This window comes from Lutjanus erythropterus, chromosome 19 (assembly GCF_056507025.1).
Source record: "Lutjanus erythropterus isolate fLutEry1 chromosome 19, fLutEry1.hap2, whole genome shotgun sequence".
Taxonomy (NCBI): Eukaryota; Metazoa; Chordata; class Actinopteri; order Lutjaniformes; family Lutjanidae; genus Lutjanus; species Lutjanus erythropterus.
Window position 1 is genome coordinate 29,027,419 of NC_139335.1, and position 225,013 is coordinate 29,252,431.

Here is a 225,013-nt window from a genome sequence, read left to right on the forward strand (position 1 = left end):
CAATAAAGATACATGTAAAATAAAAGGCCACAAAAAACAATTTTTAAAAAAAGCCATACAAACCCACTTATTGTTTCATACTGTAGTTCTTAATAAATGTCTGCATCCTGCAGGACAGGATCAGTAACTGTTCATATTGATATTAACTAAATAATCAGCTACTATTGTGTATATTTAAAATGATCATGAAGTGTCATCCTGTCATTGTCAATTAAAGTAAGAAATTGGACCTGGAGTGGAAAAAACATCTAAAAATTAAGAAGCTTAAGTTAAAGAAACTGAGTATACATTTAAGGACAGCAGAGCATGATGGTTAGAGCTTTAATAGTTTTTGTCTTCACAGCTGAAAGTGTTCACTCCATGTCAAATAACCTTTAAGTTTACGAAGACAGTTAAAGTTGTGAGACAGGATTTTTTTAACCATTATAAATAATGTAATGTAAATAATTCACATTGAAAAAGGTCTAAAGGTCTCATGTCCACTTGGTGGACACACAACTTGCCTACCATACAGGAGGCTAGTTCAGTGGTATCAGTTACCATAGTTTCTCAGCAGGGTATTATAAACCTGCATAGTCACAGTTTTTTTTGGGTTTCAATATGAAACCAAAAATGAAATCATACGTCTAATTTGTCTTGTTTCCAACCAAAAAACAGAAAAATTAAAATCAAGTAATGGGTCAGTTTTGTTTTTGAACATTGCTTTTTGTTTTTCCTTTGGAAGAAAGATGTGAGGGAGCACATGACCCTGAAGTGGAAGTAAACTTATCAAAATAAAAGTCTAATGAATTCATCTTGCCAGCACACATCAGAGGGGGGTTCCATCAACGTGGATGATGGGAAATTCTGGCTTATTTTTCTAAGTCTGGCTAATTTAAGTCAGATCTGTTCAATTCAAAATGAAGGAGAAAGAATTCCTGAAAATGAAAAATAGGACTTTGTGTGACACCAAAAATGTTCTTTCCATTTTCAAACTAAATCAGTCTTTGTTTGCCAATTAGAAATAAATTACTGGTTATCCAGTGACACTGAGGTACATCTTGTATTTAAATTTTGCCATTTTAAAGGAAAATCAAATACCCACTTCTTGTTTTTGAGCACCCATTTCTGAGATAAAAAATAATGATAAAAAGATACACTGACCAGTTTTATAAGTGCTGTGATAACTCATGTTGCACTATAAACAGTTTGTTAGTGTTGAGAGTTTTAAATTTACAGAAGTTGTTTCCAGATGTCAGGATGTGTATAAAGCTCAATGAGGCCATGCATGGTGAGAATCTTTACAGAAAGAACACCACAGAGCAGAAAGAATTGTAGACGATGCAAGAAAAAATACGTTTACAGTTTTAGTTTTATTTTAAAAAAAGAAGCAGCCAACAAAAAAACAAACAAAAAAAAATACAAAAGAGAAAAATCAAAGTGTGGTGAGTCAGAGCTGTCTCTGCAAGATGGTTACTACTGTTCAGATTGATCGAGCAGCCTCAGACACACATCGTATCAAGACAAACACATGGGCTCCAGGACATCTGACAGAGCTGTGCAGCCGGCTGGAACCAGGCCTCAAATCTGGTTCTCATCAGGACGTCGATCTCTCCAGCTCTCCAATGCATCAACATGTTTTGTTTTTTTTTAAACAGTCAGACTGGATCAAATCCAAGCAATGTAGGGGGTAGCTGGGGGCAAATTCTGCAACCCACATGACACAGGCTCAGTAACAAACACTTAGCAGCAGCCCACTTCTGGTTATGTAAAGGTCAATTTATGCACCGTGTCCCAAATACATACTACATACTGATCTTTGAACTGGCTTTCATTATCTTCAAACAACAAAGTGACACAATAAGTTTACTTAATGCATTTTGATGTCTGCTTCTGATGTCACTTCCTGGTAGCATAAAATAAAATGTTGATATTCTGTATACTACACACTACAACAGCCCACTATGATGATATATGTAGTATGGCACTGTGACGGTTACTGCAGCTAATCCCCCAGTCATCGCTCTGGCACTACTGTGGTGAAGTGCAATAACAAATATCCTATTGCCACACTAGAGTGCCTAAGTCAGTCCCGTGGTGGAGCGCCATGGGACCTAAATTTTGAAAAAAAACCCCCAAAAAACGTGAACTGTAGTCAACGGTAAGAATTTTGATCCCATTTAAATCGTGCTGCAAATCACGTTTTTCAATTTAGAAGATAATTTTTCGAGTCAAGAAAGTTGCAGTTTGTCATCAAAGTATCGGATGTAATTAGAAGAAGAAGAATTAAGAGTACAGTCATTATTTTGTCCCTCAAAAAGCTAACGTTAGCCACTGTGGCGATGATGCCTGTGTGTTTTTGTACCAGGATGTGGTCGCACACCAGCAGGTCTTAGTTGCTCTCTCTCTTCATGGCTGACAAAAGCACTAAGGAACGCTAATAAAACACTTTAAGATAACAATACAAGGGGCAGTGAGATTGGTGCTGGCGACGTATATTAGTGAGACCAGGGAGCGGTTTCACACAAAACTAAACCACACCAAACCTACCGCAAACTTCCTTGACTTGCAAAATTACGTTTTAAATTGACCAACATGTAGTTTGTGGCAAAAAAAATGCTTCTTGCCATAGACTACCATTCATATTTTTTCAGAATTTAGGTTCCATAGGGCACAGCTGAAGGGCTTAAGGACTTAATGATGACATATGAGACAGACCTTGTAAAACAAATTCTAAAAATAATTTTTAGCTCAAAAAAGATTAGATTTTCCAAATACCCTAGACAACAACCTCAAACACTGGGCCTTTAACCCACGTCTTAGTTTAAGTTTATTTAATATTTCTTACAACTGAATTCAGTGATTGGCTAATTTAATGCATGTGAGGGCACATTACTGGTCTATGAGAATGGAGTAAGTGCTTTGCATTGTTCTACTAATCATACAGTGTAGGTCACAACCACCGACATGCAGCCATGAGAACTTTAAAGTATGAACTGCTGTGCATCAGTGTTGAGTCTATCAGCGAAAACTGACAACCTGGAGCACCACATTCACATCAGCACACAACCATTGTTTTTAAAAAATACAGCTATTTTTGGTCTGAACAGCTTCTTGTCAGTTATATATGGTTTCTACCAACACAAGTGGAGGAGGCGGGGTTTCTTGACCCACATGCCTACAGTCTCAACAGAATGAGAAATAAGGGGAGACCGTTAGCTGGGTCATGTAATGACCGTAGGGAGGGCCAGGTGACTGAACAGTAATACTTCGCAGACATGTCTGTGCTGATGTCTCTATGGATCTCGCACATGCAGAGAACAAGAACCCGAAAGCAAAACCCGAGATGTTGGACACAAACACCAGGCACATGTTGAACGCACACGTTTTGTTGAGTGTCTACGGCACAATGAATCAACACGCCAATGACCTTTGACCCAAGAATATGAAAACCTTTTAAATACTGTTAACATTTGAACAAGAAAATGACAAAAAAAAAAAACAAAACGAAAGAAACCGACGGTCTTAAAATGTTGCTGCGGGGGAGCCTCAAACTACTGTACAGACTCCCAGTCAAACAGATCTGTCCTCTAATAAAGACAAACTAAGACAGGGAGAGAGAGACAGAGGAGAATTCTAACGCATCCTGTACTCCGACGTCTTCGACATCTCACACAGCTGACCCTTGAAGTCGATGTCTATGGTGAAGTCCAGGTCTCTCTGCAAAGCAACGGCAACAAGTCAGACGAGATGCACACAGAGACTTAAGGCTGTAATCAAACAAGTCTCTGAAATCAAATCAAAGATGAACGATGAAGCCCTTACGTTATTCTTGACGTTTGGCTTCATGCTGATGGTGCCGAAGATCTCCTCGCCAGTCTTGACTGTCAGATAATCATCCAGGTAGAAGACTGTCTGCTTCCAGTGGGTGTAGGGGGACTCTGGGCCTGAGAAAAGGGATATGTATGATTAAATACAGTCTGCTGCTAAAACAATTCAAAGGAGTCATTAGGTTGAGAAACTAGCTCATTATGTCTGAAATACTAAGTCATTATTTTGAGATACCAACTCATTTTGATAAAGTTTCTCATTATAATGACTTATTAACAGTCACATTGGCAGAAACAGACTTCCATAGACAGAGACGGGGCATGGAAAAACATAGGTGTATATCACACAAATCTATCTGCTTGTCACTGTTCAAAGACTCCAGTTTGTAGCCTGCTGGGAGTCACCACACTAAACAGCCCACTGGTTTTCCAGCGGTTCATACAGTGCAGGCATCAACACCACTGTGGCCACAAGGAATATAATTAGTTTGTGGGGCATAAGGAGAAGAGTTTATACTGAGCCACATTGTGTCTAAAACACAAAAACACTGTCTAAAACACTTCAGGTGATCATGAACGAAGTCTTTTAGCTGCAGCTTGTTTTCAGGCTTAAGTGTGCTGACCGGGCGCAGCCGCATGTGTTGGCGACATACTGTTGTTGACGCCATGACATGCACTCGACTGACCAATGGTGTAACTTTACCCAGCTACTTACTTACCCAAATCCATCTTGTCTTTTTACTCTGCATCAAAGATAGTGGGAGTTATTACTTTAAAAACTAACTGACAGTAAAACTATTTAACACTATGGTGGTTATGTTTAGTTCACAGGTCACATGCGGGCTGATCTGTACAGGCTACAGGCCTGCTGCGATCTGTTGCACCCCTACAAATTATACCATCACAATTCATATTGTTTGTATCCAGTCCTAGAAGAACAGGTTAACTACAGTCAAAGTCATGGACAGCCATAACACACTGAGCGATGCAGCCAGATTAATGATGCATGAATGAGTAAAATGTGTCCTTGATTGTACTGACTTGTGGAGAAGCCGGTCCTCTTGTGGCAGCGAGTGAACTCGATGTTGAAGTAAGTGACCAGAGCGTGGATGTAGTCGTTCCTCTTCACCTGCAGGCAGAACGGTGAGGTGAAGGTCAGGTCCTCCAGCTTCACTGTGTAGATGTCCACCTCCTGATCAAAGACGTGTAAAAAGACAGCGTTAGAGCAAACATGTTCAATTACAGAATTTCTGTAATGGGACAGAGGTCTTTCATCCACCCACCTTGATGAGACAGCCATTGCTGACCAGCTGCTTGGGGTCCACAACATCAACCAGGGGTTCCTTAATGGCCACCTCTTTGATGCATGACATATCAAAACCGTACACGTTCTCCCACCCTGACAGACACACAAACACACAGCACTTTCAGCTCACTACATCTTAGCCTTTCTTACACTGAGGTGATCTTATATAAACTGTAAAATACAATAACATGACATTATCAGTTATGTTATTTATCTGCCATGAGAAGCAGGTAACTATCAGTTATATTAGCTGGAAAAAAATAAAGCAAAAAGTAGAAATGCGCATTTTTGCACAATTTGAGGCAAAGAGGCATTTTATTACGTTTTAGACTCAAGATACAGATGATGGAATAAATTCACTTTAAACAAAAATCCATCTGTAGACAAGGCTCCTGTGTCCATGAACCCCAGTATCATGAATATCTTACAGGATGGGAAATCTCCTTATCACAGGATTATGTCAGGTGACAGAGACTACTCACAGTGGATTTTGTAGTCCTTGTACTGCCGGTCTTCAATAGCAGTGACGTAAAGCGTTGCCCTGTCAGGGAAAATGAGTCCATCTGGTTTCTGTCAGAGGGTGAGAGAGGGGGGAAAAAGACTCAGACTCACAGGTGTGTGACAGACCATCCAGCCCCCAACAGCCACAAAAACAACCCTCAGCGTATTAGGTGTTAATAGCAGAGTCCTAAAGTGCACTTCAGCAACAAACAATCACCGCTGGAATTTTTTGAAAACATCAAACTGAAACTAAAGATAAATCCTTGTGGAAAAGGACATTCAGATGTCTAAATGAGTTCACTGTTCAGATTCAGTAGCCATGAGGCAGCAAAATTATTCCTTTTTAGTTTCACAGTGACAAAAGATTACATTACAAAGCAGATCATCCACACACTGAAGTCAGGCTTTCTCAGACGTGTCCTGAGCTGCAGCATGAAACTGAGTTAATAAAGCAAGTTGATAACTACCGCTATGACAGCTGTTATCTCTGACTGGGATTTTAGGTTTTGTCACCAGCCCTTGAAAAGAAAGCCTGGCTGTACTGCACTTCCTTCGTAGTTTCTCTTTTCTGATTCACTTTGAAATATGGACACAATCGGCACACAGTCATTTACTCATTAACATCATTAACCTGTGATGAAGTGTTTGCTACAGACACACATACTGAGTGGCTGCTTTTACATTGCATGTTTTTCATCCAAAGGAAGCATGGTCGTAGATCGATATTTGGCTGCTCTCATAAGCAACGCCTCCAAACAGCAACTGTTCAATCACTGATTAGCAACTGTAACTATGGCGCTGCAGACCTGTCAAGCTTTGAATTTATCTACATGTTGAGGTGGTGTGCAGGAGACTCTTTTCCTGTGACGATTGTGGTCCAGCTGGTCTGGCCCGGGGACCACCTCAAGGTCCACTACACTCTTCCTTTTCCCACATTAGTGAGTGTATTTCTGTCATTGATCATGTAGATATACCTGTCATACTTTACCATCTGACCAATGTTTGCTGTGAGCTAGCTTTAGCCTCAGTTAATTAGCATTAACGTTATATGTTTGCTTAACCGTAACTTTACATATACACTTTCACAGCGTTCTTGTTTTAAAACGAGTCAGATGGAAACACAAACGTCAGCTGGAGAATGACTTTTTGTATAACAAGAATGAAATCTGCTCGTGAGTGTTGTCATTTTAGCTGACAAAATCCACGGTCGTCAGCCAGAAATGAGAAGCTGCTTTTGTCTACTTCTCTGTGGAATCAAAGACCTTGTGTGCCAACAATGACTCCCAATTTTGATATTAAATCTGCCACCGTTATCACCGTAAACTGCATACATGCAGTGCGTAAATGGAAAGCTTGACAGACGTAGCAACAAGTAACTATGGAAGGCGGTGCTTGACAGAGACATACATACCAGCCACTTGTCCCTGGCATAAATGACTGTATTGAGCATGGACTCGTAGAAGAGGCAGTAGCCCATCCACTCTGATATGATGATGTCTACTCCCTCCACAGGCAGCTCCACCTCCTCCACCTTTCCCTTGATGATGGTCACAACTGGAGACACAAGAAAAGGACAGAAGTTACATCATCAAAGTCCTTCACAACACCTAGAAATATTGTAAAACCCTACAAAAGTGTCATCACATGATTGGATTTTTTTTAATCACCATCGTCCAGTTTGTTGGCCTTGACAATTTTCACAGCATAGTCTGAAATGCTGCTGCACTCAATCTGTAAAGACAAAGAACATTTAAATTCATACATTCCCTATTTATCACTAAAAAAAAAATGCTTAATGACTGGCCAATCCAGAAAGCCTCACAAATGGATCAGTTGTGATATAGTCCAATACGTACCCCTATAACCTTCTTGGCTCCTGCTTTGGCGGCAAACATGCAGAGGATGCCTGTCCCACTGCCCACGTCCAGCACCACCTTGTCCTTAAACAGATGCTTGTTGTGGAACATGGAGTTGCGGTAGGTCAGGGTGCGAACCTCATCTTTCAGCATCTCCTAATGTGGCAATAAAAATAGCAGACAGGTTAAGAACTGGGAGATAAATTTTATTTTGATCACTGCATCTTGTTTAAAAGAAATTACCTCATGGATGCCGAAGTGGGCATATGAGTCAAAGTAGTAGTCCTTTGAGGTCATGTCCTCAGCTGCAGGCTTGGCTGAGCTCTCCCCCTGAGAAACCTCAACAAAGACGCACACAATTACAACTTTGTTCCTGTTTCAGTTTACAGGTCTTAACCAAATGCAAAACTACAGACAGTGCACATGTCAGATGTGGTGTAAAGAATTTATCCTCAATTCAGAAAGGGGATAAACAGCTCTTAATGCATCAAAAGAGCATAAATAGATAACTCTGGCTTTGACTTGGTGCAGGATTTCCCCCAGCAAATTTGTTAGGCCTGGAGGCAACTATCTTTCAACAGGGGCTGTGGCTGAGTGTCTTTTTTGACAGTGATAAACTGATGGCACTGTTTAAGTAGGGCCCTATGTTTTTTTTGATAAGATTACAAAAAAACCCAGAAGAATTTATAAAAAGCCACAAATTACCAGATTTTATAAACCTCTTCCTTAAGTCAGTGCTACAAGCTGACTGATGATTTGAAAATGTTAATGTAAATGTAATGTAATGTGTTTAAGTAATTTATTCAACATACACTTTTACAAAGTCAACTAGAGTAGATATTTACAAAGAGTCTGACATTGAATTGCCTTTCTTGACAGGTAAAATGATATTTTTAATTGACAGACACAATCGTGTAATTCATGGCACAATTAAAAGAGGATGTCCCATGTCAAAAAATTCCCTGTTGCCTAGGTCCAGTGGGCTCGTAATACACTCAGGGAAACCCTGTTGCTCATGGGGTGTCTCTGCCAACTGGACTGAACAGTAGAAGTTTGAGTCTGTAAATTCCATTGAGAGGCTAGGCAACTCTTCCTGACAGACAACTCCAATTGCCACACCCCCTTTTAGTCAACTGGTATCAACACACCTTCACCTCCATACAATAGAGTGTAATTTTAAGTTAAAGTTTCTTTATTCAACAAACAGCTCCACCAGATAAAAAATGGTGTCAAATTAGCGTTGAGCAATTGGGCAAATATATAATCTATCAATGACGGGCTGAATCCATCACAGATTGCTTTTTTCCGACGATTTTTGAGGCAATATTTGTCACTGTATTTCGCTAATGTAATGATTTGCAGAGTGACTGCTCCACAGTGCACTTTCATCCGCCAGTACACTGTACACACCCCAAGTAACCCAGACCATGAGTGAGAGGCAAACAGCCTGCAGAGTCAGACTATCTACACTCTTTTCACACGGTTAATTTAGGATTTAATTTGACCAAACTAGAGTTGGTGTTTATTGGAAGAGTGGACAGACTAACAAAGATGGTCATGGTGAGTTTTACATGTTTTTCTGTCACCTTTAAATGAAGTGTTTTACAAGGAGTTAACGAGCCAATTAAGCTCATCTTAGTTTGGTAAAAGAAACTGGATTCAGAAGGTGAACATTTGCATTTCTCAGCTAAAAAGGAAAATGGCACTTGAGGTTTTTTTTTGTTTACTGGACGTAGTGAATTCACTGCTTGCTCACATCTCCCAGCTGAGACTTGAGAGGACAGGAGGAGGTGGGTGGGGGAACGAAGACATCGCCAATCGGGCTGATGATGTTCATTTTAAAAATTTTAGCATACCACCCAACCCTATGGCAAATGAGGTGCAATTACTGCCATTTCTAGACTGTTTAAATATCAGTTAATGCATTTTTAATTGGTGAAATTCTTAATGGCAATTAAATAATTGATGATTAATCATTTACATCACTACAAAACTTGTCTGTTGGAGTATTGAGTGATTTTTGACTACAGGTCCTGATTCTCATTGGCTCATTTGCAATCAGATAGCGTTATCTAAAAAAAAGTGAATGAAAGGTTGGGATATTCATTCAAATTATACTCAGTACTCAATTATAATTCTAACAGTAACTAAGTAGATTACATAGTGTAAAGAATAGTAGTGAATAAAAGTACGGACTCAAAGGGTAAATAGCCCCCCAAAAAACTTAATAAATAAATACTTTATTACAGTAATTTGAGAACTTGTGATTAGTTATTTCCACCCCTGCCTAATACAGAAAGTTACTATGGGACAGTTTCAAATGGCCAAGTTTACGGTGATCAGGGCCAACCAGCCCGCAGTACAAAAGACGAGATCACATGGTTAATAAAACTGTGTTGCGATACTAGCCTTCATTGAGAATTGTCATACACATGTCCCGCGACCCGCACCGCCAACTCAAACAAAGGTCTCGAAATGTTCACCGCCAGCAGGTTCACTGCTAGGCCTGTACACTAGAGCCAGCTAACAGGTAACTTTGATGTTACCTACATGCTGCTGCGCTTTAACGCGTTGTGCTAGCTTACTAATGTCGGCAAGCAAAGACACCAAGACGTAAAAAGGTCAGCAAATGTGTTGTGGGCACCGTTAATAACCCGGGACACCACGAGAAATGTCCCGGCACACGTGTGGGATCATGTGAGAGGCAGCTAACAACAGAAGAACCAGTGGGAGAATGAGGCAGCATCCACACCAGCTAACATGCTAACACGTTAGTCCCCATGCGGTCCCATAGGCTCGTCAGTCTCAACCGGCCGGCTGTCGCACAAACCACAGCTACGTTTCTACGGCTGCTTGAGCTACCAACGCTGGTCATTTGTTTTAGTTGTAAGAGAAATGTGGAATAGTTCGGGTATTTAAACCAAATCCGAGCTCCGTCCGAAGTGCGACGTTGAATGAATGAGCGGCAAACGCATCACATAGAACTAGACGTTTGCTAAGTTAAAATGGATGCATCGCTATCTGGTAATTATGTAACAACAAAAAAACAAATGTTAAGATTGTGTAACAATTCGCAACATGTTTCCCCAAATAATCAAAATATACGCGTATAGTTTACGAAAACAAATGAGAAGACTTTGTTGTATTTCCATGTAAAAGACCTTACCTCCATCCTCTCTGCTGGCGCCGCCATTTCGATCTCCTGCCTGACTGCGTGAGCTTGAAAGACTCTTCCCTGAGCCCGCCCACGACAGCCAGCTCTCCCTTCTGATAGGACCGCCTTCTTCTTCTTCTTCCTCCGCGTGTTCCTCTTCTTCTTCTTTGAGGTTTAACGGCAGTTTGCATCCAACATGTTGCATTACTGCCACCCTGAGGTTGTACACCCCCTCAATACCATTCACTTCAGAACCGTTTTCCAGTCCAGTCATCCTTAAAAAGAAACTAAATAACCACTTTCTCACCACACTCGTTCAGTGTGCCTGACGTGCAGGTACACTATATGTAATGATTCACTAAACCGCAACAAAATCGCAACAAAACTGCGAAAAATTTCCCATTTAAAATGAATGGGAATTTTGCAAAAGGCACTCAAAAATCGCCCCTCTTTGACACCATGTGGCTTCGCCATACTTTCTTAGAACAGTCATTCAAAGTTTGAATGGTTCACCAGACTGTGGCCTTTATTCACAGGAAACAACATTTTCATAGCTACAACAGTTTTAATGAAAGTAGTTTTTGTTTTGGGAGATTTTCAGTCTGTTTGAGACTTTATAATGGGTGTGAATTGTTTGAGATAGAGTGGGTGATGTCATTGCTAGAGTGGAGAACAGCTCTAAAATCATCTAGAAATTTTCTCTTAAACTCACGCCCATGGCCACAGTGTTCACTCTACATACAGAAAATATACATCAGATTGTAGGAAAAGTCATGCCAGTCGCAGAGGTGTGACTGCCGAAGCAAACGGACAAATGGTTTTGCCTAGCCAAGGTCCAAAAGGACAACAAGTCCAACCAAATGCCCCATTCACTCCCATGTTAAGTGAAAGCCAAACTTTCTGGAAGAAAGCAGATGATTCCAGTTTTTTCCATCGCGGTGGTGGCCTCATTTTTCACACCACAGAAATGAAATTTGCATCATTGCGTTCGGCAACCTGTCCTCTCGCTCACCATATGTGGTTTTTAGCTGTAGCAATTACAGTGTTTCATTAAACAGCTGTAGTTGGAGAAGTATGTTGTCTCAACATTTGCCTTTTTTTGGAGTATTTAAAATTGAATGTGCTGTTGAACACAGGCGATTGGCTGAATAAACCAACAGTAGTTAGGTCATCTCAGTATTCAAACTGTACTGTGCCGTTGCACACACGTGATTGGCCAATTTCACCAGCCTGAGTTCTTTGCAGTTCAAACCTCATGCAGAGACAATTACACCTGAAGCAGCTCAAGGTTTGAAATTATTAACAGTTGACTGTCTGTCTGTCACTCTCTCTCTCTCTGTCACTCTGTCTGAATATCTGCCTGTTTCTGTCCATCTTTGTCTTTCTGTCCAATTTTGACATTTTTGTCTGCTGTCTATTTCAACTGTTCATAAATTCAAACCTTGATCTGCTTCAGGTTAAATTCTTTCTTTCTTTCAGTCCTTTCAGTATTCAAATTTGTCTGTGCTGTAACATACAGGTGATTAGCCAGTCAGGCCAGTCCTGTCTTCTGATTGGTGGATTGACCTAAAGCTGTTTTTTGACAGTTAAAACCTCATACAGAGAGAATTACACCTGAAACAGCTCCAAGTGTGAAGTTATTAACAGTTTAAAAACACTGCCTGTCTGTCTGTCTCTGTCTGTGTCTTTCTGTGTCCAACTTTGGACATTTTAGACAGCAGTCTTTTTTGACTGTTAATAAATTCAAAGTTTGAGCTGGTTAATGTTAAATTCATTCATTCATTCATTCATGAACTGCCTATCTTGCCTACACAGTGGATACATGTCCATTCACAGTTGCTAGGCATAAATTGACAAGGCTGATTGTAAGTCTAATATCCATGGCTGCCTACTGACATTTTTAATGTCAGCCATATTGTTCTTCTGTCACACACACAGACACACGCAACCTCAATGATACATCTACTGCTATTTATACTTCTGGCAATATGGTGGGGATACCAGTCGACAGCAAGCATCAGGCACACTCAAAATTTCATGCGAAATGTTCTAGTTTGATATTGTCCTCTACCTGTCCTATTTCCATAGTTGTGTCATAGTCGTTGTCTTTCCTGTGCATTTTTTTTGCATATTGTCTTGGTCTAGTAGAAATGATCACAAAAAGCAGCTGGATGTTTCCCTATTATGAAAAGCGTGTGGTTAAGGTTGCTGTGCCCAATTCTCAGTCTGTTTATTATAATTTTCTCTTTTTATTTTGCTCCTTCACTTCTGAATATCCCTACTGTGTTTTGGATTGAGAGTCTTTCCCCTCTGATTTTGACAATTTAATACTGACTTCAACTTATCCCCTTTTTGACTGCTTCTTTTGCCAGCCTGTCTACTCTCTCATCACCAACAATACTGGCCAGGAAACAGGCAGTAACTTCCCAGAGTCCAGAACTGAGAAAAATGACTTAAAAGTTTTCTTGTTGTTCAGCCAAAACAGTGGCCGGCAGATAATTGGATATGGGGCAGTTTTATAACTTTATATCAGGTTATACTTTCTACATATTAATCCTGACCTCTGATTTGACCTTTGACCCTTATTTGGCAGTTCCTGTATACTGCCTTTGCAGAACATATCAAAAAATATTGGGTCATACCAAAGCAAAAGGCAGTAACCTCCAATTTATCTCATCACTTAAGCATTAAAAACCAGTATGATGACAAATATGATAAAATCCTTTAAACATTTATTATTTTATTACCGTACTCTTGTGATGTTCCAAGTAATATTTAAAATTAATAAAGTTATTTCAGTGTTTTTTTTTTCAAATAAAATGATGAATTTGGGGAAAAGAGCATATGCTGTAGGATATGAATAATAATAATACATGCTTTTTTAAAATTAAAAATTGTACCAGAATTTGACACTGACATCAGTAGATGGAGCAACCAGTTACTGCCTTCTGGGTAAAGGTGTGTCTGAGTTTCTGAAGGAAAAAGTGCAGGGGTTCCCAAAGTTGCCAGAACCTGTCTGAATTTTTATTGAGATCATTAAGTGAATCTCCCCACAGGAAGCACAACTGATATCTGTGATAACCACATGTTAACCAAGGGGACCTGTGGGGCACACCATTGCAGTAGAGATTTGGCATCCTTATCAAAGAAATTGTCCAAACTATGGTGCAACATGAACCTCTTTCCAAAATACTTTGATACACTGACACGACCAGAATTCACTGAAAAATGTACCTTTATATATTCTTTATATATTTTACATTTGAAACAGAGGATGGAGCTGTTTGGGAACATGTTCTGGAGGAGGACAGATGCATAATAGATCCTGTGAAAAAATAAAGTTTTGTCCATGTATAGAAATAGAGGAGCATTTCAGAAAGATCCCCTTGCAGATTTTGGTCCAATCAGCATCATGCTCCCACAACGGCTTTAATTAATTGATTTAACTGAAATTGCACCCTTGGGAGACCTGGCTGAGAGCAATATAACTGCCAACTCTTACAGTTTTAAGCGAATACCATCCTGATCTGCAGGGAGAGAGTCGTTGTAGTGGTGAGTCTGAGAGTTATGACTGTGACTCTGTGGTCCAGAGTCAGTCCTGACCTCCATGAGGCCCTAAGCAAAATTCTGCTGAGGGCCCCCCCTAACTGACCAGAGCTCCCACTACAAACCTCCCTCCTTTAAAACAGTTTGCTCCATCTGTCAGCCAAAGAATAAGTAGATCTATACAGAACAGAATGAGATCCAGAAAAACAATATTTACTGAATAGAATATATTGTGTAGATTCTTACCTGTTCCCTGGTAATTAATCAGTTAACTGATTTTAAATTAAATATTTAATGACGACAGTCCAGATGCAATAATGACTTTCCAGGGTCACAGATGTAATACAATGTGCGTCCACAGGCACCCTCATCTTTGTTGTTACTACCTCCACAGGGGGGGGGGTGTAGTCTTTTACTGAGGCTGAAAAGTTTTCTCACCATTCCCCCGTTGCACAAAATAGCCCCTCATGTAAACAAAGGGGGTAACCATGGAGATAGCAGTGCACACTAACGTTAAACACAGGAGACAATGGTACACAACAACACTGAGTTTTTAAATATCTTCACCAAGGATAGTGTTTTCAAAAAGCTAATTTTTTTAGTGACCTAAAGCGCTGTTTGTGTGTGGATGAAGGGCCAAAACTATGCTTTCAAAAATATCCTGATTTTTTTTTGTTTTTTGTTTTTTGTCTTTTATTAATGAGAACAAGACGTTTCTATTAATCTAAGATAGTTATAATGACTTGAGGACAGAAGTAAAGGTCTTTAGGAGGGTCTGCTGACAATATTCCATTCCACCTTTCTTACAGTTTATATGTCAGTAATAATAACTGTAGTACATATCTGAAGGCTTTTCTATTCTCATTCTTACTTAATGGTAACAGAGTGAGTTAAAACATGCAGTGGAAGGTGTACCTCCATCACATGTCATACTGATATCAGCCACTAGAAGTCAGGAGTGCACAGTTTGAAAGTGATTTGATGAAGTTAACTTATTTAATTTGTTTGTCTGCGCCTATTTGAGCGATGTTGAAACCAAACTTTCATATCTCTTGACGCAGAAACAAGTGGGACTCATTTTCAGTTAGCTGTCTAGTCCCTGCAAATCTGACATGGATACATAAGTAAAGTAAAATATATTAACAACACTTTTTAAAAAGTTTTAAGTTCTAGCATCGCAGTATGAACAATTGGAAACACTTTAATGGAATATTGTCAGAGGGTTTGGGTTTGGTGTTTGGAAAAATGGCTCATATTTTAATTATATCTGGTGAGCTACTGACTCAAATTACCACAGCTTTTACACCTTTATTCTGAAGGTTTATTTTTACATAACAGTATGAACAATTGGAAACATATTTGGATGAAACATTGTCAGAGGGTTGAGGTTAGATCCTCTTAAACACCTTTCCTTCTGTTATAAAGAATTTAACACACATAAACTTGTTGTAACACAACAGGTGACATACAACATTTAATTAATTAATGAATTGCAGTACTCCCACTAATTGTTGCTGTGTTAATAGTATAGTTTTAGCATTCGAACCATCCATAGCAGTATGGTAACACAACAACTGCAAAAAAGAAAACTAAAACATTGAACAGTACCTAAAATATTACAAAAATTCTTAAAATGTCATGAAAAGTAGTGCTGTTATCAGCAGCAGCAGTTGTGTGAATAGTATCAGAGACTCTGTGGTACTCGAGAAAGATCTTGATCTGGGCTGGGAATGGAGATTTGGCTTTAACCTTTTTCTCCTGCCATTATTTAATCACTTGTCATACCTCCTTGCATTTTTTTCTGGGGAGTAATCTTGGTCGAAATACACTCTGTCTCCATTCTAGGTTATCAGCTGTTGTCTCCAGGCCTGCTGCAAAAATGATGTCCTTCATGTGATAGTCTAGGAATCAGTCTATAATGGACCTTGGTGCAGCTTGTTCTGCTCTTGGTTTTTCAGCAACAGACCTGTGCGCTCTCTCTATGTGGATAGTTAATTCTTCTGGCAGTTCAAGAGATTTCTTTAAGCATCTAATCATCCGAGTAGATGACTTCAGTCTCTCCATGGCAGCTGAAAAGTGATGATGAACACGATGAGGCAAATAAGTTTGAAGAAAAGGCTGCGGAGAGCGAGAAGCAACGTCAGCAGTATTTTCATCAGGAACTCCGGAAGCTGCCGGAAGGACAAAGCCATCTGCAGTCATCAGCAGCTTGGACAGTGAGAGGCTGTCTGCTGCAGGGACAGTGGAGCTGAGTGAAACTGAAACATCAGGGTCAGCGTCATCTCTTACTGTATTCACTTGCACTTGGACATTGGAGCTTCGCTTGCAAACTTTCAATCAGCCAGAACTTTTCAGATACATTTTTAAATAAGATCGTCCAAAACTGGGGTGGCAACTGCCACTCTATGTCACTCCTCTAGATCCGCCCCTGTTCTAAGGCCTCTTTGCGTTCTTCTCTCAGTTCACGAATCTCGGAGTGAATTTGCAACTCTTCCTTGTCGAGCTCACGTCCATCTTGCTGGGGTTGATGGTGTGCTTTCTCCACCTGCTTTTGTTTGTTCCTCTTTCCCTTCCCAACGTGTTCACTGACTTTTTGCCGGCTCACCACGCTCAGTTAATATTTAGTACTTGGATAATAGCGTATAGCCGTTATTATTGCATATATGGCTCATTTAAAGAGGATTTCTTGAGGAGCTGTCGCTATCATGACGTCACTGATCAAACTTTCTGTTGGAGTTACCATTCACTTTCATTGTTTTGGAGATTCTGCAACACTGTTTTCCTGTGAAACTCCAGCAGTGTTTTGTGGACTATAAAAGTAAACTCGACCTTCAATCAGTATGACGGTGAGAAGATGATGACTGAATTTTCATTTTTGGGTGAATGTCCCGTTAAATGTATAAAACGCAACATTTTCCTAAAAATATTGTATAGATTCATGCAAACATAATCTGTTTCAATCATCGCTTACGGCCCATGAGTGATGTGTGGCTATATTTGCTGAGACATGGTCCTCTGCCTGTATTTTCTTCTTGTGTCATTATTTTTCTTTGCCTGGGATGTCCAGTACCAACCAACAACATCAGTGTCTGACATCCTGACATCTATTTGATGCATTTACGAACAGCTCAGACAAATCCTACTGATTGTACCTTTAAAGTTCCATGGCTCTGTTAAAACATGCTGGGTTGATGCCTGATCATGAGTTTAACATGGAAAATTAATTTTGTTTACTGTAATACCACAATTAAATTGAATGCATACATCATGCAGCACTTTACACTATGCTTGGACACTAACTTAAAAAAGTTATTGTCCAGGCTGCCTTAAAATTTTAAGAATAAATCTGAAAAAACAAGTTGAGCTAATTTTGAATTATTCAAAATAAATTAACTTTTCTAGTCAACAAACTTGATATTAATTCAGATGTATTTGAGAAAACATGTTTAATATACAAGATATTACTTACAAACACTATAATATTTGACATTTAGTATTTACTACAATTTATGAATTCAGTACTTCACTCCATCGTGGTTCACTGTGTTTTCATTATTGTGAAAACAAGCAAACATGGCTAATCTTTCAGTGTATAACAAACACATAGCAAATTTTCATCATAAATGTTTTCTTCAGAGGGTTTCAGGAGAGTTTTAACTGCCAAACAATGCATGCTGGGAAGTCTGCTAATATGCTGCTCATGTTTCTTAAGAAACTCACCTTAATGAATAAAAAAACTTACATCAGAGCAAATTAAAGTAACAAACTCAGTGAAAACACAGTTTATAGAAGAGGAAGACACCCACAGAAATTTGCTGTCGTAAATCACACCAGGTTGATGCCTGACCATGAATTTCACATGGAAATATAATTTTATTTAAAGTTATAAAACAATTAAACGTAACACATGCACCATACAGCATTATACACTATGCTAAGGTATCATGTTACCATGTAAAATACCCTACATATGTGTGGAATAGTGCACCACATTGGACAGTTTCATTGTTAAATGAATCCCATTGAGGTGAATGAAAATGAACATCTATATTACAATACTGCCCTCTACTGATGATAGCTGGCTATGACCATTTTTGGTGCAAGTGAGCTCACTACTGTGAATAATTCAAATTCCACAGCAGAATGAAGAACCGAAGCACCCATGAACCTGGAACAGATTAAAGTGTAATAACTCATTATGTCAGCCTTTTTCATGCACCATGATAAACTCTGAATCTAATGTTCAGTGCATCAACATTCAGTCTACTTTTAAGGACTCAAAAAATTAACTAGGCTTCACCTGTACAGCCAGTTATCAATGCATAAACAATATGCTAACAAATAATTGCACAGGTATAATTATCACATAATATTAGAGTTATGCATAACTGTAGGGTTTGATGTAAAGCTGCCATGGTAAAGGGCAATTGTTCATGTCTGACATCTCCCCACACATGCCCCCAGCACAGTCCCATCTCAGTGCATTGGAAGAGCCCCCCATAATAATGTATTATAATGTATAGTATTTAGCTGAGTCCCAAATGGGGATACTGCAAAAACAATATGCACCATGAGTGCAAAATGATTTTTAATGCTTCCATAATATGTTTTATAAGTGCCTATAAAAACTACTCACTTTTCATATCTATTTGTTTGGTAACATTTTATTTTTATGACTGTGTATAAGCCTATCATTACACTGCCACTGCTATAACCATATCATAACACCTGTCATAAACATGAAGGAGTATTTATGAATGTTTATGACTGTTGTAATTTAGTATCAGTTGGTCAGGTATGTCACTTTTAAAGCGAAGTTGACGTTATTTGAGATGTATTTGTTATGACAGCTTGACATGATCAAACTTAAAGAAATTGTTTAGTTTCACCTCCTCTGAGGTGTTTCAAGTGCCACCCTAGTCAGTACATCTTCACATTTAAGACGAGCTAGCTCAGAGTTCAGTTCACAAGAGATTAAGAGGAACTAGTTCATGTTCATAGTTCACATTTTTAAATTAAGGTCACAGTCCCAAAAATGGACCAATTCACCTTCTTTTCTTCTTTCTTTCTTTCTTTCTTTCTTTCTTTTTTTTTTTTTTAAAATTAATTTGTATTAAAACTTACTCCCACCAGGGACACTGGAGTCTACATAACGACCTGTTTTTGGTTTTATTTTATTTGTAATTGTAGAATTACTTTTATCGTAATTACAATAATTAAAATCGTGCAACAGTAGCCCAGTCTTCTGCAAAAATAGAGATAGACTTTGCTGTGAATGCAGACAATCCCTGACATGAAAAAGAATTCAAACCACACACAACAAAACTTAAATAACATTAGTACATATTACAGCATTAATGTGATTACTTTGAGGTGTGCTTTTATGTGAGAGACAGTGGTACAATATGACTTACTTTTTCAGTCTTTCATCTGTTTTAAGATATTAAGATATAATTTTGACATATTAAGTCCTTATTAGACATCAGGTCATTATTTTCAGAAAGTTTCTCATTATTTTGAGATACTCAATATTTTATGATAGGGGAGCCTGGGGTCAACTGTGACACACACATACATATGCACACTAATCAATAATATAACTAATATATTTTCACCAATAAGGACAAGACTGTAATATTAAATTACATGTAAGAAGTCAGGGTCTTACCATTGAACCAGTGGTGGTGAATTGTTACAGTGGGGGCAGTTGAAACACTGAAAAATTAAGTTATATTAACCCACTGTATCTCAAATAAAAGCCCACCTAAATGTAATCACATTAATGCTGTAGTATCTCATAATCTTACTTGTTTTTGTATGTGGTTTGAATTCTTTTAGATGTCAGGCATTGTCTGCATTCAAAGCAAAAGTATATCTCTATTTTTGCAGAAGACTGTTGAACAGTGTTAATTATTTGAACTGAGTTAAAAGTAATTCTACATTTCATATATTACACAACATTTAGTATTAGGTCATTATATAGACTCAAGAGTCCATGGTCAGAGGAGGCTCTAATTAAAATGAAATTTAAAAAAGGCTAAATATAATAAAAGGCAAATATCAAGGACTTTAACATCCTAAAGGATGAAGTGAACAGACAGTACAAGCAATGCAGAACAGATAAACAACAAAAAGGAACAAAATAAAATACATTAAGTGTAGTAAAATGGAAACTAACCATACATTAAGCATCACTGAACGTAAAATAAACAAAAATTAAAAGAAAAATCTACACATTTAGAATTTATTAATTTAAGGGACTTGACATAATGTTGAATTTCATTACAGTAGCCAGTGAAGATGGGTGGGGTCTACAGTTTATCTTTCAAAAGCAGAGGATTTCATGACTGAGCTTTTCCTTCAGGGCGCAGTGAATTTGTACCGCTACAGCTGGACCAATCAACGGCAGGCTGCACTGTGGCCGAGAGAAATCTGCGTGCGCGTGCACGGGGTACGTGGCGCGGTCACGCACTCGGTTCTTCTGTCACGAGCTTTACCCAAGCCGCGGAGTGGAGGCTGGAGAATTAGAGCGGACATCAATTATAGAGGACATCTTATTTACCACATTTAGTGCGTGATACAGAGAGCAGGACTGTCACTTCACAGCACTGTTTGGCAGTTTAGAGTCTTCACTGAGTTATTCCGGTCAACCCGTGATGTATTCCAGTATTTGAATGATATTGCTAGCCAGCTAGCTAGCTAGCTGTGAAGCTAGCTTTACGGTGCGTGACTCGAAGTAACTTAACGTTATATTGTCGAAGGTTATTTTAGCACATCTGACTGCATTCATCACAGACATCCAAACAGCGGATGGTTTTTGCTGAGGCGAATCATTGCTGTAAACCTCGGTGTTATGCGCGTACATTAGCTTCTAATCCTAGCCAGATAAGGATTGAATGAAATAACGTTAGCTTGCCATAGCCAGCGGAAACGAGCCAGTTAACAGGGATAACGTTAACTTATCCTGCTGCTGCTGCCCGATCCACCGCCATTCAGCTAATCTAACGTTAGCAAATGCTATCGGAGCTAGCCGCGCACAAGCGTACAGTGAGTTTAGTATCATAAAGTTGTGGCGAACGAGCCGGAGCAGCGGAGGAGCTAGCTACTACCAAACGTCAAGTTGGCCATCTTCCACTCCAGTCCAGTGTGAAAAGCTGACCGACGTCAGTTGAGTTTTACGGATCAGGCCGGAGTGAGGACAGAAACCTGCAAACATGCCGGCTGTGTCGAAAGGAGATGGAATGCGCGGATTAGCTGTTTTCATTTCGGACATCAGAAACTGTAAGTGGCATTTTGTGTCATTGTACTTGATCATTTGTGTAACGTTAATCTGACGCCATTAGCATCAGTTGACATTAGTCGAGTTGTTGCTGCTCTACCCTCTACGTGCTGTAGTGGAATGACGTGGGGGCACCAGAGCAAAGACAACAGTTAGGTGTCTCTGTTTTACTAACCGCTAACTACTCAGTAATGTAACAACACTCAGATGTTGCTGTAACACGATCCTTTTACCAGAACCAAAGCTCTGATGCCTGGTTGCAGAAAACGAGGCCTTTTGTTTTTGAATGCTGGCTGTCGTTTTGGCCAAACTGAGACCAGAAACATCTGTAAAATATTATAAATCCAGATGTGTAAACCAGGGGTTCCCAAAGCTTTCCATGTCAAGGACCCTCACACCTAGGACTGCAACTAATGATTATTTTCATAGTCAATTAATCGGTCAGTTGTTTTCTCGATTAATAGTTGTTGTTTTATAATGCCAAAAAATGATAATGGAAATTAGTGTTTCCCAAACCCTAAGACGACCTCCTTAAATTTGTTGTTTTAGTCAGTACCTAAAGATATCCAGTTTACTGCCAGAAAAGAGTAAAGAAACCAAAAAACATGTACATCTAAGAAGCTGAAAACAGAGAATTCTGACGTTTTTTCCCTAAAAAAAAAAATTCTCAAACTGATTAATTGATCATCAAAATAATAGGCGATAATATGCAAGTCAGTTAGTGGTAGACTGATTTTTGATTAATCATTACAGCTCTAACCACTGAAGATGCACATCAGACCCTGGACCCCAAAATCTGGGAGGATTTTTTCTTTTTTAGAAAAAAAGGTTTTAAGATAATAAAGTTGTCATAGTTCATCAATGAGCAAACTGGCATCGTCAATCAATCAAAACAGCCAAACCCAGTTCCATTTTCAATAAACATTTAAATATCCCTCCTTTTGCCTGGGACCCCCTACTTCCCACTCAAGGACCGATGTTGGGGTTTATGTCTTTATTTTACACTGACAACACATAGGAGTTGGTAATACAAAGATATTAGTATCACAATATAACACTAGATATCGTCTTAGTTGCTGGATATTGTTATATTATGATATAGCATAAGTTTTGTCTTTTGCTGCTTTTAAAAGCTGTGTAACATTAAAATGATGTCATTTTCTGGACGTGCCAGACTGTTCTAGCTGTTCTATTATTTGCTTTTGCCTACTTAGTTATTATATCCACATTACTGCTGATTATTTATCAAAAGTCTCCAGTCATCTCTGCCATTTTGTTGGAATATCAAAAGAGGTATTTGGTCCACAATAGTATTTTTGCATCAATTTTAAATATGTAATGTTAGAGAAAAATTGTATATTGAGATATATATCCTATATCATGGCATAGCCTAAAAATATCTAGGTTTTATTTTGAAGCCATATTGCCCAGCTCTACAGCTCCGTAACTTTGACTGTAAGGAGGACACAGCGCTGTCAAACTCACAGGAAAATACACACAGGAGCACCTCAGCCAGACCCCTGTTCAGACTGAACCGCCTGCCATAATCCACTAACAAGCACAAACCAGTGGCCAATATTAAATGAATATTTATGAAATAAATCATTCTTTGTGATTCTATAAAAGTCAATGATTTTGCATACATTTGCAATATTGTATAGATATTAGTTGTTAATATTTGGATATTGGTTTCTGCTATGTGCCACACCTAGCTGCTGCTGCAGATGGAGGTTTTGGACTATATAAGTCGATAAACTAAATGATGGATACATGCATAATGCTTAATTGAGAGATCCCAACTATTGATATTGACATGATTTAATCAGCTGATCTGTTCACTCAAGACAACTTCCACTCTGTATATAAAATCTATCAAGATATGTCATTTTATATTCTGATCAGAGCTGCAATAATTAATTGAGGTCTCGATTATTAAAGGGATAGGTCACCCAAAATAGAAAATTCTGTCATTATCTACTCACCCCCATGCTGATTGAAGGTGGGGTTTAGTTTTTTAGTCCATAAAACACTGCTGGAGTTTCACAGGAAAACAGCGTTGCAGAATCTCCCAAACAGTTGAAGTGAACAAAAACCAGTTTTCAAACGGAAAAAACAATCCCCCCAAAAAAACAAAAACATAAAATGTCTTTATACTGCTTGCTGATGTAATCCAAGTCTCCTAAAACCTGATGTGCTGTCTGCACACATCAGATCATCACATCACGTCATCACATTTGGAAACTGGTCACCATTCACTTTGTTTGTTTGGGAGATTCTGCAACGCTGTTTTCCTGTGAAACTCCAGCAGTGTTTTGTGAACGTTTGGGTAAACTATCCCTTTAGTTGATTATTAAATTAGTTGCCAAGTATTTTGACAATAGATTATTCAGTTTGAATAATTTCTTTGGAAAAAAAAGTCCAAATTTTCTGATTTCAGTTTCTTAAATGTGAATATTTTCTGTTTTCTTTACTCCTCTCTGACAGTAAACTGAATATCTTTGGGTTGAGGGCAAAACAAGACATTTGAGTCATCTTGAGCTTTGATCAACATTTTTGACATTTTATAGGCCAAACAACTAATAGAATAAGAAAATGATCGACAGAATAATTGGTAATGAGAATTATTGTTACAAGAAGTAATTTAACATACGTTCGTGTGCTCCACGTTTGGACCTAATGAGGCCTTTATATCTATAGAGGGGGTAGATCCTCTTCCATTGAGACTGCCTTGTTTCTGCAAGAGGGTGAGATGAGGTCAGGTGTTTGCAACCAGCAAACTCACTGCTAGGTGCCAAAATCCTACACACTGGGCCTTTAAAGTACTTTGAATTGCAGTATTGCAGCATACAATGATATAATACACCCAGAGAATTGGTTAGATGCCACAGTTTACGTATGACAAATGAATTTAGTCTCACAGTGTGTCGTCCTGTCACTCAAGCCTATACAAAATACTGAGTAGAGATTCTTTAAATGATCATTAACCACATTATTTGCCAACCTGGAATCAGATCCAAAATGAAAACTGCTGCTGGGACTCATCCATACATCTGTGTATTTATCTAAAAACAGTCTCTATTATACCTACCAACCATAATACCTCTTGACAAACACAACAGCGTTTGCACAATAATACACCCAGTAATTATTAAACAGAACACTAAAACATTGGCTTAGCTAAGGTTGTTGACTCAAATAGCTAGTGTTATTTAGCTGTTATGGAAATACAACCTGGTGCCTTGACATTACAAGCATTGTTACTTGTTGGCTTTTATTGTATCTGAAACAGTTTCATTTGGTGTGAGCAGTGAGCAGTTGTAAACATGTTATGTTTTTCCAGTAGGAGCAAGACTGGCCAGTACTGGAGATTTGATGACTATTTGACATTTTACATCGACCCCTTAAAGCTGTCAGGCCTAAGAAATGTGAAACAGACAAGCAGGGCCACAACTGCCTGTTATTTGCCTCATCGATTAATTGGAGTTAGGTTTGTCCTAGTTTAGGTTAGATTGAAACCGTTCAGTGAACTACATCACTCGTTTAACACAGCATTTGTCATCAGCACCAATCTCGCTGCTCCTTGTAACATTATCTTACCTGAAATGTTTTATCAGCCACGGAGAAAAAGAATGAGTAAGACCTGCTGTTGTGTGACCACATCCTGGTACAAAACATCCAGGCATAGTACCTTCAGCAGCTAACGTTTGCTTTTGGAGAGAGGAAATAATGACAAAATTTATGTGACTTCCGGGTGTAGTCTTTCTAATTACACATCTTCACAGTCTGATACTTCAATATTAGGATAAACTGTGACTGTCTTGACTTAAAAATTATTCTCTAAATTGAAAAACATCGTGTAATTTATGGCACAATTCAAACAGGTTGAAAAAAAAGTTTCTCACTCCTGATTACAATTCATATTTTGTCCAAAGTTAGGTCACATGGTGGTCCAGTGGGAGATGCATGACTTGGGCATTTGATTAAAGCTTCATTTCCAAGGTTTAAAAGAATTTAAGAGAATTTAAGAATTTAAATCTTAGAATTAAAGTCATTGTACTAGAAACAGTGGTTCTACCCCTGATTGAAAAGTTTCATAGTTGAATAGTAGTTGTTAGTTCAAGCCAATAGTTGACTAGTTGTTGCATATTTATAATATTATTGTAATGTAATGTGTGCTGGTATGTTACAAGAGAAAAAGTCCAGGTTGCAACTGTCTCGATATGTCGGTGCCGACCCTAATGAGAAGGGTTTTTTTTTTCCTGCAATTAACAGATAAAAAAAAAAAAAAAACTCAGTTGACTAAGACGTTTCTGGTTTAGTCAACTTTTTGGGAGCAGCCCTAAGAAACAGTATCCAGTGTGTGTTCCTCTACATCAAGTTTCATTTGTTCACACAGCACCCTCTGCTCTTTGTGGGCTTTGGCAAGCTGTTTGGATCAGTAACTGATATTTCCTAGGACTGTGTTCTTAAAATCTCCTGTTAAGGTTTTTTCAGATGTGCAACTGTGCAGTTTTTAAGCCGTTTGTGTGACACTGCGCCTTTGGCCGACTGAATCTGTCTTGAAATCCAAATCTTCCCAGGAACCACATGGAGCTATGCACAGCCATGAGGTTTTCTTCACTCTCCCTTAAGCTTTATTTCCTGTCTTTAATAAAGCAAAATAGACTCTTGCACAGGTGTATCCTGAACGCTTGGGATTGGAGCATGTTCCTCAGCGACATGCTGTTGTTCCACTGAGCCAGCCTCTTCAGATGGAAACTCATTGGAAGTAGATCTCGCTGTCTGCTGTAGAGCAGAATGTGACAAGCCTACATCTGCTGTCTGCTTTGGTCTGATGTACTGCCTCACTGGATAGAAGCATGTTGGAAGCAGAGCTTACTGTCTGTTGTGAGTCATTCTAGTAATGTTAATCTGCTGGTTGTGGAGTTCTACCTGGCTGTGCCTCCTCACTCTCAATTAAATTACGAGTCATTTAATTCTTCTACACTTATATTTAATAACAATTTATTTCCCCTCGACATATCAGAGAGCAAAACAATCCTACTGTGAGACTGTATGGTGTTTCTTATTATGGTTTATTGCAATTGAAATGCAAATTACATTCATGCCATATTGTGCATGATGCTGGTGTTGGTGCTTGTGGCTGTACAGATCAGCTGATTCATGTATGTTGCTGGGTATAGAAACAGTGAATCAGTGACTGTTAATAACAGTTAATGACTGTCAGTGACTGTTAATGACAGTTTAATTACTGTCAATGATGTCAATATCTCTTGAACCCTTTTTTTATTAAAACATGACTCAAAATGATTTATTATCAAAATAGTTGTCGATTAATTTGATAATTGATTAATCATTGTAGCTCTGCATAGAATGAATATTAATTGGCTCCAGGTCATATGAGCCAGCTGTATCTGTCATGAAAAAATGAGAAGCCTTGCAGCACTGTTTGTTTTGTGTATTGCTTTGCTAATAAGACAGTGTGAGAAGAGAGTGAAGTTTTGATAGCAGACTCATTGGCCTCACAGGTATTGTTATTTTGCCAGCCTGGCTGTCAGAACTCCAGTCTTAATAATTAGGGTTAGGGTTTTTTAAAGTCAGGTCCACCATGTCCATATTTTAAATGCTGGCACTGTACTATGTCTTTTCTTGACAGGTAAGAGCAAGGAAGCTGAGATCAAACGGATCAACAAAGAGCTGGCCAACATCCGCTCCAAGTTTAAAGGAGACAAGGCTCTGGATGGCTACAGCAAGAAGAAGTATGTCTGCAAGCTGCTCTTCATCTTCCTGCTCGGCCATGACATTGACTTTGGACACATGGAGGCAGTCAACCTGCTGAGCTCCAACAAGTACACAGAGAAACAGATTGTAAGTCCTTTGCTGATTGTGTTATGTGTGTTTGATGTTTTTTTGTATGGCTGTACTTGAAACAGAATTTCCCAAAATGGTTCTCAGGGTCCAGTTTAGGACTTTTGCATTTGATTTATGAAAGTTGGATTTGTCAAGTCCATTTGGTTCATACTTAAATAATAAACCAAAACATTATTACTGATTACTGATTTTTTGATAATTCACCAATTCAATTCAGGTCTCCACACCGTACGGACTGGTGCACCTGTAGAGTGAAAAAAAAAAAAACACATTTCCACACAGTCAAAGAAATATTCATAGTTCCATTTAAAGTCTTATGGCACTACGCAGTGTCTCTCCTGATTGGCTGCTGATTATAAATGGGTATTGTTAGGATTTTATTGATACTAATATCAGTCCTGATTCTGCTTATCAATACTCTTATGGTCAATACGTGTTTTACCATAATTTGGTGCAAAAATTAAAGACATGGCATGAAAAAATGTGAAAAGATGAAACACTTATTTTATTTTTACTTTATCAGAATTAAGTTAAATTTTTTCATCTGCATTTTCATTAAATTGAGCTCACACTTTTGAACAGGAGCGTATTGATAATTCAGCACTTACATGTGAGGAACTGTTGTCAGTTTAGTGCCATTCTTGATATCCATTCCACTGTCAGAGGCCTACACACCACCAATATTTTTCCCAAAAATTAGACATTTTCTATTCCAAGATCAGAAGAACACTTAAAGATAAAACTCCAGCTGCAGTCAGTATGCACCAGTCATATTTAAGCAACTAACACTAGACATTTGGGTTCCCAGTCTGGCTGATGTAGTGTATTAATTTTGTAGTATTAATAATGATTGAGGCAAAAAAGTCACTTCTGTTAATCAACATGAGAATGAACATAATACAAACTGCACAGCAACTTAAATTTTGCTGCACCCCACAATTATCATCAATCATTAACAATAATTTGGGGAGCAACTGATAAAAAGGATGAGTTGAAAAGTTAGCATGATAGCATAAGCAAACAATTGTTTTTTTATTTGCCCTACATAATATATATTCATTTGTTTCGCTCTGTATTTCTTCCCAGATCATCACCCCCCCTTGCAGTGTCTCTGCCCCCCAGTTTGGGAACCACTATGGTGCTTTCAGAGTCATGATATTAAGCTGAGACTGATTCATTCTGTTCGCGCTCACAGGCTGCTGTTGCTGCACAGAGGGCTCGCTCTGTGCACGCTACAATGTTAGATTCATAATCATTGCTAAGAAAGTTGGTGATCATTCAAAATTAAAAAGCAAAGCTATAAAAAAAAGCTCTCACTCACTTGGTGTTAGTTTTCAAAGTTATTCTAAGGAAGGTTTTGTCATCTTTGTCCAGGGCTGCTTTATTGGCGTATTTTGACACAGCCACCTGTTGAGGGTAACTCGGATGTGTTTTGGATAAATTGTGAATCCAGTGTTTTTGCACGCTTTGGCCTTTCACTTGGAATTTGATGTTGTAGCAAACAGCTTGTTGAAGCTCCCGCGTATACCTCGTTCAGTGCCCACGCAAAGCTGGTGGCAGAATCTCCCACAGGCTGGGGAAAATATGTTGGATTATTAATAATAAAAAAAAAAACATACTTGCAAAAATTGTGAATCAGCATACAGTCATGAACGTACACAGAAAAGTTTGGTGGATGGCTCCGGTAAAATGCAGGACTAGCTGCAGTCCAAGTCTAGGTCACACATACACATGTACCCACACAAGTGATCACATGATCCCCTCAGGGCAGTGTCGACAGGCACAGTGTTGACAATAACTGTAACAGCTGTTAAAACTGCTGATGCAGGAGCAAATTCAAGGCAATTGACACACTTGCAGGATGGCTGGCAAGCCATGATTCCTTCTAGTTTGGTGTTCAAGGTCCAGTTCAGGTTTTGTAGAGATTGTGATGACAGACTGACATTAAATCTATACTCTCTAACAAGTTGCGCATTGATCATAGTGTCCAGCAGGTTTTCCCTGTCCTGAAAAATGTGTCTTAGTATCTCCTCTTCCTCTTCAATCCCTTAAGTTCAGACATTGTATTGTGCCCCACACATTATTTGACCTCTAAGAGAATGGTATGGGTCCCTTTAAAATTTTTGGAGGAAAATAGTTAGTAACACAGTAACCCATTAGGGAGTACTTAAGTAGCTAAGGGTGAACACTTGGAGACAATAGTGTTCCCTTACAACATCCTAAGGAAATCCTGATGGTGCTTTTAAATAATGTGGTCATATTGGAGTTGTTGTTAGAACAGCATTTCAAATGTTCTACACATGCTCTATTGAACCACACCAGATCCAAGGTTGGTGACTGTCAGTGTTGACAGAACGAGAGATCAATGACTTGTGTGTCATCACCCACATACTGGCCAGAATCACAAACCGTCTAAGTGTCATGCTAGGTATCATCTGCTTCACTTTGGCAACCTACCTAACTCACAGGGTTTTAGGCCCAAATCATTGGTTCATGGTCAGGTCCAACTGACTGGCCATGACTTTCAGTTGTGTGTGTAAATGTACACACAAAAATGCATGGCTTTTGTTTTTGGCTTGTGAGATTTGAGGGAAGCTGAAAATACTAGGACATGACAGTGTGACACATTTTTTTATCTTTTTGACTTTTTGACTAGATTTAAAATAAAGAGAAATTGAAAAAAACAACTAAAACAATGTTTGTGGGTGTTTTCATCCATACATCTAATACTTTGGGAAAATGCAGCAGGACAGTGGCTGCATGCAAGAACTCATACAAACAGATTCTTAAGAGATTTTCTTGTACTTATGATTTTTTTCTGAGGCACAAACAAGAAAAAGAAAAAAAATTGACTTGAGAATGATACTTTAATGCCCGAGAATGAATTTTAAGTTTAAATATAATACCGAAATTGTCCCTTTGAATACCACATGGAAGATGGACACATAGCTTTTTGCTCTAAACGTTAAAGCAGAACAGATACCTCAGCTACTGGGACCATTTCCTGAATCTGTACGGTCGACCGTTTTATCAGGAACAGGAAATGTTGAGTAGGCAGAATAATGTTGAGTCAGGATCTCTGAGGTGGTTTGAGGGTTTACTACCACTCAAAACAGCAGAGTTTCTATGCCTTAAAATCTGGACACCTTTTTAAAAGTTTGACCCTACGGTTGTACAATTGACCCAGAAAAAAATAATGGTCCGTAGCTCTTTCATTTTAAGACATGCTGTGAATAAGATAATAGGCAGGGCTGGCATTGGTAGATGCCAAGGTCCAGCAGAAGCTGTTATCTGTCACATCATATGTTCCACAGAGTTCACTGATAAAGAACCGCCGTCTGTGTCTGTTGGTGATCGCTGTAAAACAATCAGGCTGCATCAGTTTGGGCTGAAATATTTAGGAACACCTAGTTAAGAATGTTTTTATGGAATTATGATATAATTGCTGTTACTATTAGACTAGAGGGCAGTTTCTGAAAAAATACACAATCACACATGAAATATGTTAAGGTTTGTTGAAAAGCTGACACTGAACTGCATTGCTGGCTTTAATTTATGAAGAACTAGCTGAAAGATTAAGAACAGCTTAAGTTCACCTAGTTAAAACTAATACAGTTGTAGCTCCCTCATGGTGACAATGAACATCCCTGGCGTGTGTCTCCCTCATTTCCTGCTATCCATCCACTGTCTGAGGATGGATGGATGGCTGCACAGTTAATCCCAATTGCAATAAAATCGCAAGATGGCCAAGTACAATATCCAAGGTTATCCAAGGTTCAGACCTCAATAAATATCACATCATCATGATTTAGATTTTTTTTTTCAGTGAACATGGAAATTGTAATGCAAAACTGATCATTTTCACATATAGCAATTGTAATTTCAGTCAAAATAATTGCAATACGACTTTTTTTCACCAAATGGATGGATGACAGGAAAACAACATGCAGTCTGAACATGATGGTTTTAATGTTCACTTTTTTTTTTGCTTGAATCTGTTTTAGAGAGTTACTTTTGAAGCTGTAGATTCTTGTTAGACACTAAGATGTTTGTAATATTTTGTCCACCCCATTTATATTATTGAGAGCACACCAAGCAGTACCCCCAGGGATTTGTGTGCTTTTTTTGTCGATTGTCGTGGCCTAAAATGCCTGATTTCACAGCAGCTTCTCTAAAAAAAAATTGCAGTGCATGTTGCATTTGTTGTGGCTTGCAGTGAAATTGCACGACCAGGGGAAATTGCAAAAAAAAAAAAGAAAAGAAAAAAAAAAGAAGTTGCAATTTTTTTCCCTTATACTTCATTAAAAAAATCAAAGGCAGCTTGTTCCTGGGAGAACAAAACTGCATTCTGTGTTTTCACACTAATCAATCAAACTGGACTATGGGGTCAAGTGTACTTGGAACTGGTCCCGGGTCCTTGATGTGAAAGCACTTTAAGTCACCTCACCAAAAGGCTCAGGATTACAAAATTTCCAAAAAAATCTGCTTTATTTCTTAATGAAGAAGTGCACCTGGACAATATTCCACAAAGACGCAAAATCTTTTTGGAGCTCAAACTCAGTCAAAACACCAAGCACACATTTCTATAGTATAAAAGTGCACAGAGCATTGATATGTGTCCATAGCAATGACAAATACTGTGTTCTTTAACCGTCAACTGTTGCGATTGAAACAAAAACTTCTGCAAGCTATTTTGTTAGAAAAGTGCAGCAACTCAATTAAAGGTTGTTATATCAAAGCTCTGACTTGATAGATATGCAGGATATGTATGTTGGCTCAAATGTTAAGAATCACACCTTAAAGAATATAAACAATAATTTAAGCAACAGACTTAATACTCTCCAGGGTGAATTTGGTAATCAAGTCAAGTCAATTTTATTTGTACAGCCCAAAATCACAATTTTCCTCAGGAAGCTTTACAATCTGTACAGTATACAATCCTGTAAACACTCAAAAGAGTAAGGAAAAACTTTTGACAGGGGAAAACTAGTAATATTGTAGTGTTTTGGTGCCACCTAGTGGTTAATGTGGAAATACACTTACACTTGACCCTTTTCAAGTCAGTATAGTCATGATGTGGGGACTGTAGTGATTTAGGGGTCGATGTGGTGGGTTCAGTCTGCCCCAGTAATATCAGGCATGATGTATTTGAAATGCCTCTCACTTTAGGTCAGGACACTTGAAAAGCAGCAGAAGTTACCAAAACTATCAAAATCGAAAATTATAATGAAGGTAGGATTTATCACAGGACTGTTATGTATGTGTATATGCAAAGTATTAGACTGCATTAGTTTTAGCTTGGTGGACATAATAGTACTTTATTTTTTATGACTTTTCTGTATACGCCTGTACATCCTCTTCTGTGGCTCCTTGTGAGGTTTCTATCATTTTTTTTTCCTGTTAAAAGTTTTTTTGGGGAGGTTTTCCTTTCTCTTTAGAGGGTCTACAGGACAGGGGTTGTCACACACTGTACAGATTGTACAGCCCCCTGAGGCAATTAATGATTTTAAGCTATGTAAATAAAATTTGATTGATTGATAATAAACTCTCTCTCTCTTTACCCTTTGTCATAACGTCTCTGTTTAAATCTTACTGGTGTTTTCTATTCACCTCTGTCAATCCAGGGCTACCTGTTCATCTCAGTGCTGGTAAACAGCAACAGCGAGTTGATCCGTTTGATCAACAACGCCATCAAGAATGACCTGTCCAGCCGCAACCCCACCTTCATGTGCCTGGCGCTTCACTGCATCGCGAACGTGGGAAGCCGCGAGATGGCTGAGGCCTTCGCCAGTGAGATCCCTCGGATCCTGGTTGCCGGGTGAGTGTGGCTTCGGTTTTGGAGGGCTGAGGAAGTAAAAATCATCCTCGTTTACCCCATTTTAGCTTGGTAATTTTTTTGCTTTGAGCGATGAAGCCAAAGATTGTATTCCATCGTGTCAGTTTCCATCGCTGACTTCACTGAGCTGCTGGTAATGTGAATGTGATGCACCACAGTGACACGATGGACAGTGTGAAACAGTCGGCTGCCCTGTGTCTGCTGCGGCTCTATAAGACCTCACCTGACCTGGTGTTGATGGGTGAGTGGACGTCACGAGTGGTGCACCTGCTCAACGACCAACACATGGTGAGAGCACAATCCAGACCTCCACACATCAGAAATGTAGTTAAATGTAGTTAACAGTTTATATACATTCATTGCTCATTTTTGGGTGAACTATCCCTTTAACCCATTTGTGTTATGTATACTGACTGACATTAGTTACGTTCTATTTTCAGTGTGTTAAAAGTTTATGCTTATGTCACAATCTGAATTATACCTTCCTCATTCCACATGATTGATAAAACCAGTTGCACCACTTGTGAGCAAGATTAGTAATTTTCCTTGTGTGTGTGTGTGTGTGTTTGTGTGTGTGTGTGTGTGTGTGTGTGTGTGTGTGTGTGCTTGGGTTTTAGGGAGTGGTGACAGCAGCCATCTCTCTCATTACCTGTCTGAGCCAGAAGAATCCAGATGAGTTCAAGACCTGTGTTTCCCTGGCCGTTTCCCGACTCAGCAGGGTGTGTTATAAACATTAAGTTGTGTTCTCTTGATCGAATTCGGCATCAACTTGCTTTGACATTGATCAGAGTGCATCACAGCTTCAGAGAAAACAGTGTTGTCAGCTATCAAAGCTAAGTTTAGACCACTGAGGACTTCATTAGAAAGACTGCCGTATCTGTGCACTTAAGTATAGAGCAAAAAACTAAAACAAAAAACAAACTAAATAATTTCTGGGCTTCCTAAGTATAGTCCGCTGCTTTATGAGACTGATCAGTTGTGTCTTACATGAGTTCTATAATAAGTCTTTTTTAATGTTGCTACTCCAGATTGTGTCGTCGGCCTCCACTGACCTCCAGGATTACACGTACTACTTTGTCCCAGCACCATGGCTCTCCTGCAAGCTGCTGCGCCTGCTCCAGTGCTACCCTCCACCAGAAGATGGCGCTGTCAAGGGCCGTCTGGTAGAGTGTCTTGAGACCATCCTCAATAAGGCTCAGGAGCCTCCCAAGTCCAAGAAGGTGCAGCACTCCAACGCCAAGAATGCTATCTTGTTTGAGGCTATCTCACTTATCATCCACTATGACAGGTGAGCGTTGATGTGTTGTGTGCAGAATGAATCCAGCTTGCAGAGCATTTTATATAGTTTAAAGGAGTGGTTGCCAAACTTCTTCTGTCCTTTACTGTATTTGATTTTTTTTTATTTACTGTGGTTGAACCAAATCAAATTTTAGCTAGTCTTGCTCAGTCCTAACTGTGACCTGCTGATGTGCTTTTTCATAATCTGGTGACCTTCAGTTTTTCCCAGACTACTGTAGAAATAACTGTCCGTTTCTGTTCTGCAGTGAGCCCAACCTGCTGGTGCGAGCCTGTAACCAGCTGGGCCAGTTCCTGCAGCACAGAGAGACAAACCTGCGCTACCTGGCTCTGGAGAGCATGTGTACCCTGGCCAGCTCCGAATTTTCCCATGAAGCCGTCAAGACACACATCGAGACCGTCATCAACGCCCTCAAGGTGGTGCCTCACACCCGAGCAATAATTTGGTTAATTTGTTAAATGTGTGACAGACTTGTGCCAGTTGGAACGATCCTCCCAGCCTCTATGAACCGCTGAAAAGGTTGCAGGATAATATTGGTGTAATAGACAGGAGCACGTGGCGATCCACACATAGTTATGCACTTGTCTGTTAGGTCTTTTTTTCTGCTTCTTTCACATCCTCTTCATTCCATTTAGTCACTTTTTGTGTCTCGGGGTTTCTGCAGACTGAGAGGGATGTGAGTGTTCGACAGAGGGCGGCTGATCTGCTGTATGCCATGTGTGATCGCAGCAACGCCAAGCAGATTGTAGCCGAGATGCTCAGCTACCTTGAGACAGCAGACTACTCCATCAGAGAGGAAATGGTGGGTGTTAATGTGCAAATAAAGCTATCATGTCATGCAATATTCTCTTTTCCCACTATGTGATTACACCTCACTAAATGTCAAGTGAGAGTTGTCGAAGGTGGCTTGTTTCCACCTGCTACTTTTTGCAGCTATCAACACCAAAAACACTCCAGCAGTCTTTAGAAAATGTATTAATACTGACAAACTTTAATTCTAACACCCAGCAGTGTCCAGAATATGTCAGATCTGATTTATTTCAGACTGTTTTCCAGAATGACATATGAACTGATGCTTTCTCATTCAGGTGCTGAAAGTGGCTATCCTGGCAGAGAAGTATGCTGTTGATTACTCCTGGTACGTGGACACCATTCTCAACCTCATCCGCATTGCTGGTGACTACGTCAGTGAAGAGGTCTGGTATCGCGTGATTCAGATCGTCATCAACCGAGACGACGTGCAGGGCTACGCCGCCAAGACGGTCTTTGAGGTGCCGCCACACGAAATCTTGAAATGTAGCTTTTTGAAGAGAGCAGTAGATTAAATTATTGTTCTTTTAAAATGGTTATTTAGCCACGGTCCCTTTTTACTGCTGACTAAAGTGTCTGTAGCGTCTATATGTAGAATATCTAAAACTGTTGAGCACTGAAAGTCGACGTCGAATCATTATATACAGTGCTCTGTCAGTGTGCTTTTGCTTTGAAAGCTTCTGCGATGTATTGCTTGTCTCTTGGTTGAAGTATTGCTGTGCAATAAAGGGACATCAAATGTGTCTTTAGCACTGTTGTAATTAAAAAACATTGATATTAAATGTTGTCTCCTCCAGGCCTTGCAGGCCCCAGCCTGCCATGAGAACATGGTGAAGGTTGGAGGCTACATTCTGGGAGAGTTTGGTAACCTCATTGCTGGCGACCCACGATCCAGGTATGTTGGGTTTTAGCTGCCGAGGCTCTACAAGACCGTTGAAATGATCAGTAGTAACTTTGCTGTCCTTTCATCCAGCCCGCTGGTCCAGTTCAACCTTCTCCACTCCAAGTTCCACCTGTGTTCTGTGCCCACTCGTGCCCTGCTGCTGTCAGCCTACATCAAGTTCATCAACCTGTTCCCAGAGACCAAGGCCACCATCCAGGAGGTTCTGCGCTGTGACAGCCAGATCCGTAACTCAGACGTGGAGCTGCAGCAGCGTGCTGTCGAGTATCTGAAGCTTTCTTCCATCGCCAGCACCGATGTCCTGGTTAGTGGTTTTTTTTTCCCCTAAAGGCAGATGCACTACTCTCACTTTACAATCTTATCCATTCTGATAGCAGCTAAGAGCACGACCCATCTTTTGTCTTGTCTGCAGTCCATTTAGCTGAGAGTTTTCCATGGCTTTAGTCCTTAGAGAGAGTCAGTTTTTCCATGGCATGTATTCCTCTACAACATCCAGCCACTGCCCTGAAGTTGGACTCCTTGTGGTGGCCTGGTGTCAAGGTTTTGGAGAGATAGGTATCCTTCTTTAGCATTATGTCGCCCGGTATCAATCCCAGTTACACAATCCTGGGATCCATAGAATCTTAAAAATCTTGAAACACAAAACATCTTCAAGAGTCTGAGCAACCTAGTCCTAGAATGGTTGTATTTTTATTCATGAATGTCCTGGTTAGTTTTGATGACCATGTTAGACCAAAGTCACCTCAACTCAGATCCAGTAATTAATTAGAAAATAGTATTTGCAAGGAGCACTGGTTTACATGTAATGCATTTCTGTCACAGTCTCTGGATAAGGTCACAGCCCAAAGCCTTGCAGTCCTGGTCTTGCTGAATGTGCTGTTCATAGGGTGACAAGACGTCCTGAAAAATTTAGGACAGTTCTGAATTTCGAGCAGTTGTCCTGAATCCAAAATCCTGTTCTGTTCATCCCAAAGATGAACTCTCTTGCTCCCTTTTGTCAGAGTATTATTGGTGTGTTTTCACTTGTCCGTTGCACTAGGCCAGCATTTCACAATCTCATTCCTGGGGGCCCACTCCCTTGCATGTTTTAGGCTGCTTTCACAACTTAAAGTTTGGACTGCGGTTCATGTTTTTAGAGACACATTTGGTCTAGTTAGTTTTGGTTCCACATTGCAGTTGTCCAAGTGGACTAAATAACTTTGCATGTCATACCTGCATCTTTTCATCATCGCCTGTGTGGGGTGCGTCTCCCTATAGTTGACATTGATTGGTTGGTAGGCAGGTGTGCGTCTGATGTCGCCGTGTTTGCAGTTCGGCAAGTAGCCTGACTTCATTGTCTGTTTATGGAGAGAGATGAATGAACAAATTCACATCGTTGTCACCATAATATTATTATTATTTTGGCACCACTATTAGCAGTACCAAAGTGAAACAGCAACTGGAAAGTGTCCACAGTTTTATGAGTTTTTTCCAGTTGACTCTTAATAGACCAGATGTCAATTTTCTGGTCTCCTCCTGTCTTCATGTGCTCCTGCAGCTCATTTTGGTTTAATGATATCCTGTTGTAATTTCCTGTAATTGGCCTGAAATTCCAAACCATCCAAATATTGTTTTCACACTAGAAACAAACACAATCATGGTTCAGTTTGATCCGGACCAAGACCACCTCTTTTCACCAGACCAAACTCTGGCTTTTTTGGGTCAGACCGTAGTCTGGGGGAGATTTATGCATGTCCAGATCAAAGTGAGAAGTCAGAAAGTTCAGAACAAACAAGGCTGGTGTGAAAACACCCTTAGATATTTCTCTGCTTCAGCACCACCTGATTTAAATGATCAGCTCCTCCTCAAGCCTCTGCAGAAGCCTGATAGTGACCTTGTCATTTGAATCACACGTGTTTGAGCAGGGAAACCTTGAAAACATGCGGGGCAGTGGGCCCCAAGGACCAGGATCATATCATCCTTAGAATCTGTAACTGATCTTCAAAATATTTATAACAAATCATCGGTCTGATTTTACTCTAAATTATTCTCTACATTTTAATTTTTCTGACAAAACATGCTATCCCCCAACTCTCCTGTCCTTAATTCCATCTGTTCTCATCTGGCCACCCTATTTGTGCACAAACTGTGATTTGTCTTTTTGTTAGATGTTCACAGCTTGTCCTGTCCAAACCCCATAGCATGATTGTCCTCTCTGTCCCCTCAGGCCACTGTCCTGGAGGAGATGCCTCCCTTCCCAGAGAGGGAGTCATCAATCCTGGCAAAGCTGAAGAAGAAGAAGGGTCCCGGTGCCGTGTCTGTGACAGAGCTGGAAGACAGCAAAAGGGAGGGCGGGGAGCTGAACGGAGGAGCCGACCGGGGTCCAGACACAGCAGCCATGGCTGCCTCCAACGCCGTAAGCACACTCTTACTGGGTTACTTTCAGAAAACAAATGTCCTACATTTTTGTGGCCCTACTGCAAGTGTCCTTTGTTTTCCAGTCCACCCCGTCACCATCAGCAGACCTCCTCGGGATTCGCTCTGCTGCTCCCATTGGTGCTGCTCCGGCCAGCGCTGGCAGCCTATTGGTAGATGTGTTCTCTGAGGCAGGGCCCGCCGCACCCTCTGCTGCTGTGAATGATGACGGCTTCCTAAGGTGAAAAGTCATCTCTTGATGAGCAGATGTACAATCCGCCGTAAGCAAAGTCCAGTATGAGTGGCTGCAGCAAAGCTTGCTGATTATGCAGTCCAGCCGCCGGAGCAAAGACACTGTGTCTGCTTGAGACAGCAGGACTGTAGAAATTAAATGAGACCTGCAAGTCCTGCCACAAACTGATGCATCTACGAAACGAGCTGACTAAAGACAGATATTATCTAAACAAAAGAAGTACACCATACATTTTTAGCCATGAGTGCAACCAGAGGTAGGAAATAACTGAGTACAAATACTTTGTTGCTGTACTGAAGTAGATTTTCCAGGTATCTCTACATTACTTTCTTTTTCTAATAACTTTTTACTTTTACTCCCTACATTTGAACACACATAGCTGTACTTTCTTCCCCTTATATTTTTTTAAATCAAGCTTTACTTTAGTTTTAATGCATTTGAGGGGAATTATTGATTATTTATATTTAGCCTGCCAGGGACCATGTGTATATCACATGTGACAGATGTAAGGAGACAAAAACAACATGAAAGACCTAAATAGACAAAAAAAAAATGTAACAAGCAAAACATGGGCAGTGATGGTTATATTTTTTTAAACATAGTGTGTCTATTTTCGTATGTAAAGGGAGCATAAATAAGCCTTTAAAGTATGGCTGGATCAGGCCTGATACCTTTCCTTAGGTCCGGCTTAGGACAGCTCTAATTTCTGTGTTCCTGCTGCCTCCACAAAATGTATTTACATACATTTTGGTAACCAGATTCCTCAGAGAACCAGGGAGCAGACTGGCAGCACAGAAGAGGGCAGAGGAGCTCTCCCTCATTGCAAAATGTGTTGGAATTTAACAAATATACACATCATAAATAATAACAAGACAAATATAATATATGTTATGTACAAGGACGCATCAGTGTGTGTAATGATCTCTCCTTTCAGCCAAATCCATTCAAACAGCTCTGATACTGGACTGGGCAAAACAGGGAATCACCCTGAATTTGAATGTACTGGTGTTTCCTGTCTTAAACTGTTTATTGTAAATAGTTGTGGTGTCCGTGGTGTGCAGCTAGTTGTAATGTGTCTGTGCTGGTTGTTGCTCAGTTGGCTCTGTCTTTCTTTGCTCTATCTTTGTCTAATATGGACCTGTCAACCTGGAGACTTTTGTAGTCAGATTCTCCGTGCTTTTTTAAAATACGAAAACTGTTCGAAAACCTCAGCTGCTGAAATCTGTTAATCGCAGGCCATCCTCTCTTTGATTTTTCTTTAGGAGACACAGTGCTGACTCAAGGCAAACAATGTTTAAATTCATTGTTTAGCTCGGTATCAGGTTTTTGTAAAATTGCTGCGAGTGATCGTACTTAAGTGGTGGCGGTTCTGTAGTTAATAATTCCTGTTAAGTCTGTTCAGGAGCTGGGCTTAGAGTCCTGTATTGGTCCAGCTTTGCAAACCTGACCCTGCATGCACCGTCAAAACTGAGTACCAGAACTGACCTGTTACTCGCAGTTATCTCCAAGTCAAATCCGCACCCGCCCAGAACCGTAAATATAAGCCCCACGACCCAACCTGCACCCGTAATTGAACACACGTACACTGTCACACGCTTGTCACTCAAGTGGCACAGCGTCTGTGCCCCTGCAGCTGTCGATATGTTTCCACCGTGATGACGAGCCCAGCTTGTAGCTATCAAAAGCAAACACTTTTTGACACTTTGTACAAGCAGCAAAGACACTGTCGTTATTCTCACAGTCTCTGAGCGCACCAAAATGTCCTAAACAGCCGACTTGGCCCTCAGTGATATTTTGTCCACAATTTAGTATTCTCCAAAGGTTTCTTTTGCCTTTATGTCATCCATTTTAGCTATCAGCTTACGTTTCTGTCAAAGCAGACAGTGACATCACATTGTTTGGCAGGATGTGGAGAAATCTAGTTTTGAAAAAAAAGGTAAAAATTCTCCTGTTGAAGCTTCTTAAATGAGAATATTTTCTGATTTCTTTACTCCTCTCTGACAGTAAACTGAATATCTTTGGGTTGTTGATAAAAGAAGACATTTGAGGACGTCATCTTAAGTTTTGAGAAACACTGATCAACATTTTTCACCGTTTTCTGACATTATATGGACCAAATAACTAATCAATTAATCGAGAAAATAATCAACCAATTAATCAACAGTATAAATAATTGGTAGTTGCAGGCCTGGCTTGATTAATCATTTAATAGTTGTTTGGTTTATAAAATGCCAGAAAATGGTGAAAACTGTTGGTCAGTGTCTAAGGTGACGTCCTCAAATGTCTTCTTTTGCTCACAAATCTAAAAGATTCAGTTTACTGTCATAAAAGACGAAAGAAACCAAAAAATATTCACTTGTAAGAAGCTGGCATTAGAGAATTTTGACTTTTTTGCTTTAAAAAATTTCTCAAACCAGTTATTCGATTATCAAAATAGTTGGTGATTAATTTCACAATCGATTAATCCTTGCAGCTCTACAACAGTAACTTCTGCAGTTTGACATTTTCACTTAGAAGCATCATCATCATTCCCCCTCTGTTTATGTGTTCTCTATGGAGCACATTGTCAAACAAAGCCAAGAGATGACAAAAAACCCCACACATTAATCGTGAACGTCACAAGACATCGCAGATTCCACATTGGTTGTCGTCCACTATTATACTTAACAGGGTAAAATGATCAACTGTCACACCTAACGCCCATTTTTGTTTGCAACACCCTCTTTACAAGTTGGGCTGTTGTGTCTCTGTTATCCGGTATTGTATCAGGGTCGTGCAGGTCGTATTGGCTCAGCGCTCGTCCTTCCACAGAGGAGCGATCATGAAAGCAGAAGGAGACAATGTAGACTTTTCTTCCTGGTTGGCAGGTCTGCTACACTTGTCTGTTCTTTTTATCTTACTGTGTATGTGACTGTCTTTCGTCTTTTTCTCTCCTTCCCTTCTCTCCATTTCCCTCTGTGCGTTGGTGTGGGTGTGTGTGCGCGTATGTGCGTGTGTTTTTGATTTGAATGTGTGTCTGTCTCCTGTCCTCTACCGTGATTGGACATTGACAGAGATCTGGAACAGCCCACCGAGACCTCTGATTCCCTAATGGTGGAGGGCTCTGGTGACTCGGAGTAAGGGCCCAGTAGTAAACTACAGAATTAGCTAGAAAACTACAAATATAGCACCTCCACATAGTTTTTCTATGGCAGGCTTTTTATCGTTAATTAAACATGTGATTGGTAATATTTAGGTTTACATAAAAGCACCTGACTTGCTCTACATATACATTGATGCCTTTTAACATTTTTTAGAAGTGAAAGCTCTGAAGAGTTTTTTGCTTCAAGTTCTTTATTTTGGTTCTGTGGTTCATAACTCTCAAAATCAGGTTTATTCATAGTTTTCACATTTTACATACATACACACAATGTACCTGTGTGAAAACAGCACAGTGGGGTGAAAATGGGGGCTGACAGTTAAACATTAGTCAGACGATGTGACATTGTATCCACAGTGGTTCACTGTGACTGCCTTTCTGTCAAACTAATGTAAAGTAGTCTGAACTTCCACTACTACAGGTTCTTCAAACACACCATCTGAAAAAAAACGGATGCTTGTGCTTCCTGTATTGAGCATCTGAAAGTCAATAACCATGACGGTGTCAGTTAGGTGCAGCCCACTCTTCAGTTTTTTCTCTAAAACAGTTCACATTTGCATGAAGTGAAAACCGGCAGCACTATAGAGGCATGACAAGAAAACCATCAAAAGCAGGAGAATGCACTGGCTTTGTCATATTAAAAAAAAAAAAAGAAAAACTGTCATGCAAAGACAGGTTCCACCTTTTTCCTCTCTAGCCAGGCTACAATCCAGATGTAGCACAAATTTTCACAGAATTTTCCAAAAATCTCAATAAGGAAATGCAGTTTAATGTCCATTTTATCCACAACAACAAAAAATCTGGTGTCTTTCAGTGGATGCCATTAAACCATTGTAAGAGAAGAGGGCAGCAAGATGACACAGTTAAAAGAGGGCCAGTCAAAACAATCTTAAAAAAAAGTCACAGACATTATTAAATTACAGCTAAGCAGTACGCTAAAATGTGTCTCTGACAACACTAGAGGTGTGAAATAGACAGTGGAGTGACAGAATCATGACAGTTTTGTCACTTCTAACTTAAAATCTAGACCAGTGACACTCCCCCACCAGTCATCATATCAAACACGCCCATAGTAAATTCATGGTGGTGGTTGGCTCATCCAGGATCCGGGACGGGTAGAAATCTGTCTGAACAGGATGGTGGCCGGACCTACTTATCAGAGCAAATGAAAAATTAGCTTGCAGATTTGTCTGTTTCTCAGGCTGTCTCCTTTGCACTTTGTCTCATTTTTCTTTTATCAATACAGTATTTTGAGTTTTGTTTTCTGCACTTCTTCTGTTTTTTTTTTTTTATTTGCAAATTGAAAATGCACCAAAAATGTACATGGAAACAACCCACTGACTAGCAACAATACTTATGATAGGACTTTTTTTTATACATGGTCTAATTGTGCTTCTGCAAAGGGCTGCAACTAACAATTATTTTCATTGTCGATTAATCTGTCGACCATTTTCTTGATTAATCGATTAATTACTTCTGCCACAATATTGTCACTTCAAAAAAATAGGTCCAAACATGTGGAACACATATTTAAGTCCTGTTTTCATCACTTAATCTGTTGATCATTTTCTTAATTAACCTATTAGTGTTTAGGCCATAAAATGTCAGAAAAACTTGAAAAATGTTGATCATTGTTTCTCAAACCTTGATGACATCCTCAAATGTGTTTTGTCCAGGGAGGAGTAAAGAAAGCAGAAAATACTCACATTTAAGAAGCTAAAATCAGGGAATTTTGACTTCTTTCTTAAAAAAATTACTCAAACTGATTAATTCGTTATCAGAATAGTTGGCACTTTATAATCATTCGATTAATCGTTTCAGCAGTGAATGTCTTTCTGTTGTCAGGATTTCAGCAAATACTGAGGTGAAAGTGCAATGAAATATAGCTTGCAATTTTTTCTGATTCTCAGGGTGTTTGTATTGCACTTTGTCATATTTTCTTTTATCCATGCAAAATTTTGAGTTTTTTCAAATATTCTGCACACTTCTTCTCAGTCTTTTTTTTTTTTTTTTTTTTTACTTGAAAATTGAAAATGCACCCAAAAACATTGATGGAAACAACCTACTCACTAGTAACTTCTTTTTTTTTTTTTTTTTTACCAAAAATGTTCATGGCATCAAGCTTTATGTGTAGACTACGTATGTGCTTAACATGTGAACAGTGTCTGAAGTAGAGTGCAGTCTGTATGCATTTGGACACTGAATACTTTTCTGTTGTTTTGGCTCTGTAGTCTATCAGGATTCCAGCAAACCAACACTTACTGAGGTCAAAGTGCTGCCTAAAAGGCATTACAATGCTTGTAAACTGTCTAATTTGTTCTAATTTGTTTTTGCCCCAGTGGTAGGATGAAGATGTTTTCACCCACTCTGGATATAAGCAAATAAAAGCAGGAGGCTGCACTTTACCCTCATAGCTACAGTTTCACTTGTTTTAAAATGTGCTTGAGTATAGAACCAAAACCGTAGAAATGGTCCAAATGCATATTGACTGCACTTGAAGTAACCACACAGCAGATACCTTTCATTTTGTGATGATGCCATTTTTGTATAAACTGCTTTTACTAACCTCTGCATTTTATCTTTTTATCCTTCTTTCTTCTTCTTTCATGTTTCTCTTAACCAATCTTAATCACACTGTCACTGTACTCTGTCGAAATGGATGGCTTTTCCATCTCCCATTTCTGCTCTGTCCATTCATTCCTCATTTGTCTTGTCGCCTATCTGTATCCATCCATCCCTCCTCCTCCTCCTCCTCTCTGTCCTGTGGGCTCTCTTCATCCCTGCGCTGTCCTGTGGTCTCTCAGCTCTGCTCCTCCCTCTGAGGATCCTGCTCCTCCTCTGTCTGAGGCAGACGAACTTCTCAACAAGTAAGGTCTTTCTCTGTGCGTAAGCTTTGGCATGTCTCAACAAAGATGAGCACTTGCAGTAAACTGGGAGGAAGTTCCATCCACTGGTTTGACTTTTGGTCTTGTGCAGCCATCTGACCAATATACTGGGTTCTTTTGGGTGCTGGAAATCCTTGAAAATACTTGAATTTTAACATAGTATTTTCAAAGCTTGAAAAGTGCTCAGATTTTGGATAAAGTGCATGAAGCTTTGTTGTGTGTGTCTTTAATTTATCTCCCTTCAGTGGAATTCTCTCATGAAACTTAATTTCGGTTGTTTATAGCATGATAACATCTGATTTTAACATTTTGAGCATGTATGAGTATATAAATATGTAATTTACCACAACTGTAAGGTGCTGAAAATGCACCTTGAAAATGTTTCAAAAGTACTTGAATTTGACTTTGGAAAAGGTTTAGGAATCCTGGATATAATGTTGTAATATCTTGGGATGACGATGGGAGGATAATTGATGGATGGGTTTTGAATTGGGGCTACTTTCCTATTTGTGTTTAATTGTTAACAATACTGAAATTTACCAGGAAATTACTGATATCAAGTGTTTTATTAGAATAGAATTGCTACAGTAACATTTTAGTGTTGACTAACCCTTTAAATGCCTTCATGCTACAGGTTTGTGTGCAAGAACAACGGGGTTCTGTTTGAGAATCAGCTGCTACAGATTGGCATCAAGTCAGAGTATCGTCAGAATCTGGGTAAGTTGTCTCCACGGGGAAGTGGGCGTGGCTTGGCAGGTTTTATCGACAGTGGTTTGGCATGAGTTGTTACTAGGGTTGTGGGGTGCAGATTTATTTTTAACGTGGGATGGCGGTTTACCGTCACTGCCTTAATGGTAATGTTTTATTGGATTTTATTGACACGTACTGTCATTAGTGTATCATAGCTCCGTTCACACAAGAACAGCCAAGTCATTTTGGTTCAATGCTCATAGTACCTGACTTTTCCTAAAAATGTCTGTATTTTCATTTCAGATGCTTTTTTTACATATATAAATTGCACAAAAGGCAAGATTGGGATGATTTTTATCTATTTCTATTTTTAGGCAGTTTTACTGTCCACACAAAAATTGCCACTGTTATATTGTTACTTTTTGCACTGCTGAAGATGCATCTTGGTTGCTTAGCAACTATCACTGGTAATAAGTGGTCTTGATTTCCAATTTCCCAACATTAAATTGCAAATAATTAAGACAAATAATTAGACCCCATTAAAAATAAAGTAGGGGAGACCAGGGACGGTTGTAACACTTTTTGTCTCAGCACCTATAACTCAATTTTTTGTGTTAAAGCTCTGAAATTTTGAAACAAAGTACTCTTGCTTATTACAAATAGCAATGTTTCCAACTTTTTGGGGTGTTTATTTTTGTACTCATTTCTAGCTTTGGCATGATTATAATATAAAATACATTTAACAGTTCACTGCATGTGATGGCTTGCATATTGATGAATATATAAATGAATTTTACAACATTTATAGCTTGGTGTCATTTCATTTTTAAAAAGATAGACTAACAGAATAAACGTATTAATCTCTTAGTCTAGTATTTATCACGGGAGATGAGAGTTTGGATGCCAAAGGTCAAAATGAGCGCTTAGCTGGAATTCTGCCACTTCTAGTGTTAATAAAAGGAATGACCTTATAACCACTGTGTGTGTTTGTCTCTCAGGGAGAATGTACTTATTCTACGGTAACAAGACGTCAGTGCAGTTTGCCAGCTTCACCACCACAGTCAGCTGTCCTGGGGAGCTGCAGTCTCATATCCTTTCTCTACAGTTATGTGTCAGTGTGTGTGTGTGAAACCACCAAATCTTCAAATGGGTTAACTGGGACACAGAATGTGATTTAACTGTTTCAAAGTCATCTGTCTGGGTTCAAAGTAGAGCCTGGCCTGACCTTGCTGATATTATCTCATTGCAGCCACAATACAGGAGTATCAAAATGTGTGTCAGCTGATGACGACCAAAAGTTGCTCATAGTTGTGACCATGTATGTTCAAATGTTGACACAGAACTCATGAATTAGGCCTATTCACTTACTAACAGGTGCTGGAAGTCCTTGAAAATCAGACTGACTAGTTTCTCTTTTTAGATAAAGAAATAAAATAAGTCAGAGGGAAAGACGTGGCTATACTTAATGTCATCTGTCAGTCTTTGTCGACAAAGAACAATAAAACTACCTTATTATTTCTAAATATTCAGAACAAAAGAATAGAAGGATAAAAAAGACAACAGCGCTTGATGTCAGTAGACATAAAAACAAATAATAGATTAAAAAGATGAAAAATACAAGGCTGCACTGCTCACAGTTTGAGGTGACTGGAAGTCGGTCTGCGTGATGTCTTGATGGTCCTTGACAGCTGGCCACAGCTCAATGTCCAGACCAAACCAGTGGAACCACTGGTAGAGGGCGGAGCCCAGATCCAGCAGGTCCTCAACATCGAGTGTCTGACCGACTTCTCTGATGCTCCACTGCTCAACATTAAGTTCAGGTAAGCTCATACAACCAACACACAAGCCACAAATTTAGACTCAGTGAGTTTAAAATTAAAAAAACTGACTTGAAAAGTCTGGTTTTCTTCACTCTGTTCACTTCACACAAGCACTGCAGCTTTTTGTACTCTGTTTGATACCTTTTTTACTTGGTGTAACCATCAACCCTGAAGTTTTCTTCATGCTTTATTAGGTGCTTCATCATGTTAGCCATATTCACAGTTTTTCCTGAAATAATCATTCCACATTTTATGCATTTATTTTTATTAGACATCACAGCTGTGTAATGTAGCCATATTTTCAAATGTTTTGGTGGCAAAATCACCCAAATAGTCATTTTCTTCTACATCAGGACACCAAAAGGCTTGAATGACAAGTTTTGGTACGACTGGGTTATTTCAATCGATGCCCTGAAGTTAGTGAGTACTGATACCCAGCTCGAGAAGCTGCTGATAGTTTTGTTTTCATACAGACCATCTTCAGATTAGTATCGGCCTGCATGAATCTAACATTTTTGAACTCACATGTTAATGCCTTTCTGCATCATCTGTAAAAACAGTCAGAGAAGCAGCACACCGGCAATTATCTTTTTTATCAGGATTGTGAGGGCATGTCAGAGCTGGGTGAAACATGCCTTTCCCATTTTGGTCAAAAGTTGGCACACTGCAGTCAGCTGATCTCCACATTTATCGTCCTTGTCCGCTTCCACAGTTTGTTTATTTGGAGACTCTGTGTTGACATCAGTGCAGAAACAGTCATCATTGCTCATGAGTCCTCCTCCCTCCCTCCACCCCTCGCCTAACCATACGGATTATTTCAGACCTGCGTGAACACGTCTGACTCAGACCGTGCAGGTGTGAAATAGAACGTCCAGACTAGAGCTGTAACAATAATCTGATTATTAAATTAGTCACCAACTAAAATTTCAGCTTCTTAAATGTGAATATTTAACAGTAAACTGAATAACTCTTGGTTATGAATTCAACAATACAGTTTAGGATGTCATCTTAGCCTTTTGAAAACACCGACTGACATTTTTCACCATTTTCTGACATTTTAAAACAAACAACTATTAATTGAATTAATGGAATCGGCTGGGTTACACTTTGAATACAAGTGCTCATGTTTCAACACTTTTTCAGTGCCTAATTTTATGGAATATAAATATTGTTTTCTACAAAACCACTTTTGTAGAAACCACAATTAACCAATTAGCCACTATTAACAGAAACAAAATGTCTAAATTCAAGCAGCTACACTTTGTCAAGGTATAATACAGTCCAGTTTTCATTTTTTTGCATTTAGATTTAAAGCAGGAACTATATGATCAAATGAACTAATCAGCAGAATCAGATTCTCACCAGACGTTTGTTGCCAACGTTTTATACTTAGACAAAATGTTGACATGACAGTTTTTGATTCTCAGTGCTACTAACACATTTTGGGTGCGTCTGTGAAGTCTTGATGTTGGATAAGCAGTCTCACTCTTTAGGTGCTTTCAGACAGCTGTTAGGAGAGGGAGGATGACTGGAAATGGCAAAGGTCTGAGTTCCTGAGGTTCAGCTTTTTCAACCTCTGCATGTGTGTTCTGCAGATATGGTGGAGCTTTGCAGAACCTGACCCTCAAGCTGCCCGTCACCATCAACAAGTTCTTCCAGCCAACTGAGATGACCTCACACGACTTCTTCCAGCGCTGGAAACAGCTTAGCCAGTAAGTGTGTGTTGTTGCTTGTGTGTGTGTGTGTGTGTGTGTGTGTGTGTGTGTGTGTGTGTGTGTGTGTGTTATGCAGGGTTCCCCCAGGATGGAGTTGTAGCAGTGGAGGTACAGCTTGCATGGAAAACACACATCTGTTGGTACCAGAATTTAAGTTAGATTATTATTTATTGTTTGGATAATGAAGCAGCAGATAAATGTCAGCTATAATTTAATGTCAGAGCATTTAAAGGGGCAGTTCAACCCCCAAATCTATCCACATATGTATTTTTTTGTCTCGGTTCATCCGTTGCTGTAGAGATGTCTGTCTTTTCTCCATCATAATGGAACTAGATGGCCGTCAGCTTGCGGAGCTGAAAGCGCCAAAAATACATTCGAAAGATTCAAAACCTCATGACCCAGTTACTCAAGATAATCCACAGCCCTTGCTGTGAGCAGTTTCATGTAGGAACTACTTTCTCTCTAGTAGAAATAAAGTAGTTTCGTAGATTCAACTACAGAAACGTATCAGTTGCTCTTCCTGTTTTTGTTTTATGACTCTGCTGCTACACAAAGTTCTTCAGAGTGAAATGCAGCAAAGGTCTTGCAAGATATGTGCTTATTTTTTTCTGCTAAAACGGTCACTCTTGTGTGATTTTCCCCTTCTGTGAACATGAGCATGTCCCAATCACAGACTTTATTTGGGCAGGTGCCGATTTATAATTTATGACTCATGGCACTCATGGCATTTGTTAAGTATTTATCCGTTTTCAAAGCGTCATCCGCGATTGATGGGTGATCGATCTCCCCTCTGCCCACACCTGGTGGCTCTGCTGTGTGAGAACAATCTAATCACACACAGAGTCTCCTGTTAAATGTTTAGCCCAGGCAGTTGTTTTGTAAAAGCTTGTGCAGCTGGTTGGTGTCAATATCATTCAGTACCACTTATGATGCTGTGAAAATTTGAGCTAAAGGATTTTGAAGACATTTCTTATTGCTATTATTTTGACTGATATTGCAAATCCAATGATTATGGTGTGATTTTTGCAGGGATCTGCATCAAACCCAGATATTTTAAAGTCTAGAATATGACATGTAAGCCAAGGCATCTTTTCAACACTACACTATTTAATTTAAAATGGTACTTTGACACAATTTGCCTTGAACAAATATTGCACCTCCTGCAATTTTCAAATTGCAGTAGGCCATGTTGTGATTCGATAAAATTTTGATCAGCTGTTCAACCCTAGTTAAAATGGAATCAAGAGTGAAAAGATAAAAAATTAGTGTTTTTTGGGCGACTTTAGATCAGACACAAACTATACAAGGGACACAAGGAGAGAGAACTGGAGAGAGGCTGAGCAAGCTGCTTTGACCCCTCTCGTCTCCCGCTTGAAATCTCTGGGTACCTCACAATTTGATTCAGAGGGCTCCTCTCCTCGGCGGTCGTATTGCAGCAGCTGCACAGTGCTACTGCTAGGTGCATGTAGGGGAAACACTGCTGTGTGTCTTTTGGGTGCATTCAGAGTCCGTTGTAAAACTCAAGTTTCCTGTGTGAACTCTTCTCAGGCCTCAGCAAGAAGCACAAAAGATATTCAAGGCCAACCACAGCATGGACACTGAAGTACTTAAGGCTAAGGTACGTCTTCATTCTTTTTTGTGCTAATGTAAATGTTTCTGACGTAGCATTGTTGTCATACTGTTGTAGATACTTTAGTTTAAATGTTTTTGAAAGTATGATTTTGTTGGAGCAGAACCTAAAATGTAGGTGAATGATGAAATAAAACTGTCCTCTCTGTCCAAGACAGGTTTATGGTACAGACAAGATTACCCTTCTGCTTTTTGGTAATGCCTGAACTCCCTTTATCCTTCATTCTTTGTGATACGTGTGTGCTGATGTGTTTTCGTGTAGCTTCTGGGACTAGGAACAGCCCTGCTGGACAACGTCGATCCAAACCCAGAGAACTACGTGTGCGCTGGAGTGATCCAGACCAAGAGCCAGCAGGTTGGCTGTCTGCTAAGACTGGAGCCAAACGCCCAGGCACAGGTACACAACATGCCTCTCTTAGTAAAAAAATAAAATAAATGGTAGTCTGTGGCAAGAAACAGTTATTATTTTTTGATTCTGTTTGAAGAGTTCCCGGAGTAACACAATTAAAACATTATTTAATAAGTCGTGTGAACCTTATCTCTGCTCGGTGAGCGACATCTCTTGTCTCACACAATATACTTGTTACATTATCTTACCCTGAAGTGTTTTATCAGCGACTCCTGGTGCTTTAATCAGCTGTGAAGAGACAGAATGAGTAAGACCTGCTGTTGTGTGACTATATCCCACTACGAAAACACACAGGCATCGTAGCTTCAGTGGCTAATTTTAGCTTTTGAAGGGAGAAAATCATGATGACACTTATGCAACTTTTGTGTGTGTAGTCTTTCTAATTACGTATCGTAACGGGATCAAAAAATAATTTGTCTCTCGCCACTGACTCCATTTTTCCAAAGTTATGTCCCATGGTGGTCCACCTGAAGGGGCGTGACTTTGACACTCTATAGATAAATCATTATAGCTCACCAATCAGTAAATCTCGGACGTATAAATCAATCAGTACATGTCAACTAATGTGGATTTTAAATTTGATACATTTCTCAGTGTGGTCTAATCACAGCAGAGGCGGACGCTCTCATGCTGAAAACACAGTAGATGTCTTTGGCGTCATTCAACCTGGACCCTATTGTCTCATGTTTTTGTGTCTAAGTGACGAATGAAATTGATGCAATACTGAGAAAGAGCGCTGCAGCTGGCACAAGTGAAACAGAGCTACAGCAAAATCTAGGGCTGCAGCTAATCTGCGTCCAAGATGACGTCCTCAAATGTCTTGTTTTGTCCACAACTCATAGATATTCAGTTTACTGTCAGAGAGGAGTAAATAAACCAGAAAATATTCACATTTAAGAAGCTGGGATCAGAGAATTCTGACTTTTATGTGCCCACATCGTCCTGTTTCCTTTCACTTACCCACAGCGCTGTCTTCTTTTCATCACTCACTCATCTCATTTGTGATATACATCATCATGTTATAGCCTCGTTTCATGTCTTTAAGTAAAAATTAAACATTTTATGCCCTCAGTGTTGAGTCAGTTTTTTGTCCCGCGGTATCAAAAATGGTATGGAACCTTGATATTTTTCAAGGTATCCTATTGATATTAGAAATTCCATTACTGTTGTAGTTCCCCCTGAGTTAAACCACAGATTGACTCGACTATCTGGTTAGTTTGATGAGAGCAATAAATCATCTGTGTCTGGTTAAACAAAACGTGTTGTCTCTAAGTTGCAAAATAATCTTAACCTGTCAGTGGCAAAAAAAAATATAAAAATTAATGCACAATTAATTGAGTAATTATTAATCAATTGTTTAAAAAATTGCCAACTTTTTTAATAATTGATCAACCGGTTTGAGTAATTTTCTAACAAAAAAAATGTCAAAATTCTCTGATTTTAGCTTTTTAAATGTGGATATGTTCTGTTTTTTTGTGATTACTGGCATCATCTTGGACTTTGGGAAACACTGATCATCAATTCTCATCATTTTCTGGACCAAACAACTAATTGTTTACTGAAAAAATAATCAACAGATTGATCGATAATGAAAGCAGTTGTTAGTTGCAGCTCTGGATGATGTTGTTGCTCAGTTTCATTTCTGCTGGCTGCAGCACTTTCCCTCAGTACTGCACCAGTTTCAAAAACTCCCCATTGACACAAAAACATGAGAAAGTATGGTCCAGGTTCAAAAATAAATCACAGTCAGACCCCTCTCATATTTTTGCCTGGAATGAATAATGACTCTCCTAACTGTGTGTGTGTGTGTGTGTGTGCGCGTGTGTGTGTGTGTGTGTGCGCACAGATGTACCGCCTGACTCTGCGCTGCAGCAAGGACTCTGTGTCCAGGCGTCTCTGCGAGCTGCTGGCCGAACAGTTCTAGAGTCCAGACCTCTGCCGTGACCAGTACTCCCACCACCCCCACCAGCGACCTCTCCCTCGCCCTCCTGCCACACCTCTCCTCCTCCCTCCAACAAAGAATCTTTGAGTAAAAAAAAAAAAAAGTTGTAACCTACATAAGGGAAAAAGCAGCCCCTGCTAGCAGCAGCGGTGATATTATCGTCATTCTTCTTGTCCCAGATTCTGATTCCAGTTCATCTTCTACTTGTTTATTAACATGATGCTACATTCTTGATTTTGTTGGTGTTTACCTGTGTAGCTGGTGCGTGTGTGTGTGCGTACGTACGTGCGTGCGTGTATGTGTGCGTCCCATGGTTGTGCTGGGGGTCCCATTCTGCTTCATCCTCTGTAGTACTGATGCTGTGTGTGTGTGCAGGTGTGTGTCTGTGTGTGAGAGTGTTTTCAATTGAATTGGTAGAACATTCCTTGAAGTGACGTTGCGCACACACACACTCATCCTCCTCCCTACACACTCACACACACACACATTCATGCACACACTAGCATACGACCTCCACGATTCCTCGCAGCTCCAGTGGGGACCCCGCTGATAAAGTGAGACCTGAGGGTCCAGCATTCTGATCTCTGCTGCTTCAAGCATTCCCAGTGAAAATGCACTTAAAGCATGGGGATCCTCCAGCATGAGCCCCCTTACTTTGTCTCTGAAGGACCTGATGCCCCTCCTGAAGCCCTGTAACGAGTCGCCCTTCATTTCATTGAACAGCACAGTCGTTTATGTTCTTGACGTGTATGTAAATATGTGCCAGTGTATTACTTTATTGCTTTCTGAGACATTCCCATCTTGCTTGTTTAGAAGGCCTGATTATCTAACCCAAGCCGCCTGAGTAGGAGGATGGTGCAGAATGGACACTATGAGATGGAACTGACGGTCTTTGCCTTGGAGACAGTTCCAGGTGCTCGCCAATGAAAAGCTTAGGGAAGTGTCTGTGAGCTGCTCTTATACTGGAAGTGAGGAAAATTTAGCAGATGCACATTAAAACTGGAATATTATTTTTGAAAGCACTTCTGATAAAAACATAAATTTCACCTTCATGTGGCTCCAAAGAAATGTTTTCAATGGCATCTTTTCTGGGACAAGAGAAGGCAAAGTGTAAGCATTTCCAAGAGAGAAAACATCACTGATGAAGACAGATGGCTGTCTGATTAAAGGGATAGTTCAGATTATTTGAAGAAGGGTTGTATGAGGTACCCATGGTCAGAGTATTAGCTGCAGTAGATGCTGGTCGGAAGTTAAACAATGTGCTGCTGTGAATGGGGTAGGCAACAATATTTTTATAGAGTACACCAAAAGGGATAGTTCACCCAAAATCCTTCATTCACCCTCATGCCGATTGACGTTAAGGTTTAGTTTTTCAGTCCACAAAACACTGCTGGAGTTTCACAGGAAAAGAGTGTTACAGAAACAATTTAAATGAATGGTGACCAGGACAACACAAACTCTAAAAAAACTCACCATAAAATGCCTCCACATTGCTCGTCTGGCGTAATCCAAGTGTCCTAAAGCCCCGACATGCTGTTCATGTTAACGTGGCTCCAAACAAAGGATCTACAGTGAAGATTTAGGCTAAAAACATGACTCTCAAGTCAGTTTGGCTTGTCAGGAGACAAGCATTACACGGTTGTTTTTTTAATCGTTAAAAACCCTGGTCACTAGGGTTGGGTTGGTTAAAATTTTCCAACCTGCCACAGTTAACCCATCAAGCAGCGACTGACAATACATTCGTCCCCCCTCCTGTCCTCTCAAGTCTCAGCTGGGTGATGTGCTCATACGGCAAATTCACTGTCACTACAAAGAGTTTGTTTCTGCAGGCTGCTTTCCTCTCACTCGTCACCCAACTCACTGCACACAGCTCTGGCGTAGTGGGTGGGTCCTGTGCTGCTGGATGAGAGCGTGTTGCAGAGCAGCGGCTGTCACTCTGCAGATCATTGTATGAGCAAAATAAAATGACAAATGTTTCCCTGAAAATCGGCCAAAAAAAGCCCATTGTTGATAGACAGTATATTCATCCAATCACCCAACCCTGCTGATCACTATTCACTTTCTTCAGTGCTGTTGTCCTGTGAAACTCCAGCTAAATCCAACCTTCAATCAGCTGGAGGGTAAATAGATAATGACTGAACTATCCCTTTAAACATTCTTTTTTCTTTTATGTAGACCCTTTCTAATTGGCTAAACCACCTTTTGTTGCTGACCCTTTCCACAGCAGCTCAGCATCCATGCTGATGCCTCCGTCTGTCTACTGTAGCTAATACACTGACTGCAGACAGGTACCTCATACAAGCCCAAAATAATCCAAACTATCCCTTTAAGTTCACCGCCTGTGATGAGGAGCAGTACACGGCCGTCTCCCCCGCAGCCTTTCAGTGGAATCACCTCCATCCTAGAGACAGAGGACCCTGGTTCTGGCTCAGGCTGCTGCACCGGTGTCTGTTACGGAGTCATATTGATTTTCTGTGTGGAGACGTGCACAGCCTCTGCTGCCATCAGAATAGATGCACTATATGACAGATGCTGCTGCTCGCTGCAGCTAAATCCAGCACCAACATATGTATGATCTTGTTCCATCCCAGGCTGGACGGACGAGAGATCACATACAGTATGTACATATTCATATTCCTGCTCTTCCAACCAAGCATTTCTAGAAGAGGTCAATGCCAACAAATCTTAATTTGCACACAACCACTACAGTAAATGTTTAGAGAACACAGAGTTGTTCACCAACCTCTGATGTTTCAATCCACAGCTTTTAAACTCTCCCCGGGCTTCCTCTCACACACAAGCACTAATGTTGTGGGAGAGGACAGGATGTTTGACACCCAGATGTCCATTACAACTACAGGGGACTCGGTATATATGTGTGTGAATGTGGGTGAGGCTGTAAGCAGGTAAAAAAAAAAAAAGAAAAAAAAAGCCTAAAGACATTTCTAATACATGGTCACATTACATTCTGTGGCTGCACGGCAATCACAGGACATTGAACTTTGTAGTGGAAAATGTAGTCATTTTGTCATTCTGTGAGTGTGTGTATGTGAGTTTGTGTGTGTGTCTATGCAGTATCCACTAGCTAATGCAGCCTCATGTATCGGTGTTAAGAACCTGTCCAATACCTGTGTTAGAATTAAGATTTACTCTGTAATGAAGAAATGTGAAAGTAAAACTATGCCATATATCCAACGCCACGCCTCCTGTCCTGTGTCACAGTGATGTCATGATGACAGTAGCGTCTTCAACTACAGCACATTTTCAGGTGGTGTTCAACAGGACTGAACAATGTAATAGGTCTGTTTCCCAAACTTTTTTTTTCTGGGGAGCAGCTTATTGAAAATGACAAAACATTGCTCCTGACCACCTTATATTATCTTGATCCATGCATATACACTCTAAATACTTTAAAAATGAGAAATTAATGCATTCAGGTGGAGTTAACAGACCATCTCATTGTTTTCATTTCCTCTCATCAAGAAAACAAACCTTGACGAAAAAGGCAAAGTACTATAATAGATTTTTGAGTTTTGAGCCCAAGTCAAACTTAATTTTAAGATAAACTTTACAAAAAAGCTTTGCTGACGTATAATCTTTAGTTGAGATAATGTACTTTTCTTCCTAAGATAAACTTGAATCCAAGTTTTAAAAAAAAATTTTCAAAAATTGTTTTTAATTGAAAATATTAACTAATATTCACTTTCACTTTGAGGTTACTTAATTTTTGAAACATATGTTTTGTGGGTTTCCAAAACTCAAACTTCAACTCAGTTTTTAAAAACTTAAAGAGTCTGAGTTGGGCTCAAAACTGTTAAAAAACTTGTTTTGAAATGTTGAGTTTTCTCAACTTTTTTGTCTTTCAGTGTAGGACATCTAACATACTTCATAACTGAGACAAAATAAGTGATTTTGGGCTGAATTGACAGGCTCTTGTTTTTTCCTTTCATTAGTAAAAACATGTATTTTAAATACTTTATAAAAGTTGAACTGCAGATATAAATTTTAAATTTTCAGAATTTCTTCCATAGTCTTTTACTTATTTGGTGACCCCCATAAATCTTGTGGGTCCTCCAAGGGCCCACTCCCTGATAGAATAGAATCAGTAATGTTGGAAACGGTAATGGTTATAGATCACAGTTGATTATTTAAGACCTCTCTTTAACATTCCCATAATATTTATCAGGACTTAAACACGTGCAGTACAGTTCAGTGATTTACACTGGGCTTCAAATACTGTAAGACTTCAAATACTAATTCTGCTACATCATTTGTTAGCCTGACATGTCACATGGTTCTCGCAGATCCAGTTGGTTTGCAAGGTAACAAACCAGCTGATTACAATTCATCACTTTTTATGTGGTCGTCCAGTCAGTGTTGATGGTAAAATGTAGTCAACTGAAGAAATAAATCCCTCAGTGCTGCAATATTGACCTAGAAAGCAAAGTTCTTCTGCTTGCCAAGATGTGCCCGATGTGCCTGCATGTACCAGGATGCATTGCACACAAGCTGCTGACACCCACACCATAACCAATACTGTAGCTATTAACATTGTTGAAAATGGTAGTGAATATGATTAATAAGATGTCAGAGACTCATGCAACAAGCTGCTGCCGGCATCTGAATAAAGAAGACACTAGATTTATATGAGAGAACCATTTCATTAAATTATTGATTAATCTACGTGAATTATCAGATCAATTGTTCTTTTTTTTACACTCTGAATCTATGAAAACATTCTGATCAAATCACATCTGGAGGCTATGATTCCTGCTCTTAGTTATTACAAACTGCCCTGTAATGTCACATTTTCTGCATAATGGTGTTATACTAAATGAGGCACAATATTCATGTTCTATTCATAAATTTAGAATGACTTTTAACTCACTTCGAATAATTAATTTGTCTTGTTAAAAAATAGAGACAGACCTTTTGCTTTGTATGCAGATGATGTCTGACATTAAAAGAATTCAAACCACATACGATTTACATTCTAGCCTTTTTTCTTCTCAAAGTGTGCCGCATTGATGCATTTAAAATTTAAATGCATGCCCCAGACCACCTTTTAGGATTTAGGATCCCCCCACCATAGTTTTCACAAAATAAGGGCCCCCGAAAACCTAGAAACGCCCCTGTTTACGTCAGCAAAAGTGATGAATTTTCCCTTTATCATGAGGCTTTTGGGGGACTCCGCTGGTGTTTTATTCGTCAGATGCAACCAGCGTGTCTTCAGCCAATCCAGATGTTCTGATGTGACCTCACGATGAATTTGTTCTGCTCACTTCTGTTCACCTGCGCGACATTTACTAGACTTTCAGTCTGGAGGAGCAGCCAGGAGGCAACAGAGATCACAGCAGAGGAGACCTGTAGATCCTGCAGTCCAGCGGATCATTTGCACCGGAGCGCAGAGTGGTGCTGATGAGGGAACCACAACACTCGCGCTGGAGGTTTCTGCTCCATCCCCGCCGCCGCTGATGCAGCGGAGATGCGTCTGCGCGTGTGAAAGTGAGGCAGCGCGCTGATTGGCTGCAGATGACATCATCCAGCCGAGATCTATTGTTGGAAATAGGATGAGCTCATCGTGTAGACGGCAGTTTGAGAGAGCAGAGTGAGGACGGAGGACGCAGCAGCAGCAGTAGAGGACTGTTTTTGTGGACTCTGCAGACCTTTGACTGAATCGAGCTGCAGGAGGACACTGCCGGTGGTCTTCCAGAGGACACTTCCAGTGAGTAGTCTGAATTAAAGCAGCAACGCCATTTTGCATGAAGAAATAAATAGAACAGTTTGTTTTCATGATGTGCTGGTTGTGTCTCAGCTGGAGCCTGAGGGCTGGCATTTGTTGTGCAAAATGTAGGAATTAAATTTAATAAAAGATTCAGAAAAGTTGCAGGAGAGTAGCTCTTAATGTTACCTGCATGCTACATTTTTGGACATTGTGGAGACAGCTTAGTCTTATGTCTTGTGTCTCTACAGAGGCTCAGAACAGACAGACCAAACACTGACTCTAGACACAGACTTTGGCATTTCTGTGAGTGTTGTGGCCACTGTAGAGGCAAGTGAGACAAGGTGTTTGCAATCTGCAAGATCACAGGTAGATGTCACTCAATTCTACATACTGGTCCTTTAAATTAAAAGGAAAAACACATTTTCTATGAGCAAAAATGCTGTTCACAAAAGAACATTTTTTCATTGCTTTTTATGTTATGATAAATATATCATGGGCTTTTTATCTTGGTATTATCATAAGATGGTATTTTGTTTTTTCCTGCAAAAGGTGGAAACTGACAGAAAAGACACGTGGCTACACATGACAAAATCAACAAATCATTTTAAATGCTAAATATCACATTTACACTGGATTAAAGCACATATATCTGATATTTGGAATAACTCCTTGTAGTTTTTGAGATGCAGCCATATCTGTATCATACTATATTTAGTCTTTTGAAACATGGGGTTGTTGATTTTACTTTTAGTGGAAATACAGATTCATATGATAACAACTTAAAGGAGTGTAAGAAAAACTTGCCCTGTAGCCTCACACTTTGACTGAGGTGAAAACTTCCAATAGATTTGTGCACAGCTTTGCTTTTACATCAGGTACTGTAAAGCAAATGATACAATTCCACTGTGGACATTAATGTGTTAATGTGTAAGCAGCATTTTACTGTCCTGTTTGGTCAGGTGGAGTTAATTTTAGCTACTTAAAGGCATAATATGCAAGATTTCCCTTAAAAAAAACAATGTAGACTCATAAACATAATCCTTCTCAGTTGTCACTTTTGACCCACTGTCAGTGTTTTGGTGTGTGTGTGTGTGTGTGTGTCTGCAGAGTCGCTGCAGCTCTCTGCCTGTGTGTCTCTGTGGAGACAATTTAGTCTGATGTCACAGCCTAAAAGTTGCAGAGACGTGCCTGCAGGTTGATCATGTGCTGCGTGTTGTTTTGTGTTGTGTTGTGCTGCAGATAACGTCATGGTGTGGTCCTGCGAGAGAGAGGCGGAGCGGCCCCCGCTGTCCGTCATCCTGCCACGGCTCTACCTCGGGGCGGAGAGCGACGTGACGCAGGTACAAGCAGGGCCGTTTCTAGCTTTTTGGGGGCCCTGTGCCAAATGTTGTTTTGGAGGCCCCTACTTTGTGAAACTGTCATCGATTATTTAAGGTGGTCTTGGGAATGTGTGAGAAAAAGAATCTAGGAATGTGAAAAACTCTTAAAGCATTTTTTTTCTCAATTCATTCATTCGTTCGAGTTGGCCCCTTGAAATTTAACCTTCAGAAAATGTTGATAAGTAGGAAACAACATCAAGAAACTTTTGAAAACTTACAGGATTTACAGAATCTGCATTTTAACATCTGCCATATGTGCACAAAAATTCAGATGCTGCATTTTCCTAAAAATATGTATTTAAATGTTAGGAACAAATGTGTTCCTAATGTAATTATTCATGCTATTTCTGCATAAAATGCATAAAAATAGTCAGCAAAGTTTGTAAATCAAACGTATTATGAAAACTATATTCAAACATCATATGATGTTTTCAGAGGAAGCAGGTAAAACTGGAAACTATTATTAATATGCAAAACATCTGTTGAAATAAATCAGGATATTACATGGCGGCTCCAGAAGAGGTTAGCGTAGATACTGTGATAGCATCAGTTGTATCAGAACTGGAGAGTATTTCTACATTGAAGGAAGAGCATAGAACGACACTGAAGGCTTTTCCCCATGGAAGAGATGTTTTGTTGAAGTTAGTCTGTATTAGGCGTGATAGATAGATGGTTCATCCAATCACCTGCCAAGTTGTTTTGAAAGTGGTAACCCTTTTCCAAAAAGTTTCTAAGGATGACTTCCCAGATGATTGTGCGTAACAAGCCATCTGTATGTCCTGTAACCTCAATCTGCAAATTGGACATCTAGTATAAAGTAGGCGTCCTGAAAAAACCTGTAATATCAACCTGAGACGTGTCTTCTGCCCTCTGGTGGATTATCAGTGCACTGCAGACAGCAGCAAAATCCAACATGGCTGCCTTTACATCGTAACATGAGCAGTTTTGGCAGGGAAATCTTAGTTATATTGTTACTATTTCAATATAGTAAAATCATTTTGAAAATGTGTGTATCAAATTTGATACAGCTGGTACAGAAGATCATTTATTTGTGAAGCCCTCAATCATTATTCTATTGAAGTTAAAGATACAACCTGCATAATTCCTTCACAATCACAAATACACAAATTTAGATATTTATATGCATTTTTAACACATTTCCAAAAGCAATAACACTTAAATTAAAAAAAAAAATCTGACAGTTATTTCATGTGTCGGGCTTTATAGAGTTAAATATTTCACTCTGTTTCCATCTGTGTGTGTGTGTATGCAGGACCGGCTGGCCTCCTTTGGTATTTCCTACGTGCTGAGCGTGAGCCGCTGCAGCCCCCAGCCCTCCTTCCTGCCTCGCTCCAGATATCTCCGCATCCCAATTGACGATTCCCTGTGGGACGACCTGCTGCCCTGGATCCCACAGGCTCTGCACTTCATCGGTCAGGGCTCTCACTAATCGTTACACACACACAAAAAAAAAACAAACAAAAAAAACAGCCAAATGCTCAAATACTGATCCTTTTGATAGCTAACTGTCAGTCCGACTAAACTGTGTCGCGTGGTGTGTGCTCAGATGCGGCCATGTCCTCGGGCGCCTCTGTGTTGGTCCACTGTGCAGCAGGGATCTCTCGCTCCCCGGCTCTCGCTGTGGCCTACATCATGTACAGCCTGGGGATGGACCTGGACCACGCATACAGGTACGTGCTGCAGCCAGATGTGAGCTGTGTACTAATTCATCACATCTGCCAGTGTGCATTATTATCTGCATTACTAGCAGGATTCCAATTTTAAAATCAAGTACAAAATACTATCATGCACACTGCATGTTAATACTGTGATACTTGGTTACTGACTACATTTTTAAACACAGGGTTACTGTTTTAAAGTAACCCTCCCAACCCTGCAGATGTGATTCTAGTGAATGCTTTGCAGAGAGACAGATCACTGTACAGTCTGACTCCTCTGTACATCAGTGTATAACAGCTGTGGGAGACCACTAGTCCTAACCCACATCCTGTCTGTCCCCTTTAAGGTTTGTGAAAGAACGCCGGCCCTCAATTTCCCCAAACTTCAACTTCCTGGGTCAGCTGCAGCACTTCCAGGGCACCCTAAGCCAGAAGGCCTCTGCAGGAGACCTCCCCACCCAGCAGCTGGATCATCGCGTGCCATCTGTCAGTGACGGCGTTAACCACACGAGCAGCAGTCAGAGCGTGAGTCATCAGGCTGACAGTGCCACCAGAGAGGATTCCCAGCACACGAACAACACCCTGCAGAGACACTCGCTCCCAGATGGAAGTGGGAGCCTGTCAGGGAAACTCCGGACTCTTCATCTGACTCTCAGTCAAAACCAGCAGCAGCTCCACGGTCCATGCGAGGTTCCGGCTCTGAGCCCCTGCGAGCCGGTCAAAGCAGAATCAACGCCCACACAACTACAGCTCCCAGCAGGCTCTGCTTCTCTATTAGAGAAACGCAAAAGCCTCACCCTGTCGTTGACCCCTTTGGGAGTCTGTCCTCCCTCTCTGGCGGGCAGCGGCCAGCCAGCAGGGGGCGCCGCCGTGTCCAAAACTGTCCACAACAGGCAGGCGAGAGAGGCAAACACACAGAGGGACGCCTGCTCCCACAGGCAGGCAGAGGACACTCACAGGGAGCAGAGTCCCTCCCACAGCAGGTGCAGCAGAGGCGAGGTGAAGGCGAAGGAGCAGGGCCTGCTGTCGCCCTTCAGCTTCACCCTCAACAAGCTGCTGGGCTGGGGGGAGAGGCTGCTGCTGGGCGGCCTGTTCGTCCACCCCGTCAGAATGGGACAGCCCGCGCTGCCGTACAGGTGCTGAGGGGGACGGGAGCAGCTCCGTGTGTCCGTGCATGTTTGTCAAAAGGAACCAAACCACACATGTGATGTACATACATACATACATACAGGAGGTCTTCTATTTATTTATTTATTTATTGCAGAGCTGAATATAATAGAACTATACTGGACAATAAACCTCCACACAGATGCATCTGGTTTATTATGTACTGACACTGGTCAACTTCTCTTGTCATTTGTAAAATGCAGTTATTTTAAAAGACTTTTAAAAACATTTGGCTTGAAATGTATTTACTGATGATTAAAGATGACGTTTCAACCTGGATGTATCGCCTTTGTCTCAGTACGAGGCTTCGGGTCAGAGCAAGGTAGTTCAACACTGTTATCTGGATTTTAGCTCCCACACAACCATTTGTTTTAACTTAAAAAGAAGTAACAGTCTGGGCTGCCTTAGAATTTGAAATTGGTTGAATTTGAAAAGACAAGTTGAGGTAAATTTGCAATGATTTAACATTAATGTCAGAATTCCATAACTACTAGAATGGCCATTAGAGCTCATTTTGACCTTTGACTTTCAAACTCTATTACCAGACTAAGTTATTGTTAGTTTATCTTTTAAAAAATGCACTGCACATGTAGCAGTAGTATTTTTCTGTAGGGTGATAACCATCAGTGATCCAAGAGCAAGAAACAGTTAAATGTATTTTATAAGATCATAAATGTTATTTTAACATTAATAATAACAAGTTCCTACCTAGAACATCATACAAATAATCACAGCCTATGGGAAAATGCTGGAAGTGTTACAACTGTCCCTGGTCTCCCCTACTCTCCACCTCCTCCACCAAACCAGACTTTCTGGAAGGAAGAATTCCCAGTTCTCAGGGAAAGTTTTAATGGAAAGGGCTGTGTATGTTGTCAAATCTGACAAATCAATTTTCTTTTAGGAGCAGGGCAAAAAATAAATGAATGAAAGGAAACAGATGAACATGAGTTTATGCCAGAGATTTATGTAAGTTCATGTCAGAGGAAGACTTATATTGTATTATTTCCAAAGAATTAAAAGTGAAATTAAATTATTTAACATAAAAATGCTTTTAGAGTGTACTTTTTTTTCATTCTTTCAAAATGATCAAAATGCAGGAAAGAAAGAAACTCAAATTTCAAACTTTAAAAAAATAAGGGTCAAAGAAGAGTTTTAACTTTCTAACAATGCATCCTGGGACGTCTGCAAATATGGTAATCATGTTCCCTTAGAAACTTAATTTTAGTGAGTTCAACTAATATTTATAAGTTCTAAAGTGTTGTGAAAAGACTTTCAAGTGAGTTTAATGTGTTGAAGACAAATATGGGAACCATGTATCAAAGTTTGAGAGATCTAGCAACAACAACCACTGAGTACCTGATGCTTAAACAAAACGTGTTACTACCACTCCCGCTCTCCCCTACTCTCACTGAAGTAAACGATCTCAATACTTGTTCCACCACTGATGTTGGAGAGGAACCTTCTGGCACGTGTCCAGATAGAAAGGTGAGGCATGTGTTGCCTCAGGGTGCAGAATTCCAGAGCATTCAGCATTTGGATTCAAATACAATGGTGTGGCACTGTAAAGGCATTAAAGACAGCATGAAAGAACAAAGACATTTAGATGAAGTTTACTATGTGAAGTTTCATTTCTGTTTTTGTCCAGCTGAAACACCAGAGCTAATGAGCAGCTTGTAAACAAACACCACATAATCTAATGAAATATTAATGGATGATCATGATGACTGTGCTACACGAAAAAGATGAATTCAATCTGAGATTAATTGTAATCAGACTTTGGTAAAAGCAGGTTTAAAATCAGTAAATCAAGATTTTAAATTAAGCAGGGCTCTGTTGCACAATTAAAAACTAATCTTGGTTCAGTAAATCCAAGTTTAGTGAACCAAAATAAATGAGTGATGAATATGGAGATCCTTGCCTACCTGAATAAAATAAATAAATGTGTCTGCTTGCTTGATAAAATATTGAATGTTAGCTGGCCTAGTTAGCCTGCTCATGATGGATCGGCAACAAATCTCTAATCCTCCTTTAAGTGAAAAAACTTTTTGGATGAATTATCGACTGTGTGAAAGAAAGAAGAGACGCACCATCTAAAACTCAGCTGGGTCCAGTCTGTCCCCTAACTTTCTTTGATGAATGTGATTATTTTTCTCAATCCACTATAAGTTAATTATGCTGAAGTGCAGCCTAAGTTTAAACTTAACACTGAATCATATTTTAAATTGGGGTTTAAAGTATTGGTGCAACAGAATTAAGGAATAGTTCACCCAAAAATGAAAATTCAGGCATATCTACTCTCGCTCATGCCAATTGAAGGTCGGGTTTAGTTTTATAGTTGACAAAACACTGCTGGAATATCACTGGAAAACAGCGCTGCAGAATCACCCAGACAATTTAAATGAACGGTAACCAGTTTTCAAACACAAAAGAATAATGGAAAGAAAACATAAAATGCATCCATACTGCTCGTCTTGTGTAATTCAAGTCATCTAAGGCCCCAACAAGCCAAGTTGACTTGAAAGACATAATTTACACCATGTTTTTATCCTGAATCTTCACTGTTGATCTTTAGCTTGGAGCCACATTCATATACACACTGCCTGAACTGTGTGTGTGTGGTGTGACGGTGTGTGTGTGTGTGTGTGTGTGTGTGTGTGTGTGTGTGTGTGTGTGCGCAAGTGAACAGCATGTCGGGGTTTTAGGAGACTTGGATTCCACCAGACAAGTAGTATGGAGGCATTTTATGTTTTGTTGTTGTTTTTTCCATTTGAAAACTGGTCACCATTCACTTCCATTGTTTGGGAGATTCAGCAGCACTGATTTCCTGTGACACTCCAGCAGTGTTTTGTGGCCTAAAAAAAAAACCTGACCGTCAATCAGCATGAGGGTGAATAGATAATGACTGAACTTTCATTTTTGGGTGTACTATTTCTTTAAACTTGATCTAGGTTTAGAGTAAGAAGTGTTAAAGGGAGGTTTAAATTTAATCTTTCTTCATCTTAATATAGTTGAGGTAGTTTGGTGCAACAGGATTTATAGCTGAACCATGATTTAATCGGATTTAAAAATGAGCCCTTGTTGGTACAATCCAGCCAATGACTTAGTAAGCCTGATACTTGGGAGCTCGTGTTGCTTTACACCCTGTGCGCGAGGCACTTAGTTGAAATGATGTCACGGTTACTGCAAATGACCAAATAAGGACATTGACACACGGAGGTGAGATTTGTTCTGCTCACTTTTCAGACTGAATGAGAGGAAAGATACAGAGTGTGCTGCTCTGTTAGAGCTTTCCCAAAGTGTCGGTGTGTGCCCTCGACCTGCCTGCTGTCTGTGTGTGTGTTCGCCTGTGTGTGTGTGTGTATGTGTGTGTGTGTGTGTGTGTGTGTGTGTGTGTGTGTGTGTGTGTGTGTGAGCTGCTGCAGTTTGTCGAGGAAAGAGAAAAGAGGAAGCAGTTCCGCCCTGAGGAGCTCGTGCAGGCCGCGGAGATCTGAGACAAAAAACAACAAGCGATACAAAGACACAAGACAAGGGTTTTTCTTTTTCTTTTTTTTTTTTTTGCGGATGGACAGTTGGACTCCGGCGGGACTTTTCGTCTTCAGGTGTGTCTCCGCTGAACGGCCTGGTTGTTGGTCGCAGAAAATGAGCTCCGTGTCAGAAGTTTCAGTCTGAAGCTGCACCCATACAATCCTCCATGCTGGTGTCTCCTGCTCGCAGTAACGTTACCAGGCGGATTTATTTCGAGGACTTCTCTTCTACTTCGGATTGTGCTGAGGCTCGGGTCGGAGGGTCTCTGATTCAGGTCCTGGAAAGTTTTATTTTGGTCCGCACGTATCCCAGTTCAGAAGCAGTATGAGTGGAGAAGAGGAGAGATTCAAACTGGTGGTAGTGGGAGGAGGAGGTGTGGGGAAGAGCGCCCTGACCATTCAGTTCATCCAGGTACGGATCACTACACCTGGACCTGTCCTATACCTCTGTTATACTCTCACAGCTTATAGGTCAGACTATAACAGGCCTACATACTATAATCTGTTGTATAGATAATCGATTATCACCATAATAACGTATAACATTACATAATGACTTTGTTATTGGTTAATAAATCAGTAATTCTCTATAGATCAGCCACTGGCATACATGACCAGGTTCTGAAAAATCTCTTTGGCTTGTGAGTCATTAATAGTCAAGTCATGAATCATCAATAAAATGTACCAAGTTTCTCTCTTTACCATTAACCATAGTTGTTAGCAGGCTTGCAGTTTGTAAGCACTTTCTTTAATCAATAGCTGGTAAAGTTAACAATCAATTAACTGATTACTCAAAGAAACAAACATTTAGCTTACAAAACATCAAGACAACACCAAATGTTTTTCTCCGCAATCAAAGCTTAATTTCCACAACTACGTCTTGCGCATTCTCTGACAGCATTATGAAATATATAAAGACATTAAGGTCTACATAATAAACACATTAGAGCTGCAACAAATAGTTGATTACCATGTCAATAATCGATTAATTGGTTTGAGTCATTTTTCAGAAAAAAAGTAAAAATTCTCTGATTTCAGCCCCTGTTTCTTTACTCCTCTCTGAGAGTAAACTGAAAATTTTTGAATATTTTCCTTATTTATGGACATCATGGTTTGGCTTTCGGAAACACTGATTGACATTTTTCACCATTTTCTGACATTTTAAAACAAACAATTATGATTTGATTGAATGAGAAAATAATCGACTGATTAATCAGCTATGAAAATTATTGTTAGTTGCAGCTCTAAAACACGGGTATATCACATAACATGCAGGGCACAGGAAAAAAAATAATCTCTGTTATATTTCAGATATTTATTCGAGAGTAAATTGCTAAAATTTTACTTGATTGATCGCATTCTTAACTGACAAATCGATCATCGATTTATGGTTATCGTCCCTTGTTGCTACATCTTAATGTAAGTTAGAATATTATGTAAGTAACCAGGTTGTCTTCCAGTTTTTTCCAGGAGGTCAGTGGTCAAACAAACCAGATAGATACATCGGTCAGCCAATTTTATTGGCCCGATATATAGTGCCTAATGCTGCGTTTCAGATACCATCGGAGATCGGAATTTCCCAGTTGAGATTTCCAACTTCCGAACTCAAAGCCTATCATGTGTACAACGCCAAAAGTAAACATCAATGGGTGCTGCCATTGTTGTGTGACATCAGATGGTGACTTCTTCATGAGTTCGCAGTGTAGAAACTCCGACTTCGGGTGGTGTTGCATTGTATTTTTTGCTAGTAGGATGTTGGAAAGTTTCGAGTGGTCTGGAACTCAGCATCAGTCACGCTCCTTCCGGTGGCCCATCATGGGACCTAAAAAATGCTCTGTCATGGAAGAAATATGAACTGTAGTCAATGAAGAGGGGCAAATTATTTTTGACCCTGTTTGAAATGTGCCACAAATTACACATGTGATGTTTGTCAATTTGAAAGCTAATTTTTCAAGTCAAGACAGCTGCTGTTTGACATTGTCCAGCGATGATTATTGGCTGGAGCTGAAGTGCCTCAAAACAATACATGAAATATGAAAGCAAGACAAGTCAAAGCATCAGATTTGTAAATAGGCTTGGGTGTTATAACAGGTTGGTTCCACCTGCGTGATTATGTTTACTTACTCAGATTTTGTTGATTTGGTCCTCTTTCTTTGCTCTGTGCTTCTACCATAGAAAAAATTAGTTTAGTTAAATAGTTTCTCATGTGTCTGTCTTCATGATTGCAAGTCTGAAAAGTGACCAGATTCTAATTTACTTTACCTTCTGTGTCTGCCCATTCGATCTGCTCTGTGCTAATTGATGCAGCATCCATCAAAAATAGAGTCAGCGCATATCTGAAGCGGAGCAGAGCAGAGAGCCACTTCTGAGACGCTCCGAGGAGCTGCCGGGTTTGTGTAGAACGGCCACGATCAGCTTTGGCTGCTGCGGTCGTAACACAACGCAGCAGTGCCTGCTGGAATTTAGCTGTAAATAATTTTAACAGTATGATTCTCAATACCTTCCTAAATTCGAACGCTCCTCTTAACAAACTGATAGGGAGATGTCGTACTGTAGTGTGCAGCTTTCACCACCAGGGCTCAGTCTCTGCATAGTGGGATTAACTATTAAAAAAGAATATAGATGCTTCTTTTTTGGAATTAGTTTGGGTTCAAGTCCAATGATAAAGGTGAGCTAACAAGCACTGCAGACTACTGACTGGACAGAGTAGTGTTTCTTCCTGAGTTTGTAACTTTAGTCAGCATGAGAGGGTGAGTGACAGACTAATTACTGTGACAGAGAGTGATGGTGAATGGATGTTGAGTGTGTCAGTTATTGAAAGCTGTGAAGCTGACCTCCTGTGTGTGAGCGTGTTGTTTCCCAGCTGTGGGAATAGCGTCGATATGACGATCAGCTTTGAGGCAGTACTACAGTACAGTGGAGTACAGTCAGTTGAGCCGCTTTACACAACTACCGCTGTAATACCGTATACCTTGGTGTAATGTCTGGAGGGTATGAAGGCATGATAAAATAGACACCACCCAAGCCTAGTTTTAAAGACAATAAAACACATTCAGAGTTCCATCTGGGATCTGTAGTAAACAGCCAGATATTTCTTGTCACTGTATTAAACATTGTCAACTGTTCAGAGTAGAAACTGTGCCCTCAGGAGTATCTTGCCATTAACACTGAGTGTGTCCCACAGTCCTACTTTGTGTCAGACTACGACCCAACCATCGAAGACTCCTACACCAAGATCTGCACTGTGGACGGAAAGGAGACCCGGCTGGACAGTAAGGCTCCGTCACACTGGACATGAATCCATACTTGACACTGTTTGTGGGAGTGATTGCAGGGTGTGTGAAAGGCTTTGTTTGAAAGCAGAGGGTGTGTTGCACCGTGATGTGATATGACACAGTCAGGCAGCATGTTTGCTTTCTGGATGTTTCATTCCCTTGTTAGGACTTGTACTTGGCCAGTGTTGCTGCACGGAGCCAGGCTGTAGTGTGTTGGGTCACACTGCTGTTTCACCACACAGTAATAAGTGAATCATCAGATGCAGACAGATTGAATCTGCTCAGTTTCTGTTAATACCACTCTGTCTGGTTGCTCTTTATATGTTTACAAGTTGGTTTACAACACTGTAAACTACTGCACGTTTGACTCTAAGTATAGAATCTTGTGTTTTTTTCCATACCATACCCTTCATAAACATTACTGTAGACCAAATGATACATTTTGGTGAAATGTAAGCTTCTTGGATGAACAGAAGCAGTAGGAGGTCATTATCTCCAAAACCACATAGATTTGATTTTCCTGTTAGGAGCACTTATGTATGTCTTGGAGGGATGTGCACAGATGTTGCAGTATGTGAGGTCAGGTAGGTTGCGTAAAGGGTGGGACCAGCATTCACTCATGTCTACTCACTGGTTCTGTCAGAGTCCTCGACAGGAACATTGGCTTCCTCAGGCTCGGTCTGTGCCTCTCATGTACACTACGCTCAAAAGTTTTAGAACATCCCAATTTTTCCATTTTTTTTATTGAGTTCAAGTCCAATGAATAGCTTGAAATGGTACAAAGGTTAGTGGTGAACTGCCAGAGGTGAAAAAAAATGGTAAGGCTACCCAAAACTGAAAAATAATGTACATTTCAGAGTTATACAAAAAGGCCTTTTTCAGGAAACAAGAAATGGGTTAACAACTGAAAGGTGTTCTGCAGCAATGGGGGTTGATCAAGCCTTGAAAATTGGTGCTACCAATTCCTACAGGTGTCCCAACTTTTTTTGATTCCTTACAACCCCCTCTGTCTGCATAAAAGTAGTGCTGGAACACACTGTGGTACCATACCCATTATTTGAACAGTATTGTACGGCAGAAAGTAGTGTGTTGCTATAAAATTGGCGAGAAAAAGGCAAAAATGTAGGTCTTTCCTACAGAGAAATAGCGAAGAAAGTCAAGGTGTCAGTCAGTACAGTTTCCTTCACCATCAAAAGGCACTCAGAAACGGGGGGAAACTCTGACAGGAAGAGGTCTGGCAGACCCAAAGCCACAACAGAATCACAAGACAAGTTTCTGAGAGTCAACAGCTTGTGTGATAGGCGGCTCACAGGACAACAGCTTCAAGCACAGCTTAATAGTGGTCGTAGTAAACAAGTCTCAGTTTCAACTGTGAAGAGAACACTTTGAGTTGCAGGTTTGACAGGTTGAGTTGCAGCAAGAAAGCCATTGTTAAGGCATCAGAATAAGAAAAAGAGGCTTGTCTGGGCCATGAAACACTGCCAATGGACTACTGAAGACTGGAAGAAGGTGTTATGGACTGATGAATCAAAATTTGAAATCTCCAGTTCATCACACAGGATTTTTGTACGCTGTCGAGTAGGCGAAAGGATGGTTCCTCAGTGTGTGACATCAACTGTCGAATATGGAGGAGGAAGCGTGATGGTCTGGGGCTGTTTTGCTGGATCCAGGGTCGGTGACTTGTACAGAGTGAGAGGCACCCTGAACCAAAACAGCTACCACAGCATTCTGGTATGCGCCTAGTTGGTCAGGGGTTCATCCTACAGCAAGATAGTGCCCCAAAACATAAGTCCAAGCTATATCAGAACTACCTTAGGAAAAAAGAAAAAGATGGTAAGCTTGAAAACATGGAGTGGCCAACACAGTCTCCAGACTTAAACCCCATTGAGCTGGTTTGGGATGAACTGGACAGAAGAGTGAAAGCAAAGGAACCTACAAATGCCACACTTTTGTGGGAACTTCTGCAACAGTTGGGAAGAACTTTCTGAAGAATATTTGATTTCCATTGTAGAAGAAATGCCATGAGTGTGTTCAGCTGTTATATCTGCCAAAGGTGGCTAATTTGATGAGTCAAAAGTTTAGAAAGCATTTTGGTTTAGAAATTGATTCCATGATTTCTTTTTTAACTTCAATTGTTTATTTGTTCTATGCTTTCATTTCAGAGTACATTGAGACACTAAACTGTATAATTCTCAATAAAAAGCTGGAAAAATTAGGGTGTTCTAAAACTTTTGACCGGTAGTGTACCTTTTATGTTTGAGTCACACAGCTACACTTTCGTTTTTCTGAATGTTAAATCCAAGGGGGCAGTATTTCAAAACTTTTAATCCAGATAAGAATTATCCGGATAGGATTAAATCTCAAATTTGAGCATTTCAAAACAAAGAGAAGTGATCCTGATCCTACAAAATTACAGATACAGATTTGGTCATCCAAAGTTATTTTCAGGTTTTTCAAAAGATAGCTTTGATGCTAAAAATCAGGATTATCCTGATCCCACTGGAAAGGTGGATTCACCCTTGATTCAACATGGGTGTAGAGATATGTAGGGCTCATGGGATGTATTTTATCATTATTTTATTAATTTCTTGCATATTAAAGTAATACAGATTGTGCCAAAATAATATCCATTCTAAATGAAACAATTAACCAATAAACCAATATTTTTATTAGAACACAAAAAACTCCAAGCTGTTATTATGTAAAAATGGGTTGGTGCAAAAACAAAAAAAATAACATTTTTTCCTAAAAGTGCAATTTGCAACATAATTCTCACCTGCATCATGCTTCATAACAGACTGACTGACCACTAACAACACTGCAGCCGTGGCCAGAAGCATAATGTTTTCAAGTTGTCTGTTTAATTCTCATGGTATCTCAGGGAACACCTTGAGGGAATTTCTTCAAATTTGGTACAAATGTTGACTTGGACTGAAAGATGAAGTCATTAGACTTTGGAGGTCAAAGGTCACTGTGACAGATATCTGCCAGGCAACAGATGGTGAAGCACCTACTGCAATGACACCACAACTGTCAGATGCAACCAGTGGGGGTTTGCAAAGTTCCACCAACATTAACATGACCCCCACATCCATTGTCCCAAGCCGAAATATGATTTTGAACTGTTGGAGTTGTTAATGACTTGTGGCCCCCATTGGCCTCTTAGTAAGTGTCATATAAAACAAAGCAATAAAAAAATAGAACTGTGGTGACATTGTATATCTAAAAGCTCAAAGGTCATCTTCACTTTGACATCATAATGTTCAGCTGTCTATCAGTCCTCTGTCGTCTCTAAGTGAAGACAGCATGTTTCTACCTGGAATCAAACCTGTCAATACAGTGACAACTCCCATTTTGCACAGTTTGGACACAATACACATAAAACCTTTTATTAAATTCCCTCTTCTTGTAAAGCAGAGTCATTGATGATTCTGGAAATATGTGTAGATTAGTCGTTTAATACCTGATAACGCCTACTGATAGTCTGGGGATTTCTAAATTAAAGATGAAGAGGCAAAATATGTGTTTTTGATTTTTGGGTGAACTGCCCCTTTAAAGGTTGGTCGCGGCAGTCTTTTTGAATAGAGTATTTGTGTGTGTTTGTGTGTTTTTCAGTCCTGGATACAGCAGGTCAGGAGGAGTTTGGAGCGATGAGGGAGCAGTACATGCGCTCAGGAGAAGGCTTCTTACTGGTGTTTGCACTCAACGACCGCGGCAGGTAATGGAAAGTGTGTGTGTGTGTGCGTGTGTGTGTGTGTGTGTGTGTGTGTGTGTGTGTGTGTGTGTGTGTGTGTGTGTGTGTGTGTTGTCTTTGAGTTACAGGTAAGTGTGTCTAAATAGTGCCTCCGAGGTGGACAAAGTATACTCAAGGGTTTGTCAGTATGACAGTGTAATGCTGTCACCCACAGTGTCTTGTTTGTTTTCCTGCTAAAGAGGAAGTGTGGTGAGCTGTGGCTGCTGGTGACACTGTCATGAGGACTCACCGTCCAGCTGTTAATTAGGGTGGACTAAACATCCTGGGTGTCTTTACACTTACAATCTAATGCATCCTATGTCTATTCTATGATATACAATATATAAAAAGATATACACATTTTCTCTATTGTAACACCGCAAATTCTCAAAAGTACAAACATGATCATCTTTATAGACATACACATTAAAATTCACAAACCGCATACATAATGATAAAACACTAGGAACCATTTTACTGCTTAATGAGTATTTTAACACTACAAGTGGCAAAATACTAGTATGGCCAATTTGACCTTTGACTTCCAAACTCTATTAAAAATGAATAACACCAAAGTATACATTTTGTCAAACTAGGTCTCATGCAAGAACATTTTTGTTTCCTTGTCTTAAATTTCTCTCACTTTTTATGCGTGTAAATGATCCACCTCTGCGTATTTGAGTGCACATGCATGAGATTTGTACATTAGTATAACTACTGCCCAAATAATACCATATATGGCTGCACTTCCTGCCCATATGTCAGGAAGTGTTCATTCATGAAAATGGCATCAAAGAGAAAAAAAAGAGGAACTTTACGAGTTCAGAGTTTTGACGCCCTGCTTTCAGATCTGTCATTTTAACAGCGTCTGCAGTGGAATTAAAAGAGCTGTTAAAACTGAAAAAGTGAGTGCTGTTGATACCATGTTAGGAGGGTTGGACTATCACTGAAATAAAGAGGAAACATTTTATAATTATATTATCATTTGAAATGCAGTCAGTCATGATAATTTATTTTTCAAACTCAAAATGTCTTCAGACTGAGGAAATATACAGTCATTAGTGAAAAACTTCACTTTGGATGACAGCAGGCCGACTGCACATGACTCTACAACAGGTCTACATCACTCGGAAATCGTGTTTGTATCTGAAAGAAAATTCAAAATATGAGAAAATTGGTAAATATGACAAGTTTTTCTGAATCACTCTTACACACCACTTAAGAACCAATCTCTTCATATGAGTGGTTCTTGCATGAGGACCATCGATTTATATATATTTCAATATGCATGCCATCATGTGCAATAAACCATAATGATTGCATATATTCACTGCAGTATTTTTCTGTAGGATAATAACCATCAGTGATCTGATTCAAATTTTAGATTAATCTAGAATCACTCAAAGCAAGTGACAGTTAAATGTATTTTATAAGATTCTAAACATGTTATTTTAACATTAATAATAATAATAATAATAAATTTCCATCTAGAATCATCACAGTAAATAATCATAGCCTATGGGAAAAGGCTGTAAAAGAGTACAAAAATAAAACAAAAAAAAGTTGGAAACATTGACGTTTGTAAAAAGTAAAAGGGTACTTTATTTCAAAATTTGAGAGCTTTAACACAAAAATTCAGTGATTAATGGGTGGTGTAGTCTGACTCACCAGATGCACACTGCTGGTGTAAGTCCTGCCATTGGTCACTTGCTTCAAGCAGCATTGCGACGTCCGCTATCTATGTCTTCAAAGTCGCGGGGAAACAAGAATAGCCTCCTAGTTGCAACCTACACAGACAATAGCAAATTAGCGCCTGAGACGGTAATGTTATGAGCTCACCTCCCGACGTGCAAATGTTCCACCACAACAAGATCTCCCTTGACACTATTTTGCAGCAGCACCGTCGCTGCCTCCTGAGCGTAGCCCCACCCAAGATGTTTGTGATTGGTTTAAAGATATGCAAACAAGGCAGGGCATTTTTTTCCCCTAAAGCAGAATGTGCAGACTTGGAGGGAGGCCTGGCTATGCAAGACAATAGGCGCAGAGACAAAAAGTGTTACAACCTTCCCATGTCTCCCCTATTTTGTTTTTAAATGAGTCCAATTAATGAGTCAAATATCAAATATCACAATAGTTTTGACCAAATACCTCTACCAGTATTGCAACAATATAATGGGGATGACTTTTGCTGCTTTCACAAAATATTAACACAATGAGATTTTCAATAAATAATCATCAGAAAGGTGGATATCGTGACAAAGTGAGTAATAGAACAGCAAGAATAGTCTGCTACATTCAGAAAATGACTTCACTTTACTGTAATGAAGTCAAACAGTTGCTGAGGTGTTGATTGTGTCAGCTCCTGTTCTGCTCTGTTTGAAGTTTTTGTGGTTTGTAGCGGAGCTAAATGTACACCAGTAGATGTGGGCTCTATTAACACGCTCTGTCAGATATTAGATAAGGACCCTGTGCTTTTTATAACAACTAACTTTGACCAACTATTTGAATCATATGTAAATGTGTTCAGTTGCTCCTTTGTTTAAAGCCACTATAAGGGGTATGTCTCAGTTTAATAATGTTGCCTCTTTATGACCTGCATAAGGTAACAAGACCATTCACGAGAACATATGTAGTTTTCTTAATGCCTGCCACTGGGTTGGACATCAGATGAATACTGTTGCTTCATTTATTCAAACTTAAATTTTAAACATACTTATTTAAACTCACACATAAAATTTGTCGCTGTATTTTTGATTGGTCAGCAGCGTTCAGGCATTTAAAAATTCAATATATTTAATCTGTGATGCTTGTGACATCTCTGTCATCACAGCATGAAGCTCAAAATATAGCTAAGCAAAATTCTGCTGCTCTAGGAAGGCTGCCGTAGCTGTTGCCTGTTAACACTGATCATCATCATCTTTGAAAACATCTTTTCTGGAATGGAAAAAAAGGGATGAGAGGAGCTGATTTCATTGGTTATTTCTGTGTCTTTCTCCTGTATGTATTATGTTACTTCCTGTAAATCAGTGTTCATATGATTATCTGCTTGTTGATTCTGTGAATGCTAATTCTGTCCCTCCGTGCTCCCAACAGCTACCACGAGGTCCAGAAATTCCACACCCAGATCCTGAGAGTCAAGGATCGAGACGATTTCCCCATGGTGCTGGTCGGTAACAAGGCTGACCTGGAATCACAAAGAGTGGTGAGTAACGCCCTCATGCTCCAAAATCCTCCCAAACGCCCGACTTGGCCTTTGACAACACATTGTCCACAATTTCGTATCCTCTACTGGCTATTTTTGCCTTTATGCTATCAGTCTTAGCTAGTGGCTAGCCTACATCACTATCAGATCAAATAGTGACTTCTCATTTTCTGACAGAATATAGGGTAAATGGTTGTTTCAGAGACTTTCACAATAAAATCCTGCTGGCTGATTGAGCTTCATATTACTGTATTAGCTAATATAAACGTTAAAAATAATGCAAAGTCACTTTTATTTCTGATTTCTCTTTGAAAAAAAAAATTATTATATAATATATGTTATATTATGGTGTTCGCCTGCTGCTTGCTGGCAATTATTACGTTTTTACCCATGCCTACACCCAAGAATTTATATAAATATATTTTTTACCCGTTACACAACATTTTTGCAGGTCACCTGTCAGGAACCCGTGCTGATTGTTGCTTTCTCAAGAGTCACTCATCCTGACACTGACTGTATAGGAATACCATAAATGTCAATGTGAATGTGTTCTCTTATTTAAATGACCAGTGTGTCGGATTTAGAGATGCTAGACTTTTTAAACTTACAATATTAGCATGAAGAAAAAAAACACAATACCTCTTTTAATACCATGATCAGGAGAAAAAAGAAAATTCGTGTTAACATGTCCTGGTACAAAAACTGAACACTGTCTAGTTTTGCTGCACGCCAAATGTCAGGCAGGACAATTAAGATTGAACTGAACTTCATTTTATCATAGCTTCAATACTTTGAATACTATAGTTAACAGATATTGTATTGTTTTAAACATGCTGTACTGACGTATCAGTACATTTGACAACCAAGTAGGATTTAGTTGCATCTAGCATTGAGCTCACAGATTGCAAATGCCTCCACCTCACCTCACCCTCCCCTTCCAAGCATGGAGAGGAACCTATGGTGGCAAAATCTAGAGCCAGTGTTTAGTTTGTCCGTTGTCCTCTGTGGAAGAGGACCATTTGCAGATATAAAGGGCTCATTCTCAGGTAACAGAATGTTATATTCCACTTCTGTCATGTTCTGACAATAATACCTTCTAAATCTGACACACTGGGCTTTTAAAAGCAATTTTTTTCCATTATTGAAGAGAGAGAGAGTGTGAAGCGAGCACGGCTGTACAGGAAGAACAGGGTGAGGTGACAGTGGAAGGTGGCTGGGTTGTCACGTGGTTTCATTTGTCTGCAGATCTCCAGGGAGGATGCTCAGGCCTTCGCCAGAGAGAACAGGATCCACTACATGGAGGCTTCAGCCAAGAACCGCTATAACGTGGATGAGGCCTTCTTGGAGCTGGTGCAGATTATCAGGTATAGTCCCTAATCATTTGACTTCATTTTACTTTACCACGGGTTTAGTCTAAATCCAGGTCTACTTTTCTATTTTTATTTGATTTTCCTGCGCTGTGTCTTTTTCTGTGTGACTTCAGATTCCTCTGAATGTCTTCCTCTTTCCTAAGCAGAGATTCAGACTGAAAAAATGAAATATAAATACGACCTATCAACTAGAAAGACCAGTTGAAGTAACAGATAATGTGTTGCTGCACAGAAGTTTGTGCATGTTAACAGGAACATGTAACAGGATTAAGTAATCTGGATACAAAAAAGTAACTGTTCCATTACAGTTATAGATAACAATGATGTAATGAGATTGCAGTTACATTCAGTAAAAATGGGGATTATTAGTAAGATTATAATTTTAAAATAAAGAACATTTTCTACCTACTACATATTTTGTCTTTAAATCAATCAATTAATCAATCAATAAATTGTGCACAACAAAGGAAGGAACATGTGGACAGACTAATAAACCTAACAACAAACATAAAACACTTACAGCTGCAATGACTAATCTATTATTTATCAACTATTAAATGAATCTGCATCTAGTTTTATAATCAGTCTATAATTTTCTGGTTTCTTTACTCCTCTCTGACAGTAAACAGAATATGTTTGAGTCATGGACAAAACAAGACATTTGAGGACGTCGTCTTGAGCTTTGATCAACATTTTTCACCATTTTCAACATTTTATGGACCAAACAACTAATCAGTCAATAAAAACACTATTTTAGGCTAAACAATTTCACCATATTTTATATTCAGGTAATCCAAAAATAATGTAAAGTAATCAAGTAGCAATACTTTAATAATGTGATACTTGGATTAGCTTACTGACTACATTTTTTAAGAGATAATTAGTAACTGTATCTGAATACATTTTTAAAGTAATCTATCCAACCCTGCAGCAGTCAGTGAGGGACGAGCAGAGGCCTCAGTATAGATCCAGGAACCCCAGAGTAGGGAACAAATCAAAAGCTTGACCTGCGACATTTTGTTAAACTCCTGCTATGCAAAGGGCTGTAATTTACAACCAGGAATCTTCCTGAACAGCTTTCTCTTCAAACATTTTTTAAACTCACATGAATCAGTATTTGTGATGACAACAGTGATCGAAAAGACAAACTTTACAATGATTGATTCCTCTGTTCTGCATCCACAGAAGGTTCCAGGAGATGGAGAGTCCTCCTCTTCCAGCTCATCACACAGGGAAACAGAAGAGCGGTGGCTGCCCCTGTGTCCTCCTCTAAGTACTGTTACTATGGACACCAAAGTCCCGTCCCTCTACAGCTTGTCCAAAAAGGACTGTGTATGTGTGTGCGTGTGTGTGTGTGTGAGAGAGAGAGAGAGAGAGAGAGAGAGAGAGAGAGAAGGTGCATCATTTTCTATCCAAATGGTTTCATTTGCACTTTTGCCAAAAGCAACTTTTAAAGCTAAAACTTTTTAAATTAGTGTTTGTAATGTTAAATTTTGATGAGAGGATCTAAAGGGAGAGGTGTCAGCAGCAGGAGAGTCACTGCTGACTGATTCCACCGTGCACAGATGCAATGCGTTGCAGCCACCACCTCAGTCACGGACATTCTAGACAATGCTTGTGATTCCACAAGCCGCACGTCCCAGAAACTATTTTTACCAGAAGCTGTGTCAAGCTGCACAGAGCAGATCGAGGATAGATCATTTTAAATTTTCAAAATAAAATGCATGTGCAGAGTCCTGATCATAAAAACAGACAAAACATGAACTATTTAGCTGCACTGCCTGTGTGCCCATGGTAGAAGCACAAGAATCAGGGAAAAATAACCAAATCAACAAAATCTGAGCAAGTCAACAAAATCAAGTGCGCAAAATGCTCTGTTCCTGAAAAACTCCTGCTGGGTCATAAAGCCATGTGGAGGACGAATCAAAACTTCAACGCAGATGTGACGTGCCAGGTGGAATCAAGTAATAAAGCTGCAGACCAAATCTGGCATTCTGGCGATTAGCCTAGGGTTGTAATTACATTTTATTTCTCTAATTCATCAGCACTTTCTTGATACCACCACTCCCTCTCTTTATTCGCTGTTAAGCTCACTCGACCACCGCTGCACTCTTTCTTTCTCTCTCTCTCAAACAAAAGGACACAAACCAAAGGAAGCTTCTTGGTGTCGCTACTTTTGCAGCATAAACTGCAGCCAGACCCACATGTAGAGGCTGGGTACACAAAACAAACCAAGTGAGGGCACAGCTGGGAGAGTATCATCGTTCGCTTCATGAACTCCACCTGAAGAAGCCCCTGGTTCCACAGATATTTCAGGCTGACTATGGAGCAGTCTGATGACTGGCTCACAGCCACCGCAGTGTGGCATCGGGTGGAATCTCTCCAAAAGTTGACTGTGTTGACTCTTCACCGCAGGGACTGTTTTTTTTTTCTGGCATCCCCTGCAGGCCCCGTCCCCTCTACCTAAATGCACCACCTCCATTCAAATGAATGAAAGGGATGATGTTTTTTCCACAACACCTGATTCCATCTGAAAGGTGGAGAGGCCTTAGTTTAGTGGAGAAACGGGAGGTCTGTACTCTTGCCGGTGTAGAAAGGACACCGTTCCCTGCAGGTACAGACGTCAACAGTGACATCAGCAGCTAAGGTTGTCAGAAGAATCAATTCAATACTTTTTCAGTACTACATCATTAAAAAAAAAATACTAACATTCAATAGTATTGAAAGTACCAAAGGTTTAAAAAAGAAAAGATCTAAGTGCTCATTCAAATTTTAGTCTTTATTGTCCTGCCTGAACTTTGTCCTGCAGCAAAACTCAATAGTGTTCAGTGACTTTCTGCACCAGCACTTCATGTAGGTTGTTAATTTTAAGAAAGGAAAAAAAAGTTTTTGTGCACCTAGGGCTTTTTTTTCTTTTTGCCGTGGTACCAAAGTTTAAAATTCTGGTGTTGTGACAAACCTAGCAGCACACAGCTCAGCTGACTGTCTTCTCACATGAATAGTTTATTTCTAATACTATGTCTCAGTGTACTATGTAACATCTCAACTTGCTCATGATATGTGGCACACTGTGTAGTCATGTTCCATGCCTCCCTGCAGGGGGCAGCAGAGTCTTAAGGAGACGAGGGAAGAGTTTGTCTTTTGTAGCCACCTCCCCATGATGACACCAAATATTGAAAACATCCATGAGTACCAGATGTCTGATCAGATTCTGTATGGTCCAGATGCAGAACTTCTGGTCCTAATTCAAAATGTTCTCTAAAAGGTTACATGAACTTGTGCCTGGCAGTGCAGTATTCATGACAGCACAACTTGTTTCTGTTTGCACATTTCAACATTTGACCAGTGGGCAAAATGTTGAGTTGACACACACTCTGGATGTTCAGTGTTTCGGTGATAGGTGGACTCCTTTCTGGTACTAATGTGTTTTTTTTTTTTTTTCATTCTTTAAGTTTTCACATCAACGACCTCTGTAGGTAAAATGTATAATAATTTTAATTTTTTCGCCGAAATGAACAATAGTGACCACAAACACAACAGAGTTGGGATGAACTGTTAGCAGGTAACAGTTCATTCCTGACTTTAAGTAGCAGCAGTTTAACAAAATAATCCCAACTCAAGGTTCACTTTCTAGCTGTCTCTAGAGCTTTCCATTCTTATTGTCTTCATCATCAGATGAAAGGACTCGGTCATGGAGATGGTTCACTTGTCATTATGCGACTTAAAGCTGGGGTAGGCAGTTTATTTTTGGCATCACTGGGCAAAAGTTCCATAATAACCTCTCAGTAATTAAACAGGGCTGTGAGAAAACTAGACATCTGCTCCAAATCTTCTGTTTTCAGGCTTTAGAGAAACTAGCCCGTGATGGACTTGGCCAATCGCAGGTCAGTAAGATAGTTGATTGTGGAGTCTCACTCCCAAAATGTCAGTATTTGATGACCTGGGAACAGAGTCCTGCATGGCTCCTGCTTTGCAAACCAGCACCCACCCACACCTGCAGATCTCAGCATCAGAACCAACCGGCTACCTGCAATTATCTCAAAGTCAGATCTCTTCATGCTGATATAAGGTCTGGTTTTGTTTTTCAGTTCACAAAACGCTGCAGGAGTTTGAAGTGAATGGCGACTAGTTTTTAAACAGAAAAAAAACAACAACCCAACCCTCAGCTGGCATGACTGAATTTTCATTTTTAGGCAAACTATCCCTTTAATCACATACTACTACCTGTTATAATGTGACTGAAGTTTCTTACTTAGGTCACATGTAGACAACTAAACCATCTCCACGACAACTGAACAAGCTTTATTCACTAATTAAAGGCTGTGATATGGGGTGGAACGTTCTGGAAAAAGCCAATAAGTAGACCTCAAGTTCAAATTGTTTTGTTTTGCAGTCAGTCGTGAAGGTGTGTAATATTCTAATATCGTCCTACATATCACATTGGAGGTAGTGGCCCAGTCTCCTCTGCACAGCTTTGATCCAAAAAACTGTGTTTGTGTTTTTCTGTCACTACTCTGTCATACTTTGGCCTCTGGACTGCAGTGCAACTCTATGTACATGTGCCTTCCACAAATGTGCAGTAGCCAAACCAGCCAGTAGAGAGCACTATTGCAGCAACAGCGACGAGCAGCCAGCAACTGTCAGCAGCCTCCCACAGACTGGCAGGGCCAACTGTTTTGGTTGGAGCACACATCCAGGCCGTAGATGCCTTATTAGTCCTGGAAAAGGTGTCTGTGGTGAGGCAGGTGTGTCCCCTCTGCCCTGCTGTGTGTCCTGTCATTGGTAACGAGACAATCAGAAACCACAGACGTGAGTCTTAACTCGCGTCTTCAAGCACCTTCTTCACTGTTTTATTAACTCAAGATGATGCACACCAAGAAAAAGGCTTTATCACCTTCACTTAAATAATAAAAAGAAAAAATCTCTCACTGTACTTTTTACATTGATCACTTTTATACGTGATGATATTTCCATTTTATTACAAATTAAAACATTTACTCAAACATTTGTTTCTGTTGTGTCATGTATTACTCTTCAAACTGATGCTGTTTATTCAGTGGTGGCCTGTGATTAAGTACATTTATGCAAATACTTGTACTTAAATACAGTTTTGAGGTACCTGTACTTTACTCCCAATTTCTGATACCTATATTTATACCTGTATTCTGCTACAATCTGTAAACTAATATTTTAACTTTTTACTCCACTACACTACAGCATTAATTAGTTATTAGTTATGTTAGTTAATCAAACAATTAATCGATTTTTGAAAATAATAGCTAATTGTAAAGTAATCCTCCCAACCCTGATTGCTTCGAATACAGAGAAAGGAACTGATTACAGCTGGACTGACCTGTTAGTGTGTCAGCTGTGGGTTAATGAAGCACTACTTTATTTTGAAAAATCTATCATATAGAGCACAATATCAACCAAAAGAAATAAAAGCTAGGTTTCATCACAGTGTCTCTCTGAAAGACAGGGATGCAAGATGAGGTAATAACTCTTTCGAGGTTGTATTCCAGTGAAACAAATTGTACATTTGGTTGAATTACTTTGCGGTTAATAAAACTGTGAGCATTTTGCATCAGGAGTTACGGTTCTTGTCAAGTTGCATGATGATGTTCTTATTTGATGCCATTATATGATGTCTTTAAATCAAGTAAAGGGTATTTCACAGACACATCTTCACTGAGTTAAACAGGCAAAACAAAGAAGACAGCATGACGTGTTGTTTGTTTGTATATTTAACATATTCGGTGTTTTCAGGTTTCATTGCATGTACTCAGTTGTAGTACTCGAAGTGCAGTTTGAACTTTAAGAGATCACTCAGTGTTTTGCAGATCTGCAGACAACTTAGGATGAAGCACCTACTGCAATGGCATCACATCTGCCAGATGCAACCAGCAGATTTACAAAGTTTTCTCAGCTTCCTTAAAGGCACATTGAACAGTGTAATGGTATAACCAACGCTCCTGGGCTGTTATCTATTTAGAATATTTTGTTACTTATTCAGAGCATTTTATTATTTGTTTAGAACATTTTATTTATTTAGAACATTTTCTTATTTATATAGAACATTTTCTTATTTATTTAATATATTTTATTATTTGGGTCTTTTTTTTAATTTATTTAGAACATTTTTTATGTAGAACATTTTGTTATTTTTTAGAACATTTCATTATTTTTTTTAAGAATATTGTATTATTTATTTATTTATTTATTTTAAACTTATTTAGAACATTTTGTTGCTTATTTAGAACATTTTTATGTAGAACATTTTGGTATTGTTTGAAGCATTTCATTATTTAGAAAATATTTTATTATTTTAAACATTTTCTTATTTATTTAGAACATTTTGTTGTTTATGTAAAACATTTTTATGTAAAACATTTTGTAATTATTTACATAATTATCTTATTTATTTAGAACATTTTGTTGTTTATGTAGAAAATGTTCTTATTTATTCAGAACAGCTTTTTTATTTATGACATTTTATTGTTATTGTTGACATTTTGTTATTTATTTAGAACATTTTCTTATTTATTTAGTACACATGATATTCAGAACATTTTGTTGTTTCATTTTATTGATTAAGATTTTTTATTTAGAACATTTTGTTATTTATTTAAAACATTTTGTCACTTGTCTAGAACATTTTGTACAACATGCACATATTCTCTTACTCTCAACTAGACAAAACAAGCAAACAAGATGAGTGTGCAGTGAGCAGACAGTGAGACAGGCAGGCAGACAGACAGGTTTGTGGAGGTTCCTCCTCCCAGGTGGTATGCTGTCCAACAGGTTTGTGATGTGACATTTCTCACGGAAAACAGCTCAACACTTTGTGTCCTGGCAGTTTGAACAGAAAACTCAGCATAAAGACGTTTTGTTTGAAGTGATATTTTTGCCTTAACGTTTCTGAACTTCTAGAAGAATAAGTGGTGTTTTTCTCTTGGAAAGCTTTGACAGAGCAAACTGCAACAGTAAGGCGGCAACAGAGTTGGACAGGTGAGTGTCAGAGCCTCATCCTCTACATACTCACTCCTCAGGCCACAAGTGTTAGATTCATTTCCACAGAATCCTCCTGTGTGTTTTTCCCTCGTAGTTCCTTTTTGCTTCAATGGCATCCTTGTCAGTGTTGTGGATTACTGTCCTGTCCCTGCAGCTGGTGGCCCACTGCTCTGTCATCTACAGACACACTCCAGGTACTGTAAACCACACCTCTTCTCACACAGCTGGTCAGTTCATACAAGGCTACCTGTCTGTGTTCATATGTAGTTTGAGCTGATGGCAGCAGAGTGAACAGACTGGCTGGGATGATTGTTTCCTGTTACTCTAAAAATGTACTAATTACCTGTTAAAAATACTAACATAATCCAAGTACCATAATATTAAATAACTTAATTAGTTTCCAGAACTTTTTGACTACCTCAATATAAAATATGATGAAATTGTTAAGCCCATTATAGTCTTTTTAGGGCTGTAACAAATTATCATTTTCATCATTGATTAATCTGTCAATTATTTTCTCAATTAATCGATTAGTTGTTTGGTCCAAGATGACGTCCTCAAATGTCTTGACCTTTTATGGACGGTCAACAGATTAATCAATAATGAAAGTAATTGTTACAGGAAAGACAAGATTGTGAAAGAATTAATTAATTGATTAATTGTTTTGAGTTAATTTTTTTTATTTAAAAAAATGTCCAAACTCTCTAGTAATCAAATTACATTGCTTTTTAATATTCTGATACTTGGATTATGTTACTGACTACATTTTTAATGGGTAATTAGTAACTATCAGAATACATTTTTAAAGCCACAGTCTGTTCACCCTGCTGCCATCCGACAGGAGATACAGAATTATCTGCCACAGAAAATTCAAATTTTTTATAAACTGAACTGGTTATTGGACCTTTGCACAAAAAAAAAAAAATCTATTTCATTTACATGTAAAGTATGATAGTTTGTATCATATTTGATACATCAATAATACATTAAATATTTTAGAAACAATAAGTATTGTTCATTGATTTAGGAATATTTTTCAGTTGGTTTGGTCCTTTTTTTTCAAACAAGAACCTTTTGTATTTAGTCGGCAAAAACAGCTGGTCAGTGTAAACTGAACTGGTCAATATAACATACAGTTATGATAGTGATTAAAAGTGAAAGAGATTATAATGAGAGCATGTTGCATATGTAAAAAATGTTTATAAATATGTACATTTCCACTCTAAATTCATCCTAAGATGACATTTCAATCTTAAATTAGTTTGCTTCCAAGTGTATTTATGATTGTGACGAAGTAATGCAGACTGCATCATTGAATTCATTAGAATAATGATCGAGACAATCACAAATAAATGATCTTATTTAGCGGCTGAATCATATTTGATGCAAACATTTTCAGCACGATTTTAAAATAAAATAATGTCCAAAATATTAAGTAATTAAAGGTTGTTTCAATAAGGTATTGAAATATCAGTAATAATAACTGATAATTACTGATAATAATAAGTGTTATTCTAACAGTAACTTTTCCAAAATTATCAAAGATTTCATTGCCAAAAAACGTGACTTGCTATTTGAAGGCAGCCATGTTGGATTTTGCTGCTGCCTGCAGTGCACTGATAATCCACGAGTTGGCAAGACACGTCTCAGATTGATACAACCATGCTATCAGTAAAGTATTGATCATATTGATGTTGCAGAGGTCTCAGAAACTCTGTATGAGACCCACAGTATTGCTTCAGAATATTCCTGTATTGGATCACAGTGTATGGGAGTTGCATTGTTCTCTGTGGGCTGTGTTGTGCAGGAGATCCAGTGCTGGTGGACGGCCAGTCGGCGAGCTCCTTCCTGTCCCGCTCGCTGCTCTATAACAGCTGGGACTTTGAGCTGGTGGTCTATGGTAATCTGGAGAGAGAGTGTTTGGAGGAGCAGTGCAGCTATGAGGAGGCAAGAGAGGTGTTCGAGGACGACACTCAGACGGTATGAGCTGTCTCTCTACTGTACACTCATCTGGGTGTAGGATTCGACATCCAGACAGGGAGAAACCTGATTTGGGTGGAGGTTTACATCACCCAAACATTTCGTGAGATAGTTGTGACAGTGACGTTCTGAAAGGAACCAAAAATCATTAAAAGGACAGTTCACCCTGAAACAAAAAAAGTTTCATGTAGAAACTATTTTCTTTCTACTGAACTACACCCACCTGAGGAAGACATCATGAATGTCTTCATCCCACCCTGTCATGAGCATGAGCTTCTCATCCATGAGTAGATGCACAATTCCTTCTGCACAGTGAAATAGTTTTAAGTTTGTTGCACAGAGCCATCCGTCCTTAGAAACTGTTTGGAAAAGGGCAGGCACTTTGAAAAAACTCTTGGCAGGTGACTGGATGAACCATCTATTACATCTAACATGGGCTAACTTCAACCAATCAGATGAAACTCCTGCCAAGGTTGCCAAAGAGAAGAGCAAAAACATCTTTTCCATGGAAAAAATATATAAATCAACTTTACATATGGGTGTCATTTCATTTTAAAAAAGATAAACAGAATAAATACATTAATCGAGTTTGGAGGTCAAAGGTCAAAATGAGTACTTATGGTCATTCTAGTAGTTATGGAATTCTGCCACTTCTAGTATTAAAGTATTAAACAGTGGCTTAAATGAAATATTCTTTCCCATTTTAATGTAACTGCTTCATTAAATCTTCTTTTGTTTCCAATTTTAGGAACTGTTTTGGAAAGACTATGTCAACAGTCAAGGTAAGACTTTAAAAGATGAATGTCATCATTATCATATCGAATCTTAAAGTACAGAGATTGTATCTCAAAATAATGAAAATGTTTCTGAACATAATGACTTTACATCTAAGGAGAATGACTTAATATCTTAAAATAATGACTTAGAATGTAAGTAATTGTGATAAAGTTTCTAATTTTTATGTACATACATACATATATGGTCAATATTTTAAAATTGTTTTGATATTCCAAGACATTATTTCAACAAAGATCTTTTTTTCATCATATTGGCAGAAATGTGCTTCCATAGATATAGATGTTTGGAGATGAGTGTTTAACGTGGATCTATCAGTGTGTTTCTCACTGTTAACAGACTCCAGCCTGCAGTGTAGTTCATACACTTCAAACCAGAGAATTATAGACAAACATGAGGCTTTGTGATCAAATAAAGTTTTTATGTCACATCGACACTTCTGTCCATATTTGCACACACTCTCTCTCTGCAGCAATCATGCTTTGTTTTAATCAGCTGACGATGTGAGCGCTGTTATCTCTCTCAGGAGTGAACAACGCGATGTTCACGTTCATCGATGAACATGTTCAATGAACGCCGCTCTTTAAGCATGTTCAAGCACAACACTGCTGGTCAAAGTTCATTCCTGACTACAGAAAATTCAATTCATTCGTGGACAGGAACATGAGGACATAAGCTAATTAGACAAACAGAAGACCATAATGAGCGATGTCATCACTGTTGTGATAAGTGACCAACTAATCTGACTGATCTGAGATCTGTTTAATGTTTGTCTGTGAAGCATACACACCCAGAGTGGATGTGTCGGGGCTGGTGGCAGGGATCATGGCGATCCTCGTGTCTGCGGTGATTGCAACTGTGCTGGGAATCTACTGCTACAAATCCAGGGCCAAAGGTGGACGGAGGTCAGCCCAGTAAGTTTACTGTGACGCCTCAGCTCATACCATGACATCTTAACACTGCTGGCCATGACAGCTGGTTTGGATGTTCAAATGATGAGATCTAACTGCTTTAGTGACCCTCCGACCTTTTGCCCAGCACCACCACCAAAGTCTCACAACTCTTTTAAAAACAAATCATGAAATGTCATGTCATTCTCTGAAGAAATTCATAGTCTCTAAATCTTAATCTTATACACAAGAGGCTGACACACAGGGGCGTGTCCAGGCTTTTTTGACTGGGGTGGCACAAGCCTGTTGAGAAAATGTATGGACTGGAAAGTACAGATCTTTTTGAAACATCTACTGAAGTGCATTAGCACTTTGCTTGGTGAAGTCTTTTCAGTTGGTTTTCTGAATGCTGTCCTGTGTGCTGATCCAGGGCTCCGGTGAGGATGGCAGCAGATGGGCGTCCAGCCCCAGAGTCTGTGCCCCTGGCTGGGATCATCGCCCCGGGTCTTCCTAGCTATAACGAGGTTCTGGCCCGCACTGGGCAGCACGATGCCCCACCACCTCCGTATTCAGGGTAGGTGGATGCACTGGTATGCACATGTATCATGCACATGGACCCAGACCCAGAGTCTGTAGTGGTTCAAGATCCGGCCCAATACCTGTAAAAAGAAAGATACAGGTGTGGTTTATTTCCGTTAAACAGAAGCACCTGAATATTTGCCTACACCATCACCACCATACACATGTATGTAAGAAAAGATACAAAACATAAAATAGATACAACTGAAATACTATAAACAGAGTAAAAAATGGCCTGTGCTGAGGGCAAAAACATACAAAATATAAAATATATAAAATTTAATTAGCCTCCTTTTTTCATGTTGCATCTGAGAGGAGTTCCTTCTTTTGCATTCCATCCGAACACAGCAGCAGCTGATCTCACAGTACGCTGCAGCCCTGTCTTTTTCAGCGCTCTTTCTAGGAACAGAAACGCAGCCTGTAGGAACCTCATGTTCCATGCTGCTGTGTGCATACAAGAAACCTCACAAAGATCTCTCCTCTCTTTGACCACAGGGGGGCGCCATCAGAGAGCGCTGGTCCAGAAGACAACGAATGAGTGGTCTGGCAGAGCATCTCTCATCATTATGGTTGATAAGGCACTGGTGGTTTGAGTGGACTTTGAAATATTGCATGTTTTTTGATATACTGTATTTATGAGTGAAGTTTGGACACAGTCCTGGAATGGACACTACTGATCTGCATGTTGGCTGCCCAGTAGTTTTTCCCCAACTGATGTGATGCTTTAGCGTGGGTAGGGTGGGAATCATTTTGCAGTGGCACTGTACAGCCAACTGTGTTGTGTGTGTAAATCAGTTCATAGAGAATATTGGTTCTTTTAGAAACACAGACATGTTTTATATAATAAAACACATAACAATTACATGTCTCCAGTCATTTTATCCATCAGTTATGTCTTGTAAAGCCAGTACACTTAGAAATAAGGGTTCGAAAAGGGTTCTAAATGAAAGGATGATGTTCTACTCAGAAATATTTATTCTTAAAAATGCTTTTATTGTGAAGAAAGGATTCACCAAGATCTTTGTAAAAATAAGGAAAACCTAACCTGATTTTAGCAGCAGTTTGTTCCACAGAGCTATCTGGGAAGTCGTCCTTGCAAACTGTTTGGAAAAGGGCAGGCACTTTCAAAAAACACTTGGCAGATGTTTGGATGAACCATCCGTCTATCACATCTAACATGGGCTAACTTCAAAGAAAATCTGCACATAAAAAATACTCTTAGGAATACCATAGTCATATTTGATTCAAGAAAAGGTAGCATGGCTAATAGATGTCTCGCTGTCGTCACACCTAAAGCTGTGACCATAGCTGCAAGTAGTCCCTCCTCGAATGTTGATTGGCTGCACCAGATAACTTGAAGCCTGGCAAGATGGATTCTTGCGTGATCACGCAAATCCAGCTGCCTTGCAAGGTAATTAAGAGTCCTTTTCATACAAAGGACTGTTTTTGGAAGTGCTAGAAGGGTCTTCGTAAGTTCAATAGATGGCACCAAAGTCTCTAGCATCTTGAATCGAGCTGGTTTAAGAACCTGAGGTAATTTGGTGGAAAAGGGTCTGAAAAAAGGGTTGCAAATGGAACCTTTATAAAAGGTTCTACTAGAGACCAAAAGGGGTTCTTAATGGAATGCTTTTCATCCAAAGAATCATTTTTGGAAGTGCTTTGTCAAAGGTTCTTTGTACCATAATATAAAAAGGTTCTCTGTAGTTCACTGGATGGCACCAAGGTTCCAAGAATCTTGTATGGAAGTGGTTGAAGAACCAGAATTAATTTAGTGGAGAAGGGTCTGAAGAAAGTGTTGCAAGTGGAAGCAAAAGGTTCTACAAGGAACCAAAAAAGGTTTTCTAATGGAACCCTTTTCATCCAAAGAATCATTTTGAAAGTGCTGGAACAGTTTTGTCAAGGGTTCTTTGTACTATAGTATAAAAAGGTTCTCGGTAGTTCCAAATGGCACCATGGTTCCAAGAACCTTGAATGGAACTGGTTCAAGAACAAGAGCTAATTTGGTGGAAAAGGGCCTGAAGAAAGGGTCACAAGTGGACTCCTTATAAAAAGGTTCTACCAGGAACTAAAAGGGGTTTTTAATGGAACCCTTCTCATCCAAAGAATCATTTTTAAAAGTGCTGGACGGGTTTTTATCAAGGGTTCTTTGTACCATAAGATAAAAAGGTCTTCAGTAGTTTGATAGCTGAATCTTGACTGGAACTGTTTCAAGTTAATTTGGTGGAGAGGGTCTGAAGAAAGGGCTGCAAATGGAACCTTCGTTCTGCAGGGGCCAAAAAGGACTCTCCTATGAGGACTACCCGAAGAGCCCTTTATGGTTCTAGTTAGCACTTGTATTTCTAAGAGTGCAGAGACAAGCACATGTGTAATAAGTTGAGTTCACAAGCATGTCATCACATCACTCTGTACATGCTGCAACTTATTTATCACAACAGTTTGTTATAGAACTACAGCTGGATACAGAAGCTGAGCTCAATTTTTACTGTCTTCCACAATGCTACAGCACACTGCGCTGCTGTGCATGACAAATTGTGTGTGTGTGTATGTGTGTGTGTGTGTCTGTGAGCGAGGGAGGGAAGGAGAGGATGAACGCCAGCCCAGTCATTCCTCTTAAAAATGGCGTCTTGTGAACAAAATGAGCGAAAATAGCTGTAGTGTTGAGTGTGTGAGCAGCAGCAGCAGCAGCAGCAGAGCAGTGGTCGGCGCTGGATCAGTGTGACTGTGGCTTCGCTTATTAAAGCTGCTACAGAACGTGGAGCATCTGTTCTACGGCCCATCAGCTTAACACAGGAGACAATAGACAGTGAAATATATGGGGAGAGGAGAGGAGGGAGGAGGTGCTCCTGGCTGCTGTGACCCCCTCCCCTCCTCCTTCTCTGGCTCCTTATCCTCCCTCCATTCCTCCCAGTCTACAGGCTCGTCAAGCGGAGAAATAAACAGAAGCGAGCAGCGGCAGAGAAGAGAAGACATTCCTCCCTCCCCTCCCCCTCGCTATCTGCCCATCTTCATCCAGCCCTTTCTTTCATGGAGAGGAATTATCCCGCTGCAGGCTTCGGAGATCTTGGGGCTGGGACGGGATGGAGTTACGACAGATCGGCCAAAGCAAGGTAAGCCTCGGTGGGCAAAGCATGGGGCACCCATCCGCTCCCGGTGGGTGCACCAGTGTGCTTTAACAATGCCACGAGCCTGCCTGCCTGCGCCTCTGCATTCAGCCAGGCTGCATGCTGCTGCTGCTGCTGCTACATGGCCACCAGCTCCAGGTACAGCCAGCCGTATTGTCATCGGGGGAGGGGAGGAGGGGTATTGGGGGGGTGGGGTGGGGGGCTGTCTCCAAAATGCATGGAATGCGATGGAAGGTTAATAGTGATACGGAGACGGAGGAGAGGAGAGAGACGAAGGGGGATGGGTTGCTGGGAGCCGAGGGTGTTATTTTGAAGAATGAAAGATCACATCCAGGTTCAGCTCTGCATTGTCTCCGCTGCCTGCAGCTTTGTCTTCTTTTCACTTAACACATGCATGACAGGGACACTCGCAGGTTGGTGGGTACAGTGGTCCACTGATTGGCTGCAAATCATAGCAGTGCGATGTACAGAGCTGCTGCCTGCTGTGGCAAAGAGACGCCAGCCTGCATACCATGAAATAGAAAAACAACTTGTGAATGAAATAATGTGCCTTTTTAGTCATATGTTTTATTTAGTCGCCATTCAAACTGAAGCAAACTGTCAGTTATGTAGCTAATGATGGTAACTGCATGACTGTACTGACAGAGGTGTGTGTGTGTGAGTGTGTGTGTGTTGAATATGGCTGATGTGATCTCAATGAACTTGTTGGGCTCAAACATCAAAGGTGACATTCCGCCTTATTAGTAAACACTAGCCTACTGTACAACAATGTCACGTGACAGACAAACGTGCCCGACTGTCACCGAATTAAACGTCAGCTAATTAAGGTTACTAATTAGCCTCTGCTATGTTAGCTTTCAGCGCAGTCAGGCTGCATGTTTAGTTAGCTCGCACATGATTCAGTGTGTGACAGTGGCTGCATCTGTGCAGCTGCAGACACTTCCCCCTGTGTCCCGTCAGACTGGCAACACAGCCGAGGCTGCCGTACAACACACGTTAGCAAACAGGCTAATTAGCCAGTGCGACACGTCCGCGGCAATATGTTCTGAAATATCAGCACAACTCCCAACACTGTGACCGTTAATAAACACTGTTCATAAATGACACAGGAAGCGGGCTTTTCCTCACACGTCAGTGTTGTGTGTTGGAATTGCGGCCACGAGCCATGCTAAAGTTAGCTATCCCCTGTTAGCTTTGCTCCACGTTAGCGGTCGCCTTGACAACCACATCAGTCTTCCGTCAGGCTCAGGAACCAGTGCTAATGATGCTTTTCTTTAGACTACAGATAGAAAATATGGTCAAATGTAAGGGAGACTGGGAGCAATTGTGACATTTTTTTTCCATTTTCAATCATAACTCACAGACAGCTTGAAATATACTGGTCATATTTTGATATAAGAAACGTATGTGCACTAATTAATAACACAACTGATATATTTTCACTTAGAGGGATAAGACTATAATACTATAGGGTTGGGTGATGCCTACCAAATTGGCATATGACAATGTCCACAGTGAAACATTGTGATGGACGATGACATTGTTGCTGGGTCTAAAAGGGTTTTTGTCTTGGCACCACAAGTCGGTAACTTGTCTCTATTATTGCAGAAGACAAGGTAATTGCCTAGTCTTTTGCAAAAATATTTTAGTGCTGGCTAGGTTTTAGTTATCTGAATGAGTTAAAGTTATTTTACAGTTGAATTTATGAAATGTTTCCATTTTCCAACAGAAGAATATGTCAACACAGACAAACAAGGTGCTTAACTTGGGTCATGTGTCACAGTGGTAGTCTTGGGTAGTATGAAGGTATTACAGTATACCAGGGTATAAAGAAATACAAAATAAACTTTTATAGGAGAGATTTATTGTTGGGAACAAAACTTGACTATATCAAGTACAAATGAATTGAGGCAAACCTTTATTGGTTGAGGACAAAACTGAGAAAAAGTTTTTTTGGGGCAAGAAAGAAGCTTAATGAAGCAATTGTTGCTTGAGAAATGAACTGAGGAAAACCAGTGCTGTTATAAGTATCAAAAAGTACCTTAAAGGTGATGTATGTGATATTTATTCTAGAGGTCGCTGTAGAGGACCAGCATGTCAGACCAAAACAAATGCATGCTTCGTTTTCTCAATAAAGTTTTGGGGGGAAAGTGTCACTTGAACGCACACTGCTCACAAACCTCAACTGTCAAAGTAGGAAGTGGTCATCAAATGTGGATCAAGATTATGTCAATACTTCACCTATTTCTGGCTTCAAATATTTTCAGAGACATAATTTAGTGAAATGAGAAAGATTGTAACCAGGCGGCCCCCATTTTGTTTTTTGTAACTAGAAGGGAAACCCAGACCTGCGAAAGATCTCGCAAGATTTATAATTTTAACCCAAACACTGATCTTTCCCTCTCCCTAAACAAATGTTTTCTGTCCCTAAACATACCCAGATTTTTAACAAAATTTTGTTGTAAACATTATTAGTTTGTACAGTGTGCACAATAAGCAAACAATGCATTCAAATCTTGTGAGCCTTAAAGAATAGGGTTCCCTTATAGGCGCAGCCATTTCCACGTTGACTCCTGAAACTATATATATATATAAATAATATATATATATAATATAATATAAATATTCTGTTACTGCATCACGCACGTCTGCGTCGTCACTGTTGAGCACAAATCTTGCATCTCCATACTTGGTCCTTTTTTTCTTTTTCTTTTTCTTTTTTTTTATCTCTGTCTCATTTTTTTTCATAAATCAATGCTATTGGTCAACCTTTATACATAGTTTTTTCATTTCCTGAAAAGAAACAGTTGTACTCATACAAGGTTTCTGCCCAGCAGCAACAATGTTTTAGTGACTGTTCAGTTGCACTGTAAAAACAAAAAAGAAAGAGAAAGGAAAAGAAAACTCAAAATTTCAAGGCAAAGGACTGCAATAGCCCAACTCAAATTGTTAAGTTTTAAAAAAGTTTTACCAACTACTGATCTTTTGCTAAGATAATATACTTTTCTTCTTTGGGTAAATTTAAAGCTTTGAATTTTAGAAACTCAAATCATTGTATTTAAAATAGTGTTCATTAAATTATTGAAGTGGAAATAAATGTTAAATTTTAAATATTTTTAATTAAAACAGTTACATTTTTCAGGCACTAAAAAGAAAACAAATCAGGTTCTCAGTTCACTGTGAGTAAAACTCAAAGATTCAAGTTTATCTAAAGAAGAAAAGTAAATTATCTCAACTAAAGATACTAGGTCAGCAAAATTTTTTAAAGTTTATTTAAAACTTAGGAGTTTGAGTTGGGCTCCAAACTCATAAATCCATTGCAGTGCGTTGCCTTGTAATTTTAAGATGTCTCAACCATTTTTTTACAGTGTGTAATATGATAAAGTTACTCACCAGACTGCCATGTTGAAGAACGGAGGCAGGAAAGACTGAGACTTGCACTTGCATGCATGAACGCGCATGTGCACAAACGTGCACGCGTACGCGCACAAACAGGGACAGGCGGCTGCTGCAGCCAAACAGAGACGAGTGAGTAACAACAAAAAACACAGGCAGTGAACCGTCATTCTCTGCTCAGGGAGACAGAACTCCACTATATCTTTATATTGCAAATCATTTGCTGACGTCTAATGAGGACGAATGTTGTATTTAGCACCTTTAATGTATTGTGATTTTTGTGAGGAGAGAAAAGGAGAGCAGAAATTAGTTAGAACTTGTATGATATGGAAATCTGGTCTTCACACCAGCAATTAACACTTCAAACCTCTTCAGTTACAATCATGAAATGTGGATTCTTTGCCTTGAGTGTGACTTTTAACACTTTGTGCAGGTATCTAAACCAAAACAGCAATTAGGAGAAAAAAGGAGGAACTTTTGAAATGCTACAGAAAAACTGGTGCGACCTGGGGGTTTGGAGGCAAGAGGAAATGTGGCCAAAACTAACCGTAACCCTGACAACACAAGTTTACCCTCACAGTATGATTTCTGAGGCAACAGTAATACCCATTTTTCTTTCTCACTTGTAGAATACAAGTACAATGTAAACAATGTAAAAAAAAAAAAAAAGTAAAACAATGTAAAAACTACACAACACTCCCGCTTTACTACACGACACGCCCCTTGAGATAACTTCTTAGATTAGCATACTTACTTGAACCCGAATTATTTTTTTGATGTAGCTTTTGTGGCTAAAGTTAACCATGTGGTTTTGGTAATATTGGCCAGTTTAAGAGAAAACAGAGGAGACTTCAGCAAACTGAAAATAAGCATCTCATTTAACCTGTTCATAAGTCAAAGAAAACACAATCATGAGAAACAAAAATTTCTTCTGGGGTACAAACTAACTAACTAACTAACTAACTAACTAACTAACTAACTAAGGTAAACCATGAATTATTTGATTACCTAACTGAAGAAGCTATTATGCTTTAAATAGTTAATCCACAATCACCCATGGGAGCACTTTAAAATACAATGATTACTAAATTCATGAAGCATTAATTTATATCTGTGAATCAACATACTGACCACTTTCTTCATGAGTCCTTCCTGATTAACTATGAACCAGCTGTTGACTCATTAATTACCAATTACTTAATCATTTTTGTGCCCCCTCAAGTAAAGCCTGAGAAGTTACTAAGTAATCCCTCATAACTTCATGATAAGGCACTACTTGATAACTACTCAGTAATTATTGTAATTAAATGAATTAATTATAGTAATTAAAGTAATTCATGAATCAGCAGCTGGTTCACAGTTAATCAGGAGCGACTCGTGAAGAACGTGAGTCGCACCTCATTCGTTCATGAATTACTCAGTACTTAATGCTTCATTAATTAACAGGTAGTTGCTAAGCTATTCCTCACGCATTTTTTAGTAACAGTCATATTTTTGTGAAGCGTTTTGTTAAGTGTTACCCAAGTTAATTGGTGCTGATGAAAAATATATAATGCACTCAGCGCTCTGATGCATCACATACTTCTTAAAACCATATTAATCATTCAGAAAACACATCAGCACATCTTTAATCAATTTAAAGTGTCCAATCTGAAGGATTGGATGCAGTTTTGTTTTTGTTTTGTAGCTCTGCTACACATATTCAGAGATTACTAGTGACTGTGTCAAATTCAAACCAACCGGAAAAAAAACAAGCCAAATTAAATCATGAGACAAGTTATAAAACAACTTGAAAAAGCAAATGTTCCTCATAACGAACCAGAACATCAAAGACTGATTTCTAAGGACAAAAGCAACTTCTCTGTGGAAAAGCTCTGTTTGAAGTCGGTCCATTAGAAGATGACATGGCACCACGAGTGGAGTTTTTACCAGATCTTCAAGTGTCTGTCTGAGAATTTAAACATTTCATTAGCATTAAGCACACAACTCAGCAGCTCAGAGTGTATAACCATATACATTTCAACCAGGAGAGACGAATGAATGAAATAAAGAGAAGGTTTATTATAACAGATGATGTGTGATAATAGTCTTGGACTCTAAAGGGAGTAGTCGTGGGGTGTCTGCCCTGAGCAGAGGAACACATAAACCCCCATGGTGTCCAGACAGTGGAGGTGGTGGCGGGGAGGACTCTGCTGAGACTGGGAGGTTGATGAGGCTGATGAATCTGGGTGGTGATGGGGAGATGAAGGTGCGTGCGTACCTGCAGCATGGAGGAACTAAAGACTGGGAGAAAATCATATTTAAAAAGACTGCAGAAAGATGTTAATCGATGGTAACTGACAGTCCCAGACAATGACAGAAAGGACGTCATACTGTAAACCTGAATAAGTCAGCATCACTCAGAAAAACCAAGGCAATCAGTTGCCACAATTTTCATGAGTTCATTAACTCAAAAGTTAGAGGTTATCAGAGCTTAATGTACTCTTTTATTACAGTAAAATTAAAATGATTAATTAAGCCAACTCAAATGTTTCTCTCAGTTAACAGGACTGACTACATTTGTAGAGTACAATATATAGAATTAGTATAATATAGTAAGTATATTAGCTCACAATTATATGTATAGGGAACTCAATAAAGTCATTTTTGTTCAGTTTTAGGGATCTTATTTCCTTCATTAATTGAAAATGATTAGTTTAACACAAAAGAAAGAAAAATTCTACTGGGACTCAACACTTTTAAGGTAGTAGAACCTCTAAGCAAATATTAAGTTTTCACTATTTAATACAAATTATTTATTGGAGCATTTGATTTTACAGTGAATTAGTAAGTATGCATGAAAAGAGTGAAAGGCAGAATGAATAAGAAATAAAATATAGGCCAAAGCATGCAAAAGGATAGTCTCTGTGACTGAAGTTTCACTAGAGCTTCATTAGTCAAGTACTTAGACTTATCCCACTGCCCTCAAAGAATGACTCTGATCTAAGGGACAACTCTCTCTTGATGGCTTCTACGACGGCACATCCAGGTGAAACATAAAAAAGTTATATTCAGTATTTAGGATTACATTAATATCTGAACAAATATCACTATAAAGTAGGGCACTTTGCGAGGCAGCTGGATTTGTGAGATCATGTGAGAATCCATCTTGCCAGGCTTCAAGTTATCTGTTTGTGTCTGCACCAAAAGTGGTGCAGCCAGTCAGCATCCTTGGAGGGACTGTTGGCAGTTGCAGCTGTGATTTTAAGCACCCATGGAAGTGACTGGTCTTGAACAAACGATGGCAGCTCCTGAAGAAGTTAGCATAGATACTGTGATAGCATCAGTTGTATCAGAACTGGAGAGTATTTCTTCACTGAAAGAAGAGCAAAGAACGACACTGAAGGCTTTTCTTAATGGAAAACATGTTTTTGTTCTTATCCAGACTGGCTTCGGCAAGAATTTGATTTGAATGGTTGACGTTCATCCAATCACCTTTTTTTTTTTTTAAAGTGCCTGCCCTTTTCCAAACAGTTTTTAAGGAGGACTTCTGAGATGGTTCTGTGTAACAAACCACCTGACATGTCAGGTTAGGGCTGTGTATTGGTATTCAACACCTTCATATTGAAACTTATCATGTCAAACGATACCTGCATTTGATCCTTTTGGTACCCAGAAATCAAGATTATTTATATATTTCATCTCACAGCCAATCATTGCAAACATTCCTCATAAATAATAATCTTTAAAAAAGGTATCAAATGGCATAGGGCTGGGCAATATATCAATATTTTATTGTATCGCGATGTGAGACTAGGTATCGTGATACATGTTGCATATTGTTATATCACTATATGACACAAGTATTGTCTTATTCCTGGTTTTAAAGGCTGCATACAGTAAAGTGATCTTTGCCTATTTGCCTTCATCCACATCCACCCCATGAGTCCAAAATCTCATGGTGTTAATATTTTCTGAAAGCACCTGTAGTCATCCGGCCAAAAATATTGTGATATTTACTCATTTTATCACCTCAGCTGCTTCCACCCCCCGGAGTACACAACATGTCGTCAGTCACGACCTATATGATCAATAGTTATTGATATCAACCGATATGAAACTTCACTATCATTTTTCAGCTATATCTCCCAGGCCTAAAATGGTATACTCTATTGTAGAGCTGCACAATATGGTAGAAAAGTCATATTGCCATTATATGACTGAAATTGCCATTGCAATATGCAATTCAGTTAATGGGTATGATCTTTTTTGCAGTGCAATTTTCATTGTCATTCACTGAAAAAAAAAACTTAAAATCACAATGATGTGACCTTTATTGGGTTCTGTACAGAACAAACATGTTTTCTTTCATCTGGAGGACAAGATTTTTAGGCCACGTCATCTCTGCAGCACTACAGTTCTTCATTATAATGATGTTTTCTCACACATTTTTCCATTTTCAAAAAATTGTCATTTGCTTCTGGCTCTACGATTTGGATTCTGCACTTGGCCATATTACGATAATTTTGTGATGATTTTTTGCAGCCCTACTGGTACTGACACTGGTATCATATTTTTTTTAAATGATACCCAGCCCTACTATAAACAAGGAATAAAGAGGATAACAAACAGACAATTAAAATTTAGAGTGATTCAGTTCAGTTAGGCTAGAGCGACAATTTGATGCATATGACATTTGGATAGACAGCTGGTTTTTAGTCATGAATCAATTATTCAAAACCAACAGCTTTATTTACTGACTTGGAAGTGACAAGTCCTCATCTCCACTAACTCGTTCATTGACTCAACCCTCCCACCTGCTGCTAGCTAGTACAAACTATGAAGAACATGTGTGCCTCACCATTGTGCAACTCTTATATTAATAGTATTTGTGGAAATGTATCAAGTCAATCACTGTTTTAGCCCGGTCCCATGAGAGTGGCGACCACTTTGGCACTTGTTTCAGCTCAGTAGTCTCTAAGGGGCTCCCCCTGGCTGCACGAGTCACTCACTCATCCACCCACAAGTCCCATGCCACAATGAGTAACCATCCATAAATGAGCGTCACAATCCCCGGGAAATTACTCGTTTCACTGTCAGAATTTTATCTATTCGGTCTGATAACATTTGGAGTCTAGAAGAGCTGCACGGTGAAAAATTTTTATCCCATTCAAGTCAACAGAGGGCTAAACCAGAAGTCAGATCCTTCAGAATTTTGTGGGCTATTTTGGGGATTGTTGCAGCGTAAAATGCCTGATTTCATGGCAACAATTCTAAAAAAAAAATTGCGATGCATGCTGCGATGCTGTTAAGCATTTTTTTTGCAATGAAATTGTAGGTGCAAGTAATCCATTGAGAACGAAACTGAACTCTGTTCTGAGTGTTCTAAGGAACCTCACCTGAAAGGCTCAGGATGACAAAAACTTTATTACATAACTGTTAAATACTCGATTCTGATTGGTCACTTACAGCACTCTGAAGGTCTGTTATATCTGTATAGCAGACCGTTGCTATGAAGAACAGACTGTTGCTATCAACACATTTCTGATCATAGATTCTGGAGGAGCAATAAAATCGTTGTCAAATCACTCAAATCATTTTAAAATTAATATTTTATTTGCGAATTATTGATTTTTTTGCAACATAACGATGTAACAAAGAAAGTAATGTACAGTGAGTGGGTCAATATTGCAAAATTAAGCCATAAAATCATTTTAAAACTAATATTTTTGTCACACAAATGTGTGCCAATTCTTACATTATCCATTAAATGTTTTATTTGTAGATGAAGAATTGCACTTTGCAGTATTCCACAAAGAAGCAAAATGAGCTCAAAGTTAAAAGCACAAAATTTTACAATAAAAGTGCAGAGGGCACTGAATGATGTTAATAACAATCACAAACCTCCTATTCTTTTCAGTACCTGTGAGAAAATAACAAAATTGAAATAATGATTAATATTGGGCTGCATGGGAAGCAACGAAGAACCATCAAACTTGTGGAAAAATAGTGGAGTTTGGACAAATTTGCAAGGTTGCGCAGAATTTCACAGGGATTGGTTGAGTTTGTGTTAATTGTCATGATCGCAATATAGCAACTGCCTGGAGGGTGTGAGAAGTTGGCCGGCTGGGCCAGCTGAGGTCTCTGATCCACATGTTCTGTGGGTGCTGGAGCTGGTGGGGGATTCACTGAGCTCTGGACCACTGACTCAGCAAAACGAGTGTCTTTAAAACCTGACTCTCATTGGTGAGTGACTCACACAAACTCGAGTCAAACTTTAGATTGAAATTGAGAGCTTGACTGCTTCTGCTTCATTGTATTTTCCTCCGCTGTTACTTGCTTGTAACATCAGCCAAGCTGGTAGAAGGCCCAGGAGAGAAGAGGGCTCCTCTTCCAGTCCGTTCTGCTTTTTCACTACTTGTCAACTTTCTATATCTGTGACACATCACCGGTGTTCACTGTCAGTCAGATAAGAAATGGCTTTGGCGTGCTACTGTTACAACATCTTGATAAGAAGAAAATAAAACCAAAAAAACTTACACAGCCAACAAAAACTGCGGAGAGACAGTTTTGAGCACCAGAGGTGCCTCACTGTGAGGTTCAAGTTCTTCTGTTGCTCTTAGTTTCATTTTAATTTGGTGTAGTTTGCATTTGGTTTTCTTTTGAAGCCATTTTACAACACAGAGTGACTATTTTTTCTACAAACCAGTGTCTCATGGAAAAGGAAACACTCTGCAGGTCAAGCCAAGATGTCAGGCCAACAAAGAGATCCCTCCCACTCAAATATCTTGAAAAGTCATTTAAAAACAGAAATCTAAATCTTAACTGCTAGACCTAAACATATCTGTACCAATACATTTTTATCTACCAAAATTTTAATTGAGCTCCTGATCTCAACTTGTCCAGGTGGGACCAACAGTGAATATACTGGCCACAGTGTTTCTACCCATGATTCCTTAAGAGGTTACATTGGCGCAGCTTCATAATTTCATGTAACTTCCCAAACTGTCATGCAAAATTCTGAATGTGGTAATCATTTGGTCCACTGTTTTCTACATTCATATGCAATATTAATATATATATTAATATAATATATTGCACAGGTGATAGGATGTGACTGAATAAGAATGTTTTATTGCTATTGGAAAAAGCTAAAAATAAAGAACAACCAAGGGTCAGTTGTGTTTCATCTTTTCACGACAACACGCAAGTCCATCTAGACCGAAAACCAGTCGCGCACGTGAACCGACCTGTTACCCGCAATTATCTCTAGGTAAATCTGCACCCGCCCAGTACCATGAATATAAGCCCCGCCGCCTGACCTGTTGATGTGTTTCCATAGAGACGACAAGCCTAGAATGCCATTATCAAGCTAATACTTTCTGACATTTTTTTACAAGCGAGAAACCCATTGAAGACACCATTCTCACAGTATTTGAGCATACCACATTCTTCTCAGACTTTTTTTTGCCTTTATGTCATCGATTTTATCCAGCAGCTAGCTTACATTGCTGTCAGTGACTTCCCCACAGGGTCTTCCCAATGTTCTGGATGTTCATCCAGGTATCTGCTGTATTTGACTGTTTCCAACTGTACAGAAGTCATGTCGAGTTACTGTTGATGAAAACCAAAAAATTCCTGGTTTTGCTGCTTCATAATAAAAGCTCTTGAATAACACAGTAGCACAGGACTTTAATTGTGAAGAATTTATAGGAAGTTGTTTTACAGCAGCTCGACTTGAGCTGAGCTGCTCATCTTTAGTTAAAGACACACCTTCAATCAGGCAGCCCTGTTGTAATTGAAATGCAAATCCCTGTGTGACGTGCTGAGTCAAACCGAGTCAAGCCAAGCCTGCACATGTGTATGGAAAAGGGGTACAAGAAGTTCCCGTGTCTTGTCTCCAAGCTGCTGGGAGAAGTGAAGGGTGAGTCTGTGGGATTAAACAGCAGAGGGAGCTGCTCTCTGGCTGTGGAGCACACTCTGCTCCGCCTCGGTTACAACATGTGGATAAAATACATTTTCAGTGCCTTTTTACTGGGCATCATCCTCACATTTATGAGCACATCATCAAACAATAGACTTGAATTGAAATTGAAATAAAGGCTTCAGCTCGTATTCACAGCCGTCTGACACAGCTGAGATGTGAGGCGCACGTTTCTGTTTTGTGAGACGTGAAAAAGGGGTCCAACTCGAGACGGGGGTCACACCAGCAGTGGAAATTCAGTCATGCTTTCAGTGGAAAAAGATTCTCCTCCCGAGGCGTCAGTTGGTTTGCCATAGTGATTCCCAATAAGATGCGTTGGACTCGCAGCAAGACAGGATGTCCATCAACAAACTCCGATACACACCTGTGGTAGATCCATCAAAACTAATCAGATAACACACATGGATAGATACAGAGAAAATACTCTGTACAGCTAAATTAAACATCTTCATCTTCAGAGGGTGCATCATGTCCAGGCATGTGTCCTTGGCTTCTTTGCCTTGGAAATACAATTGGGCACCAGGTATGAGGCCTTCAAGGCAGCAGCGTTCACTGAGGCTGTGGACTTCTACGCTTGTCTCTGGCTGTCTTGTTCAGCTCGTCTCCTCTCAAACTAATCCCCTGGTTTGTCTCGAGGTCTCATAGTGACTGTGGTGGCTTCATAAACTCATTTGATAGCATCTCCCCACATTACGAACACAAGGGCTTTGGCATTAACATCCCCAGTAGCGATGCATTCATCTTTCAGGTAACATTACATGGAACATTTTGCCATGAACTTTACTTTCAACACCAGAAGTGGCAGAATTCCATGGCCACTAGAATGATCTTTGACTTCCAAACTCTATTATCTCTATTATCTGTCATGATAAATACAAGACTAAGAGATTAGTTTAGTTTAGTTTAGATTAGTTTCAAAACTTTAGAGCTTTAACACAGAAATTCAGTGTTACAACCGTCCCTGGTCTCCCCTACTTTATTTTTATTTATTTATTTTTATTTATTTTTAGTCTGATTAATTGATTATTTGTCATTTTTAATTGTGAAGTTGGAAACCGAGACAGCTTGTGAAGTTTTATTGGCAGAGACGATGATAGTTGCTAAGCAACCAAGATGCATCTCCAACTGTACAAAAAGTACCATTACAACAGTGGCAATTTCCATGTGGTCAGTATACCATAAAAAATATCACTTTTTTTTGCCTTTTGTGTAATTCATATGATGACATATTAAATGAAAATACCTACACTTTTAGGGAAAGTCAGGTACCAGCAGCATTGTATTTTTTAATTCAAGTTATTGCACATATAAATTTGAAAACAGTCAAAATGACTGCCTTGGCTGTTCTAGTGTTAAACAACTTACATAATGTTGACTTCATTCTTCTTAATTCTTATAATATTGTATCAGAAAAATGTGAAAGTGGCCACTTTCATGATTTGATCTCAGTATAAGACATACAAATCTAATAAACCATACAATACATATGAAATATAAACATTTACTATTGAAGGCAATGGGCAATCTCTTATAGTTTTTTTTTCATATGGGTATATATTTGGTTATTTTTCTTTCTACCATCTTTTGTCTTCATCTTCATTAATCTTTCAGCTTCCCCAGTAAAAATATACTTGTGTATTTCTTTTATGGCTTCACATTTATAGTATAGTAGTTTCAGGTAATTCTTGGCACATATGTAAGACTTAAATCTTCCCCTTGAGGTAGTACAATGGCTGGGCCCCTCTGGGTGGTACAAGTAGAAAAACACTCAACACCGCCACAAAGAGCCACGTTATCCTTATAGATCCTCGGTAGCAATGCTTCCAGGGTGCCTTTGAACACAATTGGCAACGTTCATGGGTGGGAAGCTAGTGAGAGATTATGTCCTTGTTGCAACAGTGGTTGGTCCGTCTACTCTGCCTCCTTCTGGTGATACTCTTCCCAGGCCGAGATGATGTGATCTGAGTTATTCCATGTTTATGTCGTATGTGCTGAAAGGTAGAGATGGCAAAGTTTCCTACATTCACAGCTCAGGACTGTGATGTGATGGCAAACTTAAACAGTGCGCTGGCATCATGACAAAAAGGTAACTGTGTTCCATTAAATTAATTTAATAAAAATGGGGATTATTAGCAGGATTACAGTCTTAAAATAAAGAACAATATACTACCATGCACAGTGCACACAGCTGCCAATTTATTATCATGACCTCTGGTGAAAAAATGCTTCACTGGGTGGAATTTTTTTTTTTGTCTTTAAATCAATCAATCAATCAATCAATCAATCAATCAATCAATCAATAAATTGCGCACAACAAAAGAAATAACATCTGGACAAACTAATGAACCTAACAATGAACATTAAACACTTAGAGCTGCAAAGATTAATCTATTATGAATCAACTTTTAAATTAATCTGCATGTATTACTTTTGAAATTCTCTGATTTCAGCTTCTTAAATGTGAATATTTTCTGGTTACTTTACTTTTCTCTGACAGTAAACTGAATGTTTTTGAGTTGTTTGTTGAAACAAAACATTTGAAGATGTCACTTTAGATTTTGGGAAACACTGATTAACATTTTTCTGACATTTTATGGACCAAACAAGTAATTGATTAATGGAGAAATTGATAGATTAATAAATAATGAAAATAATCGTTACAGGAAGGACTTCTAATGATGACAGTGCTCCATGTGTTTGGACTTTTCAATTGACAAGTTCGTGACAGGATTAATTAATCAATTAATCATTTTGAGTCGTTTTTTCAATTAATAAAAAGTCAAGATTCTCTGATTTCAGCTTCTTAAATGTGAATATTTTCTAGTTTCTTGACTCCTCTCTGACAGTAAACTGAGTTATGGACAAAACAAAACATTTTAGGACATCATCTTGAGTGTTGATCAAGATTTTTCACAATTTTCTGACATTTCATGGACCAAACAACTAATTGATTAATTGAGAAAATAATCAACTGATTAATCAATGATAAAAATAATTGTTAGTTGCAGCCTTAAAAACACAATATTAGGCTAAACAATTTCAATATTTTATATTGAGGTAATCCAAAAGTAATGGAAAGTAATTAAGTTACATTACTTTAATATTGTGATTCTTGGACTAGGTTACTGACTTATTATTTTTAACAGGTTATTAGTAACTATCAGAATACATTTTCTAAGTAACCCCCCCAACTCTGCTGGTGTTTGAGCCTCACTGTCCAGATGATTTGCAGAGTTTGACACTAGAAGGCTTTTTCCACTTTCATCTGTTAAAGAGGGAAAGTTTCTCTGTACTCACCTTAAATCTGAACTTTAAATCTGACTTGTCTCATAGAAGAAGAAGGAATAGATGTAATTTCTTTCACAGGTAATTTGACCTTTCTTGCGGAAAAATCAGACATCAGACAAATTATTATTCAAATCAGAATATTTTTATATGTCATGAATACTGAAGGGGATTTTTAAACAGTGCTCATTTACCCTCACTAACAGAGAATTTAAGACATCTGTCTCTGTTTTCACATATTAACTTTCACAAAAATCTTGTACTTATGACTTGGATGCTGACGTTGTTGGATACTGGTAATTACTTACTTACGTATAGCTTCTAGGGATGCAACAACACCAAATATTCAAGGTCCAATGAGAAAAAAGTGTTAAAACCATCCCTGGTATCCCCTACTTTATTTTTTAATTAACTCAAATTAATGAATTATTTGTTTTTCAGTGGTGAGAAATTAAAAATTGAGACCACTTGTGAAGTTTTAGTGACAGAGACAATGATAGCTACTAAGCAAACAACATGCATCTCCAACTTTGCAAAAAGTAACAATATAACAGCAGCAATATGCATGTGGTCAATATGACCTCCTGTGGCTGAAATACAAAATGAAAATGCAGACACTTGTAGGAAAAGTACCAGCAGCATTGTATTTTTTAGTAGATATTGTCATAATATTGTAATGTTCCATACATTGTCGCATCTCTAATAAACCTCCATATGATATAAACATATTAGCAACAATAGAGTCTTTAAGATGAAGCTGTTAACTGCTTACAAAATAATCATGTTTTTGGGTTTTTGGTTATAATTACAAAGTGAGCAAATTTTACAATCCAGAAACAGAAAACTTCAGGAACATGCTTCAGCTGTATGCGACTGAAGCCAGTGGAACAGATGCTACATTTAGACTCTTGTACTTGACATTATGGACACACAGTGAGAGTGGAGTGTGGATGATTTCAATAAGCAAACGGAACAACTTGAAGTGTAGGTGCAACACTCTGACTTATCGTAAATAACGCGCTCACCTAATAACATTGTCTTCCTCAGCCTTGTGTATGGGAGCTCCAGGTCATCCCACCCAGACTCAGAACTGCTCCACCGGCAAGCCTACGGGACCCCACACCCCCTCCAGGGCTATGCAACCAACCACCACCCAGGAAGTTCCAGACAAGGCGGGGCCTGGGGTGCTGCTGGACGCACGCTTGGTAAGGATTGACTGGCTTCACCGTATCTATAGAAATACACATCTAGTAGTACTGTATGTAGATATTTCTATGTACAGTACAGCTAGTAAGTAAAGTGGCATTTGCTTACTTTCAGCTAATTTAAAGATATTTACATTCTGTCCACAGCCCGGTTGTGATTATTCACTGTTTTTGTTTTTGAACTCTTCCAACACACAACACTGTTATACTTTGTTATACGTGTATCAAAAGTAAAAGTACTCTCCCTCCATTCTTTCACTGGCATCACCTACTATGCCAGTGGTTCTCAAATAGTGGTCTGGGGACCCCCAGATGCATGGGTTTAAGTTATTATGATGAATTAAAAAATATGTAATTATTTATTGATGTATGTATTTATTTAGTTAGTTATTTATGTATTTTTATGTATTTTTTACAGTGCATTGTACATTCTACAAACAATTTAATGTTATAGGCCTCATGCTAGGCCTATTAATCTAACCCCAAATTAATCTTTTAAAGTCCTGTTTTTTATTTTCTACTATTTACGTTTCATATATATTTGATTTTTTATTGTAAAATCAATAATCGGAAACTGCATTTTATTTTATGCATGTACTAACCATGAAATACGCTCTCTTGATGTATTTATATGTATATTAGGGAAATTCATTTTTAAATAATTAAACAAACAAACAATCAAACCAACAAACTTCAATATAATTTAAATGAATAAGTCTGAAAATTTTTCACGGACCCCTTGGCTGACCGCCACAGGCTCCTGTGGGTCCCCAGACCACTATTTGAGAACCAGAAGATGATGCCAGTGGGAGAATGAAGGAGGAGGAAGAACTGCACGTTATTGTTCATCAAATCTTTATTACATTTCTGGACATCACAAACATGGACTTGGACGCTTAGATCACCTTTCTAGTGAACAAGAGGCAAAATCATCCATTTCCCATTTTTGGCAGTTAATTAGTTCGTTATGCTAATTATTCAAACTCCCTAACGTGCAACTTTTAGCAATCAAGTTGAATTCCATCCATTACTATTAGTATACTATTACTGGATCCAAGAAATTTCCACAAGACTAAAATGGAGGGTAAGGTGATTAATGACAAATTTCTCAACCATTTTTCAGATGACTTATCCCATATCTTTTCAATAACTGCCAATTACTGTGTTGCATGATGAAAATGCTGCACCAAATTAGAGAGGAGACTAGCCATCTGTCCAGATAGGAAAATCATTTTATTGTCTGTATTGTACTGAGAGGAAAGATACGTGGCACCACACATTTACAACCAAAGCAGGATGGCTTCTCTGTATAAAAGATCTGCTTTGTGTTTTATTTTGCACTGTGATCTACATAGTAACTGCTACTTAAAGTTTCTGGTTCTAAAGATAGCAATAAAAGTTTGAAAGCAAGACGTTTTATAATGATATGATCTATGATATGATTTGTTTGAATTAAATGAGGATTGTGGTTTGTTGCAGGCCTGTCGGGGCTGTTTGATGCCAGCCTCCACCATGCCAGCCCCTCGGGTCCTGACCCCTCCGTCATGAATCTCATTTCAGCTCTGGAGTCCCGAGGTCCACAGCCCTCACCCTCTGCCTCCTCCCTCCTCTCTCAGTTTCGCACTCCCTCCTGGCAGACTGGTGAGTATCAGCCTGTTAGGGGAATGCTGCACTTGTATAAAACAAACAGATTTGTTATTAGTTCTTGTTGCTCTTCTACTGAAATACTATTATTTCTAAATAATTCATAATAATTTGCATGGATCTCATTTGCTAAATATCTTAAAAGTAAGTAAGTTTGCAGTTTCAAACTTAAAATTTGCTAATTTATTCAATTTGAATAGTGATTTGCATCGACCAACACTGTTCATGTAATGTTGTGTCTTGTAGCAATGCATACCCCAGCCCCAGCGGAGCTTTTTATTTCAGGGGCACTTCCAGGCTCCAGCTCCTTCCCCTCCTCCTCAGCCCTTTCTGCATACCAGCATCCTGGCTCCTTCTCTGGACGATCTTTCACTCCCTCATTATCCCTGCAGGACACGCCTACATTTAGCCCGACTTCTAATGGTTTGCTTTCCCCCCATGATCCCCTGCTGCACATCAAAACACCCTCCCAGTCCAGCTTGGGCTTTGATCGCCTGCTGTCTTCCCAGAGTGCCACCTACCGGAGCTCCCAGGAGCCTCCGGCCCCTCCTCAGACCCAAGCCCCTTCTACCTCCTCCAGTTGTCATCTGCCCCCTCCCCAGTTCAATCTGTTGTCCTCCCAGCTGCACAACCAGTCCTCCCAGCTCTATAATGCCTCCATGTTCTCTTCCACACCAGCCCTGCCACCCACAGCACCCCCTCCACCCCAGCCTCCTCCAGAGAGGGCAGTTTCCCGGCAGGATAGTGTGATTAAGCATTACCAACGCTCATCCCCAGCCCAGTCCACACTCCCCCTACAGCAGTATGCCAGCTGTGGTGGGTCAACAGGCTACCACCAGATAGCCAGCCACCACCGGCACTCTGGAATGTCCTGCAGTCCCCTAGGGGAGCAGAGCCCATCCTCTGACCCAAAGCCCAAAATGGAATCCAAGACATATCGACCTATCATCCAAACTCCCTACACATCCTCCTCCTCCAGCTCCTCTGCCTCCTCGTCATCTGGCACTAAGGGAGGCAAGAGTTCTAGCTCCAGCAGTGGCTACTCCTCTTCGGGCTCGGCATCATCCTCTTCCCGTACTCCACACACACCCCCTTCAGCTTCCTCTGCCTCCTCTTTGTCCTCTTCTAGCTCCAAGACAAGTACTGGCTCTCTGTCAGCTCCCTCTCGTCAGCAGCCCCCGCCTCAGTCAGCACCGGCACCACCTCCTGTACCAGTGGTGTCATCCACCCTTGTGCAACAGCCGGCACCCAAACAATGCCTCTCTACATATGGCTCTCCGTCTGTGGCCAAATCTAGCACAGGCCTACCAGACCAGACACCTCCCCAGCAACATGCCCAGTCCTGCTCGCCCAGCCAGCCTCCACCGGCACACATGGCCCAGTCTTATGGAGGATTCAACTCACCTCACGGCCAAGACCTGAGCTCTGGAGCGGGTGGCACTGGAGGAAAGGCCTTCGCTGGTATAGGCTCAGGGGGACGCTCATTTTCTGCAGAGATAGTCTTTGGGGACTCAAGCTATGGCTCAGCTTCTCTCAGAAGAGCAGCCAGTCCTTCCTTAGGGTATGGGGGAACTGGAGGACCAACAGGAAGTGGATCCATATCAGGAGCTGCTGCACTTGGCAGTGGAGTTGGATCTGCAGCATCAGCGAGTGGGGCTGCTGCTGTTGGTAATGGAGGCAACAACTCTTACCACCTGCCTGAGTCTAGTCCCTCGCCCTCCATCAATTCTACTATCAGTCGTCCTGGATTACACTCTCCTGCTTCTGCTCGCCCTGCACAGTCCCCCGGAGGCTCAGGAGCCACTAAATACTTGCCCCCCATCCTCCCTCCACCTTTTATGTCCTCACCACAAGGTTTTCCTGATACGCAGCAACCACAGAGTCAGTCCTACCATTCAACACCGCCCAAGCCAAAAACAGAAACCAACATGCTGGGAGTTGAGAGATCCCAAGATGAGGAAGAGGATGATGATGATTTCCTCATCCACCACTTACTCCATGCCCAGAACTCAACTCCTCATCCATCCCAGCATCATCAACCTCCCCAGCAACTACCCCATCCACTCCCACAGGCTAGGGATGGAGAGGGCAAGGGGGTGACCTATGAAATGAACAAGATCTCGGAAGAGCGCTACCACCTCCAGAGTGTCATTCGTACCAATAGTACCACCAGCAGTTCAGGTCCTGGAACTGTTATTGGTGATGCAGCAAGTGGCTTAAACAGTCAGTTGGACATATCACAGAAGAAACAGCAGACCAAGTCGGAGTTGACAATATCAAAGTCCACTGCTGGAGGTTTAGGAGGGGTAACTGACTCTTTTTCACACTCCCAAACTACCCACTCCCATCAACAACAGCATGACTCCCTGGGCTCTGTGGTCCATTATGGAAGAGGGGACCCCTACACACAGCACCCACACTCGCAACATTCCCATCACACCTCACATGTGTCCTCACACTCTCAGCACTCCCAAATCTCCCAGCACTCTCGGCACACTCAACACACGCAGCACCCTCAACACCCTCAGCATAGCAATCCCCACTCACACTCACACAGCCACCCTCACATGGAGCTGAAGAAGCCCTCAGATGCAAATGACAATGCCTACTTGTGTAACACACCAGATGTGCAGCAGGCTCGACAAAACCAGGTCCCCCTCTCTTTAATAGATTCTCCGCCAGACCCACCCCAACAAACTCACTTGCTGCAGTCTGTTCTTTCCCATACCACCCGCACTAAGATGGACCCCCAACAAGCCCCTTCACAGCAACAGCAGCAGCAGCAGCATCCTTTGAACCAGCAGGCCATGATGGGTTCAGCTGCAGGAGCAGGGCCTGCTGGGGTGGAATCCCACCAACAGAACCAGTCCTCACAGTTGCAACTCCAGCTCCAAACCCAGGGTATAGATACCCACTACAGTCTTGGAGGTCAGTCAAGAGATCAAAACCGTGCAAGTCAGAACTCAGTATCTCCACTCGACATGCTAGAACAATCTCTTTCACGGACTAACAGCAGAGACAGTGGAGGAGCTCTGGATAGAACTGGGGTTGGGGTGCCTGTTACAGGAGGAGAGGCCAGTGGTGGAGACAGACATAGACAGCAGCACAGACTTACGCCTCACCACCATCCCCAACAAACAGCCTCAGATCTCCACGACTTTCTGTCTGAACCAGATTTGGGCTTGTCCACCCCCTCGCACCTGCACCACCTCAACCAGCCTCAGGCCCATGCCCACCCCCATGCCCACCACCAACAGCAAGCACACACTCACCATCAGATGTCACACTCTCAGTTAGCTCATCCACACTCCCATCGGATGGCAGCAAATATGGGAACTCCCCAACAACAGCCCCCAAGAGAGCCTGAAACCCAGCTGTCACACTCCCAGTTAGACCAGCTTAAACAGCACCAGTTTGACCCTGTGAGCCCAGTGGGTAAAGTAGGGCAAAGTCAAGCTCAGCAGCCCCAGCGGTTTGCACCTCTAACATCAATCTGCTTTCCAGAGTCTCTCTTACACGATGAAGACCGCTCTTTCTTTCCTGAGATGGAAGACATGTTTTGTTCAGCTGATTACAAGTCAAGCTGTGCAGGGGATTCTGGGGCAGCACAGGCTGCTCAAGAAAGCCTCACCCAGGGCCATGGCCAGGTGCAAGAGAGTATGGAGGCTTTGAAAACAGGGGGAGCTGGAGAGGCCTATGATATGGTTGGTCATCACAGTGATCAAGGCTATGGACAGTATTGCCACAGCCTTCCAGGAACAGGAAATGGTAATCTGCACTTAGACCTTGACTCCATGAAGACTCACGAGCTTCCCTCCACTGTGAATACTGACCAGCTTGGCCTCATCCAATCCCAAACTCCCACTATGGCATTGAGTTCAGCAGTTCAAGGGGATGGCTCAGTCAACAAGATAATGGGAGCTGTTGGAGTGGGTGGGAGTTCAGGCACTCCAGGTCTGACCTCACCTATCTTCTGTTCCTCTCGACCCAAGAAACTGCTAAAGACGAGCTCATTTCACTTGCTCAAACAGCGGCGTGAGCCACAACCGCAAACAAAGAAAAACTATGCGCAGGAGTACGAATTTGAGGACGATGAGGATAAAGCTGATGTTCCAGCTGATATTCGCCTCAACAGTCGACGACTTCCTGATCTTCTCCCTGACTTGGTGTCTAGTTGTAGGAAGGCTGGTGGGACATCGGGAGTAAGTGGGCTCAGTCCACTGTTGGGTGACATGGATTTCTGCCACCCCTCCAACTACTCTTCCCTTGGACACCCTCCACAACCTCCCCCCCATGAAGGCCCTAAGAAAAGAGGCAGGAAGCCAACCAAACCAAAACGTGAAGGCCCTCCTCGCCCACGTGGTAGACCACGCATACGTCCTCTTCCAGAGCCTCCTTACTGCAGGGGGCTGATGGGTTCAGTGCCTGGAGAAAGCAGGAGGGGTCGTGGACGGGGTCGAGGGCGAGGCAGGAGGGAGGAAGCGCTAGTGGAACTGCACCAAGATATGAACAAAGCACAAAACCTCCCATATCATCATCAACAGCAGCATCAACAGCAGCAGTTCAGCCAACAGCAGCATCTCCAGCAGCATCCACACCAACATCACAGACAGCAGGCAGACCACCACCAAGCACCGCAACAACAGCATCACCTGCACCATCAACAACAGCAACATGTTTCCTGTTCTCACCAACAACCGCATCATCAACAGCATCATCCTCACCATCACCAACAGCAGCAACAGCAACAACAACAACCATCCCAGCAGCCGCAGCAAGATCCAATCAGACCTATCAAGGTAATAGTGGACAAAAGAAGTGACAATCTGGGCCTGTAGTCACCAAGAATCACAGAGTCACTCCTATAAATTTAAAAGGAGTAAAACTAGTCTTAAGTCCAAATTCTATAACCATGAATTAGCTCAACATGTATGACACTCAGAAATGTAAAGTGTAAGTGACCAAATTGGATATATGACAAGTAACTGTGCTAAAACAGATAAAGATAGATAAAGAGACAGATAAAAGACATATAGTGCTGCTAGAAATTACTGTGAATCAGAATTTTTTGTATTTCTGCATAAATAAGATCTTAAATGTGATCAACGCTTCATCCAAAAATGTTCTCTTTGACTGTTGATCACCCCCACACATCGGCCAGGAGAAATTTTGCCCCATTCCTCCTTTACAAAACTGCTATAACTCAGTGATGCTGGAGGGATTTCTGACATGGATTATTCCCTTCAGGTCTTTTCTACAACATTTCTACTGGACTAAAGACTGGACTTTGACTAAAACACTCCAAAACATTTTTTTTCATCTTCAGTCATTCTTTGGTAGACTGACCTGTGTATTTAGGTTCATTGTCTTGCTGCATGCTCCACCTTTTGTTGATCTTCACTCTGTGAATGGATACTCCGTCATGTCCCGCAGAATTTGCAGGTACAACCCAGAAGTCATATCTCCATCAATTACTGCAAGCCGTCCTTGTCCTGAGGCAAAGCAGTCTCAAACCATCATATTTCCACCGCCATGCGTCACAGTTGGAATGAGATTCTTATGCTGGAATGAAGTGTTTGGTTTTCGCCAAACATTTAATCCAGAAAGTTTTATTTTGGACTCATCTGTCCACAGAACACTCTTCCAGCCTTAACAGCCTTCTGGTTCTCCACATGGCCTTTAGCAAAGTTTGTTCAGTGTTTGTCTGATGGTGGACTCATGAACATCCTTGACAGTGGACTGGTGAATGCAAAACTCTTTGGAAATGGGTTTGTAACGTTTCCCAGCCAGGTGACCATCAACAGTTTTCTGCCTGACCTCCACAGAAATGTCCTTTGACCATGGCATGGGACACCAGGCCAGTCTTTGAGAGTTAAGACCCAGGTTTATATTCTTTCAGTAGGAGCGGGGGAAGCTAAACTCATACCTGACTGTCATACCACTGACTGAAACACCTGACTCCAGTTACCCTTTTACCCAGATGAACTGATAATCCAGGAGGTTCACATGATTTTTTCCAACAAAGGAAAACCGGGTCCTCCTCTGGCTTTAGGACTTGAATGAAGATCTGATGATGTTTTAGGTCACATTATGCAGAAATACAAACATTTCTAGTCAAACTTTCTAGTCGCACTTTATGCACATATGACAGTTCATCTTATGCTGAATGGCCTTCAACAGCTTCACAAAGTAAAGCTTATGCTGTATATATTTTGTCGGTTGATTACATTTTCAAAACAGGCTTGTTACTTTAGTTTTGATGCATTTGAGAGGAATTATTGATTATTTTTGTTCAACCTAATGGGCCAACAACACAAAGAAAAGACAGTTTATTGGTGTATCTATCAGTGCTTATCACACGTGACAGACTTACAGAGGTAAAAACTACGCAAAAGACGTAAGTAGACAACAAAGATGTAACAGGATGAAAATGATGTGAAAGATGTAACAGGACAAAAATGACTTAACAATAAGAAGATGAAAAAGGCGTAAAAGACAACTAGACAAAAAATATGTAAAGTGACAAAAATTGCGTAAAAGACAAAAAAAGACAAGAATTATGCAACTAGACAAAAAAGATGTAAAAGACGTAACAGCACAAAAGAGATGTAAAAAGAAGAAAAAAGACGTAAAAAATGCAACCAACGAAAAAGACGAAACGACAAAATAGAGGCTTGTCTATGAAGTAAAGCTCTGCACAGAAACAGTCAGTAAAATGTCCTTCAGAGGACGACTTCTTACTTTTATACTGTGAGTACATTTCAGAGCCTGTACTTTTACTTCCGTAAAGTAGGTGAATCGGTGCTTCTACTTTTACCAGTCTTTTTTTTTACAGAAGTATCTGTACTTCTACTTAAGTAAAGCATGTGTGTATTTTTGTCAACTTAAAATGCTTTCTTGTCACCATGTGCAATAAATTTCCTTTTGCTAGTTCTGACCTGACCACAAATTTAATTAGTGTAAGAGAAAAACTGAACTGAAACTCATGCTTGAGATCAGTATGATACTATATCTGTGTAAAACTAACCCCTGAGGGGGTTTTAACACAGCCAGCATCAGTAGCTTATGCTCTAGACATCCTGAGTAGTCCAGCTGCAGCATTTCCAACAAAAAAAGTCCTTCCCTTTAATGATGAATGTCTTAATCCATCCACCTTGTCTGCTTCTCAGATCAAACTGCCCATTCCCACCATGCTCTCATCAGAATCCTTGCTGAGGACAGACTCACTATCCAGCACCGAGCCAGTTCTGTCTGATGGATCAGTGGGGTCAGCACCGTCTCTGGGCCTGAGTCCTGGACCCAGCACCGCCATGGACATCAGCAGGAATGAGCTCACCCAGACTCAAGACAAGATGATGAAGCATCAGCAGAAAGCTGAAGAGGTAAATAACGAGCACACACGAGAACACATGGGTGACTGTTCAGTTCTGCTCAGTAGTTGCTCTGAGAAAGCTGCTTTAGTAGTTTCCTACTGACAAACGCTGAACTTGTCTTTGGTTTTTATTTGTAGTCATTTCAATGCCAAGTATTAACATTTTCAGGGGTTTATAAAGACAAAGAGTACCTTAAACGAATTCAGTACAGATTTGATCCTGTAAATTTGAATGGACTGCCGCTGTGCGATGTATGACGAAAGCTGAGCGTTGTCTTATACACAACAGCCTGAGGAGAGAATTATGGAAGCACATCACCACCAGTGAAAGAAAAAAATATCCCCAAGGATGAGTCATAACTACGAGATTAAAAAAGTCAAGATTATGAGATAATAAGTCAGAATCATGAGCCATAATTATGACATAAAAACTATAAGATGAAAAGTAATTTTTTCCCTTGTTTTTTACAGCATGTGGTTATAATGGCTTATTGTTTTTTAAAGGTATAGTTCACCTGAAAATCAAAGTTCAGTCATTATCTACTCACCCTCATGCCAGTGAAGGTCTGGTTTTGATTCTGCAATGCTGTTTTCCTGTGAAACTCCAGCAGCGTTTTGTGGATTTAAAAAACTAAACTCAATCTTCAGACGGCATGAGGGTGAGCAGATAAATGACTGAATTTTCATTTTTGGGTGAACTATCCCTTTAAGGTCTGCCACTGACTTTTTGATGTCACGATGTGTGAGAGAATGAGCTGAAGGTATGAAGAAGGGAGGAAGAGGACTTGTGCACGACAGCTCAACTTTGAATTTCATGTTACAGTGAAATGAAAGCTAGTTGCCGCAGCAACAGTGAGACATACTGCATCTGCAGTCAATATTTTGATTGTGAAGGGACACCTTATGTTTCCAGATCACGTCAAACGGATATACAGACATTCTCTTATTGTACCGGCTCTGTATTCCAGCACATTGGGTTTTACATTAACCAGAGACTGAGGTTAGAGTGCTGACTCAGCTCTAAGGATGCTGGATGGCGTTCACATCTGTGGGACTCAGCCTTTCACAAAACCTTGTCCTGCAACTTTAGAACAATGTAGCAAGGCAATTAAAGGAATAGTTCACCCAAATATTAAAATTCTGTCATTATCTACTCACCCTTATGCTGGGTTTAGTGTTTTAGTCCACAAAACACTGCTGGAGTTTCACAGGAAAACAGCATTGAAGAATCTCCCAATCAATTGAAGCGAATGGTGACCAGTTTTCAAATGGAAAAAACAACCAAATAATCAATAAAATGCTGCCATACTGCTCGTCTGGTGGAATCCAAGTCTCCTAAAGCTCCAGCATGCCAAGTTGAATTAAAAGATGTCATTTACACCATGTTTTTAGGCTAAATCTTCACTGTAGATCTTTAGCTTGGAGCCATGTTCATGTGCACACCATCTGAAATGGGTGTGTGTGGTGTGACGTATGTTGGATCTTTAGGAGACTTGGATTACACCAAACAACCAGTATGGAGGCATTTGATTGTGTTTTTTTTGGTTATTTGAAAACTTAATCTGAACTTAAGTAGTCATGAGAGTGAGTTTTCATCTTTGGGTGAATTATTCCTTTAATGTAGTATCATTAAACAACCAAACTGAACTCAGCATACCAATAAATAAAAATTTTGCAGGTAGCAACAGTAAAACAATCAAACGTTTAAAGAAATGATAAATGAAAGTGATTGAAGCTTGAAAGACCAATGTTATAACATGACTCCCAGTCAACAATTTAAATCCAGATCAACCATTTCGGATGAACCAAATGTAACTGATATCAGTTTTACACCAGAATCAAAGTAAAGTACATCAAGAACTTCACAAACAAAATTCAGCTTTTATAGAGCATTTTACCCAAGAATTCAAACTAAATCATTTGACACAATCTGTCAATGATTTAATTATCAGAATAATAAATAATTATATAAATCTCCCATTATTGACCAATAATCTATTGGTTGTGATAGTTACCATGCAACCCTACTATTGATATTTCCTGCTTTACTCCTTTTAGGTGAAATTATTTGCACATTCTTTTTCTTAAATGAGTTAAATGGATAAACGTGTTCCTGATTTTATGCAACCCTACCGTGAAATCCTCAAGATTACTTGCATCTGTGAGCATCTTGAAAGGGATTACTGGGGTTGGGAGGGTTACTTTAAAAATGTATTTTGATACAGTAACTAATTACTTGTCCAAAATGTCCATCAGATTTGTGCCTTTGATTAAGCTCCAGTTACTGTAATCTGACTTCATGGCCTCTGAGTGACAGTCAGAAACATTTATCAAGAAACTCAAACTCACCTCAGGGTCAGACCTGCTCTGTGCCACGGCTTTCGAGAACACACTCTGACGTAATCCTTCTTGTTGACGTTCTCCAAGAACTTCACGTACAAACGCTGGTAGCGCATCTTAGCGTCACCAAAGTAACCCAGATACTGAGAGAAGAGACAGAGAATTAGAAACATAATTTACTAAACAGGATTATTCCATATGAAAAAATATCTGATTGCAAACTGAATACTCTTAAATCTACAACATTGCAATATAAAAGTATTACAGTATTAAAGTAATGTAACTTGATGACTTTTAGATTACCTCAAAACAATTAATCAATTAATTAATCTTTTCACAGTCTTGTCACTTTGTTTGGACAGATTTTTCAAGTCTTTCCTGTAGCGATTATTTTCATTATTGATTAATCTGTGTATCATTTTCTCAATTAAACTATCATTTTTTTAATCCATGAAATGTCAGAAAATTCTGGGAAAAAGTCCTCAAATGTCTTTTGTCCAAAATTCAAAAATATTCAGTTTACTGTCAGAGAGGAGTAAAGAAACCAGGAAATATTCACATTTAAAAGGCTGGAATCAGAGAATTTTGACTTTTTTTTTCTTAAAAAAAAATGACTCACAACCCTAAATTGATTATCAAAATAGAAGCAGATTAATTTAATAGTAAACTAATCTCTGCAGCTCTAAGTGTTGTATGTTTGTTTTTAGGTTTACTAGTTTGTCCAGCTGTTCCTTCCTTTGTTGTGTGCATTTTATTGATTGATTTAAAAACAAAAAAATCTTGAAATTTCCTCCAGTGAAGCATTTTTTCACTAGAAGCCATGATACTAAATTGACAGCTGTGTGCACTGTGCATGGTAGAATATCGTTCTTTATTTTAAAATTGTAATCCTACTAATAATCCCCATTTTTACTAAATGTATCTGTAATCTGATTACATCTTTTTTTTTATCAGTAACTGTAATGGAATACAGTTACCATTTTTTGTATCCAGATTCCATAATCCAGTTACATGTAATCCATTACTCCCCAAGCCTGGGAACTTTACACCTTTCCAACAATGTGTAAAGAGTTTGAACTAATCCTGTTTTTCCCTGATGTTGACACAGATGACGTGGAAGAAAGAAATGGACGATCCACTGAATCCTGAAGCCTGGGCTACTATGCAGAAACTCTCCAGTTCAGTAAGTTGCTTCACACCCTCGACAAAAATGAGCAAAGCCAGGAGCTTCATCTATAATTCATACCCCATCCATTCAAACTCAAGCCTCTGCTAGAGAGAGCAACACATTCCCTACCTTCCTCACACCTCAGGTGCATATATGCACTTACGCCGGTACCTATGTTAAAGGTAGCATTTTGCCCTGGTATTGATTCAAACTAAAAATAAGGGATGGTTCGGTGCTGTCGTCTCCAACGGAGCACAATATTTGAATTTTCAGTCGTGTTTGTGTGATTTGAGGTTTGGAGAGAAGGAGGTTATAGTTGACTGACAGCCAGCTCTTTCTGACTGACAAAAGAGAGAGGAGAGAGAAGGCTGTTACCAGGGCAGCTGTTGCCACGGTTACTACATTTTTCGGTGCAGGAATCTTGCTGCCACCTGCTGTCTGCTAAGCTTCATTACCTACAGCCCAGTGTCTAGGGCCTGTATGTGTTTAAAGTGACTCTTCAGAGTTGAATAAAAGTAAAGATTTTCACTTTCATTCCTACTCACAAATTTAATATTAAGATGCTCTTAAATTTGAGAGTTTAAGAGTCGAAGTGAGCACGCCATTTATTGAAGTGTTTGTGCAATGCAGCGCTGCTTGTGATAAATGATGCGGTAGCTGAATCAGTATTCATTCCTCAGTGGTACAAAGAAGAATAAAGCTGTCACTGTTTTTTCAAGCGTCTCCACTGTCTGCACGTATCAGTGTGCTGCTAATTTGTCCTCATCATTTCACTGATGTGCAGCAGAATATTTTCCTTTTAATCTTTTTGTTTCAATTAATGTAGTGACGCCTGTGAGCTCGTTCGGGCAGTCGACTCCAGCTGCACCGCAATCACACATGACACGCCTCACACTCTGTAGCACGTACCAAACGCACTCTTCCAACCTGGCGGTCTGTTTAAACTGTTAAAACCTCCCATCTCTCCCTCTGCCTGTCGATGCCATTGTTGCCTTGCGTCACTGATGAGGTCGGAGCCTTGATGCCAAACTCTGACTATGTTCTGCTCCTATTATTTCACCCTGTGTGTATGTATGTATTTTCATATCACAGTTAACAGAAAGTATTAGAAGTCAGAATTAATCAAAGCTCAAAATATTGCCATCTTTGTACACTTTCTTGTATTGGGTTTGAATTAGGAGTGTTTGTCCTCAGAGACTTCATACAGAAATTACGTAATTAATTCTACACTCATAAAAAATCCATGTCAGTTGCTACGTGGGTGCACCAAAACATCTCTTCCCCTGCTGCTGCAGCTGCTATGTGACGTTATATCACTGCTTTAACACAAACAGGGATTTAACCTGCCACCCAGATTAATATCAGTGTAACTGTACACTATATTTAGAACATTTTCCCCACTTTTGGCTGTTAGGCAGCCTTTACAGATAATGAATTGAAAGCCAGCGTCTGTGCTCTCTTCACAGCCACAAAACTCCATTGAAATTCATTCATTCATTTTCCCTCGCAGGACACGGGAGCTGTTGGTCTATTGCTGCCTCATTCTGCAGCAAGAAGCGTGTTAAAACACTGAAGTCACAACAAAATCAAACAGTAACACAAACTCCTACAATTCCCATGTCCTGTCAGACAAAAAAGGCTGTTTCTTTGGATAAAAGGTTTCTTTTAGAAGCTTAAAAAATATTGAGTAAATTTATTAAAGTGAACGTAAATGTTAAAACTTTCAATTGAAATGATAAAATTTTTCAGGCACTAAATCAGGTTTGCTGCTTTTTTTTTAAGTTTCTCAAACTCAAAGATTCAAGTTTATCTAAAGAAGAAAAGTAAATTATTTCTACTAGTCATTATAAGTCAGCAAAACTTTTTCAAATTTATTTCAAATCAGAAGAGTTTGTGTTTGCTCAAAAGTCAAAAAACTCTATTGCAGTGCAAAGCCTTGAAATTTGAAGTCGTCTCAACCATTTGTTTTTACAGTGCAGAGTGTCAGACATGGCAGTCCAGTGGACATGCAGTGACAGTGATGAGACTGTGCTCTCTTGCAGGCTGATGAGAAGGCATTCGACTTCAAACCTGGCTTCATGGCCTCTTTTTTGGACTTCCTGAAGACAGGCAAAAAACAGTCGGGCCTTGAGTTGGGACATGACGGGGGCGAGCAGGAGGCCCTGAACCCCTGCTCCTCTCTCAAGGGAGGGATAAGGCCCTTATCCTCGCCTCCTCCTCCTCTACCGCCGACTCCTCCTCCGCAGCAGCCCGCCGGAACATTCAGCGAGGGAGGGCAGGGCGAGGGGGCGGACCTGGCTCTCAGCAGCTGCCCGAGTCCCTGCAAGCCTCTGGACGAGGAGCTGAAAAGGAACCTGGAGACGCTGCCGTCCTTCTCCTCTGATGAGGAGGACTCGGTCAGCAAGAATCAGGACCTGCAGAAGAGCATCTCATCCGCCATCTCCGCCCTCTACGACACCCCGCACTCGCTGGCTGCCGCGATGGCTTCTGCAATGGTCAAAGTCCCGCCCCCTCTGTCCCCGCCTACCCCGCAGGAGCCACAGCTCAGCCCGCCTCTCCCTGCCATGCCTCCCCTCATCCCCAGCATGGAGAACGGAAAAGAGGAGGCGCTCACGTACAATCAGCACCACATACAAGACAAGGAAGAAGAAGAGAAGCTGGTCTCCCCACAGTCAAACAGAGAGCAACCAGAGGAGAGGGAGGCTGAGCAGGGAAGAGAAGAGGAGGAGGAGGAGGAAGAAGAGGAGGAGGAAGAGGAGGTGGAGGAAGAGGAAGAGGAGGAGGAGAGAGGAGGGGAGACTGCAGATAATGAAGACATAATGAGAGATTCAGAGAATGTACAGCAGGGAGCCGTGGAAGAGCAGGAAGAGGAAGAGGAGGAGAGGATGGATGAGATGCAGATTTTGGAGGTTCCTAAGGTTGAAGGTAATTAAGTGAAAATAATACAGTTTTAACCATCATTCACTTTCACATGAATCACTTGAATTTTTTTGTGATAGACTGCTCTTTTCCTGTTTCCTGCATAACAAATTATGGGATGTAAATGTGATCTCACAAACTTGCAGCAGTTAAAAGGTAATTTTTCTCATTTGCTCCTCCCACCTTGTTTTTCAGATTCTCCATCAGGACCTGTGCTCGCTCCTGCACCACCGTCCCCATCACCGTCCATCTCCCCCTCCCCGCCCACCTACTCTTCACCCTCTCCCCTCCCTCCCCTGTGTCTCTCTGTACCCTCCCCACCGCCCATCCAGCAGGAAGAGGAGGAGGCCAATCCAACTTATCCTCCCTCTGAGCAACAGCAGCCCTCCTTCCAGCTGGCTCCGACCGCAGGCACCTCCCCACCCCCTTCCACCTCCCCTCCGGCCATCCCCTCCTCACCCCTCTCCAACCTTCCCCTGGGCCAGTCCATCCCCCCTCCGTCCACCACGCCTCCCCCATCGTCCTCCGATCCGGACCAGGAGCCCGAAGCCGGCCAGCCCTCCCCCTCCTCGTCCTCCTCTCCCTCACCCTCCTCATCATCGTCTCCTCCGCCGTCGCCTCCGACCCCGGAAGAGGCTCCAGCATCCCAGCGTCTCACCTCGCTGCACCTGGCAAAGAAACAGGCAGACGCCGCCATCGCTGGCGAGAGTGAAGAGGAGGACAGTGAGAGCGGGGGCGAGGGGATCTTTCGTGAACGTGACGAGTTTGTGGTTCGAACCGAGGACATTGGGACTCTTAAGGTGAGCACCCCCGCAGCTCCCAGGAAGTACGTATGTACGGTGAATTAAATGACTCACCATGTGTGTGTTTGTGTCACCAGATGGCCTTGCAGACAGGCCGAGAGCCCCCGCCCATCTGGAGGGTGCAGAAAGCCTTGCTCCAGAAATTCAGCCCAGAGATCAAAGATGGTCAGAGGCAGTTCTGTGCAACCAGCAACGTGAGTTAACTGCCAGACAGGTTTCACTCAGGACCTCTGCTGTGGTCAGGGTCAGCAGCGAAACATATTTTAGACACCTAATACAATCAACTTGTTTAATTGTATGCTATATTTAGAATTTTTTCACCACTTTACCTTGCTGTCAGACAGCCTTTTCCAAAGAGACACTGCTGTTATATACGCCAGATATCAGTCTCTCCAACAACCAAACTCCAACTCAAAAACAGTAAGTTTAAATCACAGGACACAGGAGTTGCTGGACTACCACTGCAAGCTCTGGGAGTAAGATATTACATGTACCAGGATTACAAAATCTGGAGGTATTGTATTCCATTACAGTTACAGATGAAAAAGACATTTAATTTAATAAAAATGGGGATTATTAGAAGGATTACAATTTTAAAATAAAGAATGATGTCCTACCATGCACAGTGCACACAGCTGCCAATTCATTATCACGGTGTCAAGTGAAAAAATGCTTCCCTGCATGGAAATTTCACTATTTTTTGTCTTTAAATCAATCAATCAATAAACAACAGGGGAAGGAACAGCTGGACGAGCTAAGAAACCAACATAGAACACTTAGAGCTGCAAAGATGGACTATTAAACTAATCTGTTTTGATAATCAATTAATGGTTTTCAGACATTTTTTAATTAATAAAGAGTCAAAATTCTCTGATTTCAGCGTCTTAAATGTGAATATTTTCTGGTTTCTTTACTCCTCTCTGACTGTAAACTGAATATCTTTCAGTTGTGGACAAAACAAGACATTTGAGGATTATAGACCAAACAACTAATCAATTAACTGTGAAAATAATCGACCGATCGATAAAAACCCTAAAAACACTATATTAGGCTTAACTATTTCACCGTATTATATATTACAGAAAGTAATAAAGTTATATTTTTTTCACAAGTAATCAGTAACTGTATCTGAATACATTTTTTAAGTAATCCTCACAAACCTGTTCCCTCATTGCAGTGTTGTAGATTTAAGAGTATTCAGTTTGCTATCAGATATTTTTTCATATGGAATAATCCTGTTTAGTAAATTATGTTTCTAATTCTCTGTCTCTTCTCTCAGTATCTCGGTTACTTTGGTGACGCTAAGATGCGCTACCAGCGTTTGTACGTGAAGTTCTTGGAGAACGTCAACAAGAAGGATTACGTCAGAGTGTGTTCTCGAAAGCCGTGGCACAGAGCAGGTCTGACCCTGAGGTGAGTTTGAGTTTCTTGATAAATGTTTCTGACTGTCACTCAGAGGCCATGAAGTCAGATTACAGTAACTGGAGCTTAATCAAAACCACAAATCTGAGAAAAAACTGATTTTTCATTTCAAATAACTAACAAGCTTCCTCGGCCTCCCGACACAGGAGCTTCATCCACTCTGTGTCTCTCTGATTGACAGGCGCCAGTCACTACCTAAACAGCTGCCCACCATCCACAATCAAACCCCACCGCGAGTGGACAGAGACGACAGAGACAAGGAGAGACAGAAAGACAGAGAGCTGAGGGAGCAAAGGGAAAGAGAACAAAGAGAGAGGGAGCACAGGGAGAAAGTGGAAAAGGAGCATAAGGAGCGAGAGAGGAGAGAGAAAGAGGAGAGAGAGCAAAAAGAGAAGGAGAAACAGGAGAGGGAGCAGAAAGAGAGGGACAGGAAAGAAATAGAGAAGGTGGAGAGGGAGAAAGAGGACAAGGAGCGAAAGGAGAGGGAGTGTAGGGAAAAGGAGAAAGAAATGGAGCAGGAGAGCGAGAGCGAAAGACGGGAGAAGGAGCAGAAAGAGAGGGAGAAAAGAGAGAAAGAGCAAAAGGACAAAGAGAGGAGGGAGTATGAGAGGGAACAAAAAGAGAGAGAGTTGAAAGAGAGGGATAGAAGGAACAGGGAGCAAAGAGAGAAGGAGAAACAGGAGAGGGAGCGGAAAGAAAGGGAGAGGCAGAAGAGGGAGTGGAAAGAGAGGGAGAGGCAGGAGAGAGAGCAGAAAGAGAGGGAGCAAAAAGAGTGGGAGAGACGGGAGAGGGAGAGGAAAGAGAGGGAGCAAAGTGAAAGGGAGAAGCAGGAGAGGGAACAAAAAGAGAGGGAGAGGAGAGATAAAGAAAGGGAGAAAAAAGAAAGGGAGCGCAGGGAAAAGGAGAGGCAGGAGAGGGAGCAGAGAGAAAAAGAAGGGAGGGAGAAGGAGAAACAAAGGGATCAGGAGAAAGAGAAGAGGGAGAGGGAGGTGCGAGAGAGGAGGGATGGTTCGGTGCAGTTTGCGAGGCTGAAGGAGGAGAAGAGAGGAGGAGGAGGAGGAGGAGAGAAGAAGATGGAGCGTCAGGCCAGAGCCAAGACTTCGAAGGAAAGCGCAGAGCCTCCTCCCAAGAAGAGGAAGAAGTGGCTGAAGGAGGTGCCGTCCTCCTCCTCTGAGTCTGACTCCTCCCCGCCCAGTGATGATGAAGGTCAGCTCTTCTGTGTGTGTGTGTGTGTGTGTGTGTGTGTGTGTGTCACAGGTGGCAAAAGTACACACATTCTGTAGTCAAGTAAAAGTACAGATACTAGAAATACAGAAAAATCAGAAATACGGATTCAGCTTCTTTACACAATTAAAACTGTTCAGGCTCTGAAATGTTCTCAGTATAAATATATATTGTTATATTGTTTTCGACTTGTTACATCCTGTTATGCTATTTTTGTATTGTTACATCCATCGTTTTTATCTTGTTGCATCTTTTTCATCTTGTTACATCTTTTACGTCATTTTCTTCTTGTTATATATTGTTTTATCATTTTCAGGTTGTTACATCCTTTCGGTCTCGTTGTGTTGTCTTGTTATGTATTGTTATATTGTTTCCATCTTGTTACATTGATTGCGTCTTCTACGTCTTTTATGTCATTTTCATTTTGTTACATCTTATTCATCTTGTTACACCTTTTATGCCAATTTTACATTTTACATCTTTTATGTCTTTTTCGTCTTTTTGTCTTTTACATCCTTTTTGCCTTGTTAAATCCATTATTTCTGTCTTGTTACATCATTTTTTATCTAGTTACATATTTTACATCATCTCTGTCTTCTTACGTCTGTCATGCATGATATACGCTGATAGATAGACCAAGAAATTGTCTTTTCTATGTTTCAGATGCATTAAAACTTAAGTATCGAGTCTGTTTTGAAAATGTAAGGAGTAGAAAGTACAGATATTTGTTTTCAAATGTAGGGAGCCAAAGTTAAACGTTCTCAGAAAATTAACTTAGCTTTGTTTTTGTAAATATTCACTCATTCTGAATTTGATGCCTGCAACATGTTCCAAAGAAGTTGGGACGGGGGCATGTTTACCACTGTGATACATCACCTTTATTTTTAACAACACTCAGTAAGGATTTAGGAACTGAGGACACTAACTGTTGAAGTTTTAAAAGTGATTTTTTCCCCGTTCTTGCTTGATATTCAAGTTAAAGTGCTCAACAGTCTGGGGTCTCTGTTGCCATGTTTTGTACTTCATAATGTACCACACATTGTCAATGAGAGACAAGTCTGGACTGCAGGCGGGTCAGTCTAGTACCTGAACTATTTTACTACAACGTGTGGCACATGTGCACAATGTGTCTTTGTGTTGTCTTGCTGAAATAAGCCCTGACATCTCTGAAAAAAATGTCTGGATGGCATCCAGAGTCCAGTCCATCTCGGGCCCAGAGAAGTCTGCAGCGTTTCTGGATGTTTTTGTGAGATGTGTCTTTCTCTTTGCGTGGTAGAGTCTTAACTTGCATTTGTAGATGCAGCAACAAACTGTGGATTCTCTGAATATTTTAATATTTTGCACTGTAGATGGTGAAATCCCTAAATCCCTGCAGTTTGTGTTGAGAGACATTGTTCTCAAACTGTTGGACTATTTGCAGTTTTTCCCAAAGAGTTGCATGCTTGTGACCCACTGAGTCTGTGGAGGATTCCCGGGACTTTCCCAGTCTTTTGTTGCTTCTGTCCCATATTCTTTAAAACATGTTGCAGACATCACATTCAGAATCAGTATATATTTACAAAAAACAATTAAGTGCATCAGTTTGAACTTTAAATATCTTGTCTTTGTGCTGTATTCAGTTGTATACAAGTCACAAATGATTTGCAAATCATTGCATTCTGTATTTATTTGTTTTACACAGCATACCAACATTTTTTGGCATGAGGGTTGTATTGGTAAAATGTTGTATTATTCTGTTACAGCCAAAAGCTATATAATACTGAATGCATTACCCCAAGTCTGGTAACATATTAAAGTTTATTTGTGTTCCAGGGTCTGTGCGGGGTGGAGTCAACAGCAGAGCCATGAGGGAGATGTTCAGGAGCTACGTGGAGATGTTGGTCAGCACAGCACTCGACCCTGATATGATCCAAGCACTGGAGGACACTGATGGTGAGCAGTCAGACAACTGACAGGTTTCAGTGAGAGTGTGAATGAGCTGAGAATAGACCTGGTGTGTCCAGAGACACATGAATGGTCTTCTTACTGTTGTCTGTGCATGACCACATCACAACATGGGTCGGTAGGTGTTCAGGGACCCTATCGCTAACACTTTTGATAAACCTGACACGCAAGATGGTTTGTTACACAGAACCATCTGGGAAGCCATCCTTAAAAAACAGTTTGGAAAAGGGCAGGCACTTTTAAACAACACCTAGGTGATGAAACATCTGTCTAATTTCAACCAATCAGATCAACAAATCAAATGACATAGTAAGAGAGTCAGAAATCCATCTTGCCAGGCTTCATATTATCCTTCTGTGTCTGCACCAAACATCCGTGGAAGTGACTCATCTCGAACAAACAGTGGCAGCTCCTGAACAGGTTAGCATAGATACTGTGATAGCATCAGTTAGCACTGAAGTGCTTTCTCCACAGAAAAGATGTCTTCACTCTTCTCCCCACTGGCTTCAGCAAGAGTTTGATCTGATTGGTTGAAGTTAGCCCGTGTTAGATGTGATAGACAGATGGTTCATCCAATCACCTGCTAAGTGTTTTTTAAAGTGCCTGCCCTTTTCCAAACAGGAACTTTTATTGGCTTCTGAAGGAGGACATGACAGACAAAGAACAACCTTTACCATGCCAATACTGTCTTACTATTAATATCCTCTGCAGGTCTCTCTCAATAGTACGCAATGATTAAAATGTAAGATTCTAAAATAAAAATGAATGTTCCTCCTCTTTCACTCCCCAGATGAGTTGTACCTCCCACCCATGAGGAAAATCGATAGCCTGCTCAGTGAACAGAAGAAGAGGCTGTTGAGGAGAGTCAACATGAGTGCTCAGCACCAGGTAACCCTACACATCCTTCTAGTTTGTTTTACAGTCTGTTAGAAGCGACTGTCTGCTTTACATCAACTTCGGTGTAGGTTTGAAACTAACAGAAACTGCAGATACATTTTTAAAAAGCTGAGACTAAACTTGAGCTCTCTCTCATGCCTTTGACTCCGCTCTGCTTTCCTCTCTCCAGGAGGCTTTACACATATTCCCCAAAATGACAGCAGACCCGCTGGAATCTGGAGCTGTTAAAGTTCACCTCGGTGGGGAGGGTTACAATCGCAAAACCCTCAACTGGGTCAAAAGGACTATTCCTAAGCAACAGGTCAGAAACATCACACTTGCTACTCCCATATTACATTGTACTGGGTAATCAGTCCTTGGTTTAACATACAAAATACATATTAAGATAGACACTGTCAGTTCACAGTATAGTTCTTCTGAATTAACCAGGAAATTAGCAAAACTGTTATTTTGTACCAGACTGTAAACCGATATTTTAATACAGCGCTATGGGGAATGACTCACTTTCAGAGCCAGCCTCAAGTGGCCACTTCGGGAACTGCATGTTTTGACACGTCCATATTAACTTAAAGATCTTGTCACTGTACATAATTCCACTTAAGTACAGTAATGAAGTATTTGTAATTAATTACTCCCCATCTCTGACAAACCAACGTGGGCTGAGTATGGTTCTATGGGGAGAGCTACTAATTTTCTTGTCGATTAAACACAAATTTTAATTTAGACCAGTCGACAAGTCTAACAGTGAGAAAACACTCAGAAAGCAGTTGAATTTGAGCACAATTTATTAATTGATAAAAAAAATACTGGGTGTGTTAAGAGTCATTTGAAGGCATTAATCAAACTCTACAATACACAAATTGCTGGGCGAGAGAGGCAGCTGTCTGCCTGGGCTGCAGCACCAGCTAGTGGTGGGAGGCTGCATAACAGTTTTGAGGCAACGGTTAATTACCATTGTACATAAAACATTAAATAATTTTATTTAGTAGTATTTCTCATGCTGACTAGTGAGGGTGGTGACATTTAATCATATCATTGACTGATTGCACACAAGCAGGAGCGAGTTACATACTATCAATCGTTCAGTTTTCTTCAGTGTTGCTGTAATCATCAGTAGTACTTTTTTCAAATGGAGGGGGAAATCAGTCAGGAGAAAAAGTCCTCAATCTTTTCTCTCTCTCGCAAACTTCCCAGGATCTGAAACTCTCGATTGAAACCTGCCGGATCTACAGTCTGTATCATTCCCTTCACCACTACAAGTATCACACCTTCCTGCATTGCAAGAAGGAGGTAAGCATGACAGCATTGATGCTTTTTAAATAAATGTTTTGCTCTTGTTGAATAAAACGCTAAAACTGGCATATTTACACACACTCAGTGCTCCACTCTTGAAAAGTATTGCTCAGATTTTTTGGGTCCCACCTGTCATAAATGCATTTAATTTACCCAAAAAGTCAGGTACCAGAATGCCTGCTCTCAGGTTTTCCTTTCTGCATTTTCATTTAAAATGTTTTATATATATATATATATAAATTACTTATTATTACACAAAAAGCAAAGCAAATGTGATAATTTTAACCTATTTCATCTATTTTCGGTCATATTGACCACACGGAGATTGCAGCTGTTATGATTTTCCTTTTTGCACAGCTGGAAAGTAAAAATTAAAGTAGGGGAGACCAGGGACAGTTGTAACACTTTTTGTCTCAGCACCTATAACTAAGTACCTTTACTGTATACAAAACAAAGCAATGTTTCCAACGTTTTTTAGTTTCATTTTTGTACTGGTTTCCAGCTTTTGTACCATAAGCTATAATTATTTTCTGTGATGGTGCCGACATTTCATAAATCAAACAACTAATTGATTAATTGAGAAAATAATTGACTGATTAATTGATGATGAAAATACTTGTTAGCTGCAGCCCTAAAAACACTATATTAGGCTTAACAATTTCATCGTATTGTACATTGAAGTAATCCAAAAGTAACAGAAAGTAATCAAATTACTTTAATATTGTGATACTTGGATTATGTTACTATCTCCTTTTTTTAACAGGTAATTAGTAACTATATCAGAATACATTTTCAAAGTAACCCTCCCAACCGAATTGGTTTCCAACTTCCTGTTAGGAGGTGACCTGATATTTAAAGACACAGTGCCATCTAGTGGATTTTCTGAGCACAACACACTGACACATTTTTCAGTAAGATATAGTGAATCCAAATGTGCTCTACCAAACAGCTGAGCAGAACATTAAAGGCCGTTACGTAACCGACGTGTTATTTCCCGAGCAGACGGACAGTATTGAGCAGGCAGCGGAGGACCCCGGCCAGGAGGAGGTGGTGCAGCAGTGCATGGCCAACCAGGGCTGGCTGGAGAGCCTCTTTAACTCCTTCATGGAGCTGCTCAGCCTCAGTGCCAAGGCCTGAAGGACGACAAACAGCCGCCCGGCCACAAAACTCACGCATCCGCCCGCAGTGTCGAGAAGTTGGGAGGCACCCAGATTTAGCGAAACAAAAGAATCACACTACAGGAACTGCACGGATGCCGGTAGTGCGTTGGTTCCAGCAAGAACAGCCACTGTTGGTTTGTTCATGGGAGGATTAACTTTTAAAGTACTTGTTATATTATGAAGTCCATTTTAAAGTACCTCTTGATTTCAAGACACGTATTGAAAGACAGAGGGTGGTGAACTATGTGAATATGATGGATTTTCCTTAAAAGTCAAACAAAGGGACCACAAGATAATTTGGTCAACAATACAAAAGAGATTTTTGTCAAGACCTACAGAGTATTGACAGACACACACAAGCTGTCTCTAAGTATGTATTGACAACCATGGTTTGTATAATTTATACAAGGACATTTCTAAAAATGACCGTCCTAAAATGGGATTATTTGCTGTTATTATTTTTGAAAAATGTTTTAAAGGGGTATACATAAAATGGCCCGCCTGCAATTTTTTTGCTTCTATCAGACCGATGGAGGTAAAAGTAGAGCTGAGTGAGACAGAAGTGAGGTTTAAAAGGACTATGTGATAGTCTCTTGTTTCTACCTGCCTCAGTTAGAAAGCGGTTGAGATTGAGGGGAAATGTATTTAATACTAAGCTGTGTTCTTTCTGTTTGTGTTAAAAGACAACAAGAGAGAGGATTTAATGCCTGTAAAGACGAGGCAAGAAAAAATAAAGCACGACTTTCATAAAGGAAGTGTGAGGTGAAATGATCCAAAACCATAAATGTCAGTGTTTAATGTTAGTCATTTTTATCTGTTTGTTGTTGATGGATATTTCCTATTATTTGACCTCTCAGAGGATATTCTTGCAGAGCAATTTTGTTGTTTTGATGTGTAAATATTGTACAGCTATTTCATTCTCTAGTTCCCAGTTGCTCTTCTGTACATGAAATTCCTGTATTTGACATAATGAAATAAAACTGTTCAAATGACAAACGTGATGATGAATAAACCACCTCTGCTCAAGTCATTTCACTGTATGAGCACACACAGCTATCATACACACATTTAACCGTCCCACAACTCTCTGAGAACGTTGTGCAAATGTTTTTGTGTGACTAAACATCCAGAAAACATTTTTATGATGCTCAACAAACCAGAACATTTTGGAACCATAACCACAATGTTACTTTTACACACTTTAACATTATACGTTCAAGTAACCTTTCCTTGTACGTTCCACCTTAATGTTTCTGTTTGGTAACCTTATCTCAGCTCTCTGATAATGTGCAAATAGTTTTGTGCAACTTAACACTCACCAGACATTCTAATAACATTCAACAAACCAGAACATTTTGGTAACGTAACCACAATGTTACCTTATTATTACCCTACATTGGAAAAACTTTCCTGTTCTATTCTGGTTACGTTCAAGTAACCTTTTCCTGAACGTTCCTCCTTAATGATTCTATTTAGTAACCCTACCACAACTGTCTAAGAGTGTTATGTGCAACTTAATGTTGACAAAACATTCTACTATCCACATGAAGTCATGTTTTGTACTATCACACAACACAGGACTACACAGTGACATGAAATGGTTCATCACATGACCTGACACTTGTTAACTTGACTGTTAAAGACCCCACAGAGGATAAAAACCTAGAACTCCCAACTAGTCAGTCAGAAACATCTTCAAGAACTTTACCAAGTCCAGTTGCCCACAACAACCCGTTCTTCAAATACCATGACCTGGACGACTGAGAATCTACACAGACATGACCATTGCAATGATAATGAAAAATAAAGCCCTAACCCTGCTCTAATCAAACGTATAATTAATGAAGTGCCTAAGTCGCGCCCCTTCTGGTGGACCACCATGTGACTTCACTTCAGAAAAAATATGAACTGTAGTCAGTGGTGAGAGGCAAACTGTGCAGGCGAACTGTGCCACAAATCACATGTAAGATAAGATAACTGCATCTTGGTCAGTGGTGACCAAAAGAAAAAAAAAACCTATATGTCCAGAAAAGACCAGAATTCACATTACATGTCAGCACTGCTCTGAATCTAATGTGAGGGTCAGCTGTGACAAGAAGGTACAGGTCTGAACACCACCACCACTTCAACGCATGTCAGTCAGCCCATGAGATTTCCACGTGTTCAACTGGGACGTCGTCTCACTTTCTCCATCTCAGCTCAGCTACACGACTTGCTGCAGGTGAAGAGTGCCAGTAGGTGTGTGTGAGTGTGTGTGTGTGTGTGGTCAGAGTAAATCCAGGGCTTAGAGGGTGAAGGAAGGGAGGGGAGGGGAGGGGAGGTGTGGAGCGAGAGGAGAAATAAGATTCTGTATGCAGCCATTGTTTTATTAGAGAGGAGCAGAGGCTGTGTGTATGTGTGTGTGTGTGTGTGCGTCCACTTCACTTAACAACAGCAACAGGTGAGTCACCGCATAGTGCTGCTGTCATAACACTGAGCTGCTTTACATCACTGCAACAAATGTTTTCTATCATGTGTATGTTGTAAAAATCAACTGAAAACTATTAAGTGGAACAAATAAGTAAGTAAGCAAAGGAAAGCAAATGAATATTTCAGTTCTGTTGTTTTTATCCAAACTGGTGCAATGAAATTTAAGTTCATGTTTTTTTATAGGTTTCAATAGATATCCTGCATGCAGTTTATTTTAGTGCATATTCTTTCATTTTTATTTACCTAAGAAGTGTGTGTTATTTAACAGCTGGGTTTCTATTAGATTATGCATGTGAAAAGATGGCATCTGTTATTGTTAATTACTTCCAGTGGTATTACTTTTTCATAATCCATGCAACCCATTTTTGTGTTTGTTGTGAAAATGTTTGTAATTATGATGACTGAATGATGATGATTCACATGTTAGATCAGCTCAAGGATCAAAAGTACAGATTGAAGGACTGAGTTGTAAATAGAATTCAAACAACATCAAAAAAGATAATAAAAATATAACCTATGAATTAAAAGACTATACACACAAACTATATACAATATGTCACTAGTAGAAATATACGGATATATGCGGATAATTGCAGGATAATTGCACAAATGTGATACACACATGGTGCGTAGAATACCATCAGAACAGATATAAATAATATTGTCATGTAAAAAAGGATAATTGGACAGAAGATACAGAATCAGAATTTTCACAGGTTGGTTTCAAAGTATTAAAACTGTTACTGCATGAAAAATGGATGATTTCACAGTTAACATATAAATGTACATTCAGCTGCACATAAGAGATGAAAGATAACTGTATGTACATATTTCTAAATATGCATGTGTATAAGATGTGGAAGCAGCTGGTATAATGACTGGACTATTGGAGGTTCTTGGTCATTTCTAAGCACTGGACTGGTTGTTCTGGTTGGTCTGCAGGCATGTTGCCAGACATGGAGAGGATCATTGAGAGCATCGTCCAGAGAGACCAGGACACCGTCCAGCTCCTGCTGGACAGCTACAACACCCAGGTCACTGATTATTACTACCACTACTTCATCAGCAGGGCTGGGAGGGTTACTGTAAAAATATATTCTGACACAGTCACTCATTACCTAGTTAAAAAAATATATAGTCAGTAAAGTAATGTAACTTGGCTACTTTCTGCTACTTATTCTTGAAGTATTTCCTGTAATTATTATTTTCATCATCGATTATCTGTCGATCACTTTCTCCATTAATCAATTACTTGTTTGGTTCATAAAATGTCAGAAAATGGTGTTTCCCAGAGTCCAAGATGACGTCTTCAAACGTCTTGTTTTGTCCACAATTCAAAAATGTTCAGTTTACTGTCAGAGGAGTAAAAGAAAATATTCACATTTAAGAAGCTGAGAATTTGGACAGCTTTTTCTTAAATAATGTCTAAAAACGATTTATCGATCAATTAATCCTGTCACAATCCTGTTAGTCTTTCTTGTAATGTTTATTTTCATCATTAATTAATCTGTTTGCCATTTTCTCCATTAATCGATTAGTTGTTTGGTCCATAAAATGTTATTCAAATAGATGCAGATTAATTCATTAGTTGATGAATAATAGATTAATTATTGCAGCTCTAAGTGTTTTATGTTCATTGTTAGCTTTATTAGTTTGTTCAGCTGTTCCTTCTTTTGTTTTGTGCGATTTATTGACTGATTGATTTAAACAAGCACAAAAGTAACGAGAACATTGCCTGTTCATTTGTGAACCATTGTCTGCATATTACCTACTAAAATACAGATGAATGATGTCAGCGACTTTAGTACTTTTCCTCTTTCTCCAAAGATGGGAACTAAGTATGAATACTTTGTTACTGTATTTAAGTCGATTTTTTCAGGTATCTGTTCTTTCTTTGAGTATTTATTTTTCTGACACCTTTTTAACTTCTTACATTTTAACACAAATATCTGTACTTTCTACTCCTTACAACTTGTTACTTCAGTTTCAGTCCAAAATAAAAACAGCATAAAGAGACATAACAACAACATGAATAATCTGTTGATAGTTTTGAGTCATTTTTTTAACCGAAAAAAAAAAAAAAACAGGTTTCTGATTCCACTTTCAAAATAAGACAAAACAAAACATCACGTTGGTCTTTGAGGACATTTCTCATCATTTTCTGGCATTTTATGGACTGAAGAACTTATAAATGATTGGAGAAACTGACAGATTAAGGATTGATCAATGATGAAAATAATTGTTACAGTAAAGACTTGCTCCACATGTTTGCACCTATTTTTCAGATGATGAGATTGTGACAGGATTAATTAATTGATTATGAATCAATTATTAAATTAATCACCAGCTAGATCGATCATTTAAAAATTGCTTTGAGTCATTTTTTTCATAAAAAATGACCAAATTCTCTGATTTCAGCTTCTTAAATGTGAAAATATTCTGGTTTCTTTACTCCTGTCTTACAGTAAACTGAATAGTTTTGGGTTGTGGACAAAACAAGACATTTCAGGCTTTTGGGAAACACTGATCAACATTTTTCACCATTATCCTATACTTTATGGACCAAACAATAATCAACAGATTAATCATGAAAATTTGCTAAAATAATCATTAGTTGCAGCCATAAAAATGTTAGTGTGTCTTCAGCTCACCCCCTGTGTTCTCCTGTTTCTCCTCAGTATGCAGAATGCTTCTTTTTCAACTCTGAAGTTCAGGAGAGAAAAAAGGTCAGAACACAAAAACTTTGGCCTTTCACTCAGCACGTCTTTCCCTCCCCTTTCTCTTAATCTTTCTCTTTTACATCCACACCTGCATCCCAGGTCAGTATACTGTATCTGTCAAGTTTTCACTTTGAGAAATATTCATCTCCATGTGTGGCATGTGACAGATTTTTATCATGGAGTAAAAACCTGCAGAGCATCGTTAGCATCTCCGAGAGGTATTCAATATTTATTACATGACAATGAAATATTATATAACATTAAAGTTAACACTTAAAAAGAGCTCGCTAATAGTTCAGTCCACAGAGTTTAAAATGAACTAGTTCACGTTCATATTTCTCTCTCTTTTTTTTTTGTCTAAGACAAATTTGCGTCAAACCATATACAAACAAGAAACAAACAAACAAACAAACAAACAGAGAACTTAAGTAACATTTTTTTGATATTACAGCAGTAATGTGATTACTTTTAGGTGTGCTTTTATTTGAGACAAAGTGGGTAAATGTATCTTACTTTTTCAGTGTTTCACCTGCCCCCAACTACCTCTACTTGCCCCCACCAAGAGGGCAATGGTAACACTCTGACTCTGCGCATGAAGTTTAATATTAGTCTTATCATTACTGGTGAAAATGTATCAACTGTATTATAAATTAGTGCACATATATATGTTTCTAATATCAAAAGATAACAATTGTATTCCAAGTAATCTGTGAGTTGATGGAAAATAATAATAATAAAAAAAGTCACAAATGTCCCTGGTCTCCCCTGTCTTAGAAGAATAACCTAATATCCCCAAATAATGACTATATTATGTTATGTTATGAATTTGAAAAAGTTACTCATTATTTCATGATATACAGTGAATATTTTGAAATACTAGATCATTACTTTGAGATTCCAAAACATAATTTGGACAAAGTTTCTCATTATAATGACTCACAGGATCTTTTTTTTCCTCATCATATTGTCAGAAATGTGCTTCCACAGATACAGATGTTTGGAGCAGAGTGTATAAAGTGGATTTGTCTGTGTGTTTCTCACTATTAACAGACTCCAGCCTGCAGTGTAGTTCATACACTTCACTGATAAACCACAGAATTACAGAGGAACATGAGGCTTCATGATCAAAGAAAGTTTTTATATCATGTTGACACTTCTGTCTCTCTTCTGCTATCACACTTTTTAAAAATCAGCTGATGATGTGAGCGCTGTTATCTCTCTCTGGAGTGAACAACACTCACATTCACCTTCATTAATTACAAACTGATTTGTTCAAAAATATGATTATTCAAAAACAATAAGACATTGTCTGTGGTTCAACTGCCAAAGTGAACAAGAGTGCCAAGAAGCAAGACACTAGTGCTGCTCGGTACGTGACATATGAAAGATTAACAAAATCTGCAAACAACTTTTAACAGTTATTGTCAGTCAGTGTTGTTGAATGCAGTCTCTGCATCAACTAATAACAACTGATTATTAATAATTCTAAACAATAATTGTTTGGATATTTCGTTAAGCTCAATATCCATCCCATGTCTGAGCAGCGTAAAACGCTTACTGTGATGAGTAGTTTGATTGTCCAAAGTGAACTTGTCATCCTAAATAAGAATGGAGGACAATAAGAATCTCTATCATTTTTAATGGACAGGCAATAACTTTGTTGAATTAAAAAAATACAATCTTTTATTCAAATCCGTTACACAAAAGGCAGAGAAAATGTGATCATTTTTTAAATCTATTTCAGCATAGTCAGTCGTACTGACCACACAGAAACTGCCACTGTTATATTATTACTTTTTGCACAGTCGGAGATGCATCTTTGTTGCTTAGCAACTATACTCGTCTCTGTCAATAAAACTTTTCCCAGCATTATAATACAAATAATTAATTAATTAATTAGACTCATTTAAAAATAAAGTAGGGGAGACCAGGGATAGTTGGAACATCTTTTTGTCTCAGTGCCTATAACTCACTGATTTTTTTGTGTTAAAGCTCTCAAATTTTGAAGTAGCCTTACTTATCACAAATAACATTTCCAACTTTTTTGGTTTTATTTTTGCACTCTTTTCCAGCCTTTTCTTATAGGCTATGATTATTTTTTGTGATGTTCTAGATGGAAAATTGTTATTATCAATTTTTCAGTTTTAAAATAACATGTTTATAATCTAATCAAATACATTTAACTGTTTCTTGCTCTGAGTAATTCCAGATTAATCTATAAATCTGAATCAGATCACTGATGGTTATTATCCTACAGAAATATACAGCTGTGAATATATACAATCATTACAGTTTACTATATGTGGCAGCATGCATACTGATAAATACGGAAATAAATCTTACAAAATGTGTATTTTGGTGTTATTTCATGTTTAAAAAGATAAACTAACAGAATAAATGCATTAATCTCAGTCTGGCATTCATCATGAGAGATAATAGAGCGAGCACTTATGGCTGCTCTAGTATTTATGAAATTCTGACACTTGTATTGTAAACAGCAGTGGCTCAACATGGCTCGTTCCTACATGGAGCTCCTCTAACGTCCCCCCTCCATCTGAAGCTTCATCCTTCCCCCTGATCTCAGTACTGTTTTGTTTTGTTCTTTTACACATGCATTTCTGTCCCTGTTCATGGACAAACTGACTGCAGCAACGACAACTGGAAGAGGTAAATAAATCAAAACGAGAGACAGAGAGAGAGGGATGAGCTGATTAGGAGTTTACTCTGTGTAGCAGTAATCTGTAAAAGGGCTTAGAATGCTTAGTCACTCCCCTTGTGTTCATATGTGTGTGTGTGAGTGTGTGTGTAATCATATCGAGCTGTATATTCCAAAGCTGCTTGGATACCTCATGACTCAGCACGTTAACCTTGTTAACCTTCACCTTGCAGATATCCTGAAAGGTCCAGTTAGTCAGATTTATCAGTTATCATTATTATTATTATTATTAATACACATTTTTGAATACATGGTGATAAATAAATAAATAAAATCAGTACTTTGCCTCCTGTCCTGCTCCATCAGGGATAAGGAATAATACATCCCTCATAATAATAATACTTAATATATCTGTCTGTCTTGGTTGATCAGTTCAGGAAGAACAAAGTGAGGGACTCGGCCCCCGAATCTGATTCTGAGATCGACTCGGACGATGATGAATCTGATCTTCTTCTCAGAGAGGTAGGCCACTGATTGTAGAAGCTTCACTACACTGCTGATCAGGGACCTGCACAGACATTCTGACAGGCTGTGGATGTAACCTGAAAAAGGGCATCCATCCCTCAAAAATGCTGAGTGTCTGTGAGATCTAATGACATAATCATAATCCCACAGACATTCAAGAACTGAATGAAACAAAGTGAGACACATACAGTGTATACAGTACATACATGCATGTACAAAAATCTAAATTATTATATAAGAATATAAGAATTTGCCAAGCAGCACAGCAGTGTTAAGTCATGCATGATCATCCTGAAAACACCAGATTACACTGAGAGGGGAGAAATGTACAAAGATTGCTTGTTCAGCTAATCAGTCTGCCACCTGCTGCCAGAAACATGAAACAACAGGACAAAACCAAGATACATGCATTATATCCTCCACCCCCTCGCCACAAAATCTACAAACCTAAAGAGTTTGGAAAATGCGTAACAAGACTAAAACAAGGTAAAGGATGAACAAGACAAGTCATAGTAACGTCCTTCAGAAGGTAACTTTTTACCTTTACACTCAAAAAATGATTCTTGGTTCCAATAAAAATGAAACAATATTTTTAAGTAAAATGTAACTGAAAGTTTAGTTATCCAAAAAAGTAAACATAATGTGATTGTACTTAATATAAACTGAATGTAAACAAATCAAGTCAAATTTTATGTATTAGATCATGTAGGGAGGATGTGCATCACACTCCAACACAGTTTATATATAAGTTTGCACAATCAAATCTGACTTAAGGTATTTAATCTATTCACACTGTCTCAACATGATAGAAAAATGTTGCAGTAAATGCAACCCATTATATTAAGCTTATGGAATAAATGGGGATTGAAAATTTACACTTAATTAAAATACATAAAGTCATGGTTTTTGGGTTGATAATGTTTTGGATGTATATGATAATGATAATGATCCCTTCTCACCCTTCATCGCAGTAACATGTGACTAAATGTTTCTGCAGCGTCTGGCCACAGCCCTGCTGCGCTTCATCAGTGGTCAGCTACAGCCAGCAGTGCTGCGGGTTTGCCTTCATACGCTGCGTATCCTGTCCCGTGACCGGCGTGCCCTAGGGCCCATGGTCACTGACACCGCCCTTTTCACCTTGGCACACCTGGGAGGCATCAGCTTACTGCAGGCAAGCCCACAGCAGGAGGAGAAGGAGGAGGAGGAAGAGGAGGAGAAAGGTGAAGATCAGTCAGTCGGAGCACACAGAGCAGCATGTGGCTGTGAGGAGGCTGCAGACTCTGATGCAACACCGTTATCTGTTAGCTCTGTGCACTCATGTTCTGCTCCTGTGGAGACAGCTGCTGCTGCTGCGGCCACAAATGGCTCAGATAAGTGGAGAGGTGATGAAGGTCATGTGGTGCTCGCCCGCGGGAAAAAGGACACCCGGGAAGAGAACAGTGAGGAGGAAGAGAAGGAAGAGGATGGGGAGGTGTGTAGGAAGGAGGCCATGAAAGTCTTGTGTAATGTCATCTACAACAGCCCTAAGGCACAGGAGAGGGCCAGCGCACTCAGGTGACACTTTTTCATTTCAATAATGAGAAAACAAGTTCAGCCTTTACTGAGGTTCATGGCAGCTGAAACACAACATGAAGCAAAGTAATTTTCAGTCATTATTTACTCACCCTCACGCCACATGCATTGACGATCAGGTTTAGTTTTTTTAGTTCACAAAGTTTCACAGGAAAACAGAGCTGCTGAATCTCCCAAACAGTGGAAGTGAATGGTGACCAGTTTTCAAACATAAAAACAATCATAAAAGTTGACTTGAAAGACGTCATTTACACCATGTTTTTAGCCTAATCTTCCATGAACTTCTATCTGAACTGTGTGTGTGTGGTGTGATGGTGTGCACACGCAAGTGAACAGTGAGTTGGCGCTCTAGGAGACTTGGATCAGACCAGACGAGCAGCATGGAGGCACTTTATGTTTTTTCTTTTGGTTGTTTATGATTAAAAACTGGTCACCATTCACTTAATTGGGAGCCCTTGGAATGCTGTTTCTCTATGAAACACCAGCAGCATTTTGTGGACTAAAAAAATATTTTTTGGGTGAACTATCCCTTGAAACCTTTCCTGTATTTTCCCCTCCTATTTGTTAGATCAGTGTACAACACCTTGTAGCTTCTCATTTCCAGCTGGTGCAGACCGTCTGTCTGGTCGCTTTAGTGGTGTCTAGTGGTGAGCCTGCTGATTGCAGACATCTCATCTCACTTTCTCCCTTCAAGCATTTAGGAGAATCTACAATGACCGAGAAAAATGTGCAAAATGTAAAAGGATGTATCCAGATAGAGTCCATGTTCGTCTGTTCTGGGCTACTGTTGAAACACAGCAGTGCAACATGGAGGCCTCTGGTGTCAGTACACGGTCTGTTTGAGCTGCACGATCCATTCCTGCACATACATGAGCAAGGCGCCATCTTGATTAGCTACCGACAGCAACACCACCTGAACAAACCACCTGCTAAGCCTATTAGCCAGTCGCCCATCCATTCTGCGTGAGAAGCAAGATACGGCAATGCCAGTGAGCTTTTTAAAAAACATCATTAACAACATGATACCTGACAATACAATACAATACAATACAACAAAAATAATAATACAGGGTGAACTGGAGAAGAAATAACAAACCATGTGCAGGAACAGATCGTGCAGCTGGATCAGAGCATGGACTGACAGTAGCAACTCTCACTTGCACCCTAATGAAAACATACATATGAATATTATATTCTATTTCTGCCATATTCTGCCAACAGATCCGCCTAAAGCTGACACACTAGACCTTTAATTACTGCTTACTTCTGGTGACAGTTAAAGTCAACTTTTTTTTGTTGTAATTTGGTTAATGTGCTCTGGTTTCTCAAAGATCATCTATGAAGGAAAAGAAACATCACTCTGTAATGCATAATTATGACTGAACTTTTTTTTGTTGTTTTTGTAATGCAACAAGATCAAGAACAATTTTTGCATACATTCAAGTATTCCCTTAATCATCCAATTATATTATAGTAATTTTAGGTGTTTTTTTATAACACAAAATGTGATATAAGTTGCTCAACAGCTGCTGACCAACCCCTGGCCTCACTTCTCTTTTGATTCCTGTTTCCATGGAAGGTTCCTGCAGGGTCTGTGGGAGAGCGTGAAGCAGGGGATCTGGAGTCGGGAGCTGTCCAGTGGCCAGTTTTACAGGCTGAGACTGCTCTTCTTACTGACCGCTCTGAGGCCTGAGCTCAGGCTGCAGCTCCAGCAGGTAAAACTGGCCAGCACCTAGTTTTTGTCTAATTTTACACAAACAACAGCTTGTTATGTCTTATACTTAGATACAATTTCACATGGTTTGACTTCAATCATTTTCTCAGACTGACTGTTTTTTTTACCTGCGTCAGGAGCGAGGAGTGTCAGTGCTGACCACAGCCCTCGAGCGGTGCCTGGCCGTGAGGTGGGGCGAGGGATATGAGGTGCTAAGCGACAGCACAGCTCCTCCCATCTCCAAGGAGGTGTCCCAGGAGGTCATCGAGATCCTCAAGACACTCTTCAACATCTCTCACATGTCCCACAGGCAGGAGCCGGACGAGGTGAACACACAAACCAGCTGTGTAAACGATTTCGCAGTCAAGTTGACCTTTGACCTTTTGGATATAAAATGTTATTACTAAAATCAGTTTATCCTAGTAGATATTTGTGTGTAATTTTGTCATAATTAGCATATGAGGCCTTGAGTCATGGCCATGAGGTCACTGTGACCTTTGACCTCTGACCACCAAAATCTAATCAGTTCATTTTTGAGTCCAAATGCTCATTTGTGTCAAGTTTGAAGAAATTCCCTAAAGTTCTTGAAAAGCTGTGTTCACAAAAATGGGATGACCTGAAAACATAACACCTCTGGCTACAGCTGTTGCTGACGTGGAGCCATTAAATTATTTTTTTTAAAGTTTTTTCAAAAGTTGTAAGTCACAGAGGTCCTTCAGCATACAGTCATGAATGTACACCAAAAAAAAATAGGCTGATCAGTTTGGTAATGTTTGAGATAAGCTGTGGACAAGCTTCAACTCAATTGATCACACATACACACACACGCACACACACACACGTGCGCAATTGGATTCCACGATAATGAAATAGACATGGTTTACACCCTAATGCTCCTGGTAGATTTGACAGTTTAAGCAAGAACTTTCTTCTTTTTCAGCCCCTTTCAAATATGGAACAAGTAACTCTGCATATAGATGCATCTCTGGCATATAGATGAAGGAAAATTCCACTCACTTCTTCTAAAGAAGAAAAGTAAATTATCTCAACTTACGATGATGGGTCAGCAATAATTTCAAAACTCAAGAGTTTAAGTTGGGCTCAAAAATCTATTTCAGTGTGATGCTTTGACATTTTAAGTCATCTCAAAATTTGTTTTCACAGTGCAGTAATTGTCTTTTTCAGGAAGAAGCTGCTCTGTATCGCCACCTAGCTGCTGTGCTGCGCCACTGCCTGATGCTGTCATGTGACGGAGAAGACTTGTTGGAGGAGATCCAAGGGTCAGATGACTGTTTGGCTGCTTTAAACATAACTACATTTATTTGTCAGATTCTGGTTGATAATGTCCATGCAATGTCAACAACGGACCTGCAACTAAATGCATACAAAAGTCAAAGGACAAAGCTGAAGCTAAAGAACATAGATAATATGTTTTACGTTAATGTTTTAAAAAGTTCTTCTCTCCACAGACATACAGTCAACATCCTGTCAGCAATGCCACTGACATGTCTGGACGTCCTGCTGTCTGTCAGTGTGGACCAGGCAACCCACAAGTGTGAAGGAGTCAACATGGACTGTGTCCACACGTTGCTGCTGTTTATGGAGAGACGCCTGAACAGGGCAAGTGTGTGTGTGTGTGTGTGTGAGAGAGAGAGAGAGAGAGAGAGAGAGAAGACGAAGCATGCAGACAGTTCAGTTCAAATTGTGGTTTGATCAGATAAGCCTAGTGTTTTGTTCAGTCAACAGACACAGTGACTGTAGGCTGGCCATTTACTCCTCAGCCTCATCGAAAAGTCGCGAGTGCAGAGGTGGCCAAAATACCCACATTCTGTACTCAAGTAAAAGTACAGATACCTTTTAAAAGGTGGTAAAAGTAAAAGTACTGGTTCAACTATTTTACTCAGGTAAATGTGAAAAAGTTCAGGTTCTGAAATGTACTTAAAGAATAAAAGTAAAAAGTTGTCCTCTGAAGGACATTTCTAGCAGCTGTTTATGTGCAAATCTAACTGAACCTCACCTTTTCTCCAACTGTAAGGAGTAGAAGGTACATTTATTTGTGATAAAATGTGGGAAGTGAAAGTAAAAAGTTCTCAGGAAATACTCAAGTAAAGTACAGATACCTGAAAAATCTTAACGAAGCATTTGTCCTAACTTTCCATTTCTACACCAAAATCAGTCCTCACTGTCAAACTGAACATTTAAGAGGTAACACATGTAATGACATTGAGGTATGGTTTACTCACAGTGCATTGTTTTATTGTGTTGTTCTGTAGGGTCAGAAGCTGAGGGAGAAACTGACCCCTGTACTCAATCTGCTGACTGAGAGTTCTCAGGTTCACAGGGAGACGCGTCACTACTTACGACAGAAGGTAATGTATTTTTTTCAAAATTTCATTTTGTAAAAGTGCACCAATTATTAAGAGAATTCTGTGCTGCTGAGAAAAATATTATGGGGAAGCTTTTATCATGATGGTCCCTTGGCAGATGCAGACATAAAATATAGTGCTTTCAAAATAAGAAAGCTACTGCTGACATTTTTTTTTTTCGCAGTGTATGAGATGACGGCTTGTAAGACTGAAAATTAAATTTGTAGTGTCTAGGGAATGTGTCATGGTTCAGTTCTGAAGAGGACCCAAAATACAGAGACAGTCAGATGGTCTAACCGTAACCTTCGCTCTCCATGAGAATTAGTGAACCTTGAGTGCTGACAACCCTGATGCTGGTTCACCTGTTGTCATGCCTTGGACCACATTGGGCAGGTACTAGCCCTGGATGAAGTAGCTAAAAAGTCAGTCTGTAAGTTTCATATCGGTAGATATCAATCATGTTGGTCCTGACTGTTGACATGTTGTCAAAACGGTGGATAATAAAATAAGTTTGTTATATCATTGGTCTCGGTCAATAAGATTTTCTCGCAGCTTACAGACAATGGTGTTCTGATAGTTGTCCATCCATTCATACCTGGAGGGGGGGCTCTGGTTGTGGTGACAGCAGACAGAGCATGACGTCCCGCTCTTAAGCAACTTTCTGGCTCCTCTACCTCAGCTGGATCCTTCGATGCAAACTAGCAGCGGATCTACTCTGACTTCCCTCTGGGTGTCGGAGCCCCTCACCTTCCAATAGTTGTTGTCCAACTTAAAAAAAAAAAAAAAAAAAAAAAAAAAAAATGAACATAGCTGGCATGTCTTTTTTAATCTGCCAACAATTTGCGCCGCTGTTTGATGTGTCACGTGTAACTCCATGCCTTTCCTCGCGTGTCAATGGGGCAACTGAACAACACAGATTGGCTGTTTGCCATTGCACCTACAGATATGATTGGCTGTTTAGGACCCTGGGCAGGAGCATACCTGTGGTTTATCTATTAAATATGGCTTACATATCACTCACAACATGCTCTATTATCAAGGGACATGACAGAATGTTTATGAGCCACGCTGTAATCGTTTTCTACTTTCATGGTGAATTGCATTTAATATGTTTAAGTTAAACCATGGAACATTTTATCAAACTACTTTCTTATTGTAATTGATGGCATGTCTGTCACTGATACATATTGACTAAGTAGGTACTAATCACTGGACCCCAGGAATACCCAACAAGCCTTGCTGTTTTGGAGATGCTCTGACCCAGTCATCAGAGTCACTCACGCTGCCCATTTTTCCTGCTTCCAACACTTCAACTTGAAGAGCTGACTGTTTACTTGATGCCTAACATACCCCACCCACTGACAGGTGCCATTTTGATGAGCTGATCAGTGCTGTTCACTTTACCTGTCAGTGGTTTTAATGTTGTGGCTGATCAGTGTACAAAGATTCACTGACATGAATGAAACCTTAACATTAGAGGGACTTATTCTGGTTGCTGTAGCTTTGCATGCAGAACTAAGAACCTTTCATCTGACCCCAACTTCTGACCCAGATCTTACCTCCACTGAGGGACGTCGGCGTCCGACCTGAGCAGGACAACACACTGAGAGGCCAGCTGGTCCGCCTGATGACCCACGTTGACACAGATGTGAAGCACTGTGCTGCTGAGCTGCTCTTTGTGCTCTGCAAAGAAAATGGTACATTCACCACAGACTGATTTAGTTCAGTAGCAGAACTCTTGTGATTTTTTTTTTTCAATTAAAATATTTGTTTACACGCTTTTGACTCACTAAATCAGTAATGAAAATAATTTTTAATTGCATCCCTATAATATACACAAATACAGTTCTGCTCTATACTAATCTATTTATTGGCTACTTTACTGGCTTGTTGGACAGTAACAGTGGACTCTGTCCAAACATTGATAGTCTTTCATCACTCCCATCTCCTTTTTGGAATCAGTCTCCAGGGTCGAAAGGGTTGCTTTAAAGATGTATTCTGAGGCAGTTATTAATTAGCTGTTAACAAATGTAGTCAGTAATCCAGCATTTTCTCACTAGAGGCCATCGTTCTTTATTTTAAAATTGTAATACTACTAATAATCCCCATTTTTACTCAGATTGTCTTTGTTGTCAGTAACTGTAATGGAATACAGTTACCTTTTTTTGTATGCAGATTATGTAAACCTGTTGCATGTAATTCTCAAGCCTGTCAGTCTCACACATGAACAACTTTTAGAAATATGCATCAAGAGACCAAATTAACAACTATGAATGATTTCATATAAAGAGTATGAAACAGTAAAGTTTTCATCTTATGTCTCTTCACAGTCAGCCGCTTTGTCAAGTACACGGGTTATGGCAACGCTGCCGGGCTGCTGGCTGCTCGGGGGCTGCTGAACGGCAGAAGGAATTCAGTCGACAGCCAGTATGCTTCCCAGTACTCCAGCGACTCAGACTCGGACACAGAGGAGTACCGGGAGGCCAGAGCCAGGATTAACCTGGTGACAGGCCGGGTGGAGGCAGAGCAGCCTGACCCAATGGAGGGCATGACAGAGGAAGAGAAGGAGGAGGAGGCCCGTCGCCTCGTCCGCATGATCAACAGACTATCACGGTGAGTTTGGAAATCCTGGAGTCTTTGAATTTGAATTTGTGTAAGTGTGGTGGACAAAAAGGACAAATTCCACTCTCCCTTTCCTGTCTTTTACCCAGAGACCAGATCATTCAGCCGATGTCGGTGACAGCTGAGGGGAGACTGGCTCCACTCTGGGGTCACATGAGAGGCTGCACACTGGAGGAAGAGGAGGACTCAGAGGAGGATGTGGATCTGATGCCAGAGGAGAGGAAAGACCGGCAGATGGAATAGAAAGATGTAAACGTGGAGCAGTAGACTAACAGGACAGAGTAAACCGTTTTATTGTAGTGCACTTCATTGTTCCTGTTATATTCACACAGCAGCAGGTAGACACGGTTAGAGCAGCTGCTACATCATATGGCTGCAGGCAGAACTGTAGGTGAACATGTTACTACAGTATGACTGGGGTTCCTGTACTGTGTGAGCTGTGTTGCAGCCAGAGGTGGGAAGTAACTAAATACAAACACTTTGTCAAAGTACTACTTAATGTACTTTTTGCTTTTACTTCCTTCATTTGAACTCAAATATCTCTACTTTCTTCTCCTTACATTTTCAAAACAGGCTCATTCCTTAAGTTTTAACGCATTTGAGTGGAACTAATGATTATTTTTATTCAACCTAATTGGGGAACAGCACATAGAAAAGACAATTTCTTGGTGTATCTCAGAATGTAAGGAGACAAAATGACATAAAAGACAACAAGACAAAAAAGATGTGACAAGACAAAAAAGACTTGACAAAAACAGATGTAAAAGCTGTAACTTGATAAAAAAAAAAAAAGATGAATCAAGACAAAAAAATACGTAACAAGTCAAAAATCACATAACAAGAAGAAAAAGACATAACTAACCAAAAAAGATGTAACAAGACAAAAAAGATATAACTATACAAAAATGACGTAACTAGACAAAAGAGGCAAAACAAGAAGAAAAAGACGTAACTAACATAACAAGATTTAACAAGACAAAAAAGACGTAACAAGGAAAAAAGATGTAAAAGAAATAACTAAGCAAAGAAGATATAAAACACATAACAACACAAAAGAGATGTAGCAAGACGAAAAGAGTGTAAAAGATGTAGCAAGACAAAAAAGGTTTAACAGTATTAAAAAATACTGGAAAATACGTAACAAGATGAAAACAACACAATGAGCGTAACAAGACAAAACAGACAGAGAGGTCTGACTGTGGAGAAAAGCTCTGCACAGAAACTGTCAGTAGAAATGTCCTTCAGAGGACGACTTTTATACTTTGAGTACATTTTCACTTTTACTGCAGTAAAGAAGTTGAATCAGTACTTCTACTTTAGGGTCTTTTTTTAACACCAGTATTTGTACTTCTACTCCAGTAAAGAATGTGTGTACTTTTGCCACCTCTGGCTGCAACTAATGTTTGAAAAAAAAACAAACTTTGAGCTTTGACTGCAGCCTGCTGTAAAATGTATGTGAAGACGTGGGTGTGGGAAAGTAGGACAGGCTGAGTCAGTGAAGACAAAAAAAAAAAAAAAAGAATGCTGTCTTGTAAGTGAGCAGCATTTATAGTATTTATATTTTTGTTTCTAGCGAAACCCCGGCGAAGGAGTTTCTATTTGTAGAATTTGCTGATGTGTCAATGAGTGTGAATTCACAGTAAAAACTGTTCAACAAGTTGTAAGCTTGTAGACTTTTTCTTTTCTCATGTAAAAACAAATAAAAATGAAACATTCTCAACTTCAGAATTGCAGCTTCTCAAATCCTCTTCTACTGTACATGTCACAAACTCTTACACTCACAGACACAACTGCACAGTGTTGTCACAACTGAGGCAGTGAATATGGGGTAACACAACTGCTTATGTGTTATAACAAGGTATGTCAGACAGACAATCTACAGCTGTAACGATTAATTGATTAATCAATTATTGACTGATTATTAAATTAATCATCAACTATTTTGATAACTGATTAATCAGTTTGAGTAATTTATTTTAAGAAAAAAAAAGGTCGTTCTCTGATTTCAGCTTCTTAAATGTGAATATTTTCTGGTTTCTTTACTCCTCTCTGACAGTAAACTGAATATTTTTTGGTTGTGGACAAAACGAGACAAGTTTCTGAAACTTTAACAAGTATTAAATGATTAATCAAGAAATTGATCGATCAATTGATCAACTATGAGAATAATCATTAGTTGCAGCCCAAGACAACTTTTTGAAATTCTGTGTGCAGGCAACAACCTGAGGAATATACAATATTAATTTGAAAAAATACACTAATAATATTAATGTGCAGAAAATCTATCAAAAGTAAAAGGGGGTCATGTTCTCTTCTGCTGTCATTCCAAAATGCAAAGAAATGTGATTTGCATCTAAAACAGCTTCAGTGTGACTATATAGCCTGTCTTTTGTTTTTTCTTCTCAGTTTTTCTGAGTGGAGTAAAAGGACAAAGGTTTCAGGGACAGGGATTCTGTTTGGTGCGACTTCCTTAGAAGGAGCTCTTCTACGGGCTGAGATGCTCTGTGAATGACTTTTATCTTTACCAGGATCTTCTCTTAACTTTGAGGGGAAATTCTTAGAATGTGTCATAAGTCTAAGAACTTTCTCAGCATTTCATCAAAAGGAGGCTTTGTGAATACGACTGCTGGCGTTCTAAAAATAAATACTAGAAATTTTAAGTTTAATTAACCTGAACAAATAAAACTTGTGTATCTGAGTTAACGCAACAATCAATAAAATACATTCAACCCCAAAAGTGTGGGCAGTTACTACCTGTATCATGCTATTTTAATTTACAAATTGATCTGCTGCAAATATATGTAAATACAATTCTTTCAGACTCATTTTCATTCAGCAGAAGAAATTCTGGGACAGAGAGATTGGAGCATCAGCTCATTATAAGATATCTCTTTCTAATCTGATGTCTACGCTGACAAATAACATCCTAGAGGAAAGGAAAAGTTCAACATAAGATCTCATCTCTGTAGCCTGTGTCTCCTCAATGTAAGTGAGCTCAGCTTGAGACCAATATGAGACTTTGACCATTTCCTCATACTTCTTAAATTTGGCTCCTGAGAAATAATTGAGCCTGTCTGAAGATCTTAAAAAGTTCTTCAGCTCAGCTAGATCTAGAAGAAAACTTTGTCTTAAATGAGATTTGAAATTTGTCAAAGTGGGCAAATTAAAGTCTTCATCAAGGAGAAACCTCTGAGACAGCTATTAAATAAGCTCATCTCATTTATTTCTAATAAGACAAAGAGGAGACGATTATGAAACAAAAGTTTTCCTCTGGGATTTCCTCTCTTTTGCTATGCAGATGACCAGTAGGTGATACTACAGCGCCTTTGTCCAGACTTAATTAGTGAATGACTCAGATCGCCAAATCCACACTGACATAATCAGTTTAGACACCAGCAGCCTGAGCGTAAGAGCTGACCCGTGGATTATATCCTTTGCAGCTGCATTGCCACAGTTTGCAAACAGACACATTTAACAAATAGAGCTTGATTTAACCAGCCTGAAATTAAAAAAAAAAGGGAGTTGGCACACCAGATGGAGTGCCAGGAGGAAACCACAGCTGGAGACGGCGAGGAGTGGCAAATTCAGAATGGGGAGCAGGAAGAGGGAGGAGGGAAAGATGAAGAGATGGCGATCGACGGTGGCGAGGAGGATTGGAATGGGTTTATTTCAGGGGGAGCAGCGGGAGGAGAAGCAGAGGACGGGGAGGTGGTGGCTGAATGGAGACCTGGTGACCCTGTGACCCCGCAGCATGTCTTATGGCTCAACAGTTATACCGACGGTGAGTCAGCTTTCTGTGAAAAGTGAAAAAAGTGGAAAAAGTACAGACTCTGAAATGTACTCAAAGTATAAAAGTAAAAAGTCGTCCTCTGAAGAACATTTCTACTGACCATTTCTGTGCAAAGCTCACTGAACCTCTCCTTTTCTCCACACTGGTCTCCCTCTCTGTCTTGTTATATCCTTTTATCTTGTAACATCATTTTTGTCTCTTTATGTCTTCTTACGTTTTTTTTCATCTTGTTCCACTGTTTTTGTCATTTTTGGCTTTTCCTTTACATCATTTCTGTCTGGTTTTATCTTTCATGCCATTTTTTACACCATTTTTTACACCATCTTTTTTATCTTGTTGTGTCTTTTACATCATTTTCATCTTATGTCTTTTACATGTTTTTATTGTTACTACTTTTATGGTTTTTTTTGTCTTGTTATGTCTTTTTCATATTGATACATCTTTTACATTGTTTTCGTCTTGTTATGTCTCATTATGTCATTCTTGATATGTACTGATGGATACATTAATGTTTGTTTTTTTCTGTTTTCTGGCATAACTATTAGGTTGGATTTAAGTCAAGACCAACTTAGCTCTGTTGGTGCAAGTCCAACCTAATAGTTATGGCACCATCTAGATTTAAGCCTTGTTCTTGTTAGAACTGGGTATAAATTTTACACCTAGTCAGGAGCAGGTGTAAAGTCAAAATCTATAAATCTAAAATATATTCAGTCAGACATAACATTGGACATAAGAATTAAATACCATTTGCTATTTGTCACAGACATGTTTCACAAAGTTTATAAGTTTTTCCTCACTCAACAACCGTAAAACCTGCAAGATTTTCTAAGGGAGTCTGGGGATATTGTTACTTGTTAAATGGCTAAAATCAGTTGACAAAGTGTACTCACCAACATCTGTGAATCTTTTTTATCTGAACAACCTTTCATGTCCTGCTTTATTTGTCTCCAAATCGACTGCTTTTTCATAGTTATTATGTCGGTGAGCTTGGCAGTCAGCGATTCCTTGCGCTGGCTGTACAGCTCTAGTAGTTTCTACAAGAGGAAAAAGCATTTTCTTCATGTGGGATCCTTTGTAACATTGCCCAAAATTAGAAATGATTAGCTACAAATCAGGAAGACAGCTCAACATTGTTAACAATTCGAACAACACACGCTACGAGGCAATGGCCATAGTCTCACGTGAACGTGCACTGCTAAGACTAGACGTAGTTAAAACTAGGCTAAGTCTGGTTGGTGCAACCCTCGTAGAGTCCATTCTAAAGACTGGTCATAACTAACACCAACTTAGCAGTGGCACCAGTTGCTGCAACCCACTCCTGGTCATGACCACTTGTAAAAGAAAATTGCCTCTTACAAGCTAAGATTGTACATCTGGTTTAGTTTTTGTGTCCCGCTCCTGTTTGTCTGCTAACCTAAAGACAACCACCACACCAGACTTGGATCTTGTATATCAGATCTTCCATTAGGCAGTGAAGCAATCAGTATGTATGTATGCACATCGATCCCACTCCAGTTTTTTCTCTTTAATCCAATGCCATGTAATGATTAAATCACTTCTGAGGAGGTCAATTTTCGTCTGTTTTGTGTTGGATGTGTGGCAGATTACCTGTGTTCACCAGAGGACAACATCTACAACATAAACTTCTCTCGCTTCAAGATCAGAGAGCTGGACAGTGGAGCAGTCATCCTGGACATCAAGAAATACGGTCCAACAGGTGCTTTTTCATCTCTTTGTTCTAACATTTGTTAAGAAGCTGAATGTTATCAAGAGAATGAGAAAAAAAAGCAAGACTCAAAGCCAGTTAGGTGGTAAATTTGTGTGGTGCCTCCAGGATTGGGAGGGTTACTTTAAAAATGTATTCCAATACAGTTAACGATTACTTTTTTCAGTAATTGCTCATTTGATATTGTTTGTCTGGTGGAGCCATTTGTTGAATAAGGAAATTAATTTGAACTATAAATTTGAAAATGAGGAAAAAATGCGTTTGCGTTTACAACTACTGGTTCAGGAAAACAAACAAAATTTGCAATTGTCGTTTGGAGAGGTGACTGTGACATCAACAGTTAAAAATAACTAATACTCTGAGTAGTTTTTGTGTGAATACTTTGTACTTTTACTTAATTACATTTCTAACACCAGTACTTTTACTTGTAATTTATTAATATTTTAGTGACAAAACAGTACTTGTACTAGAGTACAGATGTTCAGTACTCTTTCCACCACTGCCACCAGATTTTCACTTGGTGGAACAGTTTTGACTTCAAAGCAGTGGACAAACACTGGCGGTGTGTGTGTGTGTGTGCGGTTGCATGCACTTTCTGTCTCCTCCTCAGGGGCCTGTCCAGACTGGCAGCAGGACCTGCTCTCATCCTTCCAGTCTGCTGCCCCTCAGAGGAGATCTCTCAGCAGCTCCAGTGTCACCTGCTGCCTGGACACAACTGCTGACTTGACTTCTCGGTGCCTCTTTTCCATATTTTCTCAGAAAATTTCTCTCTTTATTTTTCTCCAGAAATTCAAGACGTCATCGACCTTGATTCAAACAGATTCATCCAGTATCAATTCTCTCCTTCGTTCTTGGCCCTCAGAGAGATAGGAGCTACGTAAGTCACATTCTGTTGCATGAACTGCTGTGTTGCTGTGTGTATCCATGAACAAAGATGTCTTTAGTAAAATATAAGGATCGCAAGTCCAACTGCCTTTAATTTAAGCAAATAATAGCTATTTATTATTTGTAGCAGGATGTTTTTGTAACATGCAAAAGACTGGTAAAAGTAGAAGTATTGATTCAACTTCTTTACTGCAGTAAAAGTGAAAATTACAGGCTCTGACATGGACTCAAAGTAGAAAGACATCCTCTGAAGGACATTTCTTCTGACTGTTTCTGTGCAAAACTTTTCTCCACAGTCAAGCCTCTCTGGCCGTTTTGTCATGTTTCGTCCTCTACATTGTTTTTTTCTTGTTATGTATTTTTAGATTTTTTTTTTCCATATTGTTCAGCTTTTTTTGTCTTGTTACCTCTTTTACATAATTTTCGTCTTTTTACATCTGTTTTGTGTTGTTACATCATTTTCGTCTTTTATGTCGTTTTTGTTTCTGTTCATCTTTTTTGATTAATTACATCTTTTTCTTCTTGTTACATCTTTTTAGTCTTTTTTTGTCTTGTTATGTCTTTTTTTTAATCTAGTTGTCTTTTACACTATTTTTTGTCTCCTTATGCCTGTCACACGTGATATGCACTGATAGATACATCAAGAAATTGTCTATTCTATGTCTTATTGACCAATTAGGTTGAATTGAAATAATTGTTAATTATTAGCGAGCCTGTTTTAAAAATATAAGGAGAAGAAGGTACAGATATTTGTGTTCAAATGTAGAGAATAAAGGTAAAAAGTTGTCAGAAAAATAAATACTCATGTAAAGATACCTGAAAACTCTACTTAAGTACAGTGGCAAAGTATTTGTACTTAGTTACTTCCCACCTCTGGCCATGAACATGCATATTATTAGACTTGCTGCCAATGTGTCTTGGTCCGTCAAATGTTAATACTGTTGGACCCTGTATGAAGGTGATACAAGTGTTTTCTACACAAGCTGTGTTTTCTTGAAGCTGATTGGCTGCCTGTCTCTCAGGTTGGAGTTCACAGTGGGCAGCAGGGCACTGAACCGCTTCCGTCTGATCGAGAGGCATTATTTCAGAGACCTCCTGCTCAAGACCTTTGACTTTGAGATCGGCTTCTGCATCCCGTACAGCAGAAACACCTGTGAGCACATCTACTGCTTACCTGACCTGGACCCAGAGACAGGTACGATTAACTGACTGCTGCACAAACAGATGCACACACATACACGCAAAGGGACACGCAACATTTTCACAACAATGCAGGAAAAATTAAAAAATGATGTTTATATCCCAAGCAAGACACTGTCTATAGTAGGAACTATATGCAGTACATTTAGGGGTGGGTGGGGAGTGGGAACCTCATGTTTCACTCCAATAACCAGAGGTGGCAAAAGTCCACACCTTCTTTACCTGAGTAGAAGTATAGATGCTTGAATAAAAAAAAAAACCTACTGATTCAACTTCTTTACTGCAGTAAAAGTGAAAAAGTACAGGCTCTGAAATGGACTCAAAGTATAAAAGTCATCCTCTGAAGGACATTTCTACTGACTGTTGCAAAGGTTCTGATTTTTTGTCTTGTTATGTCTTTCACGTTGTTTTTGTCCTCTAACATCTCTTTTGTTTTGTTACGTCTTTCATGTGATTTTTGTCGTTACATTTTTACGTCTTTCTTTGTCTCGTTACACCTTTTTTTGGTTAGTTACGTCTTTTCTTCGTTACGTCTTGTATGTCATTTTTGTTTTGTTACATCATTTTTGTTTTGTTACATCTTTTTTGTCTCATTACATCTTTTAAAACTTTTTCATCCTGTAATGTCTTTTTTGTCTTGCTATGCCATTTTTGGTTGCATCTTTTCTTCTCATTTGTCTTATGTCTTTTTTGCCATGTTACATTTTTCTGTCTCTTTACATCTTTTATGTCCTTTTCATCTTGTAACATCTGTGTGTCTCGTTATGTCTTTTATGTCATTTTTGTCTTGTTGTGTCTTTTATGTTATTTTTGTCTTGCTACTTCTTTTATGTCTTTTTTCTCTTGTTATGTCTTCATATTTTATTTTTGTTGTTCTTGTTCTTGTTACACAATTTTCGGTTAGTTGCGTTTTTTTCTTCTATTTGTCTTATTTATGTCTTATTTGTCTTATGTCTTTTTTGTCACGTTCTATCTTTTTTTGTCATAGTTTTACATCCTGTATCTTACAATGTTTAATGTCTAATTCCTGCTGAACATGTTTCTCTTTTGCTCTGCTCAGTTGAAGAAATGATTGCCAACCCATTTGAAACACGATCGGACAGTTTTTACTTTGTCAACAACAAGCTGACCATGCATCACAAGGCAGAGTACTCCTTCAGCCCGCAGAGAGACACAGACACACCCAGGGAGTAAAGAAACTGTCAATGAACCGGGTCATATTGTTCCATAAATGATGCTACAGGTCAGGGCCCCTCCTAGCATTTTGGGGGTCCTATGTAAAATATAACCTAGGGTGCCCCTGTTTTGTGAAACTATAGTGGTGGGATTTTAACCCCCCCAAGGTGGTCCAGATGCATGCATTTAACATTTAAATGCATTTAACATTAAAATGCATTTAACATTAAAATGCATGCATCTGGTGCATCTTAGATGGAAAGGATTCTAAATCTCAAGTTTACTCCAGCAATTTAAACCCACTTAAAATGACAGTGAGTGGGAAACACTGGGTCTTCCCTACACCAAGAAAATCCTGAAAACTTACAGGAATTACACAATCTGCATTATAACATCTGCCAAAATGAGACAGATGCTGCATTTTCTTAAAATGTTTATTTCAAATGTTGGGGAAAAAAATATAATTAAAAAGACTAAAATAATTAAATAAATCTATATTTAAATATACCCCAGCTAGCTGCTAGTATTCTGTGCCCATGTGAATGATGTGATGCTTGAAGTTTTCCCCACTGATCTCTGAACAGTGGCAGCTTTACTTTGAACAGCAAATGGGGGATCCTGAATGGCAGATTTGCTGCTGAACTCAAATCATCACTGTATTACACTGTTTGGGGCCCCCTGGTGGCTTTGGGGGCCCTGTGTCCGTATATAGCAAGAAACATCCTTGCTTCAGGTCACACAACTATTATTTTGTACAAAGTTTTGTTTGTGAGGGAAAAACCACGTGTTTGTGCCGTGGGAAAGTGAGGAGTGTTTGAATAAAACATTAAAATCTGGTACTGTTATACCATACTATGTACAATATGTATTCTTCTTGGATTTGTTAGGATGATAATTTATGATAATTGTAATAACTGGATTATTTATGTAGGTCTATGATCACTTTGTTGTACGATCAATAGAGTCTCAGGCTGTAGCGTTCATACAGCAATTCTTTGGTTGTGTCTGGAAGGGAACCCTTGATTTGCAAAACTTTTACAAGATTTGTACCCATTGTGTCTTCATTGTGCACGTTGTACAAACTAATTTTGTTTTAAAATATGACAATGCTGTGTTTATAATCTGGGTAGGTTTAGGGACAGAGAACATCCACTGATTCTGTAGACTGAAAGAAATATGTAAAAAATCTGCCATGTCATCTTGTATTCCATGCTCCTATAGTACAACTGTGATGCTGACTCCACACTGAGTCATGCCCATCTGTAAAAACATAGAAATAAAAATACGACTTAAATGATCTGTCAGATGTGGAGAGTTGTGTGTCTTTCTTTCTGACTGCCACAGATGTTGGAAATCCAGCTGTTACATATTGTCTCTGGTGGTCACCCACCATTCACAGAACTGTAGTTACACTGGTAACTCTCAGTGTCTACATTTGAATATATTTTTTATGAATGTGCCAAAGGAGCAAACACAGGAAGGTGCTGTTTAGATGTTTACACAGTATGAAAGTATTTTTACATTAAAGGCACACATGGTACAATGTAAATACACAACTCAACAACTAAACTAACAAGTTATTGATGTTACCTGAAAAATCCTTTTTGTATTATCATCAGGGTTGGGAGGGTTACTTTGAAAATGTATTCTGACACAGTTATAAAATTTTTAAGAAGTTTTCAAAAGTTGTTTGCAGAGAGCTGTGAACCTGATTTGACATTATTTGGGTGTTTGAAAATTAAATGATTGCAATTGAAAATAAATGATAAATCATTAATCACTTTCACTTCAATGTCAGTACTCACTAATTTTTTATATACATTTTTGTTGGTTTCTAAAGATTCAAGTTTATCTAAAGAAGATAAGTAAATTATCTCAACAAATCCTTTTATACGTATCAGTGACTTACATTACATTAAATTACAACAGGTGAAATGAAAGTATATATTTATATGGATTTCCTTACATTCTGTGATAGATTTTCCACCTTCTTAAGTTCCCCCTTCATGGGAATGGAAAAGTCATCAATAGGAGGAATGACCCTAATGACAGATAGCTGCTCTTTTTATTTAGTTTTTATTTATTAATTCAGCTACATATGTCATTTAGAGTCGTGTTTGTGTCCACCTGATGACTTTCAGTCCATTATTCACTCTGTTTTAAGTGTCTTTTGTCTTTACCAACTTCTCCTGAGAAAATTATAAAACTTTTTAGCTGTTACATGAAGCTGTCCCTGCATTTCCCATAGGATGCATCCGCCCCATCAAGGCGTCCCTCTGCATGGAGGCAATGGACAGAACACGTAATCTTGCGTCATCTTTGTCTTTTTTTAAAAACACATTTTTTAAAATTGCCTTTATTCATTTATTTTATCAAGTATATGTACAAACAAGCGGACATAGCAGTTCAAATGATACATGTTTTTTTAAATGGTGCTTTAATTAGACATGATAGCCAAAGTTCAGACAGGAAAGGGAGAGAGATGCACAGCAAAGCGCAGGCTGGACCGCCGCTGAGGACCCAAAGACCCAACACCTGAGGGTGAACTCCACCAACCGAGAAGCCCAGCAACCAGGTTTTGTCATTTTTAACAGTCATAAGCAGATAAATTCTTCTCAACAGCTACAAGCACCGTGGCCACCGGGAGCAGCCATGTTGGATGATGACGTCCCCCCCGCTATTCCCAGAATGGGTACTTCCCAGGACTCCTATTTCGGCTCGGAGGAGCGAGGATCGAAGTGCGCAAGAGCAGCCTTCACGGAAGTCTTTTGACTGGCTGACACACCTCCCTATTTACTGATTGGACGCAGCAGCTGATCAAACCCATCTGATAGATCAGAACACAGCGGGTTTTGAAAACATAACATAGTTCAGTGTTTCACTCCAAAGTTTCATATTTAGTTTATTTCCCAATTCACCATCCACTTAAACTCTCAGTTAATTGCAGGTCTGTGGTGCTCAGGTTACAGCTGATCTGCGGATTATTCGGGCCGGTTCATAAAAATTAAGATTATGATTATTAGTGGAGGATCGCAGGTGGAAGCGTCTCTTCCCTCGACAGAGAAACGGTGCGCAATTGCGCACTTGGCACAGGAGCTGCGCACAGGTGAACGTCTGTGGCAGCTTCTCTGATCATTAAAGTAAATCGTTAAAGAAAACACTCAGACTTACAATACAATTTACAATAAAGAAATCACCTGGAGACTCTGTTCTGAAATCTGAGAAAATGAATGGTTCAGTTGGTGGAGGGTGGAGGATTTGTGCGCACAGGAGGATTCAGACGAACTCTGCTCATCATTAAAAGGACGCATGGATGCAATTTGAAGGACCGGGGACGTAATCCGTGTCTGTACGCCCTCTGGCGTTTCGGGGAAAACTGCAAAGAACAACACGTTCAAGCATACACGTCTCCGTACCGGTTCGTACGTACGCGCGACGGTGTCTCGCGTAAGCATAAACACGGCTTCGGTATTTGTACCAGCTCGGGTCAACCACGACTGTCCACCGGTTAAAGAGGACCGGGCAGGCGGAGCGAATATTCATCGACAGGGCGGAGGTGTAATGCGACCGTACCTCAAATTGCTCGCTTTTGCGTGACAACGTGGCGAATAACAGCCAATAACAATGTACCATTGCGGATTTTACTACTATGTCCTATCTCTTATTGGTTAGAGTCTCCTGTATGGCGTTTGTGATTGGGTGACTGAGCAGCAGGTCCCGCCTCGCTGACGTTGATATTTAAAGGTACAGAGTGCCAACGCGGACTGAGCTGCAGTTCACAAACTTCAAAAGAGGGTTGCTGAGAGAAGCTGCTAACAAACTGGTGAGTTCTTTTTTTCCCTAAAAAGTTCTGTTACACGCCTCACAGCATTAATTCAAGTTTGTATCTGTGGCTCAGATGTAATCCAGTGCATGTACCTCTGCTTATGATTCCAGCAACATGAAGGAAAAAGTCTGGAAAAGAGTGTGTTAATGATGGGAGTCATGGAGGCTGCAGGGCGTGAGGGACACTACAAGTTCATTCATCTCACTGTAGTGACTGTTTATTTGAACAAGTTAGCTTCTAACTCAGGGATGACAGACATCCAGACAGAAATCTTGGGATTGGAGGTGTCGTGATTCAGTGGACAAAAGATTTTCTTTCTGTCTGTTCTGACCACAGAGAGCCACCGTCAGTGAACCCTCTCAGTAAGTCCAGGGGCTCCTCACTGATGTGCTTTTGCTGCTCTATTACTGTATGAATTTCTAAGTAAAGAGCAGGGTGTTTGTTTAATTTTTATTTGCACTGGTGACATGATCATATTTGGCCTCCAAACTGGTGCAAAAGTAGCACTCGGATTGGATTCATGTGGGTAAGACTAAAGGAATGATTATTTATGCCAAGTAGGATTTCATGCCAGGCCCTGCTTTTGGGGAGACCTGGGTCAGTTGTAACAGGGGGCAGTTGTAACAAACTCAATCCCTCCAATCAGAAACAAGCTAGACTGATGACACTTGGCACATGCTCAGTAGGATACTCCCTCAGGAGCAGGATCATTTCACCTCTGAGTTACCTTGTGGATGCACAGTGTGTTTCTACAGCTGTCTAATGTGTAGGTGGCTGCAAATTAAAATTTACACCCATTTTATCTCAAGGTTATTGGTACAAGAAAACATGAACAAACTAAACCAATATAGGTGTTGCTCCTGAGCATAGATTTCATCACGGCTGCGAGATCGGGGGCAACACTGTAACACTTCAATTTCAATTCAGTATGATTCATTGACATGAATGTTTTATGAACAGTATTGCCAAACTGCTAATGATACAATAAAAAAAGAGTATTACATATTAATTCAATTCAATAAATGTGCTGCATACCCCTCTTCTAGTAGAACCTTTAGCTTTACACTATCATGTATTTCTCTGAAATTAGGGACTAATAAATTATATTTCTAAACAAATTAATTAATTTAAACAATAAAATGAATCTTTCTTCTGCTCTAATCTCTAATCTGTTGCTAAAATGTCTTAGATAACTAGCTACAGCTGGCTCCTCCTGTGGGCTGGGCATTGCCGCTTATGACATGTATAGTCCCACCCCCTCAATTAACAGCATTGGTTCCTTAGGTTAATGATGTCATATGTCCAGCAACATCACATGGACATGTTAACAAGGTTAAAAGCAGGATCTTCACTGGAGGGTTTTTTTTAATTAGTGGACATATGTTTTGTATGTAAAATATGTTCCAATTGCCCCCGGTCTCCCCTACTTGAATATGTTGAAGTGGTAGGAATCTTCTTAGTAAACTCAACAGCAACAGAGAGAACTCTCAATAAAAGCATGCTGACATTCCACCTATCAGAAGTGCAGCCTCAGGGAGAAGCTGCTGTGAATAGTTGGCATGGTGACCACAGTAAGAAATAAACAGGCTAAACCCCAAATGAGTCTGACCTGGTTACTGTCAGAGGGGGGGAGATGCCAGGAGGCACTTCTCAGGCTTTATTCCCACTGACCTCTGGGAGGCGCTGCAAGCAGCAGACTGAGCATTTCAATCACAACTGCAAAAGTAAAACTGAGCTGCCAGTCCTGCTCTACAGTGTTTTAGATCATGTCATAATGTTTAATACTGTAAGTTTTTACTTGTGTTATTAGTCTTTTTGTAGGGCCCGACCCATACTGGATTTTTGAGGTCTGATAACGATATTAGGGAGTAAAAAAATATATCGGCTGACACGGCAATGATTCCTCAAATAATCTAATCAAACACATTTAACAAAGACATGTAATGCAGGCAGGATGGTTAATAGTTTTAAATAAACTTTATTGTCAGAAATGACATCCGGTCAGTTTATGAATGACCAGAGTTGGGAGGGTTACTTTAAAAACGTATTTCAGTTACCTGTTAAAAAAATGTACTCACTAATGTATCCAAGTATGACAATATTAAAGTAATGTCACTTGATTACTTTCTTTTACTTTTGGATTACCTCTATATATAATTGTTTAGCCTAATATAGTGTTTTTAGGGCTGCAAATAATGATTATTACTATCATCTTTAATTGGTTGAGTATTTTCCCCCACAATCCTCACCTCTGATTTATTTTTCCTCTGCCGTTATTTTCTGTCTCCATTCCGTCCACCCGCCAGACCATTATGATGCTATTGAAGTCACTAGCGTCCCTCTGCGTCCTGGCTGTCGCTGCCTTTGCCGTGCCGGCTCAGGAGAAGCGCGTCCATCACCACGCCGGCCTGAGCGACCACGTCCACGACGACGCTCACGGCTTCCAGTACGACCACGAGGCTTTCCTGGGCAAGGAGGAGGCCAAGACCTTCGACCAGCTGACCCCTGAGGAGAGCAAAGAGAGACTGGCGTAGGTTTTCCTGACATCGGACTAGTGTTCAGACATATTTATATGTTGACGCTGGATATTTGAAATGCTTTCAATATTCATTTTTCACAGCATCAGCACTAGGGTTATAACTAACGATTATATTCATTGTCTATTAATAAGTTCATCATTTTCCCGATTAATCGATTAGTTGTTCGGTCCATAAAGTGACAGAAAAAGGTGCTGGTTCATTCACACCACCTCATTCCTGACCTTGACCCCACCTGTCCCAACAGGAAGATCGTGGACCGGATCGACACCAACAAGGACGGCTACGTCAGCCACACAGAGCTGCACTACTGGATCAAACACCGCCAGAGGAGATACATCGAGGACAACGTGAACAAACACTGGCACGACTACGACAAGAACCAGGACGGCAAGATCGGCTGGGAGGAGTACAAAAACACCACCTACGGATACTATCTGGGTAACTGAGTGAAAGATGAACAAAATCTTTCATCTCCATTTTTTTTGGACTTGGGGCCTCATCTTAAAAAAAATATTCTTAGTTTTCTAAGATTGTTTGTGACAATGTGCAAAGTTTGATTCATAAAAGATCCTGAACATGGAAAAACTTTGCTTGAGTAGGTTCTGAGAAGAAAATCTGTAACTTAAACACCAATCTGTGATCTATAAATTTAAACTTAAATTATCGACATCACCTGTCTTACAATCAATGATTTCTGTTATATACATGATGAAGCAAAAATGAGGGTTTCATCAGGAACACTGTAAAAAAGAAAGATACATAATTTCAAGGCAGCTGTCTTTCACTCAATTTTTGAGTTTTGTATTAAACTCAAACTTTACATTTTGAAATAATCATATCTACCAGCCTAATATAGTGTTTTTAGGGCTATTATTTTCATCATCGATTCATTGGCATTTATTTTCAAGCACCCAAACTAGAAGAAAAATACATTTTTAAATCATGAGAAGATTATATGATGGCAACATTTTTAGAGCTTTTCAGAAAGTTAAGAGTTAAATTCGACTCAAAACTCAAAAATGTACGGTGAAGACCAAAAGAAAAAAGTAAACTGTTTGGAAGACGAGATCACAACGATGGTAGAGGAGATTGAAGCCAGACAACATGTATTATTCATGGACAATATAGTGGGTTGTAATGATTGCTATTAAAAAAAACCAACTTTTTAGGAATAAATCTGTATCTGTTTCGACAGAAAAACTTGAGTAAACACTGTCTGTATAGAACACTAGAATGCCATGGTGCTGAAACTTGAATCTTTTCTTTCAGATGAGGAGTTTGATGACGTTGAGGACAAGGCCACCTACAAGTCCATGCTCGTCCGCGACGAGAGGCGCTTCAAGGCGGCCGACAAAGACGGGGACGGCATCGCCACACGAGAGGAGTTCACTGCCTTCCTTCACCCCGAGGAGTTCGATTACATGCACCATGTGGTAGTGCAGGTAGATTCTGCTCTCCAACCTCCACGAACTTTAATGTGTATTTTCAGCCATGTTCTGCAATATCATTGGTCAGTCCGTTAAATTGATCCTGACTAAAGTATCTCAACATCTACTGGATGGATTGTTGTGCAAACGGACTGATAAACCAATCATGCAAACTCTGCACCTACAGTGTGTTTTCACCAGGGTTGGGTTGGTTACTTTACAAATATATTCTGATACAGTTACTGATTACATGTTAAAAAATGTAGTCAGTAATGTAATCCAATTGTTTAGACTAAAATAGTGTTTTTAGGGCTGCAGCTAACAGCTACCAATTCTCTTTAACTTGCATACCTACACATTAAATCCTTAATTAAGTCATTAATGCGATCTTGTATAAGAGGCACAGCCTTGCTTGCCCATAATGCTCCTTGCCTTGACACTTTTCACCGCCCCCTTCTCCTTACGAGCATCTGTTTAGCAGGAGTGGACCACTGTGACAACTTGTCCATTTTTGTCATTTAGGAAACTGTGGAAGACATCGATAAGAATGGGGACGGCAAGATCAACTTAGATGAGTACATCGGTAGGTGACGTCCCTTCCATTTTATCTTCAGCCACCTACCACCTGCACTCCCAACCTGGAGGAGCTGTGTCCTGAACACGTGTGTGTGTGTGTGTGTGTGCTGCTGCTCCACAGGTGACATGTACACAGCAGAGAACGGGGAGAGTGAGCCTGAGTGGGTCCAGACAGAGAAGAAACATTTTAGCGAGTTCAGAGACACCAACAAGGTAAAAGCTGCTCAGATATTCAAACTTGGAGTGTTTAATCAGTTTTGGTCACTTATATACAGTATAATATCTCAATATTTTTAGGATATTCTGTGATATATGATATATGTAAGGGACAACTGAGTAGGTGTGCATTAAGTAACACAAAGCAGAGGGTGGTCACCTCTTCAAAGTGACTTCAAACCACTTAAAGCACAACTACAAGTTCATTATCCTGCTTATACCATGGTGACTTACCAACAATATGAAATAAAAGATTCACTGATTTTTTTTTTTTTTTGTGAAAGTTTTGCACTCAAAATTGAAAGTTATGCATCAAGAGCTGACTGTCATAAGAAGGAATAATTCTAGTTGATGTCACAGCAGCGCACTTGAGATTCCTCCTCTCTAGATGAGTATATTATGTGTCAGAGTTCTTTGTTCGTAACTAACAGAATTTTCTGAAATCAGCCTTGCTTCTATATAGCAGGAGGAAAGTTTAATTACTCCCAAAAGTTCCCAAACTCTGCCCTTTTCAAGGATATTCCCATAAAAAAGGCTGCTGTGGATCATATAAAAGGTGCTGCTTCTTCTCAACCTCATTAATTAGTCTCTCGTCCTCCCTTTGACTGTTCTGATAGCTTTGAAACACAAACCTCAAGGATGTCATCAATCCATTTTAACCAGATAAAACAGATTGGAGGTGTGTGGAACTCGGCTGAAATATAGCCAGGACGAGTGTTTCCAGGCAAGCAACTCGGAGCAGGTTAGGATGTCTTCATTTAGGAAAACTGAACCAATCAGCTGTTCACTCATTCACATTAGGAAGTGGTGTGAGCTGTGACAGCTGTGCTCTTTAATGTTGCTATGGTTACATGTTGGGTAGTGGATGAATGATTGAAGTCATTGAACAGCCAAAAGTTGTGATCTGTGTTTTCTGTCCTGTGAACAGTGACAATGACTGTTTTGTCACTTCCTCAGTAATTCGGTCGTGTGTTCTCACAGGACGGCTACCTGGATGACAACGAGGTGGCCCGATGGATTTTACCAGGAGAGGTTGACCATGCTGACAACGAAGCCAAACACTTGATCCATGAGACGGACACAGACAAGGTAGACCTGTCGCTGCTCACACACCACACACACACACACACACACACATATGACACTAATAATCCTCATTTTTACTAAATGTATCTGTAATCTGGTAATGTCTTTTTTTATCTGTAACTGAAATGGAATACAGTTACCTCTTTTGTATCCAGATTACACAATCCCGTTACTCTCCAAACCTGACAACAATGTAATTATTGTAATAGATAATAACATTAAGACAGGTACAGGTGTGTAGAAAGTTACTGACAACACATCACTTTTCTGTATTATATTAGATGACATGGTGTAAATAATTGGGGTAATTGTTTGATAATTATTAATTAATTCTTCTCTCTGTCTTTCTTTCTCTTCCTCCTCCTTCTCCTCCTCCTCTTTCTTATCAATCACAAATCACTGAATCAATGCTGCGTGGAATCAACAGGACGAGAAAATAACCAAGAAGGAGATTCTGGCCAACTGGAACATGTTTGTGGGCAGCCAGGCGACCAATTACGGGGAAGATTTAACGAAGAGACACGATGAACTTTGATGAGCTGTCATCAGCTGATTCGAGTTCACAATTCACTTACTATGGAGGATTCTGTTACAGTGGTTTGGGACTCAGTAAAGTCAGTGAAGTAAGGTTCTGACTATCAGGGACCCTGCACACTCACATACACACCTTCTCATCCACATCCATTCAAATTCATCATGCACTCACATACTGTGTATGTAAATACAGATAATACTCATGATGATGCCACATGCACACACACATAACACATTGCTGTCGGCCAGCGAAAACTGTGTATCTCCAAACTATCAAAATGACAAAGTGAGGATCCTGGCCAAGATGCACTGACATCCAGCTGAGACGATGTTTTTTTTCTCTGTGGTCTCAACACATGATGATGTAATTGATCTTATGTAATAAAAAACAGCCAACAGCTTTCATCTGAGGCACGCACGGTTACATATCGCTGCTGCCAGGCGGAAACCTATGTCAAAAACCATTACTCTTCCGGAGATGAAAAAAGAAAAAGTGTTTTTTAAAGCCTCTGAAAAATTGGCTCAAAATAGTAAAGATGCATACATATCAAAGTTTAGTTTCTTATTAAGCATCCACAAACATCTGAGTGACAATAAATGTTCATAACTAGTGGAAAACCTGGTTCAAAAACGTTTTGAGGTTTAAAACCGTTTTTCAGTAGTGTGTGGGGGTGTCGGCTCACGTTTGATTGACAGCTGCCTCAGGAGTCCCAACACAGAAGCTCAGAAATGTCCTGCTGCGGAGAGGAAGCCTTTTGACCTCGCAGGACACAGGAGTTGTAGGAGTTTGTGTTTGTCAGTTAGTTTGTGTTATAGTTGGGCGTTTGTCAGGGTCCGAATTAATGTTACTATCGAGGCAGCGGTAGATCAGCGGCTCCCGTGTCCTGCGATGGAAAATGAATAGAATTGTTTTCAATGGTAAAGGCTGTCTAACAGCAAAGTAAAGTTGTGAAAATGTAGGCAGGAGCAGAGAAGTTTTGTTACGGACATGGATTTGTTATGAGTGGTTTGTGGAGATAATTGTGTGATTTTCGCAATAAATTTCTGACTGCAAACACACCAATTCAAACCCAAAACAGGAAAGTGTACAAAAACTTAATTAAATGCTTACTGTTATGTACAAAAGACCCTAAATTATATTGTTCTAAAACTGTAGTGGATTTGTGTTTACAGAGGCTTAAAAATAATTGAACACTGTGCCGTCAAAGTTTGTTCCTCTTTAATACTTTTCATTGGTTAAATATGAGGTTTCTACCTGACAGCAGCTGTATGTCAGAAAGCATGTGAACATTTGCAAACATTTGTTGTTTAGTGTATAAAATGCAAAATTGGAATGGAAAAGGCGTGTTATTGACTTTTTGGGGTTTGACGATGAAATAAATCTTGTTTTTTCTACCCAAGTTTTGTTATTTTGCACTAACCACTCTATGACTGTTGCTGCTTTCACAAAATGTCAACACAATGAGATTTTTGATGAATAAGTATTAGTAATGTGGCTATAATTACTAAGGGAGTAAAGGCAAATGATCTATGATTGTAGATTTTTCAGGTATCTGTACTTGAGTATTTAATTACTGACAACTTTTTACTTTTTCTCCCTACATTTGAACACAAATATCTGTACTTTCTACTCCTTACATTTTCAAGACAAACTCGTTACTTAAGTTTCAAAGCATTTGAGGGGAATTATTGATTATTTTTAGTTTGCATCATTGTGTACTGATCCTGATCCAACATCAAGATCCAACATCGAGACTGATTTTAACCGCAACAGTTCCTTGGTGTGTCTATTAGTGCATATCACACACATCAGATGGTACAAGACAAAAACAATGTCACAAAACAAAAAAAGAAGCAACAAAATGAAAAACTACGTAACATCAAACAAGACTTAACATGATGAAAAATTAACGTAAAAAAAGACCACAAGACAAAGGATTATGTAGAAGATGTAGCAGGGCAAAAAAGATGCAACAGAAGAAATAGATGAAAAACAACGTAAAAGACGTAACAAGACAAAAAAGGCGCGACAAGAGGAAAAACAATGTAACAGGACATGACAACAAAAAAGGTGTGACTGATGAAAAAGGGTATACAAGACAAAAGACAACATAAAAGATGTAACAGGATGACAAACAACGTAACAAGATGCAAAAAGACAAAAAAATGTCAAAAAACAGGACGAAAAACAATGTGAAAGACATAACAAGACAAAAAAGATGTAATAAGACATAAGATGTAACAAGATGAGAAAAATACATAGACGAAAAACATGACAAAAAACAGTGTGACAGACATAAGCGAATGAAGAGACATAATAAGACGAAAAACAATGTAACAAGACATAACAAGACAAAAAATTACATGAAAAGACAAAAAACACAGGATGAAAAAGACATGAAAAACAGCGTTAAAGAACAAGAGCAAAAAGACGAGTCATAAGACATAAGACCTAACAAGCTGAAAGGACATAAGACGAAAAAGACGTAACAAGACGAAAAAATTATGTAGAAAGACGAAAAAGTCAACAGGACGAAAAACAATGTAAAGCACAAAACAAGACGAAAAAGACGAAGATGAAAAACAGCATTAAAGAACAAGAGCAAAAAGACGTGGAGTCAGTAGAAATGTCCTTCAGAGGACGACTTTTTACTTTTATACTTACAATTCACTTTAGAGCCTGAACTTTTTCACTTTTACTTGAGTAAAGAAGTTAAATCAGTACCTCTACTTTTATGTCTTTTTTGCACAAGTTTCTGTATTTCTATTTAAGTAGAGAATGTGTGTAGTTTTGCCTCCTCTGATACGCTCTACAGTGATTTGTGCAAACGGGCTGAAATAATGTGTGTGGTGGTGCAGCTCCAAGAATTTAAATTTTGGATCAAAATGTAATTGGCAGAACAAGGATGCTTTTAAAACCCACTCAGATAAAACAAACAGACTTTTCATCTCTAGTTATTTGGCTGCACTGAAAATCACAAAGTATTTTTTTTCATCTGGCCTCTCTGTCCTTTTCTAACCCTTCAAAGCCATTATGCATCCACTGTATTTACGTCCCTTCCTGTCCTCTGCTCCGCATGTCAGGACGGCCTCCTCACACTGTCTGAGCTGCTCGACAAGATGGACTACATTAAGACCAGCACCATCACTGACTATGGAGGGATGAAGGTGGAGGACCATGATGAACTGTGAAAACTGTCTACCGCAGCACAAGAGGAATTATGTCTTTCATAAATGCAAACATGCTAAGCTAACGAACATGATGACATCCTCTCAGGCTGGACAGTCAAGTATGACTTAATCAACAAGAGCAGGTCAGGCTCTAAAGAGACACTGCAAACCTGATGAGAGGACACTGTGCATGCATAGTGAATTTTATCTCTGAACTTACATTTATATAGCTCTTTCCAGAGTGTGCTCATGTAGAAATATCTTTAATTGAATCATTTTTAATGCAGTACTGTCTGAGAGGTCAAAGGTCACAGGCATTGGTTGGTTTTCAGCCTTGCCCCATATGTGCAGAGACTTCTCTGAATCTTTTAATGATATTATGGATTAAAGATGGTGAAGTCCCTAAATTCTGAGCAACTGTGCTTTGAAAACATTGTTCTTAAACTGCTGGACGTCCCTTTAAAAATGCCCAGTCATGATACTGTCCTGCTACCAATTAACCTGTTTTCCTGTGGAAATGTTCCACACAGGTGTTTTCTGAACATTCCTCAAACTTTTCCAGTCTTTTGTTGCCCCTGTCCCAATGTTTTTGTAAAGTGCTGCATTGTGAGAGTATATTTACAAAAAACAATAAAGTTGACCAGACTGAACAGTAAATATCTTGCCTTGTACTTTAGCGAAAAGAATATAGATTGAAAAGGATTTGCTGATCATTGTATTTGGTTTTAAATTATTACACAGCTTCCCAACTTATTTGGTATGGGGGTTACACAGAGAGACTGTTTCATAACCAGTTAAAAACTCCTTCTAGTAGCTTTAACCTACTTTAACTTTCCACACATTGTGCAGCTCATGGCTGGGTAAGTGGAACAAGTAGGCCTTGTTTCTGTATAGTTGGAGGACAGTTTACCTACTTGTAACTCCCAAAAGTTCTTTTTTTTAGTTCCAAACCTTGTCCTTTTTGAGGATATTCCTATAAAAAGGCTGCTGTGGATCATATAAAAGGTGCTGCTTCTTCTCAACCTCGGTAATTAGTCTCTCGTCCCCCCTTTGATGAGGGGAAAGGACGTTATATTGATTGTAATCAGATAAAATAGGTTGGAGGTGTGTGAAACTTCAAAAATAGAGCCAGTTAGGAAGTGGTGTGAGCTTTGACAGCTGTGCTCTTTAGTGTTGCTATGGTTACAAGTTGGGCAGGGGATGAATTTTGAATGGTGATTAATGTTTTGCTGAACTACAGGTGCATTAAACGGTTTTAAACACGAACCTGCCGGCCAATCAGAAGAGAGTATTCACCCAGACAATGGCATAAGATTCTATGATTGACAGCTCAAACCATTTAATTATTCTCTTATGTAGAGTCTTACAATGAATGCACACTGTTTCTGCAAAATCTGACAAAGGACAGGCTTTGAGATTTAGCAGGGAAGAAAAGTCCATGAAAAGTGACTTCTTTAGAATGAATGAAATAATTCTGTCTCACACAGTCAGTGAAGCCATAATAAACTTTTTAAAAGATAAAATGTAATTCAAGAGGGAAGTGTATTTTACATGAATGACAAAACATCTAAACTCAGATACAAATCTGTTTAAAAAAAAAAAAAAGTAACCACCAGTTACATATAGAAACAATAAAAATACGCCAGGAAACAATAGAGGATGTCAAAATACGTGACAGGTGTCAATATGATTCACTTCATTGTGAGAAGGCAGTGTGTTCCTTCGTCTCACACTTGCATCACTGGGCGAGCCTCTTTGGCTTTGAGGTCCACCCCAGAGGCAGCGTAGCCGGTTCCACCCTGTCAGAATACATGACAGACCATCAGCACCGCTACGACACTGTGAGACAAGTTCACATCTGAGGACAAGTACAGTCTGGAGAGCTAGACCTTTTTCATGGCAGCCATACTAATGATAATAATTGAGGTCCTGCTCCATTTGTAGTAAATGGATAACTTAAATTTCAGAAATTGTTGTTCCCACAATGGTGACTTTATGGTGACTGTGGTGTGTGTGCACTTCATGGCAAGATTGTTCTCTCATTCAAGCATTTTATGGTAAATGCAGCAGCAGTGAGGTCACTCCATGCATGCTGGTCATTAGCTGTCAGTTTGTGTGAATAGAATACTTCCCTAGTAACCACCGAACATAGCAACCACTAGCCAATCATAGACTCGGAACTGGCAGCCTCATTTGAGGAGGCATCTGCATTTTGCCAGAGCACGGAGCTCCGAACACACCACAGTAACCATAAATTACACTTACATACAAATACACAAGTAAATAGTCCAGGTTCAGGCTGGAAAACACTTCATGAAACAAATCAAAATCAGAGAGAATTCTTGATTCTAATGGGAAATGATTCCCTTCTACACACATACCCGTTGCAGGGGGATGATGTCTTTGTCGGACAGTTTGTCTCCAGTCATAGGATCAATCATGTCTTTCTTGATCAACTTTTCCACGCACTCCTGAGTGACCACAGCCCCCCTGAACGCAGCACAGAGAGGGTGTCAGTTATCCTTTTATCCTTTCCAAGCAGAGAACAAATAACATCTGAATATAGGAGAGGCAGACATGTCACTCACGAGGGTCGCAGTACGGCACACGGAACACTGTTGCCCAGGGCGTCTCTGGTTACTGCACACACATATCTCTCCTGAAGACAACATTATACCAACAGTGAAGAGCAAATACACACGATAAGAGAAACTGAAAGATTAGAAAATGACATCACATGTTGTGTGTGATGGAAGGCTCTGTCACAGACAACGCTGCAGCTGACTGACAGACGCTTCTAGGTAGGTTGCACTGTTAGTGTTGAAGGGATTCAGTTTTAATCTAAAATCATAACACTGTCATTGAAGTTTTTGTTTTCCTGACAGTGGGTTCGAATTGCCCGTGCTTGGACATTTATTACACAATTCCATAAACCAATCATAAAAAAAAATCTGCGACAGTTGTCACACCCATACGGGTGCAACAAAGCCTCTCTGCTCCTGCTTCATGTGCTGCTGAGTCACCTCAACAGGGTGGAAATGAAGCCATTACCAAGGTCATTTATTACCATTATACAACACAGGGTTGAAGTCCCATCATGCCACACACACGTAACATGTATATAGATAATTAAAACAAGAACAGCCAAGACACCAACAGCTTTTGTAAGGTGTAACAATTTTGTCTCAGCACCAATAACTCTTTTTAATTACTTTTTCTGTTAAAGCTTTAACATTTTTAAACAAAGTACCTTTACTTATTACTAATAGCAAAGTTTGCAACTTTTTTTGGTTTTATTTTTGTATTCGTTTCCAGCCTTTTCCCATAAGCTTTGGTTATTTTTCGTGATGGTTCTATGTGGAAATTTGTTAGTATTAATGTTAAAATAACACTTTTATAATCTTATAAAATACATTTAACTGTTTCGCACTTGAATTTGAATCTGAGCACTGATGGTTATTATCCTAGAGAAATGGTTATAAATGTTCACAATCACTCAGATTTTTGTGAGACACTCAGCTTTGATATCACATGTGCACTTTCAAGCCAAATTTCCAGATGGTGCGTGACGGTGGACAGTGGAAGCGTTGCTGTAAACTGACCTGGCGGGTGAGCAGGGCCACTCGGTCAAGGCTCGAATCCAGCGGGGTGAAGCGGACTGTGATGAGTTCATTCATCTTGATGGGTCGTCCTGACATGGGACATAACACGGTCTTACTCTGACAGACAAAAGGGGAGGAGAGAGGAAGGGTTAGGGATTATAAAAAGTGAATTCTGAACCTCACTCAATAGTGAAAAGTCGGGACATCTGTGTGAGGTTTCGATCTTTGAATCCTGGGTCAACCTGCCTTTAAAACCGTGTCAACATGAAACAGAGAGATACACAAAATAAATAGACAGAGAATATCATGACATCAACAGGGGTCATAGGGTACTATGAGCTCTTTATTTAGGGAAGCTACTGCAGGAGAAATATGTTCTCTTTTCCTAGTTACTGTCAGGACACATACTGCAGCATTTTGGGCCACCTGGAGAGATTTTAGAGACTTATTAGGGCAGCCTTTTAGTAAGGAATTGCAGCAATCCATCTTAGAAGCAACAAATGCATGGACTAGTTTTTCTGCATCTGTTTGAGACAGGATGTGTCAGATTTTAGCAATGTTAGGGTGGTGAAAGAAAACAGTCCCTGAGGTTTGTTTTATGTGGTAGTTCAATGACATATCCTGAACAAAGATAAGTCTGAGATGTTTAGGGCTGAGTAGAATTACCTCAGTTATGTCTGTAACACCACTGTAAACAGAAAATAGCGGGTCGTCCAGGTTTTTATGTCCGTCAGACATGCCTGAGGTTCAGCTAGCTGACTGGTTTCATCTTCCTTCACTGATTGATATAATTGGCAGTGTTGTGCAAGTTCACACTCAGCTCAAAGTTCAGTTCACAGTCCCAAGAATGAAGCAGGTCTCATAATTAGACATAAAAAAACATGATAAATTGTCATTAGATTAATGTATTTTAATCAGCATGTCTGAAAGGGGTTAAACTTTCTAGTTTACCATCCTGCTGCTAGTGAGACTTAAGAACGCTCAGTCACAGAATTTTCTATGAATTCAATCCCCTTTTGTAAAAAAGGAAAGGGCAATTATCTAACTAAGAATCAGCAACCACTGTCCTGTCCTGACCTGACAGGAGAGGAGAAGTCACTCACTGGTTTTTTGAGCAGGGTAGGCTTGGCCTCTGGTGTCAAAGAAGGAATCCAGAAACTGGGCAGGCCCTGGCTGGAAGTGGAGGCTGAACCTGAACTTGAGGACGATTCTGCTGAGCTGCTGTCTGCCCTGACCTTCTCAGTCCCTTTGTTCTGTCCTGAAGGGAAAACAGTGTTACTTGACATGTTGTACTGTCTTAACACTGCAACTGCATTTTCTTTTTTTTTTTTACAAATCAAGAAACAGTTAAATGTATTTTATATATTTTAATAATAACAAATTTCCACCTAGAACCTTTACTAAAAATAATCATAGCCTACAGGAAACAGCTGGAAACAAGCTAAAAAAAATAAAACCAAAAAAAGCTGCAAACATTGCTATTTGAAATAAGTAAGGCACTCTGTTTCAAAATTTGAGAGCTTTAACACAAAAATTCAGTGAGTTACACAGTAGGTGCTGAGAAAAAGTGTTACAACCGTCCATGGTCTCCCCTACACCCCTTACTTTTAATTGATTCTATTTAATTAATTATTTGTATTTTAATGTTGGGACATTCTAAATCGAGACCACTTGTGAAGTTTCATTGACAAAGACGATGATAGTTGCACAGTGAAAAGTAAAGATATAACTGTGGTCAATATGAATGCCTAAATAGGTTAAAATTATGATATTTTCTTTGCCTTTGCTTCAATGTATATAAAAACATTTTAAATTAAAATACAGACACTCAAGTTGTTCCACATATAAATCTAAAACAGTCAAAAAGACCACCTTGGCTGTTTTAATGTTAAAGCAGTATTATATTGAAGACAGACACGTACCGGATGTGAATGGGTTGATGGGTTTGGACACAATGCTGTTCTCCCTGGTTTTAAACCTCTCCACTCTTTCTCTTTCCTCAGACTTGGACTCCAGTTGACTATTGCTCTTCTGCGCTTGCTTCTGCTTCTCGTAAGCCTAAAGAATTAGAGGAGGAAAACACAGCTGAGTACTCAAGAGTTTCAATTCTTCTATTTTCAACAGACAGAGAAAGCAAAAAATTAAAGGAAGTGTATCTGTATAAAATAGCATGAAGAACTTTTGTAACACAAAAACAAACTAGAAGACAGCACTGAGTGGAGTGCAGATCCCCCACGGAGAGCAGAAGTCGACTTCATGGAGGTGTAACAGGCCGTCACTCGCAGGGTGGCTGGCTGTGTGTTGCTATCCACTCACGATCAGCTTTCAGTCGTCTCCAACTTTTCTTGAGACCATGAATTTTAAACATCAACACAGCTGATCCTGCAACCTGTTGTCTTTAACCTCTATCTATGTTAACTTTGTCAGACAACATCTCAACTATGAAATTATCTATGTCAGCCAGTTGTCTGTGCCACTTCTTGACAGATGTTGGCTGTGATGCAGTTTTGTTGTTTGTCAACTGAAAAGAGGGCGAAGAAGCACATTCAGCCATCTCTCTACTGTTCATGTGTTCCACTGTGGATAGAAAACAACCAGGAGGTGTACAGTCACCATTCATTAGTGCAGGGCTTACCTTCATTTTTTTGGCAATCTCTGTCTTCTGGTGCAGAATGTATTCAAGAATGGCCTGTTTTTCATACAAGTATCCATCTTGACTGTGGAGCAGCACAAAGCAGCAGACAAACAATGAATGGGGTGTGACCCACAGGCGCAAAAATGAAAAATGAAAACATTAAAAAATAACATTAATTTCCATATAATTCTCGTCAAAGCCACAGGGAGCAGTAGTGAGGGCCACACAAACAGCCACATGTGGTTTTGGAACCACAGGTTGCTGAAATCTGGTGTATGTGGTCACATGTTAAGGTTATACAATATTTGTATTTGTGTGTGTGTGTGTGTGTGTGTGTGTGTGTGTGTGTGTGTGTGTGTGTGTGTGTTGGAAAGAGAAACATACGTCACCACAGGGTCCTGACAGGGCTGCAGGGACAGACAACAGCAGTCAAAGTCTTTGATGGCATCTTTGCCCAGTCGAATACTCTGTGTTCCATAACCAGACGCAGCTGAGCAGAACGAGAGCAACACAACACATGCTTACATCAAGGTATATGAGGAAATTCTATCTGGCTATTTCTTTATATATGAGGGGTCAAAGCTTTTGCCTGCACAATAATCAATTATAAATTTATTGAACTGACTGACTGATTAACTGATTGTGTAATGCCGATTACATCCACTGGGTGGAAATGTTGTTAAAAGATATAGTTGTCTGAATGCTGAGGGAAAAAAAAACAAATGTTGCTCTTCACATATGGCTTCAAGTTAGATTTAAAGTTGATCACGCTGATCAGATTTCATGTTCTAGATCCCTTATGATCATATTTTTGACGAATGTCAGAAACATGACAAGAACATTTATCTCTCCGTTTCCCTGGCAAAATGTGTGACCGCTCGATTAAGTAGGGTAAACTGAAGCCTTTTCATGAGTATTTATCCATTTCTTCATGTTGAAAACCATTATTGCTGTTGTTAGCCATCCACTGGTAATTCCATGATGTTAGCTTGAGCCTGTAAACTAATGAAAGGCCGTCTTCCTGACCTGTAGATCGATCAGAGGCTGTGTGTGCATGTGTGTGTGCAACTCTGATTTCAAAATCATGGACTGTGCAATGGGATTATAACAAATCAATGAACTATGCTATTATGGCAGCTGCCTAAAATAATGAGTAGAGCAAACATCATTAAAAAAAATGTGCAGATTCTCCTTTTTGTATTTGGGTAGCATTATGAGGTGCATTGAGAACAAATGATTAACATCCTAACTCTAAACATGTGCCCTAGCTTGTTAAGTCAACCTGAACGGATCATCAGTGGGAAAAAACCCTGAAAAGTTGCTACATGCGGAGCCAGAAACACAATTTTACCAATAAACTGCTTTGCAAATGTATTGCTAGTTATGCCTTCTGTTAAAGGACTGAGCTGTGGGACAGTTAATACTCAGAGTCTCACCTGTATCTTTCTTCTTCTCATGGTATGTGTACACAGCTCCGGCCGTGCAGTTCTTTCCATGCCGAGTCATTGTACCTCAAATTTGGTTCTATTTAAATCTAAAAGAGTTAGAAGATGAAATAATGGCGTTTATGTTGCTATGAGCATTGATGCTAAGATACAAACATTAGCTGCTAAACTTAAACATAGCAACACAAACATTAGAAATTACAAAAAGACATTAGAGACAGACAAAATTAGCTGTGACTAATGTTAGCTATATAAACATATATATAATATTACCTTGGTGCTCAGAAGATACGACTATTATCTTGTGGAGAAAAGTGTGTTTAACAAGCACCAAAACACCGACACAACAGCTTCTTCTTCTTCTTCTGCTGCTTCCGCTACCTCCTGTTTCTTCTTCTTGTTCTAATGGAACTTCCGGTAGACTAGACGCAGCGAAGGCGCGCTGCTGCCCTCCACAGGTCACTTGTAGAACTCCATTGGCAATGAGGGAAACTCCAGCACAGTTTCAAGAGAACAGTTTCGCTTTCTGTTGACATATTTATTAAATATGTATGTTTTATGTCTGAAACGACCTTCATCAGGTATACTGGCAACATCTAAATGTAGCCTAGAAATACAAACATAGATACTGCCCTTTACTTTATTTTTTATTGTAAACAATCACAAACAGGTTGATATATGATATAGGAAGATATAGGATATATAAATTAAATATACATGTTGAATATATATGTAAAACATAATAAAAGAAAGTACATAAAAGAGTACAATTTAAAAAAACAAAACAATGTAACATAAAATATAAAATAATATTTAAATGTGGGAAAAGATGGTGGGAGTACAGGGGTATAAAAGAACAAAAAAAAAGAATTACCAAAATAGATGCAGACGAATTTAAGTCAGTCAATAATAGATTAATCATTGCAGCTCTAAATGTTTTATGTGTGTTGTTAAGTTGATTAGTTTGACCAGCTGTTCCTTCCTTTGTTTTTGTGCAGTTTCTTGTTTGATTGATTGATTTAAAGACAAAAATGCTGCAATTTCCACCCAGTGAAGCATTTTTTCATTAGAGGCCATGGTAATAAATTGACAACTGTCTGTGTACTGTGGATGGTAATATATCATTCGTTTTGTAACCCTGCCAATAATCCCAGTTTTCACTAAATGTATCAGTAATCTGATTCCATCTTTTTTTATCTGCAACTGTAATGGAATACAGTTACCTTTTTTGTATCCAGATTACATAATCTTGTTACTCCCCAAACCTGACAGCATTGTAATGATTGTAATAGATAATAACATTAGGACAGGTACAGGCGTGCAGAAAGTTACTGACAATCTTTTTTGTATCCAGATTATGTAATCCTGTTACATGTACTCCATTACTTCCCAAGCCTGTTTAGTACATTTCAGTGATTTATGCTTCTGTAAACACAATGTTGAACATCAGGGGGTTAAGGCTACAATAAAAGCAGTGAACCACTGCTTTAATTTAAACATAAGTTTAAAGATTTCAAAACCTTACAATCCTCTGTCAGTGATAGTTCTAATGTACATGAATTAAATGGTCATATGTAAAATGAAAAACCCTGTGGCTGGATGCTGGTGGGAACACCACCAACCAACCAGAGTGATGTTAGCAGTTTTCCTCTTACATGTCTTGTTTATTTCAGTGTGTGAACAGCATTTCCTGCCTATGTGACTGTGGATTTCCTGTTAACAGATCCCCACACTTGTCACAAATAAATCTCTCAGTAACAGATGAAATGCTGCTGGTCGTAAAGAAAAAAAAAACACATCAGTATGAGGGTGACATTATTCCACTAGTGTGAGGAGAGAAAATCATCATTTATAGCTGAAAGATGGATGTGAAACTTGTTTCTTTAAATTAGACACCTGCTGGAAAAAGCAGCCGACTGCACTGGTTCTTCAGTAACCTAGTGAACAAGGTCAGGAGGATTACTTCACAAATGTATTCCAATACAGTTACTGACTACCTGTTAAATAAATGTAGTCATTAACCCGATCCACTAATAAACACTAATAAAGTAATATAACTTGATTACTTTCTGTCAAAAAAAAATATGGTAAAATTGTTTAGCCAAATATAGTATTTTTAGGTTTGCAACTAACAATATCTTCATAATCAATTAATCACTAAATTATTTTCTCAATTAATCAATTAGAAATGTCAGAAAGTGGTGAAAAATGTTGCTCAAAGCTCAAGATGACGTCCTCAAATGTCTGGTTTTGTTAACAACTCAGAAATATTCAGTTTACTGTCAGAGAGGAGTAAAGAAACCAGAAAATATTCACATTTAAGAAGCTGGAATCAGAGAATTTTTATATTTTCTTATCTAGAAGCTACCCAAAAGGATTAATCAATTCATTAATCCTTTCACAACAATCTCACTTTAAAAAGTGACAGAATTGTCACAGACATACTGTATGTCCATGTGCTCCACATGTTGGGACTTATTTTTCTTTCCTGTAAAGATTATTTTAATCATCAATTAATCTGCTGATTAACTTCTCAATTAATAAATCAGTGATTTGGTCCATAAAATGTTAGAAAAAGTTGAAAAATGTTGATCAAAGTCCAAGATGATGTCCTCAAATGTCTTGTTTTGTCCACAACTCAAACATATTCAGTTTACAGTCAGAGAGGAGTAAAGAAACCAGAAAATATTCACATTTAAGAAGCTGAAATCAGAGAATTTAGATTTTAGAGAATTATTTAAATAGATGCAGATTAATTTAGTAGTTGATTATCAGTAGATTAATCGATAGAGTGTTTTATGTACACGGTAGTTTGTCCAGCTGTTCCTTCCTTTGTTTTATACAATTGATTGATTGATTGATTGATTGATTGATTGATTGATTGATTGATTGATTGATTGATTGATTGACAAAAAATGTTGAAATTTCCCCCCAGTGAAGCATTTCTTCACTAGAGGCCATGAAAATGAATTGTAAACTGTGTGCACTGTTCATGGTAGAACATCGTTCTTTATCTAAAATTATAATCCTACTAATAATCTGCATTTTTGCTAAATGTATCTGTAATCTGTTTCCGTCTTTTTTATCTGTATCTTTAATGGAATACACTTATTATTATTTGTAAAATCCAGATTATGTAATCCTGTTCCATGTAATCTGTTACTCCCCAAACCTGTTTTTATTTTTGTTAATGTAAACAAAGACTTGTTTTATTCTGAATTGACTGCATTGGTTCTAAAGTAATGTAGCGGAAATGAATCTAGAAATATTTAGAAATAATGAATGTATTTCTGTAGCATGGTTTTCTCCCAGGATGGAGACACACAGGGCAGAAGAATCATGATAAGCACAATCAAGGAAGAGTCACATCTTCTCACACAGATAAACAGAGGAGGTTATAAACACCCTGTCGACCCTTCACTTATCATCTTAGTTCATACCAACAGGTCCAGACCAAACCATATAAGGTCAGATAAATCCAGGTCGTCAGGTTGCTATGGTGACACAGTTACTAAAGCCTGGAGTTAATGATGTGGTGAGAGTGGTAAAGGATGCTATAGCAGATAATAAGCGGGACTAGACCTCCCTCATAAACATCTATCCCCCATAGACACCCCGCCCAGCAGTTATCACGAGCACTTGTCTTTATCTGCCCTCTTTGAACATGAGCCCGTCACTATCACTCCATCAGCACCCTGCCCTCCAGCTCGCCATCATTTCCCATCCTGATGCCTGCTGCACATTCTGTCTGTCAGCAACAAAAATCAACTACTGGCATCAACTAGTAAAGAACATATCAATCATTTCTTTCAACCTGATAAATTACATTTAAAACCAGAGTTGGGAGGGTTACTTTAAAGATGTGTTCTGATACAATGCTAATGGTAATTACCTGTTAATAAATATAGTCAGTGACCTCATCCACGTTTCACAATATTAAAGTAATGTAACTTGATTACTTTCTGTTACTTTTACCTCAATATAATATATGGTGAAATTGTTTAGCCTAACATAGTGGTTTTAGGGCTGCAGCTAACAATTATTTTCATCATTTATTAATCGGTCAGTTGTTTTTTCAATTAATGGATTAGTTGTTTGGTCCATAAAAATGAAAGAAATGAAAAGAAATGTCAGAAAGTGGTGAAAAATGTCAATCAAAGCTCAAGATGACGTCCTCAAATGTCTTGTTTTACCCACAACTCAAAGATATTCAGTTTACTGTCAGAGAGGAGTAAAGAAACCAAAAACTATTCTCATCTAAGAAGCTGAAATCAGAGAATTCTGACTTTTTTTTTATTTAAAGTATGACTCAAAATGTTCAAAACAGATGCACATGAATTAATAGTTGATTAATAATAGATAAATCTTTGCATTGTTTAATGTCAGAGGTCATGATAATGAATTAGCAGCTGTGTGGGCACTGTGCATGACGATATATTATTCCCTAATCCCCACATTTACTAAATGTATGGTTTTTTTTATCTGTAACTATAATGAATACAGTTATCTTTCTTGTATCCAGATTACATAATCCTGTTACATGTAATCTGCTACAAGCCTGTTTATAAGCATTAGCAATTCTTCATTCTATTCTGCATTAACAGTTTATAATGTTGCCACAACCAGACGTCCACCTCACATCACAGTACTTGCAGCATTTTCTGTTCCGTTATTATTAGCAACACGTCTGTGTGTGTAGAGAGCTTGCACACACAAAAAAAAGCATTTTGTCGTTTAATTTGGAGGACTTGCTCTGTGTAGTGTGGTTCTAACTCTGTTATTAGAGTTAAAGGGACAGTTCACCCCAAAATCAATCCTCCTGGACTGAAGTGATGTTTTTCTGTCCAGATATTCTTGGTGTGAGTTTGGAGATATCAGCTGAACTCGGCTTGTGGCGCTGCAAGACATTAAAAAATGCATTTTAAAATTCTTTTTCCAGACATCATGACCTGGTTACTCAAGATAATCCACAGAGCTTGCTTTGAGCAGTTACATATAGGGAACACCACAGGGCAGGGGGGAAAATATATAGTTTTGATTTTGAAGTGTATTTAGTTTAGAATATACACATTCCTTTAAAACAACTTCTTGTATGATTTGATTCATAAATACAGGATTTAAAAAAAAAAAAAGATGGGTCTTCCATTGACAAAGGTGTTTGGAGACTGAAATCAATTACTTTTTTGAGGACTCACTACGGGATAAAAACACATCAATCACTGATACCTTCTGTTGTAAATAAGACAGATAAATGTTGTACATGATCTGCTGCAAGATATAAACAGCCTCCTCCTGTCAGGCAAGGCTGTCAGACAGCAATGTCAAGTGGTGAAAATATTTTTACTTTAATTTAACTGATAGTTTTTTTTACTGTGCCTAAAATTTGTGTTGCTGCTGGCCCTGTCCACAGCAGTACATCACTTAGCTTCCTATACCAGTACTCCTGCTGCTTCTCCAAACTGGGGGGGCGTGTCCACCACCATCTACTGTAGATAATACACTGACTGTGGATAAGTACCTCACACACTTCAAATAATCTGAACTACACCTTTAACCTGTAAGATTAAGGTACCTGAATACAAAATACCAACACTTTAGTTTAGGAAAATTCTTGAAGACATTAATCATTAATTGACAGGCTATTAGTAGGATTACAATTTTAAAATAAAGAACAATATCCTACCATGCACAGTGCACACAGCTGCCAATTCATTATCATGGCCTCTGGTGAAAAAATGCGTCACTGGGTGGAAATTTCAACATTTTTTGTCAATCAATCAATCAATCAATCAATCAATCAATCAATCAATCAATCAATGTATTGCGCACAACAAAGAATGGAACAGCTGGACAAACTATGACCACAAAACACATACAGATGCCACAATTAATCTATTGTAATTTGACTATTAAAATTGATCTATGTCTATTTTGGTCGATAAATTGTCATTTTTTTCATCAAAATAAGTAAAACTCTGACTTCAGCTTCTCACTTTTCACTCCTCTCTGACAGGAAACTGAATATCTTTGAGTTGTGGACAAAACAAGACATTTGAGGGCGTCATCTTGGACTCCTCATCATTTTCTGACATTTTATGGGCCAAATAACTGATTGATTAATGGAAAATATGGTCAACAGATTAATGGATAATGAAGTTAATCATCACGTGACATCACTGTGACAGGATTGATTAATTAATTATTAAAGTCATTTTTTTAGTTAAAAAAAAAAGGTCCAAATTTTCTGATTTCAGCATCCTTCTGGTTTCTTTCAAGACATTTGAGTTCGTCATCTTGGACTTTCAACAATTTTCACCATTTTCTGACATTTCATGGACCTGACAATTAATTGATTAGTTGAGAAAATAATCAACCTTTGAATCGATTATGAAAATAATCGTTATGCAGCACTAAAAACACTTTACTAGTCTAACAACACTATATTTTATATTGAGGGAATCCACAAGTAACAGAAAGTAATCAAGTTGCATTACTTTAATATTGTGATACTTGATTATGTTACTGATTACATTTGTAGCACAATAATATAGAGATGGCTGAAGTAAAGCCAGTTTTCAGTTAAAAAATAGTTAGTAATGACCTTTTCCTGACCTCTAAAACTGTATTCAGAGCCATCAAACATCTGCATCTCTTTATCTCTCCCTCTCTCATTATATCACCCCCCCTCACCCCTCCTCCCGCTCGTGGTTTCTGGGTGTTTGTTGTTAGTTTCCTGTCACAGAGGAAGTGCCTCACCCTACCGCCTGGCTCTCTATTGGCCCCAGATGAACAGTGATTTCTGGGGGGTGGGGTGAGGTGGGTGGGGGAGTGAGACAGAGTGACGCGGGCAGCGCAGGAGGATAGATAGGGGGATCGGAATATGGTCGGGGGGAGACAAGGGCGCAGGATGGTGCTGAGGGCAGAAGCCAGGAGGATCAGTGCAGCAATAAAGGTCCAAACACAGATGAGTGAGAGCTGGAGAGAGCAGACGCTTCACCGGCAGAGAGGAAATGGCTCTGTGTGGTAAGAGGTAAGCATGCACACAACAATATAATCAGGGAACTAAACTAACTTTAAACTGAAAGGATCTGTTTGTGATATGTTAAAGAACATACCAGACAATGCACAACCTCGATCAACCAATATTATACGTGCAATAATTTTGTTGAATTACAAAACATAATGCTGCTGGTACCTGACTTTTCCTTAAAGTGTCTGTATTTTCATTGAAAATGTTTTCATATACAATATAACAAAGGCCACGATGTGACAATGTGTACCTACTTCAGCCACAGGCGGTCACACTGACCCCACAGAAACTGCAGCTGTTATATTTGTACTTTTTGCACGCTTGCAGATATCATTGTCTCTGTCAAAAAACTTCACAACTAGCCTCAATTTCTAATTTCCCAACATTAAAATACAAACAATTAATTAATTAGACTCTATTAAAAATAAAGTAGGGGAGACCAGGGATGGTTGTAACACTTTTTGTGTTGCAATGTACAATGCAATGTTTCCAACTTTTTTGTTTTTGTATTCGTTTCCAGCCTTTTCCCAGAGGCTATGATTATTTTTTTGTGGTGCTTCTAGGTGGAAATTTGTTATTATTAATGTTAAAATAACATGTTTATAATCTTATAAAATACATTTAACTGTTTCTCACTCTGAGTAATTCTAGATTAATCTAAAATCTGATTCAGATCACTGATGTTATGATCCTACAGAAAAATATTGCTGTGAATATGTGCAGTCAATACAGTTTACTGCACATGATGGCATGCACATTGATAAACAGATAAATAAACTCAACAAAAATTTACATTTTGGTGTTATTTCATTTTTAAAAGGGTAAACTAACAGAAGAAATACATTAATCGCTTAGTTTGAAAGTCAAAGGTCAAAATTACGCTTATGACCGTTATTGTATTTATTGAATTCTGACACTTCAAACTTTACTGTAAATTAGCTAGAGTTAGCCAAGAGGCTATTTTTCATCTGTAGTCTGTGGTTCTTCTTTCTTGGCAAAAACAATATAACCACTGACTACAGATGAAAAATAGCCTCTTAACATGGTATTAAAGGCCTCATGCCATTCATTTTTATTTTAACTTTTAAGGGAACCCTGAAAATATTGGTGGAATAAAATATATGGTTTATGTGTAATGACCAGTAGAGGGAGCTATTATTGAAAACCCATAAGCCAGAGTGTATTAGGCCACAGAAATAATGTTAGAATAAAACACATTTTAATGAAATGTCTCATAAATAATGGTGTCAAATCCCTGGATTTAAAATAGGGTGGAGCCCTAGAAAACTGCTAAAACTTAATCTCCACAATAGGAGGAGTTCCACAGAGTATTAAAAGACTCTTGAACAGTTTCTCTTCTATGTGCTGTTGTCTGGACCAGTCCACAGTTTACTGTCTCTGCCTAAACCTCAGCAAACTTCAGTTCTTTTTGAATCAAATGGGAATATGTGTGTGTGTTTTTTTTTTGTTTTTTGTTTTAAAGAGTTTTTAACTTCAAGGATCACAAGTTTTGGGGGACCTAAGGACAAGACAAAGACAAGACTTTCTTTTTTCATACAAGAAACACACACGATGACTTGTCATTTTGCCTGTTACTGAGTTCTGAATATGTTGAAAGTAACTTGTTGCAAGGATTTTCTGTAATTTAGTGTCATTTATTGTGAATGTACTGTCTTTTCTACTTTATCCCAAAGGACTGATGTTGTGTTTTTACTAGTTTCAACAAAATCAGATATTTTCAGGACGCAGTGACTTGATAGAGTGGAGATTTTTTTTTTTTTTTTTGCAGTGCTGCCATTCCTTGTTGATGCATTCTTGGTCTGGTCACTCCCAATCCTTGTACCAGTGTCTTCATACCACAGCGACGCTGGACAGGTTTGGGGGGGGCTGTGCTAAGGACTGAAGACGAAGACGAAGACGAAGACGAAGACGAAGACGAAGAAGAAGGCACGCTTTATTAACTCTAGAACAGCCATGACGGCCACTTAGACTGTTTTCAAATTTATGGTTGTTGAATTAAAAAATACAGTGTTGCTTAGCAAGTATCATTATCTTTGACAATAAAACTTCAAAAGTGATCCCACATTCTCTACCTTAAAATACAAATATTTAATTAATTAGAACTCATTTAAAATAAAATAGGGGAGACCAGGGATGGTTGTAATACTTTTCTCCCCAGCACCTATAACTCACTGAATTTTTGTTAAAGCTCAAAAAAGTTTTATTTTTGTGCTTGTTTCCAGCCTTTTCCCATAGGACGATTGTTTTTTGTGACGGTTCTTGGTGGAAATGTATTATTAATGTTAAAATAACATGATTACATTCTTATAAAATACATTTAACTGTTTCTAACTATGAGTAATTCTAGATTCATCTAAAATTTGACCTGTTGTGAATATATGCATCAGTGAGGAGATGCAGTCTGGTGCTCTTAGCAATTAATGCTTCGGTGTGTTGCTCAAGGGCATCTCAGCAGTGCCCAGGAAATGAACGGGTATGTCACCAGCTACGAGTCCACACTCCTTACTGACTGGTCTGTGCAAGACTCAAAGAGGCCCTCCTCTGGTCCGGAGTTTCTGCTGCCCCCCTGCTGGTGTTATGTGCATGATTATCTCCTGTGACTTTGTTTTTCGTATTGGTTTTCATTCTCATTGCTTCTTAAGTTTTTTCTGTCTTGTAACATGTGCACATACCTAAATAAAACAGAAATCAACGCTGTGTAAGATCAGTTTTATTTTCTGGTTGGCTGTTTCAGTTTTTGTATGGTTGTAGTTTTGCTGCAACAAGTGGAGGAGATCAACATTTGCAAGAATGGAAGTTGGCAAAGCTCCACCTGACCATGTGATCTGATTATACAAATACTAACAAGTAGCTACGATACAGATATGATGGTGGATATCTCTCTCCCTCTCTCTACAGATAAGATGAGAAAAATACAAAAATGAATTTCACACAGAGAGCATATCTGGGATGCCATCAATACATTATGGCAGCAAAATTACATTGAAATGATGCTGAAAAGATGGCTTTACCAGTCTTCTAAGAAACATTTTGATTTTGGTTGAAAGTGAAAGATGAAAAGATGTCTTTTTCATGTCATTGAAAAGACAAGCTATTTAAAGTTGTAAAGTTATCATTGAAAAAATCAAATGGACTAAACACGGTCCAAATTTCAACACCTACTTATGGGCTACATTTGAGCTAAATAAAGCCTTTGACAGACCAGATTTAGCCCAAAAGACAATGTTGAAATGACGTTGGGTGTTGGTGGGTGTGGTCCACACTAAACATGTCACTAAACAACCCAAGTTTCAGTTGCCACTAAAACAAGAAAGAGTCGTGTGCAAATGCCAGAAAAATAACATTTCTATCACGGGTGTCTGTTAAAGGTGGCCCCAAAAAAGGCAGAAACATTGAAATAAAAAAAAAAAAAATACTAAATTTAATAAACTTACTGGAAATGAAACACAAAACAAAGGACAGCAAAAGAGTTCAGGAAAAAACACAATCAAGACTGATTAAGAAGAAGATCATCCAAAAGAATACTGGGAACTAGCCACAGACAAACTGACAGTTGAAGGAGGCGAGACAAACTGAACATTAAGGGCTATTAAGGGGCAGGTGGAAACAATCAGAAATCAAACGGGCGGGAAAACAGACAAAAACAGGAAGTAAGGACACAGAAACAAGAGGGAAGGCAAGAAATTCAAAAGAAAACAGGAAATGACTAACACAAAAACCCAAACCGCGATGATTTCCAGGATCCCCTAATTGACATTAAAGAGTCACAGCTAAATAAACAACAATCACATTCATATTATCACATTCAGCTAACTTTGTGGATGTGCTGACAAGAGATACTTAAGTATTGTGTAGTTCATAATAATTCCCTTTGTTTTGTTTTTTGTTATTCCCAGCTTTGTGTTTGATAAGTTTGGTGAATTAAGGCCCCTGATTTCCCATAATTTTATTTCAAGTAAACTATGTTTTAAACTTTCCAACTTCCATAAACAACATTCTTGTAAATGAAAAGTGTTTTTACTACTTTTCAAAGTCAGTATCCCAGCTCCTTTTCTCAGTGGACAATGATGTTTCCTAACATCAGCAGACACACACTTGTGAAAAATGGCCTAAACAGCAAAATGAGCTGTTTTTGAACCAGGTTCTCTGACAGTTATGAACATTATCATATGGTGATATGTATTATATCAACATTGATGTCATATTTGCATTTTTACTATTTCAAGCCAGGTTTTTAGAGGCTTCAAAACTTACTTCCCAGGGTTCGTGTTATGGATTGCCCTTTGGGGACAAATAAAGTTGAAAGTTGAAGTTGAAGTTGGATCCTCCAAAGCATTTCAGGACTTGGACTATCTTAAAATCTTACACTTTTATTTAGCAGACATTTTTATCCAAAGCAACGTACATCTGAGAGCTGACACAACACAAGCAAGGATCTAGTCAGGAGAGAACAACATGAGTAAGTACTTATGGACTGTGGACTTACTTTGACTTTACAAAAACTATAAGATCTTTTCAGGGAAACTTCAAATGTGAGTAAGGAATCTGCTTTAACCATTTCAAGAAAACCAGTCCATGGACTGATAAGTTCAGGAAAAAATGGACCATGGTTACTAAGCTGTATGACATGTACCCACTGTACTTATTTGTTATGTGGGAGTGCCTGATAACAGAACAGAAAAGACAACAGAAAAGACTAATGAGCCTAGAAGGACATCTAGTGGAGCAAAATGTGAATACCATCATGAAATGTTTGCTGATTACAGATTACATTTCACACGCCCTGTGTGATAAAGAGCTTAATATATTTGTCAGTAACACCCAGAATGTTTATTCTGTCTATTAAAGGGCCTCATTTTTTAAACAAGAAGTGCAACTACAAATGTTTAAGGTCTTTTCTCATCACAGAATCTTTCCCATCGTCTCTAAAAAGGAAGTACACATTGCAGGAATAGAGACTTTTCTCATTTCCCTATTCCACCTAAATTGTTTCTTTTGCTTAATTGAAAATGATGAGATCAAGGAAAGTCCGATGACTGTGTGAATGTTTGTCGACTGTTTTGTTTGACTGAACCCTAGACTAAACCCAGACTGGTGTAACATTTTATTTATTTTCATTTATTTTGTGTACTTTACTTGGAAGTTTTTAATCTTTGGAAAGTCTGTATTTTGCAATAAAGAATAAAACAAACAAACAAACAAACTAAACTAAAAACAAAAACACAAAATTTACAAAATTTACTTTCAGATCAATTTACTGATTTGGTTTGTTGATCTTGAACTCACCATATTCATAAAGGTTTAGAAAGATTTTTTTTATTTGCCTTCATATAGATTAAAAAAGAAAAAAGAAATGGTTTGAAAAACAGAAAGTATGATTGATTTAGGTTTAGGCCTATATGCATATGATAAAAGTTTATAATACGAATTTCTCCTCTTAATGCAATGCTACATTGTTTCCAGGATTGGATAGTAACAGATTACAGGTAGGATTATCTGGATTTTAAAAAAAACTAAAGATAACTGTATTCCATTACAGTTAAAGATCAAATAGACATAATCAAATTACAGATATTATTAGAAAGATTATTAGTAGGATTACAATTTTAAAATAAAGAACAATATCATATCATGCAGTGCACACCATACACAGCTGCCAATTCATTATCATGACCTCCATAAATACTTCAATGTCATAGTTTTTTGTCTTTAAATCAGTCAATTCTTATGCACTACAAAGGACAGAACAGTTGGACAAACTAATAAACCTAACAACCAACATAAAACACTCCGAGCTGCAACGATTAATCTGTGGGTAATTGATTAATTTTGATAACTGATTAATCGTGAAGGACTCGTGAATCATGATTCGTCGTTTTTAGTCACTTTTTTTTGAAGACAAGACATTTCAGGACATCATCTTGAGCTTTGATTGACATTTTTGATCATTTTCTGACATTTTATGGACCAAATTGACTGATGGAGAAAATGGCTGACAAATGAATCAATAATGAGAATAATTATTACAGCAAAGACCTGGAACGTGAGTCCAAACGTGGACATACATCTGTGTGCTGCACATGTTTGGACCCATTTTTCAACTGACAAGACTGTGATGGGTTAATTAATTGATTAATCATTTTGAGTCTTTTTTTATTATTATTTAAAAAAGTGCAAATTCTCTAATTTCACCTTCTTAAATGTGAATATTTTCTGGTTTCTTTACTCCTCTCTGACAGTAAACTGAATACTTTTGAGTTGTGGACAAAACAAGACATTTGAGGACGTTGCCTTGAGCTTTGATTGACATTTTTAACCATAAATGACATATCAAGGACCAAACAGCTAATTGGTTAATTGAAAAAATAATCGACTGACTAATCAATGCTCTATAAACGCTATATATAGGCTAAACAATTTCACCATTTGGGATTGAGGTAATCCAAAATTAAGGGAGAGTAATCAAGTTACATGACTTAAATATTGTGATACTTGTAACTGACTACTTTTTTTTTTAAGAAGGTAGTTAGTAACTGCATGAGGTTACATTTTAAAGTAACCCTCCCAGCCCTGACTGTCCCACAGTGAGGACAGATACTGTGATCCCTATCATAGAGACGTGCAGTGTATCATGGGTGAGGAACCTGCAGCAGCAGCAGAGGCTCGTCGCTCCTCCCCGTGCTGCAGTCCGCCGGTGGCCTCGCTCCGCTCAGTGTGAACCCGGCGGGACAGAGAGGAGGCTGCAGCGGAAACAACGTCCGAAAACAAACCGAGGTAGTCTTTCATTAACTTCACATCCTGTCATTTATTTACATTGATAAATATTTTAGCGAACTTTGAAATATTTACTCTGTCCTTTAAGGCTGAAAACTTTAGTCCTTCACTTAGCCTGTGGGGACTGATCGTAGACTTTGCTTCCACTTTCAGCACCAACAGTAGCTCACGGTGTGTTTGTCTGGTGTGAATGTGTTGTTATCAGGCTGGTACAGCTGCTCACGTGTGTGTTTTAAACACGCGCAGTCCTGCTTGTATTTCTTGGTGTGTGTGTCTGTGTAGAGGCGAGGAGATGAGGTCAGTGTTCCTCCTCCTGGTCCCGTCCGGCTCGCCGGTGTGGATTTTTGTTCCTCAACACATTCCAGTCCCGGGGTGAATATTTTTTTCTCACAAGATGGCGAAGGTATGACCCGCCCTGCTCCGTCTCTGATTGGCATACTCCGATGTTGTCGCGCTAATGCTATCCAATCACACTCCTCATGCCTAGACCTAACCAACCCAAACCAACGACGACAAAGAGTACTAGCCAATGACAGTGGGAGTAGGGCAAGTTAAGACTTCGCCATCCTAGGTAGAAAAAAATCGGTTCTTAGGTGGAAAATCTCCGGACACCCCCCTCATTCTTCTTCTCCTACTTTTTGGAATTTTATGGCAGTTGCATTACTGCCTCCCTCTGGATTTAATGAGTCTTTTTTTAATGACTAGTCCAACATTACAGACTAGTCTACAAAATCTTTGCTCAGCAATCAACCTTATATATTTTTATCTTTACTAGTTTTCACAATTGGAGAAGGAACATTAGAAACAGGAAAAAATAGCTTTGTAATTAGATTAAAACTGGGTTGTAGTTTTAATAAACACAATGTTTCATTTTAAATCTTTTTAATTTAGCTTGATATGGAAAGCAATTTTAATCATTATCAAAAGTGAATAAATAAATAAAATTGGCTATGAAATAAAAAAAAATACATAAATAAACATTTGTGGCATTAGGAAGTAAAAGTCTTCTAAAATAAATAAATGTGGAATTATGTTTATTGATGTATTAGTATTTATTTATTTGTTGGTTTGTTTGTTTATTTGTTTATTTATTCATCTATTTATTTCATTGATATTTTTATTTATTTATTCATTTATTTGGTATGTTTGTTTATTTAATTATAGCCATTCAATTAATTAATTAATTAACTAATTATCTATTCAACCAAATGCTGATTGGGTTTATTTAAAAACAAACAAACAAACAAACAAAAAAAATGGCTGGTGTAATCCAAGTCTCCTAAAGTCCCGACTATAGGGGTTTTATGAGGCTTGGATTACACCAGCCGAGCAGTGTAGCGGCATTTTATGATTTTATTTTGCTAAACTGGTCACCATTCACTTCCATTGGAGATTCTGCAATGCTGTTTTCCTGTGAAACTCCAGCAGAGTTTTGTGGACTGAAAAACTAAACCTGACCTTCAATTGGAATAGATAATGAGTACATTTTTTTAATTGAATTATTCCTTTAACAACAAACGTTACCAATGACTGGGCCAATTAGCCTCTCTCACATTTGGAGAAATTATTTATCCATGAGTTTTTCATACTTGGGCTGGGGCTGCACAATATGATGAAAAAAAATGCGATTTGGTTCTGGTTCTGGGATTTGAATAGTATTGTGATTAATTGTGCAGCCTTAGTCTGGTTTGCAGCTGTAGATCTTTTAAAAATGATGGCTGAAATAAATTGCTGCGAGTACATGACCTGTCAGAAATGTTCAGTGCTGCAAGCCCCACCCCCAGATTTCCTGTACTTTTAAGTGTTACCCCCTCAGCTTGGAGTTTTTGGGAGGTAACATAATGTATGTAAAACTTAATGTAAACCCTGGTCAATTCTTCATAGTCCCTGTGAAGAGTCCCTGCGTTAGAAACAGCTCATATGTAGCATCACTAACACCATCACTGTTAAGTAGCTGCACAAAGAAATGGAATGTGAATGGACTGGATTGTCCAGGTGTATGTGTTTCACTTTCACTGAGTCCTTGACAGTATTTCATGGCGGTTCATTATTATTCAAATCTTATTTCACGTCACTGACATTTGAGTCTGAGAGACATTTAACTTTACATTTACATTTATTTACATCTCAGCAACTAATTTTTCATACTTCTCTACTTGCTGTTTTGCACTTGATAGATTGTTTTCATTCATTTCAGGCCTTCATTGATTTGGCACTGGGTTCAGATGCAGATTCTAAATAGCAGGTTTGGGTGATACATCTGAAATCAATATCACAATTAGGCCTGCACAATTAAACAAGATTTTATCGAAATCGCAATGTGGCTTTCTGCAATTTTCAAATCACAGGAGGTGCATGAATGTTTCAAAAAAACTTTGACATCAGTGAATGTGGCGAGGCAGAGATCTCCTGTCCTACACATCAGATTCTGCAGACTTAAAAAACATCTTCATTTGGTATGGATTCCTGCAAAAAGAAAATCATACCACTGTCATTTTAACATGTTTTTCAATCAAAATAAGGATAATAAAAATATTTAAAAAAAATACCTCTAACATTGCAAGTCATATCACAATTGCATTTATATATTTATACTAGATATTTTTTCAAAATTGTTCAGACAATTAGCCATGATAGCAGCATGGTCCTGGTGATGGATGAAATCTGTCTAATTACAAATATATAACAATGCAAACCATAATTATTATTTATTATACCATGTGTCCCTGAAATTGTAATTTGAATCTGTAATTCCATCCTGTTGAGCTCCTTTCCACCCTTTTATCCACATTATGTTTTAAATTTGTGTTATTGTTATTTACCATTTTGGCTAAAATGCATGCAAAAATGTTACCATTCGAAATAATGAACATGTGCAACAAATCTTTTTTTATTATTATTGTTATTCAAAGGAAAAAAGATTTGTATGATGGAATAAGGGACATATAAGGTTTATGAAAAGCTAAGTATTGTTGAATATTTACATTATTAATTATTTTCAACTCCTATGTAAATGTCCCTAACAGGGTGGAACGCCCTCACAGCCCATGTCTAAACAATTCATCTAAAATTAAAATTATTTAAGTGCTTGAGCTCCACTAGTACTGAAGGTTAAACATGTAATTTCCATTACTTGTTCTGCTTTTTTTTAAGTCTCTAAACTGCTGCAAAGCTAATGACAGCACACCAGCGCTGTCATACTTCATGTCTTCTTCAGGATGCTTCTCACATAAATAACACTGAATAAGAAAACTTTTCGTGAGCTGCCTTTCTGTTTCTGTTTGTGTGTCAGTGATGTCAGAGGCTGCAGACCACCGTGCCTCTGTCTCCTCCGTCTCCTCCATCTCTCTGGTGGAGATCAGGGCTGAGACTCATCTGGTCCTCAAAGCTTTCCTCCACCGGACCCTCGACGTCCCCCTGGCAGAGAGGCCGGGCAGAGTAGGAGGAGCCTACAGTGATCACAACAAGTACAGGTAATGTGGTTTCTGCTTGGGCTTGTTTTTTGTGTCACTGCTCTCAACAACTGAGCAGAATTTTATTTTAGCAATCTGTTTTGATCTAGTTTAACCATGTGTATTTGTTTTAACCTCTAATTCAGAGTCAGCCACACATAACAGCTCAATATGTTATGTTTCACTGATTAAAGGGAAAATTCCTCACTTTTTAAGCGGACACTCATGGTAAATGCAGTCAGTTAAATTGAATCTTTCCTTTAAATTCGATCATAGTTGCTGTTGGTGTGTGCAGCAGGTGCACAGCAATGATAAAAAAAATGTTCACCCATGCAATGATGGCATCCAAAAGCTTTTTCAACACAGAGTCCTCACAAGTTAACAATTTTCAATTCATAACTAACAGATGCTCATTTTAAATGTCAGTGTAGCCCAGGAGTCTGCAACCCCAACTATGACGCACACTTTAGTTGATGAAATATTAAAACTTTTTTTAAATTCAGTGTGTAGGCTTTTAACAGTTGGGGAATGTGAGAATTACTTAACACTGTAAAAAATAGTTGAGACAGCTCAAAATTTCAATAGATCTTTGAGTTTTAAGTCCAGCACAAACGTTTCAGTTGTGAAATAAACTTTCATTAGTTTTGCCGCCTTATAAAATTTGGTTGATTTTTTGAATTTACAGTTCTTCTTTAGATAAACTTGATTTTTTAAGATTTAGAAACTAAAAACAAAAATGCCAACCTATAAAATTTAGTTAATTATGGAAGCAGATAATTTAAGGTTTTCTTTGTCTCAAGAAGAGATTAGTAGTTGGTAAAACTTTTTGCAAAATTGAAGAGTTTGAGTTGGGCTCAAAACTGAAGGTTTAGTTTTTTCGTCCACAAAACACTGCTGGAGTTTCACAAGAAAACAGTGTTGCAGAATCTCCGGAACAGTTGAAGTGAAAACAACCAGAAATGCTTCTTGTCTGGTGTAATCCAGGTCTCCTAAAGCCCCAACATGCCAAGTTGATTCAAAAGACGTCATTTACACGGCATGTTGGGGGATCCTTCTGTACCACCCTGAATTGATTTGTGTTGAATCATGGGATACTTGTTCTGTTACAGTCCTGTTGTTCAACCTCCTCTGATGCTTCCTCTTGTTAGCTACAAGCCGCAGCCAAACGGAAAAGATGGAGGTGATTCTCAGGCGGAAGACGTCAGTTCAGCAGATGAGAAGAAGACCGGATTCAAGGACTTATTAAAGCAGCTGCCTCTTCGTAACGCCTCACGCCGTTCTGCCAAAGACCAGAAAGGCTCGTCGGACAGGGTGAAACCGTCACACTCCAGAGATCAAACAGAGGTGAGGAAGAGGAAAAAAAACAGACTTGAAGAAATACTCAAAATGCTTTAATTGCAGTAATTTGAGTTGTAATTTTTTACTTCCACTCCTGAGTATATCTACAGCTGGTAATATATACTCAGAGTATATTACTCATTTGATATCAGTATGATATTCATGTGAGATTAGTTTGCCACTTGGTAAGAAGAAGAACGTGTTCCCACAGGATGATGTCATATCCCCCTCCTCTACATCAGAGGATGATGAGAGTGAGAAGAAGCAGCAGAAGAAGCAGACCAGGAAGAAGATTAAAAAAAGGCTCTCCAAATTCTTCAAGATAAAGATTGAGAAGGAGAAAGAGAAAGAGAAAGAGAAAGAGAAGAGCAAAGATGGGTCTGGATCTGGTCCTCAGAGGCCTCAGACGCTGCCATTCAACACAGAACCAGAGCCTTCGCCGACCATCGTCTCCCCCAGTAAGATCCTCCATTACACAACACAACTACGTACACAAATACACACGCTTGTGTATCTGCTGACTGTTATGTTCACAATCGACTAACCTGTTGAACATTTTCGCGATTAACTGATTAGTTCCTGATGTCAAAAAAATGTGAAAAATGTTCATCAGTGTTTCCTAAATCTCAAAGCAGTGCCCTCAAATGTGTTTTTTTGTCGACAACAAAAAAGATATTCAGCTTTCCTGTCACACAGGACGAAAAAATCACATTTTAATGAAGCTGAAATAAAAAAATTTGGACATTTTTTAATCACAAGTGACTCAAAAAGATTAATCGATTATCAAAATAGTTGCGATTAATTTAAGAATCGGTTTATAATCAGTTACTCAATTAATTGTTGCAGCTCTAATAATTTGTGCCCCCCCCCATTGCATTCAATTGTCTCCTTTATAATCCCTGACACACGTCCCCATCCCACCATTCCTTGCGTGACAATACTTAGTATCCACGAAGCAAAGCAGAGCAAAACAATTTTAGTTAATTTTAGTGTTACAAATTTAAATTAAATCATTAATTGCTTGTTGTATATGCTTAGAGAATATGGGCGACTAAACTATGGCAATCTGAAACTTTCTTGACTTGTAAAATTGTGTTTTAAACCAGCAAATAACATGTAATTTGTGGCACAGTTCAAACAGAATCAATAGATAATTTGTATTGTTTGAGCACACCAGAGGGGGGCGCTCTGTTAACCATTCTGCCTTTAACTTCCACCACTCTCTACTGTAGTCGCATCAGTACACATGTCCGCATGGTTACAGTCAGGTGCACACAGTAACATCAGAGCCATCTGAGCTCTGTGTTTGTCAGTCAAATTCAACATACTCCATACACTTTTTTTGTTGCTGTCTTGTTTAATTCTGTGTATGTATGTATGCATACATATATATGTGTGCATATAGAAAAGTGTTTTTTTAAATAATGTTTTTCTCTTTTTTAATTATAACCACTAACCACTTTAATCAGCACATTATCCTCTGATATCTAAACACTCCTGCATTACAAGTTTGCCTGTTAGGATGCTGCTAAAATTCCCCAGAATGAAGGTTTTCATCTAAGATGTTTATCCTGTTGTGGTTCTTGCTGCTACAGACCACCCCCCTGAATTCTATGAAGAAGTAGCAGAGAAACTAGAGAAGATCGCCACTATAAAGAGACTGAGTCCAACAGCCCAGTCTGCACCAGGTAATCACACACACACACACACCGCAGCACACTCAGAGCAGAGTGTGTCCTTCATAATCACCTGAAGCTTCTACACTCTTAGAAATAAAAGTGCTAACCAGAACCATAAAAGGTTCTTTAGATTGTCCACACAGGGGACAAACTACTCTAAAGAGTAAAGCAAAAAGACAAAGAGCTGACAGTGATATTGTTGCTTCTTTCTTTTAGCAGTGTTGGAGAAAGAAGCAGTGGTGCAGCAGCTTGTTCAAGTGCTCTCTTTGGAGGGAGATTCTATCAACACTAAGGTAGGTAGTGGTTTATCATTAGGTGTGTAAAACTGAGATTCTCAGGGGAAAAAAGGAGCAAAACAAAAGAAAAGCAGACCTTTTGCTGAGCTCATAGGTGTCTCAGAGGTTTTTCCTTGATGACCGTTTTGAGCAACAAGACTTTCATTTGACCACTGAGCCAAATTTAAGATCTCATTTAAGACAAATGAGTTTTCTTTTAGGTCTCACTGTTATCTCAAGAGCTGGTTACTGAAGACAAACTTGGTGCAGTGAGACAAAAAAGAACATTTTAAGATCTTCAGCTGGGCTCAAATTAGTCTAAGGCTGAGACAAGACATATTTCTCAGAAGCCGAATTTAAGAAGTATAAGAAAATGGACAAAGTCTCATGTCAGTGTCTAGAAGACACAGGCAAGACAAAGACGAGATCTTATTTTGAACTTTTCCTTTCCTCACATGTGTTCATCTCTGTGCATGTGTGAACTGCCACTGCCCGTATTGCTAAACGCACATCATGTTTCAGATCCAGTCGGACCCCTTCCTGCGTTCCAACCTGACCCGTCTTTCTTACCCGTCCTTCGCCAAGCTTCTCGACACTTTCAGCAGCAGTCAGGTGTCTGAGGCCCCTGTCCTGCCGCCAACAGCCAGCCCAACACTGCAACGCATGGCTGTCACCATGGAGGTATCACGGCGGATAGTCACCGCCACAGGAACCCAGCGCATGCAAGGTTACGCAGAGCGCTACATGGAGACCTTTGCCCCCTGGGTCAAGAGCCACGGAGGATGGGTGAGTAATTCAATAAAAACATCTTAACTTCCTTTATTCCATTAAAGCCAGCTCTCATATAGAATCCTGTATTAAGATGCTGACCAAATATCAGATAACTGGCAGATTTAAAGTAGGGCTGTGTACAATTTTGAAAACTGTACGATTTAACGTTTAAACCATTTATCAGTCTTTTATTCATATATTAATTACACCATCACTGAGACACTTTTCTGATTTACTTCCATCTATAAGCACAATTAGCTTGTGTCATTTATTCAGGCTCATTCATAACACCATTAACTATCCTGTGATTAAGGGTCTGCTACAGACGTACACATCCTAACTGACCAGAGTTTATCGCTTTCTTTCATTTCTGCAAATTAAAGTTACCAATCTCTTCTTTCACTGTCCTTTGCTCTTTAGGAAGTAAAGATGTAAAATGTAAACTGGTTTTATGCAAAATGCAGCGCAGTAGCATTTAGGCATGCAGCTACAGTTTTTTTCCAATTTGGTGTCAGCACTTTTACCACATTTACCCAGTAATGTGATATATGTCTGCGAGGCTGTGACATCCCGCGCCCCTCCGCTTAAAGTTTACAAAAGTTAAACTCAACACAAATTACGGATGAGAATCCATGGCCACGCACCTCAGTTTGCGTAGGTGTGACCGGGTCTTTCAACATTTGACCACTCGACAGCCCTGAGGCCGATTTATATGCAGTTTTACCTAACATGCTCAGAGCATCCTGCACATCCTGTGGTGACATTACCTTGCGAGGCAACTTCTTGTCAGCCTTCAATTTAACTGTTTGTGTCCAGACCAAAAGTGGTGCAGCCAGCCAGTGTCCTAGGAGGAAGTACTGGCAGCTATAGGTGTGATGACAAGGAGAACCTTCCATGGAAGCGACTCGTCTCAAACAAACAATGTTGGCTCCTGAAGACGTTAGCGTAGCTACTGTGATAGCATCAGTTATATCAGAACTGAAGAGTATTTCTTCATTGAAAGAAGAACAAAGAAAGACACTGAAGGCTTTTCTCCTGGGAAAAGATGTTTTCACTCTTCTCCTTACCGGCTTCAGCAAGAGTTTGATCTGATTGTTTTAAATTTGCCTGCGTTAGACGTAACAGACAGATGATTCATCCAATCACCTGCCAAGTGTTTTTTTGAAAGTGCGTGCCCTTTTCCAAACTGTTTATAAAGACAACTTTCCAGATAGTTCTGTACAACAGACCATCTGGCGTGTCAGGTTAGTGGAGACGTGAGCAGAAAGTGAAATTTACTTGTGGATTCTTGCAGTGTGAATGTTAAAAGTGTATTTTGACTTTATTTTGTTCTCTGTATATTTACCACCCAACCTTTTATTCCATCTCCAGGAGAATGTGGTGTATTTGGAAGAGTCTGTAGAGTACGACTGACCGCTCAGAGATCTGGATCATGACAACAGAATGAAGAGAGACGGATGGACTCTGCATTCCCAGTCTCGTCTAGACTGATTCCAGAAGCCTCTTTGACGATGTAGACGGTCACGCTGCCCCAGTTGCTTCTTCTTGCCTACTAGCAAGCAACTTGAATGAAAGGGTGTAACGTTCATGGTGGTCCAGTGCGGCCACCAAGCACGTGGATCAAACACAGCTGCGGGTGCAGTGAAGAAGAACAGTCCCACAGCAGCTTCCTATGCACAAACACTGACATGTTTTTTTATTGTTCTTACTGTTTATTGAAGGTACAAAAATGTGAACCAGGCCTGCTACGATAGCTCACTGACAGGTCTTTAGGTACACAGACAAACAGTGAACACCACCTGAATCTAAGGCGTTTATTCTGTTGTTTACAGCATTTGTAATTTAAAATAACTGACCAAAGTGAGGAAATACATTTTGTATGGTCCAAATATATGTATATATTGATTATGCTTTTATTCTATATTATGTATTTGTATATATATTTTTTTAAATTGAATACAGTCAACACAAAGAAGGTGTACAGTGTCTTTTTCTTGTGTGAGAAGCAGCTGAAACTCTTTGCGTCGCTTCATTCCACCAGGGGTAAATGGGAAACCAGAGATTCTGAGCGGTTTCAGGGGCAGGGGGAAGGGGAAGGGGATTTTTGACCCCAAGAAAAGAGATCAGTTTGAACCCCATCACCACGAGCCACGCCAACCCTGTGCTATTGCTGTACGTATGATAATATATCCTGTAATATCATACTATTTGTAATAACATAGCAAAAATGTTGGTTACTACTAACTGCATGCACCACAGAAAAAAACAAAAACAAGCAGAATATTGACCCAAATTACCTTCAGCTGTGTATCACCACCACTAGATGTCAGGTGAATGACCATATTTCAGTCTGCATCAAGGTGTTATTACAGTGTTATTCTTAATGCTTCAAAAGAAATTGCCACGGAGACCCTGCTATTATCCCCACTGACATGTCATTCAACACAATGCTGCCCACCTCTGTCAGCTGGGAGTAGGGCAGGTTCATTTGAAGGATGGGGATGGGGAGACAGGGCTGCTGAGCCTGAAGCTGAATCTGCATCTGTGGGATCTGACACCGGGGGGCAGCAACTGATTTAGCATCAACAGTTTGCTAAAAGTTTGCCTCCATTGATTAGATGTCAGCTAAAAGAGGAGGGAAATGTAAGCACTCAGAATTTCCTGTGAAACTAATGTTAGGGTAGCAACAGTAGCATATTTCACAATAGCCAAAATTGATTAATTTCCGCCACTCACGGACTAAACCCACCTTTCTTTTTGAAGAATTGGGTGACTGTCACCCTCTCTTCTCACTCCTCTCTCTCTCTGTCTTTGGAAGCCAGATTTACTCTCACAGGTGACAGGTATGAAGAAGAGAGATGAGCAACCCTGTTAAACTTGTTCATTCGGTATCAAATGCTGCCAAGCTTTGTTCAGACCCACACAACTGTATTTAGGTAGACCGAAGGCCTCCAAAGATACCAAACATGTCACACTTAGTGACATGGAAATGTCAATAAAATTAGGCTCAAGACATCTTAAGACTTTTCCATTTTTGTCGCCTAGAAAAGGTGTTCTGGCTTGGACTGTTTCACTTAATGTAATCTTCAATAAAGTGTCAAAAGAAGCAAACATAAAGAATAAATATATAACATTGTCTTAGCTTGTGGAGAAAGTAATTTTTACAAGCTAAATTTAAAGCTAATGAGGGGAATTAAGGGGAAGCTCAGCGTGCACTTAGCAATCGTTTTATTAATGTGACTCATAGCTAATGACTTTGCCAAAAGGCCCCGACAAAATAATTATATCAACCTGGCATCAGTGAAAACCTCAAAGCAGACGTGTAAACACATGCTTAGCTACAATATAAACTAATATTAAGCCTGCACCACAACGTCATCCATAAAGCATGTGAATATCTAGCAAATGTAGCTGCAAAACTGTCCATGTCTCTCTCATGTCACATCACCTTAAAAGCATGTCTCTGTATTGTCAGTTTACGTGTCTCATTTTAAACCATCATGCCTGAAATCAGCTGAAAATATGCTGGTGTTTGTGGCTCTATGTGCGCATGCACACTCATCCCTCGTCTTGCAGAAGTGTTGTATGAAAACTAGTGCAAAACTTTGCGTAACACTTCTTGTGAATGTTGTGTGAGGACAGGCTGTGTTCGTTGAGCTGAGGTGGAGGGGCCCACCTCGAATGGTACAAATAATCCTGCACATTCTACCTTTAAAGTCCAAGAGCAGGTTCATAAATAAAGTGGCACAATCAGCCAATAACCAAACAGCACTGAGTGGTTGCTGTTGCTAACAAATCTGTCTTCCTGGAGAGATTTGGAGAATTTGGAGACTCTGAAAACAGCCTCTGTGCTACATCCGGTAAGTTACAATGAGATGGCCAAAAAAACTGAAATTAATATATGGAGTGATACTGAGGGGAGGGGTATGCCGTTTGTTCAGTGGCTTGTGCCGGTGTGGATAATGATGTGCTCTTTGTTCCACTGTGATACGCAACTGGTTCTGTGGTAATATGCTGTACACCAATACATATACCAATTAATTTCATATATCCAGGGCAATAGCTAACATGGCTTGGGTTAGCCTAGCCACTGTAGTTAGTCTGACTAATTAATAACAAAAATTTAGAGCCAACTGACCAAATAATACTTAATAATTATGTTTCGTTTTGTTTTGGGTGTTTTTTTTTGTCTTCCAAATGTTTTATCGGGCCTTTTGTGCCTTTAATTGACAGAACAGCTGAAGATATGACATTAAATGGTGAGATAGAGTAAGGGAATGACAAATTGAACTTCTCAGCAAAACACAATCACACATTACATTACATCAAATTCCACATCACAAAACATTCATCAGGCAAATGTATATTATTTATTATTTGCCATAAATTATATGCAAACAGTTGATTACATAGATATGATGGGCATGTCGCAGTATTTTCTCACTGTCTAACTTCTGATAGACATAACAATGTATCTAATTATGTCATATATAAATATAAATGATAATATGTGTAAATGCCCCAGGAACCTGGCTCTGTAGGTTCACACCAATGTTGGAATTTAGAGTAAAACTATATAAATTCCTACACTGCCATCGTCGTGTATGCCAGTAGAAAACGGCTAATGCCTTGATGTTAACTGGTTACTAATTCAATGTATTCATGGTGAATAATAAATAATATGTGACATGCTTGAGTAATGTTCCACAAGATGGAATATAATCTGATGTAATCTGTGATTGTGTTCTACTGATAAATTAAACATGCTAAATATATTCCCAAAATTATTTGGTCAGTTGGATCTAAATTTCTGTTATCCACATTAGTCAGACTGACTACAGTGGCTCGGCTAAACTTTTAGCTATGTTAGCTAAGACTAGCTCCAATATTAGCTTTGGGTTCACTGCCCATGATATATGAAATTAATTGTATATGCATCAGGAAGACACAGCAAATATGCCAACGACATATGCAGCGGTACACAAGTGCTATACACACTGCAGACATGGCAATATGCCACTCAACCAGCAGCATATGCCACTGAATGAGCAGCATACCTCTACAGAGCGACATACACTGATCAGGCATGACATTGTGACCACCTGCCTAATATTGTGTTGGTCCCCCTTTTGCTGCCAAAACAGCCCTGACCCGTCGAGGCATGGACTCCACTAGACCCCTGAAGGTGTGCTGTGGTATCTGTCACCAAGATGTTAGCAGCAGATCCTGTAAATTGTGACTTGTTTGTCCAGCACATCCCACAGATGCTCGATTGGATTGAGATCTGGGGAATTTGGAGGCCAAGTCAACACCTCAAACTTGTTGTTTTTCCAATTTTTGCTTTGTGGCATGGTGTGTTATCCTGCTGAAAGAGGCCACAGCCATCAGGGAATACTGTTTCCATGAAAAGGTGTACATGGTCTGCAACAATGCTTAGGTTGGTGGTAACATCCACAGGGATGGCAGGACCTAAGGTTTCCCAGCAGAACATTGCCCAAAGCATCACACTGCCTCCGCCGGCTTGCCTTCTTCCCATAGTGCATCCTGGTGCCATGTGTTCCCCAGGTAAGCGATGCACACACACCCAGCCATCCACGTGATGTAAAAGAAAACATGATTCATCAGACCAGGCCACCTTCTTCCATTGCTCCGTGGTCCAGTTCTGATGCTCACGTGCTCATTGTTGGTGCTTTCAGTGGTGTACAGGGGTCAACATGGACACCCTGACTGGTCTGCAGTTATGCAGCCCCATACACAACAAACTGTGATACACTGTGTATTCTGACACCTTTCTATCAGAACCAGCATTAACATCTTCAGCAATTTGAGAAACAGTAGCTCGTCTGTTGGATTGAACCACACGAGCCACTCTTCGCTCCCCATGTGCATCAATGACCCTTGACCACCCATGACCCTGTCACTGGTTCTCCACTGTTCTTTCCTTGGACCACTTTTGATAGATACTGACCACTGCAGACCAGGAACACCCAACAAGAGCTGCAGTTTTGGAGATGCTCTGATCCAGTCATCTAGACATCACAATTTGGCTCTTATCAAACTCACTCAAATCCTTACACTTGTCCATTTTTCCTGCTTCTAACACATCAACTTTGAGGACAAAATGTTCACTTGCTGCCTAATATATCCCACCCACTAACAGGTGCCATGATGAAGAGATAATCAGTGTGATTCACTTCACCTGTTAGTGGTCATATTGTTATGCCTGTTCAGTGTATGCCACTGAGGCAGTAGTGGCATACTGTCAGCCACTTTTCAATCTCAACACTGCTGAATATATGGATCAAATGCTCTCTATAATACTATACTGTTGCCATATGAAAAAATACAGTATATATGCACTTTAAAAGATAGTTGATATGAAGTTGGCTAAACTTGTTTGTTGTAAATAAAAGGTCAATAAAGAATGAGTGAGAAATACCACAAATTACTGTTGGAAAACTTTAAAATACTGCACAGATGATTAGATAGAATGGATTACAATAAGAGCACTGTAAAGCTGTAAAGTCACTGAAGCAGCAGACATTCAAAGTGTATATTCATATAGTATTGGAATAGCATACAAGGCTTGAAATTATTAACAAAGTGAACTGAGTGCTAAATATTTCTTTTCCTTTTCTGTTTTTTTTTTTTTTTTTGTCTTCTTCTTTTTTTCACAGTGGATCTACTTGTCAAAAGTATTTTCCACCATTCTAGTGTTTGGCTTAACACACAAACTGAACCAGCAGGTCAGGTTAAGGGTCCTGTCTTTTCTCCTTGACGTCATGGATAATTAAATCCCAATAATGAATTTATGGATGGTGAGTAAAGTAAGAGTAACACATTATGTAACACATTTCCATAAAACAAAACAAAAAAGCTGCTCTAGAAACAATATTTTAAGACACCATCAGACCCAGCATTTCCCCTCAGGTTACTCTACAGGAACAATGCCATGAAGGTAATCTAACTTTCTGGATTGCACCCTCTAGTACTAAATAGTTTTAGTTAGATTGTGTTAGTTTTGGAGGGAATCTTCAGGGGAACTTATAAATCAATGCCTCAGGAGATTTTGAAAGGTACTGGTCTCTGGTATGAACCCAAAGTACACACAGGAGTACCGCAGTCTGGATTGTGGGTGTTGAAAATGTGAGTCAGGTTGGGGGGATAGTTTGTGGTAAGCCTTCCCATCACAGGACAGTGAACAGCTGGTCTAGAGTCAGTCCAAGTGCTTCTCAGCGCACAGAATTTGACAGTACATCAGCATGGAGAACACCAGGGCCAAAATCTGACAAGAGAAGATGAGACGCACAGGTAAAAAAAAAACAGTTACATGTATTTTATTAGATTATAAGCATGTTATTTTACCATCAATAATAACAAATTTCCATCTAGAACCATCACAAAATATAATCATAGCCTATGGGAAAAGGCTGGAAACAAGTACAAATATTAAAGCAAAAAAGAAATGTGGGAAACATTGCTATTTGTGATAAGTAATGGTACTTTATTTCAAAATTTGAAAGCGATAACACAAAAATTCATTGAGTTGTAGGTGCGGAAACAAAAAGTGTTACAACCATCCCTAGTCTCCCCTACTGTATTTTGAACTGAGTAATTAATTATTTGGGGAAATTGCAGGAAATTGGAAACCATGACCACTTGTGAAGTTTTATTGACAGTTGCTATGATTAATCAGTAATAGTTGCTGAGCAACCAAGATGCAGCTCCAGCTGTGCAGATAGAACAGTGGCAGGGGTGACTATGACTGTTGATGTCCGAAATAGGTAAAAATTATCACATTTTCTTTGCCTTTTGTGGAATTTATATAAAAAAAACATTTTAAACGAAAATTCAGACACTTTTAGGAAAAGTCAGGTACCAACAGCGTTGTATTTTTTAATTCAACAAAGTTATTGCATTTATAAATTTGAAAACAGTCTAAATGACCACCTTGGCTGTTCTAGTGTGAACAACTGGAATTGTTTTGAATTTCATTCTGTTTGAAACAGTTCTTTCCCCACGCAATCTTTTTCAGAGGTTCCTCCAATGAAGTATATACACATAATATAAATGTTACTTTAATTCAAAACATTTTACGATCTAGGAAACGATAAATTGTGGTCAAATTGGCTGCCATGGATTCCGCCAGATAAGTAATATGGGGCATTTTAGGGTTTTTTGGGTTGTTTTTTACATTTGAAAACTGGTCACTATTCACCTCAATTGTTTGGGACATTCTGCAACACTGTTTTCCTGTTTTGTGGACTAAAAAACTAAACCCAGCATGAGGGTGAATAGATAATGACTGAATTTTCATCTTTGGGTGAACTATTCCTTTAATAACACTGTGTTTTTAGGGTGCACGGCTTTATGAGCCTTAGAGATGGGGAAGAGATGGGGACAGGATAAATATATAGAAAATCAATTCACTGACAAATACATGTTGGAGATAACTACCTGCACAACACCAATACACACTCCAAACACCAGGACTGAGGGGATGTTATCCAGCAGCCACTGCCTGGCCTTCTGATAACATGGCTGCAGAGGAACAAACAGACACAGAGAGTGTGAGGGAGGGGAGGCACCGGGTGAGGACACCAACACAGAAAAGAACTACGCCAGAGGTAGAGACAAAGACAAAAAAGATGTAACAAGACAAAAAAAAAAAAACACACAAGACATAGACATGAAGATGAAACCAATGTAAAAGTGTGAAAAGTTGTAACAAGATGAAAACAATTTAAAAGATGGACAAAAAAGACATAACTAGACAAAAAAAACCTAACAAGATGAAAGAGAACTATCAGCACTAAGAAGTACATACAGGTTGTAACAAGACGGGAAAGGGAGACTCAGTTGCAGAGAAAAGGTGAGGTTCAGTTATCTTTGCACAGAAACAGCCAGTAGAAATGTCCTTTAGAGGATTACTTTATACTTTTTTTGTTTTTATGTACAGTTTCCAAGGCAGCTTTTGCTCTAAATAGGTTTCAGTGCTGTTTAAAGATCAGCTTGCAATATGTTATTCAGACACACAAACAGACATAGAGTCAGGCAGCGAACTTACCTCACTCCATCCCTCAACACACTGATCTGTCCCAACAGAGCAGCAGGATGAGGGCAGCGTTCCATTCAGCACACTATACCAGTCTGTTTTGTTAGTCACTCCACAGCATTTGAACTGGTAGAAGAGACATATATAGAGAATATAGTGTTACCATTCAACAACATGACTCATGTATACGCTTTAGACTGGTCAGTAGGGCTGTAACGGTTCATGTATTCATGTTGAACCATCAGAACTGGAGAGTATTTCTCCATTAAAAGAAGACAAAGAGCAACACTGAAGACTTTCACTCTTCTCTTGATGAGCGCTGGCAGGAGTTTGATCTGATTGGTTGAAGTTAGCCTGTGTTGGACATGATAGCTGCCAAGTGTTTTTTTAAGTGCCTGCCCTTTTCCAAACAGTTTCTAAGGACGACTTCCAAGATGGTTCTGTGCAACAAAATATCTGGCATTTAGGTTAGCTCAAGTTTTTACCAGTGGCCACTCAATATTGCAGTGAAGAATACCCCCACAGCCCAAATAGCAATTTCCCCCTAAGCCAAATGACACAAGATCAACTCTTTCAGTTAGGGATTTTTGATTCAGGGAAGTTTTAAATTTGTAAAACTTTCTGTGTATGTTTTTCGACAAAGCCGTCATAAAAATAAAAGAAGTCATGCATTGTTTGCTAAGAGTGCTCACCATTTTCTGGACATTATCCCAGGATTTCTTCAGGCCAGGGTCAGAATTATAAACCTTTATACCTTCTTTTAATTCATCTTGTGCATTGGAATCCAGCTACACACAGAGAAATAAAGAAAGAAAAAAAAAAGAAACAAACATCATGGTTCAGGTTAAAAGAGACCATTCTGACAGAAAAGCTACCCCTAAAGGGTAACCTCTTCTATGTGCTCAGGAGGCAAAAAATAAACCAAACCTGCCACAACTTTGCAGCAAACTGAAAACTGGTCACCTTTCACATACACTGTGTGGGAGATTTTGCAATGCTGTTTTCCTGTTTAAACTCCAGCAGTGTTTTGTGGATTAAAAAACTAAACTTGACCTGTATTCCATTAGTGAAGTTACTGAGATGTTAAGCTCACCTTGTCACGGAAGATGTGTATAACCAGCGTTAGAGTGACCTCTGTCAGGACGAGGAGCAGAAGGATGATAAAGAACTGTAGGGCAGAGAACAGCAGGTGGGTTTTATGGTGTATACTGAGATTTTAAGAAGATCTGATCATGAACCACAGCCTATCAAATAAAGGCCAAAAAAGAAATATCAGTAACTTCTGTCATGTGGACTTCTCACCATGAACAGCAGGCAGCGCTGCTCCTTAAGTGCGCCAAGACAACCCAGGAAGCCCGTCACCATGGTAATGCCACCAGCGACTAGCAGCAGATTGGCAGCTGAGAGGGATGGAAAAGACAGAGGAAGAGAGGAGAACTCTGCCTGCGTGAAGGACAGCCAGACTCCAACGCCGAACAGACCGCATCCTCCCAGCTGGTGGGAAAATATAATAAACCACTGTCAGAACGCAGCATTCATCACAATACACTGTTCTGAAAGTCATGTTTCTGGCAGACGGTGGGAAATCCCAAACTGTGAGTCAGTGAATGCAACATAAGGCTGGCTTTACACAGTGAAAACATTCTCACAACTTTAATCGGTTGAATCTGAGTTGAAGTTGAGCTGCATGGTGTAAGTCCTCTGCAGCACACTTGAAACTTGTTTAAAACGCAGCAGGAACAGCTGTAAAACTCTCAAGTTTGTCAAACTAGTCTCATGCAAAATGCTTTTAACACATCTGATGAGGGCATCAAATAATCCACATTCCAACTGATTGACAGAGGTGGCAAAAGTTCACACATTCTTTACTTGAGTAGAAGTACAGATATTTGTGTTAAAAAATAATCTGGTAAAAGTAGAAGTACTGATTCAACTTCCTTACTGCAATAAAACTTGAAAGGCACAGGCTCTGAGATGTGCTCAAAGTATAAAAGCAAAAAGTCACCCTCTGATGGACACTTCTACTGACTGTGTTTGTGCAAACCTTTTCTCCACAGTCAAGCCTATTTTGTCCTCTTATTTTCCATTTTCATCTTTTCTCACACTGTTAGACTTTGTTATGTCTTATTGTTACCTCTTTTACATCTCTTTTGTCTTGTTATGTCTTTTATGTCTTTGTGTGTTACGTATTTTACTGAATTTTCTTCTTATCTTTTTTGTCTTGTATCTTTTTGTCTAGTTATGTCTTTTACGTCTTTTTTGTCTTGTTATGTATTTTATGTAGCTTTTGTCTTGTTATATCTTTTTTGGTTAGTTACATCTTTAATGTGTTTTTTTTCTTGTTGCATCTTTTTTGTATTGTATCTCTCTTGTTACATTGTTACATTATTTTTGTCTTATGTCTTTTATGTCCTCCTATATTTTTTGTCTTGTTACGTCTTTTACATCTTTTTTTTGTCTTATTACGTCTTTAACATATTTTTAATCTTGTTACATCTTTTACATTGTTTTTGTCTTGTCTTTTTTTGTCGTATTACATCTTAAAGTCTTTTTCTGTCTTATCTTTTATGTCTTGTTTCATCTTTTTCATCTTGTTATGTCTTTTTTTTAATCTAGTTTCGTCTTTTAAGTCTTTTTTGTCTTCTTACATTATGCGTTATGTGCACTGATAGATACACCAAAAGTTCTTTTCTATGTGTTATTGTCCTATTAGGTTGAAAAAAAATAATCAATAATCCCCTCAAATGTATTAAAAAAGTAACAAGCCTGTGGTGAAAATGTAAGGAGTAGAAAGTACAGATAATTGTGTTCAAATGTAGGGAGTAAAAGTAAAAAGTTGACAGAAATCTACTCAAGTACAGTAACTAAGTATTTTTACTCAGTTACTTCCCTCCTCTGCTCTCCTCCTATTCTCTGGCCAGTGCCAGAAGAAAAAGCAATACAACACAGAAACTGATACAAAATAAGACAAAGACACACATGTAGTTACAATGACACTTCACACTCAATGTGATCTTACAAGAAAACAATTGTTTTTTTTGTTTTTTTTAATACCAACTGTTTAATTGTGTTGTGTGAGAATATGTTTTTAAATGTTTAATGTAACTGTCATGTTGCATGGAAATTATGTTTCATGCAATTTCCAACCAGCAAGCAGTTGTGTGAATGTTTCAGTGTGTAAAGTGAGCCTAAGGGACTGATTTGAAATTTTTGTGGAGCTCAGCGTTGAATCATTTCAGAGGCATGCAGGGAGCAAACTTCAAACTGCACAACTGTTTTTATTTGAGAAAAACACTTAACTGAACACACAAAAATCTCTGGTAAAATCATCAACATAAACCATAAACTTTTCTGCTGAGCGAACCTGAAGAAGCCACGTGCGAAACACGGCGTTCGCTCCTAATAAAATCACAGTGACTGAGTTCAGCGCGTGGTGGTTTATGTTGATGATTTTACCTGAGATGATCCTGCAACCAACCAGCACCTGATCCCTGAGACTGACTGTGCAGAGGGAGTTCTGCTTTACAGATAAATCTCTATTTTCATTTTTTTTGGAAAAAGGAATTGACACAAACTTGGGTCTGATTTGTGCACTAACCCAGAAGATGAGGTTGAAGACAAACATCAGATATTTGACGCAGCACAAACACCTCCGGGACACTGACATCCTGCAAAACAACAAGGGAAACACAAGAGCAAGAGTGGAATGTTTAAACAAGGCTTCATCATGTCACCAGTACATTATTTAATTTTGGCTCAAATATGTAAGATCGCCACTATTGTGCTTCCATACATGGTTAAATATCTGACTGTGGAATCAGTGTATCTTGTATGGCTCTGTTATTGTGTAGGTATCCTTGGTGAGGGGGGCGGTGTGAGGGGAGAGGAGATGGAAAATGTGTACTGTAAAAAAGAAGGATAAAAGAAGGAAGGAAGTCAATCTCATGCGGCCGTAGACTGAAGCTGTTGTCATGTCGTGATCTTCTTCATTATATATCACTTTACTTTGAGGGCACAAAAAAGGGGTAAGTTATCCTTAGAACAGTGGTTCCCAACCTTATCTAAGAAAAGTTGAGCCCCCTGAGCCCATATGCAGAGCAAGAGAATAAGAATTTATTTGCAGGTTTCACTGTCAAAAATTAACAGTCATAACTTTTTCCATCCTTAGAACTTTCATCTTTGGAAAATGACTCTTTTCTAGTGTAAATTTAACATTTTCAACAACCCAGTGTAGCTTATACACACTCATCAGGACTGCTCGCTTCCCCGGGGCAAGTAAAATGTCATGTATCCCAACTGGGCGAATGGTAAAAAATAATTAAACAATTTTGATAAATGATTAAAGGTTAAAATAATTTTCCTTGCAAAAATTGCCAATTTCCACAAAGCCTTGGGGACCCCCTGTGATTTTTGCTGCACCCCGTCGGGCGCCCGGACCCCAGGTTGGGAACCAATGATGTAGAGGATGTCAGCTTAGGCTTTGATCAACATTTTCTGACATTTCATGGACCAAACAACTAATCGATTGATTGAGAAAATAATCAGCCTATTATTCAATGATGAAAATAAATGTCAGTTGCAGCCCTAAAAATACTATATTAAAAACACTATATTAGTGTAACGTAAAACACTGTTTTATTACAGTTACATTTCAACACAAGTAAATATAATTTCAGCACCTGCTACTCACTAGTCTTTGAAACATGGTTAGTGGTTAGTTTTTGCTCTCCTGTGTGTCACTGGTTCGCTGTGGTCATAGGAAATGCCTTCAGCAGTATAATTAGGTCTGCTGAGGAGGGGAGGGTCTTTCCTTCCTGTCAGCAGTTTGACGTCCTGTGTGGGGTCAGTAGTCAGTGTGAGGACAGCTCAGTCAGAGACGTCCACTGTGAACATGCTCGAGTATACACAGGGCTGGGAGGGTTACTTTAAATATGTATTTCAATACAGTTACTAATTACCTGTTCAAAAATGTAGCCAGTAACCTAATCCAAGTATCACAATTTTAAAGTAATGTAACTTGATTACTTTTGCTTACATCTGGATTGCCTCAATATAAAATATAGTAAAATTGTTTTGTGGGGCTTTTGGATTACATGGATTTAAAATATGGTGAAATGTTTTAGCCTAATATAGTGTTTTTAGGGCTACAACTGTTTATTTTCATCATTGATTAATCAGTCAATTAATTTTCTCAATAAAATGATTAATTGTTTGGTCAATAAAATGTCAGGAAATTGTGAAAAATGTTGATCAGAGCTCGAGATAATGTCCTCAAATGTCTTGTTTTGTCCACAACTTGAAGATACTCAGTTTACTGTCAGAGAGGAGTAAAGAAACCAGAAAATATTCACATTTAAGAAGCTGAAATCAGAGAATTAATTTTTTTCCCCCTGAAAAAACTATTAACAATTAATCAAAATAGATGCAGATTAATTTAATAGTCGACTAATAATATACTAATCCTTGCAGCTCTGAGTGTTTTATGTTAGTAATTAGTTTGTCCGGCTGTTTCCTTCCTTTGTTGTGCACAATTTACTGATGCATTTTTTCACTAGAGGTCATGATAGTGAAATGACAGCTGTGCATGCACCGTGCATTGGATGATATTGTTCTTTATTTTAACATTGTGATCTAACAATCCCCATTGTTTTATTTTATTAGGGTAAAGTTATATTTACTTAACATCTAGTAACATATATTATTGCTAGTTTTTGTCTAATTTCATACAAAGCTTCTGTTTTCTGTCCAATAAAGAATATAATATTTCTAGTTAATTTTATTAGTGTACTGTAAAATAAAGTGGGACCACTATCATTTGAAACAAATACACATTGTTTTGCAGTAAGATCATCAAATGTACAAAAAGTGGTGCATGTTACCCCGCTCTCCCCTAATGTTTTTTATGAATAAATCTGTCACCTCTTAGCCACATACACTGTACAGTGTTTCAGTCGTTTCAGCTCATCCCATTGGACCTCATTTACAGGATTTATTACATTGGTTTGATTATAAACATCAGAATTGAACTGATTTTTCAGATTCTAAACGTTATGATCTTATTGTATTTTAAATGTTTACTGTTACCTTGTATAAAAATATTATTTTACCCACTGGATTTCCCATCCCTTTCCACACACTGCCCTGTTTTTCCCGCCTTCCTGTTTTCTGACCCCTATCAACAGGATTACATTATTCGCAGTTCACCTTCCAAAACCTTTAAAAATAAAAATAATAACTGATATAACCATGTTCTCATCCGATTGTGATGGTAAATGTTTGTCTAGGTTGCTAGAGTTCCTCATCAGGTGCCCCATGTGAGCAGGTCGTGTTGTCAAAACATACTGTACTTATTGACTTCCTGTTTCCAGTGCGGTGTAACAGAAACCCAGGCTTTGGGAGTAACTGGATTACATAATTAGGACAAAAAAAAAGAGTTTTAACATAAAGAACTAGATACTGCTGTGGAAGAAGATATTTTATTTCTTATCTTAGTATGATTAATTTGATTAATTTAATTTGAGTGTGTCTGCTGAGAGTCAACCTTTTGCATTAATTAACACACCTCTGTGAACACAGCTTCTGTTGTCCCAGTTGTCCCCTGAAATCACCGCTATATCTATCCCCAACCGCTCTCCCCTTTTAGTCTGTGGATTTACAAAACAAGTTGTGTCCTTCTGGATCACAACAACTCATTGCTGTTGAAATAACACAGACTTTGACACTGGGTCTTTCAGATGAACTCCCACTGGTTTAGCAGCTAGTTCACATTTGGGTTCAGGAATCTTGTTTTTTTTTCCTTTCTGGTGGAATTTGTTTCCGATCTTACTTCGATTTCCTGTAAAACTGTATATATCCTCACAAACAGCTCTGCTCCAACACTACCATGTACGCTGCGCACACATTTACAACACTACACTGCTCTGGTGTCAGTGAAACCAGCTAATCTTACAATCAGGTCATTATCATGTCCTCGAGTGAAAAAAATTCTGATCTGGGTGAAAATTCAACATTATTTTGTCTTTAAATCAGAAAGAAGGAACAACATCACAGTACAGTGACAGTCCTGCCTCCAGCTGTGAAAACGCTGTCAACAATTCAACATCTGGTTTCACAAAACTTTTACAATTAAGAGGAACTGCTAACCTTCGCTACAGAGATCAGTCACTAATGCTAGGTACACAGAAATACAGTTACACCTACCCTACCTGTCAGTACTACTACTACTTATTTCAGTTTACTTTCAGTTTGAGTGTTATGTGTGAGTATCGTAATTAAAGGTATTAAATTCATCAGGACTTTCTGGACAAACACTTAAAAAACCTAACAATGAACATTTAACAATGTCAATTCAAAAGTAATGGAAAGTAATCAAGTTACATTACTTTGCCGACCCAAGTAACCTGCCAACCCTGCTATTTACACTGTAAACTTCCATATTCCTATGATGAGATGCAGTGTTTTTTAAAGTTTAAAAATGAGCATTGAACTGTTCTGAAACCAGATGATTACAGTAGAAAACTTTCTGGAAACAAAGGCTGATAGTAAAGTTGCTCTGTGTGTGATTATAAATGATGTGGTCCAGGTCTTAAAACAACTCAACCTATCTTGTAAGTGTTTAGCCAATGAATATAGAGTCAATCTAACATCTTTATTGAAAAAATTCAAACTTAAACTATATATAGGTGGAGTTTCCGATGTCTAACTTTAGTAACTGTGTGGTTACAACTGTAATTCAAACAGGCTTTACCTGAAGATGAGTGTCAGAACTTTCAGATCTGGTCTTTGTTACTCCTCTTCGTAGCTCCTGGCTCCCTCAGCCCCTGTTTTTCCAGATCTCCTTTGATTGGTCCCTGAACCCGCCAGGCTTTTCAGCCAGCTTTCCTCTCTTCTCCTCCTCTGTGTTGTTCTGCACGTCCGTCCACTTTCTCCCAGCTGACTTGTCTTCTTCACCAGTTCTGATCTTTATTTTGAATTTTCCTTCATTTTGTTCCTTTTATGTTAACAGGACGGCGTCTCTCCTTCTGTCTGCCTCACCCCCCTCTCTCTCTTTCTCTCTCCAAGTATTTCCAGATGTGTGTGTTACTGCCCGTCCCTCTCTGTGTTCCTTCCTTTCTCATTTTTTTTTCCCTGTTACTTGTCCCTCCTCCCTCCTCTAAACTTCGGCCTTTCTCCCTTACCCCGCATTTTTTTTCTTTGTTTCATGAAGTTTGGGTCACTCTCCTGTTTCCTCTCTCTCACTGATTTCTCCTTATGTAGTTATATGTGCACACACTCACACTGCTGCACACACAATCATGCCCACTTCCTGTCCTGAACACATGGTGGACTTACTTCACATGACTGCTGAACATTTACAAAGCATACTGTTGTGTTTTACAAGTAAATGCTTCAAGCTACGCACTGATTTCCATTTTTGTCACGACAACATGAATATCAACTTTTGGACTTTATTGTAAAACCTCGATAGTGACCTTATCTGCTTTGTTCATAATAATTAAAATAACAACAAAATAATAATTGTCACTTATCAGACTTTTGGTCTTACTGTCAGCTTTGCAGTCATCCTGCCCACTCTCTCATTTTTGGTTGTCTTCACAGTTCTAACACAAACCGAGATCAGATTTGCATCAAAATAATCCAACAAAACTTCTTAAATATCAGACAAAAATAAGAATTTGAGAGAGAATAACCATCATGAGTTTTGGTTTGTTTTTCTAACACAAACCTCTCACACGTGCAGGCTTTTTTTCAGGGGTGCTTCCCCATTGGCTATCACGTTTTTGAGTGACAGCTCAGTGGCCTGAAGTTGTTCAGCACAGCAAGTAGAAAAATAATATGCACACTGTGAAAGTGTAAAGTTTAATGTATGATTTTATTAGTTTAACGAAACATAAAGGCAGAAGTTGAGACAGAATAGTTGGGATGGGCGGACGATAACGAATCTCTGTGAAGCGTGCTGTTTCTATACATTGTGTTGGAGCTTGTGTTGAATGGAGAACGGTAAGGTGACAGATGATGTCTGAAGCTTCAAATGTCACTGGCGCTTCAGAAAGCTTTAGCATTTTGGAAGTTTGAAACTCTGTGGTTCATACTTTAATCAGTTCCTCCAAGAAGTTGCGATGTTGCGATCGCAAACTCTGCAACTCTTCTGCAAATTTGACCAATGATCGAAGCTTCCTGTGAGTTACACCAATCAACTTTTGCAACTAGTTTTTTTTGCCATGGGTACTGACAAGAACACATTTGTTATTGCTATCAGTCCTCTGTGCACTTTTATCTTATAATTTTGTGCTGACTGAGTTTGAGCTCCAAAAAACGTTTTGCTTCTCCCCAGATCCAGAATTTTTGTAATTGTGAGACTTTATGCTAAAGTTACTTAGAAGACTCACAACACAGTGCATTTTTTGTTAAAAAATTAATGTGATAAGAAGAGAGGGGAATAATTGAAAAATGTGTCAGTGTAGGCTACATTAGAGAAACATAGCTGTAAATATGAGAACATCTACTCGTAATAATGTCATAAAAGTAATAGGCTTATTTAGAGAGTATCACTCTCTGATCACATCAACCATTAAATTAAAAAACATGAAAATACACCGGTGCAAAATTATGTTTGCTGTCATCCGAAATATCTGATGTCTAGGCATTTTGGATGATGCATTGTTATTTTGCTGTAACATGTTGCACAATAACATCAATATTTAAAGCAGCACTTCTGATCAAAATAGGCCTACAGGTTATACCACACTATACAAATAGAGAGAAAGCCTCAAAGCATCTTGAGGCTTCATGTGCCCAAAACCACAGAATGGTAAGCATTTTGAGCCCCTTTAAAACTAGCTTTCTTTTAATAATGCGTCTTAAATAGAGGAAGTAGCTCTCCCTATACCAGCTGCAGTCTTAGTTGCAGTACACTGTGGCTCAACCCCAAACGGGCCCTTATCCCCTCGCACTATCCATTCCATCTCTGCTATTTTTTTTTATATTTGATTGAACTCTGAAAGCTGACAATGAGAGCAAAAGAAACAAAAGGATATATCATCATATATATCATCAAATGTAAAAATAAATAAATAAATAAATAAATAAATAAATAAATAAATAAATAAAAATACAGTAGTTTCCACCATTACAAAATAATTTGTTTGCCAGTTCCAAGTTGTACTTTTTAGATTACATTTTTTCATTCAGTGTCTCAAATTCTTAAAAAAAAAAAGATATTTAAGAAGTTTTGTTTAATTATATTGACACAAAACTGATTCCATACCACTCTAGGATGGTGTGGAGTTCAGACACCTGTTGAACATCACTGCCCCCAAGTGGCTAAACTGAGTGGAGCAGCAAGATCATCTTTACAGTAAAAGCATTTTAGCTCTTCCGAGTGACAACCAAAGAATATGAACCTATCATAAGCACACAGGTTATTCAAGGTGTTGAATAATGACATAAAACAGCGGTTCCTTCACCTGGTGGTTGGGAGAGCATTTCTGGGGAATAAAATAATAAAATAAAAAGAGTCTTAAAACTACAAAACAGCACAAAAATGACAAGTACCAACATAAATCACAATGTTCTGACCAGACAAAAACACAAACACGACAAAGTAACATTTGCCTTTTGATATAAAATAGCAAACTACTCAGTCCAGCAAGTATTATGGAAAATGAGGGAGTATAAAACAGGCAGCAGCAATGAAAAACTCACAAAACCGATGCTGTTCTAGATCAAATCTGTTTGGAAGTCTGTATTTTCAACTTCACTGCCAATTTATTGAAAATGGTAACTTTCTATCACCTGTTGTTAGCAGAACTTAAATGATGTCTTATCAAAGTAATTTGATTCAATAATTTATTATATTTTCCCTCTGACCCACATGTCATGTGTACTCTTTTGGTGTGACTTGCAGAGTTGTGGAGATATCACCTGTAGAGATGTCTGTCATCTCTCCAATATAATGGCACTCGGCTTGAAAATTTCAACAGCATTCTCTTTTTCCAGAAATTGTGACCCGGTTAGAATAATCCAGACACCTTGTTGTGAACAGTTTCCTGTCATCCACCAACTGTATCATGTGCCGTGACACGGTGGGCAAGTGTAGTTTGGTACTAAGAAATTAGATCCCACATACAACTGCCTACAGCAGGATGTGTGGATTATCTTGACTAAAATAGTGATTCTGTTGGGCCACATTCAGCTGTGATATCACATCAAGAATGATTAAAAAATGTTGAACCAGTAGATGGCAGCAAAAAAGTTTTGTCTGAAGCTCACACCTGGAACAGCTTGAAACAGAGCCCCGGGTTGACTCCATGTGTCCAACATGCAGTCAGAGAGGTCAAGATGTCAAACCCACAACCTTCTGACTGCATTATGTCAGAGGCCTCACTCACTGTGATACTGAGGGAAAAATCATTGTTGAGACACTATGTCAACAGTAAATCCTGTTAAATTTGTGTCTCTGAAGGACCTCTGTGATTCAAAATTTTTGAAAAACTCAGCAAAGCAACATTTATGTCTTTATGTTTTTATTCTGGCCAGAGGCATTATGTTTTCACGTCATCTCATTCTAGTGACTGTGATATCATAAGAAAGCCTTAGAGGATTTTCTTGTTTACTTTGACTCAAAGCTGAACTGATTAGAACTTGGTGGTCAAAGGTCACAGTGACCTCACAAAACACATTCTTGTCCAAAAGTTAAGATTTCATATGCTAATTATGACCAAATGAACCAAATGTGAATTATGACATTTTATATCCAAAAGGTCAAAGGTCAGCTTCACTGTGATTTCATAATGTTCAGTTCTATATCAGTCCTCTGTCCTCCTTTGTAAAAATATAATTTCTAAGTGAAGACAGCATGTTTCTGCCTGGAAATTATTCACTTGAATCACACATGTATAGCAAAAATTTACCTTTTGTTAAATTTATTTGAAGTTACAGGTCAATATAATGTTAAATTCCATATTAAATTCCTTCAAAGTCTTTACTACAGATATTATATGCTCTGTTTTATACGACCATTGACAGACAGCCGGATTTAAGAAGTATGAGAAAATAGTCAAAGTCTCATACTGGTCTTAATAATGAGACACCAGAAGCAGCTCATTACTTGTGTACTTTTCAGATGGCATCGTACAAAATGGAGCTGTTTTTGTGGTCCATCTAGCTCCGCCTCCAAGCCAATCACATGACCTATAACTGTCCTCTTGGTTATTTCAAGCAGAAATAGCAGGAAGCAGGTTTCCTGAGTTATCCAGCTACTGTTTCCTGTACTGTCTCCTTAATCTCCCATTGTCGCCTACAAGTCCACACACACACACACACACATACACACAGAGGGACTCGAGGGAAATTGCCAACATTATCATCGTCTCTGCAGAGTACCACAGAGTTTTCCCGCAGAGCCAAATAGTGTTAAACTAGACCACAATGGATTTTCTAATGCATATTTACCGTCAGTATCAATAATTAAATCTACATTCACTTTAATGACTGCAGGAAGGTGGTTATGTCTGAATGTTTAAATGACAGGATGTTTGCATGAAACTCATGAAGACACAATATTTAGTTTCAAGTCTGAGACATTCGTAAAGTCTCCAGGTCCTGAGTGCTTCAAAGTCTTATGGCAGGTTGATGAGGTTGTTGAGTGTCTAGGATGACCAGGTGTCCCACTTGTCCCATCGCAGGGCTGTGTTTAATGTCAACCTAACTACACCTGCAGCCTGTCTGAGTCTTTGCTCCCTGCACCCAATTGTGAAAACTGGAGGTCACCACAAAGTATACAGCTTTAGATTAAATCTAATGGAAACTACTACAAAGAAAAGGAAATGCAGCTACAACAAAGACCGGGGAACTGAACCTGTTGTCTATTGTGAGCAACTGAATCACAGGAGGGCAATTAAACCTTAGACATGTTACAAGTTATCGGGCAGAACAGAAATGTTTATTTTTTAATATCAGACTTTCTCAGCATTAGTAACATACGTGTCCCACATTGTCCCACACAGACATTGACGTCGTCCCACATTTGTTTTTTTGTTTCTGCGTGTGCCATGCTGTGCACAGGCTTGGTGTTGTGACAATTTGAGCTACTCTGTCAGAATCAGACCAGGACTGTTCACTGTGCACTGGGAAGAGGTCAAAGGTCATCCATCAGGAGTCAGTGCCTGGCTGGAAAAAGCCCATGGTCACATTTAACACCAGAGAAAATCTGAGAAATTCATGACAAATGTGAAAGACTGTAGCCAGTGTTTGGTTTGTCCATTCTGAGCTACTGTACAAACATGGAGGTTTAACTTGGCAGCCTCCATAGGAGAATATCTGCTCCCTCTGTAGACACTCAGTCTAAGGTGACAAAACTAACTAACTAACTGACAGATTTGGCACACTGGATCATTTAAAGATCCTTTGAGCTTATATCAAACTATAACAAATTCTGAAAACAAATTATGTTACATTTCCTTGAATTATCTGATATAAACCTGTGAGGTCCAGAGTTCCACAGAAGGGAGAATGTGTTTTACTTGTAACTTCCTTGTGTTAAGGAAATGATTACAGTGTCTCCGAGGGAGGACCGTCCTGCCCCAAGCCCAGACTGTCCACTTTTATCTTCTCCATGCAGGGGCCTGTCTCATGAAGCCTGAGCTCTCTGGCTGCACTAAACACAAACGGTGTTGATCTCGGATAACAAATTTCACTAACGTGCTGACCAACATCATATTGCCAGTATTGTTACGTCTCTTGCTATGTCTTGTTATGTCATTTTTTTTCTTTGTAATGTTATTTTCACCTTGTTAGTTTTTGTTATGATGTTCTTGTTTTGTTACACCATTTTTGTCTCATTATGTCTTTTACGTCATTTTCATCTTGTTATGCACTGTTATGTTGTTTTTGTTTTGTTATGTCATCTGTGCCATATTACATTTTTTCCATCATTTTTGTCTTGTCATGTAATTTTTGCCTTGTTCCATTTTTTCCGTAATTTTTTTGTCTTGTTATGTCATTTTTGTTTTGTTACATCTTTTTCATCATTTTCATGTTATGTATTATGCAATTTTTATGCCATTTTCATCTTGTTATGTGTTGTTACATCATCTGTGTTACAACATCTTTTCCATGATTTTTGGCTTGTTACGTCTTTTACGTCATTTTCGTGTTGTTATGCTTTGTTACGTCATTTTCGTGTTGTTATACATTGTTACGTCATTTTCGTTTTGTTAGGTCGTCTCGGTCATCTTTGGTTTGTTATGTATTGTTATGTCGTCTTTGGTTTGTTATGTATTGTTACATAACTTTTATCTTGTTATGCACTGTTATGTCGTTTTTGTTTTGTTATGTCATCTGTGCCTTATTACGTCTTTTACGTCATTTTTGTCTTGTTATGTATTGTTACATCTTTTTCATTTTGTTACGTCATCTGTGTTTTATTGCGTCTTTTCCTTTGTTTTCGTCTTCTTATGTATTGTTACGTCATTTTTGTTATTACATCATCTTTCATGTTATTTTCTTATCATTACATCTTCTATGCCATTTTTGTACTGTTACATCTGTTTTGCCTTGTACTTATACTAAAGGAGCAACCCTTATTGTGAAATATAAGGAGTAGGAATTACAGATATTTGTGTTTGAATGTAGGGTAAAATGCTCACCATTGTCTGTCATTAAGAGTTTTGTTTGCACTATAAGATAATATATCACTGAGTCTGTTCCAACATTTTCTATACACAGTAGCCTCATAACAATAATAACTGTGTCATTGCTGCAGAGCTCAGGCTTTAGAAGCAGACTGGGTTACTGGTTTGACTGTCAACATTTGCTCTATTTACAGTATAACAGATTACAATGCAGATCAAAATGGTGTCACTCTGTGTTCTGTTGGGCCTTATTTCTCACATATTTCATAGGCTCATGTCGGGTTTGGGCTGTACTTTCTTTATTTATTTCTTTTCATTTTCTCCCCAGTTAAGTGTTTCCACTTCCAGTTCCCTGCATGTATTGTCCCTGTCACTGAAAACTTGTACTGTTTGGTACATAGAGGGAAGAAAAATATCAGGCTGTAATCCGGTTTGGGCTGAAATATGCCAATGAGAGACGGGTCCGGGTCGGGTTCGGACAGACTTTTGTCAGGCTAGGGCCTTTTGGGGCTCAACTTTTAAAAAAATCTATCAATTTAAGTGTACACTATATTTGGAAAGTTTTCATTGCTTTGCTTTGCTGTCAGACAGCAAAGCAGTTTGGAAGGCAGGAAATTGCTTTGCTTTGCTGTCAGACAGCCTGCATCATTTCTGTCTTATTATGTCTTTCATGTTGTAGTTATCTTGTTATGTCTTTCATGTTGTAGTTGTCTTATTATGTCTTTCATGTTGTAGTTGTCTTGTTATGTCTTTCATGTTGTAGTTGTCTTATTATGTCTTTCATGTTGCAGTTGTCTTGTTACACCTTTTATGCCATTTTTGTCTTGTTAAGATCATTTAATCGTTTTTGTCTCATTGTGTCATATTCATCTTGTTACGTCTTTTTGTGTCTTTTTATGTTGTCTTCTATCATTTTCATCTTGCAGTAAAACTTAAGATACTTACAGGTAAGGGCCTGCTTGTGTTCAAACATAGGGAGTAAAAAGTTGTTAGGAAAA

The 225,013-nt window shown here is 39.2% G+C and overlaps 12 protein-coding genes across 18 annotated transcripts; 9 read left to right on the forward strand and 3 right to left on the reverse strand.

Annotated features, from left to right (window-relative positions):
* Window positions 1-2,673: 2,673 nt before the first annotated feature.
* On the reverse strand, window positions 2,674-10,704 carry prmt1 (protein arginine methyltransferase 1). 2 transcript variants are annotated; one of them, XM_084743717.1, is made up of 10 exons: window positions 10,639-10,704; window positions 7,716-7,802; window positions 7,473-7,628; window positions 7,284-7,347; window positions 7,028-7,170; window positions 5,598-5,685; window positions 5,093-5,208; window positions 4,851-5,001; window positions 3,805-3,926; window positions 2,674-3,699 (listed from the first exon to the last, which is right to left on the reverse strand). In XM_084743717.1, the coding sequence occupies exons 1-10, from the start codon at window positions 10,663-10,665 to the stop codon at window positions 3,616-3,618; spliced, it is 1,038 nt and encodes a 345-aa protein (XP_084599843.1). In that variant the 5' UTR covers window positions 10,666-10,704; the 3' UTR covers window positions 2,674-3,615. The 2 variants fall into 2 exon arrangements, with proteins under 2 accessions (XP_084599843.1, XP_084599842.1); XM_084743716.1 differs by having other exon boundaries at window positions 7,716-7,811; window positions 10,639-10,700.
* Window positions 10,705-20,641: 9,937 nt separating this feature from the next.
* Window positions 20,642-54,092, forward strand: ap2a1 (adaptor related protein complex 2 subunit alpha 1). 2 transcript variants are annotated; one of them, XM_084743550.1, is made up of 22 exons: window positions 20,642-21,453; window positions 27,108-27,319; window positions 32,947-33,140; window positions 33,317-33,446; window positions 33,776-33,877; window positions 34,187-34,446; window positions 34,703-34,871; window positions 35,120-35,257; window positions 35,544-35,726; window positions 36,063-36,160; window positions 36,239-36,470; window positions 38,373-38,561; window positions 38,647-38,801; window positions 41,867-41,929; window positions 44,757-44,819; window positions 45,472-45,554; window positions 46,526-46,615; window positions 47,224-47,347; window positions 48,943-49,059; window positions 50,611-50,680; window positions 50,954-51,088; window positions 52,947-54,092. In XM_084743550.1, exons 1-22 carry the CDS (start codon window positions 21,387-21,389, stop codon window positions 53,022-53,024), a joined length of 2,952 nt encoding a protein of 983 aa, XP_084599676.1. In that variant the 5' UTR covers window positions 20,642-21,386; the 3' UTR covers window positions 53,025-54,092. The 2 variants fall into 2 exon arrangements, with proteins under 2 accessions (XP_084599676.1, XP_084599677.1); XM_084743551.1 differs by lacking the exons at window positions 41,867-41,929; window positions 44,757-44,819 and having other exon boundaries at window positions 46,526-46,644; window positions 47,226-47,347.
* Window positions 54,093-58,521: 4,429 nt separating this feature from the next.
* LOC146310064 (uncharacterized) lies at window positions 58,522-63,271 on the forward strand. The gene is made up of 5 exons (XM_084744141.1): window positions 58,522-58,767; window positions 60,007-60,107; window positions 61,420-61,579; window positions 61,714-61,837; window positions 62,173-63,271. The coding sequence occupies exons 2-5, from the start codon at window positions 60,015-60,017 to the stop codon at window positions 62,966-62,968; spliced, it is 1,173 nt and encodes a 390-aa protein (XP_084600267.1). The 5' UTR covers window positions 58,522-58,767; window positions 60,007-60,014; the 3' UTR covers window positions 62,969-63,271.
* Window positions 63,272-66,388: 3,117 nt separating this feature from the next.
* rras (RAS related) lies at window positions 66,389-79,690 on the forward strand. Its single transcript, XM_084743877.1, has 6 exons — window positions 66,389-66,928; window positions 69,701-69,788; window positions 73,407-73,509; window positions 76,618-76,726; window positions 77,972-78,090; window positions 79,282-79,690. The coding sequence occupies exons 1-6, from the start codon at window positions 66,842-66,844 to the stop codon at window positions 79,367-79,369; spliced, it is 594 nt and encodes a 197-aa protein (XP_084600003.1). The 5' UTR covers window positions 66,389-66,841; the 3' UTR covers window positions 79,370-79,690.
* Window positions 79,691-84,852: 5,162 nt separating this feature from the next.
* On the forward strand, window positions 84,853-90,213 carry prrg2 (proline rich Gla (G-carboxyglutamic acid) 2). The gene is made up of 7 exons (XM_084744183.1): window positions 84,853-85,104; window positions 85,202-85,301; window positions 86,915-87,087; window positions 87,836-87,869; window positions 88,664-88,796; window positions 89,203-89,346; window positions 89,847-90,213. The coding sequence occupies exons 2-7, from the start codon at window positions 85,217-85,219 to the stop codon at window positions 89,887-89,889; spliced, it is 612 nt and encodes a 203-aa protein (XP_084600309.1). The 5' UTR covers window positions 84,853-85,104; window positions 85,202-85,216; the 3' UTR covers window positions 89,890-90,213.
* Window positions 90,214-91,956: 1,743 nt separating this feature from the next.
* Window positions 91,957-133,509, forward strand: prr12b (proline rich 12b). 2 transcript variants are annotated; one of them, XM_084743737.1, is made up of 16 exons: window positions 91,965-92,458; window positions 108,165-108,322; window positions 109,802-109,963; window positions 110,213-114,765; window positions 117,136-117,348; window positions 120,787-120,861; window positions 122,889-123,771; window positions 123,961-124,565; window positions 124,646-124,762; window positions 125,848-125,981; window positions 126,172-127,196; window positions 129,027-129,146; window positions 129,949-130,046; window positions 130,225-130,356; window positions 131,250-131,345; window positions 132,351-133,509. In XM_084743737.1, exons 1-16 carry the CDS (start codon window positions 92,376-92,378, stop codon window positions 132,483-132,485), a joined length of 8,589 nt encoding a protein of 2,862 aa, XP_084599863.1. In that variant the 5' UTR covers window positions 91,965-92,375; the 3' UTR covers window positions 132,486-133,509. The 2 variants fall into 2 exon arrangements, with proteins under 2 accessions (XP_084599864.1, XP_084599863.1); XM_084743738.1 differs by lacking the exons at window positions 129,027-129,146; window positions 129,949-130,046; window positions 130,225-130,356; window positions 131,250-131,345; window positions 132,351-133,509 and having other exon boundaries at window positions 91,957-92,458; window positions 126,137-126,273.
* Window positions 133,510-135,933: 2,424 nt separating this feature from the next.
* LOC146310068 (chaperone Ric-8A-like) lies at window positions 135,934-149,842 on the forward strand. The gene is made up of 12 exons (XM_084744239.1): window positions 135,934-136,062; window positions 137,656-137,703; window positions 140,786-140,875; window positions 141,876-142,432; window positions 144,030-144,165; window positions 144,302-144,490; window positions 145,350-145,444; window positions 145,634-145,784; window positions 146,438-146,533; window positions 148,083-148,227; window positions 148,861-149,143; window positions 149,242-149,842. Exons 1-12 carry the CDS (start codon window positions 135,934-135,936, stop codon window positions 149,393-149,395), a joined length of 2,073 nt encoding a protein of 690 aa, XP_084600365.1. The 3' UTR covers window positions 149,396-149,842.
* A 2,759-nt stretch (window positions 149,843-152,601) lies between these two features.
* mmp25a (matrix metallopeptidase 25a) lies at window positions 152,602-158,291 on the forward strand. Its single transcript, XM_084744190.1, has 5 exons — window positions 152,602-152,933; window positions 154,546-154,659; window positions 155,455-155,545; window positions 156,576-156,748; window positions 157,814-158,291. The coding sequence occupies exons 1-5, from the start codon at window positions 152,687-152,689 to the stop codon at window positions 157,945-157,947; spliced, it is 759 nt and encodes a 252-aa protein (XP_084600316.1). The 5' UTR covers window positions 152,602-152,686; the 3' UTR covers window positions 157,948-158,291.
* A 5,770-nt stretch (window positions 158,292-164,061) lies between these two features.
* rcn3 (reticulocalbin 3, EF-hand calcium binding domain) lies at window positions 164,062-171,898 on the forward strand. 2 transcript variants are annotated; one of them, XM_084744114.1, is made up of 7 exons: window positions 164,062-164,285; window positions 164,540-164,733; window positions 165,565-165,737; window positions 166,245-166,305; window positions 166,420-166,511; window positions 167,496-167,603; window positions 171,219-171,898. In XM_084744114.1, exons 1-7 carry the CDS (start codon window positions 164,068-164,070, stop codon window positions 171,324-171,326), a joined length of 954 nt encoding a protein of 317 aa, XP_084600240.1. In that variant the 5' UTR covers window positions 164,062-164,067; the 3' UTR covers window positions 171,327-171,898. The 2 variants fall into 2 exon arrangements, with proteins under 2 accessions (XP_084600240.1, XP_084600239.1); XM_084744113.1 differs by lacking the exon at window positions 171,219-171,898 and adding an exon at window positions 168,028-169,529.
* A 1,046-nt stretch (window positions 171,899-172,944) lies between these two features.
* On the reverse strand, window positions 172,945-179,126 carry nosip (nitric oxide synthase interacting protein). 2 transcript variants are annotated; one of them, XM_084744936.1, is made up of 9 exons: window positions 178,979-179,126; window positions 177,927-178,032; window positions 177,543-177,624; window positions 176,830-176,965; window positions 176,011-176,165; window positions 174,908-175,024; window positions 173,894-173,964; window positions 173,687-173,795; window positions 172,945-173,104 (listed from the first exon to the last, which is right to left on the reverse strand). In XM_084744936.1, exons 1-9 carry the CDS (start codon window positions 179,046-179,048, stop codon window positions 173,033-173,035), a joined length of 918 nt encoding a protein of 305 aa, XP_084601062.1. In that variant the 5' UTR covers window positions 179,049-179,126; the 3' UTR covers window positions 172,945-173,032. The 2 variants fall into 2 exon arrangements, with proteins under 2 accessions (XP_084601062.1, XP_084601063.1); XM_084744937.1 differs by having other exon boundaries at window positions 177,927-178,049; window positions 178,968-179,053.
* Window positions 179,127-192,674: 13,548 nt separating this feature from the next.
* On the forward strand, window positions 192,675-202,306 carry bcl2l12 (BCL2 like 12). 2 transcript variants are annotated; one of them, XM_084745233.1, is made up of 8 exons: window positions 192,675-192,812; window positions 196,105-196,285; window positions 197,413-197,608; window positions 197,814-198,060; window positions 199,198-199,290; window positions 199,498-199,574; window positions 200,079-200,342; window positions 201,699-202,306. In XM_084745233.1, the coding sequence occupies exons 2-8, from the start codon at window positions 196,107-196,109 to the stop codon at window positions 201,738-201,740; spliced, it is 1,098 nt and encodes a 365-aa protein (XP_084601359.1). In that variant the 5' UTR covers window positions 192,675-192,812; window positions 196,105-196,106; the 3' UTR covers window positions 201,741-202,306. The 2 variants fall into 2 exon arrangements, with proteins under 2 accessions (XP_084601359.1, XP_084601360.1); XM_084745234.1 differs by having other exon boundaries at window positions 199,501-199,574.
* Window positions 202,307-206,772: 4,466 nt separating this feature from the next.
* Window positions 206,773-217,474, reverse strand: tspan4b (tetraspanin 4b). Its single transcript, XM_084744868.1, has 8 exons — window positions 217,130-217,474; window positions 212,981-213,050; window positions 210,685-210,876; window positions 210,476-210,550; window positions 210,075-210,170; window positions 209,395-209,508; window positions 208,785-208,868; window positions 206,773-207,612 (listed from the first exon to the last, which is right to left on the reverse strand). Exons 2-8 carry the CDS (start codon window positions 213,047-213,049, stop codon window positions 207,544-207,546), a joined length of 699 nt encoding a protein of 232 aa, XP_084600994.1. The 5' UTR covers window position 213,050; window positions 217,130-217,474; the 3' UTR covers window positions 206,773-207,543.
* Window positions 217,475-225,013: the final 7,539 nt, after the last annotated feature.

Excerpts from the sequence above, each read along its gene's own strand:
- prmt1 (XM_084743716.1), bottom strand. The coding sequence starts at position 10,665 with ATGGCGGCGCCAGCAGAGAGGATGGAG. Across the intron at positions 7,812-10,638 it reads CGCCAGCAGAGAGGATGGAG|GTTTCTCAGGGGGAGAGCTC; the intron begins GTAAGGTCTTTT and ends GTCTTTGTTGAG. Across the intron at positions 7,171-7,283 it reads GGCCAACAAACTGGACGATG|TTGTGACCATCATCAAGGGA; the intron begins GTGATTAAAAAA and ends TTGTGTCTCCAG.
- ap2a1 (XM_084743550.1), top strand. The coding sequence starts at position 21,387 with ATGCCGGCTGTGTCGAAAGGAGATGGAATGCGCGGATTAGCTGTTTTC. Across the intron at positions 27,320-32,946 it reads AGTACACAGAGAAACAGATT|GGCTACCTGTTCATCTCAGT; the intron begins GTAAGTCCTTTG and ends CTGTCAATCCAG. Across the intron at positions 50,681-50,953 it reads CTGAAGTACTTAAGGCTAAG|CTTCTGGGACTAGGAACAGC; the intron begins GTACGTCTTCAT and ends GTTTTCGTGTAG.
- LOC146310064 (XM_084744141.1), top strand. The coding sequence starts at position 60,015 with ATGGTGTGGTCCTGCGAGAGAGAGGCGGAGCGGCCCCCGCTGTCCGTC. Across the intron at positions 60,108-61,419 it reads CGGAGAGCGACGTGACGCAG|GACCGGCTGGCCTCCTTTGG; the intron begins GTACAAGCAGGG and ends GTGTGTATGCAG. Across the intron at positions 61,580-61,713 it reads ACAGGCTCTGCACTTCATCG|ATGCGGCCATGTCCTCGGGC; the intron begins GTCAGGGCTCTC and ends GTGTGTGCTCAG.
- rras (XM_084743877.1), top strand. The coding sequence starts at position 66,842 with ATGAGTGGAGAAGAGGAGAGATTCAAACTGGTGGTAGTGGGAGGAGGA. Across the intron at positions 73,510-76,617 it reads GCACTCAACGACCGCGGCAG|CTACCACGAGGTCCAGAAAT; the intron begins GTAATGGAAAGT and ends TGCTCCCAACAG. Across the intron at positions 78,091-79,281 it reads GAGCTGGTGCAGATTATCAG|AAGGTTCCAGGAGATGGAGA; the intron begins GTATAGTCCCTA and ends CTGCATCCACAG.
- prrg2 (XM_084744183.1), top strand. The coding sequence starts at position 85,217 with ATGGCATCCTTGTCAGTGTTGTGGATTACTGTCCTGTCCCTGCAGCTG. Across the intron at positions 88,797-89,202 it reads GGTGGACGGAGGTCAGCCCA|GGCTCCGGTGAGGATGGCAG; the intron begins GTAAGTTTACTG and ends GTGCTGATCCAG. Across the intron at positions 89,347-89,846 it reads CCACCACCTCCGTATTCAGG|GGGGGCGCCATCAGAGAGCG; the intron begins GTAGGTGGATGC and ends CTTTGACCACAG.
- prr12b (XM_084743737.1), top strand. The coding sequence starts at position 92,376 with ATGGAGAGGAATTATCCCGCTGCAGGCTTCGGAGATCTTGGGGCTGGG. Across the intron at positions 124,566-124,645 it reads AGGACATTGGGACTCTTAAG|ATGGCCTTGCAGACAGGCCG; the intron begins GTGAGCACCCCC and ends TTGTGTCACCAG. Across the intron at positions 131,346-132,350 it reads TCCTGCATTGCAAGAAGGAG|ACGGACAGTATTGAGCAGGC; the intron begins GTAAGCATGACA and ends TTTCCCGAGCAG.
- LOC146310068 (XM_084744239.1), top strand. The coding sequence starts at position 135,934 with ATGGAGAGGATCATTGAGAGCATCGTCCAGAGAGACCAGGACACCGTC. Across the intron at positions 145,785-146,437 it reads TGGAGAGACGCCTGAACAGG|GGTCAGAAGCTGAGGGAGAA; the intron begins GCAAGTGTGTGT and ends GTTGTTCTGTAG. Across the intron at positions 149,144-149,241 it reads ATGATCAACAGACTATCACG|AGACCAGATCATTCAGCCGA; the intron begins GTGAGTTTGGAA and ends TCTTTTACCCAG.
- mmp25a (XM_084744190.1), top strand. The coding sequence starts at position 152,687 with ATGGAGTGCCAGGAGGAAACCACAGCTGGAGACGGCGAGGAGTGGCAA. Across the intron at positions 152,934-154,545 it reads GCTCAACAGTTATACCGACG|ATTACCTGTGTTCACCAGAG; the intron begins GTGAGTCAGCTT and ends GATGTGTGGCAG. Across the intron at positions 155,546-156,575 it reads CTCAGAGAGATAGGAGCTAC|GTTGGAGTTCACAGTGGGCA; the intron begins GTAAGTCACATT and ends CCTGTCTCTCAG.
- rcn3 (XM_084744114.1), top strand. The coding sequence starts at position 164,068 with ATGATGCTATTGAAGTCACTAGCGTCCCTCTGCGTCCTGGCTGTCGCT. Across the intron at positions 165,738-166,244 it reads TGCACCATGTGGTAGTGCAG|GAAACTGTGGAAGACATCGA; the intron begins GTAGATTCTGCT and ends TTTGTCATTTAG. Across the intron at positions 166,306-166,419 it reads CAACTTAGATGAGTACATCG|GTGACATGTACACAGCAGAG; the intron begins GTAGGTGACGTC and ends GCTGCTCCACAG.
- nosip (XM_084744937.1), bottom strand. The coding sequence starts at position 179,038 with ATGGAAAGAACTGCACGGCCGGAGCTGTGTACACATACCATGAGAAGA. Across the intron at positions 176,966-177,542 it reads AGATTGCCAAAAAAATGAAG|GCTTACGAGAAGCAGAAGCA; the intron begins GTAAGCCCTGCA and ends CTAATTCTTTAG. Across the intron at positions 176,166-176,829 it reads CATCAACCCATTCACATCCG|GACAGAACAAAGGGACTGAG; the intron begins GTACGTGTCTGT and ends TTTTCCCTTCAG.
- bcl2l12 (XM_084745233.1), top strand. The coding sequence starts at position 196,107 with ATGTCAGAGGCTGCAGACCACCGTGCCTCTGTCTCCTCCGTCTCCTCC. Across the intron at positions 198,061-199,197 it reads GCCGACCATCGTCTCCCCCA|ACCACCCCCCTGAATTCTAT; the intron begins GTAAGATCCTCC and ends TTGCTGCTACAG. Across the intron at positions 199,291-199,497 it reads AACAGCCCAGTCTGCACCAG|CAGTGTTGGAGAAAGAAGCA; the intron begins GTAATCACACAC and ends TCTTTCTTTTAG.
- tspan4b (XM_084744868.1), bottom strand. The coding sequence starts at position 213,049 with ATGTCAGTGTCCCGGAGGTGTTTGTGCTGCGTCAAATATCTGATGTTT. Across the intron at positions 210,551-210,684 it reads AGCGCTGCCTGCTGTTCATG|TTCTTTATCATCCTTCTGCT; the intron begins GTGAGAAGTCCA and ends TCTGCCCTACAG. Across the intron at positions 209,509-210,074 it reads GGGATAATGTCCAGAAAATG|TTCAAATGCTGTGGAGTGAC; the intron begins GTGAGCACTCTT and ends CTCTTCTACCAG.